At 34.1% G+C, this 262,839-nt stretch overlaps 20 protein-coding genes, 5 long non-coding RNA genes and 2 pseudogenes across 53 annotated transcripts; 15 read left to right on the top strand and 12 right to left on the bottom strand.

The window, feature by feature from the left end:
- The first annotated feature begins 42,440 nt into the window (after nt 1-42,440).
- Nucleotides 42,441-46,042, top strand: LOC146933516 (protein NRT1/ PTR FAMILY 4.5-like). The gene is made up of 5 exons (XM_085705314.1): nt 42,441-42,540; nt 42,736-42,953; nt 43,765-44,263; nt 44,704-44,833; nt 44,975-46,042. Exons 1-5 carry the CDS (start codon nt 42,441-42,443, stop codon nt 45,846-45,848), a joined length of 1,821 nt encoding a protein of 606 aa, XP_085561440.1. The 3' UTR covers nt 45,849-46,042.
- Nucleotides 46,043-49,450: 3,408 nt separating this feature from the next.
- On the top strand, nt 49,451-53,404 carry LOC146933515 (protein NRT1/ PTR FAMILY 4.5-like). Its single transcript, XM_085705312.1, has 5 exons — nt 49,451-49,624; nt 49,736-49,953; nt 51,047-51,490; nt 51,910-52,037; nt 52,313-53,404. Exons 1-5 carry the CDS (start codon nt 49,525-49,527, stop codon nt 53,187-53,189), a joined length of 1,767 nt encoding a protein of 588 aa, XP_085561438.1. The 5' UTR covers nt 49,451-49,524; the 3' UTR covers nt 53,190-53,404.
- A 1,211-nt stretch (nt 53,405-54,615) lies between these two features.
- LOC146933514 (cyclic phosphodiesterase-like) lies at nt 54,616-56,818 on the top strand. The gene is made up of 2 exons (XM_085705311.1): nt 54,616-55,257; nt 56,391-56,818. The coding sequence occupies exons 1-2, from the start codon at nt 54,909-54,911 to the stop codon at nt 56,594-56,596; spliced, it is 555 nt and encodes a 184-aa protein (XP_085561437.1). The 5' UTR covers nt 54,616-54,908; the 3' UTR covers nt 56,597-56,818.
- Nucleotides 56,819-91,425: 34,607 nt separating this feature from the next.
- On the top strand, nt 91,426-94,380 carry LOC146933513 (uncharacterized). Its single transcript, XR_015007492.1, has 4 exons — nt 91,426-91,658; nt 91,995-92,374; nt 92,902-92,983; nt 93,921-94,380. It is a non-coding gene; the product is annotated as an uncharacterized LOC146933513 (long non-coding RNA).
- Nucleotides 94,381-95,195: 815 nt separating this feature from the next.
- LOC146933512 (floral homeotic protein AGAMOUS-like) lies at nt 95,196-101,267 on the top strand. Of its 2 annotated transcripts, XM_085705309.1 has the most exons (9): nt 95,196-95,351; nt 95,658-95,896; nt 99,128-99,209; nt 99,322-99,383; nt 99,496-99,595; nt 99,714-99,755; nt 100,082-100,123; nt 100,220-100,397; nt 100,978-101,267. In XM_085705309.1, exons 1-8 carry the CDS (start codon nt 95,229-95,231, stop codon nt 100,394-100,396), a joined length of 867 nt encoding a protein of 288 aa, XP_085561435.1. In that variant the 5' UTR covers nt 95,196-95,228; the 3' UTR covers nt 100,397; nt 100,978-101,267. The 2 variants fall into 2 exon arrangements, with proteins under 2 accessions (XP_085561435.1, XP_085561436.1); XM_085705310.1 differs by lacking the exon at nt 100,082-100,123.
- LOC146933511 (GDSL esterase/lipase At1g29670-like) lies at nt 101,076-105,043 on the bottom strand. The gene is made up of 5 exons (XM_085705308.1): nt 104,619-105,043; nt 104,151-104,275; nt 103,702-103,944; nt 102,330-102,576; nt 101,076-101,594 (listed from the first exon to the last, which is right to left on the bottom strand). Exons 1-5 carry the CDS (start codon nt 104,854-104,856, stop codon nt 101,392-101,394), a joined length of 1,056 nt encoding a protein of 351 aa, XP_085561434.1. The 5' UTR covers nt 104,857-105,043; the 3' UTR covers nt 101,076-101,391.
- Nucleotides 105,044-107,476: 2,433 nt separating this feature from the next.
- On the bottom strand, nt 107,477-110,270 carry LOC146933510 (GDSL esterase/lipase At5g45670-like). The gene is made up of 4 exons (XM_085705307.1): nt 109,994-110,270; nt 108,617-108,741; nt 108,032-108,533; nt 107,477-107,931 (listed from the first exon to the last, which is right to left on the bottom strand). Exons 1-4 carry the CDS (start codon nt 110,232-110,234, stop codon nt 107,708-107,710), a joined length of 1,092 nt encoding a protein of 363 aa, XP_085561433.1. The 5' UTR covers nt 110,235-110,270; the 3' UTR covers nt 107,477-107,707.
- Nucleotides 110,271-117,643: 7,373 nt separating this feature from the next.
- Nucleotides 117,644-118,199, bottom strand: LOC146933509 (uncharacterized). Its single transcript, XM_085707839.1, has 2 exons — nt 118,144-118,199; nt 117,644-118,037 (listed from the first exon to the last, which is right to left on the bottom strand). Exons 1-2 carry the CDS (start codon nt 118,197-118,199, stop codon nt 117,644-117,646), a joined length of 450 nt encoding a protein of 149 aa, XP_085563965.1.
- Nucleotides 118,200-120,642: 2,443 nt separating this feature from the next.
- Nucleotides 120,643-120,822, top strand: LOC146933508 (U2 spliceosomal RNA; annotated as a pseudogene).
- A 3,102-nt stretch (nt 120,823-123,924) lies between these two features.
- On the top strand, nt 123,925-131,834 carry LOC146933507 (alpha,alpha-trehalose-phosphate synthase [UDP-forming] 1-like). The gene is made up of 18 exons (XM_085705300.1): nt 123,925-124,073; nt 124,574-124,916; nt 125,449-125,546; nt 125,667-126,055; nt 126,398-126,512; nt 126,661-126,762; nt 126,905-127,055; nt 127,971-128,059; nt 128,338-128,386; nt 128,579-128,679; nt 128,876-129,063; nt 129,509-129,626; nt 129,876-130,049; nt 130,130-130,252; nt 130,341-130,428; nt 130,582-130,712; nt 130,839-130,937; nt 131,267-131,834. The coding sequence occupies exons 2-18, from the start codon at nt 124,583-124,585 to the stop codon at nt 131,663-131,665; spliced, it is 2,748 nt and encodes a 915-aa protein (XP_085561426.1). The 5' UTR covers nt 123,925-124,073; nt 124,574-124,582; the 3' UTR covers nt 131,666-131,834.
- Nucleotides 131,835-132,421: 587 nt separating this feature from the next.
- LOC146933506 (exonuclease 1-like) lies at nt 132,422-138,222 on the bottom strand. 2 transcript variants are annotated; one of them, XM_085705301.1, is made up of 15 exons: nt 137,921-138,222; nt 137,608-137,727; nt 137,364-137,487; nt 137,047-137,184; nt 136,702-136,911; nt 136,370-136,544; nt 136,195-136,268; nt 135,440-135,563; nt 134,891-135,093; nt 134,733-134,787; nt 134,268-134,620; nt 134,128-134,179; nt 133,199-133,418; nt 132,951-133,103; nt 132,422-132,853 (listed from the first exon to the last, which is right to left on the bottom strand). In XM_085705301.1, exons 1-15 carry the CDS (start codon nt 138,079-138,081, stop codon nt 132,793-132,795), a joined length of 2,223 nt encoding a protein of 740 aa, XP_085561427.1. In that variant the 5' UTR covers nt 138,082-138,222; the 3' UTR covers nt 132,422-132,792. The 2 variants fall into 2 exon arrangements, with proteins under 2 accessions (XP_085561427.1, XP_085561428.1); XM_085705302.1 differs by having other exon boundaries at nt 134,268-134,608.
- Nucleotides 138,223-140,947: 2,725 nt separating this feature from the next.
- Nucleotides 140,948-148,933, top strand: LOC146933505 (Translation elongation factor EF1A/initiation factor IF2gamma family protein). 3 transcript variants are annotated; one of them, XM_085705303.1, is made up of 11 exons: nt 140,948-141,325; nt 141,429-141,596; nt 143,031-143,249; nt 143,721-143,798; nt 143,953-144,461; nt 144,548-144,658; nt 144,750-145,237; nt 146,873-147,041; nt 147,900-148,139; nt 148,220-148,354; nt 148,460-148,933. In XM_085705303.1, the coding sequence occupies exons 1-11, from the start codon at nt 141,232-141,234 to the stop codon at nt 148,589-148,591; spliced, it is 2,343 nt and encodes a 780-aa protein (XP_085561429.1). In that variant the 5' UTR covers nt 140,948-141,231; the 3' UTR covers nt 148,592-148,933. The 3 variants fall into 3 exon arrangements, with proteins under 3 accessions (XP_085561429.1, XP_085561430.1, XP_085561431.1); XM_085705304.1 differs by lacking the exon at nt 143,031-143,249; XM_085705305.1 differs by lacking the exons at nt 143,031-143,249; nt 143,721-143,798.
- Nucleotides 148,934-150,933: 2,000 nt separating this feature from the next.
- LOC146933504 (F-box/FBD/LRR-repeat protein At5g56420-like) lies at nt 150,934-152,445 on the top strand. The gene is made up of 3 exons (XM_085708401.1): nt 150,934-151,701; nt 151,804-151,977; nt 152,070-152,445. The coding sequence occupies exons 1-3, from the start codon at nt 150,934-150,936 to the stop codon at nt 152,343-152,345; spliced, it is 1,218 nt and encodes a 405-aa protein (XP_085564527.1). The 3' UTR covers nt 152,346-152,445.
- A 1,098-nt stretch (nt 152,446-153,543) lies between these two features.
- Nucleotides 153,544-154,312, top strand: LOC146933503 (uncharacterized). Its single transcript, XR_015008425.1, has 2 exons — nt 153,544-154,093; nt 154,135-154,312. It is a non-coding gene; the product is annotated as an uncharacterized LOC146933503 (long non-coding RNA).
- A 2,891-nt stretch (nt 154,313-157,203) lies between these two features.
- LOC146933502 (pentatricopeptide repeat-containing protein At5g66520 pseudogene) lies at nt 157,204-161,859 on the bottom strand (annotated as a pseudogene). Of its 7 annotated transcripts, XR_015007488.1 has the most exons (6): nt 160,025-161,859; nt 159,750-159,913; nt 159,502-159,603; nt 159,292-159,381; nt 158,063-158,137; nt 157,204-157,913 (listed from the first exon to the last, which is right to left on the bottom strand). The product of XR_015007488.1 is annotated as a pentatricopeptide repeat-containing protein At5g66520 pseudogene, transcript variant X5 (transcript). The 7 variants fall into 7 exon arrangements; XR_015007487.1 differs by having other exon boundaries at nt 159,750-161,859; XR_015007485.1 differs by having other exon boundaries at nt 159,502-159,913.
- A 2,346-nt stretch (nt 161,860-164,205) lies between these two features.
- On the bottom strand, nt 164,206-166,295 carry LOC146933501 (uncharacterized). Its single transcript, XR_015007483.1, has 2 exons — nt 166,157-166,295; nt 164,206-164,465 (listed from the first exon to the last, which is right to left on the bottom strand). It is a non-coding gene; the product is annotated as an uncharacterized LOC146933501 (long non-coding RNA).
- A 3,359-nt stretch (nt 166,296-169,654) lies between these two features.
- Nucleotides 169,655-175,890, bottom strand: LOC146933500 (SH3 domain-containing protein). Of its 2 annotated transcripts, none has more exons than XM_085705298.1 (10): nt 175,679-175,890; nt 175,213-175,335; nt 174,098-174,167; nt 173,836-173,985; nt 172,588-172,689; nt 171,551-171,748; nt 171,392-171,454; nt 171,142-171,231; nt 170,273-170,347; nt 169,655-170,141 (listed from the first exon to the last, which is right to left on the bottom strand). In XM_085705298.1, the coding sequence occupies exons 2-10, from the start codon at nt 175,302-175,304 to the stop codon at nt 170,022-170,024; spliced, it is 960 nt and encodes a 319-aa protein (XP_085561424.1). In that variant the 5' UTR covers nt 175,305-175,335; nt 175,679-175,890; the 3' UTR covers nt 169,655-170,021. The 2 variants fall into 2 exon arrangements, with proteins under 2 accessions (XP_085561424.1, XP_085561423.1); XM_085705297.1 differs by having other exon boundaries at nt 173,836-173,981.
- A 1,835-nt stretch (nt 175,891-177,725) lies between these two features.
- On the bottom strand, nt 177,726-181,478 carry LOC146933499 (stachyose synthase-like). Its single transcript, XM_085705296.1, has 4 exons — nt 179,843-181,478; nt 179,265-179,442; nt 178,763-179,130; nt 177,726-178,495 (listed from the first exon to the last, which is right to left on the bottom strand). Exons 1-4 carry the CDS (start codon nt 181,283-181,285, stop codon nt 177,932-177,934), a joined length of 2,553 nt encoding a protein of 850 aa, XP_085561422.1. The 5' UTR covers nt 181,286-181,478; the 3' UTR covers nt 177,726-177,931.
- Nucleotides 181,479-194,690: 13,212 nt separating this feature from the next.
- On the top strand, nt 194,691-196,265 carry LOC146933498 (uncharacterized). The gene is made up of 2 exons (XR_015007482.1): nt 194,691-195,448; nt 195,544-196,265. It is a non-coding gene; the product is annotated as an uncharacterized LOC146933498 (long non-coding RNA).
- A 2,766-nt stretch (nt 196,266-199,031) lies between these two features.
- On the bottom strand, nt 199,032-205,780 carry LOC146933497 (16S rRNA processing protein RimM family). The gene is made up of 8 exons (XM_085705295.1): nt 205,304-205,780; nt 204,244-204,354; nt 203,457-203,741; nt 202,689-202,888; nt 201,742-202,039; nt 201,216-201,326; nt 200,170-200,361; nt 199,032-199,437 (listed from the first exon to the last, which is right to left on the bottom strand). Exons 1-8 carry the CDS (start codon nt 205,730-205,732, stop codon nt 199,090-199,092), a joined length of 1,974 nt encoding a protein of 657 aa, XP_085561421.1. The 5' UTR covers nt 205,733-205,780; the 3' UTR covers nt 199,032-199,089.
- Nucleotides 205,781-206,913: 1,133 nt separating this feature from the next.
- Nucleotides 206,914-208,158, top strand: LOC146933496 (uncharacterized). The gene is made up of 3 exons (XM_085707837.1): nt 206,914-206,974; nt 207,326-208,015; nt 208,085-208,158. Exons 1-3 carry the CDS (start codon nt 206,914-206,916, stop codon nt 208,156-208,158), a joined length of 825 nt encoding a protein of 274 aa, XP_085563963.1.
- Nucleotides 208,159-212,730: 4,572 nt separating this feature from the next.
- Nucleotides 212,731-223,953, top strand: PRP39-2 (Tetratricopeptide repeat (TPR)-like superfamily protein). 13 transcript variants are annotated; one of them, XM_085705282.1, is made up of 15 exons: nt 212,731-212,896; nt 214,316-214,416; nt 215,430-215,659; nt 215,818-215,985; nt 216,895-217,267; nt 217,368-217,511; nt 218,237-218,389; nt 218,493-218,609; nt 219,908-219,988; nt 220,740-220,889; nt 221,395-222,960; nt 223,076-223,126; nt 223,248-223,427; nt 223,535-223,585; nt 223,742-223,953. In XM_085705282.1, exons 1-15 carry the CDS (start codon nt 212,866-212,868, stop codon nt 223,838-223,840), a joined length of 3,495 nt encoding a protein of 1,164 aa, XP_085561408.1. In that variant the 5' UTR covers nt 212,731-212,865; the 3' UTR covers nt 223,841-223,953. The 13 variants fall into 13 exon arrangements, with proteins under 13 accessions (XP_085561408.1, XP_085561405.1, XP_085561407.1 ...); XM_085705279.1 differs by having other exon boundaries at nt 223,248-223,445; XM_085705281.1 differs by having other exon boundaries at nt 223,245-223,427.
- Nucleotides 223,954-225,256: 1,303 nt separating this feature from the next.
- On the top strand, nt 225,257-225,940 carry LOC146933494 (ubiquitin-ribosomal protein eS31 fusion protein-like). Its single transcript, XM_085705294.1, has one exon. The coding sequence runs from the start codon at nt 225,315-225,317 to the stop codon at nt 225,780-225,782; it is 468 nt and encodes a 155-aa protein (XP_085561420.1). The 5' UTR covers nt 225,257-225,314; the 3' UTR covers nt 225,783-225,940.
- A 1,549-nt stretch (nt 225,941-227,489) lies between these two features.
- LOC146933493 (sulfite exporter TauE/SafE family protein 3-like) lies at nt 227,490-235,274 on the bottom strand. 4 transcript variants are annotated; one of them, XM_085705289.1, is made up of 12 exons: nt 235,013-235,274; nt 234,071-234,227; nt 230,575-230,775; nt 230,130-230,194; nt 229,999-230,026; nt 229,683-229,774; nt 229,479-229,565; nt 229,166-229,216; nt 228,563-228,784; nt 228,361-228,454; nt 228,051-228,191; nt 227,490-227,812 (listed from the first exon to the last, which is right to left on the bottom strand). In XM_085705289.1, the coding sequence occupies exons 1-12, from the start codon at nt 235,217-235,219 to the stop codon at nt 227,721-227,723; spliced, it is 1,437 nt and encodes a 478-aa protein (XP_085561415.1). In that variant the 5' UTR covers nt 235,220-235,274; the 3' UTR covers nt 227,490-227,720. The 4 variants fall into 4 exon arrangements, with proteins under 4 accessions (XP_085561415.1, XP_085561416.1, XP_085561418.1 ...); XM_085705290.1 differs by having other exon boundaries at nt 230,575-230,763; XM_085705292.1 differs by lacking the exon at nt 230,575-230,775.
- Nucleotides 235,275-238,361: 3,087 nt separating this feature from the next.
- On the bottom strand, nt 238,362-245,865 carry LOC146933492 (sulfite exporter TauE/SafE family protein 3-like). Its single transcript, XM_085705274.1, has 12 exons — nt 245,499-245,865; nt 245,002-245,161; nt 240,889-241,089; nt 240,725-240,789; nt 240,591-240,618; nt 240,232-240,320; nt 240,054-240,140; nt 239,879-239,929; nt 239,557-239,778; nt 239,321-239,414; nt 239,089-239,229; nt 238,362-238,688 (listed from the first exon to the last, which is right to left on the bottom strand). The coding sequence occupies exons 1-12, from the start codon at nt 245,706-245,708 to the stop codon at nt 238,597-238,599; spliced, it is 1,440 nt and encodes a 479-aa protein (XP_085561400.1). The 5' UTR covers nt 245,709-245,865; the 3' UTR covers nt 238,362-238,596.
- Nucleotides 245,866-254,968: 9,103 nt separating this feature from the next.
- On the top strand, nt 254,969-256,934 carry LOC146933491 (uncharacterized). Its single transcript, XR_015007478.1, has 2 exons — nt 254,969-255,405; nt 256,495-256,934. It is a non-coding gene; the product is annotated as an uncharacterized LOC146933491 (long non-coding RNA).
- A 1,332-nt stretch (nt 256,935-258,266) lies between these two features.
- LOC146933490 (protein NRT1/ PTR FAMILY 4.2-like) lies at nt 258,267-261,185 on the bottom strand. 2 transcript variants are annotated; one of them, XM_085705242.1, is made up of 5 exons: nt 261,046-261,185; nt 260,871-260,958; nt 260,563-260,780; nt 260,101-260,453; nt 258,267-258,823 (listed from the first exon to the last, which is right to left on the bottom strand). In XM_085705242.1, the coding sequence occupies exons 1-4, from the start codon at nt 261,046-261,048 to the stop codon at nt 260,391-260,393; spliced, it is 372 nt and encodes a 123-aa protein (XP_085561368.1). In that variant the 5' UTR covers nt 261,049-261,185; the 3' UTR covers nt 258,267-258,823; nt 260,101-260,390. The 2 variants fall into 2 exon arrangements, with proteins under 2 accessions (XP_085561368.1, XP_085561367.1); XM_085705241.1 differs by lacking the exons at nt 260,871-260,958; nt 261,046-261,185 and having other exon boundaries at nt 260,563-260,718.
- Between the last annotated feature and the right edge of the window lie 1,654 nt (nt 261,186-262,839).

Here is a 262,839-nt window from a genome sequence, read left to right as displayed (position 1 = left end):
AACGTAATTTGTTTTACAGTATTGTAACAATTGACTTTCCTTAAAAAAAAAGTTGTAGCAATTGACAGTAACATAACAAAACATTTTTTTGGAAAAAAATAATAACGTAACAATGCTTATATACGTGCCTTAAAAAAAGTGTAACAATATATGTTTTATTAGAGAAAATATATATCAAAACAGCACCAGAAAAACAATATATATAAAAAAAATGTTAGTCAAAAAATATATATAAACGTAACATGTTAGTAAAAAAAACAATATATATAAACGTAACATGTTAGGAAAAAAAAAATTAAAAAGAATGTTAGTCAAAACAAAATATATAACGGTAACATTAAACAAATTATAAAGGGGTAGAATTGGATTTTAGATAAATGAATAAGGATAAAATTGGAAGAAAAGATGATAAGCTATAAGCTATTAGCTCAAACGCTACTTGGAATAGCTTCTGAAAAATAGCTTATAAGCTCATGAAATAAGCTATAAGCTCGTGGTGAAAGACCATTACCAAACGGAGCTTTTTTTGTCAGACGAGCTTATAAGCTATGAGCTATAAGCTATAAGCTCGTTCAGTGGTCTACCAAACAGACCCTTATAGTTATACGGGAATTTTTCTTTTCTTTTTTGAAAAGCTTCTCTTTACATCTTACTTATAGTTATTTTTTGAAAAGTTTCTCTTTACTTTCTTACTTATAGTTATATGGGAATGTTACTCAATGTCCTTATGATGTTTGATAATCTTTATGATATTTGATAAAATATTTAAAGTATATATTTTTTTGAGTTTTATATATTCAACGTATTGAAACATCGAAAAACAATTTTTTTTATATAAAAGTTATCAAATGTTGTCATTGTTGAATTCTTAGCATGTACCCTTAAACACATGTTAATAAGATGCATAGTTATAGTATGTTCTTTCATCTTATCTTTTATCTTTCTTTTAATCTATCTATTTTTCGCAAAACACATTTTTTTTTTGTGGTGACTTTTCGCAAAACACCTTCTTAAAGTACACTAAAATTACCATATTTTTCCCTCTTCGAATCCCAGCATATTAGGTACTTCAAAAGTTTTGATAAATTAAAGGGTTTTGTTAACAAGTATCATAGGGCATTTCCTTAAAAAAAAAATTATCATAAGGGCATTGATTAAAGAATCTATTTATACCTTTTTTTTTATTTTAGAAATACAATTTGTTATTTTTGTTAATAGAAGGATTCTATTATTTTATTCAATGGCAAATACATGGTACTGGTACTATGGTTGCATGATCGTTTAGTCATGACAAATATTTATATTTATATTGTATTATTTATTTATTTTTATTTATTAATTATAAATTTTTGTCGTGTTTTATTTTCTACATCTATCAATAATAAGCATTTGTGTTTTGATTTATGTATAAATGAAAAATATTAATCATATACTCTTATAATCATATACTATTATAATGAGATTTAATTTTTTTTATTTAATGATTTAAATAATATGATACAAAAGATAAATTATAATTATAATAACTTAATTAAAATATATAATTGAAAGATAAAAGTCCGGGCAGAATCTTTTTTTTGAATAATGGTAAAAAAATATTTATTTTATTTATCTTTTTATATTTATTAAAAAGCAATAAAAATTAATCACAAATTGAGTTGAGTTCTTAAACTGCAAAACAAAGAAACATGATATACAAGTAATAAGAGCATTCACAATGGAGATTTTTATTTTTAGATATTTAAACGGGTCTCACGTACACAAATTTCTGAAACAAAATTCTTTAATAATTTATCAATAACTCTATATCGTTACATTTTAATATTTTTTAATAGTAAAAAGATATAAGTCCCAAAAAAAAAAATGTTACATGAAGCAACTTCTACCCAAATCCCAATAAGTATCCTTATTTTTACCTTCACAATGGGAATACGGGACTAGATCTTCAAAATGAAAATCCTTCCACCATTGTTTTTCATTCAGGCTTTCTTAACCCGTAAGAGTGCGTGGGAGAGTGGAGAGTTGATAGAAGTGATTATTTCTGCAAAGAAGTGTAGTCTTGTCATATGGGAAAGGTTTGATGCAAAAGGGCGAAAAAGAAACTCAGGATAAAATGTGAGAGATTCCTTGTACGTATGATAATTCAATTTGTCAAACAACAAGAGAATATATAAAATAATAATTCACATGTTTTCTCTATGCATGTTCAAATCACTTAAGTTTAGCTTCTACCATCATTAGTATTATAGGTGCTACTACAACAATATCTATAATATTGTCATTTCTAATTCTATTTCTTTTAGTCTTACTACACGTCTAACACAACATCATAATCTTTGTTAAATTTAATTTATTTTCGTGTTGATTTTTTATCGTATTCGATTCATGTCTTAGAGATTGGATAAAGTTTTGCGCTTGATGCCTAAATTTAACACAATTATTTCCTGTTTTATCTTGGTTTTCGGGTGTCAAACATTGATTACGTTTGAACCTTTCTAACCGGTGATATCTTATTTTTTCTTGGGAAGGGAAAAAGTAAGCAAAACCCTTGAGAATCGAGGTCCGGGAGTTGTTTTCGCTACGGGAAGGTGTTAGGCACCCATAACGACTATAGTAACCTATAGGAACCGTCTTTAATTTCTACGCGCGCGCTTTATTTTTAAATGCTATTTTGAAAATGTTATTTACACCTAAAAGTTACTAAGTGAAGAATTGGAGGGAGAAGAATGTTTTTGGATTTTTATTTTAGTTGAATTGAAGGAATTTTGTTCCTTGCCTACGTACCCGATTAAGGGATCAAATCCACCGTAGTTCTCTTCCAAAAATGTTTTTGTTTTTGTTGGTTGATTTTAAGTTTGAAAATTGGAATTTGAAGAATAGAAAGAGGCCTCAAGGGCATAAGATTGGGAAATTGTGAGGTTGAATTAGTCATTTGCAAAATGTGGTCCAAGTTTGATTATTTTCATTGAAATTTGATTAAGAAAATGAAAAAGAAAATACAATGGGATTTTGGGTCCCAAGGTTTATTTTGAAAATGATTTGAATGAAGTTTGTTCAAGTTTTTTTTTTTTTTTTGGAAATTGATTTTTCTAAGTATAAGGCCTAAACATACATCTAAACATACAATCCTAAACATACATCTAAACATGCATATTCTAACTATATAGTGATGTGTGTGCATGTGTCGGTGCTTGTGTCGGTGTACATTATTAGAGTCCATTGTCCATATTACATCATGCCCTAGACACATTCTACGGCCTCTTTGCCAAGAAATTAAAAGCATGAAAGTAAAATATTACAAAATTTCCTAGGTGTTACATTCTAAGTATTAATATGGGAATTAAAGTGCAAGAAATGAAACTATAATGGAAGAATGAAGTATGCTTGTGGAGATGCATGAAACATGAAATAAAATGGTTAGTGGCACAAGGAATAATAAGGATTGAAATAGATGCAAGTAAAATGGCATAGGAAAGTAATGAAACTTGACAAAAAAGTAACAAAATCTTAGCACACAAAAGTGGTAAAATATGCCTAAACTTGGTCATAAAATTCCCACAAACATAAGGCCTATAATTTTCATGCCATGACAATCTTTAAAAGAGTTTTATTTCAGCTATGACATGAAAATTATAAGACAATGTTAAACCAAGAATCGTGACACATTTTAAGCATATTTCACACTTTATTTCCACAAACAATTATTTACATGTCTTGTAAAACAAGAAACTAACAAATCAAACCTCAAAACAGTAAAGAATAGCACCAAATCAGAGGCATACACATTGTAAATTCTCATACCAAGGGTCAATATACCATAGCAAGATTTTGGGATCAAGAACATGCAAAATTTTCACAAGAAATTAACAAAAGGTAACATAAAATCACAAGAAAACTCCACATATATTTTTTCCAATTTTAACATGCAACAATTATCACAAAAATACCACAAAACTTTCAAGAAATATGTATGAAAATTTTTGGAGTTTTTTAGAGAATTTTTAGACACAAACACATGTAAAATTTCACAATTTTTAACAAAAAATGGTAAACTTTTAACAAGAAAATACTACATATTTTTTTACCAAGATTTAACACATAAAAACACCAAAAAAATGTCAAGAAAATAATCAAGAACACATAGAAAATTTTTAGGATTTTTTTTAGAAAAGTTTTGGACAGACAGGGGTGTAAACAGCAGAATATAACACACACACGCAGGAAGGGGGGGTGCGCGTAGCAAAACGTCCCATAGGCAGGTTTGGGCTGAAAAGAAGAGCTGGATCAGCTTGGATCCATGGGTTATGGATCATGGATTGCTATAAAAGAGGATTTACTGGTTTTTTCCTCATTTTAAACCCTCCATTCTCTCTCTAAGATTTCAAAACTCCCTCTCCTCTCTCTAAGGTACCAGATCGGAGAAGATGAAGGTGGTGGTGCCGGAGCAGCTCCGGCGCGGTGGTCGGCCGGAGAGCCGCCGCGTCGGAGCTTTTTTTTTTGTTCTTTTCGAAAAAATTTTACATCAAAAGGCTTCACTCCTTCTCCTTTATTCAAATCTGGTACTAGATTTTCGAAACAAACCACATATAAGCCTAGATCTAGAAAAAACCCTCACCAACAAAACTTATTGTAAACACTACTTCATCACCAAGTGTGAACACGATAGCAACATAGATCGAATAAAAGACGAGGGAACACGGTTTACCTCTTATGAGATCGGAGAAAGACGCTAGGGAATGTCGACGGGAAGCTTGAATCTACTTCTCCTCCTTTTCCGGCTTGAATCGCAATTCCGATTTGTCTTGCTTGAACAACCTTCTTGATTCGGTTTTGACACATTCACGTGCTTGAATCCGCGTTTTTTCTGCTTGATATATGTGTTATGGTGTGAATTCGAGTTTAAATTTGCACTGTGATGTTGTTATGAGCTTGGATCTGTTTCGTTGTGTAATTGATGATGATGATTTGGTTATGGAGGTTGGATGAATATTCAAGTGTTCTCGAATGTTCTTGAGTTTTTTTGTGATTTTTGGTGGTTTTGATCTGTGAGAAGAAGAGAGAGAAAAGTGAAATCTGTTTTTTGATGAGTTGTAACAGAATGAATAGTGATTGGTGACTTGGCCTGTGATGACTGGAATTTATAGCTGACACTTGTGACTGCTGGACCAATAAGCCACTGCCATGTGGCGTAACTAACTCTTTTACAAATGAAAAACTGACACGTGGCACTGGACTAAATGACTTGGACAATAATGGACTAAAATGCAATTTTTAGGAATTTTAGGACTTAAAAATGAATTAAAATTGGTAACCGGAAAATAACGTAAAGTGAAACAATTAAAATTGACAAAACGGACTAAAACGAACCAATGGCCTAAATGAGGTACTTTAAAGTAACCTCTCTCTGCCGAAATTTCGTGTGAAATGACCAAAATGCCCCTGGGGCTAAAACGACTAAAAAATGACTCAGATGCAATTTTAAAATGGATTTTTAACAGGGGATTGAAACAAAAGTTTATACAAGCGAATTAAAAGACTCAGAGACAATTTTTAGAATTTAAACAGGGTTTTAACACATGAAAAGACTAAAATGCCCCTAGGGGCAAAACTGACTCAAAATGACTTCAAATGCAATTCTAAAATGGATTTTGACATAGAATTGAAATGAAAACTTATTCACACTATTTGACAAGACTCAAACAAATTTTTAAAGATTGAAAGAAATTTTAACATGAGAAATGACTAAAATGCCCCTAGGGGCTAAATTGACTAAAAAATGACCTAACTGATATTTTTTGAAATGAATTTTGACATGAGATTGAAACAAGGAAAGACCCAAACAATTTTCCGAGATTAAAATGAGTTGAATGCAGGAAATGACTAAAATACCCTTTTACATGAATATTGCAAATAATATTGAAATAAAATGCAGAGAAGGATGCAATTGATCAGAGACATATCAAATGACTTGAAATGCAAGAAAAGAAGAATTGAGTTGGTATTTTTAGGTCCAAAATTAGGGTATAACAGCTGCCCCTATTTAAGTTTCTTTGTCCGGGGAGTCAAGAGACGAAGTCTTAGAGTTGACGGGACGAAGATACTTAAATATTAACATTTGCACTGCTTTTGGACATAAAAATACGTTTTCAGATTTTCAAAAAAAACATGAATGCCATGCAACATTTCATTTATGAATGCAAGACAATCGAACCGGAATCTACGGGCTGTGTCACACCACCAAGGGATTTATAGACATCAAGGTAGAAAGAACGGGCAACAAATAGACAGGTACAAGCTGTTCTTTGGATCGAACTTGCCACTTGACCGAGAGATACAAACAAGAGACGGGTACAAGCTGTTCTTTGGATCGAACTTGCCACTTGACCGGAAATACAAACAAGAAACGGGTACAAGCTGTTCTTTGGATCGAACTTGCCACTTGACCGAGGAAATACAAACAAGACACGGGTACAAGCTGTTCTTTGGATCGAACTTGCCACTTGACCGAGGAAATACAAACAAGAAACGGGTACAAGCTGTTCTTTGGATCGAACTTGCCACTTGACCGAAAACATATACATATATGCAGGTACAAGCTGTTCTTTGGATCGAACTTGCCACTTGACCAGTAACAAGATACAAATTGAAAGTCTGGTTTAACAAGATACCAATTGAGGGTAAATTGTCATTGACTTGATTTGAAAATAGACATGACCATTTTTGTTGGCCCAAAAGTAAATTGACATTGATTTGAACTGAATTGACAGTTGAAATTGACATCAGCATTGACATTGACATTGACATTGGCATTGACATTGACATTGACATTGACATTGACATTGACATTGGCATTGACATTGGCATTGACATTGGCATTTGACATTAACATTGACATTGACATTGACATTGGCATTGGCATTTGACATTAACATTGACATTGACATTGACATTAGCATTTGACATTAACATTGACATTGACATTGACATTGGCATTGGCATTTGACATTAACATTGACATTGACATTGGCATTTGACATTAACATTGACATTCGACATTAACATTGACATTGACATTGGCATTTGACATTAACATTGACATTGACATTGACATTGGCATTGGCATTTGACATTAACATTGACATTGACATTGGCATTTGACATTAACATTGACATTCGACATTAACATTGACATTGATATTGGCATTTGACATTAACATTGACATTGACATTGGCATTTGACATTAACATTGACATTCGACATTATCATTGACATTGACATTGGCATTTGACATTAACATTGACATTGGATATTGACATTGAATTTTGACAGCTGACAGTTGGATATGCAACATGTATGTATGGTATAGCAAGATTATTGGATGTATGAGCACATAAAATGCATGATTATGCATGTATGAATGCTTGAAATGCATGATTGGTTTGTAACTTGACAAGAAAATTTCACAAAGGCAGACAAGACATTGGAAGATTGGGCACGTAGTGGCTCGTGCTGCAACATGTTCCCAGGGGAAAACCTCTCTGGAGAGACCGTCGTTGAGAGACGTATCAAAACCATGGCTGAGGGCAATTAAAACTTGTAAAGGAGGAGCCTTAGAAAGTTCTTAGATACAGGTCGCCGTTGCTAGGCGTATCAGTGCTGGGTAAACATTGGATGTTCGCATCTGTGGTCAATGCTTTTCAATATTTCATTCTTTCATTTTTCATTTTCAAACCCCATTTTTGCCTGAACCGCCCTTTCGGGTTTTCGATTCACCGGGGAATAGATTCTTTTCATTGCCCCATTTTTGCCTGAATTGCCTTCATAGGTTGTCAATCAGCGGGGTGCTCATTTTTGCCTAAGCCGCCCTTTCGGGTTTTCAACTTAGCGAGCTTTTTATTTTCATTTTTTATTTTTCATTTTCATTCTGTTTTTTCATTCTTGCCATTGACCACAGATCATCCTGGGGAGTAACCTGCTTGTAATATGTATTGAAGGAGACATTGACATTCATTTGTTCATGCATGTTTCGTTGAAATGTACCCTATTGCTCAGGTTTGTTTTCAAAATAGACAGGAAAAGAGTTTTCAATTTTCAAAAATGTTTGTTTCAGACATTGACATTATCAATATAGAAAGAAAATATTTTGTACATAGCATTGAAAGTAGAAAGAAAAATAGAGTTTCAAACAAATAGCACAGGCTCAAATTGATGTGGAAGAGTGAAAGTCAGCCAAAGGCATGTCTTCACGGATTTGCAAAGCTTGGAAAATGGTAATTTTATTGGTTGGTGATACATTGAACACGATGACCGCTACATTTCATAGAAATTTTGAATTCACAAATACAGAAGCCTCTGATGAAGACGATCATTGACAGTTGCAGATGCCCCAAGGGGTGATGGTGATTTGCCAGATATAGTTACTTGTCTTTTATTGTCAACCTCATTTTTGCATGAACCGCCCTTTCGGGTTTTCGGCTCATCGAGGCGCTCATTCTTGCCTGAGTTGCGTACAATCTCAGCGAGCTTTTTCATATATTTGTTTTTTTGTCCCTAACTTTTGCCTGGATCGCCCTTTCGGGTTTTCGATCCACCGAGAAGCGCATTTTTGCCTAGGCCGCCCTTTCGGGTTTTCGACCTACCACGCTGTTCTTTTCTTTTTAGACAAAGTATTTCTTGACTATATCGGCATTAACAGGATTTGGGAGTTCAACACCATCCATGTGTGTAAGAATCAAAGCACCACCAGAGAAAGCCTTCTTGACAACATAAGGACCTTCGTAGTTAGGTGTCCACTTGCCCCTTGGATCGGGTTGCTGACTTATCCTTCTTTTCAATACAAGTTCGCCTTCCTTGAATTCTCGAGGTCGGACTTTCTTGTCAAAAGCATTCTTCATTCGTACTTGATACAACTGTCCATGAGTCATAGCATTCATACGTTTCTCTTCAATCAGATTCAATTGATCATACCGACTTTGACACCATTCAGCCTCAGTTAACTTTGCTTCCATGATCACTCGAAGAGATGGAATCTCCACTTCCAGGGGGAGAACTGCTTCCATGCCATATACCAGAGAGAAAGGAGTTGCCCCGGTTGAACTGCGCACTGTAGTACGGTAACCATGCAAGGCAAATGGTAGCATTTCATGCCAGTCTTTGTAAGTGGTGACCATCTTCTGAACAATCTTCTTGATGTTCTTGTTAGCGGCCTCAACTGCACCATTCATCTGAGGTCTATACGGAGAAGAGTTGTGATGTTCAATTTTGAATTCTTCACATAAAGCTTGCATCATGCTATTGTTCAGATTGGAACCATTGTCAGTGATGATCTTGTTGGGAACACCGTATCGACAGATGATGTTATTCTTGATAAACTTGACAACCACTTGCTTGGTCACATTTGCATAGGAAGCAGCTTCAACCCACTTGGTGAAGTAATCAATTGCCACTAGAATGAAACGATGTCCATTGGAAGCCTTCGGTTCAATCCTTCCGATCATGTCAATACCCCACATAGAGAAAGGCCATGGGGAAGATATAACATTGAGAGCATGTGGAGGCACATGAATCTTGTCAGCATAGATTTGACACTTGTGGCATCTTTTAGCATGTTTGTGGCAATCACGCTCCATAGTTATCCAGTAATAGCCGGCTCTTAACAGTTTCCTTGACATGGTGTGACCCGAAGCATGGGTCCCAAAGGTACCATCGTGTACATCATGCATCAACTTCTCAGCTTCTTGTTTGTCAACACATCTCAGCAAGACCATGTCATAGTTCCTCTTGTATAGGATTTCTCCGTCCAGAAAGAATCTACTAGCCCATCGTCTCAAAGTCTTTTTATCCCTGTTGGAAGCACCAGGTGGATATTCACGATTCTGCAAGAATTGTTTGATGTTATAATACCAAGGCTTTTTATCATTCACATCTCTATCAGCTTGATCTGGCATATTTTCAATAGTGAACACTGAGCGGGTCTATCAAGACGCTGTACTTTGATTACAGGCACATCATTCCAGTGATTCACACGAAACATGGAAGACAAAGTAGCGAGAGCATCAGCCATCTGGTTTTCATCCCGAGGGATGTGGTGCAGTTCAACCTTTGTAAAGTATGTCAACAGACGTCTTGCATAGTCACGATAAGGAATCAGCTTCTCATGATGAGTCTCCCATTCACCCTTTATCTGATTAATGACAAGTGCAGAATCTCCATAGATGTCAAGGTGCTTAATTCTCAGATCGAGGGCTTCTTCAATGCCCAAGATGCATGCTTCATATTCAGCTATGTTGTTTGTGCAGTCAAAGGTTATTCGAGCGGTGAAAGGAATGTGGTGCCCCTGCGGAGTTACAATGATGGCCCCAATTCCTTTACCATAAACATTAACAGCACCATCAAACACCAATCCCCACTTGCTATTGGGATCTGGCCCTTCATTGATCAGTGGCTCTTCACAGTCTTTTGCTTTCAGATACATAACTTCCTCATCAGGGAAATCAAACTTAATCGGCTGGTAATCATCAAGAGGTTGACAAGCAAGGTGCTCAGCAAGGACACTTCCTTTGATTGCTTTCTGAGCTTTGTACACAATATCATATTCGGACAATAACATTTGCCAACGTGCGATCTTTCCAGTAACAGCAGGCTTCTCAAAGATGTACTTGATTGGATCCATTCGGGATATCAACCAAGTGGTATGATTCACCATATAATGACGCAGGCGTTTGGCAGCCCAAGCTAAAGCACAACAAGTTTTTTCAAGCATTGTGTACCGAGTCTCACAGTCGGTGAACTTCTTGCTCAGATAGTAGATGGCATGCTCTTTCTTACCAGTCTCATCTTGCTGACCGAGAACACAGCCCACTGAATCATCTAACACTGACAGATACATAATCAAAGGCCTTCCTTCCACTGGTGGGACAAGGATAGGTGGCTCTAACAGGTATTCTTTAATGCTATCAAAAGCTTCCTGACATTCATCATTCCATACAACAGGCTGATTTTTCCTGAGCAATTTGAAAATTGGACCACAAGTAGTAGTCATATGAGATATGAATCTTGAAATGTAATTCAGACGTCCGAGGAAACCTCTGACTTGCTTTTCAGTTTGAGGGGCCGGCATTTCTCTGATGGCTCGGACTTTGTCAGGATCAACTTCAATGCCTCTTTGACTGACAATGAAGCCTAGCAACTTTCCCGATCGTACACCGAATGTACACTTGTTAGGATTCAACCGCAGCTTGTACTTTCTTAGTCTTTCAAACATCTTTTTCAAATACACAACATGCTGCTCTTCATCACTTGACTTCACAATCATGTCATCAACATATACCTCAATCTCTTTGTGAATCATATCATGAAACAGAGTTGTCATACCTCTTTGATAGGTAGCACCAGCATTTATCAAGCCAAACGGCATTACTTTATAACAGAACGTTCCCCACGGAGTGATGAAGGACGTCTTTTCTCTATCTTCAGGAGACATTCGTATCTGATTATAACCAGAGAAACCATCCATGAAAGAGAACACTTTAGATTGAGCAGTACTGTCAACAAGCACATCAATATGAGGCAATGGGAAGTTATCTTTTGGACTAGCTTTATTCAAATCTCTGTAATCCACGCACATTCGAACTTTCCCATCTTTCTTTGGTACTGGTACGATGTTGGCAATCCACTCAGGATATTCAGCTGTCATGAGGAAGCCCGCATCAATTTGCTTTTGCACCTCAGCCTTGATCTTAAGAGCCATGTCTGGACGAGACCTTCTCAATTTTTGTTTGACAGGAGGACATTCAGGTCTTGTCGGTATCCGATGTTCCACAATCTTGGGATCTAGACCCGGCATATCTTCATAGGACCATGCAAAGACATCTGGATAATCATGGAGGAGCTGAATAATCTTCCTTTTCACTTCTGGCTCAAGTGCAGCACCAATCTTGATCTCTTGCTTGTTCTCTTCAGTACCCAGGTTGATGAGTTCAATCTCCTCCTGGTGAGGCTGAATGGCTCTTCTTTCTTGTTCAAGCAGTCGAGTGATCTCATACGGTATCTCTTCATAATCATCATCCTCATCTTCAGCTTCATATACAGGGAATTCAAAATTTGGAGGAACCATAGGGTCACTGTGTTCAACGGGTTTATTGTGGTTCAATCTGCATAATATGATTGGGATGATTTTAGAAAAATGTTTTTTTTTTCATGCAGATTTTTGAAATTAATAAGAAAAATTCAGATGTTTTGGTTTTTTCTGGCATTACCATTATTTCCAAGAAAAAGGCACTAAAAAGTAAAAAACAAAGAGTCGTGGGAAAGACGACAACTTTTTATTGATTAACGGCAATGCCGAAACAAACACGCCCTTACAAAGATATCACTTTCGCCTTGGGCAGAGCGAAAGGATTTTTATTTTGAAAACAAGAAACATGAGCAACAAGACACATTACATGGAAGCATGCATGACTAAAGGAACATCAATGGCTTCCCAATTTCTCACAGTGCCTCCTGGTATAACAAAGGCAGGCACATAACCACCTTCAGCAGCATCTTCAGTAATAGCATTGATGAACCCAGCACTGTAAAAGGTTCCCTTTGAAACAGCAGATGTCGGGGAGAATCCAAGGCCCTCTTTACGCTTGTTTTCCAAGATCTGAATCACCTTGCCCCAGCCAGCAGCTTGCCCTGCTTGAACAGCCTTCTGGGCATCTTTCAGTGAAGCCATGCTAGCACCAGCCCTCCGGGGCTCTGCACCTTCAACAGTCAAGCCTTGAAACGACGTCCCTTCAGTGGACCCTGCTTCAACACAAGAGAACGATGATACCTGGCTAACTAGATATGCTTCCTCCCCATGCACAGTGACAATCTTACCATTCCTCATGAACTTGAGCTTCTGATGCAAAGTGGAAGTTACCGCTCCAGCGTCGTGGATCCACGGTCTTCCAAGGAGACAGCTGTACGAAGCATTGATGTCCATGACTTGGAAGGTAATCTGAAATGTTTCGGGACCAATGGTAATTGGCAAGTCTACTTCCCCAAGAACATCCTTGCGGGATCCATCAAAAGCTTTAACCAGATAGCTGCTACCCCTCAGGGAAATTCCATGACGGCTCAATTGCCTTAGTGTGGATTCAGGCATTACATTCAGAGACGATCCAGTGTCCACCAATACGTTGGATATCATATCAGACCCACAGTGCACTGAGATATGTAGAGCCAAGTTGTGGTGCTTCCCCGCTTCGGGGAGTTCATCGTCACCGAATCCCAAGCTATTGCAAGCGGTAATATTACCCACTATTCCATTGAATTGCTCCACAGAGACTTCGTGATCAACGTAAGCTTGCTCAAGTATCTTCATTAACACTTTCCTATGAGCCTCTGAGCTCATGAGCAGAGACAGGATGGATATCTTTGATGGGGTTTGTAGCAGTTGGTCAACGATCTTGTAGTCACTTTTCTTGATAAGCCTCAGAATTTCGTCCAGATTGGACTCTTCAATAGATTGGCCTGCTGGACCGGTGTTCTTGTCAACAGGAGGAACAACTGGTGGAGTTACCGTGGCAATGGGTGTAACTACCTTCTTTTGAAACAAGGGTGGACGGACCTTTCCGCTTCTCAGAGTTGTAATTTCACTGGCAACATTGTCAACTGCAGCTGGGGATACCAGAGATACTTCTACTCCATTCTCAATCATGGTTGCACTGTACTTGTAAGGAATTGCTTTGGTAGAGGTATAAGATACCGGACCAGGTAGCCTGATCACCAAAGGCTCAACATTTCTCATCTGAGATACACTCTCAACAGGGGAGTCATGGAACACTGGCACAATCACACATACATCACTGGCAATCAAGTGCTTGTCATCCATCAGGCTCTGGATATCACCTTGCACCACACAACAGCCCATGGGATTTTGCAGACATTCTGAACAAGAATCATGATCATGTTTGAACAAAGAGGCCTGGCAGAGCTTGACATGCAATGGCACCAAGGGGGTAACGACATTGCGGACATCCAACATGGGATCCTCTTGAGGAACGGGAATCCCTTCAAAAGCCTCAATCATATTGACAGCAGCATGGTTTGGAAGTGGATTGCCGAGGACATGAGGAGCATTATTCTCAAAAGTCAACCGTCCCTTTTCTATTAGGTCTTTCACAATGTACTTCAGAGCAAGGCAACCCTCAACGTCATGGCCTTGAGCACCCTGATGAAATTCACATGTTAGATCCTGTCGGAACCTGGGAGGCAATGGATTAGGCGGAGGCCTGCCTGGTCTAGTGACACAGTGTCCTTTGGCCAGTAGAGTTGGGAGCAGCTCACCATACCGCATTGGTATTGGTGGGAAGGAAGGTTTGGGTCGGGGACCCTGTTGTTGCTGCTGTTGAGCAGGAGGCTGTTGTTGCACTTGCTGAGCGATGGCATTGACGGGCACTGGTGGTTGGCCCGGTGGCAGAGGATATTGCTGGTAGAATGGCGGGAAGAAAGGATGTTGAGAGTACTGCATGTAATGATAAGGCAGAGGTAATTGTGTGGCAGCTGCAGATGGGTTACCAGACACCATCCCTACATCAGATTCTTTCTTCTTATGATGACCATTACCATACTTCTTTGATGCACTGTTTGAAGATTCACCTTTCTCTAGGACAATAATACCATCTCGGACGGCCTCCTCTAGACGCGTTCCCATTGTAACCATATCAGAGAAGTTGTTTGGGGCAGAGACTATCATTCTCTCCTTATATTCCTTCTTCAGAGTCTTCAGGAATGTCTGTGTTAACTCTTCCTCATCAAGTCGAGGAGAAACACGGGCAGCTGCCCCTCTCCACCTCTGAGCATATTCTCGGAAGGTTTCATCTGATTTCTGAGACAAGGCTTTAAGAGAGTCTCTATTTGGCCTCAGACGAGTGTTGAATTCATATTGACCTTCAAAAGCAGCAGCCAGATCCTCAAAAGTACGAATGTTGTCTTTGCTCAAACTAGTGTACCAATCTGCTGCATCATCTGTCAAGCTACTCTGGAAGCAATGGATCATTAGTGCATCATTGTCTGCGTAGTTAGCCATCTTTCGGACATACCGGATAACATGGTTATGTGGGCAAGAAGTCCCATTGTACTTGTCAAATTCTGGCTCTTTGAATTTCTTTGGAACCTCAAATCGGGATACCAGGCATAGATCACGAGCTTTAGCAGGAACACCATTGCTTCCTCGGCTAGCCTTGACCTCACGGAGTTCTCCAGCCAACTCCATCAACTGTCTTCTCATAGCTTCCATTGCGGGATCTTGTCCACGCGGAGTATCGACATCAATTACCTGTTGCACAGTGTGTACAACAGGGTCGGTAACAACAGTAGTCACCTGAGGCATAGCAGTGGACACAGGAATCTGTCCTTGACCAGCGAAACCAGAGACACCAGCAGCGGTATTAGGAGAATAGTAAGCTGAGAGACCATAAGGACGCCCATTGGGCATAACAAAACGAGCATCAGTAGCCACAGTAGATAGTGGGATAGACGGAATTGCTTCAGTAGAAACTGGGACAGATGTGGCTGGTTGTTCTTGTGCAGCCAGCAAAGTAGACATAGTGTCATGAGCCTTAGCCAAGTCTTCTTTCATAGCAGCCAATTCGGCACGGAGCCGAGCATTCTCTTCTTCAAAGTTAGCCATGATCCTTCTCTTGTGAAATCTTGTTTGGTGAATTCTATCTGGTTGATACACTTTGCGAGCACGAGCCACTTTTCAGACTGCGGCGGACAAAACCAGGAGGCAGTAAGCACGAGAGAAGCTTTTTGTGACCAATGAATGCATATGATGCATGAAATGTGTAAATGCACATGCAAAAAGATTCTTTTTACGTGTTATCGAAGGGTTTTTAGACAAATTAGAAACTTGTAAACATTACTAAACAACGATTAACACGAACCGGAAACAAATAACCAACATATAGTTTTACAAGACGATTCCCTTTGAAATGCTAAGCCAAGGGATAGACTTTGAAATGTAAAACAACATAAACAACTGGAAATAACAACAGGAAAAGAAATCCTCAAGCATAGGAAGTGGAAGCATCATCCTCAGACTCAGACTCATAGCTGCAGTATCGTGCATAGAAGTCACGGGCGCCCCTAGCCCTCTTGGAGTCCCTCATAAGCATCCTATCTTTCTCTTCAATCTCTCTCTTAGCCTTAGCTAACTCTTTCTTCAGTGTCAAGACCTCATGAGTCTGCTGCTCACCCTTTCCATCCAAAGTCATGATCAAGTTCTCAGCCTCATAATATCTAGCTCTCCACTGATGCTTCTCCCGACTCTCCATAGCTAGATGCTCCTGATACATCTCCTGGGTAGGTGGGAGTAGAGGCAAAGGCATGGTAGGAATAGTTGCAGACACATATCTCATAGAGGGGTAAGGCGTACCAGCCTCCTCAGCTCGGTTTATCACCCACTGTGTATAGGCCTCATGAGCGATACCGGACCTCACACCCATATGCTTCACCTCTTTCTTCCGAAGCTTGGTCCAAGCTTGCATGAAATCTTCTCTAATTCCGGTGGGAGCATTGGAGTAGTGAAAGAAGTAAGGAGCTGTAGCAAGATTGATGGGTTTATCTTTCATCGGGAAACCAAATTGTCGCAAAGCAAGCTCCGGGTTATAGTTGATTCCACCCCGGGTACCAAGAAGAGGTACATTAAGAAACTTTCCACCACCAAAGATGATTTCCTTGACCCTAGAAGCGGGAGTGAGCCAAACCACTTCATTAGGAGTGAGGGCCATAATCCTCTGTGAAATAGACCAATTCCTCGGATTATCGTGGAAAGACTGCGGAAGGTGCGAAATAAACCACCTATAGAGGAGAGGCACACAACAAAGAATGTATCCACGACCTTTGCTGGAACGGTCGTGAATAGCATGGTATGTGTCAGCTAGCAAAGTAGGAACCGGATTCTTGGAGTGGAAGATCATAATAGCATTCATGTCCACGAAGCCATCAAGATTCGGAAAGAGAATAAGCCCATAGATGAGAAGTGCAAGAATAGCCTCAAGAGTGTCCTGACAAGTGGTATTGAGGTTGGCCTTCCCAAGAAGATACTCTGAAGTGAACCCTCGGATGTGTGCCTTAGTGACAAGATTCTTGGAGACATCGGTGGTCTTGAGATAGAGATCTTTAGCAATAACCAATGGAGGAAGAGGATTTTCAGGTCCTGAGAAAGGTATCCCCTTAGCAATAGATAAACCCATCAAGGAAGAATAAGCCTCTAGAGTAGGCACCAACTGAAAGTCTGGAAAAGTGAAGCACCGATACCCCGGATCATAGAATTGCACTAGAGTGTGCACAAGCCTCTCATCCACATTAGTATGGAGAATAGGAAGTAAAGCCCCGTAACGGCGTTGGAAACCAGTCGGATCCTCAATCTTGAGTGCCAAATTCCTCAAACTAGCCAAATCCACTTCCTTGAACTTGTAGGATTTAGTCATCTTCATCCCTACAATGTTTACAAATTCAACTTGTCTAAGCCCTTCGATAACAATGCATGACAAAAGTTTATGCATGTATGCATGTATGCATGAATGCATGATTATGTTCAAGTTCGGAGAAAACATGGTGGGTTGAAGTTCAAAGTCGAGGAGTCATGGGTGGACACGGTGTCCGGTGAAACTATGGTTTTAGGATAATAGTAACCGGGTTCTAAAAAGGTTCCCAAGTTGCAACCTCTCCGACGTATCTCACGGTGTCACGAGACAAACACTCGCTCCATGATTATACGTGGAAGGTCTAACTTGAGTGTAGTATCGCGTGACGACTAAAACTCGAGACAACACCCGGTTTAGCCTCCGCACTACATCCTAGAAAATGGCCATGGATGGGTTTGGTTATCTACGGTTCATAGCGTCATAGAACAATTAGAAGCAAAGTGCCTAAACGCGACAACTCGCGCCGACAACATCACCCCCAAAATGCCTCAGCTATGTGGGATTGATCGCATAATCCAAAACACGAGGCAACCCCCGGAATGAATTGTCGATTATATCCCTCCTAAATCCTAAGTTCACTCAGCCCGGGTGCAGGACTTTTGATATTCTCACCCCACACGTTTGCAAGAAATTAAACATTTATTCACATAGGAAAGCAAGTAAAGGAAGCAAGTAAAAATACAAGCGCAAGCGTGGAAATAAAGACTAGGCGTAACTCTCGAATCTCCCCAGTGAAGTCGCCAGCTGTTTTATCTTGGTTTTCGGGTGTCAAACATTGATTACGTTTGAACCTTTCTAACCGGTGATATCTTATTTTTTCTTGGGAAGGGAAAAAGTAAGCAAAACCCTTGAGAATCGAGGTCCGGGAGTTGTTTTCGCTACGGGAAGGTGTTAGGCACCCATAACGACTATAGTAACCTATAGGAACCGTCTTTAATTTCTACGCGCGCGCTTTATTTTTAAATGCTATTTTGAAAATGTTATTTACACCTAAAAGTTACTAAGTGAAGAATTGGAGGGAGAAGAATGTTTTTGGATTTTTATTTTAGTTGAATTGAAGGAATTTTGTTCCTTGCCTACATACCCGATTAAGGGATCAAATCCACCGTAGTTCTCTTCCAAAAATGTTTTTGTTTTTGTTGGTTGATTTTAAGTTTGAAAATTGGAATTTGAAGAATAGAAAGAGGCCTCAAGGGCATAAGATTGGGAAATTGTGAGGTTGAATTAGTCATTTGCAAAATGTGGTCCAAGTTTGATTATTTTCATTGAAATTTGATTAAGAAAATGAAAAAGAAAATACAATGGGATTTTGGGTCCCAAGGTTTATTTTGAAAATGATTTGAATGAAGTTTGTTCAAGTTTTTTTTTTTTTTTGGAAATTGATTTTTCTAAGTATAAGGCCTAAACATACATCTAAACATACAATCCTAAACATACATCTAAACATGCATATTCTAACTATATAGTGATGTGTGTGCATGTGTCGGTGCTTGTGTCGGTGTACATTATTAGAGTCCATTGTCCATATTACATCATGCCCTAGACACATTCTACGGCCTCTTTGCCAAGAAATTAAAAGCATGAAAGTAAAATATTACAAAATTTCCTAGGTGTTACATTCTAAGTATTAATATGGGAATTAAAGTGCAAGAAATGAAACTATAATGGAAGAATGAAGTATGCTTGTGGAGATGCATGAAACATGAAATAAAATGGTTAGTGGCACAAGGAATAATAAGGATTGAAATAGATGCAAGTAAAATGGCATAGGAAAGTAATGAAACTTGACAAAAAAGTAACAAAATCTTAGCACACAAAAGTGGTAAAATATGCCTAAACTTGGTCATAAAATTCCCACAAACATAAGGCCTATAATTTTCATGCCATGACAATCTTTAAAAGAGTTTTATTTCAGCTATGACATGAAAATTATAAGACAATGTTAAACCAAGAATCGTGACACATTTTAAGCATATTTCACACTTTATTTCCACAAACAATTATTTACATGTCTTGTAAAACAAGAAACTAACAAATCAAACCTCAAAACAGTAAAGAATAGCACCAAATCAGAGGCATACACATTGTAAATTCTCATACCAAGGGTCAATATACCATAGCAAGATTTTGGGATCAAGAACATGCAAAATTTTCACAAGAAATTAACAAAAGGTAACATAAAATCACAAGAAAACTCCACATATATTTTTTCCAATTTTAACATGCAACAATTATCACAAAAATACCACAAAACTTTCAAGAAATATGTATGAAAATTTTTGGAGTTTTTTAGAGAATTTTTAGACACAAACACATGTAAAATTTCACAATTTTTAACAAAAAATGGTAAACTTTTAACAAGAAAATACTACATATTTTTTTACCAAGATTTAACACATAAAAACACCAAAAAAATGTCAAGAAAATAATCAAGAACACATAGAAAATTTTTAGGATTTTTTTTAGAAAAGTTTTGGACAGACAGGGGTGTAAACAGCAGAATATAACACACACACGCAGGAAGGGGGGGTGCGCGTAGCAAAACGTCCCATAGGCAGGTTTGGGCTGAAAAGAAGAGCTGGATCAGCTTGGATCCATGGGTTATGGATCATGGATTGCTATAAAAGAGGATTTACTGGTTTTTTCCTCATTTTAAACCCTCCATTCTCTCTCTAAGATTTCAAAACTCCCTCTCCTCTCTCTAAGGTACCAGATCGGAGAAGATGAAGGTGGTGGTGCCGGAGCAGCTCCGGCGCGGTGGTCGGCCGGAGAGCCGCCGCGTCGGAGCTTTTTTTTTTGTTCTTTTCGAAAAAATTTTACATCAAAAGGCTTCACTCCTTCTCCTTTATTCAAATCTGGTACTAGATTTTCGAAACAAACCACATATAAGCCTAGATCTAGAAAAAACCCTCACCAACAAAACTTATTGTAAACACTACTTCATCACCAAGTGTGAACACGATAGCAACATAGATCGAATAAAAGACGAGGGAACACGGTTTACCTCTTATGAGATCGGAGAAAGACGCTAGGGAATGTCGACGGGAAGCTTGAATCTACTTCTCCTCCTTTTCCGGCTTGAATCGCAATTCCGATTTGTCTTGCTTGAACAACCTTCTTGATTCGGTTTTGACACATTCACGTGCTTGAATCCGCGTTTTTTCTGCTTGATATATGTGTTATGGTGTGAATTCGAGTTTAAATTTGCACTGTGATGTTGTTATGAGCTTGGATCTGTTTCGTTGTGTAATTGATGATGATGATTTGGTTATGGAGGTTGGATGAATATTCAAGTGTTCTTGAATGTTCTTGAGTTTTTTTGTGATTTTTGGTGGTTTTGATCTGTGAGAAGAAGAGAGAGAAAAGTGAAATCTGTTTTTTGATGAGTTGTAACAGAATGAATAGTGATTGGTGACTTGGCCTGTGATGACTGGAATTTATAGCTGACACTTGTGACTGCTGGACCAATAAGCCACTGCCATGTGGCGTAACTAACTCTTTTACAAATGAAAAACTGACACGTGGCACTGGACTAAATGACTTGGACAATAATGGACTAAAATGCAATTTTTAGGAATTTTAGGACTTAAAAATGAATTAAAATTGGTAACCGGAAAATAACGTAAAGTGAAACAATTAAAATTGACAAAACGGACTAAAACGAACCAATGGCCTAAATGAGGTACTTTAAAGTAACCTCTCTCTGCCGAAATTTCGTGTGAAATGACCAAAATGCCCCTGGGGCTAAAACGACTAAAAAATGACTCAGATGCAATTTTAAAATGGATTTTTAACAGGGGATTGAAACAAAAGTTTATACAAGCGAATTAAAAGACTCAGAGACAATTTTTAGAATTTAAACAGGGTTTTAACACATGAAAAGACTAAAATGCCCCTAGGGGCAAAACTGACTCAAAATGACTTCAAATGCAATTCTAAAATGGATTTTGACATAGAATTGAAATGAAAACTTATTCACACTATTTGACAAGACTCAAACAAATTTTTAAAGATTGAAAGAAATTTTAACATGAGAAATGACTAAAATGCCCCTAGGGGCTAAATTGACTAAAAAATGACCTAACTGATATTTTTTGAAATGAATTTTGACATGAGATTGAAACAAGGAAAGACCCAAACAATTTTCCGAGATTAAAATGAGTTGAATGCAGGAAATGACTAAAATACCCTTTTACATGAATATTGCAAATAATATTGAAATAAAATGCAGAGAAGGATGCAATTGATCAGAGACATATCAAATGACTTGAAATGCAAGAAAAGAAGAATTGAGTTGGTATTTTTAGGTCCAAAATTAGGGTATAACAGCTGCCCCTATTTAAGTTTCTTTGTCCGGGGAGTCAAGAGACGAAGTCTTAGAGTTGACGGGACGAAGATACTTAAATATTAACATTTGCACTGCTTTTGGACATAAAAATACGTTTTCAGATTTTCAAAAAAAACATGAATGCCATGCAACATTTCATTTATGAATGCAAGACAATCGAACCGGAATCTACGGGCTGTGTCACACCACCAAGGGATTTATAGACATCAAGGTAGAAAGAACGGGCAACAAATAGACAGGTACAAGCTGTTCTTTGGATCGAACTTGCCACTTGACCGAGAGATACAAACAAGAGACGGGTACAAGCTGTTCTTTGGATCGAACTTGCCACTTGACCGGAAATACAAACAAGAAACGGGTACAAGCTGTTCTTTGGATCGAACTTGCCACTTGACCGAGGAAATACAAACAAGACACGGGTACAAGCTGTTCTTTGGATCGAACTTGCCACTTGACCGAGGAAATACAAACAAGAAACGGGTACAAGCTGTTCTTTGGATCGAACTTGCCACTTGACCGAAAACATATACATATATGCAGGTACAAGCTGTTCTTTGGATCGAACTTGCCACTTGACCAGTAACAAGATACAAATTGAAAGTCTGGTTTAACAAGATACCAATTGAGGGTAAATTGTCATTGACTTGATTTGAAAATAGACATGACCATTTTTGTTGGCCCAAAAGTAAATTGACATTGATTTGAACTGAATTGACAGTTGAAATTGACATCAGCATTGACATTGACATTGACATTGGCATTGACATTGACATTGACATTGACATTGACATTGACATTGGCATTGACATTGGCATTTGACATTAACATTGACATTGACATTGACATTGGCATTGGCATTTGACATTAACATTGACATTGACATTGACATTAGCATTTGACATTAACATTGACATTGACATTGACATTGGCATTGGCATTTGACATTAACATTGACATTGACATTGGCATTTGACATTAACATTGACATTCGACATTAACATTGACATTGACATTGGCATTTGACATTAACATTGACATTGACATTGACATTGGCATTGGCATTTGACATTAACATTGACATTGACATTGGCATTTGACATTAACATTGACATTCGACATTAACATTGACATTGATATTGGCATTTGACATTAACATTGACATTGACATTGGCATTTGACATTAACATTGACATTCGACATTATCATTGACATTGACATTGGCATTTGACATTAACATTGACATTGGATATTGACATTGAATTTTGACAGCTGACAGTTGGATATGCAACATGTATGTATGGTATAGCAAGATTATTGGATGTATGAGCACATAAAATGCATGATTATGCATGTATGAATGCTTGAAATGCATGATTGGTTTGTAACTTGACAAGAAAATTTCACAAAGGCAGACAAGACATTGGAAGATTGGGCACGTAGTGGCTCGTGCTGCAACATGTTCCCAGGGGAAAACCTCTCTGGAGAGACCGTCGTTGAGAGACGTATCAAAACCATGGCTGAGGGCAATTAAAACTTGTAAAGGAGGAGCCTTAGAAAGTTCTTAGATACAGGTCGCCGTTGCTAGGCGTATCAGTGCTGGGTAAACATTGGATGTTCGCATCTGTGGTCAATGCTTTTCAATATTTCATTCTTTCATTTTTCATTTTCAAACCCCATTTTTGCCTGAACCGCCCTTTCGGGTTTTCGATTCACCGGGGAATAGATTCTTTTCATTGCCCCATTTTTCGGGGCCCGATTTCGGCAGTTCGGGGCCCGATTTTGGACATTCACAGCTTACGGGAAAGACCAGTTTTCACTCCAAAAACCCAATTTTTGATCCCTCAATCACCTAAAATGAATTAGAACAATGTTTACAGGTTCTATATACAACATAACAACCAAAACCACATAGAAACATGCATCAAACAACACAGTCCATCATATTTTCCTCAATTAACCTAAAACTTCTAAACCTAAACCAAGAACACAACAATTCAGCAAATTTTCAGAATTATACATATTATTAGTGAAAGGAATCCCACCCTTACCTTAATTCAGCAACACCAAACGACAAGCTACCGCAATCGATTCCTTCCTAGCTCTCTCTTTGCCTCTTCTAGGTTTTCTCTCCAAAAGCAGGTTTTCTTCTAATGTTTTCACGTGAAAATGTTTCTCTCCCTTTTTCTTTCTTTTTACTTCAAAAATATCTCTCTTTTCTTTTCTCACCCAACTCCCTTAATTTCTATTAATTTCCACTTAATTCCCATTAACCAAAAATAAATACTATTTCTATAATATTTCTATTTCTCATATTATTTCTATCAAATAATAACAACATTCATTTAAATAATACACAACCCCAATATTCATATAATAAAATTGCATCATAACATATTTCATATAAAAATCATATAAAACATATATTTCACATAAAATCATTTATATAGCAATTAAAGTCATATATAAAATATTCGCACATCTACTAAAATATTAGAATAAAAATGGGGCGTTACAACTCTCCCCAACTTATAGAATTTCGTCCTCGAAATATTACCTCAAGTAAACAACTCAGGATAAGACTCCTGCATCTTACTCTCCAACTCCCAAGTAAGACTTTCACCAGCTGCTCCCCCCCAAACAACTCTCACTAGAGGTATCTCCTTGCCTCTCAACGTCTTCACCTTGCGATCATCAATCCTCAAAGGTAAAGTTTCTACCGTAAGGTTGTCTCTAACTTGCACATCATCTCTAGGAATGACATGTGAAGGATCCGCTACATACTTCCGAAGTTGCGACACATGAAACACATCATGCAAGTTCGAAAGATGTGGTGGCAAACCAACTCTATAAGCCACTGTGCCAATTCTCTCAGATATTTGATAAGGACCAATAAACTTCGGAGTCAACTTCTTGGACTTCAATGCAAGACCCACACCGGTCATAGGAGTGACTCTCAAGAACGCATGGTCACCCTCTTGAAACTCAAGGTCCTTCCTACGCTTGCCATGATAGCTCTTCTGTCGACTCTGCGACGCTTTCATATGCTCTCTTATCATCTTGACCTTTTCCGTAGTCTGCTGAACTATTTCAGGCCCCAACACAATACTTTCACCCGACTCAAACCAACATAAAGGAGTCCTACACCTTCGACCATATAAAGCTTCGAAAGGTGCCATACTAATACTCGAGTGGTAACTATTGTTGTACGTGAACTCTATCAATGGTAGGTGACTGTCCCAAGCTCCACCTTGCTCAAGTACACACACCCTCAACAAGTCTTCTAATGATTGAATCGTTCTTTCTGACTGACCATCTGTTTGCGGATGATACGCTGAACTCAACTTCAACTGAGAGCCCAAAGCTTCTTGCAAGCTCTTCCAAAATCTCGAAGTGAACCTCGGATCCCTATCCGACACAATACTCGATGGAACACCATGCAACTTCACAATATTATGAATATAGATCTCCTCCAACTGAGTTACTGAATAGGTGATATTAATCGGAATGAAGTGTGCCGACTTCGTCAATCTATCGACAATAACCCAAATGGCATCATGCCCTCTTTGTGTGTTTGGTAAACTCGTCACAAAGTCCATGGAGATGCTATCCCATTTCCATTCCGGCACATCTAATGGTGTCAACAAACCAGCAGGCTTCTGATGTTCAACTTTCGATTTCTGACAAGTCAAACATGCATAAACAAATTGCGCGACATCACGCTTCAAGCCAGACCACCAAAACAGTTTCTTCAAGTCATGATACATCTTTGTAGCTCCCGGATGGATACTCAAGCTACTTCTGTGACTTTCTTCTAAAATCAACTTTTTCAATTCATTATTATCAGGGATACAAATCCTGCCTCGGAATCTCAACACTCCTTGATCATCAACCTGAAAATCACCATCTGCATTCTGATTACTAGCAACCATCAAGTCTACAAATTTCACATCAACTTCCTGTGCTTCTTTGATACTCTTCAAGAAATCATTATTAATTTTCAACATACCCAACTGCACACTCTGAGGTGCCAATTCACAAACAAGACTTAAGTCTCTAAACTGTTCCAGCAATTCAAATTCTTTCACCATCATAGCCGACATGTGCAACGTTTTCCTACTCAAGGCATCTGCAACCATATTAGCTTTACCCGGATGGTAATTCAAGCCAAAATCATAATCTTTCAACAACTCTAGCCACCTTCTCTGCCTCATATTCAACTCTTTTTGATCAAATAAATATTTCAGACTTTTATGATCACTAAACACTTCAAATCTGGAACCGTACAAATAGTGCCTCCAAATTTTCGACACAAAAACCACAGCAGCCAACTCTAAATCATGTGTAGGATAATTCTTCTCATGTATTCTCAATTGTCTCGAAGCATAAGCTACTACCTTGCCATCTTGCATAAGCACACCACCTAAGCCCAACTTGGACGCATCACAATATACAACAAAAGGCTTATCTGGTTCTGGTAAAATCAAAATTGGAGCCGTCGTCAATCTTCGCTTCAACTCATTGAAACTACTCTCACACTGAGCATCCCACACAAAAGCTTTACCTTTACAGGTCAACTGAGTCAATGGAAGTGCCAACTTCAAAATCCTTCGATAAATCTTCTGTAATAACCGGCCAAACCAAGAAAACTTCTAATCTCCGTAACTGACTTAGGAGTCTCCCACTGTGATACCGCTTCAACCTTCGACGGGTCAACTGCAATACCACTACCAGAAATAATATGGCCAAGGAAACTTACTTCACTTAACCAGAACTCGCACTTTGACAGTTTTGCATACAACTTCTTTTCTTTCAGCACCTGTAAAACAATCTTCAAATGTTCTGCATGCTCTTCTTCGGTCTTAGAATAAATTAGGATATCATCAATAAACACAACAACAAATTTATCCAGAAAAGCATGAAAAATTATGTTCATATACTCCATAAACACACAAGGCGCATTAGTAACACCGAAAGGCATCACTTTATATTCATAGCGTCCATATCTTGTTCTAAAAGCCGTCTTCTGCATATCTTCATCCTTCACTTTAATCTGATGGTAACCTGACCTCAAATTGATCTTACTAAACACACGAGCACCCACTAATTGATCCATCAAGTCATCAATTCTCGGAAGTGGATACCTATTCTTTATCGTCACCTTATTCAACTGACGGTAATCTATACACAACCTCATGCTACCATCCTTCTTTTTAACCAACAACATCGGCGCTCCCTAAGGTGAAACACTCGGTCTTGCAAACTTCTTATCAAGTAAGTCTTCCAACTGTTTCTTCAACTCTGCCAACTCAACTGCTGACATACGGTAAGGAGCCATCGACACAGGCTTCGTACCCGGTAGAAGATCAATTGAAAATTCAACCTCCCTCTCTGGCGGCACATCTGGAATCTCATCAGGAAAGACTTCAGGAAATTCACTCACAACGGGCAATCTATCAATTATCGACTGATTCTCTACAGACAAATACGCCATCAAAGAAAACATCAAGTCTCCATCATGTTCTAACTGCTTCAGCTGCTTGGTAGATAACAATTTAGCTCCACTTTCTTCTTCGGCAGAAGAAAAACACACCGACTTACTAAAATAATTAATATGAACATGGTTGTACTCAAACCAGTTCATACTAGGGATTGCACAACAACAATAATCAGGACAACAAGGACAATACGAAATTGTCACACAACACTACTAGGCTCGACACGACTCTACTAATTGGCCGGACGGACCGACCTGCTCTGATACCAATTGTAACACCCCGTTCTCCCAACAGCGTAATATTAGCTAATTTAATCAGAGTAACCACACAACGGGTGTCACACTGCTAATCAAAATTTCATAAATAGGAAATATCTATTTATTTAAATACCAACATTTAAATTATCTTACAAACTGCAGCGGAATAATTCTTTAAAATATAAATTTAACCAAATTCAACATCAATAAAAATCTTGGCACAAAGGCCACAACATAATTCAACTTTATTCTAATAGCAAGTCATTTCCAAAATATGTGATACATAAAAGAAATGAGAAGACACTCGCGACGATCCCCATCCTAATATGTATCAGAGCCCTAGACACTTGAGCCAATCAACCTACAAGCCATCATTACCTGCACATTACCCACGGTCGAGGCAACATATACGCAGAAGGGGTGAGAAACTTATCCAATAATAATAATATATAATTCATCGAATTAATGAAAACAACAACATATCACAACATGCATCATTAATAAAGTATATAAATAAATACATAAGCAACAACATAATTAATTTCAGCAACAAGGTACAACAACAACAACAACAACATTATCCACAACGACACCGACAACTCGACAATGCTACAACGACAACAACGACTCAACAATGTTACGACAACAACAACGACTCAACAATGCTACGACAACAACAACTACTCAACAATGCTACGACAACAACAACTATGCATCATGCAGGTGGTACCAATCTACGCGCGTTGAATGCTAAGCATTCCAGGGCATAAGCCCCCAACAATTTGGATGGTTAAAGCATCCCAGGGCATAAGCCCCCAACAGGTGAATGATAAACATTCCAGGGCATAAGCCCCCAACGGTTTGAATGATGAACATTCCAGGACATAAGCCCCCAACGAAACTTGAGTATGCATATGGACTCGACTTGTGTATATCAACATACAACTCCAACAACGACTACAACAACAACATATGTGCCTACAACAATTATGACACACTCCCCAACTTCGACATTAGATGATACAACAACGTCAACAACGGAAAACAACAACATAACATATATATAAAATCAATTACATTCATCTCAAGGTTCAACACATCCTTCAAAAGCAATTAAGTTTGGATCAATAGAACATAAGCCAAATACCCATAAAACATCTCAACTAAATCCCTAACACTTAACTTTGAAGTTGGGAAACCAACCATAAGTTTTGAACCAACTTGGGAATAGTTATGCTAAGTTTTCTTAAATTTTTCTGAAGACCCACCTGGACTATTTTTATCATAACTCAAAATCTACAAATAATTTTCTAGTCACTCCGAAGCCATTAGAAAGCTAACTCAATTATCTACAACTTTCATGTTTACACCGAAAGCTAATTCAAAACAGAAACGGGCGAAAAAGTGAGTGTTTTCCAGTTTTGACTGACAGGAAATCGGGGCCCGATTTCGGCAGTTCGGGGCCCGATTTTTGTCGAACCAAAACTGAAAAATCAGCTCAGAATTCGGGGCCCGATTTCGGCAGTTCGGGGCCCGATTTTGGACATTCACAGCTTACGGGAAAGACCAGTTTTCACTCCAAAAACCCAATTTTTGATCCCTCAATCACCCAAAATGAATTAGAACAATGTTTACAGGTTCTATATACAACATAACAACCAAAACCACATAGAAACATGCATCAAACAACACAGTCCATCATATTTTCCTCAATTAACCTAAAACTTCTAAACCTAAACCAAGAACACAACAATTCAGCAAATTTTCAGAATTATACATATTATTAGTGAAAGGAATCCCACCCTTACCTTAATTCAGCAACACCAAACGACAAGCTACCGCAATCGATTCCTTCCTAGCTCTCTCTTTGCCTCTTCTAGGTTTTCTCTCCAAAAGCAGGTTTTCTTCTAATGTTTTCACGTGAAAATGTTTCTCTCCCTTTTTCTTTCTTTTTACTTCAAAAATATCTCTCTTTTCTTTTCTCACCCAACTCCCTTAATTTCTATTAATTTCCACTTAATTCCCATTAACCAAAAATAAATACTATTTCTATAATATTTCTATTTCTCATATTATTTCTATCAAATAATAACAACATTCATTTAAATAATACACAACCCCAATATTCATATAATAAAATTGCATCATAACATATTTCATATAAAAATCATATAAAACATATATTTCACATAAAATCATTTATATAGCAATTAAAGTCATATATAAAATATTCGCACATCTACTAAAATATTAGAATAAAAATGGGGCGTTACAAAGGTATTGAAGTGTCAAGGAATGGACCTCATTCTTTTGACACTTCAATACCGTCATTTAAACCAAACTAATAAGAATTTAGTCTTTTGAATGGAACCATGGGTATGCCGGACGAACGTTGGAGTCCTGCTGTTTGGCAAGTTTGAATTTGCCCCATTCAAAAGTAAGACAATTGTTGTAGTTGGAAGGTACAAACGTTCGGTATAAACGTCCAACTGCAACAATTGTCTTCCTTTGAGTGGGGTAATTCAAACTTGTTAAACGGCAGGACTCCAGCATTAGATGAGCATTTTGAATGATGGTATTGAAGTGTCAAGGAATGCACCTCATTCTTTTGACACTTGAATACCATCATTTAAAATGCTCATCGAATACTGGAGTCATGTTGTTTAGCAAGTTTGAATTTACCCCATTCAGAGGTAAGATAATTGTTGCAGTTGGAAGGTACATTCCGGAATGGAATGTAATGTAATGTGATAACATATATAGTTGAATATGCATAATACATGTTGTTTTGAATGGAACAATAATTATCTTATTTATTCACTTTTCGAATTTATTTATTCATTACGCAATTTTAATTATTTGAAATCACGTTAGATTTAATTAGTTTTTATTCAAATACACAATTATTCAAAACACGACTTTAATCAAAATAATTCAAAATGCAATTTTAATCGAAATTATTCAAAACGCGACTTTAATCGAAATAATTCAAAATGTAATTTTAATCGAAATTATTCAAAACGCGAATTTATTCACAATACCAATATGTGAAGCAAAATGTACCATAAAAAAAGCATAAAAAAGATCCAAAACAATTAGGCATTACAAGCCATTACATTCATTCATCTTCATCGTCACACAAGTAAATCGGGTTGCCCGCTACAGTCACTGCGGCACCTGCTTTTGGCTGAGGACCAAAGTAGAATGTCCTCCTACTCCTCCTCAACCTCGACTGATTGTACATCGGTACCTTCGAATCCTCCCTTTTGACGGAACCATCACATGTGAATCCGTGCCATGTCATCGGCAATTTTTCTTTCTTCTTGTCATCACCCTCCTTTCTGTTGTTCAACTCAACGTTTCCCTGGTTCTGAGACATATCTACATAACACAAATTGGCGATCAAAACCTACATCATGTCGTAACAATTATACAATAATCGTAACAATTCTATCACAAATTTATACCAACAAATGATAAAAATTCATCAATAAAAATTTCCTAAAAATTCTACAATAATTTCCTAACAATTCTACAATTCTAACAATCTAAACAATTCTAACAATATTGTTTGAAATATCCAACAATTCTAACCTAAACCTAACAAATCTAACAACCTAAACTACCAAAACATCATAAAATCAATAAACCTCTATAATCGCATTTTAACAAAAAAAAAACTCACAAATCAATCACAAAATAGCAATGTATTAGGATGGTAACAACTTACTTGATTTTGTGAGCGTAATTGACGTTGAATCCGCAACAATTGGGAAAAATGGCACCTCTTGAACTTCAATCCGTAACAATGGAGTTTTGGAAACTCCTATGATGTTCTGTTCATATAACAGAAAGAAGCGGCAGTTAACTGCCGCTGGTGCCAGCGGTTGTTAACAGTGGCCGCTTAGTCCAACGGTAGTTAACTGTCGCTGGGGGCTATTTTGACATTTAGTTGTGTCAATAGGAAGTTCTCAATGTCAGAAAAGCAATTTTCTTTGGTTTTATGCCCCCATCTTTTATTGTCCCTCGTTTGGTTAACGATGTTGGCTAATTCCTTTTTCAATAATATGCTTTTGAAAATTGCTTTTCTGACATTGAGAACTTCCTATTGACACAAGTAAATGACGAAATAGCCCCCATCGGCAGTTAACTACCGTTGGGCAAAGCGGCGGCTGTTAACACCCGCTGGCACCAGCGGCAGTTAACTGCCGCTTCTTTCTGTTATATGAACAGAACAACATAGGAGTTTCCAAAACTCCATTGTTACGGATTGAAGTTCAAGAGGTGCCATTTTTCCCAATTGTTGCGGATTCAACGTCAATTACGCTCACAAAATCAAGTAAGTTTTTACCATCCTATTACATTGCTATTTTGTGATTGATTTGTGAGTTTATTTTTGTTAAATTGTGATTATAGAGGTTTATTGATTTTTTGATGTTATGGTAGTAGTTTAGGTTGTTAGATTTGTTAGGTTTAGGTTAGAATTGTTGGATATTTCAAACAATATTGTTAGAATTGTTTAGATTGTTAGAATTGTAGAATTGTTAGGAAATTATGGTAGAATTTTTAGGAAATTTTTATTGATGAATTGTTATCATTAGTTTAGGTCTGTTATGAAATTTTGTTGGTATAAATTTGTGATAGAATTGTTACGATTATTGTATAATTGTTACGACATGATTTAGGTTTTGATCGCCAATTTGTTTATGTAGATATGTCTTAGAACCAGGGAAACGTTGAGTTGAACAATAGAAAGGAGGGTGATGACAAGAAGAAAGAAAAATTGCCGATGGCATGGCACGGATTCACATGTGATGGTTCCGTCAAAAGGGAGGATTCGAAGGTACCGATGTACAATCAGTCGAGGTTGAGGAGGAGTGGGAGGACATTCTACTTTGGTCCTCAGCCAAAAGCAAGTGCCGCAGGGACTGTAGCGGGCAATCCGATTGACTTGTGTGACGATGAAGATGAATGAATGTAATGGCTTGTAATGCCTAATTGTTTTGGATCTTTTTTATGTTTTTTTATGGTACATTTTGAATTATTTCGATTAAAGTCACGTTTTGAATAATTGCGTATTCGAATAAATACTAATTAAATCTAACGTGAATTCAAATAATTAAAATTGCGTAATGAATAAATAAATTCCAAAAGTGAATAAATAAGATAATTATTGTTCCATTCAAAACAACATGTATTATGCATATTCAACTATATATGTTATCACATTACATTACATTCCGGAATGTACCTTCCAACTGCAACAATTATCTTACCTCTGAATGGCGTAAATTCAAACTTGCTAAACAACATGACTCCAGTATTCGATGAGCATTTTAAATGATGGTATTCAAGTGTCAAAAGAATGAGGTGCATTCCTTGACACTTCAATACCATCATTCAAAATGCTCATCGAATGCTGGAGTCCTGCCGTTTAACAAGTTTGAATTACCCCACTCAAAGGAAGACAATTGTTGCAGTTGGACGTTTATACCGAACGTTTGTACCTTCCAACTACAACAATTGTCTTACTTTTGAATGGGGCAAATTCAAACATGCCAAACAGCAGGACTCCAACCTTCGTCCGGCATACCCATGGTTCCATTCAAAAGATTAAATTCTTATTAGTTTGGTTTAAATGACAGTATTGAAGTGTCAAAAGAATGAGGTCCATTCCTTGACACTTCAATACCTTCATTTAAACCTGCCTAACAAGAATTTAATCTTTTGAAAGGAACAATGGGAATGCCGGTCGAATATTGGAGTCCTGCCGTTTGGCAAGTTTGAATTACCCCATCCAAAGGAAGACAATTGTTGTAGCTGGAAGGTGCATTCATTCGGTATCTAATGACGATCTTCTGGCGGAATCAGACTGTTGATAATATCTTCAGTTGATCTCAGCAATGTTACCCGCATATCGATCCACTGGAACATGTTGTGCTCCCAAAACATGCTCTTCACGTTTTCGTCGTTCTTTAATTCCACCCAAGTGAATGATACTCTCCCCTCGTCAAGCGTTGGACGTTTATACCGAACTAATTCCACCATCCTTGTGTCTCTGTGGTTGACTCCTTGGTTGAATTCATTCAGTTGATCCTTGAGACCTCTTAACGTTACACCAAGGCACCGAACCTTCAACCTCTGAGGTTCTCCGCCGTTGAATTCTGCATGAACGTCGATCCACCCGACCATTGTTTCAAATCTACACAATTAGAAATTAAAAATAATCAATGAAAAACTCATTCAAACACTTGTAGTAAAAATTTGACATAAACCCTAAAAATCCTAAACAAACCCTAAAAAATTTATAAAATTCGAAAAAATAAATAAATTCAAGCAATATAACTTCATTATAACAGATATTCATAATATATGTTAATAGCATTTCAGATCTACAACATAACAATATTAAAAACAAAAATTCAAAATTTAATAATTAAACAACAACTAAAATTATAAACATATAAACACATATACTAACTAAAATGTATGACAATAGCATAAAGTGATAACTTACTTGTGATTTTGTGGAAGAAATTTTGGATGATTTGGTAAAGTTTTTTTAGAGAGAGTGAAAATTTGAGAGAAAGATGGTGATGGTGATGATGGAGTGAGTGTCTGGATTATGACTACTGACTTGAATATATCACAAACACAACGGCAGTTAACTGCCGGCGCTTAGACTAACAGTTGTTAACTGCCGTTAGGGGTAAAAACGTCATTTACTTGTGTCAATAGGAAGTATTCATTGTCAAAAAAGCAACTTTCTATGCTTTTTTATCAAATAAAATTCAATTCAGTTTGTTTTCAAACTTCAATATCCAAAAATTCAATTCGTATATCCATATCTCTATCATTTAGCCGGCTAATTGAAATTATAATTTTAATATATAGTTTGGAATTAGAGACGCTGCATTGCCAATTAACAGACTTATAAGTGTAGAAACTAGCAACAAGTGGACCTTCATTTCATCTAAAATCAAATTATTGCTGTTATTATCGCCATCATGGAAGTTTGCTTATATTTTTATATTTATAGTATATATATTATATAGTTTATGATGTGAACCTGATATGTGACATGTTTGTATTATTGTAAATTTTATTTTTATATAATACGTTACTACAAACTTTCTCTTTTCTTTGTGACACTCAGAAAAGAACACTTAGTTTTAATTTATTGCTTAAAAGCACTACTAGCTACTATTGTTTAGCAAATTGCTAATATGAATAAATGTTCTCCGAAACAAGTTGTTTTAGTATACTACTCCCTCCCCCTCCGGTCTCAAATATAAGAAAAGATTCCTTTTTTAGATTCATTAAATAATTAATGTATCTGCTTTACAATGTAGACCAGATACATTAACTACTCAATGAACCTAAAAAAGGAATATTTTCTTATATTTGAGACCGGAGGGAGTATATTTTAGCCCTGCATGTTACGGTTGGCAAATAAGGGTTCAAAGAGAAAAGGTTAAACAAACAGTTAGACATTCAAGTGTTGGCCAGGAAGTGCTTGGACTATCCCCAAGATTTTTTCTCGCTGGAGAGTTGCTTTAATTACATGCATAATGTACAAAGAAATGTTCAAATGCTAATATTTAATAGAATATATCTTCCCATTACTCTGAATCCATGATGATTTTATCTCATGTTAATCATGATTTAGTAAAGACAAGACCGAGGTCTTTGAATTCTTTAACACTTATAAGTCAAACTTTGTTGGAACACTAGTTAATTCTAGTGAAGAAAATTGGAAAGAAAAACACTATGAAAAAAACTAGTGTGTGGGTGTGACTTAAAAATGTCCCACATTGAACGGTCACCCCAACTAGTAAGTGTTTATATATGGGAAAAGTGACCTCCAAGGGTGTGCCCTTGGGGTACCCAATTTTGTGAACGGGTGAACGCTTAAAAAAAATTAATATATATTTTTTTGTCACTTGAAAATGTTAAATTAATTAATTAATTAATTTAATCATTATCCGTAAGCGCTACGCGTAACAAATAAATTTGTTACGACCTGACCCGATCCAAAAGCATATCCAGAAACTTCCGGATATATCCAATTAAGAAACAAAACGCGTTTGCTTAAGGATTATGCAAACTTAATCCCCAAGTCACTCGTTTTTTGTTACAAACTCTCCCTATAAAAGGAGAGCTCGCCCCATTTGATTCTTTACACCGAAAATTCACAGTCGATGCTTCCTGTGTTTTTTCCTCTCTTCTCCCTCCGACTTGTTTTTAACAAGTTTCTTCTGCTTCTACTCCTTTCTGTCCCTTCGGTATTAAGAGTGTTCTTGAGACCATAGTCCCTTGGTCTTAAGTTCATAGTCCCTTCGATAATATATGATTCTTCGGAATATAGAGTACTATTAAGATCATATTAAAGAATGATCTTAACAGTATATATATATATATATATATATATATTACTTTAAAGAGAAATGGTGGTATCACCATATTTGAGTGGTCGTAGTGCCATATTCATGTTTTGGAGAAGTTAGAATGGTGATAACACCATATTTGAGTGGTCTCAGCACCATAATAGAATGGTAATAATACCATATTAATTTGAACGGTTTCGAATAGAGCGGTTACGTACCGTATCGAGTGGCTTCGATCAAACGATTGAGCCATATTTTGAGGGTGTAATTCTCGAACGATTTTTCTACAGTGCAGTAGTTAATCGAACAGTTGTAGCTGGGCTTGTTTTATCCTGGAGGCGGCGTGGTTGATAGTCTACCTTGCACAACTTTGGGTAGTGCCACGAAACGTCTTAAAGAGAGCGACCTGGTCGTGACTCAACCTAGTAACAACTTCGGTAGATAACAGAATTTGGAAATCCAAATTTAACAGTTTGGAAATCCAAAAACAACAATTTTAAGACGTTTCGTTATGCTATGTCTACCGGAGATGTTACTTATTGAGATTAAGTTGTCCCTAAATAAATTATGGATAAATCAAGCTATAAGAATTACATATTTCGACCGAAACGATGAAGTGTTTGTTGTTGATATAACAACAACACTAAAAAGTTTAAGATTATCATTGATAATGATAAAACAGACGAGTTTGTGAAACATAAGAAAATGTTTGGACTGAAAAAGAAAAATAACGTGAGGTTGCGGTTTTGTCTTGATTAACTCAAAAATTTTCAGGATGAAAATTAATAACACATGCTTACGTGTTGTTTTTCCTTATGAATCAGTAACATGAAATTCTTATTATATAATCATCATCATGATAAGAAATAAATTGTTAAAGTTGATCGGTCATGTTCTCAACAGAGCCTCTTTAATGAATAGTTTGGGATGTACCGTCGAACAAGAAGACAATTTAACCATCATAATGTTTCCTGTACAAAATATGAACATTGAAAAATCAATGAATGGATCAAATTGAAAAAGGTTTTGATGAATTAGAAATTATATGAGAAATTTGTTTCAAATATTTCATATAAAAATAAGAAAGAATCTGAATTTCAGATTTCTATTGAATAAGACTGAGTTAACTCAGACTTAAAGAAAGACTTGTGTACCATGCATTCTTGTGGGAAAAGACTGCACTTTGATGGTATGTTAAAAATTAAATTCTCCTTCTATGTTATTAGTTGTGTGATTTTAATATTTGACATATCAAAATTGATCATGAACAAGTTTAATTTTTGAGTAACTTGGACTTAATTCCAACGTTATATAATTAGACAATTTTATTTATTGCAGTCAAGATATATGAACCAAAAGTTCATATAAATCAGAATTTAGAGAATTGAATCTCTAAACATAATAAATTATGATATGTGTTAATTTGAAGACACATAAATTAGAAATGATAAAATGATATTTTTATCATATTTATTGATGACTGTGAATTTTGGAAAATAAAATTGATGAGTTTGAATGTTCAATTTTTATAACGAAAATTGAAATTTATAGAGTTCCCAAGTCTAAGAACAAAAATTCTAATTAAGAAATTTTTGAAGAAAAGACAATCCAACTTGTCTTATTTTTTGAACTTGGGATTGTCTGGACTATATTTAGATCTTGGACCCCAAGAGAGTTGAATTCACTAGTAGAGCCTATGAATATGTATTCATCGGGTATGCGATAAATAACGAAACATCTAGGTTTTATGACCTAAATGTTAAAGTGATCATAGAATTTAAAAGATGTCGAATTCTATGTAAATATTTACCCCTTTAACTAAAGAATAGTGGGGGCACTAGTGGGGGCTCTAATGGGAGCACGACATTAGTGGGGGCAAAATAAATTTCCCTTTAAAAATTAAGAACTAGTGGGGGGCACTATATCTAATCACATTCATGTAATTAGAAATAGTTATGAAAACATCATACAAGATGTTATAGAACCTCAAGGAGGTAAGAAAGCTAAAATTGCTAAAGAGTATGAACTTGGTTTATACAATGGAAGAAGATCCATTAAGCCTTAAAAAGCTATATCCTTAATGGATGCTGAATTATGGCAAGAAACAATAAACGATGAAATGGATTTTCTAGAGTCTAACAAAACATGAAACTTGGTTGACTTGTCTTATAGTTGCAAAAACAATCGTTTGTATTTGGATTTTTGAAAAAAGAACTAAAACCTGATGGTACGGTTGATGAATACAAGGCTTTCCTTGTAGTCAAAGGTTTTAAACAAAGAGAAAAATATAGACTTCTTCGACATTCATTCACCAGTCACGAAAATCATATCCATAAGAGTACTAGTCCCTTTAGCCGCCGTTTATAACTCGATAGTACTCCAAATGGATGTGAAAGTTGCCTTTTTATGGTGAACTAGAAGAACAAGTCTATATGAAACAACCTGAAAAATTTTGCAATTCATGGACAAGAAAACAAGGTCTATAAGTCAGATAATTATTTGAATGGTCTAAAATAAACTCCTGAGGAATGGCATGAAAAATTTGACATTCTAATGTTATCGAATGAGTATAAAGTGAATGAAAGTGACAAATAATATTTGCACGATCATATATCTCTATGAAGACGACTTGCTCATATTGAAAGATTCATGTTATGAATTATGTGAAATCATTGTTTATCAACAACATTGATAAGAAAGACCTAAACAAAAAAATTGAAGTAATTCTTGGTTTCAAGATTACTAGATCAGAAAAGATAACTTTTTTGATAATTCTCACAAAGTTGAGAAGATCTTAAAGAAATGTAAACTTGCAATCACATATTATGATCCAAGTGTAAGAGCACTTGAGATGGAATTAGAAAAACAGAATATACGAGCATCATTGGCAGCACTTAGGTATGCCACTGAATGTATTAGATTCGACATTGTCGATGTCGTGAAACTCTTGTGTAAGTTTACTAGTAGACGGATGAGAAGCATTGCCATGCTATAGAAAGAGTCATGAGGTGCCTTAAGAAGAATATGACTCTAAGATTACTTCACTAGGAGTAACATATTGTACTTAAATGGTACAAGATATAAAATAGAACATCTTTCAGATGAATATTTAGCGACTAGTGTTTGCACATTGAGCATCACTAGAGGAGTTGTTTGTTAAAACAAATGATATTGACTCAGTCCACTATGGAATGAATCTGAGATGAGAACACTAGAGAAAACTAGTGAAGAAGCAAGTTGGCTAAGATCCTTGCTAGCTGAAATCCCTTTATGGGAGAAACCGTTACCAGCTGTGTTAATTCATTGTGATAGTACCGCGGCTATTGCAAAGATTAAGAATCGTTATTACAATGGTAAGAGACGACAGATAAGGCGAAAACATAGCATGATTAGAGAGTGTATCTCTAAATGGAGCGGTTGGAGTTGATTTTGTACGTACGAATGAAAACTTAGCTAATCCTTTGACGAAAGGACTTAATAGAGAGAAAGTCCAAGAAACATCCAGTAGGATGGGACTAATGCCTATAGCCCACAAGTGATGGTAACCCGACCTACATGACTGGAGATCCCAAGAAATAGGTTCAATGGGTAAAAACAAGTCATGAAGTGGTAGAACATGCTATGAGAGAAAGAATATAGAAAGCATGATCCTGCAGCGAAAGAAGGATGAGGTAATAGTAACTCTTAATGAGATCTATACTCTATGTTGAGTGGGGTACACAGCTACAGGAGTACCCTTGATAGACTCACCTATACGAATGTGGAACTTAGGCCAGTCCTATGGAATTTCAAGGCAGAATTCCTAGAGCATTCGTTAAAACCGGGATACACGTGCAGGGCCTTAAAACGCACGGGCTTTTAGAATACACCTATGAAAAGGTTTGTGTGTGGATTCTATGTCTGAGATAGAGTTCAATGCTGTAAGCAACTCTTGTTAAATCAGAATACCTTCCACTATGCAAAGGTTCAAGTTGTTGGCGACACCTTTGTATATTAGCAAATCTTATGGAAACGTTTTACGTTATTTCTCGAAACCATTTTGAAGTCAAGTGGGGGATTGTTGGAACACTAGTTAATTCTAGTGAAGAAAATTGCAAAGAAAAACACTATGAAAAAAACTAGTGTGTGGGTGTGACTTAAAAATGTCCCACATTGAACGGTCACCCCAACTAGTAAGTGTTTATATATGGGAAAAGTGACCTCCAAGGGTGTGCCCTTGGGGTACCCAATTTTGTGAACGGGTGAACGCTTAAAAAAAATTAATATATATTTTTTTGTCACTTGAAAATGTTAAATTAATTAATTAATTAATTTAATCATTATCCGTAAGCGCTACGCGTAACAAATAAATTTGTTACGACCTGACCCGATCCAAAAGCATATCCAGAAACTTCCGGATATATCCAATTAAGAAACAAAACGCGTTTGCTTAAGGATTAAGCAAACTTAATCCCCAAGTCACTCGTTTTTTGTTACAAACTCTCCCTATAAAAGGAGAGCTCGCCCCATTTGATTCTTTACACCGAAAATTCACAGTCGATGCTTCCTGTGTTTTTTCCTCTCTTCTCCCTCCGACTTGTTTTTAACAAGTTTCTTCTGCTTCTACTCCTTTCTGTCCCTTCGGTATTAAGAGTGTTCTTGAGACCATAGTCCCTTGGTCTTAAGTTCATAGTCCCTTCGATAATATATGATTCTTCGGAATATAGAGTACTATTAAGATCATATTAAAGAATGATCTTAACAGTATATATATATATATATATATATATATATATATATATATATTACTTTAAAGAGAAATGGTGGTATCACCATATTTGAGTGGTCGTAGTGCCATATTCATGTTTTGGAGAAGTTAGAATGGTGATAACACCATATTTGAGTGGTCTCAGCACCATAATAGAATGGTAATAATACCATATTAATTTGAACGGTTTCGAATAGAGCGGTTACGTACCGTATCGAGTGGCTTCGATCAAACGATTGAGCCATATTTTGAGGGTGTAATTCTCGAACGATTTTTCTACAGTGCAGTAGTTAATCGAACAGTTGTAGCTGGGCTTGTTTTATCCTGGAGGCGGCGTGGTTGATAGTCTACCTTGCACAACTTTGGGTAGTGCCACGAAACGTCTTAAAGAGAGCGACCTGGTCGTGACTCAACCTAGTAACAACTTCGGTAGATAACAGAATTTGGAAATCCAAATTTAACAGTTTGGAAATCCAAAAACAACAAACTTACTACAAGATAATTGTTCACTTCAAACTCAATCTGTGAACAAAATTAGTTAAGAGAGTTTTAATTACGTCATCATTCTACTGCTACTTCAAATACTTATAAATACTTACTTAGTCACAAGTCTAAATAAAATGGATTTGGGTATATAGTGCTAGTGGTAAAAATCGCTTAAAAGAAAGTAGAAAAAATTAAAAGAAGAATGGATCACATAATGCGTTTTTGAGACAATCAAATAACATGTCTTGATATGCGTGTGCCCAATTATTTTTTTTATTTAGACTTGTGTCCAAACAAGTGTTTCTCATAATTGATGTCCTATAAAAGTAGTGTACTTTGTCTTCACAGAGAAATGATCATAGTATGTTTTTGGGTTAAATAAAATTTTGGTCCCTATAATTATCTTTTTAAATTCTCTAAAAAAATTTATCAAGTTTTAGTTCTTCAAATTTTTTTCGTCATTACTTTCGGTCTTTACTTTTAAGAAAAATCACGTGTATCCTTCAAATTTTTGAATTATTATTTAAAGTTATGTTTGGTACATTGTATAATTATCTCTTGCAAAATTTTAAATTCTTTAACGAGGGATGAATTAAATATAAATATTTAAGTTATTAACGCTTAAAAATTCATATTTAATTTATATTTCATTAAAAAGTTCTAAATTTTGTTGTGAGAGATTGTTATAATTTTTATCCATCTCTATAAAAAATCATTCAAAAAATGTGAAAGGTGCATATGAGTTGACTTAAAAATAAAGATCAAAAGTCGTGACGGAAAACGTTTGAGAAACCAAAACTTGCTGAAATTTTTTAAAGTGACTAAAAGCGTAATTTAAGATATATATAGGGACCAAAAATTTATTTTTTATAAAACAAAAATATAGTATTGAATTCCCTCAAAAAAAAAATAGTATTAAAATGGAAGATATTTATCAGCATATACTGCATATGGTTGAGAAAATGTATATATAGAGAGGTCACAGACTCATTTTCATATTGCCATTGTTGTTTACTCATCATTCTTCTCTTTCTTTTGAATTGGCTACTCAATACATTTTTCTCAAGAACAATGGTACTTTTCATTGTTTATGTACATGCACCCCATACATCTAACGTTTTTGAATGATCAATGAAAATCAGAGATAGAAAAAAAAAACGGAAATTGGTTTCTAATTTTGGTATTTCAAACACTTAACGGAAAATTTATTTTAATTTTTTACATGCTGCTTAATCATTAATATTATGTTGTCCATGCATGCAGGAAGAAGAGCTGGTTGATGGAAAAGTTGATTGGAAAGAAAGAAGAGCTATGAGACATAAGCATGGGGGAATGAAAGTTTCTTTGGTCATACTAGGTACTTTATTTATTTATTTATTTATTTTAATGGCTCATACTAGGTAATAATTAAGACCAAGAATTTCATGGATAATTTTTCCTTTCCTTGTAAGTAATATAATTACATGAAAAATAACCAATATGGATTATTGGGATTATTAATTGCAATTATTTTTGGTAATAATTGTGGAATTTGGGTACGTGTGAGGTGCAGGGGCGTTTGCGCTTGAGAACATGGCAACTTTTGCACTAGCAGTGAACTTTGTGTCATACTTCGTTGGTTTCATGCATTATGAACTAGCAGATGCAGCTAACATGGTAACCAACTTCATGGGGGTTTGTTACATACTCTCCATTGTCGTAGCCGTTTTTGCTGATACATGGATTGGAAGACACAAATCCGTTCTTATTTCTGGCTGCTTTGAGTTTTTGGTAAGTTTCATAATTATATTATGAGCAATGCTATTTATCCGGATACATGTTGTCTCGAATTGCTAGCGAAAATCTATTTTCCAATCAAGGGAGGTGGTGGGGCATATATTTGTCGTGATACATAGCAATTTCCTTATATTATACTCCCTCCAGTCCTTATTATAAGAAACAATTAATTTTTTTGGTTCATTGTGCAAGTGATGTATCTAGTCTATATTTACAATAAGATACATTAATTATTCTATGAACCTAAAAAGTCAACTTTTTCTTATAATAAGGACCGGAGGGAGTATAGATTATGTGACAAACGTTTGACACCATTATATTGGTGGTGGTTGATGATGGTCGCCCGGCGGCGGAGCTCCCATCAGGATCGATGGTTGAGCTCATTTTAAGCTTAGGAGAAGGTAGACCTCCCCAAAAAAGGACCCTTAGGAGAAGCAACATGGACAAACATTGTTGGTCAAAATAACACGACATCCTTATAACAAAAACAAAATTCATGTATGTATGTTCATGTGTGTATGTGTAGCTAAAGATTAATGACAAACCTCGGTGAAAACATGCATATCATTTTCATAATTTGTTATATGAATATGTGTGTTAAATTTTCAATGAATTAGCATACACAGTATGTGTAAATTTTTTCTAAAGATGGAGCGATTGTAGTTAACTAATGATTCTGTAAATGCATATGAATAAATCTTTCCTCAAATACGTCACCACAAATGAGGAAAATATTTTAACCTATTTAAAACTTATCAATTACAAGTAATGTAATGAAGTCTATATATTGTGAATTATGTTGCAGGGACTGGCGTTACTCACAGCACAAGCACATTACCCTAACCTGAAACCAGCCATATGCAACCTCTATGACAAAAATGCAGTGTGTGAAAAAATTAGTGGCAACCATGAAGCTTTACTCTTAATTGGTCTCTACTTGTTGGCCTTTGGTAGTGCAGGCTTGAAAGCTTCTCTGCCAGCACATGGTGCGGACCAGTTTGATGAAAGAGATCCCAAAGAAGCAAGACAAATGTCCAGCTTCTTTAATGGTCTCTTGCTTGCAATTTGCGTTGGTGGTTCTGTCAGCTTAACTTTTAATGTATGGATACAAGACAACAAAGGATGGGATTTGGGATTGGGAATCTCCACCATTGCTATTGTCTTTGCTATGATCACCTTTGCCTTTGGATTGCCACTATACCGAATTCATGTTGCACAAAGAACTAATCCAATTATTGAGATACTGCAGGTATACTATATTAAACTAGCTAGCGTGCAGACGGCTGCTAACATATGGTCGTATCGTATGTATTTTTTCAATAAAAATATATTGAAAGTTACAAAGTTTTACGTGATTATTTAAAAAGTTCAGCTGTTTAATTCGATAAAAAAAAGAACAAATTTTATATCAACAACGAATTGGTACATGTTTTAAGAGGTTTGAGTTGATAAAAAAATGGTTGGAAAGGGAACCCACTTTATGTGTTGAACAGGTTCTCCGGTGGAGATTTGTCACCACTAAAGCGGTGGAAACTTTGTATATATAACAAAACAAAAATACATCAGATCACTTTCGCAAGACATAATTTTGTTTTGTTACATTCATAAATATATTTTGATGAATGATATTGTATATTTATTTATTTTTTATTAATGAGAGAATCATGGAAACAAATTTACATATATTATTTGAAAAAAAATTATTACTAGAAATATATCATTGATCAAGCTGTTGATTTTCCAGGTGTATATATTGCTGCAATTCGCAACAGAAATATGTCCCTTCCTGCAGACTCTGGAGAACTATATGAAATTGAACAGGACAAAGAAGCTATAATGGAAATAGAGTATCTACCTCATAGAGACATTTACAGGTGCACTCTCACTACTATCCAAAATTAACTATATATATCACTTGATGTTGATCATAGCTTAAGCACTAAAAAGTAACAAGTAAAACTAAATCATATATTTTGATTGCGTCAAGTTCGAAACTGATGGATCCATTTGCACAGGTTCTTGGACAAAGCAGCCATAGAAAGAAAATCTGATGTACAACTTGAAAAGCAAGAAACTCCAAGCCCATGGAAACTATGCAGAGTTACACAAGTAGAAAATGCCAAAATATTTCTAAGCATGATCCCAGTATTCTTCTGTACAATCATAATGACTCTTTGCTTAGCACAGCTTCAAACTTTTTCAGTCCAACAAGGCTTCACAATGGACACAAGAATCACCAAACATTTCAACATCCCACCAGCATCCTTACCAATCATCCCAGTTGTTTTCTTAATCATTATAATCCCTTTCTACGACCGAATCTGTGTGCCACTTCTCCGTAAATTCACTGGCATACCAACCGGCATTACTCACTTGCAGCGAATAGGCGTTGGCCTAATACTATCCTGCATCTCGATGGCAATCGCGGCAATCATAGAAGTGAAAAGAAAAAATGTAGCTAGAGACAATAACATGCTTGATGCTGTTCCAGGAGTTCAACCATTACCTTTGAGTATATTTTGGCTTTCTTTTCAGTACTTTGTGTTTGGTATAGCTGATATGTTTACCTACGTGGGACTTCTTGAGTTCTTCTATTCAGAGGCACCAAAAGGGCTTAAATCTACATCAACATGCTTCCTTTGGAGCTCTATGGCACTTGGCTATTTTCTAAGCAGCATTATGGTGCAAATTGTGAATAGTGCTACCAAGAATGTTACTGCAAGTGGTGGATGGTTGGCAGGGAACAATATTAACAGAAACCATTTGAACCTTTTCTACTTGTTGCTTTCTGTACTGAGCTTGATCAATTTCTTTGTCTATTTGGTAGTTTCAAAGAGGTACAAGTATAGGCCTCAAGGTCCTACAATTAAAGGTGTGGATTCTCAATAGAGAATATATGGTTAACAAGTAGTAAGTGTAAAATTTGTGTGCTATGCTTTTTTTATTTGTAAAATGTACGTTTCTTTTCTTTGTAAGTTTGTGAAGTTTTTTTGTTTTGTTTTGACAAATGTAAGTTTGTTAAGTTAGAGGCTATTGTGTTTGTTTACACTTAAAAATACTTATCATGTTAAGAGAAATTGAAAGATAGACGTTGTAAGCATATACTAATTTCCTTCAGCAGAATACAAATTAAGCGAGTGATATTACAGCCGAACTAGGGTCAGTCGATTCTTTCTCAAGTCTAATGAATAATATGTGCCCGTTTGTTTTGGAATTTTTTAAACAAAAAATCACTTATATCATTTTAATATTGTTTATTTTAGATTTAAAAAAAAAGCATTTTTAACCTTGAAATGAAAAGCTATTCCTAGTAATTTTTTCAAAATATTTATTTTCTTTCTAAAAACGAGGAACTTAAGTCTAAGAGTTTCAACTTAACAAAAATGATTTTTACGATATATAGTAAATAATTTTTTTTAGCTTTTTTCAAAAATCTAGATTTTTTTTAAGCCAAAACAAACACCACAAATGTGGGTCTTGAGGACATCCGACTTGGTCAAAGCTTTATAGAACTAGACATTGAGACAACCAACTCATGTTCTATGTTGTTGGGTTCACTAACCAAAAAGAGTGATAAGAACACAGGCACGTTTCAAAGGAGGCTTCGCACATTGGAAAACTATCAGCTGAACGTGGGGCACTACTTACCCCTCAACGAGGGAAAACAAACACACTACTACACATATAGTGAGCAGTGCTAAGTGTTGTACGTCATGTCGTTTGATCAATATAAAATGTTTTACATATAAATACTCATCTCGTACGATTGCATGACACATAAAAACAATCAAACTCAAGCAATTTACACATTTTTATCTTTTTACCTTTTTGCATTTCTTAGTTCAATAGCTAAAACCCCAAAAACCACCTTACTTAATGCTCTACCGAAGTCATGGTTATTAAACTCACATGTCAACTCGTAAACTCGCACTCAGACTCAATGTCATGGTAAACTCTCTCAGACTCTCGGCAAACTCGGGTAGACTCGCGAGTCTGATGTGCGAGTTTACGAGTTCAGTATAATTCCATGGAAAAAGCCCAAAACATGTTGGGTCTAACAATTTCAATCGAAAAGACCCTAAAAGGAAGTTAACAGACCTCTCACATCTCGTCCTTTTGGTTTTAGAAGTTATAAAACTCAGAAAAAAACAACAAACCTTTATCTTTGTCTCAGGTTCTCGCTACATGTCTCTTGTCGTATATGGTTTGCCTATAGATATTCTAGTACTCCCTCCGGTCTCAAATATAAGAAAATATTCCTTTTTTAGATTCATTGAGTAGTTAATGTATGTGGTCTACATTGTAAAGCAGATACATTAATTATTTAATGAACCTAAAAAAGGAATCTTTTCTTATATTTGAGACCGGAAGGAGTAGAATGACTGCGAAGATGGATTCACTTTGTAAAATGTAATGATATTTCATTTTACTTTTTGTATTAAATTATGATTTTTTTTAAAAGGTGAAAAGAATTACAAAAAGAGAATTCAAACGTGCATGTATGATGGCATGACTATGAGGCACAATAAAACTTCACACTACTTTCTTTAAAATTGTTGTCGAGAGATTTAGCAGAGGTATTGGTTGATGTTTTTTCAACTGTTATTTACTTTCTTCAAGCGATTACACTGAAGAATGAACTATGTTCCTCGACTAAGTTAAGTACGGTGTATTTTTTTTTTTTTTTGGGGGGGGGGGGGGGGGGGGGGTGGTGGTGGTGGTTTAGCTGCTGAACTAAGAAAATGATAAAATAAAGATAAAATTGTCAAGGTAAAGAGATAAAAATGCGTAAATAGCTTGAGTTTGATTGATAATTGATAATTTTGATTTTAATTGATTGGAATTAGAGACGCTGCATTGCCAGTTAACATTCTTTTATAAGTGTTTCCAAAAAAATAAAAATTCTTTTCTAAGTGTAGAAGCTAGCAACAAGTGGACTTCCCTCAAAAAAAGCAACAAGTGGACTTCTACTACCAAATTATTCCTTTTTTTTTGAAAGGACTACCAAATTATTCCTATCATCGTCATCATCGAAATTTATTTATATTATAGTAAGTATATGTTGTGAACCTGATATGTCATATATCTTTTTTTTTTTTTTTTTGAAGAATGATATGTCATATATCTATCTGTAGTATTGTAATTTTTTTTATGTGTATATATAAAACGTTACAACAGATTTTCTCTTTTTTCTTTAAAAAAAAAAAAAACAGAATTTGTCTTTTCTTTGTGACACTCAGAACTGAACACTTAAATTTTAATTTATGGCTTCTACTAACTAATATTATTTAGCACATTCCCAATATTTTATTGCTTACAAGATGTTTCAGTATACGATATTTTAGCCCTGGTTGTTTCAGTTTAAGAGACAGTTATACACTCAAGTGTTGGCCAGTATGCAGTTGGACTATCCCCAAGATTTTTTCTCGCTGGAGTAATGTACAAAGAAAACTTCATATGCTAATATTTAATAAAACATCTTACAATCTGAATCCATGATGATTTTGTCTCATGTTAATCATGATTACGAGAAGAAAAGAAAAGAAATGTATGTGTGTTTGGTTATGCCGTGAAATGAATTGATCTTATAATTAAAAGTAACGTGCAGTTTTTTACATTCCGTAATAGTTTGTTGAATAATAAAATTAAATGTAGAAATTATGATTGGGATCGAAAACTGCAAATTTTATTATTAAGTTAAAATCAGTTTAAAGATAAATTTATTTTCAATTGACCTCATCAAAACATGTCTAAATTTTAGTAGCCAATTTCATGTGTATGAAATCAATTTTGGGCCACGACCCCTGCCGTGAAACCAGAACACACACCATGTGTTGAGTTGAAAATTTTACATCATTTTTATATCAAACTTACTTTTAAGAATAAATCATAGAATTACAATATAAGTGGTATTTAATCATATAAGTGGCTTATTTGGAAAAAATGACAACAAAAAAAACTCATGGGATACAGCCACTTGGTACACATGTACGTACTCATTCTACTGATGCTCCGAATCTTCTCTTATAAAGTCGGCAAATTCCATATATGCTTGATTTTTCTATGGAACAATAACAGTGCACTATGCCTCCACATTACATGTTATTTTATATATATAACCAAAAATATATTAATGGAAGATATATATATAGTTGAGAAAAAGTGTATATATATATATATATATATATATATATATATATATATATATATATATATATATATATAGGGAGGGCAAAGATTAGTTTTCATATTGGCATTGTAGTTTACTTGTTTGTTCCTCTCTTTCTTTTGATTTGGCTAATAAAAGAGTTTTCTCAAGAAAAATGGTACTCTTCGTTGTTTATGTACATTCTTGAGTTAAACTATTAGAAAAAGTTGAATCATCAACAAAAATTAGAGACAGACAAATATATAATTGGTTTCTAATTTTGTCGTTTCGAACACTTAAAAGACAAAGTAATTAGAAATGAATTTCATATTTTTCCGTTGCTAATTCAACTTTTTGTACTGGTGTTAATTTCTTACATGCTACTTAATCATTCAATATGTAAGACATTGTCAATGAATGCAGGAAGAAGAGCTAGTTGATGGAAAAGTTGATTGGAGAGGAAGAAGAGCTGTGAGACACAAACATGGGGGAATGAAAGTTTCTTTGCTCGTCCTAGGTAATTAAGACCAAGAATTTCATCTTTTTCAACAAAAGAAAAGACCAAGAATTTTATGACAATATATTTTCCTTGATAGTAATAGTAACATATGAGGGTATGGGGGTGCAGGGGCGTTTGCTTTTGAGAGCATGGCAACTCTAGCACTAGCAGTGAACTTTGTGTCATACTTCATTGGGATTATGCATTATGAACTAGCAGATGCAGCTAACATGGTAACCAATTTCATGGGAGTTAGTAACTTGCTCTCCATTGTCGTCGCCGTTCTTGCTGATACATTGATCGGAAGATATAAAACCGTTCTTATTTCTGGCTTCTTTGAGTGTTTGGTAAGTTTTCATATTATATATACACATTTTATTATTGCTAATATACACCTTTCATTGACAACATTCTATATATTTATCCCAACAGTTAAATAATTTGGAAATAACTTTCACAACAGATTTTTGCTAAAAAAACTTTCAGAGATAGATTTATGTGTTATTAATTAAATTAATGATTGGATAGATAACGTGTGGTAGGAAAAAAAATGTTATTTTGAGGGGAAAAGTTAATTTACATGGAGGTGGCGTGTAGTAGAACAAAGGGTGGCAAATAGCGACCCCTTTACCATACGAGAAACAGTATAAACCCATCAAGGATAACAGATAATAAGTCCATGACCCTAGGAAAAGCAGCATGGGCAGACCAAAATTAAATTCTAACGAATCTAACAAGTTCGATCTAATTGTTGTGAGATAATTCATGTTTAGGAATAATTACTTGTAATTCAAGTAAGCACGGAATCAATTCGTGAATAGATTCATCATGAAGTTCACCATTATCATGGTGAAATCAGAGAAAACCAGAAGCTTGAAGAAGATAGAGAAAATTGTAACTGTATTATTGAATCAATGAATGAGTTTGTTACAAAGAAGCTTTATATAGTAACTTGAGTTTCTAACTAACTCACATACCTTCTAACAAACTAACAGCTATTACAAGAGATTAGCTACTCTAGGCGTGGTGTACAATAGTAAAGATGAGCCTACAATATGTAAGAAGCTTAAGAAGCAAGTTAACTTGCAGAGCAAGTTAATTGATGCAGTGCTAATGTATAATAAGTACTTTAACACCCTCCCTCAAGCTTAGCATGGTACAAATCAAGCATGTTAAGCTTGGATATGAAGGAATGAAAAGTCTTAGGTGGTAGTGGCTTGGTGAAGAAATCTGCAAGTTGGGACTGTGATTTGACATTACTTAGTTTGTTGAGGTAGTTAGTTGGTTTTTCAGTTTTTTTTTAATCGGTGTGCAGTTTTGATTTGAATTAGATTGAATATGAACGCTCCTACCTTAAATGAGAAAAATCTTTGCATGTTTTGCTCTAATTACAACCTATAAATTTCAAGTAATGGAGTCTTATTGTGAACTATGCTGCAGGGACTAGCGTTACTCACAGTACAAGCACATTACCCTAATCTGAAACCAGCCATATGCAACTTACTTGACCAAAATGCAGTGTGTGAAAAAATTAATGGCAACCATGAAGCTTTTCTCTTCATTAGTCTATACTTGTTAGCCTTTGGTAGTGCAGGCTTGAAAGCTTCTCTGCCAGCACATGGTGCTGACCAGTTTGATGAAAAAGATCCCAAAGAAACAAGACAAATGTCTAGCTTCTTTAATGCTCTCTTACTTGCTGTTTGCATTGGTGGTTCTGTCAGCTTAACTTTTAATGTATGGATACAAAACAGCAAAGGATGGGATTGGGGATTTGGAATATCCACCATTGCTATTGTCTTTGCTATGATCATCTTTGCATTTGGATTGCCACTATACAGAATTCATGCTGCGCAAAGAACTAATTGCATTATTGAGATCTTGCAGGTATATTACATTAAACTAGCGTGCAACAGCCACTAACACGGTGGTATATCCTTAAAGTTACAAAATTATATGCGATTATTCAGTTATTTGATTAAATAAATTAATAAAAACAAGTTATATATAAAATAGTTAGATTGGAAGAAAAAAAGTTGCACCAAAACTTAATATCGTTTTATATATAGAAGATATAATACGGAGATTTAATCAAATAACTGACACATTTGAAGAACCATGTTTTGTTAAATAGCTTCATGGTTTTGTTACATTCATATATAATTTTGATGAACAATGTTTTAGTTGACATTGTATATTTGATTTTAATATCTCATGGAAGCAAATTTACATATATTAAACTTTTATATTAAATTAATAGAAATGTAGAATTATTCAAGTTGTTCACTTTCCTATTCATTTTCCAGGTTTATATTGCTGCAATTCGCAACAGAAATTTGCCCCTTCCTGCAGACTCTGAAGAACTATATGAAATTGAACATGACAAAGAAGCTGCGGTGGAAATAGAGTATCTGCCACATAGAAACATTTTCAGGTTCACTCCAACTACTATCCAAAACTAACACTATATGTCACTTGATCATAGCTTAAGCACTAAAACTTATGAAATACTTTGACACCGAATGTGGCATTAACCCTGGCACGTCGATATTAGTAATAATTTGAAAAAATGAATAATTTATATAGTTAATATACACACTTTCAATCTGAAATCTCGATGCTGCAGACTGCACGACTAAAAGTGATGAGTAGAAACGCTCAAGTTTGATATTTGATTTTTTTGCATCATAAAATTGTCTTGTTGCACAGGTTTTTGGACAAAGCAGCCATTGAAAGAAAATCTGATGACTTGCAATCTGAAAAACAAGATATTCCAAATCCATGGAAACTATGCAGAGTTACACAAGTAGAAAATGCCAAAATAATCCTAAGCATGATTCCAATATTCTGCTGCACAATCATTATGACTCTTTGCTTAGCACAACTTCAAACCTTCTCAGTCCAACAAGGCTTTACAATGGACACAAGAATTACCAAACATTTCAACATCCCACCACCATCCTTACCAATCATCCCAATTGGTTTCTTAGTCATTATCATCCCTGTCTATGACCGAATCTGCGTGCCAGTTCTTCGTAAATTCACCGGCATACCAACCGGAGTCACACACCTGCAGCGCATAGGTGTCGGCCTAATACTATCCTGCTTCTCGATGGCAATTGCAGCCATCGTAGAAGTGAAAAGAAAAAATGTTGCTAGAGACAATAACATGCTTGATGCTGTTCCAGGAGTTCAACCATTACCTTTGAGTATATTTTGGCTTTCTTTTCAATACTTTGTGTTTGGTATAGCTGATATGTTTACCTATGTGGGACTTCTTGAGTTTTTCTATTCAGAGGCACCAAAAGGGCTTAAATCTACATCAACATGCTTCCTTTGGAGCTCTATGGCACTTGGCTATTTTCTAAGCAGCATTATGGTGCAAATTGTGAATAGTGCTACCAAGAATGTTACTGCAAGTGGTGGATGGTTGGCAGGGAACAATATTAACAGAAACCATTTGAACCTTTTCTACTTGTTGCTTTCTTTGATCAGCTTGATCAATTTCTTTGTCTATTTGGTAATTTCAAAGAGGTACAAGTATAGGCCTCAAGGTCCTGCTGTTAAAGGTGTGGATTCTCAATAGGGAATAGGCCTCAAGGTCCTGCTGTTAAAGGTGTGGATTCTCAATAGGGAATATATGATTAACCAATAGTAAGTTAAAAATTTATGACTTATGTTATGCTTTCTTTATTTGTCAAATGTAAGTGAAGAAATAGAGGTTTGCACGTTTGTTTTCCTTGTACGTCTGTTAAGTTAGAGGCTTTTGTTTTAAAGAAATTAATTTGAAGTTTTATTGCACCTCTTGTTTTTTTTAATTCCTAAATAGAATCATTCAAGCAATTCACTTTATTGCACCTCTTTTTTTATTTTATTTTTTATTTTTTAAATTTCAAAATAGAACCATTCAAGTAATTCACCTTAAAATATGCTTCTTACATATTTGGTTTCTGTTTTTGCACTTTTTTTTGTCAAGTAGTCTAGTTGTTAGAAATTCACCTTATATGTGTGATGTCTAGGGTTCGAACCCCAGCCTCTACATATATAATGCAACGTCTACCAACCGAACTAAGCTCACTGAGACTCCGTTTTTGCACTTATATCCACCTTTGTTTTACATTCTTGTATTCAAAAATACATTGCTGAGAGATTTCCGAAATAAGGGAATAAAGACAGGTATGTCTCTTCATGGTTTGAAGATTCAAATTACAACGATTTTTTTTCCGACAGAAATTCAACTTACAACGATGATACATGGATATCTTTAAATTTTATGTACTCATTCAACACCCCTTTTCATATTTATCTCATTTTGTACGTTACCAACTTATTGCATATATCGCCTCATTCTTTTTTTCTCTACTCCCGCCATCTCAAAATAATCGTCGTTTAAGGTTTGTGCACAATTTTTTAGGAAATGTTTAATTGTATAGATTTCAATGATAAAAAAAAGTTCATATATATTAAATTAAATTAAATTAAATGAAGAGGTATAGATCATTTGTTTAGATATTTTAGAAACTACTTATGGAAATAATATTATATTATGATATGATATGACTTGTTTGGATTAGTCTCTTAGGCTCTGTTTGGATAACTTAAAACTAACGGAGCGGAGCGGAACAGAATGGAATGGAACGGGAGGGAATGGAATGGAACGGAATAAAAATTCCATTCCATTGTTTGGATACTTTATGATGGAATGGAACTAATTTTCCATTCCATTGCTTGGAAAGTTGATGGAACGGAATGAGTTATAAAAATTTTATTCCAATTTTACCCCTTATTTAAAAAACATCAATAGGTTGCATTCTCTCCCTCAAAAAAAATAAATAGGTTGCATTCTCAACTCAGTTCAATCAATATGTTTTTATTTTGGCATCGCATGTGCAGTTCCGATAGAGGTGCCAAATGAAATTGGAAATGAAAAGTAGGGACAAAATAGTAATTATAATATTATTGTGTTCCATTCCATTGGATACACCCCAAATTGGAGGGAATGGAAAATTGGGGGAATGAGTGGTATTGGATGGAATGGGTTCCATCACATTCCATTCCATTTATTTTTCACAATACCAAACAATAGAATGTGGATATATCCCACTCCATTCCATTCCATCACTCTCCATCAATCCAAACATAGCCTTAGAAAAATATAAATTTGATGTAAGTGGGGGTGAGTGAAGACCGAAGAGGGAATATGGAAATATGCGGAGCATGTGGCACATGGACAATTGACATATTTTAAGGGAAAGAAAACCCTTGTGATTGTGACAACAACAAGGAGAGGTGATTGATACTCCGAATGGCAACATCAACAACAAAGAAGGAGGTTTATTCGGTGTGGGCGATCCCACCGGAAGACGTATGCGACCGCCTCACCAAGCTCATGACCGCCCTCCGATCCGAATTCGGTGGACCCCAGTTCGAACCCCACATGACCGTCGTGGGAGCAATAGAGTTAACCCCAGACGATGCACTCAACAAACTCCGATCAGCTTCTGAAGGTGTTAAGTCTTTCCAAGTCACCGTTGACCGTGTTGCCGCCGGCACCTTCTTTTATCAGTGTGTTTATCTCCTTCTTCATCCCACCCCTCAGATTCTGGAAACCAATGCACACTGCTGCACCCATTTCGGTTATAACAATTCAACTCGTAAGTTGTTATAACTTTTACTCTCATACTCATTTTTTACATAGAATAGACTTATAGAAAACGTATATTTTGATGGGTGGGTGGAATCAAATAGATTGTTATCATGCGCTCTATATATTCATTTTCCGATCACAATATACCTGAATGAGACTCTTTCGTCTAATTCAGATCACATTTAATAATCAAGTAGCAAAGAGTTTGGTTCCCTTCGGGCAAAGTCTTGAATTAGAGTATTGTAGTCAAATAGATGCCGAGAGAGTTTTCCCTCCTTCATATCCTTGGATTAGTTGGGTTGGGGCCTAATGAGATTTTCAAATCTCAAGGGTTTTGAGCAGAAAATTACCTTAAAGAACAAGTTGCAGATTCAAGCGCAATATGGTACGACACTTTAGTAAATCAGTCAGTTTTCATTGCGATTGAATTCATATGGCAACCCTGGTGAATCAATCAAAAAAACTTTCGTTGAAGGAAAGTATTTACTATTGTTAATCTGTTTAAGAAAAGTACTGAGGTAAAACTTCGTACTCCAATGGCGAACACTTGTCACTTCACTTGGAAGATACATCTTTGTAATTTTTAAATTTGTTTCCCTTGAGTTCAATTCAATCTACTTTCTCTTGGACCATAAATTGTTATCGGAGTGTTAGCTAATCCAATGAAGGAAGATAGATATATTGCATATTCCATAAGTGATGTAGTCACCTCTGAAGACTCTGCGGACTTGGTGCTCTAAAATCAAAGAGCATCTTTAGTTCACAAGAGTTAATGAATTATGTAGCAATAGCATTAGGGTAAAACCATACAACTTTGAGTTGTAGTAGACGAAAGAGTCTCACTAATACTACAGTGAGTGAGTTTTTTTTATACTTTTTGGCTCATCTTTTTACCAGTGTCTGTGTGTGTGTGTATTTTGAGGGTTCCACTTTGGTGCCATTAATGGCACCAATGTCACCATCCAATTCCATCTCCACCACACACACACACATCACACACATATCCCCATGCGGACCCACACACATCAACGGCCAAGATCTCCCCAATGGCACCAATGGCACACAAGCTAAGTCACTGAAGTATTTCCCGTATTTTGATAGGCTGCCAAGTACCAATGTGTACATTGTTTTAATGTGCAGCTTACATGCCACACGTGAGCCTTCTGTATGGAGATTTGAGTGATGAAGAGAAGCAAAAGGCTCAAGAAAGAGCTAATATTCTTGACGACAGTCTCAGTGGCCTGAGCTTTCAGATAAGTAAGCTTGCATTATACAAAACAGACACTGAAGACAAATCTCTTAAATCTTGGGAGAAAATTGCTGAATGCACTCTTACTCCAAACTAGCTTGCCAACACCACTTATACCATCACAACTTCACAAGTGTTGTGTACATCATAAATAAATAAAAACTTTTTTTACCTCTAATATTGTCTGTATGTCTTATAAACTGTCTGTTTTCTGCCACTGCCTTGTGTTCTATTTATATTCTGTACTCTGTAGTTTTATTCTCAGTCTTTGTACTGTGTGTAATGTACTCCAAGTAATGTTTTTATGTGACTACTAGAAGTTGAGATGTGCCATAGATGACATGACGCGGAAAACAGTTAAAAAATTTGAAATTACTCCAATTTGATAAACTATTTCTGCAACCATTATGGAGCAGTAACATAGACATGATAATGACACTAACACATCGACACTGATAAATTTGAGAAAATTAGTTAATTGAACGTAATTGTATCCGTATGCGTCGGTGTTAGACACCAACACATGTCGGACGTTGAACGCACATTTAACCAAAACAAAAGTGTTGGTGCTACACAAAGCCCCAAGAGATTTGCATTATACACTAGAGCTGTTATTCTTATATACGTTAAAAAATAAATTTCCTTCCAAGTATAATGCGATGTATAAAATGATTGGCACTCGCAATACAGATTATATATTTTTACAGTGCAATAAGAAAACACTTCTGCTACTCTAAAAAAAAAACACTTTTGTTAACCCCTTTTGTGAAATTTTTATTTTACATTACAGAAAAGCATCATATGATATATTACAATATCGAACTTCTGCCCATTCTGTCATCCAACTAAGGAGTGGTCTGAGAGGACCCTAGCAATTTTTGCACACATCATTGTGTGTCATTAAATTTGGACCCATCAACATATTATATATAGGCTTAAAGGAAAAGGTAGTAAAGAAATTTGTGGTGTAAAATGGACTGCAGAATTGTACTTCAATTGTGAATTACAAGCTTCTACCGGTAACCATTGCAATGATTTTCTTTAGAAAAAAGATGGGCTGTCAAAACTCAAGTCACCTAAAGGTGAGTGGGATAAAGACGGAGATATTACACTGTATAGGTTGAGTTCTTATGTGGTGTTCAATATTGTCAGGCTTTGATCTAGTAGGGGAAAAAATGAGGGTATGGAGGATTTTCAAGTTCTTCTAAACTGTCTAAATTTCACTCACCATCAACTTAATTCCTCGAGGCTTAGAGTTGTATAATTTGCGAACACTAGAAACTTAACTAGTAGGATGTCAATGAAGCGAGAGCGAGGAGTATTCTCTTGGTCCCCAAAATGTCATTTACCCCGTCCCCATTCCTTGTCCTGGGAAGTTCTTTCACTATCCCTACAGACCCCATGGTTCTGGTGGGAACCCTGTCGCATAAAGAAAATTCTGTAATTTTCAATCAAATGGGGAGTGAAAAAAAATTAAACATAAAACAAATAAAATATTAAGACATTATTGTGAGTCTTGTGAAAACAAATCAATTAGTGCCTTAGTATGGGAAATCAACGAACTAGTTATTGATATTTAAAACACAATTAGTGCCGAAGAAGAGCTTAACAATTTGCTGGTTTTTAAAAACATTTTGCAAAACAATGTCTAATTTGTTGAATTTTTGTATAGGCTCATAATTGTATGCTTCAATGATTTTAGGAGCAGCATGAAATGCTCAATAAGTTATCAAGTCGATTTGTTAATATCGAATAGTTCACGTGTCTTAGTTCCGATAGAGAGTGCTTAAACAAGAACAAGTTTCTTGAAGTCTCCTTTCATTCTTTGAATTCAATTCAGTTACCATTTGAGCTAAACTTTCTATTTAAGCATTTTGGTGAGAAAGGCCACTATAGGTGGTGGTGAGAGTATGACAACCTTTATGTTTGATGCATTTATGATATTAGGTCTTGCATTGAAGAACTGCAACATGTAGCATCAGTGGAAATCGTGATATAGAATCATGTTGTAATTGTTTAGTGGTCCCCTGTGGGGGGGGGGGGTTATAGTTTTCATTTTTGAAAGGAACTATAGTTTGTATTTGTACTATGCTTCTTCAAAACTCGTTGCATCAATATACATTCTTTACTTCCAATGGAGTTGGTAAATATTTTGATTTCTACTTACATCTCTTTGTAGTTATACAATATAATCAAAGGAATATGATTTTTTTCCCTTTTAACCTTGACCATTTACATAAAAGTGGTCCTAGCACTTGCATAAAACTAGTCCTTTAGCTGGATATACATATACATATTCCTTAGATCACATCACATTGAAAACCATGTGTAATTGAATCATTAATGGTTCTATTACTAAGATGATACATATACGCACTCAATAATAGAGAACATAAGAATTTCTCATTGAAAGGTTGCATATATATACATATATGCTGTCTGATGATGACACTATTCTTAACTTTAGCATTTGGACGGCTGAAGCAGGAGGCATGTGGAACCTACCACTCACCCCCAATTCCTGTGGTCCTGTCTTGGCAGATATGGGCAATTCTTCCTGGTATACAAAAATTCTTTCTTATGTAGACATAAACATAAGCATGATATTTAGATGAGGTAATTAGATGAATTAAGCCAGCTAGCTAACTAACTAAGCTAACTCCACTTGGGTTTTTTTATTGTCGGGTGAATTCTTCCGTCAAAAGTCAGAGACTAATCCCTCAAAGTATGAATATCGATTTAGGGGATTGATCTCTTCCAACAAGTAATTTTGTATATATATTGGTTATGATCACTTGAGTTTTGCAAATTTCCAATTATACTCGGATTTGTTATAAAAAATATAATGTTGATTTTTTAACACTCCATACTATACCAAATTTTAGATGTAATGTCACATATTAGATAGCATTTTTTTTTAAAATATATGTAAAAAGACGTAAACAACAACTTTTCAAGGATGCACTATCTAATGTTTTAGATAAAATACAACTGAAAATTGTCATTCTTTCCAAGTCTCCTCTCCCTCCTCACCCTGGCTCACTTGCACTTGAATCCTTTGCGGTTGGATTACAAGCTGTTGGACTAAAGAGAGAGAAGAATTTCTCTCTTTTAATCTAACATCATGCAACCGACTACATGATAAAGTAGGTTCCACTTCTCTTAGCACCTATCTTTTAGTTCTACTTTGTATTGCTTGCTTTTTCTGTTTTTATATGAGATCAATAAGACATAGGTATCACTCTCATCAATTCTTAATGACTTTGAAACAGAAAAATAAGGTTCACTTTGATGTTGGTTTGCCACGATTTTATTGTATGAAAAGTTGCATTTTATTCTTGTCAAGTGTTAAACTACTTACTCCTTGCATCATTAAGTAACTTGCAGAGCAAGTTACTAACATTAGAAAACTTGGAGAGCAAGTTTCCTTGTGATTCCATAGAACTTTATTGTACACTAGCTTTACTTGATCCAAAAGTTAGTTACAAGTTTGTTAGGTTTATGAATTACTATAAATAAGCACTGTTGTAATAACTCATTATTCAATTGAATAGAATCAGATTTTTCTCACTTTTCTCTCTTTCTTCATCTTCAAGATTCAGTTTTCACCATGGATATGGTGAAGTTTAAGATGGTATCAGAGCTCCTCTGAGCTCTGTTGCGCATCGTTTCCTTCATTCTTCTCTTTCTTCCGGTTATTTTTCGTTTCTTCTCCGATGGTGCGTAACGCCGGTAACGCCGCCGTGAACGGTGGTGTTCTTGGAGGTGGTGTTATTCCTCCGATTCTCGATCCGTCTCAACAACCTGGTAATGTGTATTACGTTCACGCTTCCGATGGTCCTTCCTCTGTTGCTATCACTCCGGTATTGAACAATTCCAATTATCATTCTTGGGCGCGTTCAATGCGAAGAGCCTTAGGAGGAAAGAACAAATTTGATTTCGTTGATGGATCAATTCCAGTTCCTACGGATTTTGATCCAAGTTTCAAGGCATGGAACCGTTGCAACATGCTTGTTCATTCATGGATCATGAACTCTGTTGAGGATTCCATCGCACAGAGTATCGTTTTCCTTGAGAATGCTGTAGATGTTTGGAACGAGCTCAAAGAAAGATTCTCTCAAGGGGACTACATTCGAATCTCTGAATTACAGTGTGAAATCTTTGGATTGAAACAAGATTCACGCTCTGTTTCTGAATTTTTCACTGCTTTGAAGGTTCTATGGGAAGAACTTGAAGCTTATCTCCCAACTCCAGTTTGTGCATGTCCTCATCGTTGTACTTGCAATACTGGTGTCCTTAATGCTAAACATCAACATGAAATTACACGTTCTATTCGCTTTCTCACTGGTCTTAATGATCAATTTGATCTTGTGCGTTCTCAAATTTTGTTGATGAATCCTTTACCAACTCTCAACAAGATTTTCTCAATGGTTTTACAGCATGAAAGGCAGTTTAGGGTTTCTATTCCTGCTGATGAATCTAAGATACTCATCAATGCAGTGAATTTTCCTAAGTCCCAAGGAAGAGGACGTGGCTATGGAGGCTCTTCATCCACTTCTGGTGCTAAACGTGTTTGTTCTTTTTGTGGAAGAAGCAACCATACTATTGACACTTGCTATAGGAAACATGGATTTCCTCCAAACTTTGGGAAGAACTCTGCTACTGCTAACAATTCATTTCTTGAAGTGCATGAAGAAAGGGAGGAGTTAGATGATTCAAAAAGCTGCAAAGGGAATGATTCTTTTGGTATCACAAAGGAGCAGTATGAACAGCTAGTTAATCTTCTTCAAACTCAGCAGCAGAGTGCATCTAGCAAGGTTAATCATGTCACTAATCATGTGACCTCAGGTATATCTAGACTTTCGTATGCCTTGAATCATTCCAGTTTTGGTTCATGGATAGTTGATTCAGGTGCAAGTGATCACATATGTTCATCTATTAAGTCTTTTGATTCCTATCAGTCAATTAAACCTGTGCATATCAAGCTACCAAATGGTAATATAGCTATAGCAAAATTTTCTGGCACAGTTCAATTTTCTCCAGGATTGATTGCTAAGAATGTATTATATGTTGCTGAATTCAAGTTGAATCTGTTATCTGTACCTAAACTATGTATGGATAGTGACTACATAGTAACTTTTGATAATGATAAATGTTTAATACAGGAAAGGAGGAACTTGAGGATGATTGGTTTGGCTGAATTAATAGAGGGATTGTACTTCCTTGCCACACAAGTTTCCTCATCAACCAAGCTTCAGCCTGTCATAGCCTCATCTCAAACCAGTTTACAAAGCTCTTCTTTTCTGCCTCAAGAAGCCCTATGGCACTTCAAATTAGGTCATTTGTCCAATTATAGGTTACTTAGTTTGAAACAATCTTTTCCTTGTATTAAGATTGATGAGAATTCTGTCTGTGATATATGCCATTACTCCAGGCATAGAAAATTACCTTTTCAGCTCAGTGTAAATAAAGCAAACAAATGTTATGAAGTTTTTCATTTTGATATATGGGGTCCTGTTTCCACCCAATCTGTACATGGCTATAAATATTTCATTACTGCTCTTGATGATTATAGTCGTTTTACTTGGATTATTCTTTGTAAGTCAAAATCTGAAGTACAAAATCATGTTAAAAACTTCATTGTCATGATAGAAAATCAGTTCAATTGTAAAGTCAAAACTATAAGGACAGACAATGGTCCTGAATTCCTCATGCCTGATTTTTATTCCTCTAAAGGCATTGAACATCAAACAAGCTGTGTTGAGACTCCCCAACAAAATGGGAGAGTAGAAAGAAAACATCAACACATCTTGAATGTTGCAAGAGCTTTACTTTTTCAATCAAAATTACCTAAACAGTTTTGGTCTTATTCAGTTTTGCATGCAGTTTTCATAATCAATAGAATTCCCACTCCTTTGCTGCAAAACAAATCTCCTTATTTTCTTAGATTTGGTCAAAATCCTGACCCAAATGATTTTAAAGTTTTTGGCTGTCTATGTTATGCCTCTACTCTTAAAGATCACAGAACTAAATTTGATTCTAGAGCCAAAAAGTCTCTTTTCTTAGGTTACAAGCAAGGTGTTAAAGGAGCTGTTCTTTTTGATCTTAACACCAAATCTATTTTTTTGTCTAGACATGTAACCTACCATGAACATATTCTTCCTTACACTAACCACAATCAACCTTTTCAATGGCAATATTATTCAAGCAATCCTGCTACTTCTGTCATTGAACCTGAACATACTGAACCAATCACCAATACAAATATTAACCACCAACAACCTAACACAACCCATGATGTTAACCCTGACATTTATGAACCTGAAGTAACCCCTAACATAGAAGTTGACAATCAGGATCCACATATCTTACCTAACCCTGATCCATCATCACTGAGAAGGTCAACCAGAACCACACAAAAACCTATTCATTTATCAGACTATGTGTGCAATTCCTCTAAAGAGACAGCTGATTCATCATCTTCAGGTATACTTTATCCTATTAACCATTTTCATTCACTCAATAGTTTGTCTCCCTCTCATCAGAAGTTTGCATTAGCCATTACAAATACTTCTGAGCCTGCCAGTTATAATGAGGCCAGCAAATGTGACTGTTGGGTTAAGGCTATGGACTCTGAACTCAATGCTTTGGAACACAACAAAACATGGATTTTTGTGGATCCTCCACCCAATGTTAAACCTATTGGAAGTAAATGGGTGTATAAAGTGAAGCATAAGGCAGATGGGAGTATAGAAAGGTACAAAGCAAGATTGGTAGCAAAGGGTTATAATCAAGTTGAGGGGCTTGATTTCTTTGACACTTTCTCACCTGTAGCCAAGATCACCACTGTCAGAACTCTTCTTGCTATAGCATCCATTAACTCATGGCATCTACATCAATTGGATGTAAATAATGCTTTTCTACATGGAGATTTATCTGAGGATGTTTATATGTCTGTACCTCAAGGTGTTATCAGTCCTAAACCAAATCAAGTGTGTAAATTGTTAAAATCCCTCTATGGTTTGAAACAAGCAAGCAGGAAGTGGTATGAAAAACTGACTGGTTTTTTACTTAGTCAAGGGTATACACAGTCTGCTTCTGATCATTCTCTCTTCACTCTGCACTCAGATTCTATGTTCACTGCATTGTTGGTTTATGTAGATGATGTCATAGTAGCAGGGAACTCTTTGACTGAGATTCATAAAATCAAACACACACTTGACACAGAGTTTAAGATCAAGGACCTTGGTCAGCTTAAATATTTCCTTGGCATAGAGGTGGCACATTCTAAGACTGGAATCAGCATCTGCCAAAGGAAATATTGTCTTGATCTTATTCATGACACTGGATTACTTGGCTCAAAACCAGTATCAACACCACTTGAGCCATCCATCAAACTACATCAGGACACTTCAAAAGCATATGATGATATCCTCAGTTACAGAAGACTTGTGGGAAAACTCTTGTACCTTACCACAACCAGACCAGATATAGCTTTTGTAACTCAACAATTAAGTCAATTCCTATCTGCACCAACAATTACTCATTATGAAACAGCTTGTAGGGTTGTCAAATATCTTAAGGGAACTCCTGGTCAAGGGTTGCTATTCAGAAGAGATTCCACCTTACAACTGCTTGGTTTTACAGATGCAGATTGGGCAGGGTGTCCTGATACAAGAAGATCAACTTCTGGGTATTGCTTCTTCATTGGATCTTCACTCATTTCATGGAGAGCTAAGAAGCAACAAACTGTTTCCAGAAGTTCATCAGAGGCTGAATACAGAGCTCTTTCATTTGCCAGTTGTGAATTACAGTGGCTTCTTTATCTACTGAAGGATTTGGGAGTATCTTGTATCAAATCACCAGTGCTGTATTGTGACAATCAAAGTGCTATTCATATAGCTGGGAATCCTGTGTTTCATGAAAGGACAAAACACTTGGAAATAGACTGTCATTTTGTTAGAGAAAGAATACAGCAGGGTCTCTTCAAATTGCTTCCTATCAAGTCCCAATTACAACTTGCAGACTTCTTCACAAAGCCATTGCCACCTAAGAGCTTCCAGTCTTTCATTCCCAAGCTCAACATGCTAGATATTTACCATGCTAAGCTTGAGGGAGGGTGTTAAACTACTTACTCCTTGCATCATTAAGTAACTTGCAGAGCAAGTTACTAACATTAGAAAACTTGGAGAGCAAGTTTCCTTGTGATTCCATAGAACTTTATTGTACACTAGCTTTACTTGATCCAAAAGTTAGTTACAAGTTTGTTAGGTTTATGAATTACTATAAATAAGCACTGTTGTAATAACTCATTATTCAATTGAATAGAATCAGATTTTTCTCACTTTTCTCTCTTTCTTCATCTTCAAGATTCAGTTTTCACCATGGATATGGTGAAGTTTAAGATCAAGTAACATTAGTCATTAGTGGTTAGAAAAATTTATCTTTTAAGATGAATAAATAGAGTGTCTCAAGTTCAAACATCGATCTTTGCAAATATTATACATTATCACTTATTAAATGAACTAAGTTCACGGAACAAAAAGTTACTGTTGTGAAAGTGACTCAAAATTGGAGTTTGGAGGCCAAAATTGATGTTTGCTGAAAGTACAAATCGGTGGCCGATTTGGAAAATCGGTGGCCGATTTTGGCTGCCTTTTGGGAGGTTTTCTGTTCGGGAAAAATCGGTGGCCGATTTGGAAAATCGGTGGCCGATTTCGCGTACTGTTATTTTTCAGAAACGTATTTTTGGGCCAGATTTGTTACAATTTTATGGGAGTTTCTTTTACTATAAATATAGGCCTTGTATCAGACTATTTTGAGAGAGATAGAGGGGGCTGAAACAAGGGTTTAGAAATCAAACTAGGGTTTGTATAGAGTTTGTCTCTTGGCAACAAACTAGGGTTTGAAGGTTGATTCACCTTGGGAAACACTATTAGGATTGAGTCTCTTGGTTACGGGAAGAGGCTGGGATTTGGGTAGAATTAGGCGGGAGACTTATTCTTGTAACCCATTGAATTCTCTTTTGTAACGTTACTCATCATATAGTGGAACGGAGGGCTGCTCTCTCCCCCAGACTAGGTCAATTTGGACCGAACTGGGTCAACAAATTATTTGTGTTCTCTCTTCTTCTTCTCTCTCGCTGTTTTCTACTTTTGCTTGTGATTATAACTGTTATTCACTTTGATATTGGTTGCTTAATTATCCCTTGCTCCACACATCAAGTTTGTTATTGGTGTGTTTTCTCATCGAATCCGCAACAATTGGCGCCCACCGTGGGGCAAAGGTCAAAGGATAATCAAGTATCATGGGTTCAAAGTGGGATATTGAGAAGTTTACCGGCGATAACGATTTTGGGTTATGGAAGGTAAAGATGGAAGCGGTGTTGATACAGCAAAAGTGTGAGAAAGCTTTGAAGGGTGAAGGTTCGTTACCGGTCACCATGACACGAGCGGAGAAGACCGAGATGGTGGACAAGGCCAGGAGTGCCATTGTCTTGTGCCTCGGAGATAAAGTTTTGAGAGAAGTATCAAAGGAACCAACCGCGGCATCGATGTGGGCAAAGTTGGAATCTTTGTATATGACAAAGTCTTTGGCTCATCGGCAATTCCTAAAGCAACAACTCTACTCATTCAAGATGGTGGAGTCAAAGGCCATCATGGAGCAACTTACGGAGTTCAACAAAATCCTTGATGACTTGGAGAATATTGAGGTGAATCTTGAGGATGAAGATAAAGCTATACTCTTGTTGTGTGCTCTACCTAGATCTTTTGAATCGTTTAAAGATACCATGCTCTATGGAAAAGAAGGCACTGTTACCTTGGAAGAAGTTCAAGCAGCTTTGAGAACCAAGGAGTTGACTAAGTCGAAGGACTTGAGAGTTGATGAAAACGGGGAAGGCCTAAGTGTTTCAAGAGGGAATGGTGGAGGTAGAGGTAACCGGGGAAAGAGTAGTAACAAGACAAAGTTTAAATGCTTTAAGTGTAACAAGATGGGTCACTTCAAGAAGGATTGTCCGGAGATTGGTAATTCCGTACAAATTGTCTCTAAGGGTTATGAGGATGCAGGTGCTTTGATGGTGTGCTGTTTAGAGGATGAAGGTGATGTTTCTCACCTTGGGGGTGATGCCTGGTAGAGCGGTGATCGTCTGGAGAGACGTTAAACACTCAACATCAGCCTGGAGAGGCGGTGGTAAGAATACTCATGATCTACCGGTTGAGGTGGAGGTTCAAGGAAGACATAGTGGGATGTACTCATTTGCTAGTTGAGAGGTTGGAAGCTCAGCTTTAGGTGGAGTTGAACACACCGGGAGTGGTACGACTATGGAGGACCTTGGGTGCTATGCTCTAGTGGTGAGCAAGGGTTTTCTTCATGAAGACGGAAGGCATTCCGGAGGTTGAAGAATGTATAGCACGGCTTGTGGAATTACCCTAAAAGTCCAAGGGTGATTGGATGCAAGGTGATCTTCAAGGAAGCGGGAGATGTCTCGTATTGAAGAGGTATGGTGTAGTCTTGTAGAACTACCTGAAATTCCTAGTGTAGTTTGGATACAAGGATCTTCGAGAAGGCGGAAGACATTCCGATGGCTGAAGAGGTTAAGGTGTGTACTTGTGGAACTACCTAAAATTCCTTGAGTAGTTTGGACACAAGGATCTTCAAAGGGGCGGAAGGCATTCCGATGATTGAAGAGATTAAGGTGCAAACTTGTGGAGCTACTTGGTGTAGTGGGAAGCAAGGGAAAGAGCAGCAAGGTGTTGATGTTAAATGGGCATCATCACTAATTTGGAGTCAAGGTGGAGATTGTTGTGAAAGTGACTCAAAATTGGAGTTTGGAGGCCAAAATTGATGTTTGCTGAAAGTACAAATCGGTGGCCGATTTGGAAAATCGGTGGCCGATTTTGGCTGCCTTTTGGGAGGTTTTCTGTTCGGGAAAAATCGGTGGCCGATTTGGAAAATCGGTGGCCGATTTCGCGTACTGTTATTTTTCAGAAACGTATTTTTGGGCCAGATTTGTTACAATTTTATGGGAGTTTCTTTTACTATAAATATAGGCCTTGTATCAGACTATTTTGAGAGAGATAGAGGGGGCTGAAACAAGGGTTTAGAAATCAAACTAGGGTTTGTATAGAGTTTGTCTCTTGGCAACAAACTAGGGTTTGAAGGTTGATTCACCTTGGGAAACACTATTAGGATTGAGTCTCTTGGTTACGGGAAGAGGCTGGGATTTGGGTAGAATTAGGCGGGAGACTTATTCTTGTAACCCATTGAATTCTCTTTTGTAACGTTACTCATCATATAGTGGAACGGAGGGCTGCTCTCTCCCCCAGACTAGGTCAATTTGGACCGAACTGGGTCAACAAATTATTTGTGTTCTCTCTTCTTCTTCTCTCTCGCTGTTTTCTACTTTTGCTTGTGATTATAACTGTTATTCACTTTGATATTGGTTGCTTAATTATCCCTTGCTCCACACATCAAGTTTGTTATTGGTGTGTTTTCTCATCGAATCCGCAACAGTTACAATTTTACTGGAGGGAGAAATTCAATTTCTTATTCATGTAATTTCAATTTTCCTATTTATTTTAAATAATGTGCCTGTATTTACTTGTTGGCAACATATTGATGGATATAGGTGACATGTCATGTGCCACATGGATTTATGGGGCAGAACCTACGAATAGACCAAATACTACCCACTACACAATGAATTTCCCTTCCTACTGCGTCGTTTGGGATATGGATGGTAAACTTGGGTTGAAGTAAGTAAGGAAAATCTATAACTATGCAACAAAAGGTAACTAATCAAGTAGCTGATATTAAATCAACTTTTGTTAGAAATAGCTCCATTTTGCAATGTTTCTCATGTTCAGCTCCCACATTACAAATAGTGATTATTCCATTGAATAAAAATCCATTGGACTGACACCAAAAACAAATCCATTGGAATTAATGATCAAATCCAAATTTACTATGATAACTTTTTTCATTAAGGGTTAAAACAAAAGTTATTGTGCCAAAATGTTACTCGTCATTACAAGAAATTCGACAGTGACAGAAAATATCCGTAGATAAAGGATATGAAAGATAGTAAGTGTAACACATCTATATACGAACAAATTTTTTTTCTTTGGTCAACAATTCGCAATATTCACATATTTTTTGTTACAATAGAGTACAAGACGGTGTTTTGACCTACGTTGGACACAATTTCAATGTTATGCCAAGTGTGGATGTTCAAAACCGAACCAATTTAATAGAAAAATCACAAATCGAATTAACTCAAACTAAAAACCGCAAAAATCGTATTTGGTTCAGATGTATTCGGATCATATTTTTCTCAAACGTATGGTTCGATTCGGTTTGTGGTTTTTATTTTAGCAACCGAACCAAACCACGATATAAGAAAAACACTAATTAAACTTAGGACACAAACCTAGCACTCATAGAAATTCAATGAGAAATTTTATAGAATGACATGTTTTTTCTCTATTTTTTTTTGACTAAGACATATTGTTCGTCTTGTTAAGTTTTTTCTATGCTTTTGATTTTAAAATTGTATTTATATGCTTTAATTTAATAATACTTGCACTTTTGCATATATGTTTATGTTAAATACATCATGAATAGAAATTCAACGTGAACTTTTAGAGAATAATAAAATCTTAAACTTTTGCATTTCTTACTGAAAATAATTGTTTTTTAGTCCATGTTTTTAATTTGGTCTATGTTGATAGGAGGATGAAAATAAAATTATCATGTTGGATCAAATTTGAAACATTGTTGAAAATAAGTTGTTTTTAACTTGATTTTAAAGTTGAAAACAAAAAATTGTATTATCTCGCAAAAAACCGCAACAATTGAACCAATTCAAACTGCATTGATTTGGTTTTGTTCAGTTTTCATTTTAAAAGTCAACCGATCCAAACCAAATCACATGTTTTTTATCTTGCGGTTCGGATAACTTTTGACCTTAAAACCAAACCGCACCGCGAACACCCATAATGTCAATGGTAAATCCATTGTCTATTCTTTTACTTGAGCAAGTAGTCTAGTATTAAAAATTCATCTTTTAAAATAAATAAGTGAAAAATTTGATGTTTGAACTTCGACTCCTACATATGTGTCAATTGGACTTGCATCTACTTTTTATGACATCTATTAATATGCTATACCCAAGCACAATCACCATCGTTATAGGTTTTACGGGCGACACATCTTAATTGTAGCTGAAGTAATAAAATATTTTATTTTAAGTTGGCTTTTGTTTCTGTTTATTTTATTTGCTTCTTGTTGTGTAGATACAACTCACGGAAAAACAAAAATTACCAAGACTACAGTTTTGCGGTCAAAAAGTAAAATTGATGATTCAGCTTCACCCTATGGGTACGTACAACGAATTTTGTAGTGAAGGATACAGCCACAATAATGTACGTAACTTCGTACAACTTCAGGATTAAACAGCAAGGACTTGTTGGTTTAATGGTCTTTGATCGTTGGAAATGTATCAACAAACAAGGACTAAAAAGAACAAATCCATACTGTTAATTGTCACTTTGCTGCAAAAGTTCATACAATTACACTCTGGACAATGGGACTTCTTTTATGCACTTACTGAAAATGGAAAAATTTGGAACGAGTTAAATTAAATACTTACAATCCTTCTAGTTTCATGCGAAGAAAATAAAAACCTAATACGAAGAAAATAAAAACCTAACCATTTTAAAACATAGTTTTTTTTTTTTTAGGAAAGCATTTAAAACATAGTTAATAAATCGACAAAAGCCAAAATTTTATGCTCAGTGTGAGTTTATGATGGTGTTTGACACTTCATTGACAAACCAAAAAAAGTTAATGTAATCATTATTAAATAGAAAGCCCGCCATATTCTAGGAGCCCAAACGTTGTGATTGAGGGTGCGTTTGTTTCAGCTTTAAAAAAAATAGATTTTGTGTCAAAAGAATCTAGAGATTTTTCTTTAGAGATTTTCAAAAAAATCTGAAGTTATTTGTGTTTGTCTACTATCCATAAAAATCCATTTTTTTTAAAAAAGTGAGTTCTAACATGTACATGTGTTATCTCCTTGTTGTTAAACAAAATAGATTTTGAGAAAAGCTAATCCTAATAGCTTTTCATTTTAGGGTCAAAATAGATTTTTTTGATAAAATGATTTTTCTAAAAATCCTAAACAAACACTTAAAAATGAAAAAAGTGATTTTTTTAAGGGAAAAAATAGATTTTTTTTGAAAAAAATCTGAAACAAACGCACCCTGAATAAATCCTCCTTTAGCAATTGCAGGTCGAGGACCCCTTTCCCTTCTTCGAACTCCAATTCATATTTTTCATAAAGAAATATATGATCAAAGATAAAATGATATCCATTTAAATCATATTTAAGGGATTCTTTGGTTCGGCCTAAGAAGGAATGTCACTCCAACATTATCAAACAAACTTCCTACTTACTCTGAATTGGTTAATATGTACTTATATTTTAAATTATCAAATAGAATTTTTTGTTGTTTTTCCGGAAGTAACTATCGTGACATTTGATATGTTGAGGTGCGAGTTCAAATCGGCAATTCTCAATTTTTTTAACACTTTATGTGTGTAAATTTTGCCGTTAGACTATTTAGAATAAAAAAAAAGATTTTGTTATTAATATTCGAGACAGGAGGAAGTAGATATTTAGAAAACTTCTTTTATATACTTTTCCCTTTTGAACTGAAAATCCGTCTCATTTCTTCCGTCTCATATCAGATGACCTAGTTAACAATGTACATTATTGATCTAACATATAAAGATAAATAATAACATATAAGATGTTGTTGGATTTTGATAGTCTAAAATGAAGTAAAAGATGTAAACTAATATTGTTACTCTATATAATACTGTCTTTTCTAAAATATTTTTAAAATAACTTAGATTTAATTTTCAAAAACGTATTTTAGCTTATGACACAAATTTTAATGAAGGTTATTTAAGATATTATATTCTAATTATTATTTTGATTACAATAAGAAAATTAAATGAAATCAAACAACCGAGCTCCAATGACGAATTGTTCGTCAAATAGAACAAAAGACGGAAATAAATAAATAAATTAAATCATTGGAGCTCGGTTGTTTGATTTCATTTAATTTTTGAAGGACGGTCTGTGTTTTCTTTTTTTTGAAGGACGGTCTGTGTTTTCTTATTATTTATATTCAAAATTGGATGGAATATATCTTTATTTCTTAAAATTGAATAATTTGTTCTTGTGAACTTAACTCAGTTAGTAAAGACAATGCATAATATATGCAATGTCCGAGTTCAAACCCCGACCACCAAAAAAATAACAATTTTATTTTCATAGAGGTATATCACCCATGTATTTTTCGATTGTTTGTAAATTCATCATTTTGTTAATTATCTGAGTTTTTTAGTCAAACTGAACCCGGCAAAATTATTCATGCATTTAAAAATTAGTCAAACTGAACCCCACAAAATTATTCACGCATTTATAAAAAAAATGGTTAGTCACAGCAAAGTGCATTTCCAATTGACATAAAAATAAAAATATAATTGTTAACAATATAAGGGAATTAACTGAACTTGATTGAAAAATTAAAGATATAAAAAAATGAAACTTTAAATAAAACCGATATAAATTTATACTTTTGTTCAAGAGCTTAGTACGATGCACTACCAAAAAAAGAGCTTAGTATGATTAGGGAATTTATTCTTGTTATGTCCCTCAATTCGACACCTATGTAAATGACTGCTTCTTTACTTAGAGAAATGATATTTGAACATCCATTTATTGACAACTTTTGCAACAACTTTCTCTCTCATATTCACATTACTTTTTATTTTATCTCTCTATTGCTATGGTTTCCGTGTCAATACCACTTTTTTCATTGTAAAATATGGTTGTCAAATAAGTTGTCCCCAAATTGGTTGTTCAAATAACACTCCTCAAAAAATGAGTCGTCTTTATACAAATATAGATAGATTGTGAATAACCTTTAAGATAATTATTTAAATGATTAAATTCGTTTTTCTTTAAAAAAATGGTAAGTGGGAAATCGATTTGTTAAATACCGATTTCCCTCTGGAATAAAATAAATAGAATGAAAATTAGGGTGAGAAGTCGGTTTCGAAGAGTCCCATTTCTATCTTTTGTTCTAAAAGAATTGTATTTTGGTACATAAAATAAAAAGGAAGCTAGTTTGGTAATTAATGTTTTTTTTTATGGAACATAACGATAAATACCACCGAGAATCAATAAAAAAATCTAACTTAAAGCGTGCAGAGGGAGGACTCCACACTCCACTCATAAAAAGTAGAAAAACACTCTGATGATGATGATTTTTTTTGTGCTTGACGAGGTTTAAACCTCAGACCTTGTATATATTTTGCATTGTCCTTATCAACTGAGTTAAGCTCATGAGAACACTCTGATGATGATTTGAAAGGAAAACTTCGTGCAAAGTATTTTATTCAGTCACATTCAAAAATAAATTTTACTTTTTCAAATTCATTAAATAAATAATAAATCTGAAAAAGCCAAATTTACTTATAAATATAATCAGAGAGTACTTTCTGTCAAAAAATAAATAATCAGAGAGTACTTTATTATGAATTGAAAATCTAATGTCCATTTAAAAAATTTAAAAACTAATGTTGCGATTCTCAGATGATCTTGGCTTTAGTTTTAGAAAAACTTAAAAAAAATATATATAAAAAAACCTAAGGAGGCTCGTGGAAGTATAATGACTTTATACATTTTTCCCTTTATTACCATCTTAAATTTTTATTTTTAGGTATAATAGCCGTTTTTATCTCTAAATGTGTGACATATAGTCACGATAATTATTGAATGTATCGAAATTCTAAAATAATATCTGATTGTGAACTTTAATCAAAATAGTCCATCGTGTTAAAGTGTTTTATTAATATTGTCATGTCAGTCCTCAATATATTTATTTATTGTCATATCAATTCCTATAAATACTTACTTATTATCATATGAGTCCTTATAAGTCCTCGTGAGCTTAGCTTAGTTGGTATGGACAATGCATAAAATATGCAAGGTCCGAGGTTCGAATCCCGGCCACCACAAAAAAAATATTAGTCCTTATAAGAAAAGAGTTATTGTCAACATTGATGATGTACTACCATCAATGTTGAATGTTGTGCGGTTTTACTACCAATTGTTTTGTAGGATAATGTGAATGACAGGTGGACTTGGCAACTTCATGCCTCTTCAAAATATGTTTCTTGATGATGTACTACCATCAATGTTGAATGTTGTGCGGTTTTACTACCAATTGTTTTGTAGGATAATGTGAATGACAGGTGGACTTGGCAACTTCATGCCTCTTCAAAATATGTTTCTAGTGTTTATAACTTCCTAACATCAAGAGATCAAACTTTCAACAACGGTCATACTTCAACTATTTAGCACAAGGAGGTCCCTATAAACGGTCATACTTCAACTATTTAGCACAAGGAGGTCCCTATAAAAGTCAACATTTTCTCCTGGCATTTATTGCGTAACCGAATTCCAACAACAGACAACTTAATCAGGCGAATGGTTATGCAATCGAATACATCTCTTTGTTAGGTGGTTGTGGGTTTGAAGAGAATATTGATCACATTTTCTTGCATTGTGATTTTTTCGGACAAATTTGGTACCATATTTATCCTTGGTTAGGATTGGCTTCAGTCAAGCCAGCTACTGTTCATGAACATATTCTTCAATTCCGTTCACTGGATGACTTCTCAAAAACCATTTCTTCTACTTTCTACTTTATTTGGCTCTCTTGTACTTGGATTGTTTGGCATGATAGGAACTTCAGAGTCTTCCAACAAAAATGAATTTCTATTCATCAGCTTATAGATAAAATTAAGCTACAATCCTTCTGGTGGTTGAAGGCAAACCATCCTAATTTTGCTTTTAATTACCACACATGGTGGCTTAATCCTCTTTTGTGCTTGGGAGTAGCTACTTAGCTTCTTTTTGTTTTAGTTTTTTGGTGTTCTTTGGCGAGCTCGTTGTGGCTTTAGCGCTAGCTTTCTTTATTTTGGAATATTGATGTGTTTTATCTTGGTTTTCGGGTGTCAAACATTGATTACGTTTGAACCTTTTAAACCGGTGATATCTTATTTTTTTCTTGGGAAGGGAAAAAGTAAGCAAAACCCTTGAGAATCGAGGTCCGGGAGTTGTTTTCGCTACGGGAAGGTGTTAGGCACCCATAACGACTATAGTATCCTATAGGAACCGTCTTTAATTTCTATGCGCGCGCCTTATTTTTTAAATGCTATTTTGAAATGATATTTACACCTAAGGTATTCTAAGTGAAGAATTGGAGGGAGAAGAATGTGTTTGAATTTTTATTTTATTTGAATTGAAGGAATTTTGTTCCTTGCCTACGTACCCGTTTAAGGGATCAAATCCACCGTAGTTCTCTTCCAAAAATGTTTTTGTTTTTGTTGATTGATTTTAAGTTTGAAAATGGGGTTTTGAAGAATAGAAAGAGGCCTCAAGGGCATGAGAATATGAAATTGTGAGGTTGAATTAGTCATTTGCAAAATGGGGTCTAAGTATTATTAAGATTCATTAAGATTTTGATTAAGAAAATAAAAGGAAAATTCAGTGGGGTTTTGGACCCCAAGGTTTATTATGAAAAAAAAAGTTTGAGTGAAGTTTGTTCATATTTTTTTTTGGAAAATTGATTTTTCTAAGTATAAAGCCTAAACATTCATCTAAACATACAATCCTAAACATACATCTAAACATGCATATTCTAACTATATAGTGATGTGTGTGCATGTGTCGGTGTTTGTGTCGGTGTACATTATTAGAGTCCATTGTCCATATTACATCATGCCCTAGATACATTCTATGGTCTTGCAAGAATTAAAAAATGGCATAAAAGTAAAGTACAAGAATTCCTAGGCTTTTACATTCTAACTTTGCATGAAAATTAAAGTGCAAGAAACAAAGTGGAAATGGAGGATAGGATGCTTTAAGAAACATGAAACAAAAAGATTAGCAATACAAGATATAATATGGAAAATAAAGCAAGTAGAAATTGCATAACAAAATGAGCAAAACTTAACCAAAAAGTAACAAAAACTTTAGCCAAAAAAATGGGAAAATGGACTTGAAGAATTACCATAACATCAAAGCAAATTTAAGACTTAAAATTCTCATATCAATGGTAATTTTCAAACGGTTCATTTCAGCCACATCATGAGAATCATAAGGACAAATATGTGCCAAGACCTATAGTGCATCTTTGAATCCATTTTACACATTATTTCTCATGGTAACAATACACATTACTTATGAAACAAGAAATTCACAATTTGCACTTTCAAAACAGCCAAACAAACACAATTTTCAGAGGTAAACACATTACACATTTGCATATTAAGTATTAACGCAATGTGGCAAAATGTTGGTATCAAAAACATACAAAGACTTCACAAAAATTGGCAAGAAGTGACACAAAATCACAAGAGAATTCTACATAAACTCTTATCATTTTTTAACATGCAAGAAGAAAACACAAGAATCAAGTCTCATGTATCAATATCGGCCACGAGGATGTTCATGCAATTTTTGAAAGTTTTTCCAAGATTTTACCAAAGTTAACACTAAACTAAACAAGCAATCAATATTTTCACCTATATTTTTCTAAGCAATTTTAACATGTAAAACACATCAAGAGTTAACAAAAATATCAAGAAAAACAACTAGAAAAGCTTTAGAATTTTTATCAAGCAATTTTGAGGCAAACAGGGGTCTACCTGGCAAGAAGTAGCGTGCGGATAGCAAAAATGCAGCAAAGAGCAAGAATAAGGCCCAGGCCCTTGGGAATTGAAGGTGGATCCACCAAGTTTGGTACCACTAGCATAATCTTAGCGGCTTCACTCTTCATCTGGATTATTCTTTGGTAGAGTTTCAATGTTCCATGTTTCAAGAGAAGCAAGTTCTCCCATAAGGGCATTATAGGACTTCCATCCAATTGTAGTTGTAGTATCATGCTCCTACTGATCAAATCAATTCCAGCGGCAAGCCTAGGGAGCAAATCAATTGCATCGGCAATGTGCTGTTGTTGATTTTCAACATAGCCTGCATCTTTGTTATTCACGTTACCACTTGAATCACGCAATCGCATCAACAACCAATGAAAGCAATTTCTCATGTGAGACTTCACCAATATCTGAGCTGAATCGGAGAATCGAAGAACTTGATACGAAAAACTTCCGTAAAAACTCGATCTGGACAAATACCTCTTTCTATTCTCCTCGGTTTCCGATCTGTCGCTGCTTCTTTTCACTCCATCTGGTTCCGTTTGTTTCTTCACGCTTCTGATCAGTTCGACTCGAACTTTGTACGACTTATTTTCTTCTGTTTTCACATTCGATTGCAGCACTTCCTTCACGGCCTCATTCCCTTGAGCTTGCGCGTTACGATTGCGACGTTATCGAATCTTTGCGGTTTCTTGATGAATTGTTGAGGACTGGTTTGGTGAAGGTCCACTGAGATTGATTTTCGTTGGAATTGAAGCTTTCACTGCTATTGATTTACGTTGGAATTGAAGCTCTCTTGCTGATTTGATGACTGATTGTTGATATGAAACGTTTGGGTGTGAATTTGAGTGTTGTTGATCGTTTTTGGGATTAATTTGTGAATTGGTGATGAATTTGTGGAGGTTGAAGGTGGTGGTTGAAGGTGGTTATGGTGGAGATGTGGTGGTTATGGAGGTTGTTGAAGCTTTTGGTTATGGTGGAAGTTAGTTAGAGGAGAGAGAAAGTTGTTAGAGGAGAAAAAAAATAGAGAGAAAATAAATTATGAATTTTTGTGATTTTTGTGGAGTTTTTTTGTGAAATGATTTTGTTAATGAGACTTTGACTTGGACCTTTGACTTATATAGGTGATGAAAGGAATGCTTGGACCAATGAGGAAATGCCACATGGACTTGACTTGTAACAAACTTTTAAGAACCAATAACATTTGGACACGTGGCACTTGGACTCTAACAAATTAAAAAAGGATTAAAATGCTAATAACAAAAGTACGAGGACTAAAATGAAAATTAAACTAAAATTGAATTGAAAAAGTAAAAATGAAAATTAACGTAAAGCGAGACGATTAAACACAACAAAGCAGATTAAAATGAAACAGAGATATTATGTGAAATGACCAAAACGCCCCTAGGGACTAAAATGACTAAAAACGACTCAAATGCAATTTTAAAATGATTTTTTAACAAGGGATTAAAGCAAGAGTTTATACAAGCGAATTAAAAGACTCAGAGACAATTTTTTTAGAATTTAAACAGGGTTTTGACACATGAAAAGACCAAAATGCCCCTAGGGGCAAAACTGACTCAAAATGACTTCAAATGCAATTTTAAAATGGATTTTGACATGGAATGAAACAGAGACTTATTCTAATCAAATGAAAAGACTCAAACAAATTTTTAAAGGACCGAAAGAAATTTTAACATAGGAAATGACTAAAATGCCCCTAGGGGCTAAACTGACTAAAAAATGACTCAACTGATATTTTTGAAATGAATTTTGACATGAGATTGAAACAAGGACTTATACAAACCAATTTAAAAGACTCAAACAATTTTCAAAGATAAAAATGAGTTAAATGCAGGAAATGACTAAAATACCCTTTTATGTGGATTTTGCAAATAACATTGAAATAAAATGCAGAGAAAGATGCAATTGATCAAAGACATATCAAATGACTTATAATGCAAGAAAAGAAGAATTAAACAAGTATTTTTAGGTCCAAAATTAGGGTATAACAGCTGCCCCTATTTAAGTTTCTTTGTCCGGAGAGTCAAGAGACGAAGTCTTAGAATCGACGGGACGAAGATACTTAAATATTAACATTTGCACTGCTTTTGGACATAAAAATACGCTTTCAGATTTTCAAAAACATGAATGCCATGCAACATTTTGATTATGAATGCAAGACAATCGAACCGGAATCTACGGGCTGTGTCACACCACCAAGGGATTTATAGACATCAAGGTAGAAAGAACGGGCAACAAATAGACAGGTACAAGCTGTTCTTTGGATCGAACTTGCCACTTGACCGAGAGATACAAACAAGAGATGGGTACAAGCTGTTCTTTGGATCGAACTTGCCACTTGACCGGAAACATAAACATATAGGCAGATACAAGCTGTTCTTTGGATCGAACTTGACACTTGATCGGAAACATAGACATATAGGCAGATACAAGCTGTTCTTTGGATCGAACTTGACACTTGATTGAAAATACAAACAGATAGACAGACACAAACTGTTCTTCGGATCGAACTGGCCGTTTGGCTGGAGACATAGACAAAAGGGTTGATACAAGCTGTTTCTTTGGATCGAACTTGCTTGTTGGATTATCACCACATCATGTGGGAGAGTGCAGACTGTTCTCTTAGATCGAACTTGTCGTTTGACCGATAACAAAGCATAAGCTGGGTACAAACTATTCTTCAGATTGAACTTGCCGTCTGACTGGTAACAAAACATAGACTGGGTACAAACTGTTCTATCGAACTTGCCGTTTGACCGATAACAAAGCATAGGCTGGGTACAAACTGTTCTATCGAACTTGCCGTTTGACCGATAACAAAGCATAGGCTGGGTACAAACTGTTCTATCGAACTTGCCGTTTGACCGATAACAAAGCATAGGCTGGGTACAAACTGTTCTATCGAACTTGCCGTTTGTCCGGAAGCATAGGTATACAAGCAGGTACAAGTGGTTCTTTTTTGGATCGAACCTGGCACTTGACCAGTGACAAGATACCAATTGAAAGTCTGGCTTAACAAGATACCAATTGAGGGTAAATTGTCATTGACTTGATTTGAAAATAGACATGACCATTTTTTGTTGGCCCAAGAGTAAACTGAGAGTTAATTGACATTGATTTGAATTGAAAATTGACATTGACATTGACATTGAAATTGGAATTGAATTTGACATTGGATATTGGAAAGTTGCAATTGACATTGAGATTGGATTGAAATTGGAATTTGACATTGGAATTGGATTGGAATTGGAATTTGACATTGGAATTGGATTGAAATTGGAATTTGACATTGGAATTGGATTGAAATTGGAATTGGAGATTGACATTGACATTGTCATTGGATGTCAACATTGGAATTGGAGATTGACATTGACATTGTCATTGGATGTCAATATTGGAATTGGAAATTGACATTGACATTGTCATTGGATGTCAATATTGGAATTGGAAATTGACATTGACATTGTCATTGGATGTCAACATTGGAATTGGAAATTGACATTGACATTGTCATTGGATGTCAACATTGGAATTGTTATTGAAGTTGAGATTGCTTTGAATTTTGACAATTGAAATTGAATTGGATTTGACAGTTGAATTTGAAATTGGAATTGACAGTTGGAATTGAGTTTGACAGTTGAAACTTTGATTGAATTTGGCAGTTGAAAGTTGGATATGCAACATGTATGTATGATATAGCAAGATTATTGGATGCATGAGCACGTAAAATGCATGATTATGCATGTATGAATGCTTGAAATGCATGATTGGCTTGGCAATTTGACAGAGAAGTTTCTCAAAGGCAGATGAGACATTGGAAGATTGGGCACGTAGTGGCTCGTGCTGCAACATATTCACAGGGGAAAAACCTCTTTTGGAGAGACCGTCGTTTGAGAGACGTATCCAACCCATGGCTGAGGGCAATAAAATATGTAAAGGAGGGACCCTTGGAAGGTTCTTGGATACAGGTCGCCGTTGCTAGGCGTGTCAGTGCTGGGTAAACATTGGATGTTCGCATCTGTGGTCAATGCTTTCATATTTTTTCATTCTTTTCATTTTTCAACCCCACTTTTGCCTGAACCGCCCTTTCGGGTTTTCGATTCACCGGGGAATAAGTATTCTTTTCACTGCCCCATTTTTGCCTGAATTTCCTTCATAGGTTGTCAATCAGCGGGGTGCTCATTTTTGCCTAAGCCGCCCTTTCGGGTTTTCAACTTAGCGAGCTTTTCATTTTCATTTTTTCATTTTCCATCTTCATTCTGTTTTTCATTCTTGCCATTGACCACAGATCATCCTGGGGAGTAACCTGTTTGTAATATGTATTGAAATAGACATTGATATTCATTCATTCATGCATGTTTCATTGAAATGTACCCTATTGCTCAGGTTTGCTTTCAAAATAGACAGAAAAAGATTTTTCAATTTTCAAAAATGTTTGTTTCAGACATTGACATTATCAAAATAGAAAGAAAATGTTTTGTATATAGCATTGAAAGTAGGAAGAAGAATAGAGTTTCAAACAGTAGAAAGGCTCAAATTGATGTAGAAGAGTGAAAGTCAGCCAAGGGCATGACTTCACGGATTTACAAAGCTTGGAAAATGGTAATTTTATTGGTTGGTGATACATTGAACACGATGACCGCTACATTTCATAGAAATTTTGAATTCACAAGTACAGAAGCCCCTGATGAAGACGCCTATTGACAGTTGCAGATGCCCCAAGGGGTGATGGTGACTTGCCAGATATAGTTACTTGTCTTTTATTGTCAACCTCATTCTTGCATGAACCGCCCTTTCGGGTTTTCGGCTCATCGAGGCGCTCATTCTTGCCTGAGTTGCGTACAATCTCAGCGAGCTCTTTCATATTTATTTTTTTTTTGTCCCTAACTTTTGCCTGGATCGCCCTTTCGGGTTTTCGATCCACCGGGAAGCGCATTTTTGCCTAGGCCGCCCTTTCGGGTTTTCGACCTACCACGCTGTTCTTTTCTTTCTAGACAAAGTATTTCTTGACTATATCGGCATTAACAGGATTTGGAAGCTCAACACCATCCATGTGTGTAAGAATCAAAGCACCACCAGAGAAAGCCTTCTTGACAACATAAGGACCTTCATAGTTAGGTGTCCACTTGCCCCTTGGGTCGGGTTGCTGACTTATCCTTCTTTTCAATACAAGTTCGCCTTCCTTGAATTCTCGAGGTCGGACTTTCTTGTCGAAAGCATTCTTCATTCGCATTTGATACAACTGTCCATGAGTCATGGCATCCATACGCTTCTCTTCAATCAGATTCAATTGATCATACCGACTTTGACACCATTCAGCCTCAGTTAACTTTGCTTCCATGATCACTCGAAGAGATGGAATCTCCACTTCTAGAGGGAGAACTGCTTCCATGCCATATACCAGAGAGAAAGGGGTTGCCCCGGTTGAACTGCGCACTGTAGTACGGTAACCATGCAAGGCAAAAGGTAGCATTTCATGCCAGTCTTTGTAAGTAGTGACCATCTTCTGAACAATCTTCTTGATGTTCTTGTTAGCGGCCTCAACTGCACCATTCATCTGAGGTCTATAAGGAGAAGAGTTGTGATGTTCAATTTTGAATTCTTCACATAAAGCTTGCATCATGCTATTGTTCAGATTGGAACCGTTGTCAGTGATGATCTTATTGGTAACACCATATCGACAGATGATGTTATTCTTGATAAACTTGACAACCACTTCCTTGGTCACATTTGCATAGGAAGCAGCTTCAACCCACTTGGTGAAATAATCAATTGCCACTAGAATGAAACGATGTCCATTGGAAGCTTTTGGTTCAATCCTTCCGATCATATCAATGCCCCACATAGAGAAAGGCCATGGGGAAGATATAACATTGAGAGCATGTGGAGGCACATGAATCTTGTCAGCATAAATTTGACATTTGTGGCATCTTTTAGCATGTTTGTGGCAGTCACACTCCATACACCCTTTATCTGGTTAATAACAAGTGCAGAATCTCCATAGATGTCAAGGTGCTTAATTCTCAGATCGAGGGCTTCTTCAATGCCCAAGATGCATGCTTCATATTCAGCTATGTTGTTTGTGCAGTCAAAGGTTATTCGAGCGGTGAAAGGAATGTGGTGCCCCTGCGGAGTTACAATGATGGCCCCGATTCCTTTACCATAAGCATTAACAGCACCATCAAACACCAATCCCCACTTGCTATTGGGATCTGGCCCTTCATTGATCAGTGGTTCTTCACAGTCTTTTGCTTTCAGATACATAACTTCTTCATCAGGGAAATCAAACTTAATCGGCTGGTAATCATCAAGAGGTTGGCAAGCAAGATGCTCAGCAAGGACACTTCCTTTGATTGCTTTCTGAGCTTTGTACACAATATCATATTCAGACAACAATATTTGCCAACGTGCGATCTTTCCAATAACAGCAGGCTTTTCAAAGATGTACTTGATTGGATCCATTCGGGATATCAACCAAGTTGTATGATTCACCATATGATGACGCAGGCGTTTGGCAGCCCAGGCTAAAGCACAACAAGTCTTTTCAAGCATTGTATACCGAGTCTCACAGTCGGTGAACTTCTTGCTCAGATAGTAGATAGCATGCTCTTTCTTGCCAGTCTCATCTTGTTGACCGAGAACACAACCAACTGAATCATCTAACACTGACAGATACATGATCAAAGGCCTTCCTTCCACCGGCGGGACAAGGATAGGTGGTTCCAACAGGTATTCTTTAATGCTATCGAAAGCTTCCTGACATTCATCATTCCATACAACAGGCTGATTCTTTCTGAGCAATTTGAAAATTGGTCCACAAGTAGTAGTTATGTGAGATATAAATCTTGAAATATAGTTCAGACGTCCGAGAAAACCTCGGACTTGCTTCTCAGTTTGAGGGGCCGGCATCTCTCTGATGGCTCGGACTTTGTCAGGGTCAACTTCAATGCCTCTTTGACTGACAATGAAGCCTAGCAACTTTCCAGATCTTACACCAAATGTGCACTTGTTAGGATTCAACCGTAGCTTGTACTTTCTCAACCTTTCAAACATCTTTCTCAAATACACAACATGCTGCTCTTCATCACTTGACTTCACAATCATATCATCAACATACACTTCAATCTCTTTGTGAATCATATCATGAAACAGAGTTGTCATACCTCTTTGATAGGTAGCACCAGCATTTATCAAGCCAAACGGCATCACTTTATAACAGAATGTTCCCCACGGAGTAATGAAGGACGTCTTTTCTCTATCTTCAGGAGACATCCGTATCTGGTTATAACCGGAGAAACCATCCATGAAAGAGAACACTTTGGATTGAGCGGTACTGTCAACAAGCACATCAATATGAGGCAATGGGAAGTTATCTTTTGGACTGGCTTTGTTCAGATCTCTGTAATCAACACACATTCGAACTTTCCCATCTTTCTTTGGTACTGGTACGATGTTGGCAATCCACTCGGGATATTCAGCTGTCATGAGGAAGCCCGCATCAATTTGCTTTTGTACTTCAGCCTTGATCTTAAGGGCCATGTCTGGACGAGACCTTCTCAATTTCTGTTTGACAGGAGGACATTCAGGTCTTGTCGGTATCCGATGTTCCACAATCTTGGGATCTAGACCCGGCATATCTTCATAGGACCATGCAAAGACATCTGGATAATCATGGAGAAGCTGAATAATCTTCTTTTTCACCTCTGGCTCAAGTGCTGCACCAATCTTGATCTCTCGCTTATTCTCTTCAGTACCCAGGTTGATAAGCTCAATCTCTTCCTGGTGAGGCTGAATGGCTCTTCTTTCTTGCTCAAGCAGTCGAGTGATCTCATGCGGTATCTCTTCATAATCATCATCCTCATCTTCAGCTTCATATACAGGGAATTCAAAATTTGGAGGAACCATAGGGTCACTGTGTTCAACGGGTTTATTATGGTTCAATCTGCATAATATGATTGGGATGATTTTAGAAAAAAGTTTTTCTATGCAGATTTTTAAAATTAATAAGAAAAATACAGATGTTTTGGTTTTTTCTGGCATTACCATTATTTCCAAGAAAAAGGCACTAAAAAGTAAAAAACAAAGAGTCGTGAGAAAAGACGACAACTTTTTATTGATTAACGGCAATGCCGAAACAAACAAGCCCTTACAAAGATATCACTTTCGCCTTGGGCAGAGCGAAAGGATTGTTATTTTGAAAACAAGAAACACATGAGCAACAAAACACATTACATGGAAGCATGCATGAGTAAAGGAACATCAATGGCTTCCCAATTTCTCGCAGTGCCTCCTGGTATAACAAATGTTGGCACGTGACTACTTCCAGCAGCGTCTTCAGCGATAGCATTGATGAACCCAGCACTGTAGAAGGTTCCCTTTGAAACAGCAGATGTCGGGGAGAATCCAAGGCCTTCTTTACGCTTGTTTTCCAAGATCTGAATCACTTTGCCCCAGCCAGCAGCTTGCCCTGCCTGGACAGCCTTCTGAGCATCCTTCAGTGAAGCCATGCTAGCACCAGCCCTCCGGGGCTCTGCACCCTCAACAGTCAAGCCTTGAAACGACGTCCCTTCAGCGGACCCTGCTTCAACACAAGAGAAAGATGATATTTGGCTAACCAGAAATGCCTCCTCACCATATACGGTGACAACCTTACCGTTTCTCATGAACTTGAGCTTCTGATGCAAAGTGGATGTGACTGCTCCAGCGTCATGGATCCATGGTCTACCGAGGAGACAACTGTAGGAAGCATTGATGTCCATGACTTGGAAGGTAATCTGAAAGGTCTCAGGACCAATAGTAATTGGTAAGTCTACTTCCCCAAGAACATCTTTGCGGGATCCATCGAAAGCCTTAACCAGATAACTACTACCCCTCAGAGAAATTCCGTGATGACTTAATTGCCTTAGTGTGGACTCAGGCATTACATTCAACGATGATCCAGTGTCCACCAAAACGTTGGATATCATGTCAGACCCACAGTGCACCGAGATATGTAGAGCCAAGTTGTGATACTTCCCTGCTTCGGGGAGTTCATCGTCACCAAACCTCAAGTTATTGCAGGCAGTAATATTACTCACTATCCCATCAAATTGATTCACAGAGACTTCATGATCGACATAAGCTTGCTCTAGTACTTTCATCAACACTTTCCTGTGGGCTTCTGAGCTCAAGAGCAGAGACAAGATGGATATCTTCGATGGAGTTTGCAGCAGCTGGTCAACAATTTTGTAACCGCTCTTTTTGATGAGCCTCAGAATTTCGTCCAGGTTAGACTCTTCAATGGGCTGGCCCGAGGGGCTGGCATTCTCTTCCTCAAGGTTAGCCATGTTTCTTCTCTTGTTCAATCTTGTCTGATGAACTCTATCTGGTTGGTAAACTTTACGAGCACGAGCCACTTTTCAGACTGCGGCGGACAAAACCAGGAGACAATGAGCACGGGAAGCCATTTGTGACCGATGAATGATGCATATGATGCATGATATGCAAATGCAAAAAGACTCTTTTTTGTTAGAGGACTTTGTCAAAGTGGTTGTGAACATCACGGAGAAACACGGTTTTATTTGAAGATCTTGAGCAAAACTAGAAGTTTAGTGGAGATGGTATCACTTGGTGGTCACATCCGTGATGTTCAAAAGATGACTTGTCTAAGTCCTCCGATAAATGCATGGAAAAAAGTTTATGCATGTATGCATGTATGCATGAATGCATGATTATGTTCAAGTTCAGAGAAAACATGGTGGGTTGAAGTTCAAAGTCGAGGAGTCATGGGTGGACACGGTGTCCGGTGAAACTATGGTTTTAGGATAATAGTAACCGGGTTCTAAAAAGGTTCCCAAGTTGCAACCTCTCCGACGTATCTCACGGTGTCACGAGACAAACACTCGCTCCATGATTATACGTGGAAGGTCTAACTTGAGTGTAGTATCGCGTGACGACTAAAACTCGAGACAACACCCGGTTTAGCCTCCGCACTACATCCTAGAAAATGGCCATGGATGGGTTTGGTTATCTACGGTTCATAGCGTCATAGAACAATTAGAAGCAAAGTGCCTAAACGCGACAACTCGCGCCGACAACATCACCCCCAAAATGCCTCAGCTATGTGGGATTGATCGCATAATCCAAAACACGAGGCAACCCCCGGAATGAATTGTCGATTATATCCCCCCTAAATCCTAAGTTCACTCAGCCCGGGTGCAGGACTTTTGATATTCTCACCCCACACGTTTGCAAGAAATTAAACATTTATTCACATAAGGAAGCAAGTAAAAGAAGCAAGTAAAAATACAAGCGCAAACGTGGAAATAAAAACTAGGCGTAACTCTCGAATCTCCCCAGTGAAGTCGCCAGCTGTTTTATCTTGGTTTTCGGGTGTCAAACATTGATTACGTTTGAACCTTTTAAACCGGTGATATCTTATTTTTTTCTTGGGAAGGGAAAAAGTAAGCAAAACCCTTGAGAATCGAGGTCCGGGAGTTGTTTTCGCTACGGGAAGGTGTTAGGCACCCATAACGACTATAGTATCCTATAGGAACCGTCTTTAATTTCTATGCGCGCGCCTTATTTTTTAAATGCTATTTTGAAATGATATTTACACCTAAGGTATTCTAAGTGAAGAATTGGAGGGAGAAGAATGTGTTTGAATTTTTATTTTATTTGAATTGAAGGAATTTTGTTCCTTGCCTACGTACCCGTTTAAGGGATCAAATCCACCGTAGTTCTCTTCCAAAAATGTTTTTGTTTTTGTTGATTGATTTTAAGTTTGAAAATGGGGTTTTGAAGAATAGAAAGAGGCCTCAAGGGCATGAGAATATGAAATTGTGAGGTTGAATTAGTCATTTGCAAAATGGGGTCTAAGTATTATTAAGATTCATTAAGATTTTGATTAAGAAAATAAAAGGAAAATTCAGTGGGGTTTTGGACCCCAAGGTTTATTATGAAAAAAAAAGTTTGAGTGAAGTTTGTTCATATTTTTTTTTGGAAAATTGATTTTTCTAAGTATAAAGCCTAAACATTCATCTAAACATACAATCCTAAACATACATCTAAACATGCATATTCTAACTATATAGTGATGTGTGTGCATGTGTCGGTGTTTGTGTCGGTGTACATTATTAGAGTCCATTGTCCATATTACATCATGCCCTAGATACATTCTATGGTCTTGCAAGAATTAAAAAATGGCATAAAAGTAAAGTACAAGAATTCCTAGGCTTTTACATTCTAACTTTGCATGAAAATTAAAGTGCAAGAAACAAAGTGGAAATGGAGGATAGGATGCTTTAAGAAACATGAAACAAAAAGATTAGCAATACAAGATATAATATGGAAAATAAAGCAAGTAGAAATTGCATAACAAAATGAGCAAAACTTAACCAAAAAGTAACAAAAACTTTAGCCAAAAAAATGGGAAAATGGACTTGAAGAATTACCATAACATCAAAGCAAATTTAAGACTTAAAATTCTCATATCAATGGTAATTTTCAAACGGTTCATTTCAGCCACATCATGAGAATCATAAGGACAAATATGTGCCAAGACCTATAGTGCATCTTTGAATCCATTTTACACATTATTTCTCATGGTAACAATACACATTACTTATGAAACAAGAAATTCACAATTTGCACTTTCAAAACAGCCAAACAAACACAATTTTCAGAGGTAAACACATTACACATTTGCATATTAAGTATTAACGCAATGTGGCAAAATGTTGGTATCAAAAACATACAAAGACTTCACAAAAATTGGCAAGAAGTGACACAAAATCACAAGAGAATTCTACATAAACTCTTATCATTTTTTAACATGCAAGAAGAAAACACAAGAATCAAGTCTCATGTATCAATATCGGCCACGAGGATGTTCATGCAATTTTTGAAAGTTTTTCCAAGATTTTACCAAAGTTAACACTAAACTAAACAAGCAATCAATATTTTCACCTATATTTTTCTAAGCAATTTTAACATGTAAAACACATCAAGAGTTAACAAAAATATCAAGAAAAACAACTAGAAAAGCTTTAGAATTTTTATCAAGCAATTTTGAGGCAAACAGGGGTCTACCTGGCAAGAAGTAGCGTGCGGATAGCAAAAATGCAGCAAAGAGCAAGAATAAGGCCCAGGCCCTTGGGAATTGAAGGTGGATCCACCAAGTTTGGTACCACTAGCATAATCTTAGCGGCTTCACTCTTCATCTGGATTATTCTTTGGTAGAGTTTCAATGTTCCATGTTTCAAGAGAAGCAAGTTCTCCCATAAGGGCATTATAGGACTTCCATCCAATTGTAGTTGTAGTATCATGCTCCTACTGATCAAATCAATTCCAGCGGCAAGCCTAGGGAGCAAATCAATTGCATCGGCAATGTGCTGTTGTTGATTTTCAACATAGCCTGCATCTTTGTTATTCACGTTACCACTTGAATCACGCAATCGCATCAACAACCAATGAAAGCAATTTCTCATGTGAGACTTCACCAATATCTGAGCTGAATCGGAGAATCGAAGAACTTGATACGAAAAACTTCCGTAAAAACTCGATCTGGACAAATACCTCTTTCTATTCTCCTCGGTTTCCGATCTGTCGCTGCTTCTTTTCACTCCATCTGGTTCCGTTTGTTTCTTCACGCTTCTGATCAGTTCGACTCGAACTTTGTACGACTTATTTTCTTCTGTTTTCACATTCGATTGCAGCACTTCCTTCACGGCCTCATTCCCTTGAGCTTGCGCGTTACGATTGCGACGTTATCGAATCTTTGCGGTTTCTTGATGAATTGTTGAGGACTGGTTTGGTGAAGGTCCACTGAGATTGATTTTCGTTGGAATTGAAGCTTTCACTGCTATTGATTTACGTTGGAATTGAAGCTCTCTTGCTGATTTGATGGCTGATTGTTGATATGAAACGTTTGGGTGTGAATTTGAGTGTTGTTGATCGTTTTTGGGATTAATTTGTGAATTGGTGATGAATTTGTGGAGGTTGAAGGTGGTGGTTGAAGGTGGTTATGGTGGAGATGTGGTGGTTATGGAGGTTGTTGAAGCTTTTGGTTATGGTGGAAGTTAGTTAGAGGAGAGAGAAAGTTGTTAGAGGAGAAAAAAAATAGAGAGAAAATAAATTATGAATTTTTGTGATTTTTGTGGAGTTTTTTTGTGAAATGATTTTGTTAATGAGACTTTGACTTGGACCTTTGACTTATATAGGTGATGAAAGGAATGCTTGGACCAATGAGGAAATGCCACATGGACTTGACTTGTAACAAACTTTTAAGAACCAATAACATTTGGACACGTGGCACTTGGACTCTAACAAATTAAAAAAGGATTAAAATGCTAATAACAAAAGTACGAGGACTAAAATGAAAATTAAACTAAAATTGAATTGAAAAAGTAAAAATGAAAATTAACGTAAAGCGAGACGATTAAACACAACAAAGCAGATTAAAATGAAACAGAGATATTATGTGAAATGACCAAAACGCCCCTAGGGACTAAAATGACTAAAAACGACTCAAATGCAATTTTAAAATGATTTTTTAACAAGGGATTAAAGCAAGAGTTTATACAAGCGAATTAAAAGACTCAGAGACAATTTTTTTAGAATTTAAACAGGGTTTTGACACATGAAAAGACCAAAATGCCCCTAGGGGCAAAACTGACTCAAAATGACTTCAAATGCAATTTTAAAATGGATTTTGACATGGAATGAAACAGAGACTTATTCTAATCAAATGAAAAGACTCAAACAAATTTTTAAAGGACCGAAAGAAATTTTAACATAGGAAATGACTAAAATGCCCCTAGGGGCTAAACTGACTAAAAAATGACTCAACTGATATTTTTGAAATGAATTTTGACATGAGATTGAAACAAGGACTTATACAAACCAATTTAAAAGACTCAAACAATTTTCAAAGATAAAAATGAGTTAAATGCAGGAAATGACTAAAATACCCTTTTATGTGGATTTTGCAAATAACATTGAAATAAAATGCAGAGAAAGATGCAATTGATCAAAGACATATCAAATGACTTATAATGCAAGAAAAGAAGAATTAAACAAGTATTTTTAGGTCCAAAATTAGGGTATAACATGATGTAACAGATACTTTATCTTCTTAGTTTTCCTCTGGCAATCCTTGTGCTTGAGAGACTAAGTTTTTTTATTTTTTAATCCATTTTAGCTTCTTAAAAAAAACATTGATGGTGTAATTTTTTGTGAGAAAAACTCCAACTTTACTTTAAGCTATCTTTCATTCATCGAGAATGAGTGATTTTAGGTCATTTTTTGACTTAGAATCACCTCTTGCATCTCTTCTTTTTTCATTTCTTTTGATCCAAATAAGTGATTTCCACATATATCAAGTTTTTTCTTGTGTTTTGTCGTCTAAGTGCAACATTGAGGGACTATTGTAGCTAGTTGTTACACATCTAGAGACCAGAGTAACTATTAGCCCAAATTTTTATCTAACCAATATCGCAAAATTGACTTAAAAATTAATAAGCTCTATTTAATTGTTATAATATCTAGCCAAGGTGAAACTTTTTCTAACAAAACAATTTCAAAATTCTCTAGTCTATTAAAATGATTTTAACTTTTTTTAGAAAAAGTTCTTATGGTTTGGTTTTACTTTTTAACTCAAAAGTCTACAAATACCAAATTTACACACAATATGTATATAGATTTAATTAGCATTTATGCATTAGCCCTAAATTGAACACTACTAAAAAAACAGTGTTTTCGGACGGAATTTTCGGACGGATAAGTTTTCGTCTTAACTTTTCGGACAGATTTGGGACGGTTTTTAAGGAGCGGAATTTTCGTCCCAAATCCGTCCCAAAATCGTGTGAATCTTTTTAGACCTATTCAAACAAGATACTTTCCCACAGATTTCGCACGAATTTCGTTAAAAAAACAAATTTGTCCCAAAACCGTGGGAAATATTGAGACAGATTTCGGACGGCCAATATTTGATGGTTTTTATTTTATTTTTAATTGGGAAATTGTTTTCATATCCCGCCTGTGTTATAAAATTTTCCCTCTCTCTCCAATTTCTTTCTTAACCCTAAAATCAATTTCACAAAAAGTTCTTTTCAAACAACAGTTTCAGATCTCTTCAATCAGCAGCTACTTTCAAAGCTTTTCGATCAATTTCTCTACTTTTCTTCACCAAATTCGCAGAGATCTACTTATTCTCAAACAGTTCCCCCACAGACCCCATCGTGTGATGTTTGGACATAGAATCAAGTCATTGTGAATGGACGATTCACAATGAAGATGAGCTCAAGGAAGAGAAGAACTCGCCCCCTTGATGAAGATGATATCGCTCTCCTCAAACCTACGTAATCCTCTCTCTCTGTCTCTCTCTAAAACCCTAATTTCCATTTTCTCTGTTTTAGCTTCACCGATCTCGTTTTTTGTAACAATCGCTTAATGTTTCACTAGCGTTTACTCTATTTTATGCTTTATAACATTGAATTCCAACTATGCTTTAACCCCTTTAGTGTTCATTGAAAAATTTGATGATTATGGATCTAGGGTTAGTTAAAAATCTGTTTTTTTTGTGGGTTTTAAAATTCTATAACGTTGAAGGTATACTCAAAACAAAGAAATTAGTTTCCTTTTAATTTACCCTCTTTTCAGATTTTGATTGGGTTTGTATAAATTGGTGCTTGTAGTAGCTGTGAACTAATGGGGGATCAAGTTAAGGTATTATCGGGGAATTGGAGTTTGGCGAGATTGAAAATTGCGACATGTTTGTTCTACGAATGGTGTTGGAATCCCCGTTACTGTCTTGGTGGTTGATTCGGTAGGATGCTGCACTGCCTATTTGTCCAAGGTTTGTATTTTGGTTGCTGGTTCCTGTTTGTTTCTGCGCTAGTTTTCTCTTTCTTGCTGCTAGCCTACTGTTTGGTCTTGCTGATCAGTTTGGCCTGTGTGTTTTATTTTGCTGTGCGAGTGGTTTGCTGTGGTTAGCAGAAAGGGTGGAGTGTTGCGAGCAGCTGGTGTAGCATGGTTCCTGATGTGTTTTGCAGTTCAGTGGCAGCTGCTGCTGTTGGTGTGTTATCAGTTTTTTTTTCCTGTTTTTGTTGTTGATTTTGGCTTATAGGGGGTTTTTTGTTGACTGGTTGTTAGGTGGAGAGGTGCTGTCATTGTTATGACCCTCTTTCTTGTATTCTTTTTCCTCCTTCGCGGGATAGTACTCCTTGTGCTAGCCTTGCTTAATATATATGATGTTTCAAAAAAAAAATTGTTAATATATCATGTTAGTATGATGTAGATGCATAGATTGTGTCATGATGTTAGGTAAAGTTTAAACTTTTATATGGTTTGACAAAATTTGAGTGTACCCAATCAATATCTTTCACCAAGAATTACTGAGGTGAGGTGCTACTAGTTTGTGTAACTATGCATTTAGGGTTGATGATGTGATTTTGGAGTCTATTTGCTCTGTAATATAGAAAGCAAGTGATATTTTTGGAGATGATTTGCTCATTTGTTGATCCATGACTTTCACTGCTAGGTTTCTTAGTTGTTAGCTTGATAACTTTTTTCGGATATGTGATTTTGTTTTACTTTATGTAGGGTTTGGGACCTTAATCCACAAGCATAAAAAAAGTGGAGAAGGAGATAAAAGATATGGCGAAGAAAGTGAATGACTTATGTGGTATGTGAACAACAGTTAGTTTGTTTCTTTTTTCTTGAATGCTTTAGTAGATGGTCTAACTTGTAATGGTCTAACTTGTAATTGTTTAAAATAAAGAAAATTACTTCTTTTTATTTTATTTTCTTGGTATTGTGGTGTATTATATTCTACGCTCCTTTTCTGTCTATAGTCACTGTGATGGTTACAATTAGTCCCCTAATTGGGTATATTTCTATGTCCAAATTTCTTCTTAAACCGAAGAAATGACTCGATAGTTGACATTATGTTGGCGTTTTATTTTGTTGCATTCATAGCGGTTTGTCTTGGCTGTTAACATATGCACACTTCCTTAGATTTTAACTTCCTGTTGTACACAATGCTTATGTATGTGTTTCAATGTTTATGATTTTTCTCTTGACAATCAAGTTGCTTAGGAAAGAAGTTTGGGGACGGAATAGACTACGGACACCTGACACTGAAATAGCAATAGGAAATTAAACTAGTGGAGTCAATACAAAACATTTTTTTTTATATTAGCAGACAAGTATGCCGAAATAAAAATATATATGTAGTGGTGTTAGTGTCCTATGTTTTTTTTATATTAGCAGTGTTGAGTTATTTTTTTAATTTGTATCGTGTCCAGTGTCTGTTCAAGTCCCTGCTTCATTAGCTAAAAACTGTTCAAAACTTTTTTTTTTTTGGATGTGTTGGAATATCAGCCGTTCATTTTCTCATCAACAATTGTTATTACTTTACTCTATTACATGAATTGTCAACTTTTGAAGAGCTAAATCCATTTCAAATGAACTTTTAATGCACATTTGTTGATTGAGAGTTTGTTTATGCTAAGCTTTGAATTTGGTTCTGCATAGTTCATGGTTATTAATATTGTTACTATTTTGAGAATGGGAAAGATCACTATTTTCTTAAATCTAGCCTCTTTCTGCTTTTTGTGCAGAGACATCGCAATGGGAACTTGTATACCTGCTGGAAGGGGTACATTGCATTACAAAGTGACAGACTACAAGAGATTGAGTGCTGGAGGGAGGTCATTCACATAACAGAATCGTTCACGCTGCTGATATGACAGGAAAAGAGATTGAGCGCGCTCTATTGAAGGCAGTTATCAACAATCCTAATATTGATGGCATAAAGTGCTTTGACATCTCAGAAAAATTTGATGAATGTTTTTAATGTTTCAATGCATTTGGTAACTGAAACATGCTGCTGGTGTTGCAGGATGGATCTGATACAACCTGTGTTACTTTCCCCTATCCCTGCTAGTGCAATTGATTGTGTTACTTTTATTGTTGAGCACTGACTAATGAACAATTTAGTCATGTTATTGTGTTAGAACATTGAGCACTTGTATGAATCTAGTTTATATAATTTTGTTTCAGGCAATGGCCATTTGTTTACTCTTGAGTTACTATTTATTTTTATTTGATTTAGTATGTATTATTGAATATAAATTGTGGCAATTCTGTAAAATAAAAAAAAATTATAACCACGTCCGAAAAGCATGGAAATTTTGTAAAGCAAATTAAATCCGTCCGAAATTCGTTGGAAATTTTTTAAATTAAATCCGTCCGAAATCCGTAGGAAATTTAATTAAATTCCGTCCCAAATCCGTTTGAAGTTTAGTCCAACGTGTTTGTGTGAAAACCGTCCGAAATCCGTCTGAAATATATTTCGGACGGAATTTGGGACGAAAATACAATTTGCGACGCGGTTGTTTCGGACAGCGCCCTATCCGTCCGAATTCCGTCCGAAAACGGATTTTCGTCCGAAATCCGTGGGAAGTTTCCGTAAATTCCGTCCCAAAACCGTCTGAAATTCCGTCCGAAAACGACCTTTTTTTAGTAGTGGAAATACGCTAGTCTACACAAAAGGAAAAGAGCTTCATATGCACTATATATTTTGAAATACCACTAGTGCTAAGTTTTGCAACTTAGCTCAATGTCCTTTTCACCCCATTAATAATCCTTTTCAGACCCCTCCCTCTGGTGCCCTACTTCATTCATTCATAATTCATTTTTCAAAACCAAGAAGAAGAAGAAAATAAACTAAGGTTGGTTAACTCTAAAGACTTATTCCATCTTTATCCTTACCTTTTTGATTATCTTCAAACACACACCACTCAACAGTGGGGATAGAGAGGGAAGAAAATAAAAAAATAATAATAAAATATTAAATTTATATCAATAAAATATCTGCAAATGTAATTGAGTATATATGTTGTTTCATATGCATAAAACCATCATGGATGAAAAGTGGTTTTTCACTTTATAAATACCCTTTCTTTATCCCCTTTACTTTACTTTCATTTTCTTATATCTCTTTGTCCTTAATATTAATTTTCTCTCCATTTTGTTTCATCACCAAAAAGGTTAGTGTTATTCAGCAAAATATTGAAACATCACTTTAAATCCTTTCACAATGATATCTCTCTTTTAGGAAAAATCAAACCATTTTTCACCTGAAAACCATGAAATTTTTTGTAGCTAAATAGCCACTGATTTAAAGGGTGAAGATGGGTTGTATCAAGTTTTAATCTTTTTCCTTTCCTTTTCCAATGAAGATTCTTCCCCATCAAACAAAACAATAGAACTAATTTAACAATCAATTTTGTTAAGATATAGACACTTTTTTTGTGAGGAAAAAATGTGTTGATGATGTTTTATACTTGATACAGGTTGAAACTATGAGTTTTCCAAACGAATCCATGCCAGATTCTCCACAGAGAGGAAAGATTGGAAGAGGGAAGATTGAGATCAAGAGGATTGAGAACACAACGAATCGCCAAGTTACGTTCTGCAAGCGTAGAAATGGCTTGCTTAAGAAGGCATATGAATTATCTGTGCTTTGTGATGCTGAAGTTGCTCTTATAGTCTTCTCGACTCGCGGCCGCCTCTATGAATATGCAAATAACAGGTAACTACTTAAGAAATTTACAAGCTTTTTGTGTTGGTGGTGTTCTTTTTCTATTTGTTTGCAGTTTTTGATAAGTCAAAGAAATGTCTCTGTTGCTTCTTTTTAAGGAACATTGAGTTTATGTTTATGTTCATGTTAATAGATCTTTTGAAGGAGTACATTAGTTAACTTAACCAAAAGAGACTAATCATTTTTGTGTTAGATTTTCCTCTTTGTATGTCTGTTTTCTGCAACCAAGATTCACTTGTGTTTGTTTCTTCTATTTTGGCCTTTATATATGTTTCTTCTATCAACTTTTTAAGTTCATTTTCTTAACCTCTTTTCTTTGTGTCCATCAAAATTTTCCTAGTATTTTTTGGTATGGTGGACACATAGATCTGGTATAACAGAAATGTATAGAAGCACTATGGTTGTTATTTGTTAGTAGCATCATTCAGGTAAGGATTTGGGAAGATTTGAAGAAGGGTTGTGAGATCAGCCAATCCCTTACTTCCTTCTTCATTTTGTTATTAGACTTTCCATTTCTTTTTTTTCTTCTTTCCCTTTCTAATGTTATTCCTCCTAATAAGGCCTAAAGCATGTGGAAAAAGCTAGTTGTCAATGAGTTAAATTGATGTTATTAATAAAATAATAAAATAGTTAAGAAAAGGCAAGGGTTATTTAGGGTTTGTGAAAAGCCTAAAACTATAGTTCCTTACTTTTTATACAAAAAATTTCTTAATGAAGAAATTATGCAGGAAAATTTCTTTTTTTATTCAACAGAATTAAATCTGATTAAGAACACTAACATCCAGATGAAGATTTTCAATTCTTAATTTCAACAAAGGGTTTCACTCAAATCTCAGCTTGGATAAACAATAGCCCTAGAAATTAGGGTTTCATTAACATCTAATTAATGAGATGGATAATAACTAATCAAGGGGATACAAATGAAAGAAAGACAGAAACTTTACAAAATTATAGTCAAAAGGGTATATTGGAAATCTCATTGTGTTGTTTAATTTCCCCAATTTAGGAAATGGGGCTTCTTGTTATTTCTGGTTAGGGCTTAAAGGACTCACTAGCTCTAGACACTGATTTCAATTTTGTCTTGGATGAAAAGAATCTTTAGTTATGTCACAAGTGATTTTTAACAAGTGAATCCTCTTTAAAGATGAATCCTAACGTTAATCATGTATAGCTTTAATTAATCTTACAGTTATCATAAGGTAAAAATCCAAATATTCTGTTCTTTTTTTTATCAATGTAAATATATTCTTTTACATAGTTAGAAAAGAACAATACAATAGAGAGTGATGATGTAATGAATAGGGTGGTTATCATAATTTCATTGTTGCTAAAGATCTTTCAAATAATAGATCAAATCTGTGAAAGTTATAGACTGAGGAAGAAAAAGGAAAGGGTTTTCTTTCTAAGCTAAATGAATGAGGTAAATGGGGGCAGAGACAACGTACGACAATTTGAGACAGCCAATGAGATTGTTATCAACATTTTTGTCTTCTTCCATGCAACGGGAAACGTACTACTGTTCCTTCTGCTACATCTATAGCAGTGTCTGCCCCTCAACCTATTTGAACGGCTGTGATTTTATCACATTCAGACAGAAAAGACTGAAAACAAAATAAAGAGAAATTTAATATTATTTTAATATTTTACTAATAAGTTTGGTAAAAAAACAAGGTAGGTAATAAATTGTATTTGAGAGTATTATCCAATGTGTATGAGATGGTTCCTTCATATGGCAGTGGAAATTATTAAAAAAAACACTAAAAATGGTTGAACCAATCATATTTAGGAACCTGAGCCAGCGTGGCAGGTGCAGCCAATCAATGGCTCGACGAAATTAAGGTATCATTGGCCAAATATGCTGAAAATGAAACAAAAATAAAAAGGGTTTTTTACCATTTCTTTTTATGTTATTATTTATTATATTTTATTTTCAACACATCCAATCAACTTGGTTTCTGATAAATACACATCTAATCAATATTGACGTCAAGGTTTTGAGGAATGATATCTTTAGATGTGTTTTTCAAGATTGTGTTTTAAGGTTCAGTTTACTCAACCAGCTGGATGATTTGACTGCAAATTATATCATTATTTTGAAACTGATTTATTACTTTACTTTGTTCAACGAGTAACTGAAATATTTGGATGAAGATTCATAAAAAAAATGGATAAAGAAGATATGTAGAATATAGTCTACTTTTTATGATAACAGTATATTGATTGATTCAGCTTCAAAGGTAGCGGTTTCTGGTATCTAGAATAGAAGTAATGTATAGTTGATAAGTTTATAAATTACATGTTTCTTAATAATTTTATACACTTATGTTTGGTTACTCTCTGGACAAGTTAGTCCATGACGCTTTTGTGATTTTGCAAAAGTTCAACGTTAGAACTTCAATAAATAATGTCACCGTGATTTTGCCAAAACCAACTTAATACCAAATATGTGTGTCAATTTCAAAACATACTTTGTGCATGTTTGGTTGTGTGTGGCATCAATATTTCTCGTGTTTGTGACTTCACCGAAGCAACAAATCCAAGCTTTGGTCCATCGCACGGTGGCATCATGAGTTTTCAAACTTGCACTTTGACAAATTGAGAATAAGTAATTTAGTGTACATGTGATTTTATGCTAACCTTTACATTAAACTTTTTTTTTTGACAAAACCTTTACATTAAACTTGTTTTCAAATAGAAATATACGAATATAAATTTATTCACTTTAAACTCAATTTTACGAAATCAAATTCCTTCAAATATATATTTACCAAACACTAAACATACACTACTTACAACATGAGTTGGCACAACATTATGATTCCAGCCCCTCTCTTTCTCAAAATCAAAAATTTGGAAATGAGCCTTCTATTGGTATGGGCGTTGTGCCTGGGTATATGGACTATGGAGAATGAGTGTACTGATATGATGTATCTGATGTGATATTAGCTATAGTTTGTTCCTGTTTTAATTTTCCTGCATAATATATTTCTCCCTTGACTAATGTCCTAAAAATTTCAAACGGTTTGAATTCTAGATTTTATTAATTTGTGGCCAGGAATGTGACAGTCATTTTTTTTGGTTAGCAATTGATAATATTTCATGATGATAATTAAGAATTCAGAAATATTATCAATTGTCCTTTATTATATGCCATTGCCAAGCCATACTTAGCATAATTGATGAACATGATTTGTAAATGATACTATATATACTACTTTTCAGTGTCAAAGCATCAATTGAGAGGTACAAGAAAGCATGTTCAGATTCTTCTGGTGCTAAATCAGCTTCTGAGTCTAATGTTCAGGTATTCATTATTTCTTCACTACAATTACACAGCCACAAACACAAGCACAAGCACAATGTAAAGTAATGTAATAAATAAACTAACCCCTTTAAACATGATTGCTTAATTTCAGTATTACCAGCAAGAAGCTGCCAAACTGCGTGTGCAAATCAGTAACTTGCAGAATCATAACAGGTAAATTGAACAAGTGTCTTATACTTTCATGTATTAGGAGTTAGGACAAGCAAAGAGATCTTTAGCATTTTAAATGTTTCTAAATAGTGATGAAAATATTTTAATTATGCAGGCAAATGATGGGTGAATCTTTGAGCAATATGAATGGTAAGGATCTCAGAAACCTTGAGAGTAAATTAGAAAAAGGAATTAGCAGAATTCGTTCCAAGAAGGTACTTATAATCACAAGACAAGATTCTTAATTTCTGTATCAATTAAATTAATAGATGATGCAATATTCTGCTGATAAATACTAATGTTTTCCTTCTAACTTTGTTTGTGCTACATCAGAATGAAATGCTGTTTGCAGAACTTGAGTACATGCAGAAGAGGGTAAATATTTTCTTTGTATTCATTTTTCAATAAACTTTTCAACTTACATTTTCCTTTGTTTTTGTCAACATTAATTGGTTAGTCATTGGTTCAAAAAGGCGATAATACAAAATATTCATAACACCTTATCTATTGATTATACATTAGTCATTTCAACTAATAATTTGATTAGCTTGCAGGCTAGCTTGTGTGACCAAAATAAATTTGTTTCATAATGAAATAACCTCCATATTTGAAGACATGTATTGTATGATAACAAACAAGATTTTGTATAATAACATTTTTCAAAGTATGATAACTAAAATGTACATATATATTACATACAGGAGGTAGAGTTGCATAATAGTAACCAAGTTCTTAGAGCAAAGGTTTGTTGTTGTCTCTCTGTCCTAATATATGTAATGTTTGAAATCATCATATCAATTACTAACTATGGCATTTTATTTTTGTTTATTGCTATGTAGATATCAGAAAGTGAGCAGAGGAACAACCATAATGTTAATGTGTTGCCTGGAGGCACAAGCTTTGAATGCATGCAACCTCAGCCGCAGTTTGACTCTCGCGGCTACTTTCAAGTGAACGAATTACAACCCAATGATCAGTATGCCAGGCAAGATCAGATGTCTCTTCAATTTGTGTAAGGTAATTAGCTCTTCACATTCATTCTATATATAACTTTACGATAATTATTTTCAATATTAGTTAACTTTAAATGAACTAATTATCTTGTTTATAGTGTTCAATCCGTGCTGCTTGCATTTTTCCTTAACTAGTTGATCACTGATATTTGTCTATCAAAAGAAGAATAAAAAACTTAATAGTGTTCATATATTCATAACAAATGCAGGTGTAGAATGAAGTCAATGGTTTTATGCATAGAAACTAACAAGTCATTACCTCTTTAACAGTTTCATACAAATTGATATTTTGTTAAATAACTTTATTTTAGCCTATAGTTTTTATTTAATAATATGAGTAAAACTTGCTTATATTATTATGTTATCTGTAAATAATTAGCAACTTATTTAAATTTTGGTATGCATGATACATCATACAACCGTTGAATTTGTTAATTATAGTGTTAAGAAGACTTACTATTAGAGTAACTGAGTCTTAGATCATATACACACCTGAATCTATGGACACTTGACTCATTTTATATATTCAGAATAATCAAACATGAAATCTAATAAGTACTCATTTATTTTTTACTCTTGTGCAGTTGATCGATGTGTTCGTGGTTGAGAAGAGCAAAGACTTAGATTTTCTGTTATTATTGTAATATGGGAATCTTATGATAGCAGATGGCTAAATGAAATATAAGCAGAACTATGTGGAGGGGATTTATTTAACAACTTCCCTTCAAAACTTTGTAGTGGCTTTGTAGACTTTCATAAGCTTAATTACTCATGTATAATCTATCTATTGTGAAAGCTTCTATGACCTATTTAGCTTATCTACTAAGACATTAAGTATGGAGATTACACATTGGCATGTGTCAACCTTATTCTACTTTCCATATTTCCAAATTTACAATATCAATTTTACTAATTAATTGCAATCTAGTATATGATTATCAGAGGCTTCCATCTTCTTACATGAGTAGATAAATATAGACAAGAGAGATCCATCTTGTTTACAATTTAACAAGACGACAGATATCCATTGGATATGCAAAGGATGGAGCAGGAGCATTATAAGCTAAGTTTGCAGACAATTTGTTGACCACCTCAGTTGGATGAAATGCATCAAAAAATGGATGTAGGTTTCTTGCTTTGCACGGTTTCGTATTAGGGATACACTGTCCGTTTGACCCCACTTTGCAACATTTCACAAGATCTGAAATCAACATGTTATTGTTATTACAGCAACCATAGTTAATATTATACAATCAATGTTTCTATCTACTTTAGGGTATGTTTGTACAACTTTTTTCTTAGAAATTTTATTGCTATTTTTTTTAAAAAAATATATAAATATAACTTTTGGAAGTTTTCATCTATCTGTTACAACTTTAAAAAAAAAAAAATAGAATCTGAAAAAAAATCTATAAAACACTTCAAATTATTTGGTTACGGATTATGAAAATAAATGATTTTGATATTCAATAATTTATAGATTAATTTAAGAGATTTCTTTTTAAAAAAAACATAAGCTATTTTGTGTTTGTTTTTTGTAATAAAAATTACTTTATTTTATATGGAGTGACAAATACCACATGAAACTCAAACATACAAATGGAGATTCCAAGTTCAAACTCAAAAACACCTTGAATATTAGAACTTACAATTTCATTATGTGTCAGTTGAGCTATGACTTACACATTGAAAATTATAAAAAAGTTGACTTTTTGCGGAGAAACTACTCTTTTCAGATTCTCATTTCTTAAAAAAGTGTACATCAGACGGATGAAAACTTATAAAAGCCACCTTTTTGGAAGAAAATCTATAATAAACTATTGAATGTTCATGTTCTAAAGGCATTATTTTTGGTATTAAGTTTAACTTTATATAACTTAAACCCTGTCAAATGATTTGGTATATTTGTTATGGGAAGAAAAAATGTTTCAAATACCTGGTAGCTTTAACTGACTATGTCTTATGACAGCACTGTTAATGAAGATGAATTTGGAATCAGTTAATTCTTTATTCAAACGATCAACGAGGGCTTTAAGTTTGTCATTGAAAAGTAGTGCTGCATTATTCTCCTCTTGAATACACCTTGAATCATTTTTCCCATGGGTAGAAATTTCATGTGGAACGCAACCTAGAAGGCCTAATCCAACTAAGGAAAACTTTCTTGCTCCAAGCCCATGTATACCCTGCACATGCACTCACACAAATCAGATAAACATTAACTGCTGCAAATAAATCATGTGATTGTTAAGCAACTTCCTACAAGTGATGTTCAAATATTAAACTCCCACATGTGATAATTCATTCATGGACAAAGTGAGTGTACACTATAAAGTGGCGACGATTTCTTATCTCATCCTACTAGTTTCTCAAGCGCTCTACAACACGTTAAAAAATGTAAAAACACGTAAAAACACCCTTGAACACCTTACATTTTTTTGGATTTCATAATCCGACCTAAATGTAATGGGTGCGAAAAGAAATTGTCTAAAATAACCGCATTACTCCACTAACTGGGTTCTACAGAAAGTCCAGCATGGTATTAGAGACCAATATGATCTAATGGCATATACCAATCCCCAAAACATTATAAAAAAAAACAAAAAGGAGCTTCCTACACCCGATTATTCTTAAAATCTACTCCCACCCAGATTTATTCATCCGGATGTGCGAAGAAACGATGATTTTTCCCTACAGGGGTGTGATTTTTAAGAACTCATTAGAGTTAAAAGTAGCTCTAAAAAATTAAACTAAGTCTAAACAAATTAAAAAATTAAATAAACTAGCCTCTAACTCAACAAATTAAAGTATACTACCCAAGCTTCCAAAGTAATTTTAGGGGGTTTGAAACGAAACTCCTAATATACTATTGTACCAGAGCCCAATATAACATAATAGTCCATACCAATCCCAAAAAAAAAACTAAAAATAAATAAATTAAACCGAGCCTAAACAAAAAGAAAATCAACAAAATAGAAAGGTAAAAAATGGTACACTATCAGAACTTAACCAATAAAAATTTAAGAATTACGCTAACAAGTGCTCTTTTTAACACACTTTTTTATTGGTTAAATTTGTAAATCCCGCTAAGTTTATTTGGGATCTACATGATTAGTAGAATCAATTTGAATTTCAACTGGAAAAAAAAAAAAAGTGTTCTTAGCACCCTCAAAAACTAATTTGGTTGGGGTGAAGTCCAAATTGTTCGAACTAAACTTTTGAAACATATGTATCCATAAGTTTAAACATTTAAGCCTAGTCAACAACACTTTGTTAATTGGGTCTATGCTAAAAATGCAACTAGTAAACACCTTTAAATAAGTTGATAATTCTTGGACAAGAGCTGCAGCATACTGATCAGTAGTGTACTTTCCTTTAGTTGGATAATGTTGTGGCAGGAGGTAATTGTTAAGGTAATCGTTGCTGCCTATATTCACATAATACAAACACTTATTAAGGTGTTGTTGCACTTTGTCATATCCAAGTTTCTTAGCAATTTGGGAAACAATGTCTGTGTGATGTTGTAACTGCAATCCCATGCTGATATCTGGACCCTGGAATCAACATTGCCAAAGTGACTAATAAATTTGTGATATAATCTTACAAGTTACAAAGACATGTATAAGGTAGGATGACAAATCACTCACACACAAATCATGACACATAAATACTTGAAGAATTACATAAACTTCAATGTGACATTTATATTGTACCAAAATTTAAGATAAATATAATTGAATTAAAAGAGCTTGACTTATACCAAGTGTGTTCCAGTCTCATTGCGGATCCCTGCTGCACCGGATGCATAATTAACACCTTGAACTATGTCTGCACCATGGGTATTTGCATAAGGTGGGATAAAGTGGTCAAATCCCAAAAGTTCAGCTGCAATAGTAGAATTCTTGGATCAATATAAATGCACCAAATAATTTGATTAAAGAATGACACAAAAATAAAATGCAAAAATACGTGTATGTGAATTTATAGTTTTCCTTGTTATCAAAATTTAGGAGACACTATATAACACAATTCAAAACCATGTCCTAAATTTGAATCTAAGATTGCCAAAGGTGCTTAATTAATCTTAGAATTTAGACCGAACTTAATTCAAATATTACAAAACGTAAGATGAGAACTGTCCGCAACTTATAAACATATTTTCAAACTATATCTCGCCCAATATAAAAATTTGTCGGCATGAATATATTCAAATATGAGAAAATATTACTGATTATGTCAACTGAAGTACGGCCATTGGTAAATCTTCCCGTAGGACCAGCAGGAAAATCAATCCCATAAGGCCTGTAATTAACTTTGGCATCGGTAGCTAGGTTATTGTTGTTTCCACTGTCCGATAAAGAATCTCCAAAAATGAAAAGACATGGAACTTGGGGCTTCCCAACAACACAATATGTTGCACTTGAGAAGAAGAAAAGCACCATCCATAACTTAGTCTTATGATCCATATTAAAGAGAAAAAATGTCAAAAGTTTGTTCTGATCCAAAATATTTGGAATCTAAGCATGAGATTTGCAAGTGTGTAGCTAAATATATATATATATATATATATATATATAGAGAGAGAGAGAGAGAGAGAGAGAGAGATGAAAGACAAAAATTTGTATGACCTTGTTTTGTGGTGTGAAATTTGTTGAAACAATTTATCTTACACGCCTCATATATAGTGAAGTGAAATAATGCCATGCATGCACTATTGGATAAATGACTAGTGGAGCCTACAAAAGAGAAGACTAGTTCAACGGTTTGTCATGAATATAACGACCATAAAATTCTCAAAGTTTTGAAAAAACGACAAATGTACAATTTAGAGAGGAAACTTGCTCTCCGTTGAAATGTCCTATTTACCGCGTAGTATTAGATGAAACTTAATCAAGTGAAGAGATTAGAGGAAACTTCACCAAGGAAAGACTAGTACGTACAAGTGTACAAGTTTAGATGAAACTTACTCAAAAAAATGAAGTAAAGACTCATGCAATTACAAGTTTAAAGGAAACTTAATCAAAAAAGTGAAGTAAAGACACCTACGAATAAGGTGGGAATAGGCTGAGCCGAGTTAAACTTTGTCGAACACAAGTCTAACCTTATAAAAAAATTAAGACTTAAGTCTGACCTATTATCTATTACGGACTTATTTTTAGTCTAGGACTAGGATCTAGACTTTTTGAAAGTATAGTATGACTTGGTTAGCCTAATTAAAGACATTGTATTTCATATTGACATCATTAAATAAATAAAATGTCATATCGTTAAAACGAATTAATAGACCAATGAAATTAAACTTCATTTTGATATTTAATATAACACTTTAGAAAATATGATTTTATATGATACATATTGCCAATTCTATTTTATAATAATATATTAAATATGCAAAAAAAAATAATGTAGGCTGGTATAATTAAATTATTGAAAAGATTATCAAATTTATTTATAATTTAAACAAAGTACATAATCTAATATAATAGTAGTGAAGTAAAGACACCTACAATTACAAGTTTAAAGGAAGCTTAATTAATAAGTAAAGTAAAAACACCTAAAAATAGGATGAGAATAGGTTGGGTCGAATTAAACTTTATCAGACTCAAGTCTAATCTTATATATAAAAAAATTCAAGACTTAGGTCTTACCTATTATCTATCATAGACTTATTTTTAGTCGAGGACTAGGATCTAGAATTTTTGAAAGTATGGTATTACTTTTTTTTAAGGGGAAAGTATATTATGACTTGTTACCCTAATTAAAGACATAGTATTTCGTATTGACATCTTTAAATAAATAAAATGTCATATCTTTAAAAAGAATTAATAGACCAATAAAATTAAACGTCGTTTTGATATTTAATATAACATTTTAGAAAATATGATTTTATATGATATCATATTGCCAATTCTATTTTATAATAATATATTAAATATGGAAAAAAATTGTAGGCTAATATAATTAAATTATTGAAAAAATTATCAAATTTATTTTTCATTTAAACAATGTAGATAATCTAATATAATAATAGTTATAAAAAGTTTTCTAATGCAAAGTACAAAATTAATACTTAAGAGCCCATAAAAAATCTAATACTTCTAAGTAGACTTGTCTAATAGGCCTAAAATGTTTAATGTGACATACAACATGTCTTTTTAGTTATAGTAGATTAGGTTTTTGGTTTTATAGTAAGCAAACTATGAGTTTATGTGGCTTAAATAGATTGGTTTTTGGTTTCAAATGATAGGGGTTTGGTTGGGTTCAGATTCTAATCTGTTTAAAATGATGAAGGAAAAAAATTATTTCTGAATCATATAGCGGGAAAAACTGTCTTACAAACATCATACCACCTGATTCAAGATATTTTATTAGCTTTCAAACCTTAACATGCATCATCAAAAAGAAAAGGTAAAATATTGGGATGCTATTTAATTAGAATCTAGTATAGAACGACAATCCTTCCTCCTAAGCTCACATACTTGTTAGTCGAAGACCCAAGTTTACTTCGTAACGACACATAAATAGAGGTTTCCACGTAGTCACAATGCATGCGGTAAGCCCCCACTCGGAGGCCAAAATATTTTAACAGAGTCGAGCCAACCTTACAATTTACTAAGCGCACCCCTGTCTGTGTGAACGACTCATCTACATCCATCTTAATTACAATACTCATAGAAAAAAAATCACACAAGTAATAAAATATCTTGAGTTCAATGGTTTGATGTTCGTAAGTCGAAAGAGAGGAGATATTTTAGAGAGATGAGATTTTTCAAATTGACTATTTTAAGAAAAGTGGAGAAGAGAGATTTTAGAGAGTTGAGATCTTGAATACCTCCTTTATTTCATTTCACCGAAACGGTGTATGTTTCAACTTTCAATTGCTTATTGTTGCTTTGTTATTTGTCTTCTTAAAACACATATGTACACTTTTATGAGAATGATTCGAGCTCTCTATGTTAATAAAATAATCTTCTTTTTTTGTTTTTAATAAAATAATCATCTACTTTCTCAGTTCAATATATGTAATTTTTCTGTTTTTTAAGCTTTGAATTACTTATACATACATACATATATGTATAAAAATAGTTGTATTAGACATATCTTCTTTATAGAGAATTGAAAGCAAAAGTTTAAAATGTTCATAGTCGATTGTGAAGACACTTATGAACACTTAGCATATGAATATATATAGTATGTGACAATAAAGAAAAGAAAATTTAAAACTCTTAATGCTCCAAAAGAAATAACACATTCCAAGAACATTAACTATGGTAGTGACACAATTTAATATGCCACTAGCAAGACCATGCTGATAGATCAGAGCTGAGCTAAGTGGCTAATATCAATAGGATAAGCATCCTCTGGAGATTGAGCACTGTAAGCTCTCTGAGCAACAACTACATTTCCAGCTTCAGTTGGATGAAAAGCATCCCAAAACAAATACTCTCTTCTGTTCTCACATGGTGTTTGCAATGGTAGACATGTAAATTGACCATTGTTCCTTCCTACTCCACAGCATCCAGCATTTGTAACACTAAAACCTGAAAATTAAATTTGATGTCAATAAGGTGACATGTTCATATGTTATTTGATTTTAAAGAAATGTGACTAGAAAAATGTTTAGGATAGAAATTAAATTACCATAAGCTGAAGGGTTGCTTATAATATCTTGAAAAATACCATAAGAATTTACATAGATAACTTTTGAATCTGGAAGCTGGTTGTTAAACTGATCAACAAGACCTTTCAATTTGCTGTTAAATATTTGGTTTGCTGAATTGATTTCTTCCACACATGTTACGCCATCCGGGCTCCTTGTAGCCAATTCATTTGGGCTGCACCCTATTTGACCAATCCCAAATAGTACCATTTTCCTTGCTCCATTATTATAAAGAGTTCTAAGTTGTTCAGTATATGCTTGAATAAGATCATCAGCATACTCATCTGGTGTATACTGAGTGCCTGTGCTATAGAATTGAGGCATGAAATAGTTGTTCAAGTAATCATTGCTACCCAATCCAATTGAGTAAATACACTTGCTCAAGTGACTTGCAGCTTGATCCTCAGTTCCTAGTATATTCACTACTTGTGACACAGTGCTTTGGTAATTCTGCACTTGGGCACTAAAACTAAGGCGAGCTCCCTACAAATATTTAGAACATATTCAAAAAATTAATAATGTTCTATTAAGCAAACAAAATGAAACTATATACTATAAATGCATACTAGTTGCCGTCCAGTTTCCTCTCTAATTCCAGCTGCTGCAGAAGCATAATTGACTCCTTTGAGTATGGCATCATCACTAGCAGATGCATAGGGTGGAATATAATCATCGAATCCCAATAGCTCAGCTGTTAAATTTCCACAGTTAGTTAGACAACAGTAAAAGAAGTTTACTGTGCATTTACAAGATGTGAAACAATCAATACTATATGCATTCCTCAAAAAAAAAAAAAAAAAATCAATATTATATGCAAGAATATGTCCCACTTAAATCTTGTGTTTGTTTTTTTACCGAATCAGTACTTCTGGTAATTTTGGATCTCTTTGGCAGTTAATTTATGTCTCATGATGCACTTTACCTTTGTCAAAACTGTATTAAATTGCATATTTAATGCTACCAAACAGAACCATGTGAATGGAATGGAATGGAATTTAAAGCCCGGTCACAAGATTCACACTCATCAAGAGGTGTAGTAGAGTACTAGCATCATGGTTCTGTTTTAGTTCTGTGCATGCTATATTATGATTTCACTATTAAGGACCATGCTTCTAGGTGTTTTTGTTTTTTTATAAAAAATTGGGGAATTGGGAAATATTATAAGGCTTTACTAGTTTTTTGGTCCCTATTTTGACTAAATGGCAATTTGGATCTTTCTATATTTAATTATTTTAATTGATCTTATTTTAATTTTCTATGATTAGTCACGACTTAATTTAACACCCCATAAGACATCATTTTGATCTAATTTATTGTCACATCATCAATTGAATGGTCAAAATTATAGAAATGGATAATCAAAATTGCCAATTAGAAATAGAGTGGCCAAAATTGAAGATTTGGCTAAAATAGGGAATCAAAACTTCAATTAAGCCTATTACTATCAATTAAAGTGGTATTAAGCATTACTATAGTAGTACTATTTAACCACCATCCTAAAAAAGATTTGAATTTCATCCCTGTTACAAATTCAAACGCTTGCTATGGAGCTGCTGACATTTCATGGATCATGTTTCTAGGTAGTTAAAATAACTGGAGGGAATTTATTTTCTGAATTTATCATAATAAATTGACATTCATTTGAACATTAAAATAAGTGCATAATATTTAGATTTAGATGCTTATCTGATCAACTGAAAGCCAGTGAAATATAACAAATTTAAGATAAAAACAAAATACTACCACTCTACCAGTATAATTTATGCCAACTTAATTATCAACAAAACCCAAATTTTAGACGGTTAGATAAATGATTTTGACAATTATGATTATTTCATGTGCATGCAAGTGCAACTAGTTTAAGAATTAAGACCATATAATATACAAGTGCATGCATATATATTTAATGTTTAAGAAAATAAAAGAAAAGCAAAGGGTCTTACCAATTGCATCAACAGTGGTTTTTCCATTGGAAAACCTTCCAGTAGGTCCACCAAAGTCAATTCCATAAGGAAAGTAATCAGCTCTAGCCAAAGATTGAAGACCATTGTTGTTACCATTATCCACCAAAGAATCACCAAATATGAAGTAACAAGGAACTTGTGGATCAGCTCCAACCCCACTCAACAAACCAAGCACAACAACCAACAATGCAAACATGTTTATGACATCCTCAAATGCCATTGAAGCAAAAATTGGTGGTGAAGAGTGGCTAGAAGGGTAGATAGATAGGGTTGTGAGTGAGTGAGTGAATGAATGAAGTGTGTGAGAAGAGTGTAAATATATATAGTGGAGAAAGTAAAGATAAAAAATAAGGACATTTTAGTAGTATATAGTATTTTGTACATAGCCTTTTACAGTTGGGAGTGTAGCTAGGTGCATTAAATTGACGCGGATATAACGTGAGATTCAATTTCATAGCCCCCCACTACCACCAGAGTAATACAAATACTGTTACTACCACCACCTCATTCATATCCAATCACTGATTACTCTGACTTTAATGTTCAAATTGCATATTGCAGGGATGGAACGAATTGTTTAACATTTCTTCATTATTTAAATGTCGAGGTTATTAATAGTAGGATTAATAGATGCTAATTAAATAGTACATAATTAATGACTAATCAAGTACTGTTTCTTTCGAAAATACATAACTAATGACTAATCAACTTGGCTTTTGAGCAAACTATACAATTGAAATTTGATATCTATATTCACCAAAACAATTTATTTGGAGTATATTATTCAACATCCATTTTTCCATCAAACTTATGTTGTTACTGACTGAGTCAATTCCTTTGTTGCCATATACAATCAACCTAAAGGGGGATATGCCGCCTGAACACCAAGTTGTCAATTAGTTGGTCACCAATTCCATTGTTGAGTCTTAACGTACAGATGCATGAGGATCATCACGTTGAATTAAGAACGGTCATACAAGTGATTTAGATCCAAATCACCACTCAAAATCTTAATTCATTATGTGTATGAATTTCTTTACTTATATGTTAGTTTAACATCTGCTTTTGAGACTTCAACTCACACTTAACACACAATAATATACCCCATCTGAGTCCATACATATCATTTCGTAATGTTTTAGCTCGCGAGTTGAAGTTTTTTCATCCACATTCCACACACTTGTGTACTGTCGTTGCTCACATACATCAACATGTCACGTTTCTAACCATAATTGTCGATAAGACTTTCAATACAAGAAGTTGTTCAGATTTAATCAAACAATATGGGCTCTCAAAAAATTGTTTAGCATCCAATTTTTCAATGTAATACTCTTATTCACAGGCCAACATTTATGCATCACGTTTTTTTAACTCATAGTATCACTTTTTTTTTAAAGAAGCATAGTATCATATTAATATTAGAATTTCAATAAAGCACCTATTACTCCTATTTCTGATATTACCTTTATGTAAGACAATTGGAAGTACTATGCTACAAGTGATCGATGATAAAAAATGAGAACACAAGGATATTATAGTTCTGACACATCATTATTTACATTGAAAGTTAGTATTTTTTTTTTTTTTTGTTGAATAGAAGGGGGAGTATTTGCTTATGTACCCGAAACGACATGTATAAAATAGTTTGGATCAATGGTCTCAATGAAAGGAACTTCGAGGATTGTTTCTTCAGCTTAATTACTACTTCAAGGATTGTCAATCTATGTGTCGCTTTACATTTAATTGTTATTTTTGATAGAATACTTGTCTCATATATTATCACAATCCACATATTTCTCTATACAATAAATACTCAAATGTATCATTGCATTCAACTTTAAAAATAGAAATAATTTTTTTTTACATTGGATAAAAAAAGTTTCACATTGGATAAGGGATTGTTTAAACAAGTGTTTGTAAGTGTGGCTACTGTCGCACCTAGCTCACAAACCGGTTATATAGAATTGTGTTACACCGAACCATAAATTTTTAGATGGTATCAAAGTCTCCTAAGATTCGTTAGACCACCTGCTATCAGGTCTCCACTATTGACCATCCACCATTTATATTCATGCGTCAAACCTAATAGTGACGGACGTTAGGGTGTATGTTAAAGTGTCATGCATTAGATAAGAGATAGTATGAACAAATGTTTATTAGTGGTGACAATTCTTACCTCACACGCCGTTTTTGTGGAGTTGAGTTATGTTCGACCACAAATTATAAGAATAATTTACTATTTTATTAGAATTTATATAAAGAATCATATAAAATGTCATTTTTTTCATAAACTAATATATCTTCCACAAGTAACTATAGAGATTAATCGATCAAGGTAGCTAAAAATGATTTAAAGTAGTAACATCTATGGGTCGGGGGTATCAAACCATTGACAAAATGCTTAAGGGAACAATATTAATTTTACATCATTTAATATTTATTGGGCTGTGTAACTATCTAGTAGTAGTATACTCCTAGCTAGTATATCAAGTACTAGTAAGCATAATTTTTAATTCAAGGGTTATCATTTCAAAAATATGAGTTACAGATAATATATAAAATGTTCAAGAAATTAAGGATATTTTTTTTTTAAGGTAAGAAATTAAGGATCATTGTCAACGCCGTTTGAGACTGTACAAGACCTTGTTCTGCATTTAATTTCTCTCCTACAATGTCAGAGCTGAAGCATACTAAAAAAAATTGAAAACGGCGGTGAGAGCAATGTGGGCTTGATTTGGGAATGTAAACTGCTGGTTTGACAAGAAAATTGAAATGATAAATTGGATTTTCCAGCAATGGACACCTTCACCCTCAACTGGCCTAAAACAGAACAAGTGCTATTGAGACTTAATTTGGCATATCGAAGCCATGCAATGTAACTAGTACCAACTACCATGTCATAAATATTAGTTGGTAGAAGAATTTAATGACTTAGGTTATATCATACCGAGTAACGTGCTTTGTTTGAGCAATCCCATTGTTATGCATTTAAAGCATAAAGTCTATACTCATCCATTTTTAATGGTTTTGTGCAACAATACATGTCTCCCTCACTCATCTCTCATGAATTTATGCAACAATATTGATGCCTTGTGAAACTTTCCTTCGTCGCTAGGTATTTTACCAAGAGTATGGTGCAGTACTAAATTGGAATAAATAAATTATAAGCAAATTTAAGTATTTATACATATTAAAAGGATCAAATAAATTAATTTTAAGGTTTTTAATAAATTCATATAGAAAACAAAGTACATTTTCTCAACTAATTAACATGAATGATATTATAGCTACTAGCCTACTAGATAGTCTTCAAATTTCACTTGTCTTAAATTAAGTGAACTGTACTTAAGATGGTAAAGTTTAGTGAAAGAGATTGGTCTTCCAATCTTAACTTAAAAATGTGTCTATATTGTGTTTAACAATGTTTCAAATAAAATTATCTCTATTAAACGGAAATTATGGGAAATAAAAAAATAAATGAAATGAATTTTAAAAATAATGATATTAAATAAGATAGGTTAGCAATTTGTAAGGGTGCAAAATAGATAGAATGGATGGATGTACAATAAATTGTTTAATGGATATATATCAAAACAACACTTTAATCTATTTATAATCCACTAACAATTTTCATCCATCCATAAAATTATTTAATTTTTATATTTCAAAAATGTTCAAATATAATAAATGATTATATTTTTCACTGGACTTCCAATATGTATAAACTCAAAAAATGCATTGGAAAATGCCTTCTCAAAAAATTGAAAAATAAAATAAAATAATTTTTTAAGTCCATTATTTCTCATTATAATACTTTTTTAAGAAAAATATTACTCGTAAATATTTTCATCTCACTTTTTAAAAGAATACTCTCTCAACAAAACTGAAAGACATCTTATCTTTGCCTTGGTGTCTTTCTCTCCAAAGTCCTCCCACATCTTTTCCTCGTATGTATTATGTACATCATCGTTGTAAAAAAAATTTACGATATCAATTAATCCTAATAGTAAAATTGTTAAAAATATTTCCATTTAATCACGACAAAATGTCACACATGTATTGATTTGTGATTAACAAACTATGTATAAAAATTAAACTCTTTTTATGATTAGTTTTAAAAAAAAATTGTTCCAGTGGTTATAAAAAAAATTGTTCAAGTCAAGAGGACCAAAACAAAGTTAATTATCAACCAATGTTCAATACAAGAAGGATAAGAATCAAAAATACGGTGACTAGCCCAAGAACAGGCCGCCCTAGCTAAACTATGAGCAGCCATGTTCGCTTGTCTCCTAACGAACTTCACCTCGAAGTTGGAATGCAAAGATAACTGATAAATAATACTAGAAACAATAGCATAGAATTCCGAATCACCATGGCCCGGAGACGATAGAGCTTGCACTAGAGTAGATGAGTCAGACTCGAAGATAACCCAGTCCCATCTGTTCGCATCAGCAAAGTGAAGAGACTCGAGTAAAGCTACTGCCTCCCATTCCAAAACTGTCATATTTGCCCGCTGCCATTTCGTTTGAGCCCGAATAAATTGCCCGCAGGAGTCTCTAACACAACACGCAAAAGATGTAATATGGTTACGGTCATGGAACGCGGCATCCACATTGCACTTCAACCAAGTCTCACGTGGTTTCTCCCAAACTGAGCTGTTACCTTGCACTCTATTCTGCCCGTTCCCGTGTTGCACAACCGGATGTGGGGGATGTTTATGAACCTCCTGCCATTGTTGCCATGCATCTAGTGTTGTCCTCCCAATGCTTGTTGAAGTATGATGAGCGGCATTCCAAATGACATCATTACGTGCAGCCCAAATTTGCCAAAGAAGTGAAGCCACCCGACCAGCAATGTCTCGGCTTTCGGAACAACATATATCAAAAACAAAATCTGCCAAACTGCTCACAGTTCCAACTCGCGATTGCAACACAGTCGAAAGCCCTGCCAAATACCAACTCTCACGCGCCACCGTACAACCCACAAAAGCATGTCAGTCATCCTCAACAGTCGTATCACACCAAGGACATATCACCTCACATTGTACATGCCGTGATTGTAGTCGGAGACGCGTCGGTACACACCCTCTGCAAATCCTCCATAACAAATTACGTGCTTTGTGAGGGGAATTCACCTTCCAAATTCTATTCCACTCTCCTTCAACATGGAACCGATCAGTATGTAACAACTCCATCATAGCAAGTTTATAACCAGTCTTAACAGTATACCTCCTGTTACGTTCCATCGTCCACATTATTTTATCATTATGAACTTCTGCAAAGAGTGGTGTGTCGAGAATAGCTTGCACCATATCATCTAGAAACATAGATTCAAGCTTATCAATATTGTAATGCCCACTTTTTCATAATTAATATTTAAGTGATTTATGGCTTTTTATTAGAATATTATGTGAATTATTATATATATTTATAATGGTAGAAGATATGTTAATAATATAAGTATTTTCTTAAGTGGGGGAGAAATATTGTTATTAGTAGAAATAATTAATTATTAGGGGAAAGAGTAAGCTGTGGTGAGAAGAGCAATTAGGGAAAGAATAAAAGTCTGTAATTGGGAGAGAAAATTAGAACGCGTACAACTGAGAAAAGAGGAGAGAAAGAAGAGAAGTCAGAGAGAACCCTAAAGAACGAAGAACGCGGCTGTTGGATTTCAGAAACATAATCTAAGGTAAGAGTGAGACTAACTCTCATTATTAACAAGTTTTGATTCATAGGAAGTGGTCAATTGTTGTAGGTTTAAGGGATTGGGATTAGGTCCAAAAGTCATTAAAATTGGAAGATTTAAGTGAATTGTTGTGTAATTTGATGTAGAATGATGTTAATCAATCATAGAAAACGTTTAGATGTTGATTCCTAACGAATTTGGGGCCTGGGTAGTGAAATTGGATGACTGAGATGAGAGAACAGAGCTGTGACAGAACCCAGTTCTGTCATCGCTCGCCATTGCGAGCGATTCAGCTCGTCGTTGCGAGCAAACCCCAACTCGCAATTGCGAGTAACCTTGCTCGCCGTTGCGAGTTTCCCTGTTTAGCTCGCCGTTGCGAGTAGAATAGCTCGCCGTTGCGAGCAAGTGCAGTACAGACCTGTTGTTGTGCGAAATTGTGCCTTTTCGCCCGTTTCTTTGATGAATTAGTTTCTGATGTTTATATTAATGATGATGCTGCTAATTATGATGTTCCAGTGATGCTGTTTTGATGTAATGAGTTTTTGTGAATTATTTGTTAGTTAATTTTAACATTTTTTTAAGAAAAGTTAATTTTAACATTAAAAATGAAGATTGTTGCATTTAGAGTCGAGTTGTTGCATAGTCGGCGATGGGGGCTTAATGCCTGACAGGTTCTTATGACCTTAGCGATGGGGGCTTAATGCCCGACGGTCCAAATATGACCTTAGCGATGGGGGCTTAATGCCCTGGTGGTACCACATGCATGTTGATGTTGTCTAAGTTGTTGTTGATGTTGTTGTTGCATTGTAGAGTCATCATAACTTAAAATAAATGATCAATGTTGTGATGATGTTGCTGCCTTGTTGTTGTTGTTGATGTCCCAATAATTATAATGATGTAAATGAAGTGAATTAAGATGAATATGTTACTTCGAATAACTATGAAGTTGTTGATTACTTAACCTTGTTAAATGATGATAAGATGATGCTATTAATGTTAGATATATGATGTTGGTTATCTTTTTAAGAATTATTATTTGTTTTTAATGATTGTGAAATCTCACCCCTTCTGCTTGAAAATGTTGCCCTTCGTATGGGTAACTTGCAGGTAACCAGGACTAGCTGTGTTCGTGAGTAGACTCCTCACATCGTGTCTAGGATGCTCTGATACGTAACGGGATGGGGGTGTCTGATGATTGTTTTTCCTTGTTACGTATTTTATTTAATAAATGTTGAACATTTTATGAAGACTGTTTGAGATGTTAAGTTGTGGCCTTTTAATGCCAAAGATTTTATGAGACGTTGCAAACTAAATTTCCGCTGTTTTTGATTATTGAATTTTATAAGGACATGTTGCTTAAATAAATGGTATTTCCTATTATTATATTTGTTGGAATTGATGTATTGATGTATGTGATGCTCCGTTATGTCGATAAACTCTGATAATTTGTATGAAATTTTTAAGTTGGGAAAAACGGGGTGTTACAAATATCCCAAACTCGTTCCTTGTCAACTATCAAATCAGACACACGCAAACTATGCACACCCTAACTTTGTGGGGATTGAATATAGCTACCATGAACACCTCGAACCCATGGATCATTCATCACGCTGACTTGCTGCCCATTTCCAATTGTCCACCTACATCTATATAAAAGTAATTGACGCGAATTCCAAATACTCCGCCAAGCAAAGCTCGGATTATGTCCGAGTTTAGCACCCAAAAACGACGAATGTGGAAAGTACCTCGATTTAAAGACTCTAGCAACCAGAGATTCAGGTTTAGACAAAAAGCTCCATCCTTGTTTGGCTACCATAGCGAGATTAAAAGCTTTGAAATTCCGAAACCCCATTCCACCAAATTCTTTGGGGCATGCCACACGTTCCCGTGCCATCCATTTAATCCCTCTGTTGTTACTCCTTCCTCCCCACCAAAACGCATTGATCATTTTTCAATATCATCTATAATTGAATTCGGCAAAAGATAAATACTCATTATGTGTGAAGGAATAGATTGTAACACAGATTTGATCATAAATTCCTTTCCCGCCTTCGATAATGCTCGTCCCCTCCATGCATTTATTCGTTTCCAAATACGATCCTTGATAAAAGAAAAAACAGACCTCTTATCTCTACCAATCATCGAAGGTAACCCCAAATACTTTCCGGTACCCATCACATGTCGGACACCAATAATGTGTGACAAATCCTTCTGCGCTGCCTCACTTATATTGCGACTGAAAAACACCTCAGACTTTGATAAGTTAATTTCTTGTCCAGATGCTACCTCGTAAGTTTTAAGAATAGTGAGTAAATGTTGTGCTTCCACCGCATTGGCCCTGCAAAACAAGAAACAATCATCTGCAAACAACAGATGGGACACCACTGGTGCACTGCGACATACTTGATCCAAAATTGATTCATAAATGATCCATCTGCCTTTACATGACCATTTCTTTTTCCTTCAATTGCAAAGGAGTGAGACCATTCGAACAGAGCATGTTCTTTCTAGGTTTATAGATGTGAAATAGACATGTTCGGGATGTCTTACAAGTGATGTGTTTTGGTGATTACTTTCTAGAGAAGGGATTGTATATATAGTTCTCATGCTATTAAAAAAAAATGAGTTTACATTCATTGCATATCAATCCAATCATTCATAAGTGCCATATTTTTTTAATGAATAAAACCAGGTATCCACACACAAAATTATTAAGTGTGTTGAATAAATTTGACGAAATCACACTGATACCATAATTTTATGGAAGTTACCACAACTTCTTTATATTCATTGTCAATTTCAACATGCATTTGGACTATTCTCTCATACTAAATAAGATTACATATACAATTACATATATCTTTTTTAAAAAACTTAAAGTTGGTAGCGTGTGTTTGGTTTGGTATTTAATCCAAACTCACGTCCAATTGTGTTATTGTCGTGGTTTCATGAAGCTAATAAAACTACAAACTTCTACATGAACATGAAAATGTTGCCGTGGTTTAAAAATGTGCAGTGATTTTTAGCTAACGCGGAAAACTTGCCTCAGAACCAACCAAAAGCTTTCAAGTGATGTTTGCATAACATAATTCAATTCCCATTTTTTTCTTGCCACATAAATATATTTGAACATCATACTAAGAATTACAAAAAGTTCAAAGCTATCAATTTGTAGCATTTAATCACCCACCACATGGTCATAATTATGAGCATTGTACAGGGGAAATGTGCTGCGACTTACAACCATGCTTGGTTGTTATGTTTACGCAGTTAGGCCCGCTAATGGTACGTCCTAATCATTTCCTTCTTTTTGTTTCATATATATTATATTTTAGAAAGAATTTTGTAGCGAATCAATCAGGAGCGTTTGCAAAACAGAATTTGTCTAAAATAATTGTCACAATAAATCAGTTCAAAAAAAATTGTCCCGGTAATTCACTCGCCGCTTAATAAAGTATGAACAACCATATACACCAACTTGTTAATCACTCTCAAAAACTACGTTTTGATATCCCAAATTACTAACCCACTTGATTGTGTAAGTGTTTGACACCTTAAGGAAATAAACACAAGCACAATTCACATAAAATTGGGATTTCTTTGTATTAAAACCAATGCAACAATACAAAGAAATATTCAAGAGATCAACAAGGGAAATATGGACTAAGCCATTTCTAAGAGAACAGTAAAATACTTAGAAAGGAAAGAAGAAGAGCCTAAGCACAAGTACTTAGGTCGTTACTCCCCTATCAAAGGGAGAAAGTGACTTTTCTTCACATCCATTATTGGTAATCATTTTCTTATTTATGCACAAACCAAGCTTCCTTGATTTAAGTATCATTATCTACATATCCAATTGCCTCAACCAAATTATGTTATGTCAAGTGTATTTCCTAAAATGCTATTTTGAATCGTAATAGATTGCATCACGCACTGCAGCTGCCACGCCCTGAGCAGTGGGTATTTCGGCCCTGCACCAGCTGGTGCAGACTGTAATAAACCCGATCAAAACCGGAATTAAGATTTAAGTAATGTTGGTTGAGACATGAGACAAATTAGCATAAAGATCAAAAGCTTCCTTCATTTTCCTCATTCTTTTGTGGTTCAACAATGCTGGTTGCTGTGATAAAATATTCTATGAAGTAAACAACAGGTGTATGTGAGAGAAAGGATGGAACCTTGTCTGATTGATTATATTATATATGAATCTCATATGGATCCAGATACGTCCCCCTATATATTGATGAGAGGTTTATTTCTAAGTTTTCACCTTATACACTAAACTGCTTCGTTTGAATTTTATTTTGTACCTGCTTCCACAAGTGTTGTTTACTGTATAACTGATTATTTTGATGTACCCAGTTAACATAATTCATATCTAGGCCAAGCACAAAACGAGAATAACCCTCTAATAAGTGGCGGAGCTAGAAAATATTTTGGGGGTGGGTCAAATTATTTTTTATCCATTCAAGTGACCAATTATTTCATGTGCAAATTTACCGCGTAAAGGAGTTTTATTGTTGGATCAACCAAAACCTAAAACCCACATAAAATTGTATAAAATCTCGCAAAATAGACCTATAATTGAATTATTTAAATTTTTTGGGTGAGCCACTACACCACTTTACAGAAATTTGGATCAACCGAAACCTAAAACCGACACAAAATTGTATAAAATCTCGCAAAGTTGACATATAATCGTTGATTTTTTAATTTTTGGGGGTGGGCCGTGGTCCACCTCAGCCCATGAAGGGCTCCGCCACTGCCTCTAATAATAAGGAAATGATGAGAGCTTCTTTTATTAATCAGTCGCATTGAAACTTGAAGCGAATGAAAATTAGCGGTACCTATGTACGCACAATAAGAGTTCCACATCGGAGAAACATGGTAGCAGCAGCACGGATGTAAGATATAAAACCAACAGTGAGCACATCATGAAACTCGTACCTTTCTCTTCCTTTTGGTTAAGATGAAGTGTGGTGTTTGTTCTTGTTAGTTTGGATCAATAATTCACACGATATTAAATTTGCTTTTTTTAAGGTGGAGGCTAGCACGATAGTTTCCTTTTGAGCTTCTCATGTGTCTGCTTTGCGTTGCATCATTGCATTGGCGACACACGAGAGACTTAATGTTTGCATTGGCGACACATGAGATGCTCAATGTAAGCTATTGTGTGGCCTAATTATAGCTCAAAAAATTTCAATTGGGCCTCTAGCCGTTTTATTTGATTATTTGTTTTGGATTTGCTATTTGTTTTAGAGAATTTTTTGGACGGCAAGTAAGGTGACCAAAATCAAAGAAACACACATTTTGTTTTTTTTTTTTAAAAAAAATTCTTAAAATCTCAATTTTGAATATTCCTTCATCAAATCTTTAATCTTACTCTTTCTTTGTCATCTTAGATTTCATCCAATCTTCCTTAAACGAAGCACATGATGATGGATGGTGGCACAAACTCGTCGCAACGGAGCGGTGCTCATTCGACAAGAGTTAGGTAGAGCAATTCAAGTAAAGAGGAACTAGATAGAATTTATACAATGAAATTTGAGAATTGAGACTCAACTTTTTCTGTTTTTCATTGATGATATCTTCACTATATATCCGTAAGTTAATTTCCTACAATCCCGGATCAGCAACCACTTATACATATATAGTCTCTAAGCTGATACATGAACGGAAATATGATTGCGATGTCAAATGTAAGAGAGAACTCTATGAAGTATTAAATATGATTGTAAAAATAAAATATCGGAAATTTCAAATGATACACATGAAAAATATAGATGAAAAGTGATGATGTAAAACTTTTTAAGGACCAAAAGACACTGAAAAATTTAGGGAAACTAAAACAAAAAGTTTAAATATTTATAGGGATCAAAAATGTATTTAACACTTTTATCTATTGCCATAAAATCGTTTAAATTTTCAAAAGAAATAGTAAGAAATCATTATTATAAGTGGGTTTGTGTAACATATGTAGTATTTCAAATGTTAAAGCAACCAAAAGTAACAACTTTTGATTGAAAACAACAATTATTTTATTTAAAAAGTTATATATTTAATTTTTTTAAAGAAAGTTATATATTTAATATAAAATACACAAGTTACAATACAAATTTATCATTAGAATGTGCAAGTTTTCGCACGATAAAAAAGTCATTAGAAATAATTAGTAATTATAAATGTCATTGTCTTTTTCCTGCTTCAAACTTTTGAATTGACCAAAGTGGTCTATTTTTTATTTCTAAGAAAACTAATGCAGATTTATATTCGATGCTTTACGATTCATCAACACTCCCTTCCGTTAGGCCAAGAAAATAGGAAAAATAGAATCAAATCTTAACGGGGTCCATGCCTTTAATTCATGGAGAATGCTAACTAGTGCCCCAAGGGCACTAGGTAAGCATCCAAAACAAATGAGTTTTTATGAAAAAGTTATGTAATAATTACTTGATCAAAAGTAATATCTTATATTTTGAAGACAAAATTTTTATTTGTAAATTTTTTAACCATTGCCCTAAGGGCACCGGTTAGCAAGACCTTTAATTTATAATGTCTATTTTTTTTTTAAGGAAACATTGTCTTCTCTTTTTACATGAAAAAACAAGCAAAAGTTATATTATAAGGGGCATATTCCAATTTCCAACTCATTAGTATAAAAAGGAAAAAATCAAGGAGTTAAATAACAATACAATCCTTTCCAAAAAAAAATTGCAATCGTTTCAAATAAAAAAAATTAACAAAACAACTCCGTGTTCTTAAAAAAAAAAACTCGGTGTTATCTCCTAAAAAATAAACAAAAATGCTAAATACAGCGAACAAAAAACTCAAGAAAAGATCACGATCATGTGATTGGTTGTTTATCACCACTAGCGGGGTGAATTCCACCAATTCCGGAATTTAGTTAATAAATGTGATTTGCATTTTGCTTTTTAACTCACAAATTAACAATCGTGAAATTTCCCAAAAAGAAAAATCGGGACATATAGCATCGCTGAAAAATAAAACTCGTTACCGTGTTGTCGAAAAGGACGGACTCTAGTAATAGTCACACACATTTGATACAACTTTATTACTACAACAACTTTTCTTAATATCCGTGATTTTTAAAATACTCCTATAAAAAGGATTAATGATATTTTGACATTCATTTGATGACAACTTTGTTGACAACCTTGTTTTTCTCACTTCTTATTGGCCAAAAACAATGGAGATAGAAAAAGGAAGAGAGAGGATAACAACATCATGTGAGTATGTGAGAGAAAGTTGTCCAAAAGTTGTCAAAAAGTGGTTGTCAAAATATCATTTCTCTATAAAAAGAGACGGGTGGAGTAATAAATATGAAAATCACAAGTTGTCATATTCATTAATTAATGTTACAACACATCATTAAATGTATGTGTAAAATAACTTGGGAAATGTTAACAAGGCCCCCGACACTTGTTAAGGAATTACTATAAAAGGAAATATTCTCTTGGAAATTGTGCATTCTACTTTTTCAAAGTTGAAAAGTGTTATTTTTAATGTAAAAGTTGACATTTCTTTCTACTTTTAATTTGTTAACTAGTGTCCCAGAGGCACCGGTTAACAAAACCCGAATAACTTTACCAAAACACTGCATAGTAACTCAATTCATTGTTTTCCTTCTTTAAAAAAAAACTAAATTCATTATTAATGCACCGTCTTAATCTTAATCAAATCCTAATAATTCATTATTACAAATATTAGCATTTTTTTTTGACAAAATTACAAATATTAGCATGTAAAATGTTGTTTGATTTATCTCAATAAATATTTTTAAATATTAAATTTTTATAATTTTTTACTTTAAATAATTGAATATATTAACGGTCAAAGTTGGGCATTGACATGTGTGAAATGGTTAACTGCGACATGTATTTTGAAACAGTGAAATGGTTGACTGCGACATATATTTTAAAACGGTGAAATGGTTGACTGCGACATGTATTTTGAAACGGATCAAGTATACTTTATGCTTAAATTGGCATGGATATTAAATATATTAACAAAATATAATACTAATGAGTAATAATGATAAAAAAATTGAAGAAAACAAAAGTTTCCATTTCTCATCAAAAAAAGTGAAGATTAAGCATATGTTTGGTTCGTTATCAACCGTAATCAGCAAGTAGCTACAAAAGCACTTAAACTAATTCATGACTTTTGATCTCAATAATTAATTAACATAAATATTTACATATATGGATAATTTTTCCTACTCCACCATTATCACTGCCTTGTTTTACCACTCTTGTACAAAACCATGCTACACATTGCGAACAACACTTTAACGTAACGTGAAAGCTTGAAATCTTCTCATCAAACGATCTGCATTCTGCTAATCATCATCAAGGTACGTGTTTCTCATCAAATTTTAATTTACATTTCAATAATTCTTTGTTCACGATTCAAATTCTGTTATCAAGTATAGCCTAATTTCTCTAATGTGTTACAAACGTTACGATTTTGCCTAATCTAATGTCACGTTCAATTTTTACTATGATGATCGTAAAATTCAACAAGAATTTTCAATATACGTGGATCATTGAATTCTTGATAGTTTCTTGTTTTTTCAGTGGCAATTTGAACGTGACAGCAGAAACTTATGAAAAAAATGTAGCAAACTTATTTTTAGTTTTAGAGTGGTGCAATGCAACTATTCATGTGTTTCTTTGAGAATATGATTGAACACTCTGGAGCACGGACACGACACGTGTGATTACTTCAATTTGTTCAATTTTTCAAAATTTGTAGCAGTGTCCGACGTCTGTGTCAGTCCTTCATAGATTGAACATTATCGACTGTTACTTTGTTCTGGACTATAAAATAAGTTCAAATAATGGAAAATTTCAGGTCAGGCGTATGCAGGGGAACAATCACAGTCTTCCTTTAACACCGAGGTCGAGATTGGAAAGGCTTTTGAGAGAAAGAGAGCTAAGGAAATCGAGCCGGTATACTCAATCGGCCGAGGACGGAAGAGATGGTGGCAAAGAGGGAGAGCAACTTTACAGTGATTCATTCATAAATGAGAATGATAATGAGGAAGAGGTCGCGGAAACGTTGTTTGCGGATGATAGGCCTCGCAAACAACGTTTGTTGGTGGTAGCTAACAGGTTGCCTGTCTCTGCTGTTAGGGAGGGTGTGGAATCGTATCACCTTGAGATCAGTGTTGGTGGTCTTGTCAGTGCACTTTTAGGCAAGAAAAAAGTTTGTCACCTTGCATCAAATTGGTTTTATTCTTTTTGCTAATTTGTTTTTTATCCATATCATGTCTATTGTATTTAATTCAGGTATGTTATTTATTATCTAATTATCAGTGTCGGCGATCTTATAGATTACGACAGTGTTATTAAATAGCGGTTATATCGATGCTATAACACTATTATTGCGTAGCAGAATTTGAAAAAACCGCTATTTTCCGTGATTTGCGGTTGACAACACTGGATTACAAGAATGATAATTATTATTTTTTGAAACAGCCAATGCTAGTATGTTAATTGTTAATTTGTTAGTATTTGCTGAAGGTGGGAAGCAAACCCGAGACCACTCTCATCACTCCACCCCTTAACTCACCCACTCTAGACACCAAGCCAACCTCATATGCCCTACAAGGATTATAATTATTTATCTTCAGAACTTTCTAATGATACTGATTATTTGGAGAAATAGATAGTATTTTTCTATCTGTAGAGTGAAGTGTTGTATGAATTTTGTTGTTTCTGTTGAAGGTGTAAAGGAGTTTGACACAAGATGGATTGGGTGGGCTGGTTTGAATGTGCCTGATGAAGTTGGGCAGAAAGCTTTGACTAAAGCTTTATCTGACATGGTATTCAATATTGTTTATTTCCTGGTTAACGTTTGTGAAAATTTAGTAATTCAGAAGCATGAAGATTCTTATCATTTGTAGCAGTAATGAAGCTTTTAGTTATGCATTTGTTAACTGCAGCGATGCATCCCAGTGTTTCTTGACGAGGAAGTAGTTAATGAGTACTATAATGGCTATTGCAACAACATCTTGTGGCCACTATTTCATTATCTTGGACTTCCACAAGAGGATAGACTTGCTACAACTCGAAGTTTCCAAACTCAATTTGATGCGTATAAGAAGGCGAACCAAATGTTTGCTGATGTAGTGAATCAGCATTATGAGGATGGAGATGTTGTCTGGTGCCATGATTATCACCTAATGTTTCTTCCAAGATGTTTGAAAGAATACAATGACAAAATGAAAGTTGGATGGTTTCTCCATACACCTTTTCCTTCTTCAGAAATACATAGGACTCTGCCATCAAGATCAGAGCTGTTGAGATCTGTACTTGCCGCTGACCTTGTCGGGTACGTGCTACTTTATATGAAAGAGATATGTTTTCTATGCTATTTGTATAATCAGCTATTGAACAAGTTTCATATTTGATGTTAAGTATAGAATTACATCTACTTGATACATTACTTTGGTAAATAGGCATCAAAAGCATACACTTAGAACAAGTAAATTATGTTCAACAAAGTAAGGTGTTATGGTTTTGATACATACATTTGTCTGGTGAAATTTACTATTATTGCTTTCTGTGTGAACTTCAAAAGTATCAAGTGGTTAGTCTGATGAAATTATTTTTAGGAACTGAAATATTTTGTCTGATGTTATGGTTTTGATACATTCATTTACCTGCTTCCCAGATTCCATACTTACGATTATGCACGGCATTTTGTAAGTGCTTGTACTCGAATTCTTGGGATTGAAGGTACGCCTGAAGGAGTAGAAGATCAAGGGAAGCTAACTCGTGTGGCTGCGGTATATCTGCGCATATTCTCTATCTTTTCTAATTCTGTACTCTTAACAGTGGAGTTAGCTGCATTAAATACCTTCATCAATGAATATGAATTCTCTGATTTCCTTCTCATGATGTCAATGTTTTATTTTTGGGAGTGTGAAACTTCAGTTTCCTATTGGAATTGACTCTGAAAGATTTATTCGAGCCCTTGCACTTCCTGAAGTCCAGACTCACATGAAAGACTTGAAGGAAAGATTTGCAGGCCGAAAGGTATGCCAAAGTCCTAAGCTCAACAGTTTGAGAAATTTGAGACCCTTCCTTGGCTTCTTACTTCTGATCTGCATCTGCATGTTTCTGATGAATGTGCATCATTTGAATTTGAATCACTTCGTTCTTATAATCAAATGGACAGGTAATAATGGGTGTTGATCGTCTTGATATGATAAAAGGAATTCCCCAGAAAATCTTGGCATTCGAGAAGTTCCTTGAGGAGAATTCTCATTGGCGTGATAAAGTTGTCTTGCTGCAAATTGCTGTACCTACTAGGACAGATGTTCCTGAATGTATGTTACTTCTTTAGGAGCATGTTTTTTCCATTGATTTAGGAGCATTGCTAGTGTCAAACTCTCAGTCACACGCCAAAGAACACGCTCTATTTAGTGCCACGTCCCCCTTTTCATTAAACCTATATCAGGCAACCGGCTCTGCAACTAACAACGTGTTTCTTCATGTCCTTCTCTCTCGCCAAGCAAAAACCTTTGTAAGTTGGGACTAGCCACCGGCACCCTCGCCTCCACCCACACTGCCAATCCCGATGCAACCATCCTGGTTCTTATTACTATCACCATTGTTTTTGTTTCTACTCCACCACGTCGGCATTCTAAAACGGATATTATTTCTTCTTTTTTTGGAGAAGAAAAACCGAAACAATGGTTATAGCAGAAGCAGTATCTTTGTGAATGAGAGGGGGGGGGGGGGGGGGCTTTATATTATTAAAACGCACTCAACATTTTTTTTTGAGAGAAGCACACTCAATATTTAGATTGGTCTCGTATTGCAAAAATCAAATTATTAAAAGAAGGGAATTTGTTTTGAAAGAGATACAAGCTTTAATTACGAATTACTGGATCCTATAAAGGGCTGATTTGTCAATGGAGTTATATTTCCAATTTTCCATTACAAGTGGTACTAAGGGAAGAGGTGGAGAAAAAGTGTGCGTTTGTGTTTTTCAGTTTTAGAAAGAAATTGTTAAAATTTCTAAACTGGGAGAGCCGGTTATCTGGTATAGAGTTTTAAAAGTAAGCTGGTGTGGCACTAATAATAGAGTGTGTGTTCTTTAGCGAGTGAATGAGCGTTTGACGCGCACTCCTCTTGATTTAGACTCTTGTATCCTATTTTACTTATTGGCATTGCTTTCATGGCTGAGTCACTTTTTTTTCCATATTAGTTGTGATATTTTTCGCTTAATGTTTTGACAGATCAAAAGCTTACGAGCCAGGTGCATGAAATTGTAGGACGCATCAATGGAAGATTCGGAACACTTACTGCTGTCCCAATACACCATCTGGTTAGTGTTCTAAACATTTAATTATGGTTGTAGGCATAGATTTCTCGCTTGATACTTGACAATCCTGTGCAAGTATAATGATTCAGAGTTAGGATGAACTTTTCTCTAATTTGGAATCTCATTGAAAACACAGAACTTGTCATATTGTTGACCTTCTAGGAATATGTGACAAATGCAGTGAAATCATAGATTTATTTCAGATAATGCTGAAAACCTTTGATACTGTTACTTAGCTGATAATGTGATGATTTCTGAACCATCTTTTTTTATGGTTGCAGGACCGATCACTTGACTTTCATGCATTATGTGCACTCTATGCTGTTACTGGTACTAATTTTTCTAATGTATTATATAAGATATAGTTCATGTTGTCCTTCTAGTTAATAATAATATTTTTATATCCTAGCAGTGTGATATTGATCTGATGACTGATTAAAGGCCATATCTATAAACTGTAGGACATTCTTTTATGTTTTATTTGAAAATTTCATAATCTTTCCAAACTTTCCACTTGTTTAGATGTAGCACTTGTAACATCATTAAGGGATGGAATGAATCTTGTCAGCTATGAATTTGTTGCGTGTCAAGCTTCCAAGAAGGGGGTTCTCATTTTAAGTGAGGTAATTGGCTTTCTTTTATGTATCTTTTTAACAGGATCAGATTGTCGAAAAAATCTGTTATCGATTCATGATTCATGTCTGCGTAATAATATTGTTTTAAAAAAGATAACTAAATTTTGATATCTCCAATTATATTATTATAAAAATTACTTGGTGGTTGAGATTCAAAAATATTGAACTATTTAAATGTCATCAGTTTGCAGGTGCAGCACAGTCTCTTGGTGCTGGTGCTATCTTGGTAAATCCATGGAATATCACAGAGGTTGCTGCTTCTATTGGTTATGCTTTGGACATGCCAGCTGATGAAAGGGAAAAACGGCATCAGTTTAATTTCAAGCATGTGACAACTCACACATCACAAGAATGGGCTGCAACTTTTGTTAGGTTTTAATCCTGCAACTATGCTTGCCTTTAGTTTTTCTTGAATAAGTTTTGTTCCTTGCCTTTTTTCCCTTGTAAACCCACAGTGATGTGAAACAGTTTTAAATGACTTTTAGACTGCTGAAAACCGACTTTCAATTACATTGTTTTTTAAGTACATTGTTTTGACAAGGAGTGTGACCTGCTATAGCTAACATGACATTACAGTGGAAGCCGAGGAAATTATTTTATGAGATGCATAAGAAATATCATTCGATATGTTTAACGTAAAAATAGATAGAACAAAAGTTTTAGCAGTTTCTTTCTTTTATTTTTTTCAATATTTCAATTTGAGATGAGTAGTTAGTTAACGATATAGTTGAGCACATAGTGTCAATGTAATGATGGATATTATGTCTTTGAGAACTGAAATAACTATTATAAACACACTGATAATCTGTTTATACAGTGAACTGAATGATACCATTGTTGAAGCTCAGCTTAGGACAAGACAAGTTCCTCCATTACTTCCCAATAAAGTGGCAGTTGATTGTTACTCAAAATCCAATAACCGATTAATCATACTGGTAAGCTCTAAGAATAGATCACCAAACACTTAACTATGGTATGTCAGTAATAAATTATCCAGCCTATTTTGTGTACAATGATGTGGTAAATTATTCTTCTTGGGAAGATGATTGTTTAAAGAAAAAGAGATGATGTTTTTTGAAGTGGACTTAATTTTCATAATGATGATGACTTGTTTCACTCTCTTGGTGTTGTTATAGTTCCTTTTCACTAGCATTATACCATTTTGCCGCTACTTTGGACTGCAGGGTTTCAATGCCACTCTGACTGAACCAGTGGATCCTTTTGGAAGGGGTGGTCAGATTAAAGAACTAGAACTAAAAGTGCACCCAGATATGAAGGAACCTTTAAAGAAGTTATCTGATGACCCAAAGACAACAGTGGTTGTTCTGAGTGGGAGTGGTAGAGCTGTCCTAGACAAAGTATTCTATAGAAAAGTTTATTTGTTTTTCAATGTTCAGCAACATTTGCTTTTGTAATAAATAACAACTATTTTATGCAGAACTTTGGTGAATACAATATGTGGTTGGCAGCAGAAAATGGGATGTTTTTGCGACTTACTTCAAGTGAATGGATGACAACCATGCCTGAAAATTTAAACATGGATTGGGTTGATAGCGTAAAGGTAGTTTGGCTACACGAACACAACTGTTTCTCATATTAAATTTCTTGGATTACAAGTCTGAACTGTTCATATTTCTATGAAACTTCAGCATGTTTTTGAGTATTTTACTGAAAGAACCCCACGGTCTCATTTTGAGCTGCGCGAGACCTCAGTAATATGGAATTATAAATATGCAGGTATGTGACAATATATTCTGAGACGATATTCCCCTTTCCTTTAAAACTTACTCATTTTCTTCTAGTAAGAGCTTTGTGCTAATACATGTCATCAAAAGTTGAGTCTTTTTTATGGTTAGTTGCCAACTTATTTAGACTAAATAAAAATATTAGATGTTGAGTTTGGAAGGCTTCAAGCAAGAGACCTTCTTCAGCATCTTTGGACAGGGCCAATATCAAATGCATCTCTTGATGTTGTCCAAGGTGGTCGGTCTGTCGAGGTCCGTGCAGTTGGTGTGTCAAAGGTATACAAAATTCCAGTTGGCTAGCACACATTCTCCATTAGGCTTTTTTATTCGGAAAATTTTCTTCTATATACTATATGACCAGACACTCGTTTTTTGGCGTTCGTACTATGTATTTTGATGTAGGGAGCAGCTATTGATCGTATCCTGGGAGAGATAGTTCATAGCAAAGGCATGAAGGAACCAATTGATTACGTCCTATGCATTGGCCACTTTCTAGCAAAGGTTTTGATTTGTTTGTTTGATTTGATTTTATATTCTTTGTTGTGGCTTTGTGTTGTCAGAAAACTTATTAATAAAGGGGCAATCTAGTGCTATAAGGGTCTATTATAGGCAATTTTACCTTGTATTTGCAAGGGTTTAATTCCATAACTTGAACTTGTTACCTCCTAATCACACAACATCTACTACTATATCTGTTAAATATTGGCTGTACACATTAAAGTGTTGTTCTTTAATAGTAATATTAGCTTTGATCAAAATCAGAACAAAATGACATGTGATAGCTAAGCCTTTGCATAGCCTTTTATAATTATTATGGCAAACTGTTTCAGGATGAAGATGTCTATAAATTTTTTGAGCCAGAGCTCCCCTCTGAGGTATCTCCAATGGCAAAAGCTATGCGATCCAATTCTTGCAGGCCATCATCTCTGCCAAGATTTCCATCCGGCAAAAGTGGTCCAAAAGCATCCCAGTATAAGAAGCAACGTTCACTGTCAAATATAGAAAGGAGAGAGGTCGACCGTGCAAGTGGTGATCCTTGGAGACCAACAGGTCGTGATAGAACATCACTACATGAAGGTTCTTCTGTTCTTGATCTTAAAGGTGACAATTACTTCTCCTGTTCTGTTGCACGAAAGAGATCAAGTGCCCGCTACCTTCTAAAAACTTCACAAGATATTGTCAATCTCTTAAGTGACCTGGCGGATCGTTCTTCATCACCATCAACTTGACTGATACACCCTCCTTCAATATATGTGAACGTCAAAATATTTTGGAAGGTCTTATGTTGTCTAATTGACTTGTTTTCTCAATGATTGGTTTATTGAATACTGATAAAAGTGCACACTGGTACATTTTTGTTTTTTAAAATGGCGAATGTTAATATGTTAGCTGTTATGTTAGTATTTTTCTCCTTTGCCAGGATTCAAACCATGAACTTTTTGCCCGTCAACTCCTTTAATCCCTTAGCACACTTGTACCTGCTGATGTACCATTTAGTTCCGAAACGCACTAGTTATCCCATTGGCAGGCTTAACCTTACTAATATTGGTTCCAGTATGCACTGTCTTGACAGTTGCAAGATCTAATGATGGTGATGAGCAAACATTTGGAGAAACCTCTCTTAAAACTAGCTGTCAAAAGAGAAAACCCAAACCATTAATACTCCATTGATCGGCATTCTTTTAAATGTATCCCCGTGAATGGAATGAATCCCTACTTGACGCTTTTAAAATCCCATGGGGCATGTATACACAAAAAACAAGTTCTGCATGCAAAATCTATTTCCGCACTGTTTATGAATTGCAAAGCCACGCCAATGAGTTATAGCTTCTTGATTGGTTTAAGGCGCATGATCATCAATGACATTTAACCTGCTATCTCAACCTTCCTCCCTATCAAAAGGAGGAAAGGTACTAATGAATCTGAAGGTAAATACCATGTTGCATAATTTGTAAATGACAAAAAAACTAGCTGAACACCAAAAATGAAACTGAGAAAATTAATATTTCTATTTTTTCAATTAGCATCAATACTGAAAAATACTAAGCATGGTGACATACAACATGATATACAACTAATACCAAAAATGACAGCCTGACCAAAGCATCCACTGTTTAATAATGAAATTCAACCAAGTTTGCCGCAGGTGCGGTATTACATGAAGATCACATCAAGACAACAAATTCCCAAATCCCAAGTAAATTAGTGGTTGGATTAAGAATACAGTTTACAGCTTCCAAATAAGAATTAACTCAGTACAGGTCCTGGCTAGGGCACAATGGCATCCGAAGGAAGATGTAAACCTGAATCAAATCTGGAAAGTTCTTCTTAAACAATTTGAACTAATTCCCATGAGCTATTCATCTAGTCTTTGTTTTGGTACATATGCAAATTGGTTCAAGTCCACAGCTTTTGGCCTGTGATAAACAGGTATATCAATGGTCATAAATCGTGCTATTTGTTATGAAACTCCTATGGAAAATGAATATCAGGATTATGTCAGAAATACATTACCTAGTATTGCGAGTGTTGCGAATATCAGGAGCTACTCTTCTAGTCTTTGTTGGTTTTGGCACGTATGCATATTGGCTCAAGTCCACAGCTGCAGGCCTATGATTTGTTGGTTTTGGCACGTATGCATATTGGCTCAAGTCCACAGCTGCAGGCCTATGATAAGCATGTGTTTATACGGTCACAAATCATGATATTGATATGAACTCCAAGGTACAACCAATCCAGCATCCCGGCAGAAAATACATTACCTCTTATTATGAGTGTTGCGAACATCTTTCAGAGGAGCACGAAGACCGCTGACACGAGAGCCGGAGGTATATTTAAAAGCCGATATTACAGAGGCAAATCTTTCCAAAGACTTCTCAGATATTTGTGAATAATGGCCTAAATGGGAAATGTTTGTTCCAAATTTTTCTTCTTCAGCACTATTCTCTTTGAATGGCCCGCCAACATTGTGATCAGAGCAACCTAAATTTAAGAAATATCAGAATTCAGAGATGCTTCCTTTCATGATCATAACTATATTTATCTATTTAAATATGACTCATTCCTCCCTCCACTATAGCATTTTGTCACCTGGTTTGTTTAAGACATTGCCATATCACGCATAAAAGTACCGAACTTTGTGGTTTGCTAAATGCAGGAAAAGTTATCATTAATATGCCAAAAGGTTTATAATATACAAAATAACTGTCCAATGATAGTAATGTTCATATTAAAGTAACTTCATTTTCTTGCAAATTAAATAAAACAGGCTTTGTGTGTTTCCTCAACCGCAAAAGATACAAATAATGCAGTATTCAATCTTTTTTTTGAAACGAGTATTCAATCTGACTTTGCATTATCAGTAAAAGTCCAATTGCCATTAAAGAAGAATCTGAAAGTGAAATTTAAAATTGAAGTAGTCAATCAATATACAAGAAAAGCTTGTGTTGAAGTTGTAAAATCTCTGTCATAAAAGATGATGATGCAATAACAACAATAGCAGCCACCACATAGAACAACAAATAAAATGACAACAAAAGCAAAGATCATAATAGCTGGAATAGCAAGATAATCAATATTGGCTATTTATGTGAAGGTGAAAAACCATATGATCTAAGCTAACAAATAAGTTTCACTTAGGGTGAAACCTACTAATATCGCTTGCAAAGTTTCTATTCTAATAAATATATACCATTATCATGAGTAGATGAAGTAGGATTCATTTTCCTGGCCTGCAAATTTTCCTGCAGAAATTCAAACTATCACTACTTGAATATAATAGGAGGAAGTGTTAAAAAAACAAAAAGGTTCAAAGCAATAAAAAAATCTTACACTTTGAATAGTGTCATTAGGGGAGACCTTCCTTTTCGGGTCTTTATTCATCAAATGGTTGTTACATAAATCACCGCCTGATATGCCATTTTTTCTCTCATCAATGACGATGCAAGAGGACAGCTGCTCTTGTTTCTCGTCACAAGCATTCTTTTCTACTTGTTTCGGCTGAAAATAACGACTCCTTACAATTACCTTTCTTTTTGTCTCCTTGGTTTTCTCTTCGGCTTTGTCTTCGACATTTGTGAGCTCAAGCTCCTTGTGCAACCCCAAACAAGGTTTATGAATTGGCTGCCTCGGCTGTCTCAATATTGTATGATCAGGACTTCCTTTCTTTTCTCCTGCCATAGATACTCAATTCACATAGACAGCGAAATGAATATCAGCCAACACATGCAAAGGAATAATGGAGTATATAGTTTTCCGCCCGAAGCAACTCATTGGCAGACTGGCTTATATTCTTACCATGATTTGGTGATTCCGTATGCTCCAAAGTTTTGGTGGGAAAACTGTTTTCAATCTAATGAAAGAAGGACATAGTATGTTAGAAAATAACTAAGAGTTTAACTAGCAACAATGAACAGCATTTTCACTATTAAAGTTCTCTAGTTCAGGCAACTTACATAGCTATTAGGAGGAAGGCTGCTGTCACAATTCTCAGTGTCAACTGTGGATGCACCAGAGTTCACTGTTTCTCTAGCAGCAGCTTCTAATGTCTGATGTTCTAGGGAATTGAAAGAAGAGGAAATCAGTGTACTTTGATTAGCAGTGGTAGGTGACGTCCGAGGCGCTTTGAATTCCCTTTTTGCTTCAAGAGATGCAAAACCTTTCGTGGCTAAGGAAAATTTACTTTAATGAATAGAAAAGGAAAATTTACTTTAAGGAATGGAAAAAGGAAGCTTCCTAAAAGCAGCAGTATGTTATATGAAGAAACTATCAAGATTCAGTGCATGTGCCTTCATACATTGTTTTATCTTAAATAAGTTATTGCCTTTTCTTGACCTACTTGGATGCTATACAATCTAGAATCTAAATTTTTAGAAAATGGTAGCTAATGCATCAACAGCGTCAGGAAGTATTCATGTGAACCATGGAATTCAACCCCACATTCCTCCCTTTTAAACATGCTAAACTGATAAAATTCAATAAAAGTATAATGCTTCAGAGGATACAAAAATACTTGGTCAAGAGATTCTTCTGCACAGGCAGATCAATCCTTTTCTTCACCCTTTCAGAATTAAGTGTTTTGAACTGACTAGTTCCTGCAATTTCTAATCTGGCGGCAAATTTGTCTCCCTGCCATTTCAAAAGAAATAGACATCAATAGAGAATACCTTTAAACAAGTAGGCTGTAAAAAATTGAAGAACATACATCTGTGTTTATTGCTTAACTTGTGATAAAGTGTAGTACTGTGTGTATGACAGAGGGAATGGTTAGAAGGGATGGAGTATGAAATGAGGTGAGGTGGTTATAAAGGTGTGAGGGCGACATAGGAGGGTTTGGAAGATTTTGGGGGAAAGAGGTTTAGACAAAGCTTGGCAGGTTGGAGGAAGAGTTATCTATTTAAACCGTTGTCTCACTAAAAGCATGTATTCAAATTCCCAAGAAAACCTTGTATAGGACATTATACGAATGAAAACATCATCCAAGTTATATGCAAAAATCGCACACTCATTTACACCCATGCAAAAAGGGAATTCAACAGTTATAGATTTTTCTTTTAAATTGTTGTCAATCACATTTATACCATCATCAAAATCCGCTTTCTTTTGAAGTCATTTGAATTGACCATCATAATCCAAAACTGAACAAATAAAACAAGTCAAATTATTTCGACCAAAAATAAAGAAATTTATATATTGATTCAATTAAGCACGCGACACAAGCAAAATATCCATCAAGAAAAGTAACAATTTGAAGGTTTACCTCAAATGGCATTTTGGTAATTGGATCAAGATCTCCTTCTGCTATTCCTTGTCCTATATCTTTTGGCAATGGTGTGCATCAGGTTAAGGTATTATTTTGAGTAAGATCTCAGATAATTAACAAATTTATATCAAATATTCAATAAAAAATGGTAACAAAATCTTTAAAGGATATGGGCCTAAAAAGTCTAACTCGTCGCCAATATCCTCAGGTATATTAGCCAAATGGACAATATTTTCACTAACTGGATCATAAACTCGTTGATATTGGAAAGTAAGAATAGCCTTCCTGAACGACTCTTCGTAAAAGGGAGGTACAGAAACACCATTGTATTTCAAGTGCTTAATAACCTGTACATTACAATTGGCATCAGAATTACATCAAATTTCATATATATAAAGTACCTGAAAGATGTTTGTGTGTGTGTGTGTGTTTATATGTACAGATATGTTCATGTTTTTTTGGTCTTGAATAATCATGCATGTCAACTCTATCCGCCATTCTTACCTTGTCATAGCTTTTAAATCTTTTAATGCTTGCATGAGCCTTTTTGAGACCCATACCTGGCAAGGACTGAAGGTAGTCGCAGCCACTTAGAATACACATTTCAAGAAGCATTTGTCTGTTGAACCCTTCAAAATTAAGCTCCTTATTCTTTTGCAGCATGGAATACTGAAACTGAACACCTTGACCAAACTTGTCCATTTTAAAGATAATCTAAATTTGAATGGAAAAAAACAAATCAGTCAAAAGTCAGCGAGTCTATCAAATTAAGCAATAATGTAAACTACAATACAGATGATACAAGACATTTGCATGTTAATTTAAGCTTAGTCAAAACTCAAAACTCACTCTTGGACAACCAAATGGTATAAGATCAGAGTCTTCGGTTATAACTGCATCAACCTGTTTGCTAATTGCCAAAAATGTCATCTGGGCATCTGCCTCATATGGGGCAACAACATACTGCACATTCTCTTGCTTCAATACCTTCCGAAAAAACAAGGTTTCAACATTTAGGAGAGAGCATAATTATTAATTACATTTATATAACATATTCAAATGAAATACAATTATACAAAATTACAAACATGTGTGAATGTGTTTATAACAGGCTATAATGATCATCAACAATCAGACCAACTCTGATAAATCAAATCCATTTCTACCTGAATAAGTTCTCGCGCAATCTGAGGCGAAATATCAACAGCTTTCTGATAGCACTCGTAAGCAGCAGTAGAATTTCCATATGATTCATGTTCAACCGCACGTTCCAAATTTTCTTTTCTAGACCTACACACATAGCAAAGAAAATACTTGTTTCATAAGCAAAAATACAACAACTATAAGAATGATGATAATATAAGATTTCAAAACAAGCTAATAAACCAGAGATCATATAAGAGTATGTACCGGGCACGCTTGTTCTCTTGATCACCCTTCATTGGTAAAAGCCCACCATCAAATACAAGAATAGGCTTAACACCATAATGTCTCAGCAAATTCACTCTATGCATACAATACTCAATGTGCCTGTAACGCAATATACAAAGTTAACCCCTTTTCTGACCCAATTGAACCCATAAATAAAAATCAAATTTTTACTGCTGATTTAGAGTTAAATAACAAATTAAAGAAATACCCAACAAAATAATCATAAAGGGTACACTAAAAACAAGCCAGTTGAAGAAAGATGAAAGAGAGGAAGTGAGGAAAAGAGGGTAACCTAGAAGTGGGTATGCCTTTGCAGAGGTCGGTGCTGCAAGAAAGGGCACCTTTGTGAAGCCAAGAATAAGTGTCGATGGCAACAGAACAGCCGTGAAGGTCTTTGATGTGAATTGGAATCATAATTGATTTGAGTAGCGGTAACAGACCATGGATTCCCATTTCACTTCTTCGCAGTTTTCAGCAGATACACACACACTGTACTCTGTTAATCTTCTACTTCATGGTACGCGACTCTTCGCTTTCTATAGAGTTGAAGAGAGAGACGCGCGCACGAAAATGTCTGGCGGGAAAGTTTTCATTATTGGGATTTGATCCTCCCTCCACTCACATATAGTCGCTTCTCTCTCTTTCCTTTTTTGTTTTTTTTTAAAACAAAATTAGAAAAATACAATGAAAACATTTTTTCTGCTCTTAATTGAAATTTTACCTTGTTCAGATTTTATAGTCTAGAACCTATTTGTTGTTTTTAAAATTTTATAATCCAAACTAATCAAATACAAAAAAAAAAAAAAATTATGGTCCACTTTATAATGACAGTTTTTGTGGTCTACGACGCACATAAATTGATGTTTTTGTTCATTTGCAAACATCACCACAAAATCATGAACATTTATCCCGTAGTTATAGTCATCAAGGTTGTAGTTTACTATGACGGGAGAAACCTAACATGATTAAGGTCCACATTATTTGGCGTGAATGATCATCTGGACCAAATGAACGACTGACTCAACCTAGAGACACAAGTTGGGTAGATAGCGTTGAGGATCATCGTTTGTTGATCAACTCATATGAAAGCATCTGGTTCACCCAGACGAAGCTTTGGAACAACGACAATGTGAGAACCATGTGCTGGATGGTTTGTGTCATATTTTATACGGTTGAATGACAAGTACTTTCCCAAAAAAATATGATTTTTTTTTATTTTTCCGGTATTGAAAAAATCTGGAAATATGAATTTTTCGAAATTTATTAATTTTTTCCAGAATGTTTTCATTTTTTTAATTTTTTCAGATTTTACTTTTTATTTTTAAAATTTTCCAGATTTTTGTTTTCTTTTTAAATTTTTTCGGTATTTTTTTATTTGTTAAGAATTTTTTTTGTTTTTTTATTTTTTTTAAAAAAAAAATAAATATTTTTTTAATTAAAAAAAATCAGAAATGCCACGTGTCTCTATAAAAAAATAAAAAAAAAACTATACAATCAGCGTGCCACGTCATCATAAAAGGGTGACGTGGCGCGCCATGTCAGCACCTGGAGTGTGTCAGATGGGATCAGGGGTGTTTCCGAAAGAATATTCATATTTCAGGGTTGAAATCGAAAGAATCTTTTTTACAGGGGGGAAAACCAGAACTCGCCCATATTACAGGAGGTAAAAACGTATTAACCCTATAATCTATCACGGGATGAGCTGTAAAAAACTTCAAAAATTTGACCCTGTCTTTTTTAGCTAAAGGCCCGTTTGTTACGGATTAAAATAAAAGTGATTTTGACATAAAATAATTTAGAGATTATATTTTATAGATTTTATGAAAAATCAGAATCTATTTTGTGTTTGTTTACCGTAGGAAAAATCACTTTTTTTAAGCAAATAATCTAGTTTGTTTTGATACAGCTATATAAAAGCGATTTTTTGTTACAAAATTAGTTCAATCTTTAGATCCATATTTTCTCTCTCCTCTAAAAAAAATCTATTTTTTGAGAAGCTGCTCTCAACAGCTTCTCATTTGAAGCTGTTTTTAGATTTTTTTTAGATTCTGATTTTTTTTAAATCTGTAACAAACGGATGCAATATTCGTAAAAGTGATTATTTTCTTAAAAAAAGTGATTTTTTTCCTAAAAAAAGCTATAACAAACGGGCTCTAACTCATTGAGTTTGTATTTTACATGGACTGCCCTGAGTTATTTCCATAGGCTTTTGGACCATCCGTTTAAAAATATACAAAAATAATTATTTGTTTAGAGAGAGAGATTGTCCACCCTTCCAGGGCGAGATAACATATGTGTGTAGGGACAACAAAATGGATGTGCATTTAATGCATGTTTTTATTTTTATTTTTATAAAAGAACAATGTTGTTGTTGTTTTTTTTTTTTTAAAGGAAGAACAATGTTGTTATTTTTAAAAATCCGACATCAACTAATTTGTGGTAAAAACATACTTATGAGGCATATCGACAGCATCAACATAATTAACAAACTCACATCATAATTAATAAATAGATATAAAAATAAAAGAACTCCGCTAACATAAATTGATCTCAAAATAAAACAAATCCGTCAACATAAACCAAACCTCGGAATAAACCCAAAAACTAAAATAGACTAAAAAAACATAAAATAAGTCTCACAACATAAACCCAACACATATTTTCTAGTAAGTTTTTATTTTACGGTAATATTTTTTTTTTTGAAATATACGGTAATATTTTCTAGTAAGTTAATCAATTCTAAATCTACCTAAAAATTGCATTTTATTGGTTTGAACTATGATGAGTTATTGGACCGATTCACTTTAAATTTTGTCTATTGTATGTACAGAACGAAGAAAAATAGCAAGCTGGTTTTGTCAAAAAAATTAAAAAAAATAGCAAGTTGGAGTCAACCATGGTTAAAAAAGACAAACGCAATATTTTTAAAAGTGTTTTTTAAAGACAATAATTCTTTTAAAAAGATTATAACATTTAGATTCTAAATTTGTTTAAGGATTATATTAGATATTTTTAAAATTTTAGCTGTCATTCCTTTAAAAAAAATTGCCATTAGATCAAATTTTAAATTCAAACTGAATCCAACAACTCAATTTTTTTTTGGTAGTGATCCAACAATTGAATTAAATACAAATAAAACTCTTTCAAAAAAAATTAAATACAAGTAAAAGAAATAATATGTAGAAAGAAAAGTAATAAAAATAATTAAATAAAGATAAAATTGCAAATAAAAAAGTTTAATTGATAAAAGAAAATACACAAAATTATATTTTCTCCTTAATTGATTTTTTGTTTTATAGCAATCGGAAAGATGGAAGACAAATCTAAAGTACAAATGGTTTTGGTTGGATTAGAAGTTAGAAGAAACTCGTAGTAGGGATGGCAATGTCTGTGATTCTTCCGATCATACTTGTTTAACTCCAACCCTAATATTCGCTTCCCGATTCAGATTTAATTAACCAATCAAACCCCACCTTCTTCTCATCTTTTCAATTCAATTATACATTCAGTTTAGACTAAAGTCTCAAAATTAATCCATAGACCAATTAGGTTTTACCCAAGACTCTGTTAACTGCTTATACCAAACTCATTCGACGGAAAATCATGCCGCGTAAAGTAAACTATGGAATCGATTACTACGACGATGACTATGAGGATTATGATGACTATGATTATGAAGTTGAATCTGAAAATTATGGTCACTTTCTTTTTCTTAGTTTTTAATTACTACTCGTTTTTACTTAGCTTTTTACAATTCTCATAGCATAGCATTTTTGTTGTTTGTGTTATTAAATAAGCAGGAGTAGAACAACCTGATACAAAGAAAGAGACCATTAAGCCACCTGGAGTTTGGAGTTGCTCTATTTGCACCTATGACAATGACGAGAGCATGACTTGCTGTGATATTTGTGGCGTTCTACGTCACCCCTTGGTTATCAATGGAACCACCTCCAACATCAACAAAACAGGTAAATCCATTTATTCATTAATAGTTGTAATTTAGTTTAGTACTAGGTCTAAGGAGGGAATGAAGTAATCAAATACTGTTTGTTTGAACTTCCTGTTGCTCTTATGGAGAAACTGTCCGAGTTCTATGTCCATGTGGCCGGGGTGCATGGTGGAATGTTCACCCGTTAAAGTTGTTATTGAACGAATCCATCCTGCCAGTTTGTAGTTGAAGTTCTTGTCGTGGTACATAACGTACTTGTGGAGTTTCTCGAGGTGGGGGCCCAAATATGGGAAGTAGAGGAACTTTGCAGTGGAGCAGAATTCGGTAGGCGCATGTAGAGTGATCGCTGGCGCTGCTGTGTCCATTACACATAATGTTGATGTTTTCTCCAGCAAGAACAATGGCTTTAGACATCCGTTGCAGATCTCTTTTTCTCAATACCAAATCACAAATGCCTTCGGTGAATGGTTTACAAACCGTCAAATTAGTAAATTGTGTTATTAATTATTCTATTGAAATCCTCTAATTACAGGGAACTGTAAAAAGCAACGGAAGAGGGCTTTGTAGAGTTTTTAAAAATTCCCAAACCCTTCTCCTGTTTTTTAAAAACTCCCAAACTAGTGGAGAGCCTGCTTATCATAACCCTCTGCCCTCGAAAACCCTTCCGAGACAAAGCTTTATTGTCTTAGGTAAGGAGTAAAGATGCCTCATTGATTGGCTTGTTTGATATGGAATATCAAACTCTTTGATCATGCTATTATTTCTGATATGGGAAGATGGGATTTGGAATCTCTTGAAATTTGAAGTTTCTAAACTCAATCAACTCCATTACTATGAAAAACAAGTTATTAATGTGTAAAATGATATAAAATTCGTGGGATTCGTTACTTTCCATGTCACATCTTTTAGAAGGTATTGCAGTGGTTGCTATTGAATTCTGATATTTTTTCCCTTCGCGACAAATGCTTCCATCGAATAAAGTTGTAGTTTCAGACTTTCAGTGTAAATAGTTGACTATCATGATTCATGACTCTACAGCTCAGTGCTGGTCACTATGACGCTACTGCCTTAGTTGAGTGTGCTATTATCATGATCCTGTATCCCAACTTCATGGTGCACCCTTAAGTGGATCTGAGTGACAATTTCGTTTATAGGGCTATTAGAGAAAGGCAAGCCAAACCAAACTGTACCTCATAGGTTTTTCTGCAAGAGCAGAAGGATGACCGATGAATTAAAATAACCAAGCAAAATTGATAATTAACTGGTCTTGGATTTCGTGATAGTCGTTGTCCTGGTTTTGACAACTTAAAGGGAATTTGACTATAGGCAAATTTCAAAAGAATAGCTGAGATCTTAAACTTCGGCTCTCTGTATATCCCACATTGTATAGTGCTAGGTTTACAACAATGGACATGATATGCCTATAACCCGCTGAAAAATCTCTTTGATGCAGTTGAAGATACAAACAAAACTCCTGGAGCATCCAAGTTGGCCCAGTCTCTTTTTCAATCATTGCCACAACAGAGTCCCAAAGAGGTTGTGATATTTCCAATGCAAGACGTTGGTTTTTGGACAGATGGCAGTAACATCTACAAGCTTGAGAATGTCCAAGGAGAATTTCATGAAATTCATAAGGCTTTTAATGCTCAAAGCCATCCCTCTTTAAATATAGGTCTTCACAAGTTTTAAAATACATTTGTAGAATTAGTGTAGTTTCTACGATATTTGACTTTTATGCAATACTTCCTCCATCTCATATTAAATGTCTTTTAAGGTTATAAAGCGTACTAATTTCCATGATAAAACCAGCTTCATTGACTAAAATATCCTTATTAATAAAATAGTTAGGTGGACTGTGATAGAATAAATAAGGGTAGTATTAGTAGAAATAGGTAAGTAATGCTTCGTTTGTATTCTAAAATGATAAACAATATGAAACAAGCAAATATTCCAAGCATTACACTTAATATGAGACGGAAGGAGTACTAATTAGAATAAAAGATCTTATTAGGTGAAGTTTTGAGTTTGTTTTAATGATGTGCTATGTTTTAGTTTTTGGAACTCCTTGTACATGAGAGCAAACCTTACATAACCATTTATTTTTAAACAATAGTGATCAAATCTTTTTTATTGGAGTGGACAGATCCTTTCAAGTTTGACGTTCCATCCCCAGATGATGTGGTTCATACTGGCCTACATTCTTCAAAATTGGGTTTGAAAGGTAGCCCTCCCTCAACCTATCTGTCTTCAGGCTGTAACTTTGACACCCTAGCTTTAACCAAAAAAAAAAGTAGATTTTCCCCCATATTTAGTTTTTTCATGTTTTAGTTCCTTTTGGATAAATATTGATGTATCTTATTTCACTATGCTTTCAGACAAAGTTAAAAACTCTAAAGATTCTCGGCTTTCATCAAGCAGCAGAGAGAAGAATGAACTAGAATCCAATACTGAAAGTGCAGACAACTTATCGTCTTTAATGCAAAAGAACAAGCTTTCCAAAAATGTAGAAATTGATCTCGAAACAATTGGTAAAACTTCAAACAGCTTATCAGCATCTTTGCCAAAGGACAAAGGAAACTATGCGAATAAAATAAATTCTTCAAAAATTGGTACAAATGGCATTCAATCAAGCAAAGAAAAGTCCGGTAGTTTGTCTGCACTACCAAAAGTTGAAGAGAGTGATAAACTTAGTTTGTCTTCTAACAAAGACGGAAAGTCTGAAAGTGCTTCCAGCAGTTTTAACCACACAGTTCCTGATGCAAGATCTCAAAGTTCTGATAATACTAATGCTAAGGGACCTCATCAACAAGTTTCTTACCAGCCAGAAAAGTGGATGCTTCCTCAACAATCTGAAGATACGTTGACTCAGTTGAATCTTGCAATTGTACGCAAATGACCTATTCTTTCATATATCCCAGGACTATATTTCAAGGAAGAAATGTCTCACAGTGCTTAATCTGTTAATTGTAGGTTGGTCATGTTGATTCTGGAAAATCAACACTATCTGGTAGGTTATTACACCTATTGGGACGAATTTCCAAGAAAGAAATGCACAAAAGTGAAAAGGAGGCCAAGTTACAGGTAATTTCACCGTGGAGTCATTTTTATTTTTTGGTGCTTGATGCTTATGAATTCATGTGTCTATTTCTGCTTCCTCGTCTCTTTTAATCAGGGCAAAGGATCCTTTGCTTATGCTTGGGCACTTGATGAAAGTTCCGAAGAAAGGGAAAGGGGAATAACCATGACAGTGGCTGTGGCATATTTTGACACTAAGAAATATCACGTTGTTGTGCTTGACTCTCCTGGTCATAAAGATTTTATCCCAAACATGATTTCTGGAGCTACACAAGCTGATGCTGCAGTTCTTGTTATAGATGCCTCACTTGGTGCATTTGAAGCTGGTATGGATGGCGGCAAAGGACAAACAAGAGAGCATGCACAACTTATTAGAAGTTTCGGTGTAGACCATGTTATAGTTGCAGTAAATAAGATGGATGCTGTGTCATACTCCAAAGACCGATTTGATTTTATAAGACATCAGCTGGGAATGTTTCTCCGCTCATGTGGGTTCAAAGATTCTTCTCTCTCATGGATTCCCTTGAGTGCCATGGAAAATCAAAATTTGGTAGCATCCCCTTCTGATGCTCATTTCAAAAACTGGTATGTCACTGATTACTCTAGATGTGATCTTAACTTCCCTTGGTGGGCATTAGACTATAATTTTTTAAAAATGTTTTTGAATTGTTGGCTATTGCATATAACCAAGACATTTGTTGAGTTTTTCAATCATGCTTTTGTTTATTAGGTTTTTAGTCCTATAGGGTTAATTAAGTTTTTGGCTATTGCATAAGACCATTTACTTAATTAACCCTACTTAATTAACCCTATAGGGTTAATTAAGTTTTTAATCCCTATAAATATTCACAGTTTTGTTTTTAGTCCCTACAAAATAAAACCCTATAGGGTTAATATATTATGATTTAGACTAAAATTCTATAATTTGTGTTTACAATTTTTTTTTTTTTTTTGTAAATTGTGATTATTATAGTTATAAATTATTGAAGAATGATCAATGTCTCTTTCTTTACAAGTATTCTATATTTGTGTGTGTGTGTGTATTTTAATTTTGTTAACGTATCTTAGGCCATATCGTATTCTGAGTTAAAAAAATCCGTATCCTCGTATCTGTATCATATTATACCCATAGCCGTACTATGTATCCGGGCTTCATAGATGGTGACATAAAAGTAGTTTGACAACTCTCGAAGCTAGTATAGAACTTCTTCTAAACAACTCATAAATTCATATTATTTTGTAATTAGATTTAACTCAAACTTAGCATGCTAATGGACTTACCCCAATAATCATTCTAAATCTAATGGTAAAATTGGATAGTTTGACAACTCTCAAAAACTTACTCAGAACTATTTTAAATAAACTATTCATATAAGTTCAGATTATTATGTAGTTAGTTTTAACTTAATCTTAATTTAGTGGAACCCAACTTAAATGGTTTCCCAAGGAGCCGGTTTATCTCTAAATTGGCTGCCACAAGTAGCATATGCAGCCATTTTGTTAATTGTGTTAGTTCCAGAAAGACTGGCTTCACACATTTTCTTGCATATATAATTTATTTTGCTTTACTTTAATATCTCACCTTGGTAGAAATAGCTATGTGCGTACCTTGTAATGAATTTGTAAATCCCACCTCAGAAAGGCTGAACTTCCTCTATTTCTGAAGCATAAAACAGCTATGTAGAAAGTTTAACGGTCTCACAGAAGGCATCTTATTTTCTGTAAACCCTATTTGATCCGTTTAGCTTAGTCGCCTAGTGCTTGCCTGTTGTTGCTGCTTTGAAATCCCAATTGAGAAAATAGATTTTGGCCATATTGATTTATTAGTATGTTTTCCTTCTCACCTTGATTTATGGTTCTCATATTTTAATTGCAAAAAAGTCCAATTTATACCCTCCAACTGAACCTACTTTGGTCCTAAAACCTAACTTAATATGTGCAGCGCGAGTCCTAATCTTTCTGACATGCAGTACATATTTGTCCATCTGTTTTATTCAGTCAAACTCTAAAGGATATTGTTACACTCTAATCATGTTACTGTACTAATTTTTTTGTAGAAATGTCAAATTTACCCAAATCAAAATTAGGGTCACATGCACTTTGGTCTTGAAACTTAAGAAAATCAAACCAAAGAATGATTATTTGATAGGAAATCAAACTGAGTGCATCTATGCATTTTATAGTATGCTAAAACTTGATGGTTGTTTCATTGTGAAACAGGTATACTGGACCTTATCTGTTAGGTGCAGTTGACTCACTACAACCTCCTACTAGAGAATTCGCAAAACCTCTGCTAATGCCAATATGTGATGTTATCAAATCAACTGCACAAGGACAGGTGTCTGCTTGTGGGAAACTGGAAGCAGGAGCTCTTCGAAGTGGAACAAAGGTATAAAACTGGATTGTGCTGTGACTAATTTACTATAACTGAAAAACCAAATGAAAGATTCACACTAATAATTAAAATTAGAAGTGTTTTGTACTGATCTAAAACCAAGTTTCTTCTGATAGGAATTAATAACTTCCCGTTAAAGTTAGTCCCTCACACCCAATGCTTTCATTGTGTTTATTTAGTTTTTTCTTTATCAACATGTTCATTTTCGTCCATTAATTTACAAATTACATCAAATCACCTGTTTATTTGTTTCCGTCATCGTGATTTTCCATTCAAATTTTTATTTTAAAATTTTTGGCATGACAGTCACAAAAACTATTTTTTCATGCAAGACTACCACATGAATAGCCATAGGGACTTCTTTATTTTTTATTTTTTAAAATTATGTCACAATTTAAATATTTAACAAAATAATTTGGATGAAGAATTACTATATAGACAATTTTGTATATAGTTCTTAAATTGAGAGACTAAAGTAAATTATAAAATTTGGAAAAGGACAACTGAAAATACAAGGACAGCAAGTTTCATCAGGATGATGAAACAAAAGTACTTGATGAACTCATTTTATGTAGTTCTTCGCAAATGTGCCTTTTTCCCAGGTCCATAAATGTTTTTCCAGCTATTCCTTGTTCTGAAGCATAAATGTTTGCTTGCCCGATCATTTTTTTGTATCAATTCCATGTTCAATCATGGGCCTATGGCCTACCTCTTGGATCAGGATCCCATCATATTTAAAAATAAACATGGCAAACTATTTCTTGTAATATGTGGTCAGTTATGCTCAAGTTCTTCTTAACATGGCTTGAAATGAAATATTTCTTGCCTAACTGTACACCTTAATAATTATAGGTGCTAGTTATGCCTTCAGATGTTGTTGGAACAGTGCGTACATTGGAGCGTGACTCTAACGCCTGCTCTGTTGCAAGAGCTGGAGATAATGTAGCTGTAACGTTGCATGGTGTCGATGGAAGTCATGTATTGGCTGGAGGCGTATTATGCCATCCTGACTTTCCTGTTGCAGTTGCAAAGCATTTGGAGTTGAAATTGCTTGTCTTGGATGGTACAAGTCCCATATTGATCGGCGCTCAGGTGTGCTTTATTCCCTGCACTTTATTTTTTAATATTGCTTATTGGGATAAATGTCAATTTTCTTTTTTCTATATTGGCAGTTAGAGTTTCACATACATCATGCAAAAGAGCCTGCTAGAGTTTCAAGAATATTGTCAGTACTTGATCCCAAGACTGGTAAGGTGACCAAAAAGAACCCTCGTTGTCTCACGTCAAAACAAAGTGCAGTAATTGAGGTGAATAACATAGCTAAACTTGTAATTTCGATGTGAACACATGAATATCTTTTCGTCTACAGTGCAACTCACTCAAAGCTGGCTTCTATTGTTTCTAATATTCAGGTGATTTTGCACGAGCCAGTCTGTGTGGTAGAGTTTTCTAGATGTAAAGCTCTTGGAAGAGTATCCCTTAGATCTTTAGGAAGAACAATAGCTGTTGGACTTGTGTCAAGAATAATCGAAGAACAAGATTAGTTTATGCCGACAGTGATGACATTGGAGAGGTTCCCTGTATACCATGTATATTGTTCCAGTAAACATCTGTTTTCCATCTACTTTAGCTAGAATAGACAATGGCGGCTATGTAATTCTTGTTGAGCTTCTCTGGTCAACATGTGAATTATGTAAAGATGGTTAAATGTTGAGTTTTTTTTCCTTTCTTTTTGGAAATGCTTTAACCATATATGTATCATAGATAGCTCATAAGAGAGCTCTTCTCATCAATAGTCTAGACTTGTTGAACAGAGGAATGACTTGTTTTGAGGTTACTTCTTAATGCTTCACTTGATGGGATTCAATTCCATCCTTTATTGGTTAGGATTTTTCTGCCAACGGTTTTGTTTATTTTTCTTAAATTTTGCTTCTTGTTTTTGTTCTTGGTCATGTACTCATGTTTATATCCCTCAAGTTTTTTTTTTCCTTTAATAATTTTTTCTTGTAGTTTGTCAATTAGGATGACTAATAATTTTTTATGGTGTTTACTTTGAAATAAATTATAGATTTTTAACGTATAATTTATGTGGAATTGAAAGTTTTTGATTTGCTTTCTGATGAAAAATTAATCTTATAGTCTGGTGGATAATAGCTCCTATGAATGGCTTTTGATGATCCATGCAATAAAGATTGAATAAGCCTTACATTGGCTATAAACAGCTGAAACATTCCACTATTTTATCTTACGTATACCTCAAATATGTTTACACAACCTCAGTTTATGTATATCTAAAAATTAGCTCATGTACCCTATGTATATTATGTGTTTTTAGATCCTTCAAAAAAGATCTTTCATAAACATAGTTCTAAGTACGTTTACTAAACTTAGTATACATACCACGTGTAGATTGAGGTTTTTAATTTTTAAAAAAAAAGCTAAATTAGCCCATCCGAATTTGCTCCAGAGAGAATTGAACTTGAGATAGCCCATCCGAATTTGCTCCAGAGAGAATCGAACTTGAGATCTTGATCTCAAGGAGCACTTGAGATCTTGATCTCAAGGAGCAAGCTCTCAGGTTTCAAGCTAATACCACTAGATCAACTCAAGTGGGTTTGAGTTTTTTAATCTTACATAAATTTAATTCAAATACGTTTACGCAAACTCAATTTAAGCACAATACGATTATGTAAACTCTGTTTAAATGCATTTATATAAATATAAATGTAATTCACGTACTATTTGTAAATTCCAAGTTTCATATTTTACACAAAGCCAATTATGTTTATGCAAACTATAACATTAATTTCATTAGCAGGCAAGCAAACTGTATTGCTCATACCCTTGCAATATATTAAAGTTATGACATTCTCACGCACCTTGTAAAATTTTTAAAAATGTCCTCGGGTTTTCGGATTATAAAATCTTATGTGAGTTCGGATTTTATAATCCTAAATATGCTTATGTATAACCAGCAATCAGAATTTCTCCCATTTCAGCAGTTTTGAATTTTGTCTTTAAAAACAACCAAAAAAACAAAGTAAAATATGATAAAAACCTGTCAAATAAAATCATAAAAATATCACCAAAAAATTCTAAAGGAGTCATGATCCTTGATTTTTGTTCCCTTATTTTATGCCCAAGGCAAAGTTTCGGAGCAATCTGATCAAGTAGCTTGAAAACCGGATTTTTGACTAAGAACAACTAACAATGACCTAAAATGACTATCCATGAGAGTTAGGAAGATTAATATTGTTCTTAAAATGAATATCCATGTTACACACTTGTTCAAAATTTGTGCTGATACAGTTCGAATTATATAATCATACCTGTTTTTTCCCTTGAAAAAGGGTGTTTAGGGGGTGTTCGGACTATAATCCGAAAAAATCAAGGAGTGGACCCTATTTTTTGAGGTTTTCGGATTATAAAATCCGAATTAATGAAAAACTCATTTTTTTTCACCTCATAACAAAGGAAAAACTCCGTTTGGATTCTAAAATTCGAAAATCTCAAGGGCATTTTCGGAAAAAATAGGGCGCGCGAGAAATGAATAGGGTGGAAAAAGTAATAATCTAAAGTTATATGCTAGTCCGAAAATCTTTGATTTGAGTCAAACATGTATTACAAATATTTAAAGCTTCGAAATGAAATAAATTTATTAGTGTAAAAAAAATAATCTCAATGGAGTGTATTTTGTAACTATGGGATGAAACAAGAAATTTTCCATTTTATATTAGAAGACTAATTGGACTTGGAGAAGTTGAAGGCTCTTTCCCAATAACAAAAGTTAAAACAAGGGTTTTCTTTACCTCTAATTATTCAACCTTCTCGGCCGATTTCCTCTTCAACCCGAATAGATCCACTGTTCTCCAAAAAAATTCATTTGATGGAAAAAGAAAATACATCTATTAAGAGGAAAAAATTGCCACCGTCACAGTCGACGGCGACAGTAGAAAATATCAACGACTTCTCTGACGATATATTAAGTCACATTCTTGCTTTTCTTCCATTCAAAGAAGCATTTAGAACCATTGTTCTTTCAAAGAGGTGGGTCCCAGTATGCCACTCGCTCACCATTCCCAACATCGACGATGAAGATGTGAACAATTCAAGTGCATTGATTCACTTCAGTCAAATGTTGAATACAATTATGTTCTCCCCACACGTGCAACATCTAACCCTAAAATATTTTCATCTCAAGTGTCATTCCAAACATTGGGAGAGTACTAATTGTTTCAGTTTCAACGAATGGGTTGAAGCAGCAAAACGACGTGGTGTTGAGGATCTCTATCTAAACTTGTTAGACACCGTCCCTTTGAAGCCTACCATTTTTCGTTGTGAAACACTCGTGGTTCTAAAATTAAAGAATTTACGTGTAACCAATATGTTTCGTTGTTCTGTTCATCTTCCTTTGCTCAAAACCCTAACTTTGTGTTTTGTGTGTTTTGCTCATATGAATGATTTAATGAAACTTCTGTCTGGATGTCTCGAATTGGAGAATCTGAAAACTAAATATGTTCAAGTAACAACTGCAGCTGGTCTTATGACGAGAGGGTGTTTTAAATCCTCATCCAAGTTGATCAAGGCCAAAATCCATTTATTCGATATTCCGTTCAGAGCAGTTGATAATGTCAAGTTTCTAACTGTATTTGAGGTATCATATATGAGATTATGCATCATCTTTTATCATCAGTATTATATTATATGCGATCTTTGATGTTCTTTGTAATTATTATATGCATTTTGTGTTGTGCAGATGGGGCGATGTTTTCACATTGAAGAAGTCAATTCATATTACAAAGGTTTTCCCGTGTTTGAAAACTTAATTCACCTTCAACTAGTCTGGTTTTATGATGCCAAATATGATTGGGACGAGATAGTGAAAATGCTCCAGAATTGTCCCAAACTTCAAACTCTTTACATTTCAAAGGTTTGTAAGCGAAATCCATGGATAGTTATTAGTTTTTGTTTGTTCTTCTCTTCAATTATTTTAACAAATCATGTTCTATCTCTAATGAACAGTGGACGAAGTTTTCAAAAACCAACAAGAATTGGAAATACCCATATCATGTTCCTCAATGTGTTTCCTCTCATCTTACAACATGTCGTATTATACACTATCAAGCTTTGGAAGCTGATTTTCGATTTGCAAAGTATATATTGCAGAATGCTAAACTTCTACAGGTTATGGAAATTCTCCATAGTAGCTACTCATATCCAGTGGAGAGCCCCCAATTTTTAGAAGATCTATCATCTTGTCCTAGGATCTCTCCTGCTTGTAAGCTGTCATTGATATGAATGTTTCCTAGATGTATACCTTGTGTTTTCTTAAGTTTATATTCATGCTACTATTGGGTTTGTTGGTTTGAACAATATATGTTTGGTCTCCTTATATAAACTACATTGTTTAGCATTTTTATCGTAACCACATATTGCTTGAATTGAACAATTTATGGTCCGGCCAAGAGGGTGGCAAGTGAGACAATCGCCATGGTCTCACATGTTTTGAGGCCTCAAATCTGTAAATCTAATTTAGTTAATACTATTAAATTGATTAAAATGAATTATTTTATGTTTCATATGATAAATTTTACTGCTAATTGATTAACTAAAAAATTAATCAATCTGCTGAATGAATTTAATATTTATTTTTGTATTGCTTAACATTGTAAAAATTAATAAGGATTAAAAATATCGCTAACTTTATTGGTGTTAGTTTTAAAAAGGCATAATTTCAAATCTTACTTTAGGGCAGGCCTTTAGATTTGTTGGATCGGTCCTGATATATATTATGTTCAGATACTTCTTGCATTTACGACATTGATTTATTTTGCAAAGAGTCATTACCTCTCGTTCCATTGCTTGAGTTAGTTCGTAAACCTTTCTCTACCTTTGAAGTTTTGCGGTCTTCATTCCTTTGCACAAATCCCTCGTTTGTCAAATTTGTTGGAGCTTTAAATGCTTGATTGATTGTTGTCACTTGACTTTTGATTTTCTTTTTGAAAAATGTTATTTCAATTCAACAACCATTTTGACAACTATTGTGACAACTTTCTCTCTTCATTGCTTTGGTTTTCGTGCTAATACCTCATTTTCTTTGTAAAATTTTGGCTGTATAAAAAGTTGTCGCATAAAAGGAAGTTCAAATAACACAACTCTTTATTTTCTTAAACAAGAGTGCATATGCGTCATAAGGTAAGAAAGACATATCAACTATGTTGACACCCATATTCATCACTTATTATATGCAACACTCTTAATAATATTAATAAAAATTAAGATGAAAAAAGAGTACAAATTAGGGTACTAGACCAATACCTAAAGGCAATAACAATAGGATACAAGTTCATTAAAAACCTTACATGAAAGAAGGTTGCTTTTCTGACATAGAATACTTCCAATTGACACATGGAAATGACCATTTTCCCCAGCGGCAGTTAACAGCCGCTGGTTAATGCGCCGGCAGTTAACAACCGCTGGAGTCTTCTAGCGGCAGTTAACAGCCGCTACGTGCGTTCTAGGATGCACCGTCCTTTTCACCATTCAACCTCTTTTCCTTCATTCATTCAACACATATTTTCCACATTTTTTCCACATTCAACCTATTTTCTTTCAACATTCAACCTATTTTTTCTAAATTCAACCTCTTTTTCCATCATTCAACCTCTTTTTCCATCATTCATTCAACCTATTTTTTCTACATTTTTCCCCTATAAAAACCCTCACATTCTCACATTTCCTCACATTCTCTCCTCCTTACTCTCATTTCCTCTTTACTTCTTTACTCTTTCTTCTAAAAAATGTTTGTTTGTCATAGTCCAGTACTCAAAGAAACTCAACCAGAACTTGTTCATTGGTTATATATTCAAGTGAGGAACAGCACGAATTGCAGCATGAACCTTCTTGTAAAGCTCCTCAAGGCCATCTGCCTCAATTCCTTTCTTAATGTACTCACTAAAGTGAGTCTGGTATTTCTCAGGCTCATCCTCAGTCAATACTAAAGTGAGTCTGTTATTTCTCAGGCTCATCCTCAGTCAATAAATTGAGTCTGGTATTTCTCAGACTCATCCTCAGTCAATAAATTGAGGTCTGGTATTTCTCAGGTTCATCCTCACTCAATAAATGTACGACGAAGATGACTTCACCTATTAAGGAATAAATGTACGACGAAGATGTTATTTTTAATGTTATTGGTACGACGAAGCAGATTTAGTTTTACCCCATTGTAAATGTATTATTATATTAATAAAATGTGATTTTATATATATTACTTGTGTTCCTTTATTTTAGTTTTTATTTTCATTTATTTATATAAAATCCGAATAAAATTCGAATAAAATCTAACGTGAATTCAAATAATTAAAATTCGAATAAAATCTAACGTGAATTCGAATAAATATTGCGTATCGAATAAGTAAATTATAATAAGTACACAACATTAATGCAAATAAAAATGGCGTATTGAATAAATAAATTCGATAAGTACACAACATTAATTCTTAGACAATTTTATTTACATATAATTACATTACGTAAAAGACATGTACGTCAACTATCATTACATTACATTCGGAAATGTACCTTCCAACTACAACAATTATCTTACCTTTGAATGGGGTCAATTCAAACTATCTAAACAGCAGGACTCCAGCATTCGTCCAGAAGTGCTTTTGTTCCATTCCAAATGTTAAATTCTTGTTGGTCTTGGTTTAAAATGATAGTATCTAAGTGCCAACGGAATGAGGTCCAGACCTTGACACTTCGATACCATCATTTAAACGAAGCCAACAAGAAATTAACACTTAGAATGGAACAAAAACACTCCCGGACGAATGCCGGTGTCCTGCCATTTAACTAGTTTGAATGACCCCATCCAAAGGAAGACAATTGTTGTAGTTGGAATGTGCATTCCAACTACAACAATTGTCTTACCTCTGAAATGGGGTAAATTCAAACTTGCCAAACAACAGGACTCAAGCATTTTGCTGGGCATTCATGCTTTCCTTTGAAAAGAATAAATTTTTGTCAGGCTTGATTTAGATGATGGTATTCAAGTGCCAACGAAATGAGGTCCATTCCTTGACACTTAATACCATCATCTAAGCAAGTCTAACAAAAATTTAATCTTTTCAAAGGAAAAACATTAATGCCCAGCGAAATGCTTGAGTCCTTGCCGTTTGGCAAGTTTGAATCACCCCATTTCATAGGTAAGACAAATGTTGTAGTTGAAATGCACCTTACCCTAACTAATGACGATCTTCTGGTGGAATCAAGCTGTTGATGATATCTTCAGTTGATCTCAGCAACGTCACCCGCATATCGATCCACTGGAACTTGGTGTGCTCCCAAAACATACTCGTCACGTTTTCGTCGTTCTTTAACTCCACCCAAGTGAATGATACGCTCCCCTCGTCGAGCTTTGGACGTTTATACCGAACATTTTGCACCCTCCTTGTGTCTCTTGGGTTGACTCCTTGGTTGAATTCATTCAGTTGATCCTTGAGATCTCTTAACGTTACAAGGCACCGAACCTTCAACCTCTGAGGTTCTCCGCCGTTGAATGTTGCATGAACGTCGATCCACCCGGCCATTGTTTCAAATCTACACACATAGAAATTAAAAATAATCAATGAAAAACTCATTCAAACACTTGTAGTGAAAATTTGACATAAACCCTAAAAATCCTAAACAAACCCTAAAAAATTTATAAAATTCGAAAATAAATTATAAATTCAATCAATATAACTTCATTATAACAGGTATTCATAATATATGTCAATAGCATTTCAGATCTACAACATAACTATATTAACAACAAATATTCAAACCCTAAAAAATTTATAAAATTCGAAAAAAAAATTAAAATTCGAAAAAAAATTATACATTTAAGCAATATAAGTTCATTATAACAGATATTCATAATATATGTTAATAGCATTTCAGATCTACAACCATAACTATATTAAAAACAAATATTCAAAATTTAATAATTAAACAACAACTAAAATTATAAACATATAAACACATATACTAACTAAAATGTATGACAATAGCATAAGTGATAACTTACTTGTAATTTAGTGGAAGAAATTTTGGATGATTTGGTACAGTTTTTTTAGAGAGAGAGTGAAATTTTGAGAGACTGTGGAATATGGTGATAGTGATGATGGAGGGACTGTCTGGAATATGGGCACTGGCGTGAATATATCACAAACACAGCGGTAGTTAACAACCGCCGGCACTAAGCGGTAGTTAACGACCGGCGTGTTTCCCAGTGGTTGTTAACTACCACAGGGGTATTAAGGTCATTTCCATGTGTCAATTGGAAGTATTCTTTGTCAAAAAAGCAATCTTCTACATGAAAATCCCAATCAACAAGTAACATGGGATAAGTGAGAGTTAAAAAGTGCAACAATAAACAATCAAAAACATTAACAAAAATGATAATATGGGAGACCTATTTTATTACAAATAAAAAGGTCCCGATACAAGAAGAAATTTCCCAACAAACAAAACCATAAGTACAAACACCCAAGGAAGCAATCTTGTTAGCACATTTGTTCCCTTCTCTAAAAATATGAGTAACAGCAAAGTTCATCCCCTTAACAAGCTCCAGGCAGTTCAACGTCAACCACCTGTTTCTTAATTTCTAAGGAACGACGGCAAAGGAACATCGCAAAGTTGCAGTTGACTTTGATTTTGAATAAAAAAGCAAAACAGATTGAGCTTTGATTTTGAATAACCACGAGACATGGTTATCAAGTTCAGATTATTTAAATTTGTTTAGGTAGTTAATGTTATTCTGAGAATATGTGACCTTAGAGAAACTTAAATATTTAGTTGAGTACGAATTTTCGAAAGCCAATTGTCAAACCAAGGATTGGTGTGTACATACATAACACTCTTTTGGGGGGGGGGGGGGGGGGGGGGGGGGATAGTCCTCAAAACTAGCCATTTGCACTTACTTATTGTAGAAACTACTCATGTTAGCATCATGTTGTGAAGAAAACAGATCCATGTGCAGAAAAATTGGAAAAAGATGCAAGATGGCTTCTGCAGGGATCAGGTGCTAGTTGCACTGTAGCAATCTACCTTTGTGATTCAAAAAGCATTGAAACTAAAAGAAAAATGAAACTGAAAGCATGTAAACAAGACATGTTAAAGAGGTCACTATTTATATAGCAAATTGATGTACAATAAATGATTGATCCAGAAGACTACATCAATAATGTACAAAAATTTCAATATAAATACATAATAATAAATAAACTCTATCTGGACCGATGGCTTCATTCCCAATACCAAACTTTAGGTATATTAACATTATTATGGGATGGAGGGACTATACTAGATGTCTAGCTTATTAATCATGTTTAGGGTTTTACGTGATTAACCTTGACAAGGTGAGAATAAAATTGGCTTCGACGTCTTGTTATACATGAATTTATCGTTGCTCGCATATCTTGGATTGCTAGTATGTATGTATTCGGTACGATATGGTGAAGCTCAAGCCATACTACAATCTCTCGAGCTAGCTCAGTCCTTAGGTTTCACACATGTAAACTTTGAATCAGATAGCAAGCTTGACACATTTTTCTTCTTTTCATTCTGTGATAACAGACAAGAGGTACCATCTCCATCAATTCCACCATCCTCTACATTCCTTTTGTTCATCTTCTTTGAATGATGCAATGCAAAACCAAAAACAGGAGACAAAGCAAAGAATGAACAGCACAACGAGGAGAACCTAGTAAACTTCTCCAGCCATGTGCTAGATGGGATTCTTTGCCGTTTTTCCACGTAGCCAGAAGGAAACCACCCTCCTTTACCATTGCATTCTCCTTCTGACCACCCTGTTTGGCTCACCTGTGTAACATTTAGAATTTTGGTAAACATAGAGACTCGAAGAGAATGTAACATCAAATCCAATTCATCAACCAAATTTCATTATGACAGTGGCAGATGAATTGGTTCCCTAAAAAAAAATATAACAGGATGATGAGATGAAAATACACCTTCCGCACGACAATAAAGTCACCCTTTGAAAAGCTAAGTTCCTTTTCCATTTCAGCATCGTAAGGATGCGATGCCTGCAGGAGATGTACCAGCCACCAAAGATAAGTTCATGAAGTAATAAATTACACAGGTTATTGTTCATAAGGCCTCACTCACATCGTCAGAACCATGTGATTCCAAAAAACAATTTTTTAAGATCATACAGAAATGCAAAAGACGGTTTCCCAAAATTTGAAAAGTCACTTCCTGGATATTACTCGCCCTTTGAAGCTTAAGAACTAGACTTAAGAAATCTTGTGCATAAATCCTAACTAACAAGTAACAGCAAGCTAAATATCTAATGAGTAAACAACAAGAAAGAATTCACATGGAACCCGTAATTTCTTGAAAGGAAAGGTTGTTATAGACTAAACACCAATTTTAGTCCTCAAGATTTTTGAAAAATCAATTTGGTACTCAAAATATTAGTGAAATCAACGAATCCAAAACAATAATTTTCGGTTATTGCATGACATCAGTTACACTTTGTTTTATGATATGATATTCTAAAAAATTGTTATCAATATTAAACTATTTAATTTCCACTAAGTAACAACCATAAGTCAAACCCCTCAAACTGATAAATAAGAGTTTCATTTTTATTAGAGTAATTAATCAGTTGTACCTAACCAAACTAAGCAAGTAAAAATACAATGAAGAAATTAAGAAAATAGATTTTTATAAGGCTAAAATATGGTTTTAGTCCCTGCAAATATGCCTTGTTTTGGTTTTAGTCCCTGTAAAAAAAAAATTTGTTTTTGGTCCCTGCAAAATTTTTTGTTTTTTTAAATAATCCCTGGAGGGACTATTTTCAAAAACAAAATATTTTGCAGGGACCTTTTTAAAAAACAAAATATTTTGCAGGGACCAAAAACTACAAAATGGGTTCAGTCATATGTGTCACGTATGCAAATCATCACAAAAATGGGGTCAGGGACTATTTTAAAAAACAAAATTTTGCAGGGACCAAAAACAATTTTTTTTTATAGGGACTAAAACCAAAACGAGGCATATTTGCAGGGACTAAAACCATATTTTAGCCTTTTTATAATGATGATGAGGATGATCATAATCATAATCATAATCATCATCAACAACAATAATAATCACAACAACAACAATAACAGCAGCAACCACATAACAATAACAATAGTAACCATCATCTTAGGTTTAGAGAAATGTGGCATACCTCAGCCAAGAAGTACATTGTTTTCTCTGAGCCATTCTGGGAGATAACGACTGGAGGGGCCGATTCTTTCTTCTGTCTGTCAGAGACAATCTGTGAGAGAAAGCTCCAACTGTTAGCAATCATAGAAATAAAACAATAAAATCAAACAAGAAGAAAAATATTTAATAGATAATTATAATAATAATCAATCTCAGGATGGTCAGTTCTCACCTCAGTTTCAATTTCACCAAAAAGAGCTGCAACTCTTAAAATTCCACAACTGCATCAGCTAAATCCAGAAGGCAGTGAAACAGCAACATCATGACATTTTATCTGGAAGCAATGAAACGAAAGCCACGTCTTCAATATCAGTAAACACATCATCAACAGAACTGCAGTGTATCAAGAAGCGATATGTTTCTAGACTCTATCATAGAACAGATGTAGCCGAATAGTGCCACCAAGACTAAGGAAAATACTTGTTAGGCTTGATTCCAGATTTGACGAACAGGATTGCTATAACATTTTCCTCATTTTCAATACTTTTTTGTTTGTTTGGGGCAAACAAACAAGGATTTCACTTCAGCCATCTTTACAGACGAAATAATGACACCTTCAACGCATAGATGTAAAGAGAAGAGTCCTGCTAAAAATAAAGCTTTCACTTACCTTGAAAATGTATCAATGTCAACTAGCACATGCTGAATTATTACTAATTTGATAATATCTAACCCTGCAAATTGCTTTCATTTACCTTGAAAATGTGTCAATGTACATATGTACATATAAAATTCATTTACAGATTCTTTACCCATCAAGTTATTGATTCAAATTGCAAATAAAAAAAGCATCCTTGTCTCCTGAAAATTCCTCAACTTTCTTTCCCAGGCGGCTTAAAACTTCATAAATTTCTCTTGAATACAAACAACATTTATCATCAGCAAAAAACTTGTGTATGGTTTGATCGATTTCAATGAAACTCCAACCAGAAACAATCATCACTCCCCTATCTTTCATCAGTTTTCTTACCTCGGAAACACCTTCCCACTTGCCCATATTGGCATACATGTTCGCCAAAAGGACGTACCTACCGCTATGTTTAGGCTCAAACTCTATCAAATACTTGCCAACTTTCTGCCCCAATTCATAATGACCATGCATCAAACATCCATTGAGCAAAGACCCCCATATGGCTCCATCTGGTTCAATATGCATACTATTAATAAAAGTTAAGGCCTTTTTCACTTGTCCGCTTCGAGCCAAAACATCAACAACACATCCATAGTGTTCAATAGATGGTGTGATGTTATATTTTTCACTCATAATTCCAAATAACCGAGCTGACTCCCCAAACAAACTTTTATGATTGCAAGCGGTAAGAACCCCAACGAAAGTAACCTCATTAGGTTTTGGTCCAACCTTCTCCATCTTCTCAAACAGTTCCAGTGCCATTTTATTATTCCCATTAATAGCCAAACCCAAAATCATAGCACTCCATGTAGCAACATCTTTAACAGGCATTTTATCAAAAACTTTCTCTGCACCCTTCACCCATCCACATTTCACGTAGAAATCAATCAGCGCGGTTCCAAGCTCAAGATCATATTCCAAACCATTTTCCTTAACATAAGAATGAATCCATTTCCCTTCTTCAAAAGCACCCACCATTGTACACGCGTTGAGAACACTCACCAAAAGAGCCCCATTGAACTTCACACATGCACAACCCTTGTCCTTCTTCTTCAACTCCCGGAATAGTTGAACTCCCTCACTGAAAAAACCGTTCCTAACATACCCAGAAACCATAGCACTATACGACGCTTCATTTCTCTGTGGCATTTTGTCAAACACATCCCTCGCTTCATTAACCAAACCGCAACTACAATATCCACTGACGAGACTTGTCCAACAAACAACATTTCTGTTAGAACTTTCGTCAAACACTTGACGTGCAAGGTGTATGGCACTGTGTTTAGAAAACGCATTGATAACAGAACTTACGAAATACACGTCAGATGAATTCCCCAACTTCATTGATAGAGTGAAAACTTGTTCGAGAGAAGAAAGAGAAACGCATGCTTTTAGCAGCGTGGTGAAGGTATGAGAATTGGGGCGAATGTTCGTGCTAAGCATTTTGGTGAAAACGAAGAATAATTTGTGGAATTGTGAGTTTGTTGCGTAAGAAGTGATTATGGAGTTGTAATCGAAGATATTTGGATTGAGCATGTGTTTGAAAAGAGTTTGTGCATAGCGAAAATCGCCGCGCGGTGAGAGAGCGAAGAATGCTAGGATTCTGCTGGAGATGTAGGAGAAACGAGTGAGGTTGTTGGTGATGGCGTGAGCGTGGATTTGTTTTGTTTGTTTCATGGTTAGGTTTTGCCATTGTTGTAAGAGATGAAGACATGAATTGTTTCTGATTGAGCTCATTAGCTGATGTTGCTTGATACATAAGTTTCACTTATGAAACCAAGTTTATCTGTTCGGCAAGGTCTTTCATCACAACACAAACCGAAAAAATCAAATCAACATCCCACTTCAACACAAAAAACTTTGTCAGCAACACCAAACATAAAAATATCATCTTATTCAATAGCAACAATTACAAAAATCATGACAATGATTTAATCTATGTCTCTGTAAGAACAAATGGTAATAATCCAAGCTAAGCCTAATAATGAAAAAACGCTAAATATAATTATTCGTACGTAACTCATTCCTAATTCTTCAATATTGATAATACTTATAACGAACAGAACAATGACAAGTAAAGTGATGCATATAAGAAAACATTTAACCATTTTGAAAGTATTTATACATATTATGAATGAAGATAGGGTATTTATAGAATGGATTTTGTAAAGTGTTTGTTACTATTGCCATTATTGTTACTGTTTTTTTATCATTAATGTTACTGTTGATTTTACTATTCATGGTCAGTTGGTCAATGGGTAAAAAACTTTGAGAAATGATATTTTGACAACCACTTTTTGACAATTTTTGGACAACTTTCTCTCTCATACTCACATGATGTTGTTATTCTCTCTCTTCCTTTTTCTCTCTCCATTGTTTTTGACCAATAAAAAGTGAGAAAAACAAGATTGTCAAGAAAATTGTCATCAAATGGATGTCAAAATATCATTACTCAAAAACTTTAACCATCTAAGGTTATTGTTCATCACCGTTGGATAATGGGAAAAATCATTTAAAAAAATAATTAACCTGCCTTTTATTTCATTGGATGTTTGCCAAAACATATGACTAACCAATTATTTAATTGGCTTAACGGTATTCAAAAAATTAAAAAACCACAAATTAATAGCAAATCAAATTAAATGTATATTAACGAGAGAGTTTAACAACTAAGATAATATAGCAAACTTTTAATTGAAAATCACAAATATATTACAACAATCAAGATTGTCATCAACGATCAATATTTTATTAGAAGTAAATGATTCAACATTATCATCGGCAATCAATATTTTATAATATTGGATGGGTAATGAAGCATATGTGATTTATGACTTTCCATATGATTTGTTATATTTCTATTTGGTTATTTCAAGTTTTTTTTTAAGATTCTTAGAATCAACTCAATTTGATTTTATTGTGCTTGGTTTGCTTTTGATTTCGGTTTGATGCATGTTGTGCTTATTGCGTACCGTGTTTGTTTTGATGTCGATGTGATGTTGTGTACTCGACAATATAGTAATCTGTGCGAACGCACATGTGAGACATTAGTTAAGATACAAAAGAGGCTACTAAAGAATTCATTCCTCTTTTTGTTCGTGTATTGGAAAGTTAATATAATCTTTTCATTAAAAGAAAAAAAATACATTTCTTAAAAGGTATATATCCTAAAATTGAAATACAAAGCAAAACAGATTGACTTGAGTGGTTTGATCACATGCACAAAACCTTCCTCTAAAATGAAGATAAAAATGAGATCATTTGCAATTCTTGTCACCCTAATGTGGATTCCCAAATCTTAACTTTTACCTAGTGAGTGACCATTGATAAAGTTTGAAGCTGTTAGTTTTCTGACCTACAAAGTCCTCTATGTCATCCTAGCGAGAATGAAGCCAAGTAAACTAACATCCTCTATGTCACACCAATCCTTTTGTTTTCTATATAGAAAACAAAAGGGACAACAACATGAGACTGTAAATAGTAGCTATAAGTTATTTTTTTTCCTTAGAGACACTTAAATATTTACCTATTGAGTAGGATTATTCGAAATGCAATAGTCAAACCAAGGATTGGTGTGTACATACATCAACACTCTTGGGGGGAAAAAGGATAGTCCACAAAACTTGCCATTTGCACATACTTATTGTAGAAAATATCTAGTACACTTGGAAAATATGTCAAGGAAGACGAGGAAAGCTTGACCAGAAAGTTCCCTATTGTCATCACTTTCCACCCACCATCATCCAGTCTGAATTCACACGAAATGTTAGAAAAAAGCCCAACAAATTAAATAACACCACACGAGTGAAGAATGGGAAAATTTTGCTCACAGAGGCTTCTGAACTTTGTAATAAAAGTTGTATGAGACACTAGAAACTACACATGCAGATCATTGCAGATATTAAGCATATGTCTCAATTTAGCTTGTGAATTCAAAGGGACTTGGAAGTTTTTTAGCATATTGGACAACACCAAGTGTGTTTGGAAAGCTTTGGTCTGCATTGAGAAATGTTTTCAAGCACAAGAAGATTCTTTGGAGACGATAGCAATTAGCAAGGTTACTATTGGCTTTTAAAGTGCCATAGAAACTACTAATGTTAGCATCATCATGTTGTGAAGAAAAGAGATCCAAGTGCAGAAAAATTGCAAAAGGATGCAAGATGGCTTCTGCTGGGATTAGGTGCTAGTAGCAATCTACCTTTGTGATTCAAAAAACATTGAAACTAAAAGCATGTAAACAAGGCATGTTAAAGAGGTCACTATTTATATAGCAAATTGATGTACAACAAATGATTGATCCAGAAGACTACATCAATAATGTACAAAAATTTCAATATAAATACATCATAATAAATAAACTCTATCTGGACCGATGGCTTCATTCCCAATACCAAACTTTAGGTATATTAATGCATAACTTCATTACTGTCAAATGACAATAAATTTTTCATGTGTTGCACGCGAGGATTGAAACTTTGCGGCATGCGCCATTAGTTTTGGCGAACCTAAAATTCATTAGAAGTTGTTAAGATAAATATTAAAAGATTAAGCAAAACTGCAAGCAAATCAAACAGTAATATATATAAAAAAGAGACAAAACACACGAAAGAAGGAACAGAAGTCCATGAAAGCAGAGTGAACAAAGGACATAAGGATGAAAACAAAGATAAAAGTAAAGAACATCAGCGATAGTCCATAACACAATCCTACCTATCCTAATTATTTTGAAGGGGAAAAGAGATACTCTAAACATTTGTACACATTTTCTGCCTCTTTAATATTACTAGAATGTTAAACCAATAGTAGAAAATTGTTTTAGTGTAGGAGGGAAAAATCAAAGGCTAACTACAAGACCTAAACAAAATGATCCATTCCATATGAAAATAACAGCTTCGCAATGCAAAAACAAGTGCCTAACTGATTCTGAAAGCAGTTACTAACGACTGAGTAGCTGCTGCTATTATGTTACCAAAATGCAAAACAAAACCTCAACCTCTACTCTCTTAAATGCGTATGGTGCAGCTTTTTATTATTGTGGCACAGAGCACTCTAATAGCAACCTGTACGCTGTCACGAATTGAATTGAATTGTGGCCACTGCATCATAGCATCGCCATATTATTGCGGCATGAGAAACCAGCAACACCATAGCCATAAAATCGAGTTTGGCTCGGAATCCACTACATCACAGCACCAAGGCAGCTACTTAACAACATTGCTGTGATCTAAACAAAAAGACTTGACTTAACTTCTGAATCACTTTATTTAAAGTATATCTCAGAATGAGTAACAAAAGGACATGTGTATTTACAAGAAAACAGTCCAAATGAATCTGTGGTCGAATTTCTCATACCCAGATTGACAGAAAACTGAAAAGAATATAATGTAAAACCAAAAGGTATTTTTGCTTGATAGTTTTCCTATCATTTATGACCGCAAAAGAAATTATGCAAAGATCTCGCGGCAAAGGAGAATCTTGAAAAGAAAGCTTTCAATCAGTAAGTTATGGAACAAGAGAAAGCCTACAAAAAAAAAAAAAAAAAAGCAACCCAACAAACTCAAAAGGACCCTCTTCAAGACTAAAAATATTAAACACTTTCGGCACAAAAGGACTCTCTTCACTTGTCCAATCAACTATCTCTTCTTACACATCACAAACAATTCTACAAGCAAGTGACATCTCCTAAATGCAACATAATGGAATGACTATCATTAACAATATTAACCAACAAAAGAATATTGTTGGACACAACACAACAATATATAACCAAAATTTCCTTCACCACCTTCCATCAATTATATAGCAAAAATAAAGAGGACTTATTATCCCATTTCCTAAGATCCATTTATGTGAATTTCTTAAATCACATAAAGTTGATTTAATCTAACCCCTCCAACCCATTTCACTAATAAAAGAAACACAATCAATCCTTAAGCAAAAAGACACATACTTTATCAATAAGAATGACTACATAAAGAAACCCACATGAGAACTACTATCAGAAAATAGAATGCACACAGATACACCCACATCAGAAAATGAAGCCCACTTAAGGGTTTTAGTATACACATTACACACACAACAAGCTCAAAATCAAAGAAGAGAGTTCATAATATAGATAAATAGTACTATTTTAACCAAGCAAAACCCTATGAAAATGGAAAATGAGTGAGAAAGAGGAGGGTAAAAAATATACCTTTAAAGCAGAAAACATGAGTTGGGGAAGTGGGTATGGAAAATGCCATGGCAGGAGTGTGAAGCCCTCTGATTGGTAAATTTGTATTGTGCAGAGAGAACAAAACAACACAACACAGGGAGAAGGAGAGAAATGTGAAACCTGAGACTAGTGTTATATTACTGTCATAGCCACTTTGTCTGTATGTGAGAGAGAAAAGTGGTTGTTTTTTCTTTTGTTTTTTTTGCGTATTACGAGGTAATTAAATTTGATGTTTTTGAAAATGAAAAGCCAAACAAACAAACCTTTCTTTTCTGTTCTGTTCTGTTGTTGACATGTTGTGTGCTGACATGATGGCACACACGGACTTTGTCTGTGAAAGGCTAATTGAAAATAGGGAAATGTTAACAAGTGCCCCGGGCACTAGTTAAGGCCTTTAAAAGGTAACTTATCATGAAAATACGTGTAATTAATGCATTGGAAATCGAAATGTTTGACCTTTTTATAAAATAATTTCTTCTTTTAGGATCCTTAAAAAGTGCCCCGGGGACACTCGTTAACAAGACCCTTGAAAATAACAATAAAATTAGAGATGTTAATGCAATTCACATACATTTGGTTAATAAAAAGCTGTTTATATCTGGTTACACTAAATAAAGTGTTTAGATCTGGTTAATAGACACTTCCACCCACAATAGCTGTCATAGTAGAAAACAAGTTTGTTAAAATTTGGTATTTGGTCTAAAGTCGACTAAATTAAGAGGTTTAATTCTACCGTTAATTTGTGTGGGTGGTCAAAATAATGTTTTGTATTGACTAACCCATCAAAATTAATATCGGAGAAAAAACATGAGAATTTAAGAAAAATACACTCTATAGTCTTAAGCCAACGTCAGAAAGCGAACCCAATTGGGTTGCTATCGTAGTAAATGATTAAGGTAAAAACATAAATTGAGTTAACCCAAGTGGAGTATACGAAAGAGTAGTGCGAGCAACATTTTCTTTTACACACTTTAATACTACTTTCTTATTGAGTTAAATTAATGCGTTCTTACACTTTGAAAATGAAACTCATATAAAGTGGTGAATCGACGTTGATTTCACCCGATAAGAGAGTGGGTGTTAAAAAAAAGAGTTACTAACATTCTTCATATATGAATTGAAATGATAATTGTACGAAATCAACCTTTTTTTGTTAACGAGATAGTAATCTGTAATTCAACCAAAAGATAAACAAAGTCCAATCATCTGAAATTAACCTCATTAGTAATTATTAGTATACTTAGAGCATCTTCAATGGGATGTCCTTTACTTAACAAAGACCTCAACATGTGAAGGACCACCATCGGAGAAAGAAAAAATAAATGGGTATATTAGTCACCGACAACTATATAAGATTTCTCTCTCTTCAGCAACTATCGAGTCCCATGATTAAAATAGGAAATAAAGTAGATAAAAGTTGGTCTCACAATCTCAAGTTGATTTTTTTTTTGTTTTGAAATATCCATCTCAAGTTGATGCGATTCTTTCTTTTATCAATTTCTTTTTATTTATTTGCTGATATCTGAATCTCGCATTAGTCAGTCATACAAATTATCCCATTAGAAATCCAGTCCACATGATAGGGATAATTTGTCGGATTTACATATATTGAAAATCTGGATCGTAAAAATTTGTAGCTACAATTAATGATGATGTTTCAAAAAAAAAAAAATACCATTAAAATCAATATAACTAATATTTTTTTTAAACCGTGCACAACTTTAAAAGACTCTTTTTAGTTTAATTAATATCATTCGAGCCATTGAATCCTTAATATGTATTTTATTTAAAAATTATAAACAAATGATGTGTACACGTGAGACCCATTTAAAGGCTAATATTATTTAAAATAAAAATAATAACTTGGTGATCAGGTGACTTAACTATCAATTAGATGATACATTTAAATCAAAAGTGACGTGTTTTTGGGACAGAAGGTCTTTGAAAATGTAACTACTCTCTTCAACAATCTAATTCCTTTTTTCTTTTCCTTCAAATTTATATTTTTTTTTTTGTGTTCGGGGTTTAAACCCCGGACCTTGCGCATATACTATGCATTGTCTTTACCAACTGAACTAAACTCACAGGAACCTTCAAATTTATATACTATGCATTGTTTTTACTAACTGAACTAAGCTCACAGGGATCTTCAAATTTATATCTAAATTTGAAAATTTGAAAATTAATTATTTTTATTATTAAAATAAATAAATAATTATTTTAGTTTTTTTAAGGAAAAAATTAATTATTTTAGTTGTATATATTTCTGTGGAAAATTTGCTCATAACGATCTAATAATTTTTTAAAGTTTCTTTCTGAAAGAATCTAATAATTATTTAAAACTAAAAATACATAAAATAAAATAATATGGGATAGAGGGGCTAAACTAGATGTCTTGCTTATTAATCATCTATTGAGTTTTACTAACCACGAATTTCACCGTGATTAACCTTGACAAGGTGAGAATAAAATTGGCGTCAACGTCTCACGTTTGTTATAAAGGGTCAGCGAGAGAATTTATCGTTGCTCACATATCTTGGATTGGGTGAAGCTCAAGCTAGCTCAGTCCTTAGGTTTGAACTTGAACGGATTTTGAAATAATGTCGTGAAGTTCTTCCTTCACATGATGATTAGCATCTTATTTTTTCAGAAGAAATGTTGAGTGTCCCGGTGAGCATAGCTCAGTTGGTAATGACAATGCATAATATATGTAAGGTCTAGGGTTCGATCCCTGGATACCACCAACAAAAAGAAGAAATGTTGAGTTGTTCGTTCATAGTCTAGAGCATAATATTAGTTAGAATCTAGCCCCGTGTTTACTAATTAGTTAGAATCTAGCCCCGTGTTTACTAAGAAATGAAGTAATTTACTAAGTCTAGCCCCGTGTTTACTAAGAAATGAAGTAATTTACTAAGAAATGAAGTAATTTTGCCTTGCATCAAAAAAATCTATATGTAGTTGAAACGTCTAAAATTGTGTGTAATAATGTTAAAAAGAAATTGATTGTGTAATAATGTTAAAAAGAAATTGATAATTGTGTACATTTGAAATGAAGGGAAAAAAAACTAATTAAATTTACATTTGAAAATTGTGTGTAATAATGTTAAAAAGAAATTGATAATTGTGTACATTTGAAATGAAGGGAAAAAAAACTAATTAAATTTACATTTGAAATTAAAGGTACGTTCTTTTTTGGACAATTTATATTTCTGTAAATGTGACAATTATTATGATAAGGCGGAAGACCGAAGACTTATATTGACAAATCATGTACATTTGACAGGTATCACATTGCAGAGGGTTTGATAAAGATCACAGACACGGCTAACATTTTCAATGTCTAGAGTAGAAATGTATAATTGGAATTTGAGCTAGTGCAGGTCTATGTCAAATGCAAGATTTTCTTAACTGAAAAGAATTTTGATCCGACATGGTCCTCACTCACCCTACTCCACTCTTGCAGATTACAGCCCTCAGTTACTTCAAAATCCTATCATTCTTCATTCAACCAATAGACATTACCATAAGCACAAAAAAAGACACATGTATTTCAAATCAATCAATTACAAAGGATAACGTAAAATAATAGTGAATGTGACATTGTGACCCAAAAGTAAAACATTGAAAAACTGTTTGAACAACTTGATACAACAGCCACCGTATGTAAGTTACCCCACAGCTGGACACATTTTTCTTCTTTTCATTCTGTGATAACAGACAAGAGGTAACATCTCCATCAATTCCACCATCCTCTACATTCCTTTTGTTCATCTTCTTTGAATGATGCAATGCAAAACCAAAAAAGGGAGACAAAGCAAAGAATGAACAGCACAAAGTGGAGAACCTAGTAAACTTCTCCAGCCATGTTGCTAGATGGGATTCTCTGCCGTTTTTCCACGTAGCCAGAAGGAAACCACCCTCCTTTACCATTGCATTCTCCTTCTGACCACCCTGTTTGGCTCACCTGTGTAACATTTAGAATTTTGGTAAGCATAGAGACTCGGAGAGAATGTAAGATCAAATCCAATTCATTATAACAGGATGAATCGGTTGCCTAGAAAAAATAGATAACAGGATGATGAGATGAAAATACACCTTCCGCACGACAATAAAGTCACCCTTTGAAAAGCTAAGTTCCTTTTCCGTTTCAGCATCGTAAGGATGCATTGCCTGCAAGAGATGCACCAGCCACCAAAGATCAGTTCATGAAGAAATAAATTACACAGGTTATTGTTCATAAGGCCTCACTCACATCGTCAGAACCGAGTGATTCCAAAAAAACAATTTTTTAAGATCATACTGAAATGCAAAAGACGGTTTCCCAAATTTTGAAAAGTCACTTCCTGGATACTACTCGCCCTTTGAAGCTTCCTCTCATAGATTTCAAAGAACTAGACTTATGAAATCTTGTGCATAAATTCTAACTAAACAAGTAACAACAATCTAAATATCTAATGAGTAAACAACAAGAAAGAATTCACATGGAACCCATGATATCTTGAAAGGAAAAGTCCTTGAAAGATTTTTGAAAAATCAATTTGGCACCCAAAATATTAGCGAAATCAAAGAAGTCAAAACAATAATTTTCGGTTATTGCATGACATCAATTACGCTTTGTTTTCTGATATGATATTCTAAGAAATTGTTATCAATATTAAACAATTTAATTTTCCCTAAGTAAAACCTAACCATAAGTCAAATCCCTCAAACTGATATATGAGAGTTTTATTTTTATTAGAGTAATTAATCAGTTACCTAACAAAACTAAGCAAGTAAAAATACAATGGAGTGAAGTATAGAAATATATTTTTATAATGATAATGAGGATGATCATAATCATAATAATGTGATAATGAGCATCATCATCAACAACAATAATAATCACAACAGCAACAATAACAGCAGCAACCACATAACAATAACAATAGCAACCATCATCTTAGGTTTAGATAAATGCGGCATACCTCAGCCAAGAAGTACATTGTTTTCTCTGAGCCATTCTGGGACATAACGACTGGAGGGGCCGATTCTTTCTTCTGTCTGTCGGAGACAATCTGAGAGAAAGCTCCAAGTGTTAACAATCATAGAAATAAAACAATAAAATCAAACAAGAAGAAAAATATTCAATAGATAATAATAACAACAACAACAACAACAACAACAACAACAACAACAATAACAATAACAATAAATCTCAGGATGGTCAGTTCTCACCTCAGTTTCAATTTCACCAAAAATGGCTGCAACTCTTGAATGAAAAGTCTTCTCTGATTCCACCTATAAAATCATAAGCATGATCTTTGAAATAAAAATCCAAAACACTTACAAGTTTGGCATAAGCTGATATAAGAACAATCATATGTATTATCATACCATAGCAACAAGCCTTTGAAAAGTCAGTCTTTGCTGTTGTGCATCAACAGCAGCCAATGCAGCCGAAGCTTCTTTACCTAGAACTGCCATATTGGCTTTCAGCTCCTGCATCTTTGCCTCTGCAGCATGCAGTTTGGCAACCTGCTCAGCAGTTTGAGATTCCCTAACCCGTGCTTGTCTCCTAGAAATCTCCTCTTTCTGATTGAATTTCGAAAACCAATGAGTAAATAAGGTTAAGAAATAAGTACAAATTACAAATTATGAAATGAATTTTGTTGAGCAGAACCATGATCTAAATAAAGTATTAGAATATTATAATTTTAATTATTTCGGGGGTCTTTGATGATCCATGCAATAAAGATTCAAGATGCCTTCATATTGGCTATCAAAAGTTGAAAACAATCCTCCTTTTTCCCTCAACTTTGGGACAGCTATGTAATGCACACAGGTGTAATACTGATAGGCGGGGTTAGAAGTGTCATTGAACTCATACCAGTTGCATTACACTATTACTTGATCTAGGCCCATTTAGATTTCATTCTAGCTTATTGGAGCTTCTCAACTGAGATAAATATTTGTTTTCTTACTCATGAAAAAACCCTTTTATAGATGCTTATAGAATAGTTAGATGAGGGAGTTTCTAAAAAAGTTGAAGTGCAGCAGTTGATTTTAACTTATGCAGGAAGCGCTATTGTTTAATAGATTTATAGTCGTTGTAAGACTGAACCTTTTTTTCTCGTTAAATGCTTGTAGAAGTACTCCCCATGTACTTGACCAAGAATATCAGAACAAATAGTATTAGTTTACTGTTTCGTATCTCACATATGACATAACGCATCCTATCACTTCAGAGTATTTCCTCGTCTCTTTTCCTCTATTTACAAAGCATATTTGTGTCTGCTTTACTAGTTTTGTAATGCAACAAACATAATAAACATATGAATCCAAACTTTCACTGTTTATTACATTCCGTACATGAGATATGAAGTTAAAACTACATCAGATTATTACTGGTTGAATCCAAGCTTTTGACTTACATGTGTCTCTGCTTCTTGTCTCATCCGACTATACCGTTGAGCAAGATGGCGAGCATCCTCCAAAGGTGGGCCATTGATCATTTGTCTCAAAGGATCCAAAACCTGGAAACTGAAACCATTTGATTCATATTTCTCTCAAAAATTGACAATTATATGAATAGTAGATTACCTCCCTGAAAAATTTCAAGTATCAAATAGACCTCCTCTATAGTATCAAAAGTCAAAACAAATAAATAGTCATGTTATTATATTTGAATCTGTGCAGAAGGGTGTCGAAAATGGCATGTGTGTTCGATAAGAGTGTAAAAAAGGGAGCACAGTAAGAGGTCAGTACGATATTTTGAAACCTTAACATATTTTGTTATAACTTACAATTCTAATTGTAATATCAAAACTAGCTGCTATGTAGTGTGATCTATTTGATACTCTAAACTAACAAGAGATCCATAACAGAGTATTTTAAAAATTAGTGCTTCGTTCATAAAAATATAAAACTACATTTCACACTGAAAAGTTAATACAAAGAAATACTGAAATGATGACCCCCCCCCCCCCCCCCCCCCCCCCCCCCCAATGCATGTCATGCAGACAGCAAGGGAATATGTCTATTTATGAGTACCTAAATGCAGCCACGTGATAAGGTAAGGTAACACTGTAAACTTAAAAAGATAGTCAAAAGAGTAACATGTGAAATCTACAGTCTTCTTTAACTTATTGAAAGGATTTTTCCAGAGCTTCATATTTTAAGCATTAACTCCTTATCATCTTTGTAAAATATTACTTAGTCAGCTGGCCAATTGTTTGACAATTGGCACATGAAATCTGGTCATTCTGGGACTTCATCTCTTGTAATGTTCCACTAGAAACTTCAGCATAAGTTACTTAGTCTACAAACTGTATGACAGTTATTGTAAATTTGTATCCACAAAAAAAAAAAAAAAAAAACTATAATTTGTAGTATTTTATGGTTATTAACAACTGACATGACAATCTTGAAAACAAGGCATTCTGTATCTAGAAAATAATTTTTTCTGAAATAACAAGTTTAACTTTTAAAGACTATAGTGAGTAAGACATCTGAAAGAATGGTGAAAAGTCATACAGAGAGTGATATATAGCACGGCACTATTACACAGCTAGCCATGCATACTCACATAAATGAAGATATGACAACGAGTTAAAACTGACAGATCACATGTTAAACTTCCACTAAAACTTATACAACTAGACAACATATGAAAAGTTTACCTGGGAAGATAAAAGCCGATTCAATTCTTCGTGCTCCTTTTCTACATGTTTGCGAGCATCGCCATATACTGATGCGGCCTTAGCTAATATGTTGTCACTGTTGTTCTCTGCTCCATATCTACAGCACTCCTCAGAAAGTTTTGTTCCTGTCTACCATGACTATTGTTTATGAGGATTTACTCACAAGTGAATAAACAAAATTGTGTGGTGCTTCTAAGTCCACCACAAATCACAGGAAAAAGAAACAAAAACTAATTTTCACCTGTTTCAATATGCTTATAAGATATAGCTGTAAATGTTTCTGCTGCTTTAACAATTTCTTTTTGGAAGTCCTGCATCAGATGACAGTTTTGTGTATATCAATAAACAGAATAGACACAAAAAGGTAACTCAATGAAAAAAACAATTCATATGCATATATATTATTATAACTTCTACTACAAAAGTATGATTCAGAAGGCATGTCTTAAAACCCCCCATCAATTTATATGGTCTCTCCCTCTCTCACTACCTCACTTAAGATTAAGCTCATTGATTAAATATAGATCTCACATAACTTAGATGTATTTGAAAGAAATAAGGCCAAATCCAGGATATCAATATATGGGGGTATTGAGGGAACCAATAAGGAAATCTAATGGGCCCGCAACAATTTGGCCTCCAATCAAAGTCTACAGAAGAAAGAAAAAAGGGAATAGAGGCGTAATTGGGAATAGGAATTCTGCTAGAGAGGAAGTGAATGGACCTAACAGAATGGACAGCTATCATGAAGAAATTGGCGATGAAGATGCAATGAGTTATGCAAGTGAATGTGAATATGAAGAAGATCAGGGGTGGTAGACCGTCTTTTCGGAAAGTTTGGGTGTGGCTGTTGTCACAAAGAAGCCACGCTTTTCTGATATATTAATATTTCCATTCTATTTTAACAGATTTTCTATACTTTGTAGTCAGATTCTCTACGGATTACTAGAGCGAATCTGGCTCCTCTAATGTGAGCAACTCACTTTAGAGTGTAAAGCAAGTGTTAGTAACCATTGATTGACAAATCAAAGCTGGATAGTAAAAGTATATTAAAACAAATCATTGAGTTCATTGAAACAATAACTCTTGATTTTCTCACTTTACATTTAAGTCACTTCTGAGGATCTAATTCCACTAGACTCTGTTTGCTTTCTATATATGCACACATATAGATATAGATATGAGTTCATAAACCTAATCTGACAGCCACAATAATGTCACTCACAATCCATTAATACTGAATAGACTTTCCTAATACACATACAACCTACAATTATGAGCTTACAAGGAAACACTTTGCAGTTCAAAAATAGCAAGCTAATGATTAAAATCTAAAACCAAGAAAAAAATATCTACCCTCCCGGCACGAGTGGCCCTGTACAGCTTCTCCATATGTTGATGTCTCTGCATTTCAACTTCATCAATAACCACAACATCTGAGCTCTCATAACCGCTGCCGCTGAATTGTTTTATTACAGCCTGCAAACAAGTATTTAAACTTAGATCACAAACTGTAAAACACTATTATAGTAACTAAATCTAAACCATCAAGACAATACAATTATACAGCATTCATTCACATCAAGGTCTGAAGCAACAAAGATACAATAATTGAGTTAAAGAATGCATCTTGATTGAGCTAAATTCAACTGAGACAGCACATGTCAAGAAAACCCATTTTGAAATGCATTTGAGAAGAATGAATCACAATGTTTCAAAAACCATTTTCAATTTTGAATTTTTTTGAGAACCCAGATTCGGATTTGAAGTTAGAAGAGAGAAAAAAAGTAAAGTTGTGAAATGGGTCGGTAAAAAGCGAAACCTGTTGTTGTTTGACAACTTGCTCTCTGAGCTTGCTAGCTTGTTTCCTAAAAGCGTCCATGGCGGTACAGTGACAGTGAGAGTAGAAAAATCAGATCCAATCAAATGTTATGTTGTTATCTGAGAAAAGAAAGTTCAAAATTAATGATTGCTAATTTAGTTTCACAAGAACACGCTCGCAACACACTGTGAACTGTGAAGTCAGCTTCTTTTGACAAAGCGATTTCTAAAATTGATTTTTAGGATTAAAAAAAAAATTGAATTTTAGGAGAATTTTTAGAAATTATTGCAAAAAAAGATTAATCATAGATAAATACCTTTAATTTCTTTCTTCAAAAAATTCTTGTCCCTTATTAAACCACAACACATCTTTTTGTCTCACATACATGTTGTCTAAAATACCAAAATAGCATTTTGTCCACAACAAAATCATATAAAACCAAATATTATTCAATATCATAAATTTTTTTCATGTGTTGTTCTGTCTTGTGTCATGTTGTTCTTTCTTGTACTGTTCTATTCAGTACTTATTGTTTTGCAAATCAAATACACTGTAAGATGCTCTAGTTAAATTGAAAGAAATTCAATTATTCAATATTAATTTATTTGAAAATAAAAATTAATTTTAAATGAATTTTGCCTATGAAGTATTGGTACCCAATCAAAACTTCATGATACCTAAGAATTTACCTTCGTTATATGAGTAATAATTTAGAAATTTTGTCTAAATCATTTATTATAAATTATAAGAGTAATAATCGATGATTTGGATATTCAACGTTTAAGATTTTAACATAATAAAAATAACATAATTTTATAAAAAAAAATCTTTTTTTGACTAATAAATACTCCCTCCATTTCAAAATACATGTCCAAGTCAACCAATTCACACATGCCAATGCACAATTTTGACTGGTAATATCTTTAATTATCTAAAGTAAAAAATTATAAAAATTTAATATTTTGAAAATATTTGTCGAGACAAATCAAACAACATCTTACATGCTAATATTTGTATTCGTGGATTAGTTAAAAAATATGGTCAAAGTAAGTCAAATGAATAGTGCACATTGCAAAAAATGGACATGTATTTTGAAACAGAGGGAGTAAATGATAATCGATTGATGGATCACATTAATACAGCACAATTCTCTTTTTAACTAAAATGCAAAAACTAACTAAAATACAAAATGTTTATATTTTTTTTTTGTAAACAATTTATTCTCGCATATTTTTTATCTATTGCATTCATGTATAATATTTGTTCCTTTAAAAAAATGTATAGTATTCGTTTTCATGTATTATGTTTAGTAATATATATTGATCAATTTATTTATTGATGTTAATTAGTAAAAGAAAATTGAAATATATTCAAATTAAACATAAACTTAAATAGATCAATATAGTGAGTAAAAATAAGAAAAGAACCACGATTTGTCTAAAGATCATTTCAAGTTCAAATTTGCATATAAAATTTATTAAAATCAAATACGGTTAATTATAAAATAATTCAGGTAGGCACAAAACTGAAATTATAATGATACAAATCTGCGAAAGCATCTCATGATTTGTTCAACATTTTTCATACTCAAATTGAATTGAGAACAAAAATTCAATAATTAAAAGCTTCAGGGTTATTAAGCAAATTCTCTAAATAGTAAGAGTTAAACCATTGGATTCCATATCAAGAAGAAAGGGGAAAATGAGAAAACTTAAGCTCAAATGACAGTGAATGTGATTTACGGCAAACTCAAGTAAAGGTTTATGCAAATTTGTAGTTCAAGAACACTGAATGCAACTTCTAAAGATCAATGAAAACTTCAGTGTGTATCAGTGTATAATGGAAGAGTTTGCAATAAAAGAAGGGCAAAATCTTTAGCACGTTTACAACTATTCATAACATTACTTTCATTAGGCTAAAAGTGTGATCAATATTCACACAGTGTATTATTCATAAATTCATAAATTAACTTCCTTTTCTTGGCATGTAAGAAACAGAAGTACATTGTTATGGTAATAATATTCTAGCACTCTTGATCAATATTAGATTAAGAGAAGTGTGAACAACATTCACACATTGTATTATTCATAAATTAACTTCTATTTCTTGGTATACAAGAAACAGAAGGAAATCCTTCAAAAAAAACGAAACAGAAGCAAATTTTCTTGGTATACAAGAAACAGAAACAAATCCTTCAAAAAAAAAACGAAACAGAAGCAAAGCAAATTGTTATTGTAGTAAAATTCTAGTACTCTAGAAGAAAATTGCCAAATCAGACACACCACTAGCCTCTTCAATCCAAGGAACATTGAGAGACAGTTTTCCATCACCCAGCCACTCAAAAGCCACTTCAGAACCATTCAATTGAAACTTCTTTGGTGATTCACTTGAATAAGCAAGGAAATTTCCACCACCTTTAACCTTAATCTTAGCACCACTCTCAGCATATTCCAAATCTAGAATTGTTCCACCACTGTTGAACATGTTTGTCAATCCAATTGGTGCAAATTTGATGTTGCCCCCTAGCTTTGTAACTGGAACAAAACTGTATAACTCAAAGGTGGATGGCTCAATGGTAAACTTGATTGGTTCAGATTTTGGGGTCATCAAACGAAGTTCTTCGGCTTGATTGAAGTAGACTACATACTCTTCTGCCTTACCCAAATGAGATGCCTCTTTCTTTTGAGCCCATTCAACTTCAGTCACATGCACAGTTCCAGTTATTGGCTTGTAGCATTCGGGGAAGCCCCTAAACTTGTGCTCTTTTGGATCCCACCCGGCCCCTTGACAGTTGAAAGCCCCAATCACTCCTCCATACTGTGGAATATATGAGCAAATTTTGGTTATTGCATAAATAATAAAATATAGTAACCTATAAAAAACTTGCTCAAACATCGGGGTCGACATTGATACTTAGATATTGATAGAAATTTAAGAAAATAAAAATAGTTGAACGTGACTATTTGTGTCAGTGTCACTATCATGTCGGTCAGTGTCAAGCATGTATCAAACACCAAACACGCCATCGATTCGAGGTGTCGGCACTACATAAATAGTATTTAAAAGCGAGTGAGAGAAAGGTACCTTGTTGAAGTTCCAGATTTTGAGGACAGTGGTTTGGTCAAACAGAGGGTTCTTGAAAAGGCAATCTCTTGTTGGAAGGGGAAAATGTATGCACTTAGGAATTGTTCCATCAGGGAAAACAAGCTTCTTAATCAGATCAAAGTCATGGGAGCCAACATTATCACTCAAATAAACTGGACCACCACAGATAGCTCTTGAACCTGCATGAAATTTGGCACAAATATGGTCTGATTGGAACATGTCCCAATCAGGTTGAATCATTTGTCCCATCCATAAGCTGTTGTAGGAACAATGAATCATGTGTACCCCTTGTAGCCAGAAAACTCCCATTGGATCACCATTGGGATCTTGGAACCAAAAGTCATCCCCTACAAAAAACAAAAATTGGAATATTTTTTGTTTAATAAAATTGTTTTTGCTTGCATATGTGTGAATGAATAAATAAAAATAACAAAGTTCATTGATACTGTCTTTGTACATTGCTTAAGGGCTTAATGCTTACCAACTCTCCCCATGGAAACTTGCTTTGTTCCAAGGAAGAAAAAGTCATTGCATTGTTGCATGCTAGCAATAATTCCACTTCCATTGAAATTCTTAGCAATGGATTTTGTCAAACCTTCATAATAAGCTTTAGCAAGGTTAACTCTGCCTCCATATTCATCACACACATATTCAAGAGTCTGCATAATAAACAAAACTATTGATGATTATTTGGTCATATAACAAACACTACAATAATAGTCCTCAAGCAAAGGGTGCTGCAATACGATCTAAATTTTGTAAGTAATCCCATATGATTTTAATCTGAAAATAAAAATTGAAAAAAGACCCCTTTTCATGTTTTCAGCAACCTGGTTTTATTGAACTAACTAAAATATGACGATTCATCATTGATTATATATTTTTCATTATGTTTCGTATCACGACACAGGTATATCCAAAGAATTCATCATGCACATATTCAAGAGTTTACAATAACAATAAAAGACTAATGATTATTATTTCTCCATAAAAAATACTACAATAATTATCATAGTCAATAATAGCAAAGTAAAGGAAAATTCAAATTAGAGAACTCACATGGATGACATCAACTTTGACTCCTGTGACACCAGATTCAGCAAGATAAGAGTGCATGGAGTCATAAAAGTCAGCGACATGATCAGGATGAACTAGCCCTATTGAACCTTTGACAATGTTAACAACAGCAAGATCATGCATTGTCCCATCAAGGCCAGGTGAAAGTTTGCAAGGGATGATTTTGGCATCAAGGTGTGTGGTTCCTGGTCTCACACCACCCCAAGCACCACAAAGTGCATGCCAAACATAAACATCATCCAAACCTTTGAACTTAGTCCTCAAATCCCTTGTGAAAGCCTTCAATCCATAGGCCTTCAATCCACTTTTTGGAACACCGCTACTTTCTTCTCCACCAAAGAGATCATCAATTTCTTTGACTAATTGCTTGATCTTTGACTCAATCTCGGCCAAATGAGAACTCTTAGATAAAATTGCCTCCTCTCTTTGCCTCTCCAAATGCTCATGTTCAATCCCCTTTGAAATCAACTCCTTAATCGTTTTCGGATTAAAAGGAGGTGAATCAGGACCTAACAACAATCCACTTTCATATTTTTTGAACTTGTCACCTTCATCAAGCCTGTGAAGCCTACCAGTCATCTGTTCACCGCCAAGAACGAGATTCTTTGCATCCACATTAGGATCATTACCATCCAAGTTAATACTTTGCCATCCATCATCGATGACAACAAATCTCGGTTCAACACCGCCTTTTGAGAAATCATCAAGACCATGAAAAACACCAACAGGATTCACAGTTAAATAAAAAGCATCCCACGTACACCAACCAAATTTATCAACCAAATTTGGAAGTGTTTTCTCTTCCAATAGCCTAAAAGTGTTGAAATGAACCCTCAAAACACTATAAGCTTCTTTCATCAAATCATAAGGATTTTCAGAAAAATGAACATAAGCAATAGCATTGAAACTCAATGCTTTCACTTCTGTTGAACCACTCTCAGCACAAATCATAACCTGGTCATCAGAACCAGGATGAAGTGCAGACCTAAAACCATTTTCAATGATAGGAATGATCACAGCATAGGATCTGATTTCAGGAATCTCAAAAAGAATCCATTGAGTTTCCATTTGCAAATCAGAACCAGATCTTCCTATCCATTGAGTAGACCACCAAGTTTTGAACCTAAAAATACTGACAAAGTTTCTACCATTGAAACTACCTAATGAGTTCATTAATCTATCAGATGGGGTTTCATTGGAGAATCCAAAGAAACCACCTTTGTGAGAAAAAGCAAGAACACGGTCAACGAGTGAAGGTGGTGCATTTGATTCAGAGGGTTTACATATAGAAGAGAATGAACTGAAAGAAACATTCTCAGGAACATCATGAAACAAAGGAACACCTCTAAGAGTGAATTTTCCCTCAGATAAATCAAACAATGACTCAGGTTTGACAAGATCAAGGGTTGTATTGGGAGGAGCCATGGAAAACAAAAACAAAGCCAAATGGACAAGAACAGAGAATAAGAAAAAGCAGAGAGTGAAGTGTGAAAAAACCCTACTCTGTGATGGGGTATTTATAGTAAAATTCTCAAAAAAATTCGGAAAAGAAATGAATGCAATTTATTACCAAAAATCCCGAGAGTTGAGGTATATTGAAGGAAATAATAATTAGCGAGGGAGATAGATAATAGGGAGTAGTAGATAAATGGTGATACGGATATGCATGATCAGTGGCTTGTTTTGCAAGAAATGATTTTTGGTGTTACAAGCAGTGGCGGAGCCAGAAAGTTTGAGTAGTGGGGACAATATTTACATATAAATTTATAATTTTTTAATGTAAAATGTAAATGTTATAATTATTTTTTGGTGTTTTTTTTATTAGATGCCCCAAAATTAAGAAAATATAGTAAGTGTTTCAAAAAATACATTACCTAGAATTTTAGGAAAACGTATATTTTTTTGGGGAGGAAAACATATATTATTTATGGTCTTGATAAAAAAAAATATTGTTTATGATATGTTTCTCTATAAGTAAAATAAAACAAAAAAAAAAGGGAGAAATGAATGGATTTTTTTAGTGAATGAAACTAATGCTTTAATGGGTGATATATGTTGTTATTATACTTTATGAAGTTATAATATTATATACTCCTATATGCCAGAAAAGAATGAGGGACCGAATAAGTAAGAAGAAGCATATATATATATATATATATATATATATATATATATATATATATATATATATATATATATATATATATATATATATATATTTGTGTGTGTATGAGCAACTCATGCCTATGTATAATGAGAAATGATATTTTGACAACCACTTTTTAACAACTTTTGGACAACTTTCTCTCTCATACTCACATGATGTTGTTATCCTCTCTCTTCCTTTTTCTCTCTCCATTGTTTTTGACCAATAAGAAGTGAGAAAAACAAGGTTGTCAACAAAGTTATCAATCAAATGGATGTCAAAATATCATTACTCATGTATGTAATATATGTGGTGCAGCGAAAATAAAAATGGAAGTGGGGGCACGTGCCTGCAGAGTTGCAAACGTAGCTCCGCCACTGGTTACAAGTATGTTTGGTGCATGAAACACGTGTTATTATGTAGACAGTGTATACTCAATACTCAATCAGAGTACAAATAGGGGACTCACTTGTTGAAATTAATCCTCTGGTTTTAGTAAATCAAACACACCTATAAAAAAGTTTAAACTTTTTTATGTGGTTTCCTAGTACTACTACTATTGATATTCTCTTATTTTCTTCTCTCAAAAAAAAATATTCTCTTATTTTGTATTTTTGGAACAAATTGATGTTATTTTGTACTACTACGAAAGAACCGTACCTGACTTACTGTAATTAATAATTAGTGGTAATTACTAGTAATTGCAAAAGAGGAATAATTTAATTCAATGATTGTATCAAAGAATCACGTCACAAAAAAGATTGTACCAAAAAAATGAATTTTCTCACGAATATTTTGGAGATTATTACTATTATTATTTTTTCATCACACCACAGTGCCACTTTTTTTTTTTTTGAAGAACCACTGTGCCACTTTATTAGGTTGATTCTTAAAATACCTTCAGAAATATTTACATGACATTAATTTCTATTTTGTGATAGTTTAGGTTTTTTTTTAAAAATATACATCAAATTAATGATGTCAAATAGTCATTTGTAAGGATATTTTATGAACTAACCGAAAACAGTGACATAATGAAGCGATTTGATTGGATGTACGTGTGTAATTTATTTATTTTTTGCATTATTGGTATATGAAACTTTCCTTCGATTTCCTTCAATATAAAAAACACTATAAATCACTCCTTTGAAAAAAAAAATCTTTATTCTGTCAAAAAATCATAACTAATCAACATTCTGTCATAAAAAAACCTGAAATCACTCGTTTGAAAAGATTCGTTATTCGTTCTTTTTTTTATACATTTACTCCGTTTAGAAATTATCGGGATTTTTGGTAATAAATTGTATTAATTTCGTTCCTTTTTTTTTGTAGACACCAGCATTTTTCAGCAAAAAAAACAAGTGAGAATTTTACTATACTATATTATAATTTTACTATCCTAATATTATATTATATATATATATATATATATATATATATATATATATATATGTATGTATGTATATGTGTGTGTGTGTATGTATTTATGTATGTGTATTTTTTTTTAATTATATTAATGTATGTATGTATCCCATGACAAAGTAACTTAAAAGATTGGACGTATATATTTTTTCAAAGAAAAAAAGGATTGCACGTATATATAAAAAAAAAAATTACATTTTTTACGGGATAAAAAAGTTTTACATTGTCACGTATACAAAATAAATAATATCTATAGAGTGTCATCTGATTAAATATATGTATAATGAAAATTACACTGTCAACGTATGCAAAATAATTTAATATTTTAATTAAATTATAATTCACATATTATACTCCGTCCTATATTTTCTTCTTTATAGTCTAGAAGTCCTAGATCAATTGGTAAATACGAAATTGCAAGGCCGGACGTCGTGACCTCGGGACCTCACGGTTGTGTGTCAGTTTAATTTCAGTGGTTTACCACTTCATCTAAAAAAAAAAAAGTTACATCTTTTAATATAGAGTAAATTACACTCCTCTCCCATCAAAGATGCTTGAATTACACTCCTCTCCCCTCTTATGTTAAAATATACACTATCCTCCCCTCTTATGTTAAAATCTAGAGTAAATTACATTCCACTCCCCTCAAAGATGCTTGAATTACATTCCCCTCCCCTCTCTTATGTTAAAATCTAGAGTAAATTACACTCCTCTATTAAGGGAGGGAGTTGTAATTCAAGCATCTTATAAAGGGGGAAGTATAAATTTTACTTTTCAAGGGAGGGGAGTGTATATTTTAGAGTAGATTACACTCCCCTCCCCTCAAAGATGCTTGAATTACACTCTCCTCCCCTCTTATGTTAAAATATACACTCCCCTCCCTTGCAAAGTAAAATTTATACTCCACTCCCTTATAAGATGCTTGAATTACAACCCTCTCCCTCAATAATTAAATATGCACACTTTAATCTATTTTAACATAAATAAATATTTTTATGATATATATTAATTATAAACCACCATGTAAGAAAAATTAATTAATTTCTTTAAAATTTAAATGTATAATTAAATTAAAATATTTTGCTATTGATTTTATAATTTAGAGTATAAAATTAACTTTTAAATAACCATGTTTTATTGTCTTTAGTAATTTTTCACATTTTTTATTATATTTTCGATTGTTTCATATTTTATAATAGGGTTTAAAATTATACGTTAATGAAATTGTGAATGAAAAATAGCGAAAAATATGTATTTGATTTTTTATTATATTAAAATAGACTCGTAATACTATTTTTTTTAAGTGTGTTTAATTTTTTTTTCTAGATTATTAAAAATAAAAAAAATATTGAGGGAGTAAAGTGTAGATTTTAACATAAGAGGGGAGGGGAATGTAATTCAAGCTTCTCTTAGGGGAGGGGAGTGAAAAGTTTTCTAATATGTTTTGAATAAGAGAGGAGGGGAATGCATATTTTAACATAAGAGGGGAGGGGAGTGTAATTCAAGCATCTTTGAGGGGAGAAGAGTGTAATTTACTCTATATTTTAACATAAGAGGGGAGGGGAGTGTAATTTAAGCATCTTTGAGAGGAGGGGAGTGTAATTTACTCTTTAATGTATATTTATTGCTTAGATTACTATTTTACACTAATTTTTTTTGAAGGATATTTTACACTAATTTAAAAAGCAGCATAAAAAAAATATCAACATTGGTGTATTTTTTCAAGAGTAGTGGTATATTTAATGTCTCGCAATTTTCCTTAAATAAGCATATAATTAAATAAAAAAATTCCTCAAAAGAAAAAGAGTATATTTCAATAACTTTTGAGCCGTCAACCTTGCAGATTTGGAAAAGTATTTTTGTGGCTAAATCTTTATATAATACAAAAGCATACTTCTATGGGCAAAAGTACATGTGGCATCTTCACATTCTTCATCACATTTAATGTTTTCTTATCACCCAATCAAATTAAATTATGACTCATTTGTTTTTTTATTAGCCAATCAAGATGGACAATGACTCATTAAGTTTTCATCAACCAATCAAAATTGATCAAGCCATGATTTTTTCCCTATATATAGACAATTTTTTTTTTTATATTCATGTGTCTCTTCCCCCATCAACAAAACATTATTTTTTTCATTATTTTTTATGTGTTTTGAAATCATAGAAGTTTAATCACTTGGTCGTAGACTATGGGGTTGATTTTCTTTTTTATTTGTATCTAATTGTTAATGGATAATGTTACTTTCCCAGGATCTCATTGGAGAGCATGTGTCTACATTCTATGACTTCAAGATGTTCAACATCAACAATATAATTTTTAGTCAAGACAATGTTTTGTATTTGATATAGAATCAAGATGTTAGAGTTTAGATACCTTAGGTTTATTGAATATTATTTAATGAATTTATATGTCGATAAACTAATCTCAATAAATTGATTTAGCCTTTATCTATATCTATTTTATGAATTTTTGTCTTACACAAAAACGTATATTACACATGAACTCTTATTTGATGAATCCTAATTGATGATTTTAAATACATCTCCGGACATGTTAAACATCATCATAAAGGTTGGATACAATTGGTTCACATCATCTAATTTGGACAAACCTTTTCTAATAAGAAGACATCTTAAATCATCATGTTTTACTATGACGGCTTTTCACTTATCATAGTTTCTTCAATAGAATGTATCAAAAGCTTCAATCAACCATTGAGCAATATACATGGTTTCTTTTTTATTTCTTTTGACCATATATGAGATAATACACAATCCTTTAAGTGTCATTTCATCTTATTTATTTGACAATCAATATATGACTTTTTCTCCTTTAATTTGTCAATTAGATAGTTACTATTAAATAATTTTTTTGTGGGGACTATTAAATAATATTGTTAATTTTGTTATCTACCCTTTATTATAAATATCATCCATTTGCAAGCAATTCCACCCACCATTTCAATTAAAAATTGTATTATTTTCAATCTTTTGTCTCAATGTCATGCCTTTTTTCTTTTTGTTTTTTTTCCTTTCTAAGTTTCACGTATTTGGTATTTTTAACAAGCCAAAATGATTTTTTTTTTGAGAAAAAAAATCCATTTAATATAATTCTCAAATATAACACAAAATGAATTATATTAACACAAAATTTTCATGTATTTTTGTATACTTAATAATTTAATATAGTTCTCAAATATAATTATTTTCGCATTTATTAAGGATAATATAATGATAAAGCAATTTAAGAGTAATTAATATGTCATTTAAATTAGAATGATTATATAAAGGTTAAAATGTGTCATTTAATTATTTAGAATGAAAATGCCTCATTTGTTGGATCAGACAGGAAACAGAAAAAAAATTAAATGATAGCGTTAATTATAACCCTTAATTAAAGGAAACAACTAAACACTACAAAAAAAAAAAAAGGAAACAACTAAATCAAAAAAAAAAGGAAACAAACAAATATTGAAGTAGTATATTATAACAAATAAATGGAAGACATTTAAAATTCAAATAGTTCGATTTTCCTATCTGTATAAAAAAAATGAATTATTTGAATCTTTTAACCTTTTAATTAATGTTTTATATTCATTTGTTTTAAGAGAATATTTAATTTACATAAAAAAGTTTTTGACAAATTCACAAAAAAAAATTCATTAAATTTTGATTTTTTTTTGAATGGATTAAATTTTGAAATTTATATTTTTATAATTTAAAATAATTATATTTTATGTGTCATTTTAGTTGGGTTGATCCAATAAATATTAAACTTTGTCGTTTAATAGGTCAAACAAATAATAGACTAAAAAATAAAAGGTTCTTTAAATAATAGTCATTAATGTGGTAATTTAAATTGAAATGATTCTGTTAAATGTCTCATTTATTTAGTCAGATGAAAAAATGTTATTTAAATGATACCATTATATGATATCATGTTTTGATTCACTATTTTTGCTACTAATACTTAGGGGTGTTCAAAACCGAACCAATCCAAAAGAAAAACCGCTAATCAAATCAATCCAAACAGAAACCGCAAAAAACCGCATTTGGTTCGGATGTATTCGGATCATTTTTTTTACCTAACCGCATGGTTTGGTTTGGTTTGCGGTTTTGATTTTACCAACCAAACCAAACCAAACCAAACCACAATATAAGAAGAAAAAAAACTAATTAAATATATATCATCTAGATCAATACTCATAGAAATTCAATGGAAACTTTAATAAAAGAACATATTTTTTCTCTTATTAAGTTTCTACTTTGCTGCTTTTTCTATCAAAAATGTATTTATGTGCTACTTGAACTCTTAGAGAATGATTAAAATTTTAGTCTTTTGTATTTCTTACAAAATAGGATTACTATTTGTCCACGTTTTAATTTGGTCTACGTAGTTGAAAACATTGTTGGATGAAAATAAAATTATAATGTTGGATGAAATTTAAAACATTCCTGAAAATATGTTGTGTTTTAGCTTTTTAATTTGATTTTAAAGTTGAAAACAAAAAAATATATTATTGTCTAAAAAAACCGCACCAACCGATCCAATCCAAACCGGATTGGTTTGGTTTGGTTTGGTTTGGATTTTATTTTAAAAGTCAACCGAACCAAACCAAACCACGTACTTATTTATCTTGCGGTTCAGATGACTTTTACCCTTAAAACTGAACCAAACCGCACCGTGAACACCCCTACTAATACTAATAATAGCATTCCTAATCAAGATTGGTTTTGCTAATAATGAGTTGACTCAATTTCAAGGGCGTGGATTCAATCTCCGCTATTAGTGTGAAGATCTCTTTGACAAGGGATGTCTAAAAATTTTGTAAGTGCTTATTGAGTCATGAGACATGTCCTCACCTTGATGTGTCCTAAATTTTTTTTATGTAAAATTAAAGTCTATTTGCCAGATTCTAAAGGATTTTTTTTGTCAAATAATAATAACAAAGATAATTTAAAAGGAGAATCGAATGATATCTAAAATTAAATTTTACCAATAACTCGGTAATTTTTCAAATTTCAATTTTACGAATTTCCTACAATGTTTATCTTGATTTTTTTTTTAAATTATGTCATATGTTTTAATAACAAATGCACGTAATTGTCAAAAAAAATAACAAATGCACGTAAATGTGTTTTAATATATAAAAAAAACTTTCTCTATTATAAAGATTTGGCTTCAGAGAATGCAAAAGTACACGTGTACATATATGGTGCTTAAGCTCACTAAATGTTATCAAACTAATCCACATCAGCGTGTACATTTTCAGTTTTTAGTGAGAAAGGAATGCATTAATATGATATTTAAGATTAGACATTTATCATATCATTAGTCAACTATGCATTTATCCTATAAGATATCCATACATTGATGATATCACAAAATTAAAGGGGTAATTGATGTTTTTCTTTTTTGAGGGGAAGGGGGTAATTGAGGTTATTTAATTGATTTTTATTTTATAAAATATTGTTTATAACTTTCAACATTTTCACACTGTTTCAAAATTCAACGTTCATTCTAAAATTTGAAATTCTTCTCGAATTCTCAAATCCCTTTTTCGTTGAGTGGAGAGTTTGGTTTCGATTGTGTCCTACTTCAATATACGTTGACATCTAAAAGTAAATTTTACATATCATATTTGTAATTTTTTTTCTAAATTAAAAGCACAATTTAAAGAGAATATATGACGTCTCAACTAGACTTTATTCATTTTTGCTTATATATATTATATTATCAAAAAAAGGGGGAGATACAAATACAAATTAGAGGGACATAAACCTACCCCAGTAAATCCACGCAAAAGTGTAGGTCGACCCTAAACGGATAATACAAAAAATTAAAACAACACAAGTGGGTCAGCTTCTAATTAATCCTAAAACTAATCAAAGGTTTTGCGTATATATGTAACTCATCAAATTATTTCCCTAATTTATCTATCATATATTTTTTTAATAAGCATGTATTTTGTCAACTCAACATATCACATTAGCGTTTTTCCATTTTTAGAGTCCTCCAAAGACCAAAAATGAAGGAATTTAAAATAACGCAAAAAAATAAAATGATTTTTTTTATATTTAATATAAAAAATTAAGCTAATGATATTAAAAAACTAACAAAATATTTCATCATAATGTTTGAAGTTATGAGGGAGTCTTCAATGGGTTGAATCTTCATATTTGCCTAAGAGAAACCCACAAATGAGCTTGACACACCCCTAAAAAAAATGATATTGACACCACATCTCACTTATATGTTACTCAATATGTACTTTTGCATCTAATGTGTAGAAGTTTAACTCACACACGACACATTAACATCTCTCCCTTAAGCGTAGACTCTTTGTATCTATGATATGGTGAAATAACCAAATAAGGCCATTTCGTAGAGAGATGTTTTCACTCATTTATTTCATGAGAAGAGAAAAAATAAAGTAGAAAAAGAAATCAGATGAAAAAAGAATTTGAACATGAGAGAAAAAGTAAGGGAGAATAGTGAGTTATTGATAATTTTATGGGTTTGTTACGTTGAAGAAAATTGAGATAATTTAGTAATTATGCTATCAAAGTATCAAACTCATTAAAAAGTCAACATCAATTTAAAATGTCTAATAAATATCTACAATTTTCCTTTTTCAGATTCCACCAAAGACCAATAGTGAAGGAATTTGAAATAATAGATGTTGAATAAAAATATATATTGCCTTGACAAAAAAAATTGCATGAAAATGAATGATGTCCAACATCTAAATGTTAAGATTAAAAATATTAAAAAAAATAACACGCAAAACTAACAAAACAAATTATCATAATGTTGTAATTCCCGGTGTAGCCTACATTAGGTTATATCGTAACATTATGCTAAGAGAAACCACAAAAATTAGATTGATACCACATTTTCGTACAATTTTTTTAGTTCATATCACTTATATGTTATTCAACATCTTCTCTTTTATCCATTATAATTTTAACTCACATTTGACACATTAACATCTCTCTCTCAAGTGTGCGAGTCTCCACGTCTGTAATTATGTGACATAGGCAAATAAGGTCAAATGAAGGCACAACATGGTCATAAAGATGGGATGGTAGTAATTAAATAGAAGGAGGTTTATATTTCTTACTTTTATGAGAAGAGAGAAAGGAAATTGAAAAAGAAAGAAGATGAAAAATAAATTTGAGATTGAGATAAATGATACAGGTAGAAAAAAAAAGAATTGTGTATTTGTCGATGAGGTTATAAGAAATAAAGTGAGTTGTTGGTAATTTTATAGGTCTATCGAAGAAGTTTGATATTTTTGGGTAATTAATTTGCCAAAAAATTATACCTAATTAAAAAACACTACAACATTTAAATCTTTTTAATAAGAACGAATTATGTCAACTCAACATTCTACGTGAGAATTTTTCTATAGTTAAATCCAACCAATGATCAAAAGTGAAGAAATTTGAAATAATATAGATTGATTAAAAAATAGTGCATGAAAATGAATAACATCCAAAAAATTATATTTAATATAAAAATGAAATAAATGACATCTAAAAACTAACAAAATAATTAATCATAATGTTCGGAGTTTTGAAGAAGACTAAAATAGGTTAGAACAACACATTAAGCTAAGTGCGACTATAAAAGTGAGATTGACACCACATCATCACCAAAATCTTAACACATTAGTTATATTGATCATCTCGCGTATCTATTTCTTAACAATTGACACATTAACATATCTTCGTTAAATGTGAGACTCTCTTCGTTTGAGATCTGGTGACATAGCCAAATAAAGCTAGACGAAGGCAAAACATAGTAAAAAAGGTTGGTTGATGGTGGTTTCATGGAAGGAGATTTATGTTTGCACATTTAATGAAAAAGAGAGAAAGAAAAATAGAAAAAGAAATAATATGAAAAAGAAATTTGAACATGAGAGAAATGATAACGGAAAAAAAGTAGTGTGTGTTTTGTCCGTGGAAATATTAAGAAAAGAGTGTGTTAGTGATAATTTGATGGGTTATTTGAAGGAGTACGAGATTTATGAGTAATTATTTCACCAAAAAATAGACTCAATAAAAAAACTCCACATCAATTTAAAATGTCTAATAAACATGTACACATGTACTTTATCAACTCATCATAACGTATATGTAGTTTTCTATTGTTCAATCTCATCAAAGATCAAAAGTGAAGATATTTGAAATATAGAGGTTGGATAAAAAATTGAATGAAATCGAACAACATCCAAAAATATATATTGAATATTAAAAAATTAAGATATTATATTAAAAAAATAAAAAAATTAAATAATTCATCATAATATTTGTAGTTATAAGGGAGCCTATAATGAATTGAATCATCACATTTGACTAATAAAACTCCAGAAGTGAGATTGACGCCACATCTTCACCTAAAACCTCAAGACATTAGGCATATTATCAATTCATTCATATGTTGCTCAATATATATTATTGCATCCAAAAGAGAAGTTTAACTCACATGACACATTAACATATCTCCCTTAAGGTTAGGAATCTCTGTGTATGTGATATAGTGACATAGCGAAATCAGATCAAAGATACAACATCGTAAAAAAATTTGGTTGGTGGTGGTTTCATAGAGGAGTGTTTTATGCGAAGAAAGAAAGTAAATTAAAAAAAGAAAGAAGATGAACAAGGAATTTGAACATGAGAGAAATTACGAGGGAACAAACTAAGGAAAGTATGTTTTACCCATGAGAGTATAGGTAATATAGTGAGTTACTGATAGTTTATGGATTTGTTGAAGGCGTTGGCGATTGCTGGTAATTATGCTACCAAAATATTAGACTCATTAAAAAAATACCACATCAATTTAAACTGTCTAATAAACATGTATTTTGTGACCTAACACATCTATATTTTCCACTATGATTCCACCAAACACCAAAAGTAAAGAAATTTATAGTAACAAAGGTTGAATAAAAAAATTGCATGAAAGTGAATGACATCTAAAAATTAAAATTTAAGGCTAAAAATTCAACAAATGACAGCCAAAAACTGAAACAAAAAAATCATCATAATATTATGTCTTCTGTGGAAGCCTACAATGGGTTGTATCATCACATTAGACTAAGACCAATCATATAAGTGAAATTGATATTGCACCAATCGTAAGATATTAGATATATGAGTCACCATACTTATATGTTGCTCAACATCTATTCTTGCATATAATGTGAAATTGTTACTCACAATTGACAAATTAACATCTCTCCACTAAGTATCATAGTCTCTGTATACGTGATCCACTACGAAGAACCGCTCCCCCACAATGTTGAACCGGGATATGATACCGTCGTTGGACCTTCAAGGGGAGACATCACTGGTGTGGATCGGCACATTGGAGAAAGAACAACCACACATGTGAGAATGATACCACATCTTCATTCAAAACTTTAAGGTTTAAGTATGTGTTTTTTTTCCATTTGTTTGTTGTTCAACCTCCACTATTTTATCAAATCTTTAGCTTTAATCAATACATGATACATAATAATATTCTCTATGTTAAGTAAAGCAAATTCTAGCCCGTGCTTTGCACGGGTGTCCAAACTAGTTATAATCATATTTGTAGGCATATTCAGTCGATTTATGATATTAACATGAATGTTGTGGGTTTGTTCACAGATTCATCCTTTTTGTTTTTAACGACTTTGAATTTATATTGTATCAATATACTCTATCAATTTGAATGAATGAATATCATTTATTTTTGTCAAAAAAATTTATAAAAAATAAAGGTTGGTTGATTTTTTATTTATGTTTTCTTTTTTATGACATTTTTTTCCTTATTATTAGGATAAAAGAAAAAATGAGTAGAATCACAATTCAATTCACGTGCAGAAGAAAATAAAAACTAACTAAATAAACAACAAAATTATTTTTGAGAAGCACGAAAACAACAAAAATGTCATGTACATTTACAGGGGAATATTAATGGAAGATATAGAAAAAGTTTTAAAAATTTCACAACTAAAAATTTTAAATGATGCAGTTTAAGTGGTTAATGAGTTCAAATCTACCTTATTTTAGATGGTTATTTGGCTGGACGGTCCTTCTCTTGAAGTTAGATTTAGAAGGCTTTATGAATTTTCAGAGAATAAATTAGCAAATGTATCTTTTGTGATGGGGTGTGAATGGCGAGGCTTGTAAGTGGTGTAGGACGTTGTTTGCATGGGATGAGGAGATGATGGGGGAGTTGGTGGAGTGGTTAACTTCTATTGTTGTGCAAGTTGATGCGACAGACCGTTTGATTTGGAGCTTCATTCTTCTAAACGTTGTATGGCTAAAAGTGCTTATAATAAATTGAATTCAACAGAAAACAATGTTTCATCGGTCAAAAATCAGGATTTTTGGCTAAAAGCGGTTCTGCTAAAAGTAAACTTTTTTGCCTGGCGGTTGTTTCTTGATCGTGTTCCGACAAAGAACAACTTGGTAAGGCGTCATATCATTGCTCTAACTAATCAAATTTGTTCAGCGGTATATGGTTTCTTAGAAGACAGAGACCATTTATTTGTAAAATGCATATTTTTTGGTCGGCTTTCGAATTTTGTTTCTGGTTGGTTATGATTCTCAAAAGCAGCACATGGTAGTTTAATGGATCTTTTTTAACAATTTGGTGGGTTAGAGGGATATTCGAAAAGTAGTCAGGTGGCTCTCAATATTATTTGGTTATCAGCAGTTTGAGTCATTTGAAAAGTGTGAGATAGGAAAATTTTCCAACGCAAGGAGGATCATTTAGAAACCTTAAGGGTGTGTTTGAATTGAAGGTTTAAGAGGGAAGTGAGGGGGAGTATTTACTTTTCTTTTTTAAACTATGGACAATTTAAAAAAAAAAAATTAAGTGTGATTGAAGTATTATATGATCATTTATCATCTTGTTGTTTCAATTGTTTTAAAAACATTTTATAGTGTCCGTAATTTAAAAAAGAAAAGTAAATTATCTCATCCTCTTCTCTCATAAACCCTTCATCCAAACACACCATAAGTGAGAAGGTTAAGCTCCAGGCCCTTTGGTGGTTAAAATCGACTTATGTTGCTTTCGATTTTGATTATCTTTACTGGAGGTTTAATCTTATCACATGCTTAAGGGTTGTTTCCTAGACTGTTTCCTTTGTTTCGTCTTTGGGGTTTCTAGAATGTAACTTTGACCTTTTGTTAAGTCGTTCTGGCTCATCTTATACCTGAGAGACTTATTCTCATTTTAATATGTGTGTGTGTGGCCATTTCATCATTTGTACAACTCAAACGAGAATAACAAATCTTATTCCTATACTTGTATGATACTTAAATCACCAAATAACTCTGATCGTTTAAGATAAAGGTTTACCACAAAGAATAAATGAATAAACTTTTGATAGATATGCAGACCTACGAGGTTTACACTCTTTAACCTTAAAATCTTTATGGAATTTTAACTTTTAAAATCTTTATGCAATAAAAAAGTTTTCCCAAAATTTAGTCTTGAGCCTCCTTTATTTTGCTCTTTTTTTCCCCATAGAAACTCTCTCTTCTCCTTCTACGACTACCACCTTCTTTTTCTTTTTCTTTTTCTTTCCTTTTCTTCTCTCCTCTCCCTGATTCTCGATTTTACCCTGTGTTCCAAAGTTTGTGTGAAATCATATCATAATATTATTAAAGGAATACCATGCTGCAAGTTTGCCCTAGAATTCACTATGCAAGGAATACCATTTTGTACTGATGGCATTGAAGCGGGAAAATACTAGGGATTCAGTTTTTGAAATGATTTTACTCTGCTACCCTTATGTTTGTATCATGTAAAGATCTGCACATATAGGTTGAAAAATTGGTTGATTGCCAAAAAAGTCTTTGTTTCACATGTGTAAGTGTAGCAGAACATCCTTCAATGACCACCGGTGCATGTGGTTATTTTTCTTCTATCCCTTCCTTCTTTATAAGTGCCTAATGGGAACAAGTAGCTCAAGCCATTTCAAAAACTTCTAAACTTGCATTCATACGGTTTGGTAAGAGTTTTGTGGAAGAAATGTTCCTTTCCATCATCTTAGGTATGGCTCGTCTGGAGATATAATATTGATAACAAAATCTCTTTCCATCATAGGATTTGTGCTGTTTTTTTCCTGCTGCAAGTGGCTGTGTTATAAGATCAGCTGCTGCTGTTTTCCTGTCCTTCATGGTGCGGTAGTCGGTTTTGGATGATTGGGTGTGCAGGCTGTTCCGGCAAGGCTATGGGTGGAGTCATAACTATTGTCTTTTGGTGGGTTTTTCTTTTTGAATTAATCTGCCTTTGCTTTGGTGGTTTGTTGCGCAGGTAATCTGGGATCGGATGGTAGCAGTAGAGTAGCAGCAGGGGACTTTACTGTGACGTGCTTCGGTTATGTGCAGTGCAGCGGTTGTAATAGGATTTGTGCTTATTTTGTTATCAATTAAATGTAAACAAAATTGAAGCTGCCAAGAATGTTTTCGAAGAATTTCTACAATGTAATCCAAAATCATAATTATAAAAGTTATCTACTTATCTGATCAAAGTAGAAATGAGTTTGAGGTTAGTGTGGAGAAGAGAAAAAATAAAGTACATTTCACTCAAAGTTGTGATCAGCTTGGAGCTCACTATAAACTCATTTTACCATGGCTTTTTTAAGTTCCAACATGTTAATTATAAAAGTTAGCTAGGGATAGATTTGGAGTTGAAAGTATGTATAAACTCATTTTTGATGTTTAGGATGAAAGCAAAAATAAACATGTAAAAAGAATCTTTCTTCATTGTTAATTTGTTCATAGACACTGACTGCTATTGATATATTATCAGACTTTCTGGTACTACATTTTCTTATAGCATTTTCATTCTGTTTTTGTTTTTATTTATCTAGCATAATATGTATCATGCATAATGTTTTAATTGTTTGATCATTGTTTTAACAAAAAAAATAAGCGCTTAATTTCCCTAAGCCCATAAAAACAGTTCAGTTTATTTCTGTCAGGTGAATTTTATTTCTGTCATTGGATGTTGTCACCATGTGGTAGCTGCTAGCGTTCAGTTTGGCATTTTGAAAAAAGGATGTCTGCTCATTAATAGATAAATATAATTCAGTCGGTGTTCCTATCCAATTCTGCACTATTCTAGCTCATGTAATGCATATGAGTTTGTTGTAGCATATGCTATTCTTTAGGACAGAGCTCCTCTTCTGTTAAGCATAATTTCTCCTAAATTATTGTAACAAATTAAAGAGCTGACTTTTTTTTTTTTGAAACGGCAAATTTTATTCACGTCGAGAAGTTGCAAAGAGCAACCAACCTCGCGGATAGAAGACCAATTACAAAAGGCGCCGCATATATACGGTACACCAAAGATGAAAAGAATCCCAAAAGTGGTAACAACAATCGATGAGGCCGACCTATACTTACTAACACTAAGCATATTCCTGCCTCATCAATGTACTTACCGAAACACATCAAAACTCAGGCTCCAGCCTGCTAACCACACCAGAACAGAGGACCGGACCATAGCAGGCCCACTTGGCACAACAGAACCCACACTACCGCTCAGCTCATAATTAAAGAGCTGACTCAATCAATTTGTATCTGAATTTAGTTAATACCACAAAAGCATTTTTTTTTTCTTTCTCATGTCCCATATCTTTCTCATGTCCCATGTCTACTACAATCAATTTTCTCTCATGGACAACTATATGCGCTTCAAGGAAAGGCTTGAAGATACCGGTAATTGACGAAAAAAATTGAAGATGTAGATGTAATGTAAAAAAAAATTAAAGATGTAGATGTAATGTCAAACTTAGTTTACAAAGACGTATTTCATAATGTTCGGTAGCTACTTACAAAAATGTATTGAATTTCCATTACGATAGTGAAAATTGTGATAAAAATGTATTTAATTTTTATCATGAAGTTTTTTTTAAGAGGTGTGTATATAAAAATATTTTTAAAAAAGTTTGTTGGTAAATGTCCTTGAAAGACATTTTAGAATGATTTTCATCTCATTATATAACTATTAATTTCTTTTGTGATTTTTAATATGCATAGGTCAATTGATAACTATAATTGACGAAAAAAATTAAAGCAGTAGATGTAATGTCAAATGTAGTTTACCGATGTGATATTGGAATGAAGTTTCAATTATAATATATTTCACATTATTTTAATTTATATATTCATGTGATATTGTAGTCCTAAATTGCTAATATATTATGCTCATCATTGACCCGTGCGATAGCACGGGTCGCGCGATCTAGTTAGCTTTTCATGAAGTTTCTCGATGGACCTTCTAATTCCCTTATATTTTTATTTTTAGGGGCCCGTTATATATTATTATTAGATTATAAGAATAATAGTAATAACTTGTCAAAAAAAGAATAATAGTAATAATGATAGCACAAAATACATTTCTTTTCCTTCAATAATTTAATGAAATAGAACTTTCTAGCTTCCTCTATATTCAGCCGAAAAAGAAATGCATCTCCATTATTTTATCCAATATCATTTTACTTATCTAATAATAGTTTAATAATATAATGTTAGGTTTTGGTAACTCCTTCAGGCATTATTTAAGGTCTTTAAACAGTAAATTTTTAAGAAATATTGAAAATTGAAGCGTTTATCTTTTAACTCTTTATCGAACTTATCCTTTAAATTTTTTAGGATACTAGACATATTAGAATTTGGGTCGTGATTAGCTCATTCTTACATGATCATATTTTAAAATGAATATTGCACTTACTAATAAACACATGTCCAAATCTTATCTCTTTAGAGGTGAACTCTTTCACACTCCTCTTCTGTCCAAGAGAGAACCTCCGGAGGGTGTCGCAAGTGGTCCATTGCAGTGACTTGATAGTTGATGACCCAACATATCATATATCATCCAATGTGAGACTTTTTAACACATCATCTCACATACATAACTGAATATCTAAAAGGTGCCTTGAGTGACCTGATAGTTGACGGCCAAACAGATCTTGATAGTCTCTAAATACCATATTAAAATTGGTTGAATCTAACTCATCCTTACAAAATTAACTTTTAAAATTAGGACTCTTTAACATAACTAACAAAAACTTTTTAACTGAGAATCAACCTCAAGATCACCCTTGTCACTCCGCTCTATAACCCTCGCAACTCAACCGCCAAGTTCGACTTAATCCCCTAAACATTTGGTTTAGTTTATTTTTTTTGGGAAACATTTGGTTTAGTATTGTTGTCCTCGATGAATGAAAACCATATCCAACCCTACGAATTGCCATTCATATATGGTTGAATTTTTGTCCTCGTATAGCTTATATGATATGGAGAAATGATATTTGTACAACCATTTTGTGACAACTTTTATACAACTTTCTCTCTCATACTCATATTATGTTCTTTTCCTCTCTCATCCTTTTTCTCTCTCCATTGTTTTTGACCAATAAAAAGAGAGAAAAACAAGGTTGTCATCAAAGTTGTCTCCAAATGGATGTACATATATCACTACTCTATGATATGTTATAATTCCATGGATTTAAAGGAATGTCATACATATATACATACGTGCCATTCTTTTTTTTTTTTTATCTTTCCATTCCCTACTCTAGCCGGTTATTCTGAAGCATTCATTATCTCATATATCATCTCAGCTAAAATATAATTTATGGTATTATTCTCTAACCTCTACTATACAAACCTTATCCAACGGACATGCATTTAAGGAACTATATACACTACAAGATAGCTCGTATGAGTTTGGGGTGGACGAGGTAACGGTAACCCAGTCTTTATCAACACTCTCAATAAAGGAATTTGTCTTGGCGGTTGCATCAAATCGAAGTTTGTAGCTCTGCTTCGTTAGCTTCTTTACAAATTCCATCGACAATATCATGTCCAAATTTTCATCTGGATCAGCTATTGTAGATGTAATCTGTATCCCAATTTTGGCTTCCCGCGAATCAACCAACCCAACAAGTAGTGAATTTCCACCAACACTTCTTTCACATGGACAACATAACTGGAAGAATGCACAACACAAATGAATCAGGTGCAGTACATACCAATATATCACAGAAATGCAATTAGTAGTTTTTTATTGAAAAGAAAAGATCCATGTGCAAATCCAGAGGAGAACGAATATGCCAACTTTTGAATCACGGAAATTCCAGAATATAATGGTAAAATGTTTGAGTTTAATTCAGTATCTTACTTAACACAGTATTTCAGATTAGCAACTACGTCTACAACTTAACATGCAAACAATGATGGAATCTCTTGAGCCTCAAATTTTCCTACTTTTGAAATATTCAAAAGAAGCGTGTTTATATATCTGGCAGTGAAACTTGCTTTAGCTCTCATAGGCTGACTTACATAATGTATATAAGAGGCAATCATGTTGTGTCCACAAGTATTACCTTCATGTATATTACTTATATTATTATTAATAAAATGAAGGGTCCTGAAAAAAATTTGTGCGCGTGAAAAAACCTACATAAAATAAATTGACATAAAACACACTACACCAAAAGCAACAATTCAATCGGAACTTGGGCAAAGGAAAAAACAGAGTCCATCATTCAGCTATTTGGCTATAGACATGAAGCCAAATAGACTTCAACAATGACTCGACCATTAGCAACTAAAAAATTTAAGGATGTCTCCATTGCTTTGGTTATAGTTGTGTATTGAAACTTGACGAATAAATATAAAATCAGCATCAATCTCAATGTATAGCAAAAGATAATCTTACCTCAAGGTACTCAACACCCATGTTAATCAGATTATCTGTAATGCCATGTTTTGAAAACAAGCTAATAAATCCTCCTGATCCAACAGGAGATTGGAGTATTTCCCAAGGCGACTTCATTAAAATCTTGTATTTGTTTTGTCCTTCTAGTGAACTGCTGACAACTGGAAGCTTCTCTTCTTCCAAAAACCATACCTGCAAGAGGATTAAAAGCAAGAAGCTAATAAGCAAGAGAAGAACTTGACACATTCCATTTTAAATTGAAAAAAATTGTTTATGTACAGATTTGCGGTTAATGTCTACAGATGGAGCACCACTTCACATGCCTCACGTGACATGTATTGTTTACAGTTTATCATCTTCAAAGGAAAATAGCATACTACTCCCTCCGTCCCTCTATATAAGCTCTCTTTGCCTTTTCCACATTTTTTAAGAAAAGTTGTTAGTGCAATTAATGTGTCTATTTTGTGTGTTAACATTACCAAATTGTCCTTTGTTTGTATGTGTATTAAATTTGACTTTTCATATTTCAAGACAAGGTAGTAGTATTAGTTAGGGGTATGTTTAGGGAAAAAAAATAATAAATGCATCTAGTAATTTGAAAATGGGTTTATATTTAGGGACAAAGTTTTAGTCAAATGAGTGCTTATATATAGGGATGGAGGGAGTAGTTAAAAGTTACAGAAAAGCTGAAATTTTCAATTTCTGAGAAATGAGGAAACAATATTCCATCCCTTACAATTCTTCAGACTAAAAACCACCATGGTTATATGGTTAGGTCTAATACTCATATTCCAACACTGACAGACGACACATTTTTTTAACAAGGTAAAGTAGAAACTCAAGATTAAGGGTAGTTTGGAAACTCAAGATTAAGGGTAATTTGGAAACTCAAGTTTATGATTTTTTCCTTTTAACCAAAATCTTTGAACTTTAAGAATATGTAATTTTGGACACAGCAAGAGATATGTGCCACTAACAAATTTTAATACATATCTAACCAAGATAATTCAAAATGCAAAAGGAAAGGTGCTTGAAATTATGTGAACCTTTTCAGAGTCGAACGCGAAGTGATTGTTCCTTGTAAAGAGATTTCTTAAAGACTGGATTTGTTGGGCCGAGGAAACCAAAATTAAAGGAACAGATACACGATCGTTAACCTGTAAAAATGGAAATTCATTAGATGATCATAAGCTTTTTAGTGTACCTTGTAGTCTAGTCACTCCCAAAAGACACTTAGCCAGATAAACATCACAGATCAGCTTAACTTATATCATCTTATTTCACCTAGTATGAATTAAAACAAACATCATCCAAGTAGAAAAGGAAGAATCAAAAGATAGAAGATAGGACATCCTCCTTTAAAATAGTGGAAATGAGATGAACAAGAAGAACAGAACATTAAGATGGTTGTTTTTGACGATCTCTTTGAATATTTTTTTAACAGATTATTGTTTAGTTAAAATTAATTTATAATACAACATCTATCTAAAGAAACAAGTAAATTTTTGCAGCAAAGAAGTTTCATGCGAAAGATGTGTACCAAAAACACACAAAAAATCACAATTAAACAACCTTTACAAACTTTTCATGATCAGAGAGTAAGTTTTGAAGCATGCGTAGTGTTGAAGTTTCAGTTGCTTCATTTTCAACAACTTCAGGATCATAAATGCATCCTTCATTCTCTTTTTCTTTCAATAGCAAGACAATAGCCATTTTGCCATTAGAAATTAGCTCAACTCCCTTCTCTTTCATATTGATGATATTCCTAACCAACTTGGTTTTACTTCCAGTTAGGAGAGACTTTTCAGATATTTGTACAGTACGTATACGCTTTTCTTCCATGGCACTGACCAACTCAGCTGCATTCCATCTGATTTAAAGAAGTTAAAACACAAATAAAAATTCACACCAATTCGAAAGAAATTTTTCCTTTTGTAATAGTGACACAAAAGCCAAGAAAATAATGATGAAAAGGTGAAGTTTAGCAAGGAAACAAAGTGAATAGTTTAAGTTAAAATAAGTTAGCATGACCTATCATTTCGTATCGGCAGAGATGAATACCTTTGTCCTAAGCCTAGTATTTCAACAACCTTTCAATACAAATAGAATAAAAATGTACAAAATGGTAACAGGTTATTTATGGACTACAATAATAATATCTCTGTTTTTTTTTGGTTTGCATATGGGGGGCCTCTATTGGGGAGTTTTTTTTATTTGCATATGGGGCCTCTAATGGGGAGAAGTCTGTAGAATTGTGCCTGAGATGGTTTGGACATGTGAGGAAAAGACTAATAGAACCTCCGGTTAGAAAGAATTGATTAAATGTAGGATAACTCAATAATAAGAAGTATATAAGGAAGACCTACAAAGACTGTAAGTGAAACCAATAGAAAGAGTCTAAAATTAAATGGCTTTACTGAAAATTTTGTTTTGTATAGAGCACAACAACATTGGTTTAATTCATGTTCCCAAGCCTGCTTAGTGGAAAAAATAAACTTTGGATTGGTACATTAACTTGCCTGTTGGCTGGTTGTTCAAGACTTTGTAAGGCATCCTGAAGTAATCTGGAGTTTACACCAACAATCTGATCGCTAAGCAAGCTCCATTGTTCTTTCTCTCCGCATTGAAATCCATGAAAGACATGTTGTTGATCCATTTCACAGAGTTTCTTTTTTGCTGCTATGAGACGCTTTTGGAACTTTTTCCTTTCTTTCCATTCCTGAAAATCATCAAAAAATAATTATTCATAATTTGAATCAATTGTACATGGTGGAAAACACCCAGTCAAACATAGATATCACAACAGGAGAATCAATTCATGAAAGGAAATTTAGAATACAAATGATACAGGTGAAGATATTGGGATGAATGGCACTAGCATAATGCCACAGTATGGAAATCTAATTGGGATGGATAGCACAGGTAGAATGCCAAGTGAAAATGAAACTTCATTCGGATTGCAGCAAGTATGTCAGTGTGACTACCTTGTAAACGGAAGAAAAAGTAAGTAATAGAAACCATTACTAAATGCTAGATAATTGTGTTTTAGTTTTAGGGTTGATTCTTGGGTACATGGTGTTTTACTGTAAAAGAGAAGTAGGCAACATACACAGAAATATTTTAAAACAGATGCTCAATCACAAAACACCGGTCAACTCTCAATTTGCCTTAAAAAGTTTAAGACAGATAAAGGAAACATGGAATCAGCAGGAATAAGCATAAAACTTCAAACATACTAACAATGAAAATTTCTGATAGTAACAAAGTATCGGGAGAATATGGCTCACAAGTTGGCGTCTTTCTTTTTTGGACCTATCATCAAATCGTAAGTTTAACTCCAAAAGTCCCTTGGGCGGAGTAATATGCATTTCTCTTCTATTCATATCAACATCTGGAACAATTGCTTCAACAAAAGGTACCAAAACAAGCTGACCAGATGCTTCTATTTCTTCTGGCTTTGGCTTGCCATTTTTATCAAGCACATCAAAGGATGAATCAAGTGAAATTTGAAGTAGATCATTTGCTCCATTGTTGAAAACATTAATAACTGTTCCCAAAAGTTTTCCATTTTCCTGATAAGAGGTATGGTCAACAACTTCAAATATTGCATTTTAAGGATTAAAACTAACAAGAAGGTGACAAAATACCAAGGTAGAAAAATAAAAACTTATATAAAATAACAAATATTAAGGTTATTGATAATAGCCACTTTTAGTTTTTATCAAATATTAGCACTTAACATTTAGCATGCTGAATCATTGGTACAAATGAATGCTAGCATTCAGATATGTATCTACAAAGAGCTCCATAGAAAAAGGATTAGTCATGTTCCATGAGAGACTCTAAATTAACATGGCAAACAATTGGCCTTTTTGTTACAATAGTTCACCAGGGAGAATTACCAAATTAATAAAAGACCACAAAAATATAAAAGAAAAACAGTAGGCAAAGAAAATTAATTTTGTTTAATTTTAAGGTGATGCTTGAACAAAAGTTAAAATGGCAAATAAGAGAAGAGAAAGTAGTTTGTCTTTTCACATGCATGTACACACACGATTCATGATTAGCACAAACCTTCATAAAAACTCGCATCCCATTGAGATCATGTGTGTAAAATTCACCCTCTTCGAGTTCAGGCTTGTCTTCTTCCGTCACAAGCAAGGTAGCACCAATAAGCATCTTAGCCTGCATGATGTGTTGATTAGTCAAGGCCAAAAGGATGCACAAGCACATCATATGATCAAACAGACAATGGCAAAATAACTAAAGTTGAATTCTCCATTTGCAACTATGAATGCTAGATTCCTTGAGTCCCAACTGAGGAACAACAAAATCGTGTGACAATTACTTTGACAAAAAGTAACATCTATGTTTGGCATCACAACATCAAACTGTCTTTGAAACATGATTGGACCAAAGATAATTCACAAAAATGCTCCCTCTTTCTCGAATTAACGTATGCCGGACAGACTAGTAATAATTAACACATTTAGTACTGTATGGAGCTATTCATTATGATTTCAGGTTCACAAAATATGGGGAAAACCAAAAAAGGGTAAAAAAAAAAGTTGCTCCATTTTCGATTCCACAGTGGTAGTACTTTTTTATTTAACAATTAAATATAACCATCAAACAATACTATATTCTTTTTTATTTTGCACACATCAAAGGACCTTCCAACACCTTAATGCCCCCACTTAAGTCACAAGCTTGCGTTACCAAACTCGGAAAACGGCATTGTGCTAGAACAAAAATGACAATAAAATCTTATAATTTTAATGAGAAATCAGCAAAACAGTCTCTAAAGTCTAAACAAAATCACATTTTGTAAGTAAATTTTTTTTTTTTTTTTTATTGTTAGTTGAAATTGTCATGTTTCACAAAGATTAAGTCCCAGTTTGTATTGACTACTTTGAGTTTATCTACAGGTATAGCACCTGTTAGACTGGTTTAGAGAGTTCACGAAAACAACTTATGACATGACCATCCATAAGGTATTTTTCAACTTGCTTTCATAAGCAGTACAGGTTAGCTTATGAAAACAATTTGACTATATTACAAGCAAGTGGTTAATTAATCCAAACAATGCCTAATATCCACTAGTGTATTCCTCTTGAAAATGATTATTAATTACCTCCTCCGCAGAATCAATTCCTGTGAATTTGAGTATCCAACAATTTTGTCCAGAGTGTTCCCTACCTTCTTCAAGCTCAATTTCCTGAACGCTTTCTCCACCCATAACCATCTGCTTCAACCATCTTCTCCCAGGCGTGGAAAATCTGAGTTCAGGAAAATCAGTGTTAGGCTTAACACGAACATCGCCTTGAAAACCGTGAACACCGGATACATAACCAATATCAACGAATCGCGGTTCATTGTCAACAACAACAACAACAGGTTCGCGGTGGGTAGTTGTAGCTGCTTTAAGGGGGTGGAAATGAATAGGGAAGTGTTTGGTTGGAGAAAAAGGTTTGAAACGGTGGAAAGTGCCTCCAAGCGAAGTAGGGATAAGAGTGAGAAATGGGCGTTGAGAGATTGTTGTGAAAGTGTTTGGTATCTGCATTTTCAATTTCTGCTTCTTGCTCACTTCAGCGTTTGCCAACCATAAAACACGTAAATTATCCCCCTCCCTTCATAATTAAGAAGAAATCTCATTTTCCATTCAAAAAAGAAATCCCATTTTATATTTAATTTTTTTTGAGGACTCATTTATTTGAGTAATTATTTTCAAACCAATTTAACTTTTATTTACGTAATAATTATTTTCAAACCAATTTAACTTTTATTTACGTCTGTCCAACTAGGAGTGCTTCTTTTTTTGGTGGTGGTCGGGATTCGAACCCCAAACCTTGCATATATTATGCATTGTCCATACCAACTGAGTTAAACTCACGATGACAATTAGGAGTGCTTCTAAAAAAACAAAAATAGAAGTGAGAATAGATTGCATTAAATTATTAGAAGAAAAAAACTAAGGTATAAATAAATTTAAATTCTCGGCTCAGTTGGAGTATGCCCTCTTAAAAGTATCACGTTAAATTCTCTCCGATGCCAATTTGGATGAGCTAATTTATCTTAAAAAAAGACAATTAACAATGAATGTTATCATTTATATATTAATAAAAAATATGCTTAAAAATAAATAACCATATTATTTTATGTCATTTAAATTTTAGCAAATATTTGTCAATTTATAGTTTAAATTTAACAAATGAAACCTCTATATAAAATAAAAGGTTAATTACTAACATAGATGAGAATCAAGCCTTGCATGGTGATTGGCTGGTTGTTACTGGGAGAAAGAAAACACCCAATCAATTCTCCTTAAATGTCTCTAAAACCGTTACTTCCAAAGGCAACAGATTCAATGTGCTAACATCTTTGACCCAACAACAAGTCAAACTTGCATCATCCAATCACAAACTCCCTTCTTGGCCGAAAACTCATGAGCCCACACGTGCAACAAACAGAAACCCTGACTCTAAAAGGCGTAGGCAGGAAGACATATATGTGCCAATTCAAAAAAATGCAACCTCCAAAAATCCTATGCCCTTGACTTTACTCGAGCCGGTCCACAACCAAACACCTAAGGACACGTTACCCTCCCAAATTTCCATACCAGACACCCACAAGCATGACAACGTGACTTTCCCTCCTTACACCATCACTGACCAAATTACCCTCAACTCCAAAAACATTCCCAACACTGAAATCAATTCACCTTCGCCCCAACAAACAATCACGATGTCTAATGAAACAAATATGTTGGCTCCAAATGATCAATTTACAATGAAGGACGACACTGGTGGCAGCCTTGTGTACAGAGAAGATTTTCAAGAAAATCCCAGCTCCAGGGAAGAGGACATGGTTTCGTAGCACCTCACTTCTGCCCTCTTTCAATACCATTTTTTTAATGGAAGCTCTCCTAGACACAACTATCCTCTCTTGGAATATAAGAGGGGGCCCAAAAACAGTAAAGCTAAAAGACAATTGAAAGAGATGATCAGAAAATACAGACCTTCTTTTCTTGTCATTCTTGAAACCCATGTTCCTTTTGCAAGACTCTCCACTTTTTGGACTAATAACGGCTACACTCCTGAACATATCATTGAAGCTAATGGTCACTCAGGAGGTATCTGACTTCTTAAACACCTAGCTGATAACACTACTACCCTCATTACCGGTTCCAATCAATATTCCATAACTTTCACAATAAGCCTTGGAAATGCAACCACTACATGCACCTGTGTCTATGCTAGCCCTAATGCAACCATGCGAACTCCCTTTTGGAACTACCTTATTAACCTCAACCACACCATAACCAGCCCCTGGATTTTGATTGGTGATTTCAACGAAACTATTCTTCCTAGTGAACAAAGAGGAGGGACTTTCAATCATTCAAGAGCTGCTCTCTTTTCTAATTTTATGAATGACTGCAACCTCTTGGACCCCACTACCATTGGTGGGCGTTACACCTGGCACCGCAATCACAACGGTCTTCGCATTCTCTCTAAAAAACTTGATAGAGGTATTGCTAATATTAATTGGAGGTTTTCCTTCCCAGAAGCTTTTGTTGAAGTTCTCTACAGAATTCATTCTGACCATAATCCTCTCCTCCTCCGTTTTGGTGGCCTCCCCCTTGCTAGGGGTCCTAGACCCTTTCGTTTTGAGGCGGCATGGATTGACCATGAAGACTATGCTGATTTGGTTACTAGAGCTTGGAATTCCTCAAACCATAATACTATTGTTGCTCTCAATAAAGTTAGAGAAGATTCCATAACTTTTAATCATGATGTCTTCGGAAACATCTTCCAAAAGAAAAGGCACATTGAAAACCGTCTTAGAGGCATTCATAGATATTTGGAACGAGTTAACTCCATCAGACACACCCTCCTTGAAAAGCAGCTTCAACAAGAATACAATCATATCCTCTTTCAAGAAGAAATGCTTTGGTACCAAAAATCAAGGGAGAAGAAACATAATTCATAGACTATTGCTTCCTAATGGTATATGGTCCTCTGACACCTCCATTCTCCAGGAAGAAGCTCAAAGATTCTTCAAGAACCTTTTTTGCGGTAACAATCACCACCATAACCGCCATTTCAGTGTTGGCCCTCACCCTACAATCGATGATGATGGTAAGATTGCACTCACCAAACCGATCACAAAAGATGAGGTTTCAGCAGCCCTCAATTCCATGAAGCCTTATAAATCACCTGGCCCAGATGGTTTCCATTGCATCTTCTTTAAACAATATTGGCATATTGTTGGAGATGACATTCACCACCTTGTTGCCTCAGCCTTCCAAACTGGTACTTTCGATCCTAGCATCTCAGATACTCCCATTGCTCTTATTCCCAAAATTGACCCACCCCAAACATACAAAGATTTTCGACCCATAAGCCTTTGCAACATCACCTACAAAATTATCACCAAAGTCCTTGTCCACCGCCTCAGGCCGATCCTTGATAATATTATTGGTCCCTACCAAAGCAGTTTTCTACCTGGTAGGGGCACTTCTGACAACTCTATTGTTTTGCAGGAAATTGTGCATTTTATGCGGAGAACCAAAAGAAAGAAAGGCTATGTTGCTTTCAAACTTGATCTTGAGAAGGCATTTGATAATGTCAACTGGGAGTTTCTTAGCTCTTGTCTATACGACTTTGGCTTCCCAGATGCCACCATCAAGCTTATCATGCATTGTGTCACTTCATCAACTTTTTCTGTTCTTTGGAATGGGAATAAATTGCCTCCGTTCAAACCCACTCATGGTCTCAGACAAGGTGATCCGTTGTCTCCTTACCTCTTCATTCTTTGTATGGAAAAACTTTCTCTTGCTATCAATAATGCCGTCCTCCAAGGGCATTGGGACCCTATCCGGATGTCCGCTACCAGTCCTCAAATTTCCCACCTTCTCTTTGCGGATGATGTCCTCCTTTTCACTAGAGCAAGGAAGGCGCAATTCAGGTTTATCAAGGACCTCTTTGATCGCTTCAATCAAGCTTCGGGCCTTAAAATAAATCTCTCCAATTCAAGAGCTTTCTACTCCTCAAGTGTTCCTCATCAAAAAATCAACAACCTAACTTCCATATCAGGTATTCGTAACATTTCTTCTCTTGATAAGTATTTGGGTTTTCCGATCCTTAAAGGGAGACCAAAGAGGAGCGATTTCCATTTTATTATTGAGAAGATGCAGACTAGGCTTGCCTCTTGGAAGAATAAACTTCTTAATAAACCCGGAAGACTAGCTCTTGCTTCATCGGTCCTTGCTTCTATTCCAACTTATTATATGCAAATAAATTGGCTTCCTCAAAGCATTTGTGATGATATTGACAAAACAACTCGTAACTTTATATGGAAGGGCATCAATGACAAAGGAATTCATTTAGTGGGATGGAATAAATTGCCAAACCAAAACATCTTGGAGGGTTGGGCCTCAGAAAAGCAAGGGAAGCCAATACTTGTCTTTTGGGTAAGTTGATTTGGGATTTATTACATAATAATAACAAGCTTTGGGTGTCTATTTTTGCTACCAACAATTTAACAGGGCCGAACCCCCTCAACGCCTCCACCAAAACCAGCAGCAGACCTCCCACTTGGTCTTCTATCATCCGGGCTAAAAATATTCTTATCAAAGGTTTTTCGTGGCGCCCCGGATCCGGAGGTTCTTCCTTTTGGTTCAACCCTTGTAGTGATTTCGGCCCCCTCGGATCTCTTGTCCCCATCATCGACATCCATGATCTTCACCTTACGGTCAAAGATGTTATTACTAATGATCAGAAGACTCACATGTTGTATACTTCTCTCCCTCAAGATGTGTCAGTTTCCATCAACAATTCTCACTACATTTTCAACGACGCCATTGATGATACATTCATTTGGCTTCATAACAAAAATGGAGTCTATTCCACCAAAAGTGGCTATAGATGGCTGCTCTCTCTCACTGATACAACTATTGTCACCCATTCTTGGTCTTGGATTTGGAGGCAAAAAATTCCTGAAAAATACAAGTTCCTCATATGGCTGATGTGTCACAACTCTATTCCCACTTTGTCGCTACTACATCACAGAAATATTTCACCTTCAGCAACATGTCCTCGTTGTGGAGATTTTGAAGAAACTACATTCCACTGCATCCGTGATTGTAGATTCTCCAAAGCAATATGGCAGCACATTGGTTTTGCTGATCCTTCTTTCTATCTGTCTAACAGTATTGAAGAATGACTTAAAGATGGTTTAAAGAGCAATCTCGCAAGTCTCTTTTCAGCCGGGTTATGGTGGACTTGGAGAAGCCGTAATGCGTCGTGTTTGAGCAGCGAATCTATAACAATCCAAAGGTTAGCTTCGAATATAAATGCTGCAGCGGAAGACATTAAAAACTGCTTCTATCAATCTACGCCTGTAGCAGGTTCGGACAGACATGTTCGTTGGAACAATAGCAACTTCAATTGTGCCATTCTCAACGTTGATGGGAGCTGTATTGGCTCTCCGGCTAGAGCAGGTTTTGGTGGACAAATTCGAAATGGAGGTGGCTTGTATTTGACAGGTTTTTCAGGCTTTATTCCTTCTACTTCGGACATTCTTCTTGCGGAATTGACCGCCATTCAGCATGGAGTTTCGCTTGCCCAGGACATGGGCATCACGGACATGGCTGTATACTCGGATTCTCTCCTATCCATCAACCTCATTTCAGGCAGCTTTTCAATGTATCATGTGTACGCGGTTCTTATTCAAAATATCAAAGATTTGCTTTCCACGGTGAATTATTCGCTCCATCATACTCTCCGCGAGGGAAACCAGTGTGCTGACTATTTTGCTAAGCTAGGAGCAAGCTCAGACGATGGTCTTTTGATTCACTCTGCGCCCCCAGATGATCTTCGGCCTCTCCTGAAGACGGATGCATCCGGGACTTTGTATCTGAGAGCTTAGCTCTCTGTTTTTTTCTCTGTTTTGTTTCCCTTCTTTTTCTGTTTGTTTCCCACATTTGTAACCAAAAACTAAAAATAAAAGGTTAATTAAGTAAATGGTTAATTATGTTTCTAGTCCCTATAAAATAGCGACCTTGTAAATTTAGTCCTTACTTAATTTTAATAGCATTTTTAGTCCCTATAAAAAAAATTTACTTATAATTTTAGTCCCTGCTAAAACAAAGTTTGATTAATTATCATTAAACTCTTAAATTTTTGAACGATTTTTTTAAGACAAGATTAGAACACTATGAAAGGTTCGTTTACTAAAATTTAGAATTTTCTGACATGAAATGAATTAAATATGAATTTTTTAAAACGACAAAAGTTAAAGATAAAAAGTAATAAAATCTGGATGTAGAAATCAAATTTTGCGATAATTTTTTGCGGAGAAACTTTTAGTAATGTTCTAAACATGTCTGCAAAAAATTGTTCAAAAAATTAAGAGTTTAAGCATAAATTAAACAAATTTGAATTGAGTAGGGACTAATACTCAGTGCAGAAAAACAAAATTATGGACTAAAAATGCTATTAAAATTAAGTAAGGACTAAACTCACAAGGTCGCTATTTTATAGGGACTAGAAACATAATTAACCCTTAAGTAAATGATTCATGTTTTTAAATTTATTTTTAGTTTTTATAAAATAAAATCGCATTTTTCAGTCATCTACAATTTTCTGTCGATGTTTTAAAGACAAAATCTTGAATATTTTTAGAGACCATTTAAACTTTTTTATTTTTTTTAGACCATTTAAACTTAGGGGGCGTTTGTTTCATGGAATCAAAATATATTCCCAGGATTAACTTTCCCTGGATAATAACATTGGAAACTTTATTCCTAGGAAAGTTTGAGAAAAGTGTTTGGTTGTTAATTTGGAACCCAGGAATTCATTTTTAAGAAAAATGATGTAATTATTAAAATACCCTTACTCTATAAAATAGACTAGACTAGACATGAGCTCATTTTTCTAAATTATTGTTGGTCATTGTAGCAACAATATAAACTAATTTGTTAGACAATTTTAGTTAATCATACATTAATTTATCCATGTCCACTTTTATTAATGCTATCAAAATAACATGAGTGTTTTATTGTTCTAACACCTTTCGGTTAATAAATAAATAAATGCACCACCTACATTCAATCAATAAAAGCAAGTGATAAAAATTGATTAAGCTTATGAAGGAGAAAAAGTGTTTAACCGCATAAATGGAAAATGTGGCACATAAATTGTGTGTAGAGACGTGCATGTAGTGGGTCTGCATTGCCGTTATTTAAAGGGTATAAATGAACTTTTAAGAAATAACTTGTGTCAACCGCCAGGAATACATCATTCCCATCCATTTACGCCGGGAATAAAAAGAGAGTAACATAGTTGAAAGAAAATTACTGGGAATGTTTTATTCCTTGGAACATTTTTGTGTGCATGTATACCAAACATGGGAATAAATGATTTCCATCTTAGATTCCTTGGAATCTAATTTATAGAGGTGAAACAAACACCCCCTTAAAATGTATTTAGGATATCAGCGCTGAATAAATTGTGTGAAACGGGTGTATTTAGGAAGTATGGAGGCGTAACGAGCAAAAATGTTAACAAAGAAGCAGGAAAGAAAAAGATAGATTCGAAGCGAAACCTGAACGACGGTGCAGACGTGCAGTTTAGCGTCTCTCTCTCTCTCTCTCTCTCTCTCTCTCTCTCTCTCTCTCATCGCCTTATAGTTCTAATGGTATCGCAGTGTCTCACAGAATCACCCGGTAAGCAACCCTTCCCAGTTCCTGTTACTTTTTTATTTGTTTATTTGTTCATCATCATCATCATTGTTATTTGCACATTCCTCACTGTAACGATTGCTATGCTTTGAATGTTTTGTACTCATATTGTTTGTTTGTCTAGAGCATGGTGAGTGAGTAAAATGCAACTTATTTAAACTGAAAACACATGTAAGCAATATAACTGATCAGAACCTTTCTTCAAAAAAAACTGATCAGAACCTGATACCCAGGTAATGGCAATCCAATTAGTTTCATCTGGTGTCACATGTTCTAAGTTATACTATTTTATTTTGGAGTGTCAAAAATTCGATTTTAAATGATTTGATTTTATAAAATTGATTCCAACTAAATGCGAGTTGAATATAAAATGATTTGTGTTTAGATACATTTATGTATAACTGAGTTGAATAATAAATTTGATTCTAAAACTCAATTTTAGAGACAAAAGCTCCAAGTTCTAGCTTTAAGTTAGAATAAATTATGCAGAATAAATGAGTTGGAGAAAGACACTTTTTTGTTTTTTTTTTTTGAGAAAGACATGGTTTTTGATAGGGGACTATGTCGTCGTTTGATTCATGTAGCCGACATCACTTAGTGGGATAAGGCTTGGTTGTTGTTGTTGTAAACTATGTAGGCAAAATCAGTTCCACCTGAGTGAGAACATCCAAACATGTCCAATTGTGTATGTTTGGTTCCACTTTTTGAGAAGTCTAAATTGATTCTAAATGTGTAGAATTCATTTTGACATGTTTGATTGTTCTCAAATGGAAATTAGTGTGTGTTTGGTTCTATAGTGGGAAAGACGGTAAAGGCTCGTTGCCAGTGATTTCCGAGTCCATCACAGATTTAGAGAAGCTGCCAATTTTATGACTTGAACAAATATCATACGGAACATTGTAGCATTTTAAGCTTTTTGTCTGTTACTTAGTTTTGGTTTTAGGTTAAATTGCTATCAAATCAAACAACCTTAAGGTTAATGTGTTTAACAAAATGAAGTTCTCTAGTTGGCTGCATTCCATACATAAATGATGGCTCTGTCCTGCATGTATCCGCAGTATAATTACATGTACATGAAAACAATCAAGGAAATGAAAAAGTTTGACTTCATTATAGACTATTGGGAAATTGTTCACACCCACTTCACCCCCCCCCCCCCCCCCCCCCCCCCCCCCCACACACACACACACATTTCCAGGAGCACTTGTTAGTTTAGGGAAGCATTTTCAGTAGTTATTTAAAATGGCTATAAGCTTGTTGCAAATTATTTCAACTGTTCTGTAAAGGTTATTTCTTCATTGAATCAATTTTTCGCAACATAGCAACAAACTAAATGAGTTGCTTGTCTTCTTCAATCAAAAACTAAACGAGTTGCTTGCTATCCATTTTATTTTATCTTTGCAGCTAGCAATGACAATCTTGAACTTGAAGAAGTTATTTCTAAGGGTTCGTTAGATTTTGATGAATGGGTCTCACTGATTGCAGACATTGAGAACATATATCCTGTAAGTTGGATACCAAAATGGCAATTTATTTTGTTATTTTCCCCCAGTTATACATGAGATCAACATAACAAATTTGTGTTTGATATATAATGTACAGCCATGTTTTAATTTCAGTTAAATATCATTATCTGAATAAATTGAAAAATCTTGGATTTTAATTAAGGCTTTAAATATGCAAATGGTCCGGGTAAGTATCAAGAGATTTGGTTTTAGTCCCTGTATAAATATTTTTTTTGTTTTTAGTCCTTGCAAAGATACAAATTTTTACTTTTGGTCCCTAATGTTTGGTTTTTGTCTCTACCAAATTTATTCGTATTGGAATTGGTCCTTGTAAAATATAGAACATTTGATTTTAGTCCCACAAAATAAGGACTAAAATGAATATTGTTGGGACCAATTTCAGTGCTAACATATTTTGTCGGGACTAAAATAAAACACCAAGCAACAAAAGCATAAAGTGGTATATTTGCAAGGACCAAAAAGAAAAAAAAATATTTTTACAGGGACTAAAAGTAAAAAACGGTATATCTTTAGGGACTAAAAGTACATTTAAATCTTTATAAACTATTGCCTCTGTTGATAGTCTAAAGTTTAACAATTTCCTCTCTCTTGTATCTACTTTGTTCGATATTTTCAACTTTCCTGATTCATTGGTGAAAAGAAAACCTGGATTTCATTGAACTAATACAGCAGCCAGTAGATCTGTAGATGATTTCATTAAGGAAGGTCTGAAGTTAGATAATTTTTACTCTCTCTGACCTTTCTTTTTTATTTTGTTTGATAAAATAAAAGACTTTATACATTGAAAAGAGAAGTACAAAATCAGAAGAAGTTGTCCTAAAGTTGCTAGAATACCTTCGGAAACCAACAATAATAATTCTGATACCCCTTCATGTGTGTGTTTGTGCGTGGATGTCTTACTTTTTTATCAATATTTCTTGTTTGAATTTTAGAATGAGCTCATAGCTATTGTGGGATTTACTAGTTTGATAAAGCTTGAACTATTTCTGCAGGATAATGTGGAGAAAATATGTGTGGTTTACAAACATTTCTTGTCCGAGTTCCCTTTGTGTCATGGGTATTGGAGGAAGTATGCTGCACACATGACACAGTTAAGCACCATGGATAAGGTTGTTGAAGTCTTTGAACAAGCTGTGTCGGCTGCAACATATTCGGTTGGCATGTGGGTTGACTATTGTAGCTTTGGTATGTCTTCATTTGAGGATGCATCTGATATTCGGAGGTAAATATAGTTAAAGCAGACATACACATACTTTAGTTGTAGGGACTGTTTAGATAAATGATTTAAGTGGAATTCTTTTATTATCCATAAGTTTCCACATTCTTTGAAAGTTTTTCCTATTGAAAGTAAATGAGATTTTGTTGATATATTTTTGCCAGGTTGTTCAAGAGAGCCATTTCCTTTGTTGGGAAGGATTACTTATGTCATACCTTGTGGGACAGGTATATCCATTTTGAGTTTTCCCAGCAGCAGTGGACTTCTCTTGCACACATTTATATCCAGACTCTTAAATTTCCAACCAAAAAGTTACACCAGTATTATGACAGGTATATTTTGCATTCCGTAACTTCTGTGTCTTTAACGCAGTTCTGAAATGCTGATGAAAATTTGACGTTAAAGCAGTGACTTTTTACATGGCTATGACGTCATAGCTTTTAATAAATTTTAAGCCCATTACCGTGCACGCCCCCCCCCCCCCCCCCCCCCCCCCCCCGTTTTTTGTACCAATAACATGTATTGCTATGAGGTCTAAAATGCACTGGGTAGCTGCGCTGCACTCGGTTTTTTAAGAGATCAGTCTAAAATATACTGTTTTATGTTTACAAATTCAAGGACAGCTCATATATCATCGGGCAACAGAAGAGTGGGGGGGGGGGGGGGGGGGGGGGGGGGGATAGTAATATGATGACAGCTACCAATTTTACTCCTCCAGTTTGTACGAGGGAGTTTGTGGCAAACTTCTGTAATTATTGAATGAGGGAGTTTGTGGCAAACTTGTGTAGTTATTTGCTTTTGATACAAACTTGTTTGAAAGCCTTATAGTGCAGTGCCTTTTGATATGCTTGTTTATCTTTACAAGGGAGCAGTTAGTTAGTAAGAGGGAATTGGTTAGATAAACAGATGGGATGCAAGATTAGAATGGGAAATTCTTGGAGGAGAGTTCTCTCTCGTGCGCTCAACCATTCATTCAATTAAGTTGTTGTTCTTTTGATTCTTCCTACCACTTTCATTTCAATTTGTCTGGGTTCCTAACATAACCCTTGTTTAATTTGCTTCTGAATTTTGACATGACATGTGGATATGGACAATCATTCTGGTTATCGAACATACAAAGAGTGCTTATTTAATAACATGTGTATGGGTCATATTGGTGTATGTGTTGTGATGTTTTACAAACATATATGAAGTACATTTGAATAATACACTTACCATATGTTAGTGCAATATTTCTTCAGCTTTAAAAAGTTGCTAACCTTTTTGGAAGAGGGCATAACAAGCCTGGAAAGTTCTCCAAAGGAATCGCAATCTGAACCATGCTTTGATGGTGAAATTCCCATGACTATGTGTCGCGATGATGACGAGACTTATTTTGTTATCAAAGATATGGTGGATTCGCCCGTTGGATTGACCAGTTCAACAGCCCTAAAAAAGTACAGGATCATTGGAGAACAGCTTTATCATAATGCTTGTGAGTTGTATTCGAAGATTAGTTCTTTTGAGGCAAATATTCAAAGATATTACTTTGATGTCCGGCCACTTGATGCGAACCAGTTGCAGAATTGGCATGCTTATCTGGATTTTATTGAACTTCACGGGGATTTTGACTGGGTACATCTCGGCACAGCATTCCAAAGTTTTCAAGTTGCTTATCATTATTTTGTAGTTGAACACTATTAACTAATTCTTCCATTTCTCCCATTGTGCATAGGCTGTGAAACTATATGAGAGATGCTTGATTGTGTGCGCTAATTATCCTGATTACTGGATGCGTTATGCGGACTTCATGGAAGCCAAGGGAGGAAGAGAAATAGCAAATCATTCTCTAAATCGAGCAACCGAAATTTATTTGAAGGTATCTAGTTACCTGTTATATTGATTGAATATCTTGAATGTCATGTTAATGGCCAGCTTCTGCATATGCTTATTTTTCACCTTCCAAGTATATCTACAACGATCAAACAAACACTTGCAGAAGTTAAGCGATTTCAAAGAACACAAGTATGAAGCGTTAATATCAATGTCATATGGCTACAGATGTCCCATATACAAAAACTAATTTGTAATAGCACTTCACAAATGAAAAGGGATACGTGAAATGTGATGGTTTGGAAGTGGATGTGTGTTCACATGCATTACATTAGAAAAGGAAAGATCAAAATATATTTATTAGATACATCATAATAAGAATGGTCCTGTAATATTTCTAAGGTATCTGTTTGCTCTTACATTTGTTACGACTTTGGAACGTGTTGATGTCATTGACTTCTGTGTGATGCTATGCTCATTTTTGTAAAGAAACTGTCTTATACTTAAGAACACATAATTGTTTGTAAAAGATCTTATAATTAGGGTCGGAGGAAATATAAAATAAAATCCAAGTCAAAACATGTCCGCTATTCGTTATTCGGAGTTGAGTGGTTTCACTGCATTTATTAATTAATGCTTTCCACACACATTATTTTTCTGAACTACATGACTATGTTATGCCCTGCTGAAACTTTTTTAATTCCTTTCTTATCTTGGCTATAACTTCATAGCTTTATGCTTGACTGGAGCTCCACTATATGTTTATTACAGAGTGTGCCAGCGATCCATTTATTCAACGCTAGGTTTAAGGAGCAAATAGGAGATGTTTTAGCTGCTCGTGCTGCATATATTCATCGTTGTAAAGAGACAGATTCAGACTTTGTGGAGAATGTTATATCAAAAGCTAATATGGAAAAACGTTTGGTATGCAAATTAGCCTGTACTACTACTGAAGAAAAATTAACTCTGCATTGCCCAGATGCAGTAATAAAGTTACTGCATGTGCTGCTTTATATATTTAATGTAGGGAAATATGGAGTTTGCTTTCAGTATATACAAAGAAGCACTTGAAATAGCTGCAGCAGAGGAAAAACAACTTGCCCTCCCCATTTTATATGTTCATTTCTCTCGGCTAAAATTTATGGTAGGTAGTCTATGCTTGTCTGCAATAAACATCAGGTCTTAGCGATTTTCTTCATTGACATGATTCTAATTAGGAAAATGTTAACTAGTGCCCCCGGGGCACTGGTTAAGGACTTTAAATAGTAACTTTTTATAAAAGTTTGTGTAATCAGTGCATTGAAAATTGAAAACTTTTAAATTTTAAAAGAATAATTACTTTATTTAGTATGCTTAAAGAGTGCCCCAGGGGCACTCGTTAACAAGACCCTTCTAATTATTATGATGAAAATCAGCCTATCAAGTGATTGAGACATTCATTGGAGGGAATAACCTATACTTACTCAGAAACTAAAGTTTAATATACATAGGTACATCATTTAGCTCCTTAATTTAATGTAAAAAGCAGTATATAATTGAAAAGATTGTTTTGTCAAGTCCTAATTTCTGTGTCCAATTTAGTGGAGCCATTAGGAAAAGAGAATATATAATTGAAAAACCACCACCACCACCACCACCACCGTAAGATCTCGTGCATTTGGTCCAAACTCCAAAGGTAGAGCATTTACTTTTAAATCTCTCTTAATGGTTCAGCTTATGGTTTTTCTGTCACCCTCTATCTCTAACTATATCTGGTCCACACTCCTTACTGGTGTTTTAATATGACTTCTCCATACATGCCCAAACCACCCAAAGCGAGATTCTACTACCTTCTCTACAGTGAGGACTGCCCTAATTTTCTCTAATAATTGCATTTTTAATCCTATCTTGTCTGTAATATTCCCATATCTACAATACGACTTTTACTGTTTTGTTGATTTTATACCGCCCAACATTCAGTTCCGTACAAAATTGTGGGCCTTATTGTTCTGCGATATAATTTTCCTTTAAGCTCTCGAGAGGTATTTTTCTATCGCATATCACACTCAAAGCATCCCTCCATTTCGTTTACCCTGCTCATATAGTTGACATCTCCCTCTATCTCCCTATTATTTTGTATGATGGATCCAAGGTACTTAAAGTACGAGATTTGTTGTATTGTATGTTCTCCAATCAATTTTTTATTTTTCTGGTATCTCTGTATCAATCTTTGTAGTAAATACAAGGCTTCCATGGTCGATTTCCCAATATAAAACTAAATGGATTTTCTGATACTTGCCTGTTACACTAGTTCTTTCAACTGGTTCTAGCAAGTATATCAGAATTATACAAAGAAGAGTTCTTTAAAATCAAAAGCAAGGAAAACAAATATGTCACTTTATACATGCTGATGTCAGGTGTAGTTAACTAATTTTTGTCATTTATTCCATTCTTGGTTTCAAGAGTACAAACGATGTGGATGCTGCTAGAGTTGTCTTAATTGATGGCATCAGAACTTTGCCTCAAAACAAATTGCTCCTGGAGGTATGTCCGTCTTTTCCCATATATTATTAGACATCTAATCTGGAATTCAGTAAGTATGCATACAAATACACCCGTCTTGGTTATCAACTAGTTGGTTGAAGGCCTACCGACACATCAGACAACAGATCAATGCTTTTTTTCCACTATAGGTGGAGTTTGTTAAGTTTGATCAATTGACGTCATAATACCCAATGTCCCAATCACACCAGATAAGATAGCGTTTTTTTACTAGTCTTTAGATAGACACAGGCCAATTCATACTGACAGCACAAGTCAAACCATCTAGTTGCTAGTGCTACTGACCTTGATGTGCAGGGAGCTTTTTCCTTTACTCCCCCACCCCCAAAACAAACCCCATGGATTAACAAGTGTTCAGGAAGAAATTTTGGGTTTAAAGGTTTGTAAGTGTTAAAATTTTCAGCCAAACTGTAGTTAGGAACTAGAAAAGGGCAGTTCATATTCTATCCAGATTGCAGCATTGTCAAAAACCAATTCACCTACGCCCATCAAGGAAAACCGCTTTTGAGCTGGTTTAGCATAAATGACTCACCATTAACAAGTGCTCAATTGGAGAAATACAAGTTTTGGTCACATGAGAGTGGTTCTGTAAATTTTGAGCTGTCACGGGCATGCCTAGGAATGATTTTATTATAACAACAAGCATCACTTTTGTTGTTTGGAAGATAAAATCATCATATGTGAATTTAAATTATAATAAAATTTATTCACTTGTTTTGATGTACCTTTACAGGAATTGATGAAGTTCTCTATGATGCATGGAGGGGCAAAACACATTGATGAATTAGATTCAATTATTGCAGGTGCAATATCTCCAAGGGCTGATGGATCTCAAGGTCTGAGTGCAGAAGATGCAGAGGATATATCAAACTTATACCTTGAGGTTATACTTTTTGTATGTACTGAATTATTATACTGTAGTCCATCATTATCATCTAGGAATGAAGTAATATAAGGTGTTTGATCTGTTTTTTGTCAGTTATTTTTCTTATGATTCAACATGTTTGCATTAGCAAATTTTGTAACATTTTGCATGTGCAGTTTATTACTTTTTTTTTTTGGTAACAAGGGATACGCAGGTTATTACTGTTTATTTATGCTATAGAGCTGCCGTCTTTAGAAAAAATAAAAATAAAAACAGATGGCTCTCACTCTTTATTATCTCAATTTTTTTAGCCCAAGAAAATGCTTAATAACTTGTTGTCATTGTCTCTAAAAGAAACTTGCATTGGTTCTATTCAATAGATAAAAGCAAAGTATTCTAAATAGTTTGTTTGTTTAGTTTACTAGGTATTGACCCTTGTTATACCGACATTTCTGTACTAAACTTTTGTGGGATAGCTCAAATATCTTGAAATTTTGATACTAACAACTGTATTATATACCAGTTTGTTGACTATTGTGGAACCATACATGATGTGAGGAGAGCATTGAATCGGCACACAAGATTATTTCCAGGCTCTGCGCGGATAGATTTACGTCAGCAATCAATTAAAAGTAAAAGACCACTGAATTTGATGAAGGACAAGATAGAAGAGATTTCAGTTGCCATGCCTAATCAAGCACCTAGAGATCCTAGTTCTAATTTGGAAAATCACATAATTCGGTCTTATGATACAGATACAGCCCGTCTTCAAACCGTGGAGTCAGATGACAAAGTAGAAGACGATGCAAGGGAATTACCTCTCTCAGTTTCAGAGGAGCCAAGAGACACAGATACAGCCGGTCTTCAAACCATGGAGTCAGATGACAAAGCAGAAGACAATGCAAGGGAATTATCTCTCTCAGTTTCAGAGGAGCCAAGAAACAATGATCGTGAAAGGAATTTGTCATCCACAGATTTAGTTGGTGCGAAAGAGGAACCTACCGAAGTTAAGAATTTTAAAAAAGATTGTTCTGAATCTGACATTTCTTCAGAAAATTTATTACATCAAACAGCCATCGTAAATCAACCCTCACAAGCTTTGCAAGCATCGTCAAATGAAAAATCTGTTTCTTCTCAGGGAAAGTGTGAGCTGGAGACTGAAGAATTGAAGCCACTTTCTGTGACAAGTGCGCCACTGAACACCCTGGTAAACACATGCCCTGATTCAGGACTAGTGGCATCTCAGGTTGAGTGTGAGACAATTCCAGAAAGCTGCAACTCAAATAGTAGAGCAGTAGTGGGTGGTTATACTGCAAATCGATACAATTCTTCAAGAAGCACTCAAGATTCCGATTATGCCCGAACTCATGTTGAGAGAAACAGGCCGTATTCATCATCTCATCGAGACCATAATATGAAAAGACCACTTTTACCACCCCGTTTTTCTAGAAATGGTGGTGGAAATAGGGATCCAATGAAAAATGATAATAAATTCCGTAGAGCTCCCAAACATGGTAACCGTGGACGTGGAGGATATGGTAATCGTGAGTATCCACGTAGAAATGAGCACCAGCACCGGAGTTTATCTCCACAACAAATCCATCTAGCTGAAAGGGGAGCACAATTTCCCGTAACCCCTGGGTGTTCTCAATCTGCATTGCAAGTTCAGCAATGCAATCAGAGACAAGACCAATTTCAAGCCACTGCTACTACTGCTGGTTTTGTGACACCTCAAAGTTGGCCGATACAAAATGTTCAAATGCAAAACTCTTTACCTCAGTCCCAATTACCAGTTAGTACCACATCAAACGTATTACAACATGGCCATGCAATGCAAGGCAGTGAGCAATATGGATATATGCAGAAGGGCCAAAATTATAGTCAGATGTGGCAACACTATTACTACCAGCAGCAGCAGTTGCAACTACAGCAGCATTATATTCAATTGAACCAACAACCATTCCAACAGGAATTGTCACAACAACATATTCAGCCAGAACCTCTTCAACCACAACAGGATCTGCAGCAGCATCAATACTTTCAACAGCAGCAACCCCAGCAACCAGAGCATCCTGTTTACCTTCAGCAGGTACAGCCGTCGATGCAGGTATTGAACAGTTTTGTTACAGTGAGACTGTGGTTCATTTTTCATTGAATTCGTTCCTTCCAAAATTCTAAATCTATTTTTTTTTTTGCAATGCCAGAGCAACATCAATCCCGTAGAAGATCAAGCACAGGCAATAGTGATGTCGCAGGTCAGTTAAATTGAATTTTACTGAAAAAATGGTTTTATAGCTGGAGACCTGGTCGCTTTTTTGTTGGTTAATTTTCCCATGTCCTTTCAAACCTAACTGATTTTTGTATTACTACCAGCAGCAGCAGCAGTTGCAACTACAGCAGCATTATATTCAATTGAAACAACAATCATTCCAACCAGAATTGTCACAACAATTTCAACAACATAGTCAGCCAGAATCTCTTCAACCACAACAGCTGCAACAATTGCAGTTACAACAACAGGTTCTGCGACAAGAGCATACTGTTCACCTTCAGCAGGTACAACTGGCAACACAGGTATTGAACAGTTTTGTTCAATGAAATTGTGGTTCATTTTTTTTATTGAACTCATTCCTTCTGAAGTTCTAATTTCTTTGCAATGACAGAGCAGCAGCAATCCCCTAGAAGACCAAGCACAGGCAATACTGACGCCGCAGGTCAGTTCAATTGAATTCTTACTGAAAAAAAAATTGGTTTTGTAGCTGGAGGCCTGGTTGCTTTTTTGTTGGTTAATTTCCTCTGGGTCTTAATTGGCTGAAGCTTATCCCCATGTCCTGTGAAATCTAACTAATATTTTTATTTTGATCATGTAGGGTCAGGAAGCAATATCATCACAACAATCAGGCGACCCAAGGTTGATTTCTTCTCCTGTTCTGCACCATCCTCAGGAGAAACCTACCCAAGAAGACTGACGTTTCCTTGTAGATTTGATAGATTTTTAGCTGTAGAATTCAGAATTCACTTCCTTATGAACATAATTTTATTAGCAGTTTCCAACTAATAAAAGGAAAAATGTTCACGGCGAGTTGTTGAGTTATGATGATAGTGTGATTCAATATTTTCCAGCGTAGTTATGCCTCTTATCGATTTGAAATCTTAACACACTCCCTCATACCACTGGCTTAACATTTGGAGATTGGACAAATATTGAGTAGTTTGATATCAACACTCCACCACACGCCTAGGGATGAACATCGAGAACATGAACAATACAAATGACCTGATAACAAATATTAGATTCAGACATCGTCTGATAATTTGAGCTTTAATTTTAACTCAACCTTAAAGCTAGCTCAAAGAGTAAGAATTATTCAAACTTTAGGCACTACTTTGAACATATCTCTAATCGGTGTTACCGACATAAACCATAAGTTGGACAAATACGTGCTTTGCCTTTTATATCAACTGTACATATTAGAGTTCCAATCCCCACCATTTGACTGGTATGTTAGAGATTTGAAGCATGATTTACCTGTTTGGGAAGTATAAGATTGCTATTCAGAGCTTACATAGAAGAGAAGATGCAAGTACAATGACCACGCATGCAACCTTACCATAAAATGGCGTTCAAACATGCATTGAATAATATGTAGCTATCGGTGAACTTGTCTAAGATTTTTTTTTTCTTCCCCCATTTATCATTATAAAGCAGCACATTGATCACATTGTTTAGGACCCATCCCTTGCTAACTGCTCTAAAGTTTGATGAATATCCCACCGGTTAGTGAAATGTCTAACTAGTAGCTACATTCACCAAAAACTTAATCAAATCATGGTTTGTGGAATCCGCTTACTTTCATTTTTTTTTTTTTTTTTAAGGAAATCCACTTACTTTCATGTGAGGTTATTGCGATAATTACTTTATCAATTGGTCAAATAAAAAAGTTCGTAGTATTTAGTTAATTTCAAATCCCTACAGAAACAATTGTAAAATGAATATTAGTGCCACTTTAATTAGTATTTTTTTTCTCTTTCCCAATTATTTAAATTTAAATAAACAAACAAAAAATGCTGAATTGATTTTTTTTTTTTTTAATTCTTAAACAAAAGATTTATGATAAAAATGAATGAGGGACTTATCTTGCTCAATTTCCTAACAAAATAAATTGAGAAAAATATATAATATAATTCATGACCGATGAGGAATAAAATATAAAATGGTAATAGTGTAAAAAAATAATATGAAATGGTAATGTTTTTTTATTAATTTTTTTTGTTTATTAGTAGTTTATTAGGAGTTTGAAATGGATGGAGTGAAATGTGGGTTTAGAGGCCCAAAAACGAAGCCCAATATCCGAAACCCTAGAAGATAAATTCTCAGAAACCCTAATCGCCTTCATTCCCAAACCATTCGTTTGTGAGAGTTGCAGCAACCAACGAAGCAAGATGCAGATCTTCGTGAAAACCCTAACAGGGAAGACGATAACCCTTGAGGTTGAGTCTTCTGACACAATCGACAACGTCAAAGCCAAGATCCAGGATAAGGAAGGAATTCCACCTGACCAGCAACGTCTCATCTTCGCCGGTAAGCAGTTGGAAGACGGCCGCACTCTCGCCGATTACAACATCCAGAAGGAATCCACTCTTCACCTTGTTCTCCGTCTTCGTGGTGGCGCTAAGAAGCGTAAGAAGAAGACTTACACCAAGCCTAAGAAGATCAAGCACAAGCATAGGAAGGTGAAGCTTGCTGTTCTTCAGTTTTATAAGGTTGATGATTCTGGTAAGGTGCAGAGGTTGAGGAAGGAGTGTCCTAATGCTGAGTGTGGTGCTGGAACTTTTATGGCGAATCATTTTGATCGTCATTATTGTGGTAAGTGTGGTCTTACCTATGTTTACCAGAAGGCTGAAGCTTAGATTCAATGTTTCGATGATGATGTTCTAGTGTTTATGTTTTGTTATTGTTATTGAACTTTCTAATGTTTCATTTTCGGTTTAATTAGCTTCTTTTGGAAAACAATTATTATTATATGTTCTAGTTGAATATTCAATACAATTTTGTGCGTTTTGAATTATGATTGTTATGTTGTTTTGTGCTGTTGGTTTTATGTTGATGATTCCCTGAATGTATTAGTTAATCGTCTTTAGTGGGTGTTTAGCTGTTTTATCGACAATTGTTTCCAATCATGTGAGAGGCTGCGATTAATTTATTTGGTTGTGTCTTGTGAGTGAGTATCTTTCTGAGGATTTATAATCTGGAGTGGAAATATTTTGTTAAAAAACCTGATTTCAACTTATTCTCATAAGCTCATTCATTTAGCTTATTGTCATAAGCTGATTTTGCTCAAATTCAATTTTCAATTGTACTGAAAACAACTTGTACAAAACTCTTTCACAATAGTAATGACTGGGAATCTTTTCTTCATATAGCTTATGAACACAAGTTGTTTTATCTCATCAGTATAGCTTATTATCATAAACTTTTTGTTCTCGATCAATTTTCATTTGTTAAAACAACTTGTGTACAGCCTCTTTCACAACAATGAAGATTTGAAATATTTTGTACATAACCTGGTTTTGACTCATCCGTATGGCTTTATTGTCTCAAACTTATTTTTCCCTCGTTAAATCTTAAATTGTAAAAACTTGTACACAATCTCTTATGCACCAAAGGCAAACACTATTAAGTTATATATCCAAATGTCTTTTAGATTTGTTTCACAGAAAAATTTAAACTGCGATGAATCTATTTTTCTTATAAAAAAGAAAAAAGGTTCGTTTTCTACATCTTAGTCTTAGAGCGGTGGATATGCGATTACTTACATTTTAGTCGGGGTCGGTGGATTGAATAGATTGTCCATGATCCAAAACTTTTATTTTTGCACTGCATACCCATGTTCTGTTTCCTCGAGGTAATTTGTTATTGGGGGAGTTAAGTTTTGTTGGAACAAAAAATGTAGTAGCCATGCTGTTTTGATGGGAATTAAGAGAGTTGGCCGGCCTGTTTGTGGCTGTTATTGTTTGTTAATGTTTGATTTGTTAATCTTTCCAGCTCTTTTAAGAGCATTGTACTCATTTCGGCATATCTTGAGATTCTCTCTCAATCCCCAGATTCTCTGCCTAAGGCTGCCTTGCATTTTTCCTCACTTCTGATTCCTAACAATAGAGTGATTATGCATAAGCGACTTTTTCTTAATACAGATTTTTTTTTATAAAAAGAATCATCAATCATCCACTCATTTTGTTGTAATTTTTGAGCAACTGAAACTTGCCCAAATGGTTTGATGAATAATTAATATGGCTATATTTAGGTGCTGGTCAAGGCGTCTTCCTCTGAAATTATATTCTAGCTTTTCAAATTAAAGTTTTTTGGTCCCTGGTATTTTGAGCTCTCAAATCCATTTTGCACAAAGTTTGCGATACTCCCACTTGCAAACAGCCAACTGTAACCTTCACAACTCACAACTTGTGTATTCACGTATCATACAATTCAACCATTCCATGTAAGAAAAATTCGATTGCTAAGATAAGATGAATCTCATTATCAAACAGTTCTAAAATACTAAGCCGTTGATGCAGCTAGGGTCCCATTCCATCAAAAGTACTTGTATGCACCTATATCAGTTGCCACAAAAGCGTCCTAAAACGGTGCTTGTAATTTATAATTTCACATTCCGAGTTGGTTTATATAATAAAGTGTATATTTGTTTGTCGAAATAAAAAAGATATGTTTGGAAAACTCGAACCAAGATTAGTTTGCATTCAAACACGTCTTTAAGGGATGATTTATACTATCCCAACCTCACAAAACTCTTGCGAAGTAAAAATACATGTACTCGTTTTACATATTGAACTTTAATTCCTAACACGGTACGCACATAGGCTTCCAAATCCCATGTACTCCTTGTTTTCAGCCCTTTTAATCAGATTTGCTATGCCTGTTCCACCTGTAATTTGAAGGAAGGAAAAAAGGTTAAGTAATCTATAACTGAATACTTATGTAAAAACAATAATTCCTAAAATAATTTGTGACATTAAACTGATAGTGGTGAATCAAACAAGATATATTGTAATGAAACAAGATATATTTTACTAGTCATCATTTCTAAGAGGATTAATACCCTCACAAAATAACGAAAGCAAATTCCTTTCAAAAAATAATGAAAGCAAATTCCTCACACTTACCTAGTGATATACCACTCACAAAAACTGTGAGGGCTAAGATGAAAATGATAATTGAAGCTCTCCCTAATATGGCAATAAGCTTTCTCACCAAATGTTGCCCAACAAGTGCAGCAATAGTGGCTACAGCTACAAAGTAAAGAGCTGCAAGAATAATCAAACGTTGAATATTAAATAATCAACCAATTATTGCCTTCTTTTAGTGTAGCAATCCCTTTTTCCTACCCTTTTAGTTGAATCACCATTGTATAATTTGATATTTAGTGTTTTAGAGAAAAAAAAATTCAAATATTAAATTTATCCATACACGTACCATAAGGAATGGGAAAACGTTTTAGAAGGTAATATTCTACCACAGACATAGATGCAGAAAATGTCATTGCAAAAGTGGATGTAGCACTTGATACCTTCAAAGAAAATTCTCAAATCAGAATGCAAACATACTCACATAAATCTCATTTAATTAGTATATATGTGTATATTATGGAAAAGAGAAGAAATGAAAATAAAGGTACCTGAGGAGGGATTCCAAGTCCAAGGAATAGTGGCGCTAAGATAAATCCTCCACCAAGACCAAGCAAGCCACCAATTAAGCCAGCAATTATTCCACATGAACAATATAGAATTAACTGCTTCACACTCCAATTTATTCCTTGATCTCCCTTGGAAGCTATAACTCTTTTCCTTTTGTATAAAAGCACAGCCTCATATGAACTTACTCCTACAGCTATAGGTACCTAAAAAAACAAGGAAATAAAAAAAGGAAGTAATAATAACCATGATATATTGATATATACCTCATTGGTTCTTAAACTATATTTAAATTTGAGACCAACTCAACGTCTTAGGTGCTCAACACTTAACTTTGAGGCCATATTATTGGCTTGGTAGATTAAGCTCTATGAAACGCTGATACATACATGAACACTAGACACAACATTGACACATATCGGTAGAAATTTGAGAAAAGAGAAGTAATAGAAATAAATCAGATGTGTCGGTTGTGTCATTGTTTGACACCGAACACACGTTCAGTTTGGAGTGTTAGTTCTCTACATAAATTAAGTTGCATAAACTTTGAGTTCTAGCTAGTTTATTCTTCAATATTGGTTTATTACCTGAAGTAGATTCAATATCCAATATGCCACAGAGCAAGTTGTTGTATAACTCTGTTCAAAACAAAAGCATACATAGTCACCAATCTTTGTTTTACTTCATGTTTTTTTTGGTTGAAAACGCCAAATTAGTCCACCAAAATTGGCACCAGAAAAAATTAAACCTGAGACCTTTAGAGGAGCACACTTCAAGGTCTCAAGCCAACACCACCGGGCCAATTCAAGTGACTTTTTAACTTCATGTATATGTATACAAGAATGTGAAAAGGTTCAATTAATTGTGAGTTGAGTTATAGCTCATTAGATATATACTAACTTTTCCTATCTGTAATGCAAGTATCATGATCCAAACAAAGAAGAGAAGTCCAAGTTCCTTCCAAGAAACATTCTCAATAACAGAAACCTGCATTCATGCATGACAGTTTCAGATTTCATAAGAAAGAATACATACATACATATGTGTGTGTGTTGGATATGGAATAATTAAGCATGATATAAAGTATTTTTTTTCCTACTATACCTTTTTCCTTTGTATATTCGTATTAGTATGATTATCATTGACTGATTCCCCTGCTTGAAGGTCAAGTTCAACATCTTCAATCCTTCTAATATCTGAGAAAGAATTTTAGCATGACATGTATATATGGTTACAATGGTCTGTATTAGTTGACATGTAGCTAGGAAAAATTAATTAAATTTGCGATAGAAATTTAGAGAGAAAATAAATATGAAATTCATCCACAATTTTGCACTAAATTTATTGACTAGTGATTAGAGATGAATTTCATTTCCCCCCTCTAGTTTTGTAGTAACAGAAATGATGCCAGATTAATCACCATTTAATTGTGAATTGTCTCTAGCTTCCTGAAATTGTATAGGGATATGCATTAAACAAAGCATAAAAATACAAACAAATTAAAAAAATATATATATATAAAACATAAAGAATGAATTATGTTTAAGTAACCTTCTTAGCAAGAGTTTCATTTTTCCAGGTGTTAACACCTTTTAAAAAAGCTTTAACTGAAATGCCTGTTCCATATATCCAAAACTACGTCAATGGATAAGCAGTATCAAAGAAAATAAATGAGTAAATTAGTAATTACTTTGGTGATTGGTACTTTACTAGAGAAATAATATTTGTACAATCATTCGTTAAACAACTTTTGGGATAACATTTTTTTTCTTTTTCATTTGGGATAAAAACAATGGAGAGAGACAGAGAGAGGGTGAGAATGAATAAAAAAAAAACACATTCAAGACCATAGTGACTTAAGAGAGACACATTTGATAATGATTTTTGTAATTTTGGTTAATTTAGGACTACAACATTTAGGGTCCGGTACATTCAAAAATCAAAATGACCATTTAAAGAAAAAGCAATTGAGACTCAGTTTTGAAGGAACCCTTACCTGTGAAAATTATTAGTATCAAAGATGTTATCATCCAGTCAGGAAAAATGACATTGAAAGCAACACCAAGACTGATTCCAAGCATCAACATTGGTTGGAAAAGAAGTGCTAGGTCATAGTCAATCACGGGAAGGTCAAGGGTTGGGTGTCTTTGCTTCAAGTTGTATAAAACAGTTGCTCCTGCTCCACCTGTAATCATGACTTCACCAAACAAACACAAATCCATATTGGGTATTTTAATATAGAAATGATACTTGGACAACGATTATAGGACACACTAAGATAACATGCAGCACGCGTTATATTGGTTAGAAAGTGAGGTTTTGATATTCAGCATATATATACAATGAGGTGGGAAGCATAAAACTCCTTGATGATGATCAAATCAATCCTTTTCAAGAAAGATTTTATTTGTGTATTTGACTAAACACCAAATGTATCTTGGTGATTTTCAAAATAATGAAATTATATGAGATACATTGGATGACATAAGATCGATTATACTGTTATGATCCAAATATAAGCAAAGTCCAATCATCAAAGTTTAATCAACAATTGGTTAGAGAAAAGGGACATGTGTCACTTGATCCAACAATTAAGGGATAATTCTAACAAGAAAATATCCTCTTAACCCTCTATAAAAGGAAGAATGGATTAGCAAGAAAGGTGTGGAGAAAAATGATTGGAATCACTCTCTTCTCTTTGTGACCTTAGGCTCTTCTGGTTGCTATTAGTCTTGTACTTAGGCTATAGCATTATTATCCTTCTTCACCTTTTCTTTATCATTCTAACAATTATTTTCATTGTACTGTTTTGTTCCAAAGTTTATTGAATACAACTTGAGTATTTCATTTCTTCATTTGTGTTGAATTACTGAGTTGTTACACTATATATGCACAATGTAAAGGAACAACGCAAGAGAAAAATGACTGTGCATGGCACTGGGTGCCTGACATTGAGATTGTTCATGTTAGGAGCCAATGCGTTAGTCTAGGAACTAGTTTAGGTGCATACTCTTTACATCAAGAATTTTCTGACAATAGAGGGAGATTGGAAACACTTTGGAAATGGCATGGACCACATCACATTCAAACTTTTTTATTTGGTTGCCAGCGCATGTGCGCATTCTTACCAATTTTTGAAGGAGTAAATGGGGTGTTGAGATCTCTCCCACTTGTTTGTGTTGTGGTAATGGGGATGAAATTGTTCTTCATATACTTCGGGATTGCATTCACGCAATCCAAGTATAGCTTCATATGGTTTCCTATGATTTTATAACTAATTTCTTGTTTTTTTTAATTGAAAGGATTGGTTTTTCATCCAGGTGACAAGCAACTTTCATGAGATGTGCTGGTATTTGTGGAGGTGGAGAAATAATGTTATCTTAGAAGAAAATTTTCAAAGACTGTTTAACCCACTTTTAATGATCCAGATATTAGTTGCAGACATAGAAGATTCAATTTGGAGCCTCATCGTAAAGGTATGGCTTCAATTTTGGGCCTGTTTGGTTTGGCTTCTGAGAAGCAATTCTAGCCCAAAATCAATTCTCTACAGTGCCAAAAGCAATTCTAGCCAAAAACAACGTGTTTGGTTCAGCTTTTCAGAATTGCTTTTATCCTCCAAAAGCAATTCTCCATGAAGCTACAAATCCTAGCTTCTAGCTTTTCTAGAATCAATTCTCCTTGAACAACGTGTATAAGTTTGTATATTTTATTATTACAACATGTTATTTTACTTTATTGCCCTTTATCAATTATCATTCTTTATCAATTCTCCTTTAGCTATGTCTATTTTAGCAATTATACATTCAAAAGCAATTCTACATAATTGCATCCAAACATAAATCATTTTGTTTAATCAATTCTACATAATTGTATCCAAACATAAATCAATTCTCTCAGAATCAATTCTGTCAGAATCAATTCTCTCATAATCAATTATATTCAAAGCTGAACCAAACGGGCACTTTGTAGCTATATTTTTTTCTTTTAATTGAAAGGATTGATTTTTCAACAACCTCAACAGGAAAATGGTTGAAACAAACACATCCATGTGACAAACCATTTTCATGACTACATGCTGATATTTGTGGAGGTGGAGAAATAATGTTATCTCTGAAGATAATTTTCAAAGACAGTTTAATCCAATTTTAATGATCCAGATATTAGCTAGAGACATTGAAAATTGCAATTTGAAGCGTCTTCATAAAGGGCCTCACCTAAAGGAGAGATTGTCTACATATATAGGTTGGAAGTTGTCGCAGTTGGAGTGGATCAAGCTCAATAGTGAGTGTGTTTGCAAAGATAAGGGAGCATTGCCAAGTGAGGTGGTTTCTTTCGCGATACAAATGGGAGATGGATAAAAGGATATGGTAAGAAGGTTGGAGCATGTGTTGCATCACATGCTGAGATGTGGGGATTGTATATGGGCTTGGGCATGGCTTGAATTGAAGGCAACCATTGTATATGGCTTGAAGGCAACCATTGGGCATGGATTGCATATAGTATAAGTTCACCGAATTTAAAAGCTATTGAAAATGAGGTAGCTATGAGGCAAAATTCAACCACACATGACATGAAGGGAATAGGAGTGTTGATTCACTTGTTAACTCTAGCATTTCTATAGATCATCTGGATATTTATGAGACTTGTATGCTTATGAATATTGTCTTAGTTTCATAGTTGTTTTTTTTTCTTTGGTTTTGTCCTCTTTTATACAAAAAATAACCTTAACCTAAACTAATCTAAATGCATTGTTCACATTAAATATCTAATTTATTAAGGGAAATGCTATTGAGTACATCTAAGATACTCTTTAAAATCTTAAATGGTACTCCCTCCGTCCCATAATACATGACACGGTTGACTCTATTACGCATGCCAATGCATAATTTTGAGCTTAAATATCTTGAATAGTATGTTAGAAAAAATTATGAAAATTTGATATTTTGAAAATACTCATCGAGACGAATCTAACGACATCTTATATGATACACCCTCCGGTCACTATTATAAGCAAAATTTCATTTTTTAGATTTATTCAATAAATGATGTATGTGGTCTATTTAATGTACCATATACATCATTTATTGAATGAACCTAAAAAATAGATTTTTGCTTATAATAGTGACCGGAGGGTGTATTATTTATCTTTGAACTCCCTCCGGTCCTATATATAAGAGAAAGTTAGGTCAACAAAAATTAATGTATTTGGACTGAATTTTTAGCTAGATACATCAACTTTTGTTGACTCAAGTTTCTCTTATAAATAGGACCGGAGGGAGTATATTAGTAGAGAAATATGGTCAAAGTAAGTTAGGTCAAAATTGCAAATTTTTAAATGGGTCATCTATTGCGGGACGGAGAGAGTAAGTTGTTAAATTGAAGTATTTAACTCTTTAAAAGGATACTCTTTAACTTTCTTAATTTAAAATCTTTAAAGAATAGTCTAAAGACACGTTAACCAGACTTATATATTACTCAACACATATTCTTACATTTTGATATCGCTGTTGCTGATTTTGCATCGAATCCAATAATAAGGGTAAGCATGGGAACAATGCCACCCCCACCAACACCTCCCACCGTCCCAAATGAAGATCCAAGAAATGCAAGTATGGTGCCAACTATTATTCTCCAACCAAATTTCATCCCCTACATGCACCACAAAGATTAATTATCAATTCAATATACACATGCTTAATTAAATGCTTAAAAAGTAAATAGTCAAATGTATCCGGTCTAATTTTGAGTCAAATACATATGACTCAAGTCATATATATATACTCTATTTTATTTTTAAAAAAACTTTAAAGAATTTAATTAACACATAGTGCTTACTTACTTTATAATTGACTCAAGTTATATATATTTTTTAAAACTCGTATCTAATCCAATGATCAATAGTAATTTATGGGGATCGATTCCACCGTCCATTTACAGAAGTCTAAAATGGATTAGTATGCAAAAAATGATATAGGAGATTCGAACTAAAACTTGGAGAAGAACATACTCCAAAGTCTTAAGACTACCCCACCAAACCGAGTCATGTGGGTTGACACAAGTTATACTATTATATTCTCTGTGTTCCAAATTATAATTAGTCATTTTGATTATTTCACACGTATTAAAAAATATAATTAATTTTATATGAAAAATATATATTATAAGTTGTTTTACAAAATTGTCTTTAATAAATGGTATGAGAAAGATAAATTAAATAATCGAAAGAAAAAGTAACAAATAATTAATGGTATGAAAGAAAAAATAAACTAATGTTTCATTGATATTGTAAAACTATTTATAATTTGAGACACACATTTTACAAAACGATTTATAATTTAGGACGGATGGAGTATATAATACACACATAAAATTATAAAATTTGATGAAATTAAACTATGTGATCATATAAAACTGTGAATATTGAACACTCTTACCGGCCAAGTGTGTTTATAAAAAACTTCAGCATGATCCCCTTTGGTCTCATTGGACGGTGGTGTTGTTTTTTGGTCGGTGTTTTGATGAGAAGAAGTAACATAAGATGAAAGAAGAAGAAGAAGAGAAATTATCGGAACTCTTGATCTTCCGGGAATCACCCATTTCACGTTCCTCCTTTTTGATCCACACACAGCCACCATCATCATGTAAATGTAGACACTGCTAGCTCAAGAGTGGTTTTCGAGGGATTGGGATTCTCTCCTGTGAAAACTACACAGGAGGAGGTCCAGTTTCAATCATGACCATTCAATTGGTCTTTATTGCTTTTTAATGAACACTAGTCAACCAAATCAATAGCTTGGATTTCACTGGACCCTCCAGTGACTGGAGAGGATCCCTGCCCGTTTTGGAGATAGGACTATGACAATCACACCAATGCATGTAGAGATTTTTAAAACTTTGACATCAAATAGTATATAACCGCTTGGTAAATGTTTTGAGTAAGAAAACAAAAAATCTCAGTAAATGTTTTGTCTCTATGCTTTGTATGTCTTTCGCATGGCATGCCTTATAATTATAAATAAATGACTCAAATTAACCAAGGGGGTTAGGTATAGAGGAATGAGTCATGACTTTCACAACTTAGTGAACTAATATTCAAATTTCAATTGAAATATTTAATGTCTGACGTGTCTTGAACAATATCACCTCTAATAAAGGTAATCTATGAGAAACCCCCAAAAAATGACATAAATTATTTTTTATTTTTTATAAGTTTAATTTTTGTTACTTGTACATTCAATTACAAGTTACTATCTTAATCTTATCGTAATTTCCCTAATCCCCTTAGTAAACACACGTAAAACCGCTTTCAGGCATTTTTGTTTCTTGTTTAAATTAGAAAATCTACTACAAGACAAAAAATTTCTTTCAAATCTTCTCACGTCACGCGCGAAAAAAATGCTAGTTGTATCACACTTATTCTTCCTTCTTCAACACAATTCATTCTTAATTTTGAATTTCAAATTCAATATCCAAAACTCCCTCCACTCTTCCATTCTCTTTCCCATTACTCATCACACATATTGTGTATAGCGCACACACTCCATTTATTTTTATTTTTATTCATTTTGTCTCCTTCTTCTACATCTCACCATAAACTCCACCGACCACAACTCCCTAACGTAAACAAAAAACAACCATTATTATATTATTATATTTCTTGCTTAAATTAATAAATCTATTACTTACAAGACAAAAAATTCCTTCCCAATTGCATAGAAGAGCAATTTTTCTTTCAAATCTTCTCAGTCAAGACAAAAGATGCTAGTTGTTCACTTATTCTTCCTTCTTCAACATACTTCATTCTTAACTTTCAAATTGAATACCCAAAACTCCCTCCACTCTTTTATTACTCATCACACAAACTCTGCACATCACACACACTCCATTTATTTTTCTTTTAATTCATTTTGTCTCCTTCTTCTACATCTCACCATAAACTCCACCGACCACATCTCCCTAACGTAAATAAAAAACAACCATTATTATATTATTATATTTCTTGCTTAAATTAATAAATCTATTACTTACAAGACAAAAAATTCATTCCCAATAGCATAGAAGAGCAATTTTTCTTTCAAATCTTCTCAGTCAAGACATAAGATACTAGTTGTTCGCTTATTCTCCTTCTTCAACATGAGATATTCTTGGGTGGTCACAGGTCCAAGAAATTGGATTTGGTCACTCTCTCTTATGTTTTTCTTCTTCTTTCACACTTTCCATTTCCTCTCTATCCTCTCTTTAAATGTGATGAAGTGTCAGTTATTGGTTGGTTGTGACCATATGGTCATGTGACCAACTAAGAATTACTCCTTCAACATACTTCATTCTTAACTTTCAAATTGAATACCCAAAACTCCCTCCACTCTTTTATTACTCATCACACAAACTCTGCACATCACACACACTTCATTTATTTTTCTTTTAATTCATTTTGTCTCCTTCTTCTACATCTCACCATAAACTCCACCGACCACATCTCCCTAACGTAAATAAAAAACAACCATTATTATATTATTATATTTCTTGCTTAAATTAATAAATCTATTACTTACAAGATAAAAAATTCATTCCCAATAGCATAGAAGAGCAATTTTTCTTTCAAATCTTCTCAGTCAAGACAAAAGATGCTAGTTGTTCACTTATTCTTCCTTCTTCAACATACTTCATTCTTAACTTTCAAATTGAATAGCTAAAACTCCCTCCAATCTTTTATTACTCATCACACAAACTCTGCACATCACACACACTCCATTTATTTTTCTTTTAATTCGTTTTTTTTTCCTTCTTCTTCTTCTACATCTCACCATGACCACTAACGACCACACCTCCTTTGGGCTATACCACCTCCACCTGGCCTCCAGTAACACACCACCACCATCATCACGCTCCTCTTCTTCTCCTCTTAGAATTCCACCCCTCCATTTCCAAGATCTAACATTCTAACTCCCCTAATATACACACGAAAAACCAAAAACCCTTCTCTATCTTCAATTTTTTAATATAAACAACTTGTGCAACTCTTTCACGATAGAAATGAATTAGAAATATTTTGTTTTGTTTTCATTCAATCTTCAATTGTTAAAAACAACTTGTGCACAAATTAAATTCTTTATCTATAAAAAAAAAGAAAGGAAATATACCTTTCTCGCTCATCCAACTTTTTAAATAAGAGCGTCATTTACACATTTTAGCATCTTAACATTTTCCTCTCAATCCTCAATCCTGTCCTTATCATTTTCCCTCCCCTTATCTGATTTCTAATAATAAATAGTGCTTATGTACTCACAATTGTGCATTCACCTTTCATATATCCATTCCATATAGATTAAATTCGACACTTCATTTTCATGAATCCGTCTTTAATAGTACTATTTTGTTGCACTTACGACTCCCAATTCCACCAAGCATTCGACATATGAACCTATACGTATTGAATATCAATTACTCATAGCGTGATAAAGCTGCACATGTGCTGTTAGGCTTCATATTGAGAAAGTAAACTATTTCCCACTCTAAATCCAAAACTATATGTGAGATTATTTGATGTAAATGATTGATTTGCAAATAGAATTTGGATAGGAAATTGTTTGCTATTGATTCACAAGTAGAACACTTCAAATGTTGTTCATCTTAATGATTTATAAGTAATTTTTATTTTTACAAGCAAACACAAACCAACCTTTTCTTGTATAAAAAACTCTACAAATTGTTTTTGTAATGTTTTGTTCTTGCAATCTTGGGCTTTGGTTATGTGTGTAATGTGTAGTTTTACATCGTGAGAAATGATATAATATGCATGTTTATTTGTCAAAATAAAAAGATATATTACATGTTAGAAAATTGGAACTAAGTTGGTTTGCATTCAAACACACGTTTAAGGCATAGCTTTACACTTACCGTATGTCCTAAATGCTGATTTCCAACCACACATGTAGTACTTTTGATACCAACTTGACAACACAAAACTATTGTGAAGTACAAATCTTTGTCCTCAAGTTTTACACATATTGATTGAACTTTAATTCCTAACCCCGTACGCACATAAGTTACCAAATCCCATGTACTCTTTGTTTTCAAGCCTTTTAATTAGATTTGATATGCCTGTTCCACCTGTAATTTGAAGGGAAAAAAAGAAGTTAAGTCATCTTAAGCTATATATATGAATGCAAAACACACAACTTCCAAAAAATAATTACTTACATTTGAAGTAAACAAACAAGGATTTAATCATTATTGATTTAATTTAAATTGTATCATTATTTAAATTACCAGTCAAATTAAGATGAGCACCAAAACTTTTTTCTCTCACTATTTTATTTTAATAAAAAAAATATCACATTAAGATGATCACTTAATTTTTTTTTCCACTTAAACAAATTCATTTTAGATAAACTAGTAGTGATTAGTACGTCGTATTTATTTTTCTATAACCTTTGTATCTCCATTTTAACAAAACAAGACATATGTTGCTAGTCATAATTACAAAGAGGAATAAATTAAAGACACTTACCTAGTGATATACCACTCACAAAAACTGTGAGGGCTAAGATGAAAATGATAATTGAAGCTCTCCCTAATATGGCAATAAGCTTTCTCACCAAATGTTGCCCAACAAGTGCAGCAATAGTGGCTACAGCTACAAAGTAAAGAGCTGCAAGAATAATCAAATTAACGTTGAATATTAAATAATCAACCAATTATTGCCCTCTTTTAGTGTAACAATCCCTTTTTCCTACCCTTACCATATGGAATGGGAAAACGTTTCAGAAGGTAATATTCCACCACAGACATAGATGCAGAAAATGTCATTGCAAAAGTGGATGTAGCACTTGCCACCTTAATAGAAAATTCTTCAATCAAAACACAAACATATATACTAACATAGTAACATATATTTTAATTTCAGTAATCAGTAGTTCAAAAATACATCTATATATAGATTTTATGAAAAAGAAAAGGGTACGTAGAATTAAGGTACCTGAGGAGGGATTCCAAGTCCAATGAATAGTGGCCCTAAGATAAACCCTCCACCAAGACCAAGCAAGCCACCGATTATTCCAGCAATTATGCCACATGAACAATATAGAATTAACTGCTTCACACTCCAATTTGTTTGTTGATCTCCTTTGGAAGCTATAACTCTTTTTCCTTTGTATAAAAGTATAGCCTCATATCCACTCACTCCTACAGCTATAGGTACCTGAAAAAACAAGGGAAAAAGAAGAAAGTCATACTCATCAACATATTATTATAAACATTTCATTGATTCTTAAGACCCAACTTTGAGGCCATATATATACCTGAAGTAGATTCAATATCCAATATATCACAGAGCAAGTTGTTGTGTAATTCTGTTTCAAAACAAAAGCATAAATAATCATCATTCCTTGTTTACTCATGCATACAAGAATATGGAAGAAAGATATCAACTAATAATTTTGAGTTAAATATATAGCTCATGAGATATATACTAACTTTTCCTATCTGTAATGCAAGTATCATGATCCAAACAGAGAAAAGAAGTCCAAGTTCCTTCCAATAAACATTCTCAATAACAGAAACCTACACATTCATGGCATCTTTTAATATTTCATTAGAAAAAATATATATATGTTGGACATGGAATAATTAAGCAGCATTTATTTCCTACTACCTTTTTTCTTGGTAGATTAGTATTGGTTTGACTTTCATTAACTGATTCCCCTTCTTGAAGATCATGTGTAGCATCTTCTGTCCTAATATCTGAGGCACAAATTTAGCATGACTTGTTGTCTCTATTAATGTACTAGTAACTAACATAATGTATAGAAAATGCAGGATTACTAGGGTAAATATAATTAAATTAGCGACAGAAGCTATAAAGAGAAAAAGAAATATGAAATTCATTTTCAATTTTGTCCCTAAATTTAGTGACAAGTGAATTAAAATCAATTTCATTTTTTTTACCAGAACTAAATTTTGGTGGCTAATTTTTTTTTCTTCTACTAACAGAAATGATATCATACAAATTACCATTTAATTGTGAATTGTCCTTAGCTTCCTGGAATTGTAGCAGGGATGTATTAAACCAAATCATCAAAATGCACAGTTAAAAAAAAAATATAAAAGAAATTTAATATATAAAGAATGAGTTATGTTTAAGCAACCTTCTTAATTAGGGTTTCTTTTTTCCAAGTGTTAACACCCTTTAAGAAAGCGTTAACTGAAATACCTGTTCCCATATATCGAAAACTACATCAATATGGATAAGCAGTGTAATTAAAGAAAAGAAAATTAAGATTCAATTTTGTAGGAATCAAGTCTCAATCACCAGTGAAAAATATGATTAGCAAAGTTGTTATCATCCAGTCAGGAAAAATGAGATTGAAAGCAACACCAAGACTGATTCCAAGCATTAACATTGGTTGGAAAAGAAGTGCTAAATCATAGTCAATCACAGGAAGGTCAAGGGTTGGGTGTCTTTTCTTCAAGTTGTATAAAACAGTTGCTCCTGCTCCACCTGTAATCATGACTTCACACCAAACAAACAAACAAACAAACAAACACATATGCATTCAATCCATATTAGGTAATTTAATAGAGAAATGAATTATACGACGCACACTAAGACAACGTGTTGTAGCACATGTTATATTGGTTAGAAAGAGGAATTTTGTCCTTTTTGGTTGATCTTGATATTCAACATATACCATGAGGTGGAAGTATGAGAGTCCTCGGTAATCATGAAACACATTGGATGACACAACTCACAAGATCGATTATACGATGCGCAACGCAAGATAAAAATGACTATGTAGGGCGCTGGGTGCCTGGACAGGCCGTCAAACACGGGGATTCTGCCTGCCAAGAGCCAAGGCAATGGGCTAGACACATGGTTCATTGTCCTTCTTGCGTCGCGGTATTGGGCACCCACTTAGGCGCAATGGCTTCTAGGGTAGCATTTTTCTTGTGCAGATGCGGTTTTAAGATATTTTTGGAGTTCTCTATCTTACTTTGAACTAGATGGGAGTGGAATGTATATCTTAACATAAAAAAGGAGAATAGTGTAATTTAAACATCTCTTAAAAGAGAGAAATCTAATTTCCTCTACTAATTAACATTTTCCGATAAAAAAGCATGCACTGGTCCAAGAAAATAAGATAGGAATTGGAAAGTATTTGGCTTTACAGTATGCCACATTGAGTGACGGCCATCTAGGCCACTGGCCCAATTTTCACATATATACACCAGCAAAGAGAAAGAAGTAGACGTAAGGCATGGTTGTAATAATTTGTAAAAGTATTTGTTTTCCTGCATTCCAATGAGAGTCGAGGGTTGGGAAAAAGATGATAGTAAAGAGGAAGATGATTGGAAGGGAAGAGCAAGAAACCCTAAATTATTTTTATTTTTGTCCAAGTATATTATTAAAAAAGTTGACTAGGATATATACATAAACAAATACTTTAAAAAATGTTGACTCGGTTTGCCATATCACAATTTTTTATGATGCGATGATATAAATAACTAAAAGTAAAAGAGTAAAGTTATTTAGTGCGAATGGTACGTTTTGTGCGAAAATCGACTAACGTGTATAACTAAGACACTTTTGACTTGCCCTTCATGATAGACAGGTAAAAATATCACACCTCCATTTGAGGAATACATGAAGAGGTTGCAGTTAACACTAATTTTTAATAAGAAATAATAATATTGTAGCCTCATTTACATGAAACATGGATGGTTGGTATTAAAATAAGTTAATTTGGCTATTCATCAGTTTTCGTTTCAGGGTACTTCGCAGTAACAAGCATTATCCAAAGTAAAAATATGAAATTATAGGGATTTCTTTTTTTAGAGATCAAAACCATATTTGACTTATATTCCAGAGACAAATAACACTAATACACCTAATTTATCATCTTAATATTGTTTTACAACATTTTTTTAGAGATCTTAATAGTGTTTTATAATAGTGTTTAATATCTTAAATTTAATTTTATGTGTGTTGAATTTAGACCTTGACATTTCATTTTAAAATTAGCATTAGTATTTTGTTTCAATATATTAAAAGCATATGAACTTATACATATAAAGGAATAATCGGATTAGGTAAAAATAATCGGATTAGGTAAATTTCCTCTTAAGCATATAAGATGATATATTTGATAGGGGTACACTGATCCAAATACAACAAAGAAGATCTATAAAATAAAAAAGGAACAACAACTTCAATTGAGACCTATTGAGTTGTAAAAAAAAAAATCTACGATCATATATGTTTGTTCAGTTTATTCTTTTTTTATAAAAATAAATAAAAATAAGATACGTTTTTTTTAGGGAAATAAAAATAAGATACGTGATTCCTGATTTAGAGATAACTCAATAAATTTAGAGGTCTGAAGTGAAATTTAAAGTGAGACCTGATAAAAACTAACAACAAAATTAAAAGCATTCAAGTCTAGCTAGTTTTTACAATAGTAAAACAACACAAAAAAATCAATTAGTAGCAAAATTAATTAATAAAATTTATACTATGAGACCAAAAATAATTGATGTTAATACTTTTTTTTTTTTGGTTTGGTTATTGATGTTAATAATATTAATTAAAAAATAATTTTGAATCGGTACCCGTGAGCATAGCTCAGTTGGCAGGGGCATGCATCGTTATATGCAGGGGTCGGGGTTCGAACCCCGGAATCCCCACTTATTCACTTAATTCTAACCCATTAGACTACCTTACAAAGTTGGCAGGGGCATGCATCGTTATATGCAGGGGTCGGGGTTCGAACCCCGGAATCCCCACTTATTCACTTAATTCTAACCCATTAGACTACCTTACAAAACCATTAGACTACCTTACAGACTACCTTACAAAACCATTAGACTACCTTACAAAAAATGTAATGATTACCATTAGACTACCTTACAAAAAATAAAAAATAATAATTTTGAAGCCTTAAAAAGTTTGAAGCCTAAGGCATCTGCCTTACTTGCAACCTCTTTGGGTCGACCCTGTCATAATCAAACCTAGCTTAATTAGAGAGAAAGTCTGCCCACATTGAGTTTCGGATGAGTTGGGTGTTCAAGGAATGTTATATTTTTGGGTCCTGCTAACCGGTGCTCCCGGGGCACAGGTTAAGCATATCATAAAAGGGTATTGTTACCATAAAAGGAAACTGTTTTTGACTTTATTATAAATTAATTAAACAATTTTAATACATTAACTACTATATAATTTCCTTTTTCATATCCTTAACCAATGCCCCGGGGGCACCAGTTAGCATTTCCCTATATTTTTTTCACGGGAGAAGAAATGTTATATTATTAATTGTTATATTTATTTATAAATATTATTAATGACAATCATTGTTGTTGTTTATTTTATAAAGTAGTAAAATTTAGGGGGAAAAGGATCAATAAGTCTGCACCAAATAAAATGAAAACTAACTAAGGAAAAGAAGGATACTTAAGAATGTTGTATTTCATGCTAGTACAAGATAAAGTACGTAATTACTTAAGATGTTCCAATATTCCAGAAAAAACAAGGAATAAAGAATATATACCAAATATTTACTTGCACGCATACACACTCGAGGAAATAAAAACAATTTGTTCCTCCTTAAAAAAAAAAAAAACAATTTGTTCTTACCGATAAAAAAAGCTAATAATAATTTCTTCAATCCCTCAAAAAAAAATCTTCAAGAAAAAAAAAGCTAATAATTTATTTTATTTACACCTCTCAAAAAATTAATTTTATTTACTGAAACCAGTGAAAAGATAGATATTTTTTTTTAAAGAAGATAGATAGTTAAATACTAACCTTTGTCCGCTTTTCTCTTATTCTTAATTATATCTAATTTTATGGCATCTAGTTATAATTTTTTTGACATATATCACAATTAAATAATTTTGGTAAGCATGGTTTAGCCCCGTTTTTTCACAAAGAAAAAAAAAACAAAATCACCAAATAAGATCTCTCAACTAACAAAAGATCAAAATGATATCTATATTATTTTTATATTGCTTTGGAATTGTTTAAATCACAAGGAGATTTGATTGATTTTTTAATTACAGATTTAAATAATATTATTATTTTTTAAGCAGATTTAAATAATATTATAAAAATGATAAAATTAGAAATACATTAGTTTAAATAAAATGATATCTATATTATTGTGCAAAAACTAAGTATATATTTTTATATATAAGTATTGATAGCATTCTGAATGTTATGAGGCAATGGAGGCAACCTATGTATCATCCACAGCACACATGCATTTTATTACTGAATTGTTGAAAATTTAACCTAACATAATTTAAATGCATTTTTCTAAAGGATAATTCAAATGCATAGTTCAAATCAAAGAATAAGGAACACTACCCAAAAAAAAAAAAATCAAAGAATAAGGAGATAAATCATTACAAATTAATTAGTTGTTCTTACATTTTGATATTGCTGTTGCTGATCTTGCATCAAATCCAACAATTAGGGTAAGCATGGGCACAAATATGCCACCCCCGCCAACACCTCCTACAGTGCCAAATGATGATCCTAGAAATCCAATTATGGTGCCTACTATAATTCTCCAACCAAATTTCATCCCCTGGATACACCACAAAGATCATCAGTTCAAAATCCACATAATCATATATAATCCTAAAAGATCTCAATACTACTTACTTATTTTTCTTTTAACAAATTGTGCATACTCACTTATATCAACAAAAAATTGTGCATATATATACTTAGTTGAAAATTGACTCAAATTATATTATATGTATGCACAAACACGTACAGTTTGATGAAATTAAACTATGTGACCATATATATATATATATATATATATATATATATATATATATATATATATATATATATATATATATATATATATATATATATATATATATATAGTATTTGTGAATATTGAAAACACTTACCGGCCAAGTGTGTTTATAAAATACTTTAGCATGAATATCAACCCCTTTGGTCTCATTGGAAGCTGGTGTTGCTTTTTGGTCAGGGTATTGATGAGAAGAAGTAACATAAGATGAAAGAAGAAGAAGAAAACAAATTAACAGAAACCTTGATCTTCCGAGAATTACCCATTTCATGTCCCTTCTTTTTGATCCATGCATAGCCATCATCATGTATATAAATATATAGATATACGGCTAGCTCTAGATCGCTAGATAAAGGGTAGTTTTCTAAATCCGAATAAATATACGTCCAAGTCCCTTTGTACCCTATATTTTGCTTCAAGATAAGACTATACATGTGGGGATTTTCAAAACGTTCACATCAAATGGTGGCATTTAGGATGGGAATGAGAAAGAGTTTCCCACCATGGGAAAGTTGTTCTTGACCATTAGATTAAAAAGGAACACAGATTTTATGATGGTCTGTCCACGCTATATTTTTTTCATTGTCTTCAGCCTCATCCAACTGAAAATCTCAGACCCACACCACCTCTCAACGTCTCCTTCCTCGACCTCGTCGTTGATTCCTTCGCAACTGTCACCTCGTCGTCATTCACTTCCACCCGTTTCCCAGTCCCCTCAACGAACTTGCCGCTAACAACCTCCTCTTCCGCTGACGACAAATTCCCCCTTTCCGCCGCAAACGACGTTGCCGTCAATAAATATTTTATATTTTCTGTTTTCAATTTCAATTTCTTCATCTTTCTTATTAATCTGCTTTGAATCACCGTGTTCATCAATGATTCTTCAATTCGTGCTTTGAATCTTAATATACCTATGTTCATAACGATCAATTCAAGTTTTGTTTATACAATATATATATGGCTTAATTTCGTTATTATTAGCTTAATTTGTGAGAGTACATTGCTTGGGTGTGAACATTAATTAGTACATCTAGTTTATGGGGTTTGAATTTGCTTAATCACATTATTTTTAGTTTAATTTCATGGAGCATGATTGTTGTTGTAGTTGCTGGTGATGGTGAGTGGGTGGTATAGTTTGTGATGGAGGTTGAAGAAAATGGTGAAAGAGAAAGCAAAATAATAAAGTGTGGGTAGACCATGATAAAATCAATACTCTTCTTTAATCTAATGGTCAAGAACAGCTTTCCCATAGTGGGAAACTCTTTCCTATTCCCACCCTAAATGCCACCCAAATATTATATAACTGCTCGGTAAATGTTGAGTAAGAAAAAGAAATTTGAGGCGAACCTACATGATGAATGATTTATAAGTGTTTAGTTGTTGACTCTTGTGAGCTCTACTCACTTAAACTTTATTTCGTCGAAAAAAAATCCAAGGTACTAGTAATATCAAATGTCAATTTTTTTTAACTAAAAACTGATATTCATTCATTCAAACTCGTAGAATTCATAAGATACAAATTCAATTTCAACATCATTAGCTAAAAACGTAAATCATGAACATGCGAACAAGCTCGTAACATCTAAGTTAATAGCATAAAACGAAAACATGCCTACAACTAATGTGACAAAACCAAAGCAACCAAAATACTATACTTCCAAATCTGCACATTGACGACCTTGCTTTTGATTGAATATATATTATGATAGGCATCAAAATAATGCAATTAAAAGAGATACACTCATGTACGTACTCCCTTTGTGAAATAAAAAATAAACCCAATCCACTCATGTCCTTCTCTATCTCAATGACACAACCGACTGTCCATTTTTTCAAGTAAATTCGGTATTTTCATAGCTGATTTTCTTCTCTCCTCATCTCTCAATATATCCTCCATCTTCCATAAATATTTATTGTCAAAATCTAATCTCCCTTTTCTCCCATTCTATGGTGGAGACACAGATCTGTCCATTTTTTCATCAATTAGATCTGTCCATTTTATGGGTAATTTGGTAAAGTGTACCAATCACTGAAAATTAAAACCCAAACATGATTTTGATTTGCCGTGGAAGCTAGGAATTTCAGCTTCTCCCGTACTGGTGTTTTGAAGGCAAACGTACGATTCCAGAATTGCTTTTTCTGTCAGTGTCACCCAAACAACACAAAAAGAAAAGAAACGGCGTTTTGGTGTGTAAACGCAGGTTTGGAGGAGAAAAACGCCTCCCCAAACATACACCAAGAGATAATAAAGTGTAGTCGAGAATGGTTTTACTTCTTGACAAAACAAAAAAAAAGTTTTACTTAAAATATCAAATTTGAGTTTTTTATTTAAGGATTTTTCCTAACTAAACCGCATTAACCATTTGAACTTCAACATTCTATTTTCTTCCATGTATTTAGTCCTCACTTGTTTGAGTTCATCTTTGCTCCATTTAGATGTGCTTCATTTATCCCATTGCAAGGCATAGATGTATAACACGTGGCAAAAACAATTTCAAGGGTTGAGATTAAAATGTTAAAATAGAGACTGATCCATGGTATTCTTCTTCCTCAAACCAACTCCATCGTTACCTTTCCTCTTTCTCTCGTCGCCGATGCCGCCACTTACCTTCCATCCCAACGATGATCCCAACCACCACGCCCAGACAAAAAAAAATCTCCCTAACATAAAATCAAAGTCCCACAACAACAGACCCTCCCAAAATCAAATAAAAAATTTAGACAAACCTATGTAACTATAACAAGCAGATAATTACTGAACATACAAAGTTTCCATTGATGTTAAAAATGAGTAATGAATTACATAAGGAGTGAATACGTGTGTGTATAAGGATTTAGTTAATAAGAAAATAAAAAACAATCACTTAGTTTCTCTATGCGACAGACGCGTTCCTTCCTCCTCCATCATCATCGTGTCGCCTCCCCCTCATCCGCTCCCCAGCGACGCTGCGGCCTCTCTCTTACTCAGAAATGTGCCGACGCCGTCTCTCTCTTACTCTGATAATTAAAAGTTAAGTTGTCCGATTTACATTTTACAATTTTGAAATGATGTGTAACCAATGATTTCCATGGAAATTAAATTTGAAAGTCGTAGATCAGGATTCTGGAAATTGGAACCTTGATTAAAAACAGTGGCGGCGGTGTTGGGATTGTCTGAGATGGCAGTGGCGGGTTGGTTAGTGTTGGTGGTGCGACGGTGGGGTTCGTTCATGACGCTGATGACGACTAAGAATTGTGTGAGGCAAGGGAAGAGATACGCCGCTGGTATGGGCGGAGAGTGGCTCTGTCAGCGGCAGCGGTGATGATAATGGGAGGAAGATGGAAAGCTATCTGAGAAGGACAGAACACGTGATTTTTTTTTAGGGATTGTTTTCTATTTTTTATTACATAAATCCTTAATATTATTGATCTTTTAAGCATAACCGTTAGATTTCATTTTACCATATGTCACACATCTATGACATGAAATGGGGTAAATTGAGGAAACTTAAATGGAGCAAAGATAATATTACACCCTCCGGTCACTAATATAAGCAAAAATCCACTTTTTAGATACATTCAATTAATGATGTATATGATCTTCATTATATGTCACATACATCATTAATTGAATGTATCTAAAAAGTGGATTGTTGTTTATATTAGTGATCGAAGGGTGTACATATTAGGTACACACATTAAATTAAAAAAAAATGATTAAAGTGATATTGATTAATGTGACCATTTATTTTATCTTTTAATTTTTTTGATTTATGTGTGTGCTTAAATACTTGTGTCTAGGTAAGACTATCTTGGCTGCAGACTGCAGTCCCTATTGCATGTGACTAAGACTTTAGAATCACTTGATCTTGATAGGACAATTTAATTTTTAAAATTTAATTTTAATTATTGTTTTATATAACATTTCAATAATTAAATTTTTAAGGATCGTTCACTGTGTGTAGTCACCGACTTGTGACAGCACACAAGCCCTGAACCCAAACCACACATCCAATGTTTATGTAATCTATTGGATTATTCATGTCAAGATGTTTCTGCAATCTGATATAACATCATAGATCATGGGACTAATTAGCCAATATAATTTGTAAGAAGAATTTATATATGATGGTCTTCTAAATTCATTTTTTGAGTAATAATTTTAGCAATAAAGAGCACTATATGAAAATATCATGCACAATTGATACATTCTAGAATTAAAAAACATGACCAAGTTTCTTAAGCTAGTATGTTCATCAACTCTTGTATTGAAAAAAAAATCTGTCCATTGGAGTTGGTGGAAAATTGAGAGGTACTTCGTCCGTTCCGTATTACTTGCTCCTTAAATTCCCTTGATAGTATCATTTTTTAATTGTTTTCACTTTTCACAAACTAATAAGACTAGTAACTTTAACTTTTTTTTTTTAAATCATTTATCTTTTCCATTTAATATTCTTGACACTTTCCCTTTTAGAAAAAAAACAATTTGTTTGACACTTTATAAGTCTCAAGATATTCTTTATCTTAGACGGAGGCACCATCATTTTACGTTAAATATTCTTTATAAAATAATATTTTTAACGGTTTATTTTTTAATTCGACTTATTTCTTTATCAGTAATAAATATTTCATATTATTATTAATTAATGTTACATTGAACTTAATTTGTTAGTATTTGTTCAGGGTTAAAGTGAAACCCGATATCATCTTTGTCATGCACATTTTATTTGAAATTTGTTAAGGTGTTTGAATTTAGGCAATAGGAGTTGACAACATAAGAATTTAGGCAAAAAGGAGTTGACAACATAAATTACAGTATGGTCTTTAAAGCTTTAGATTTGTGTGTTCCGTCAAATATCCTTAAGACGAGTAGGTAATGTTCATTGTCATGAACAGTTACCCCACAATTTCTTTACTTAGCGATTAATATGTACTTTATTTCAAGGGGATTAATATGTACTTTTTTTTTACAAAAGGGGATTAATATGTACTCCCTCCGGTCACATTTATAAGCAAAAAACAACTTTTTAGGTTCATTGAATAAGTAATGTATCTAGTCACGTTTATATGTTAGATACATTAGTTATTCAATGTACCTAAAAAGTTGTTTTTTTCTTATAAATGTGACCGGAGGGAGTACTTGATAACATCTCTCAAAAATGTACACCCTCCAGTCATTATTATAAGCAAAAAATCACATTTTAGATTCATTCATTAAATGATGTATGTAGTCTTTATTATATACCACATACATCATTTAATGAATGAATCTCAAATATAGTTTTTTGCTTATAATAGTGACCGGAGGGTGTACTTGATAACATGAATCTTCTTTAGAAAAATATAATTGCAGAATGTAAAATTATTATTATTAATTAAAATTGTGTTAACGCTATCCTATAGATATATATGGCTTAGATCGTGAAATGCCACATATATATTTGATATGTTGTTGCGGCACAAGTTCAATCCATAATTATTTAAAAATTCATACATATAAATGGAGGAATTAATCTAGGTTTGAACCCGATCCTAATGTGTGACTTAACAATTTTAACATTTTGCAGTGTTTGAGGGGATCTCAGTTACAATTTCACGGACTTCATGGCATGAATCTAAGCGAGGATTTCATCTTTGGCATAGTCATGGATTCATGAAGTGGCCAGTTGTATCGGTAAGGATGTCGAATATGGATTGAACTGCATCCAACAACCGTTGAGCTTGAAATTGAAGATTTATCTCTGAGATACCTATCAACATCAAATGTTTGTTTCGTTATTGATCATCAGTTACGTCTTCTTTGCATCACCGGACCTACACATTTTGTTGTTTCATGTATTATTATTGAACGAACGGTCCACAAGCACATAGTATAGAACCAATTTGTCCATGTGTTCGAATAGATTGATGGGGAGGTTAAAGAAATATTGACAAGCTCCAAAAGGGGCCATAATTAAGCACTAACGAAAGAAAGGAAATGACTGCTACCGACATAATTACATTGTGAAATTTTTTTTTATATAATTTATACTAAAGACATATTTTAGTGTTTGAGATAGAAATGTGAGATCCAATTCTTCGGTTTAAGTGAGAATGATTTTGTCTCGTGTGAATTATAAATAAGATAAATATTGATCATATAAGAAAGAAAGATGACTCCTATATTTATTATCTTACTGTTTTGGATGAAGTTGCAGCGTTTCTTTTATGATCATGAAGCATTACTCTCCAACAATTGATCGTAGATTTTAGTAGAATTACACAAAGTGATGATTAGTACTTGGTTATTGATTTACTTCGATGCAAGGTACGATGTGAGATTATGTCGGTGGTTGAAAAATTTCCTACCAACATGAAAATTTCACCCTAAATTGTCAACCTAATTTTTGACATGTGATAATTCTTTGAGTGGTTTATTTTCAAGTGAAGTGTACTATATATGATGGAGTATGACAACTCTTTTGAACTATGATGGTCAATGAAGACAATGTAAAAATTCTTTGAGTGGTTTAACCTCAAGTGAAATATACTCTTTATGTTGGAGTATGATAGTTCTTTTGAATTATGATTGTCTATGTATACAATGGAAGCAAGTGTATAATCTTGAATCAATGTAGAGATTGTTATTGTTGATTGAAATAATACATGTTGAAAACGTCTCACATTGCTTAGTCTTAAGAAATATGCATGAAGACCGACCAATGTTATATATATATATATATATGTATATATATATATATGTATATATATATATATATATGTATATATATATATATGTATATATATATATATGTATATATATATATATGTATATATATATATATATGTATATATATATGTATATATATATATGTATATCTATATATATATGTATATATGCACTCTAGTTCTTCGTTATAACGTGCACCAGTCGGAAGCACCTTAAGCTTGTATTTGACTTTTTATTTCCTCCTATAATATTATCTTCGAGTGTTGCAAGGTATAGTTTGATATTTATTTTAGAGAGTGTGGGTGTATTAGGGTCATGACCAAGTTGTGGAAAAGAATGATTTGTGGAAAAGAAAACGCTGGTTAAGAAGATTAACTTTTGATACTACCATTGGTGGGATAAGCTTTTATTTTACTATTATTTTTCACTAACAAGTTTGTTCCTTGAGGACAAGTAACGATACAAGTTTGGGGTTGTGATGACACTCTATCTTACTATGTTATTTTACTCATTTTCATGTCATTTAGTGAGTTTTAGACTGTTTAGATATTGAAATAGGTCAAGACAAGTAACAATCCTTTTGACACATTTTTTGTGCTACGAAACATCATTGGAAAATATTGTGCCATAATCTAGGAGAATCATCACACGATCAGAAGAGCGCCAAAAGACGAATTTAAAAATACACGACAATTGTGCCACGATCTAGGAGCATCGTGCCACAATTTCTACACAATGTGGCACGATTTGCACGTTACAAAACTAGATCTATAAAAGTCAAACTTCATTTCTAAAGGAAGGTTTGAGTGCTTTGAAGATTCAGAGGCATATTCGAAGCATATGATCAAAGGTTTTCATGGTGACTTTGTCATCCAACTCATGGTTGGTCCTTATTACATGTAATATCTTCTTTTGATTTAGTTTTTGTGCTTTAACCATGAGTAGCTAATTTACTTCCGATGAGGTCTGAGATGAATCTATTCTTTTGGTTGATAGACGAAATGGCAAAGCCATTATAAACTCACACACACAAGTGGAGGTGTCGGGGTTCGAACCCTGGTCATGACGTCCGGCCTAACAATTTCGGCATTTTGCTAGATGAATCTATTCTAGTTGTCTGAACCATGTAATTGTGAAATTCTATTCAATGCAATTATAATTCTAGTCTTTACTCAATGTAATTTGTTTTTAATGCTTTTTATATCTTGGTCACATATGAAATTAAATCAAATATCAATTGACTATTAGCACTAGTTGTTGAATTCGATCTAATTATAATGTTCAATCAAACATGTCACTTTAGAGATAACAAATTGTTAGGTTGCGATAGGAAGTTAATGTTCAGTAAAACCTTCAAAGATTACTGACTCACATAAGAGATTAGGAGGTTCTAACCTTAGAAGAGGACTCTCAGTCAAGATATTCATGAGAGCTATTTTGTTAATTATCGGAAAACTAAAATAATAATTGTAGAGAATATGTGCAAATTATCAAACAATAAAGAATAAAGGATTGGAAAGACTTGATCATTTTTTTTCTAAAACTATTTACCAGTTTATTTACATTTTGCAATTAATTTTATGATTGTGAAACTGACTATTTGCCCTGTGCAAACCACCCACCCCTCCCCCCATACATCCGACATGATAATTATATTGGGGAGTAGGAATTAAAGTAGTCACTATGAAGATGAATTTATAATTTATTTACTCTTACGTATCTTTAATACATTTGCTAAAAGTTCATCACATACACATGAATATTATTGAGAAAACAACGACTAATGTTGTATATTCTTTCAAAAAACAACTAATGTAGTATATTCTTTCAAAAAACAACTAATATTATATTGAAATTAAAAAATGATAGGTATATAAAAAATAGGGTTAAATATGTTTTTGGTCCCTATAAATATGTCAACTTTTCGTTTTAGTCCCTCTAAAATTTTCCTTCGACTTTTAGTCCCTATAAAATTTTCAATCTTCACTTTTGGTCCCTCTTTTAAAGTAAACTCATATGTAGAATTTATATTATTTAATAAAAATTTTCAGAAAAATTCAAAATATTATAAGAATCACTCCAAAAAAAATTCAGAATTTTTTAACAAAACATGAATTTAATATGAATTTTTATATTTTTTACGGTTAAAAATTCATATTTAATTTGTGTTTTGTTAAAAAAAATCTAATTTTTTTAGAATACTTTACACATTTCTGCACAATTTCATTAAAAAATACAAAAATTAAATTAAAAATAGGGACCAAAAGTTGTGATTGAAAATTTTATAGGGACTAAAAGTCGAAGAAATTTTTTAGAGGGACTAAAACGAAAAGTTGACATATTTATAGGGACTAAAAACATATTTAATCCTAAAAAATATCTATAAAAATAACAAGTAAACAGAAGGAAAAAAAAGGATAATTCTTTTTAAGTTAACCCTCATATTCCTACAAGAAGGGAACCCTAACAATCTAAAGTTTGTATAAGAGGTAAGTCAATTCTGTCAAATAATTATTCAGCCAAAAATTTAAACTCGAGAGATAAGTTTTTAGTCGTAAGAAATTATACCATTCATTTAAGTTATCCATATAGTTAACTATTTGGGCCTTTATATAGTTTTGGATTAACGGTGGACATTCAACTCAGCTGCTACATTTTTTATATATGCATCTAACCATGTTCTTGTATAATAAGGGTGACAATTGAGATCAGGATTTTCGCCATTGATTTGAAGAAAAAAAAACTTGAGGAAATGATTCGGAGATTTTGATCATTGATCTCCATTATCAATAGTTAAAATATTCACATCATCTCTTTTGAGTTTTTTTCAATATAGAGAATTCATTTCCGTGACAATTGAATCTAATAATGTTGAGTGGTGATACACATACCACCATAGGTGGCATACCACTCATACACCCCCTTGTGTGGCACATTTTATTAATAAAAAATTGTGGGAAAAATTTTACCAAGTCCATGTCACAACATTATTCTCTTTTCTAAAGAAAAAGAAAAACACAGAGCCACCCTCTCTTTTCCTCTCGTCTTTAATTTCTCTACCATGCCTCCGCCGGCTACCACTTCCTTCAACACCACTTCCGTCACCGCCACCATCGCCGTGTCCGTTATTGCCCTCAGATTTCAACCCCACCTCTGTCGCTTGCTCCCTCGTCCACAACCACCATTGTCCCTGTCGTCGTCATCCTAAATCCGTCGAGATCCATGTTCGTATAATTGAACTTTGTCTCTCTCTCTCTCTCTCTCTCTCTCTCTCTCTCTCTCAAGTCTCTCTAAGTTGTCACTCACTCACTCTAAGGTAGGCCTATCAATTCTCCAATTTCTCTTTCCTTCTCCAATTGTTTGTTTTAGGGTTTTAGAATTGGGAATTGTTAACGGGTTAGGAGCAAACTTATGAAAATTGCTTATTATTGTTCAAAATTGGGAATTGTTAATGGGTTGAAATTGAATGTTGATGTTTGTTAATGAAAATTGGCTATTGTTTGAAATTGGTAATTGTTCAGATTTGGGAATTGTTAATGGGTTGAAAATGAAATTGAATGTTGATGTTTGTTTATGAAAACTGCTTATTGTGTAGAGAACTTTTTATTGGCTAATTTGGTGGTTGCATAGAAATATAAATGTACAATATGCTACCTTTTTAATTTGAATATTCTTATGTTCTGGATCAGTTTTCCTTTGAAGTTATTGATTTTGAAAATTCTAGTCTTGATGGCTGCTGTTATGAGCTGCTGTTGCTGCCATGAGATTTATCTGCGGGTGCTGCTGATTTTGGTTTTAGCTACATTCTATCTTTACAATTCTACACCATTTACTTTTCATATAATATAACTTATTCCCTGTTTAAATATTGTTGAGCACAAGACTTATATAACACAAATTAAAGATTGTTGAGCACAAGATTTGTGTAGTTCCATTATCAGCAGCAAAACACATACTATGTTATAGTTCCATTCTCATATTCATTAGTGGCAGTTAATTATGTTATGTTGTTTGTTGTCCTATACTAATCTGTTATTGCCGAATGTGTCAATTATACATCATTTGGATTGGACTATAATTTTGTTGTCGATTGTACTGTGTATTTGTTGGTTGCGGCAAGAAACCTAGATGAAATTGAAGAGTCGGTTCATTAATTATTTCACATATTCAAAAACTCCAAATCTGAAGGTGTTCTTCTACCTTGTACTTTGTTCTCTATTTTCATTCTCCTAGTGGGTAATAAGCTGGCATGTCATCTGATAATATGGGGTTTAAGATGCTATTTACCTCCATATGCTTTAGTATCATGCTTTCGTAACTTGGAGCTTACTACTTATAGCATGCTTACTACTATGTTGCCGGTTAAATTTTTCTATTTTTCATCTGACATAGTGTTCAATTGCAGGTTCTTGGGAAACATGGTATCATTTGCATTGAAGATCTCATCCACGAGATCCTGACTGTTGGATCTCACTTCAGAGAGGCAAACAACTTCCTATGGCCTTTCAAGCTCAAAGCTCCTTTCGGTGGCATGAAGAAGAAGAGAAATCACTATGTTGAAGGTGGTGATGCTGGTAACAGGGAGGATTACATCAATGAACTCATTAGAAGGATGAATTAGGTTTTGGCATGTGTCGTTTAAGATTGATTATGAAAGTTGAGATATCTGTTTTATTTAATTCCAGTTTTGTTTTTAAAGATTTTGATATGTTTTCAATGTTGCTTAAGGAGATCGAGATATTTAGTTCATTGCCTGCAAGTGCAGTGAAAGTTTTTACTTAAAAAAAGTTAGTTTTCTAGATTGTATGAATATTATTTAAATATTATGATATATCAATTAATTAATTTGTGTCTTATTAAAATAAAATTTTATTTCTTTTATTTATTTGTGTTGAATTAATTTTATTTCTTTAATTAGAATTAAAAAGTAGGAAGGGATCACCAAAAAAAAAAGAAGTCCAATTTTGCCAATTTTGAATGCATGAAAGAATTATGGTTACGACATTGGTAATAAAAAAAATAGTGGTCACGCATATGTAAAAATGTGGTCATACAGACCATATATTTGGCTAGTTTTTCTTTCTCAGCTGTAAATAATATCGTTTTAGGCGAATCGAACGCATGATCTCATTTGATCACTACACTAACAGTCTTTCCAACCATAAATAACCTGTTTTACAATCGGCGAGTTTATCACGCTTAAAGACGGACAAGTTCTAATTTATGAAAAAATAGTGGTAACGTATTTGTAAAAATGTGGTCATACAAACCATATATTTGGTTAGTTTATATTTCCCATATGTAAATAATCTCGTTTTAGGTGAATCGAACGCATGATCTCATTTGATCACTGCACTAAAAGCCTTTCCAACCATAAATAACCTGATTTACAATCGGCGAGTTTATCACACCTAAAGACGGACAAGTTCTAATTTATGAAAAAATAGTGGTCACGTATTTGTAAAAATGTGGTCATACAAACCATATATTTGGCTAGTTTATATTTCCCATATGTAAATAATCTCGTTTTAGGTGAATCGAACGCATGATCTCATTTGATCACTGCACTAAAAGCCTTTCCAACCATAAATAACCTGATTTACAATCGGCGAGTTTATCACGCCTAAAGACGGACAAGTTCTAATTTATGAAAAAATAGTGGTCACATATTTGTAAAAATGTGGTCATACAGACCATATATTTGGCTAGTTTATATTTTCCAGATGTAAATAATTTCATTTTAGGCGAATCGAACGCATAATCTCATTTGATCACTGCACTAAAAGCATTTCCAACCATAAATAACATGTTTTACAATCGGCAAGTTTATCACGCTTAAAGACGGACAAGTTCAAATTTATGAAAAAATAGTGGTCACGTATTTGTAAAAATGTGGTCATACAGACCATATATTTGGCTAGTTTATATTTCCCAGATGTAAATAATTTCGTTTTAGGCTAATCAAACGCATAATCTCATTTGATCACTGCACTAAAAGCATTTCCAACCATAAATAACCTGTTTTACAATCGGCAAGTTTATCACGCTTAAAGACGGACAAGTTCAAATTTATGAAAAAATAGTGGTCACGTATTTGTAAAAATGTGGTCATACAGACCATATATTTGGCTAGTTTATATTTCCCAGATGTAAATAATTTCGTTTTAGGCGAATTCATTGATATAAAAACATAGTACTTATACCACAGCAACAGAACTGAGACTAATCTTCTACTCCAAGACACATGATCCTCAATAAACAATATAATTAAGCATATGGTCCAATAACATATATAAGCATATATATAAACTGACAGTTGAGTTAACACTCCATCATCAAGATTGAATCAAATAGACAATAGGAAACCCAAATCCAAAGTAAATAAACTAGGAATTAATTAATTAATTCTCTTCATCCAATTCCAGCATTTGCTTGAGGACCTCAGCACAGCCAGAAGCAACCTCCTCTGCCATGTACAACATAGCATTGGCAAACCTGTCATTGGAGGCAATGCCGTTGTAACGGGTGAGAATAACGCGTGCTTGGTCACGCCCAGGTGCTCTTTCGCTACAACTACGCTCAGGAGTGTTTATTAGCTTCACATCTCACACTTCATCTGCGCGATCTTGATCCACATAGATTGTATATTCTCCAGTTGCATCAGTCTTCCCTGGTTTTGAGAAAAACAACTTCGTTGCTGTTCCTTTGCTTGCATTCCAGCATAACCTCGACACCTAAACAGATTCATTAATCAAACATAATATTGTGTTAACAAACAACAATTTTCTTTGGCATGTTAGCCTGTTAAAAATCCAGCCATAAAAGGCCATCGTACTCTGGCCAAATAGATGAATCACAACACCAACCATATACTCTAGAGATGATGTTGTTGTAACTTGTGGAGTGTGGACAATAGTGGTCAAAAACCAAACTTAAGTCTTGTTTGGATACAAAAACTAAATTAAGTACTTATAGCACAATCACTTATGATATAAGTGCTTATGTATACACATAAACTATTTCCATGACAAAACAAAAAATTTAGTCAAAACCATTTTCATGTAAACACACATCAATAAACACACATAACATAAAATTCAACCCATTCTTAACTTCAGTACTGCCAAAATCTCAGACATAAGTCCATCTATTTCTCGAAATCGTCTATTTTTCACATAACCAATTTAATTGATAATACAAAATGTATAGGTTCCTGCGTATATAAATATTGATCACATGCTTTGAAGCAACAATACGAGCACTGTATATTATATCCCAATATTGGAAAGCCAATAGTAGAACGTATAATCATGAAGCAAAATTTGATAATTAGCACAAAACAGAAGAAATTAAACTGAGAAATTGGAACTGAGACACAGAGAGGAGAAGAAATTAAACTGAGAAATGAAAGTGAAAGTGAGAGAGAGAGAGAGGGTGTGTAAGGTTTGATTTGTATTTTGCTTTTTTAAATAAAAAAATAACTTAATTTCCACCCGGCAAAGGATGCCACATCAGCGGGTGTACTAAAAGGGTGTACCAAAAGAGTGGTACATGAATCTTTTTCCATAAAGTATGTTATTTTTTTAACATCAAAAATAGATTAAAGTCAAATATATTTTCAATCTCTGTAATCATCTACTCATTTTTAAGTAAAATAAGTTCTTATAAATTACAAAAATTTAGGAACTCCTAGAGATTAAAAAAGCATGCAGTAACATAGTTTGGAGTACTAAAAAGAGAAATAGATTCCCTAATGTAAGTGTGTGATATACTAGTACTTAGCACCTAGCAGATATTGACCTTATTAACATTCATTTACTAATTGTTTAATTTCAGTTGTTTAATCTCAAGTCAATAGTTGAAATTAATTAATGTATGGTACTTTTACAATAGGGAATCCAAGTCCACTAAAGTATGTGCAAAGACTAAACAATATTACTTGGACTAAACATATTTAATTCATAGATTAATCAATAATTAATTATTAATCAAATAGAGATTGAGAATAGACCTGAGCAATTCTGATTGTGGGGCTATCTGCTGGAGTTTTGATTCTATAGAAAGGCTTACCAAGAGCAAGTGTGACAAAGCCAATAGAAGAAGCTATAGTTATTATGAAAAATCCCCAATGCCAAGCTCTTTGTGTACTAACCCAAACAACACCAGTAACACCTGTAATTGCTCCAAGTGTTGAACTAAGAAAAAGCCAATTGAAAAAACTTGCAAGTGCTTTTGCCTCATTTGGATCCTTTTCTTCAAATTGGTCAGCACCAAATGCAGTCATAGATCCTCTTACCCCTCCTATTCCCAATGCCAACAATGTAAATGATCTAAAGCAGCTTGAAAAGTAACCAATGCCAAAGCCTACAAATGTTAAGATACTAATTATTATATTGTTTAGAATCTCTATAACATCGAAACTTCTGATTGAATGTGTGTATGGTGTCAATATGATCCATAGTTTAGAACTTACCAGAACTTCTAGAGATCCAAAAAGCAAGCAAGTGGTGAATCTATTCAAGTAAGTATCTGAGATGAAGCCACCAACAAGGGAAAGCAAGAAAGTTGAACCCATGAAGTTTGTGAGAGTATTGGCAGAACTTGGTAGATCAAAGTGCATCACTCCATAAAAATATAGAACTAAGCTAACCATGTTTGCCACAAAACCCATGTTGTCCAATGCTGACAACACTACATCAAAAAACAAGAACATAGTTTGCATCAAATTCAAATCAGAAAAAAACAGAACCAACAAAGAGTTTAGTTTTTTCTTTTGCTTACCAAAAATAAACATAGAAGCCCTGAATCCACCTTTCTTTCTCTTCCATTCAGTGAGAAGCTTGAGTTCTTCTGTTTCCTCTTGATCTGCCTGTATTACAAGATTTGAAATTCATCAAATATATGTGTATAGAAACAAGGTTAGAAAAATGAGTGAGATGAATGAGTAGAACCTTACCATTGTAGAGATAATGAGAGTTTAAGTTTTAGACAAGAATAGTAAGTTCAAATGAAATGGTGTCTGTGAATAAATAGCTCAAAATTGTTTGCCTCTGTGGTTCACTATTTGTCCTCTCCATGCTACTTATCACTTTATATATTCCATATTAGTACTCTGGATTAACCAAATTGAGATTTACAATTTTCACAAAAATGTTTAAATTTAAATCAAATTAAATTGATAAATTAACCAAATTGAGATTTACATTTTTCATAAAAAATGTTTAAATTTAATTCAAATTAAACTGATATGAGGAACAAGAGAATTGAATCACAAAAAAAAAAGAACAAACAAAAATCGCAAGATGGAACAAGTGAATCGAACAAAAAGACCAGAGATGAATATACCTGAGTTGAAGATGGGAGAGGGAGAAAACAGGAGGAACAAGGTAGGAATTCCTGAGCGCAGAGAAATCAACAGCTACGACAAGGATGTGGTTGGAGATCAACCTTCCAAAAAATCTATCAAGATGTAACGGCGACGGCATCAACGAGAATGGTGGTGGAAATCATCTTCCATGGAGAAGAAAATGGAACAAGAGTGGGAGAGAGAGAGGACCGACTGAATGAGATGAGAGAGAGAGAATGTACAACTTTTTTTTTCCTTTTCTTTTTATCTTCTGGTATGACATGGATTATCAAGGCATTTCTATTTTTAATCATTTTTTTATTGCCATGTCATGGGGTGTACCAAAAGGGTGTACCAAAAGAGTGGTTCACCAATCTTTTTCCAATAATGTTCTATCATCCATCCAATCACTTAGATAATATTCAACTCATCTACCACGCTATCAAATTATAAAGAGATTGGGTATATCCGTCCATTTAACAATAAAGATTTTAGTGTTTATATTTTTCGAAGTCTGAAATTTTTTAGAGTGATAAGCTCAAAATTCTCTATAAGTGTTGTCTTCTTCAATCGTTAGAAATGGGTGGTTTTGGATTATTTTTTTTTACCTAGAATCACCATTCTACATCGTTTTTCCTATTTTAATTTAAATTTTTAAAGTAGACTTGATCATTTTAGTATTTTAACGAATACTAATAACACTCTTTAGCATTTTTCTAAATTAAAATTGAAATGTGGTGGAGGGACATTTGTATTTTGCGTGAGGAGGGGTGGTTTAATAGCCATGTTAGTCGCTTTGTTGGCGACGGTAAAAATGCGCTCTTTTGGACTGATGTTTGGGTGGGTGGAGTGTCGTTACGGGATATGTTTAATAGATTATATGATTTGTCGATGTTGAAGGGGGAGTCAGTGTCTGCGATGTGCACTTTAGGGTGGGGGATTGATGGCGGAGCTTGGTCTTGGAGACGTAGGTTGTTTGCTTGGGAGGAGGAGTTGGTAGGGGAACTTAGGCTTTTACTGGAAAATGTTACTTTGCAGGTTACTAGGGAAGATAAATGGTTGTGGAGTTTGGATTCATCTTCCATTTATACTGTTCGTAGTGCCTACAACTTTTTGAATGACAGTTTCCTCTTGATATTGCGGTCCAGCTACCTTCCTTTTGGCATAAGGATGTTCCTTTGAAGATGGTGTTGTTTGCGTGGCGTTTGTTTCATGATAGACTCTCCACCAAGGACAACCTTTTTCGACGATGAGTTATTGACATTGACTCTCAATTATGTGTAGGAGGGTGTGAGTTGGTGGAAACATCTTCTCACTTACTTTTACATTGTAATTTATTTGGCTCTGTTTGGAACCATATTTATCGGTGGGTAGGTGTATCTGCGGTCATGCCTGCTACTGTGA

This window comes from Medicago sativa, chromosome 4 (genome assembly GCF_051527215.1).
Source record: "Medicago sativa cultivar Bolivia chromosome 4, Bolivia_mono, whole genome shotgun sequence".
NCBI lineage: Eukaryota > Viridiplantae > Streptophyta > Magnoliopsida > Fabales > Fabaceae > Medicago > Medicago sativa.
This window is presented reverse-complemented; position numbering and strand designations above follow the sequence as displayed.

Bases quoted from the DNA above. Each gene is read 5' to 3' on its own strand.
- LOC146933516 (XM_085705314.1), top strand. From the start codon at position 42,441: ATGCAGGAAGAAGAGCTGGTTGATGGAAAAGTTGATTGGAAAGAAAGA. The intron at 42,541-42,735 runs GTACTTTATTTA...TGTGAGGTGCAG, and splicing joins AGTTTCTTTGGTCATACTAG to GGGCGTTTGCGCTTGAGAAC. The intron at 44,834-44,974 runs GTGCACTCTCAC...CCATTTGCACAG, and splicing joins CCTCATAGAGACATTTACAG to GTTCTTGGACAAAGCAGCCA.
- LOC146933515 (XM_085705312.1), top strand. From the start codon at position 49,525: ATGCAGGAAGAAGAGCTAGTTGATGGAAAAGTTGATTGGAGAGGAAGA. The intron at 49,954-51,046 runs GTAAGTTTTCAT...ACTATGCTGCAG, and splicing joins CTGGCTTCTTTGAGTGTTTG to GGACTAGCGTTACTCACAGT. The intron at 51,491-51,909 runs GTATATTACATT...TTCATTTTCCAG, and splicing joins GCATTATTGAGATCTTGCAG to GTTTATATTGCTGCAATTCG.
- LOC146933514 (XM_085705311.1), top strand. From the start codon at position 54,909: ATGGCAACATCAACAACAAAGAAGGAGGTTTATTCGGTGTGGGCGATC. The intron at 55,258-56,390 runs GTAAGTTGTTAT...TTTAATGTGCAG, and splicing joins CGGTTATAACAATTCAACTC to CTTACATGCCACACGTGAGC.
- LOC146933512 (XM_085705309.1), top strand. From the start codon at position 95,229: ATGAAAAGTGGTTTTTCACTTTATAAATACCCTTTCTTTATCCCCTTT. The intron at 99,384-99,495 runs GTAAATTGAACA...TTAATTATGCAG, and splicing joins AACTTGCAGAATCATAACAG to GCAAATGATGGGTGAATCTT. The intron at 100,124-100,219 runs GTTTGTTGTTGT...ATTGCTATGTAG, and splicing joins ACCAAGTTCTTAGAGCAAAG to ATATCAGAAAGTGAGCAGAG.
- LOC146933511 (XM_085705308.1), bottom strand. From the start codon at position 104,856: ATGGATCATAAGACTAAGTTATGGATGGTGCTTTTCTTCTTCTCAAGT. The intron at 104,276-104,618 runs GTAATATTTTCT...CTACTATTGCAG, and splicing joins TACTTCAGTTGACATAATCA to CTGAACTTTTGGGATTTGAC. The intron at 101,595-102,329 runs GTATTTGAAACA...TGTTGATTTCAG, and splicing joins TAGTCAGTTAAAGCTACCAG to ATCTTGTGAAATGTTGCAAA.
- LOC146933510 (XM_085705307.1), bottom strand. From the start codon at position 110,234: ATGGCATTTGAGGATGTCATAAACATGTTTGCATTGTTGGTTGTTGTG. The intron at 108,742-109,993 runs GTAAGACCCTTT...GAAATTTAACAG, and splicing joins AACCACTGTTGATGCAATTG to CTGAGCTATTGGGATTCGAT. The intron at 108,534-108,616 runs GTATGCATTTAT...AAATATTTGTAG, and splicing joins AGGAAACTGGACGGCAACTA to GGAGCTCGCCTTAGTTTTAG.
- LOC146933509 (XM_085707839.1), bottom strand. From the start codon at position 118,199: ATGCTCTGTTCGAATGGTCTCACTCCTTTGCAATTGAAGGAAAAAGAA. The intron at 118,038-118,143 runs GTAAAGGCAGAT...CTTGTTTTGCAG, and splicing joins AAGGAAAAAGAAATGGTCAT to GGCCAATGCGGTGGAAGCAC.
- LOC146933507 (XM_085705300.1), top strand. From the start codon at position 124,583: ATGCAGGGGAACAATCACAGTCTTCCTTTAACACCGAGGTCGAGATTG. The intron at 126,513-126,660 runs GTATATCTGCGC...GTGAAACTTCAG, and splicing joins AGCTAACTCGTGTGGCTGCG to TTTCCTATTGGAATTGACTC. The intron at 127,056-127,970 runs GTATGTTACTTC...ATGTTTTGACAG, and splicing joins TAGGACAGATGTTCCTGAAT to ATCAAAAGCTTACGAGCCAG.
- LOC146933506 (XM_085705301.1), bottom strand. From the start codon at position 138,081: ATGGGAATCCATGGTCTGTTACCGCTACTCAAATCAATTATGATTCCA. The intron at 136,269-136,369 runs CATATCCTTTAA...TAACCTGATGCA, and splicing joins CGAGTTAGACTTTTTAGGCC to CACCATTGCCAAAAGATATA. The intron at 134,180-134,267 runs GTAAGATTTTTT...GAATTTCTGCAG, and splicing joins CTAATGACACTATTCAAAGT to GAAAATTTGCAGGCCAGGAA.
- LOC146933505 (XM_085705303.1), top strand. From the start codon at position 141,232: ATGCCGCGTAAAGTAAACTATGGAATCGATTACTACGACGATGACTAT. The intron at 143,799-143,952 runs GTAGCCCTCCCT...CTATGCTTTCAG, and splicing joins TTCAAAATTGGGTTTGAAAG to ACAAAGTTAAAAACTCTAAA. The intron at 144,659-144,749 runs GTAATTTCACCG...TCTTTTAATCAG, and splicing joins AAAAGGAGGCCAAGTTACAG to GGCAAAGGATCCTTTGCTTA.
- LOC146933504 (XM_085708401.1), top strand. From the start codon at position 150,934: ATGGAAAAAGAAAATACATCTATTAAGAGGAAAAAATTGCCACCGTCA. The intron at 151,702-151,803 runs GTATCATATATG...TGTGTTGTGCAG, and splicing joins AGTTTCTAACTGTATTTGAG to ATGGGGCGATGTTTTCACAT. The intron at 151,978-152,069 runs GTTTGTAAGCGA...TCTAATGAACAG, and splicing joins AAACTCTTTACATTTCAAAG to TGGACGAAGTTTTCAAAAAC.
- LOC146933500 (XM_085705297.1), bottom strand. From the start codon at position 175,738: ATGGACGCTTTTAGGAAACAAGCTAGCAAGCTCAGAGAGCAAGTTGTC. The intron at 174,168-175,212 runs GTAGATATTTTT...CATCTGATGCAG, and splicing joins GGGCCACTCGTGCCGGGAGG to GACTTCCAAAAAGAAATTGT. The intron at 171,749-172,587 runs GTAAGTCAAAAG...AAATTCAATCAG, and splicing joins GACAAGAAGCAGAGACACAT to AAAGAGGAGATTTCTAGGAG.
- LOC146933499 (XM_085705296.1), bottom strand. From the start codon at position 181,285: ATGGCTCCTCCCAATACAACCCTTGATCTTGTCAAACCTGAGTCATTG. The intron at 179,443-179,842 runs GTGAGTTCTCTA...TTTATTATGCAG, and splicing joins TCAAAGTTGATGTCATCCAT to ACTCTTGAATATGTGTGTGA. The intron at 179,131-179,264 runs GTAAGCATTAAG...TGTTTTTTGTAG, and splicing joins AGTTTCCATGGGGAGAGTTG to GGGATGACTTTTGGTTCCAA.
- LOC146933497 (XM_085705295.1), bottom strand. From the start codon at position 205,732: ATGCAGATACCAAACACTTTCACAACAATCTCTCAACGCCCATTTCTC. The intron at 203,742-204,243 runs GTTTGTGCTAAT...ACCTCTTATCAG, and splicing joins GGATGCGAGTTTTTATGAAG to GAAAATGGAAAACTTTTGGG. The intron at 199,438-200,169 runs GTAAGATTATCT...GCATTCTTCCAG, and splicing joins TGGGTGTTGAGTACCTTGAG to TTATGTTGTCCATGTGAAAG.
- LOC146933496 (XM_085707837.1), top strand. From the start codon at position 206,914: ATGTCTAATGAAACAAATATGTTGGCTCCAAATGATCAATTTACAATG. The intron at 206,975-207,325 runs GTGGCAGCCTTG...TTAAACACCTAG, and splicing joins TACAATGAAGGACGACACTG to CTGATAACACTACTACCCTC. The intron at 208,016-208,084 runs GCATTCATAGAT...AGCTTCAACAAG, and splicing joins CATTGAAAACCGTCTTAGAG to AATACAATCATATCCTCTTT.
- PRP39-2 (XM_085705275.1), top strand. From the start codon at position 212,866: ATGGTATCGCAGTGTCTCACAGAATCACCCG. The intron at 223,127-223,244 runs GTCAGTTAAATT...TATTACTACCAG, and splicing joins AGGCAATAGTGATGTCGCAG to CAGCAGCAGCAGTTGCAACT. The intron at 223,586-223,741 runs GTCAGTTCAATT...TTGATCATGTAG, and splicing joins AGGCAATACTGACGCCGCAG to GGTCAGGAAGCAATATCATC.
- LOC146933494 (XM_085705294.1), top strand. From the start codon at position 225,315: ATGCAGATCTTCGTGAAAACCCTAACAGGGAAGACGATAACCCTTGAG.
- LOC146933493 (XM_085705289.1), bottom strand. From the start codon at position 235,219: ATGATGATGGTGGCTGTGTGTGGATCAAAAAGGAGGAACGTGAAATGG. The intron at 234,228-235,012 runs GTAAGAGTGTTC...TGGTGCATGTAG, and splicing joins TTTATAAACACACTTGGCCG to GGGATGAAATTTGGTTGGAG. The intron at 228,192-228,360 runs GTACGTGTATGG...TTATTCTTGCAG, and splicing joins ACGTTTTCCCATTCCTTATG to CTCTTTACTTTGTAGCTGTA.
- LOC146933492 (XM_085705274.1), bottom strand. From the start codon at position 245,708: ATGATGATGGCTATGCATGGATCAAAAAGAAGGGACATGAAATGGGTA. The intron at 245,162-245,498 runs GTAAGTGTTTTC...TGGTGTATCCAG, and splicing joins TTTATAAACACACTTGGCCG to GGGATGAAATTTGGTTGGAG. The intron at 239,930-240,053 runs GTTAGTATATAT...GTTTTGAAACAG, and splicing joins TTGCATTACAGATAGGAAAA to AATTACACAACAACTTGCTC.
- LOC146933490 (XM_085705241.1), bottom strand. From the start codon at position 260,373: ATGACTGCATTTGGTGCTGACCAATTTGAAGAAAAGGATCCAAATGAG. The intron at 258,824-260,100 runs GTCTATTCTCAA...GAATCTGTTTAG, and splicing joins CCACAATCAGAATTGCTCAG to GTGTCGAGGTTATGCTGGAA.